At 46.1% G+C, this 246181-nt stretch overlaps 8 protein-coding genes across 14 annotated transcripts; 6 read left to right on the top strand and 2 right to left on the bottom strand.

Annotated features, from left to right (window-relative positions):
- The first annotated feature begins 12267 nt into the window (after positions 1–12267).
- Positions 12268–24249, top strand: fam171a2b (family with sequence similarity 171 member A2b). Its single transcript, XM_079757226.1, has 8 exons — positions 12268–12507; positions 14112–14339; positions 15934–16026; positions 16494–16646; positions 17518–17697; positions 19091–19204; positions 19940–20069; positions 20668–24249. Exons 1-8 carry the CDS (start codon positions 12411–12413, stop codon positions 22121–22123), a joined length of 2451 nt encoding a protein of 816 aa, XP_079613352.1. The 5' UTR covers positions 12268–12410; the 3' UTR covers positions 22124–24249.
- Positions 24250–24532: 283 nt separating this feature from the next.
- Positions 24533–39676, top strand: grnb (granulin b). 2 transcript variants are annotated; one of them, XM_079756959.1, is made up of 15 exons: positions 24533–24612; positions 25018–25083; positions 25427–25576; positions 26614–26718; positions 28515–28647; positions 28890–29002; positions 29970–30105; positions 30443–30534; positions 30999–31146; positions 32173–32270; positions 33043–33201; positions 33721–33921; positions 34406–34651; positions 36706–36963; positions 38408–39676. In XM_079756959.1, the coding sequence occupies exons 2-15, from the start codon at positions 25081–25083 to the stop codon at positions 38546–38548; spliced, it is 1983 nt and encodes a 660-aa protein (XP_079613085.1). In that variant the 5' UTR covers positions 24533–24612; positions 25018–25080; the 3' UTR covers positions 38549–39676. The 2 variants fall into 2 exon arrangements, with proteins under 2 accessions (XP_079613085.1, XP_079613086.1); XM_079756960.1 differs by having other exon boundaries at positions 24946–25083.
- Positions 39677–41985: 2309 nt separating this feature from the next.
- On the bottom strand, positions 41986–45419 carry LOC307090278 (integrin alpha-X-like; the record flags this gene model as incomplete). The annotated part of the gene is made up of 6 exons (XM_079756855.1): positions 41986–42096; positions 42606–42716; positions 42802–42915; positions 43937–44047; positions 44289–44369; positions 45408–45419. The coding sequence occupies 6 exons, from the start codon at positions 45417–45419 to the stop codon at positions 41986–41988; spliced, it is 540 nt and encodes a 179-aa protein (XP_079612981.1).
- Positions 45420–59732: 14313 nt separating this feature from the next.
- LOC307090010 (corticotropin-releasing factor receptor 1-like) lies at positions 59733–116701 on the top strand (the record flags this gene model as incomplete). Of its 2 annotated transcripts, XM_079756535.1 has the most annotated exons (14): positions 59733–60408; positions 63438–63525; positions 64643–64687; positions 65173–65301; positions 87660–87745; positions 96827–96933; positions 100254–100374; positions 102019–102172; positions 108910–108970; positions 109387–109459; positions 112012–112097; positions 114989–115124; positions 115329–115370; positions 116267–116701. In XM_079756535.1, exons 1-14 carry the CDS (start codon positions 60379–60381, stop codon positions 116405–116407), a joined length of 1299 nt encoding a protein of 432 aa, XP_079612661.1. In that variant the 5' UTR covers positions 59733–60378. The 2 variants fall into 2 exon arrangements, with proteins under 2 accessions (XP_079612661.1, XP_079612660.1); XM_079756534.1 differs by lacking the exon at positions 116267–116701 and having other exon boundaries at positions 115329–115571.
- A 4165-nt stretch (positions 116702–120866) lies between these two features.
- Positions 120867–159904, top strand: LOC307090545 (KAT8 regulatory NSL complex subunit 1-like). 3 transcript variants are annotated; one of them, XM_079757250.1, is made up of 16 exons: positions 120867–121011; positions 124247–124331; positions 129090–130512; positions 143152–143293; positions 143846–143914; positions 145265–145365; positions 145716–145860; positions 151812–151977; positions 152227–152382; positions 152910–153083; positions 155302–155450; positions 155956–156080; positions 156197–156254; positions 156397–156509; positions 156647–156899; positions 158173–159904. In XM_079757250.1, the coding sequence occupies exons 3-16, from the start codon at positions 129158–129160 to the stop codon at positions 158380–158382; spliced, it is 3216 nt and encodes a 1071-aa protein (XP_079613376.1). In that variant the 5' UTR covers positions 120867–121011; positions 124247–124331; positions 129090–129157; the 3' UTR covers positions 158383–159904. The 3 variants fall into 3 exon arrangements, with proteins under 3 accessions (XP_079613376.1, XP_079613377.1, XP_079613375.1); XM_079757251.1 differs by lacking the exons at positions 120867–121011; positions 124247–124331 and adding an exon at positions 126326–126755 and having other exon boundaries at positions 155959–156080; XM_079757249.1 differs by lacking the exons at positions 120867–121011; positions 124247–124331 and adding an exon at positions 126326–126755.
- A 1724-nt stretch (positions 159905–161628) lies between these two features.
- Positions 161629–176384, bottom strand: LOC307090035 (uncharacterized protein; the record flags this gene model as incomplete). Its single annotated transcript, XM_079756565.1, has 15 exons — positions 161629–161826; positions 163543–163649; positions 163904–163985; positions 165223–165315; positions 166196–166288; positions 167110–167202; positions 167553–167797; positions 168704–168758; positions 169061–169207; positions 169554–169582; positions 170023–170823; positions 171497–171511; positions 172444–172533; positions 173276–173374; positions 176243–176384. The coding sequence occupies 15 exons, from the start codon at positions 176382–176384 to the stop codon at positions 161629–161631; spliced, it is 2289 nt and encodes a 762-aa protein (XP_079612691.1).
- Positions 176385–183059: 6675 nt separating this feature from the next.
- LOC307090076 (uncharacterized protein) lies at positions 183060–196356 on the top strand. Of its 3 annotated transcripts, XM_079756618.1 has the most exons (8): positions 183060–183195; positions 185201–187898; positions 188321–188492; positions 188578–188724; positions 189115–189204; positions 193335–193448; positions 195607–195696; positions 196229–196356. In XM_079756618.1, exons 2-8 carry the CDS (start codon positions 185274–185276, stop codon positions 196243–196245), a joined length of 3255 nt encoding a protein of 1084 aa, XP_079612744.1. In that variant the 5' UTR covers positions 183060–183195; positions 185201–185273; the 3' UTR covers positions 196246–196356. The 3 variants fall into 3 exon arrangements, with proteins under 3 accessions (XP_079612744.1, XP_079612743.1, XP_079612742.1); XM_079756617.1 differs by lacking the exon at positions 196229–196356 and having other exon boundaries at positions 189118–189204; positions 195607–195804; XM_079756616.1 differs by lacking the exon at positions 196229–196356 and having other exon boundaries at positions 195607–195804.
- A 14018-nt stretch (positions 196357–210374) lies between these two features.
- LOC307090700 (actin-binding LIM protein 1-like) lies at positions 210375–244396 on the top strand (the record flags this gene model as incomplete). Its single annotated transcript, XM_079757451.1, is given in 21 exon segments — positions 210375–210430; positions 210432–210688; positions 225288–225431; positions 228558–228741; positions 229312–229424; positions 229858–229984; positions 230160–230253; positions 232039–232126; positions 232350–232408; positions 235960–236037; positions 238168–238329; positions 238729–238767; positions 239588–239684; positions 240114–240185; positions 241041–241088; positions 241564–241634; positions 242056–242107; positions 242650–242657; positions 242760–242825; positions 244075–244155; positions 244283–244396. Coding segments are annotated over 21 exon segments (2010 nt in total).
- Positions 244397–246181: the final 1785 nt, after the last annotated feature.

Here is a 246181-nt window from a genome sequence, read left to right as displayed (position 1 = left end):
ATGACAACCCTCTGACCACGGGGGTTTTTGTGACCGCGAGGCGATAGGAAAAGGTCAAAGAAAGGGGCGGGTTTGAGCCATGGACACATTATAGAATGGACACCGGATTCCAAAAGGGCACCCATTCATTCCTATGTAAACTGTTCAATGGCGCAGGGCAACATCAAGGAGAGATATGCTTCCGCATCACGGGAGCCTAGCCACGCCCTAGTTCATGACATTCCGGATGCAGAAATATTCTTGTTTTTTTTAGCATTGTTAGCATTCTGCTTCATCTGGGTAAATGTGCTTGTACTGCCACATGCACGCGGTCGGGAACCAGATATCTTGGGAACTGAGTTGTTGATAGTGCAGTTTGGGTCGCGCTGGGACAGGACTTCGATGCTACCGGTTTGAATACTGAACAATATTGGGTGATGGCAGGCGTTTGCCGGTGGCTTCTTACAGCGGTTCATGTTTTTCTGATTTTGCATGCGACTCTAATGCCTTTACATCTTAAAGGTTGTATCAGCGATGTTGGGTGACGTCTCTTCTGTTGGTATTTGAAGCGAGATCTGTAATGGGAAAATTATATTTTCGCATTCTGTTTCTATAACTACCATTTGTTGATTATGCCTTTTCTCTGTCACCCTTGGAGTGGTCAAGGGTTACTGTCCAACTGAGAAGTCACCACTATGAGACCCCAAATTACAATTGTCAATGATCAAATCAAATATTGTTTACTTAAAAAGGACAGAGTTTCCTGTGTTCTCATCAAGGAGAATAATGCATAAGGGGATATCTGCTCCCTCGTGATTGGTATACCCCTGGCACAAAGGTTAACGTTAGATAGCGCTGGGGACAAGTAAGAGTGGCTAGACAATGCAAGGAATGGGAGATAGCTTACATGATGAAAGGGAAACAAGATGATAGAATTTTCCATCACACGTGATGTGTGGAGCAGAGCTGTTCTCAGCATTTCTCAGACCTGTGCTACTGTATAAGAAACCCCTGCCTTTGCCAATGCATTGGACTTCTCCTTGCGAAGCTAATAGAGGTGCAGGGCGAAATCTGAGGCCTCGGATTACTGAATGTTTGTTGCATGATTGTGCATGGTTATTACTCAAATAAACCAGCCTAATTGTTATAAGTTCAGATGACTCTTTAGTTAAACAGTTTTGACAGAAACGATTGACGTGGTTCCTGAATTCCCACCACAGATCCCAAACAAACAGAGCCAGCTCGCCCCTCCCTTCCGTGTTACGTGCATCCAGTAAAAACCATCATGATCGCAGCGCAAACCACACAACACCCACCCCTTGTCGGTGATTGGTTGGAATACTGTTTATTTTGGATTACCGGCCTGTTTATGGGGCGGGCAGCTAGCGGATCGTGAGGAAAGATCAGATGAATGTGATCATTTATGATTCGGCCTAGAAAGGCTGATACAAACCTTTAAGTTCCTGACTTGAGTTTTCTTGCACAGGGTGCAGTGTTGTTCTCGAGCCAGATGTTGTTGAAGTCGCGTTTCTTTGTAAGGACCCATGGACATCCTGTATACTGTGCGAAATGGGGATCGTAGATCTGCCTTTGGTCAATAGTCTCCATTATGGCCCACATAGGCCGTGTTTTCCAGTTAATTTATGCTTACTAGATGAGGAACTCCATTGGCATCAGGCCGATGATGGTGATAAGCAGAAAGTGCAGCTAGTTTTCTCTATGTTCAAAATAACAGTGACGGCACCACAACGTGCTGTCTGCATGTTGGAGAATAGAGGCAGAGGTAATGAAGGATCTCTGCATACATTGGATTTAACTGGTTGATTTTCTACCGAGTGCCGGATCAAATTCTGTTTTTTCTCCAAAATTAGCCCTACCTTAATGGTGGATTTGTGGGCAAAGCTTAGGCTATATATATATATATATATATATATTTATATAGCATAATGTGAGGTTTAAGGTGCTGCAAAGCAGGTAAGATGAGTGCAAATGAGTAAGGTAAAATGTCAAAAACTAAATGATACTAAAACAGTGACGAATAAGGAGAAGAAACATGCAATATGATGCCATCATTTTCTCAAGCAGGTTGGCTAAAACGAACCATAAATGATTAGAGATTCTCAGATTGATCCGACGCCGCTTAAAATAGCTTGATCTTAGAACCCCTAAAGCTCCGGTCAAAAAAGCCAATCACGTGATGTAAATTACTCACGCGAAAGCTGAGCTTGCCTTTGGCAGCATGAGTTCTCCCGTCTGAAAGTTTTTAAAGTATCCGACAAAGACGTAAAATTTGCCATTTGCAATGTATGTCATGCTGAAATCCCTTGAGGTGGAAGCAACCAACGACAATTCAACACCACTAAAGGCATCTTACAACACGGCATACAACTGAATTCTCTCTCTCACTCACTCAACCAGCTGAAGCCAGCGTTGAGCTCATCCCTATCCCTCAATCAGGTGACTGTGAGTGAGACATTGAAAGGGGGCATTTAAATAGAAGTTGCATTGAAACACACCGCGAAGACTACTGCCAGCTACACAGTACGTTCTGCGCATGTGTGAGATCCAATAAGTCTCCTTAACATCAGGTGGCGCAATCAGCTTCTAAAAATGCGTCAACGATGCCGCTATCTTGCGGCGGGGTTCTATGGGTTGTACCCATGGACCTATTAAAGTCCAAGTCTGGTATTGCAGCTGTTTTAGCGGGCTGTGGATGGGTCCCTCGATTCATGGGCCGCGGTCTCAATTCAGGGGACGCATCCTTCGAAGGCTGCATTTGAAGACCGCTTGCGTCACAGCGGCGCGTCAAGGCTGTCCCATCTCGAAGGCTCTGCCATGGTGACTTTGGTTTGATGGGCTTCAACTCTGGTGCCTCCGTTTTCACTCGCTCAAACCTCTGGCATGACATACAGGTTTTCACCTTTACAACACAAGGAAATTAAACAACAGATTTAATAATATGCTCTAGAGTAGAGGTGATTTTCTTTGCGTGTCACAGTAGTTTGAATGAACAATTACTTATATAAGGCAATCACTATAAATTATTCTTTAAATCTCATGTGCCTCAGCGTATCACAGGAAATATTAGAACTCATCTGGATCAAACACAACTTCAACAAATTGGTCACTTGCCCATTCATGAATATCTTTGGTAATTGCCTTCCAGTAGAAGCGTTGGTTGATCTTGTCCAGCATCCTCTTGATTCCAAAGTGGCCAGCATGGACTTCTGTCAGCACCTCAACCTTCTCTTTCTTAGTGAGGATCACCCTCCTCATTGAATCGCCATTCTCCCCAAGGTAGTGCATGCAATTCCCTAAAGAGATTGCTTATAACTCAATTCAGTTTCCTTTGCAGGGCCTACTAATTTGTTAAAATGGAAGATGAATTAAGATGGACTGCATAAAATATTATTTATTTAATTACAGAATACCTTTAACCCCTTAAGGACTGAATTTATATAGCTGTATATAAAAAAAAATTGTATGTGTGTTTTTGCCTTTAAATAGATGGTAAATAATGTTGAGATTATTAATTTCACTTTTGCACAAAGAATAAATAGAAATTTTGGTATGTTGCAAATTTGCGACAACAGGCATAATAGTCAATTTGGGGTCAATTTGGTATGTTGCAAATTTGCAACTGCAGGCATAATGGCCAATAATAAGATAACAATAACACAGTAATATAAAAACAATGTTTTATTTATTCACCCTTTTTTTACTTATTTATTTATATAAATCTACAACAGCAGGTATTCAATAATAAGAATTATGACCACTTTCATGTCACCAACACAATATACAAACGTTACTGTTAATGCTATAGGAAACATTGCATTCATTTGAATGGTAGATTCATTTGAATTGTAAATTAAGTTTTCAAATGTATGATGCTGAACCTAAAAGAATGAGAGGGAATGCACAGAAGCAGTTCTTTGTAATATAACAATTTAACATAACAATACTACTCCACTCTAATTATTTAAGGAGCAGGGGCCGTGAAACACCTCTTGGGTAGCCCCAGGGTTAACCTCACCACACACGCACAACAATGTAAACAAACAATGTAACATAACAACATAACTCATGAGTGCGTGAGTGTGTGTATGTCTTTTTCTCACTCGTGGAATGCACAGAAGCAGTTTTTGTTTAGGCACAGGTGAACATCACATTTTGTACACTTGATGCTAGTGTGGCCCGTGCACTTAGGGAATTTGCAGCGTTGCCGCACACTGTCGATTTGCGGCCAGTGACCCACAGCATCAGCACGGACATCTTGTGTGGGAATAGCCTTCGTTGGTCCCCTGCGCTGCTTCTTCTTGAGCTCTCGCTCCACGTCAGATGAAGGCCGCCCCCTCTTTTTGGCTGACAGATCTTTGCCTTGCATGCAGAGGGCCTGTGCAATGGAAAGCTTGAAAGCCAGCAAGTCCTTCTGCTTCTTCCGTGGAACATTCATATTGTCACAATCACGCCGATAGAGCAACCAGCCGTTGACAACCACCATGTCCACGAAGTGAAAGAAGAATCGGTGGTAGTACTTCTTAGACCTGATGTGGATGCGGTAGTAGGCGATTAGGGCATCAAGTGCATCAACACCACCCATGAACTTGTTATAGAGGGTGATGATGCTAGGACATTCCACAGACACTTTCCTCCTTTGCTTTCTGTCCCACCTCTATGTGAAGGAAACAGGCTGGGCACTTGCAAAAGTGCTGGCAAGAATCACACCTCTGTTGTCAAACCATTTGACAGCCCTAACCTCCACACGGTCAACAACAGCCTGTTGCTCTTCAAATGTCCCTCTTCCCTTCTTTTTGAGTTTTTTGTCTTCGCTGAAACTGCAGCCTCGCAGGCGATTTTGACGCACAGTGCCAAGGGCTGGAATCCCCCTGTTTGAAAGTGCTACAAACAAATCGAGCGAGGAAAACCAGTTATCAAAGTATAGCAGGTGGTTGACAGAGCCTTGAATAACTTTCCCACTTGCCCCAATGTCTTGTTAACCTGGTGGAGGATCAGATTTTTTTTTTTGTCTCTTTTGTTTCTTTCTTGCAGCTTGGGCACTGGTGCTATCTACCTCCTCATCACTGCTGCTCCTGTTGTTCTCTTCATCCCTGCCCGCATCGCCCACATCTTGGTCTTGAACCTCCTCCTCACTGCTGCTCCTGCGCTCACCATCACCTGCAGGGGTCAAAATTAACTTTTAGAAATGTGAAAATCTATAGCTAATCTATGGATAAACTGGTGAAATTCATTAGGCATTCAATAGGAAATCAGCATTTCAGTCTAAAATCTAGTACCAGCCAACATAAAAATTTGGCTGGTGCTGGTGCTAATTTTGAATCCTGATTCACCTGGCTTGACAACATTTTCCTCATCACTGCTGCTCCGGTCGCTCTCACTGTTGCTCTCTTCATCACCTGGCTTGGGAACATATTCCTCATCGCTGCCTGCACTATCGCTGAGACAACTACCCTCACTGTCCTCCGGGGGAGCGCTGACGTGTAATCCGTGGGAGCGCTGACGTGTAAGCGCGTAATTGCGCTGATGCGCGATTACGCGCTTGCCGTAAAACACGGAAGGTTTCATTCGGATCTGCATAAAAATAAATAGCTTTTGTATTCATATCCCAGCATGGTGTCTGTATAAAGAATATTGAAAATAACTAAGCAAAATACAAAGGATTACCTAGATAAGCCGTCCCGAAAAGCGTTTTTCTATATAGCGCTAGCTAGCGGTTAGCATTAGGCTTATGGCCTACTGTCGCTAATATGCTACAAAGCTAAATATTATAATAACTTCAAAAATACTTGTCAAACATATTTCACCTCATTACATCGAGTGTATAAGCACACAATAAGCAGGTGAGTATTTTTATCTTAGCACAACTTACCTTATATACACCTCAGGATCAAACTTTCCCGACTCATATCGATAACTTCGCGACCGGAGTAATTCTCGTGCGTAAACACGAAATAAGTCTGTCACTTTGCGGTCCCACTAGAAACAAGTGCTTGTCGAAGGTTCCTAGGTCCGTAGCGAATATGCACTAACCGGCATTGGGGGAATGCAGACGCTATCTCGGCTGGTTAATTAAGTCAAACGGTTTGTCGCATATTTATGACAATAGGCGTTAAGGGGTTAAGAGCGATTTTCTTTGCATCCCTCCGGATCTGCCGTTTCTCCGTGAGAGAGCAACCTGCTTCATACATCTGAGACGACAGATACAACAAAATAGAATTAAATGACACCATTTTCAATCAACAACAACAAAACCTATACACCTAAAATCAATCTATCTATCCATCCATCCATCCATCCATCTATCTATCTATATTAAATGAACACAAGCTAGCTAGCTAGACTATGAGAACGTTAAACACTCGGTTTACTACACATTAAACACAGAGGTTACTAGCTAAATTCGATTAAACAATTAAATGCAATACAAATATAAAGTCAGGAACGCTAATAAATGTAATTTGTAAAGTTAGGGCTATCTGTCTTGTCGCGCTCAATGAACGACTTCGCGAATGTTCTTGAACCTTCCTACGTCAATCGACGCGATCGTCCGCGATCATCTGTTGCCAGGCAGGTTTGGAATGGATTACGTACCCGGTACAAATTTGGCACCCGGTACAAATTTGGTGTGACAGCTCCTATGCGGATCCGCATAGGAGCTGTGTGGGGTATTTCCCCTCAGGTAAAAGGCGAATTCAGCGATTTTGAAAAGAAAAAATATTCAAATTATTGGAATCGTACATTAATTACATTTAGACCACAGATCAGTAGACAAATACCAATATATTATATTTTTTAAATCTTTTAATTTTATCATAATTAGTTTTTTCTTTTCATGATGACAGGTGAGGCTCTGCCTCACCTGCCTCCCCTGACTGCACGTCACTGGTATTATTGTAGCAAAAGTCTTTAGCACCTGTAACCAGAGATGTGGACTCGAGTCACATGACTTGGACTCGAGTCATGATTTTGATGACTTCAGACTCGACTAGACAAAATTACGCATGCCTTGCGACTCGACTTAGACTTGACTGCTATTGATGAGTCATTGTAATGACTCGACATGTCTTGAGTCAAAAACATTTATTGTTTTAGATATCTAAACTGTTTCCCGCCTAGAGGGCTAGACACCCAAGACGCATTCACTTCCGTGAAGATGAAAAAAATACAGCGAGCGAAGACAAATCTACACTTCAATAATATCAAAACGAAATTTCGATATCGTTTATACTTTATTCAGAATAACAGTTTTAGTTTCATATGAGCTGCGTTTTGAGTTGGTCCCATTGAAGCCGTCTGGCCAGCCTCTGACACTTAAGACATCGTAACTAAATCATTGTTCAACCATTTACCTTCGTTCAAAAAATATAACTAATCTACACACTCGTATCTTCAATAATATCTAAACTGAATTTTGATATCATTTATGCTTTCTTCAGAATCAGTTAAAGTTTCATATTGGCTTCGTTTCAGTTGGTCTCATTGATTTACGTTGACGCTGGAGGTGAGGACGTTCAGCGGTGTTGCCAGATTGGGCGTTTTTTACCGACCTATTGGTCTACGTTTTGAGGACGTTCGGGCAGTGTTGCCAGATTGGGCTGTTTTCCCACCCTATTGGGCTACTTTTAAAAACATACGATTTCGGCTCATGCGCATATCATAACACATTTGAAGACAGAAACAATGAACATATTATAACTGTGTTGATAAGAAATGACGGTACATTAGAGTGGTATGTTGAAATAATGATCAATAGCCTAATAATGACATTATTAATTGAAAAAAACATGATGACTTGTTCCAAGACTTGAAAATGTTTGGGACTTGGACTTGGACTCGACTTGGCTTTGGTGTGACTTTGACTTGGACTCGACTTGCCTTTCCCTGTCTTGACTTGGGACTCGACTCGGACTTGACTGCTAAGACTTGGGACTAGCCAAACAGTGACTTTGTCCCATCTCTGCCTGTAACTGCAGATTTTGTTTGCGTACACTAAAGTCACAAATGTGTAACAGTAAATTTGAATTCCTGAATATGTATTTTGCATGTGTACTCTAAAGTCATGTGTAACAGTACATTTGAAGTCGTAAATATTTTTTCTACCATTGTAAACTCTTAATACGGTCTACGTGTTCACAAGTCTGTGTTACAGGTGCACAAATCCTATCCTGTGCATCACAACTGCAAAGAGTCATGCAAATGACACTTTTGCTACAATCATTGCAGCGCAGTTGGTGCAAAACACATTCGCACACTCGTGTTTCATAATCTGAAAACATGCCCAAAATGTGTGCATTCGTAAACCCAAATGTGAACTAATGCATCAGTGAAATGCTAATGCTCTGTGTGATTATCTGCTGCCCCCTGGTGTTGCACCACCAGCAACAACCTTTTGAAAAAGGATCGGATTTATTCATTATTATTTATGGATCGATTCTCCTTAACCATTGCCAGAATACCCGTCTCATAACTTAATACTATAAGTAAAACACTTTGTCATAGAAGCCTAAAATATTGAGTATTGAATATTTTAAAGGGACTACTTGGCCAACTTCTATTTAATTTACACTGCAAAACATAACAATATACAATAATATACTACACTAAATAATATTACATGAAATTATATAATTGTATGTTATTTTATTGTTGAATATAATGTTATGAAAACAACAAAATGCAGTGGATATTATTAAAGCAGTGTCTGGTCGCTATTCTATGAAGGTATTATTCAGAGACGTGCGGTGAGGTCCGTGGCTGGTCAGATTTACAAATATATGAACCCAATTGTTATATAGTACCGGCCTTGAATCATTATCTTCCATGTTTGCAGTCAGAAATGTTTTTTTTTTTTAAATAAACAAACTGATGTAGTGCACTTGACTGCTTAAAATAAGTTAACGGAAGCATCCTATAAACACTGTGGGCTCACGCATACGCCCCCTTCAGTGAGGCAGAGGTACTGGCTGCCTCATTTCATGCTTTTTCAGCGCGGTTTTATGTCAGATCAGCATATTGTGGCGAGCAGCACGGGAAGGACGAGACGGGAGCCCAGGTTAAGCGGCTACGCAACTCTCGTGGCCCATACACCGCACGACTCCGAGAGTTGCCTATATTGAACGACACCAAACATAACAGAAACACTGCACACCTGGCCAACACACACAACTCTCTCACTAACGGTCCCGATCACACTACACCTCACACAACAATGGAACAACACACAATTAACACACAACCAATAAAGACCCCAAACCCGTTAACCCCACTTAACCTAACAACAAAACAAGTTCACAAAAGCCCCTTTTGTCAACTGACAACCCCAATTCCCAGGATCCCCTGCGCGACCCCGGAGGACTCGCCACACAGCCCCCACCTTAGGGGTCAGACGTCCCGTCGACCCCAACACACAACACATAGTCCCGAATGTTCAGGGGGCCGGCGCTGCCGCCTTGGCCCCTGCCGGTGGTGGCCCTGCTGCGGTGCAGCCTTCCTCCCTGGTTGGGACGCCCGTCTCCAACCATCTGTAATGGTCCTGGAGGTGTGGTCGGGGACCACCTCCATCGGGGCCCCCACCAAGTTCCGCTGTAGGGGGCCTCTGGAGCGCCGTTTGGGCAGCCCATCCTGCGCCGCCCTCCGACGTATGGCCCTCCGACGGCCACGACGAGGATGGGTGGCGCCGTCTCGGTGGCGGGAAGGGTGGCCGTCCGGACCCGGCCCTTCCGCTGCCTGGACTGGACCCCCACATTCTTTGAGCCGGGGAAAAGGGCTGCCCCAGACACTCCGGAGAATCTCAGAGAAGAAGGAGGACCTGCATCGGCTGTTGAGCTACGGACTCGAAGCACAGGTGTTGTTCTGGTTTGAAACTGTTAGGGATCTCCTGGGTTCTGAGCGCCACAGGAACAGTGTCTCTCAGCAGATCCTTGCTCAGGGGTTTCATGTTAGCCAAGCTGAATTTGGAACCGGGAATTGCCTTCTATCCCCGTAAAGAGGCTATTAAGACGTGCAACAATCTTCTAGAGTCTCTCAACACAGAGGAAAGACAACGGATCCAAACTGGCATGAATCAGCAAGGAATACTCGATGAGCTGGCAGCTTCTCTTCTGACAGTGGGAGACTACGAGCTCCAGACCAGCATCTTGGAGGCCCTGTGCCGCATGACCCCGAAAAGGTCAGAGACCAAAAGGCAAAGGGCTGGTTCGACGGCCAGGATGTCATCGACGCCTTCTGCCGGATCCGAGACGGACACTTTGAAGTGAACTGTCGATTTTTCCACAATCTTGTCAACTGTCGCCAAGGAAACCAGAGGAGGGTTTATACATTTCCTGTTTAGACCAATGGAGGACAAGCTGGCCCAGTTCTGGATCGACTTCAACCTGGATCGACTTCAACCTGCAAAATGCAAGAAAATGAACTTGTAAGTGACTTCGAGGTGTCCACTGTCCATTAACAGAAATTAATGGACTTCGCGGAAGCAACCGCGGAGGACGGTTCACGCCTCCACGTCAGCAGAGTCGTCCATTCATTTCTGTTAATGGACACCTCGTCGGGCATTATCCCTTACATATGTCAACATTACACATTACACCTGACATTTCCTTTTCAGTAACAATGTAGGCTATTTGTAGATAGGTAGGCTATTGGATATCATGTGAATGGTAATGCAAACGATCTTTTCAGTTTTATCATCCAGTGCAGGCTGTAATTATTTTAGCTACAGTAGTGCTAGCTGCTAGGCTAGGCTTGTTATCAGGTTGTTGGGAAAGTGTAGAGGGAGGGAATATACCATTCTTGGTAAAAAAAAAAAAAAAAAAACTGGGTGACCAACTGTCGACCCCTTTGAGCTCTTTCCTCTCTTTCTTTCCTCTCTTTCCTGCCCTGACAACCTGACTTCTTCATTTCACCGACCGGCATACACACAAACTTACTGACTTTATGCAGTCTGCACTTGCTTCACCTCGATCTGCCTGGCTGCTACTTTGCTCTGCAGTAGCGTGAGACTTGGGCTGTACCAAATAATGACAAATGAGAGGGGTGATCATAGGGTGAAGACTTTCTTATGATTTTGTAAAAATGGAGAAACAAACCACATGTTCATTTAATTTGATGATGTAATCCGAAAAATAAAATTAAAAGAAATCTGAATCAATATTTCGCCAAAACTTGCATATAGTTGTAATAATACCAGTGTCCTCTGGGGCGCCCCCGTCAGTGCTGCGCCCCTGGAATCATCCTAATTTACCCCCCCTAAGGACGTCCCTGTGTGTAAGAATAAAGTACCCAGCCTGTCAAGAATCGGTGGCCGCTTCACTCCAACCATATTCCGACCTATAAGCAGAACCACTGCCGGTCAAAGTGAAGGGTGTTGCCCCCGAGAGAGCATCGGCCCTGGAGGGAACGTCTGCCAATAATCACGTGACTCAAAGCTTGCGCCTGTGTGGTCAAATCTGTGGTCAAGTCAGTGCTGAAAAGTCAGTTCTGAAAAAATACATTGCAATGGTGTAAATTTACACCTTTACAAGTTTTTAAAAATAAATATTCAACCTTTCAAAACTTATTTCTCAATGTATGAACACCTGTTTGCAGAATCCCATTTACAAGGTTTCAAAACCGGGAAACAATGAAATACACTGTTAGAACAGCGCCAGATTTGAAACTCTGCAAATGCGCTGGTGACATTTTTTAAACGTTGAAAATGTGTTTGTGAAAAAAATTGAACTTTGAAAATGTGTTGGTGAAAATGATGAAGAAGATAAAATAGAACACAAAATCATGTTTGCAGATGTTTTAATTTTTTTTCAGGCTATAATCTCTTTTTTCAGTGTTCACCTTTTTTACAAGGTGTTGAGTTTTCAAACCCAGACTTACAAGCCTTTGAAAGTTTTTTTTTCAGGTTTGAATTATGGCAGGATACTGGCTCCATAAAGTATCCTCAAGAAAAACAGCGAAGACTCGTAGACCCTATTTAGTGTTTACAATGGTAGAAAGAATATTTACGACATCAAATGTACTGTTACACATTTGTGACTTTAGAGTACACATGCAACATAAATATTGAGGACTTCAAATTTACTGTTACACATTTATGACTTTAGTGTACGCATACAAAATCTACAGTTACAAGTGCTAAAGACTTTTGCTACAATAATACCTTCATACTATTCCTGGTCCGACCACTGGAAGACTCGAGACGGTTCCTGTTCTCACCACCAGAGGGCGACAGAACCACTGTCTCCTAACCTCGACAATAAAAACAAGGCGAAACCTAAAGACGGGAGTCGGCAGCGTTTCTTCCGATATTCCTGCATCCGTGAGTAGGCGTTCAGACCATGTCTGACTAGTCCTTGGATCACGATCGAGTAGGAATATGGACATCTGGCCGCTGACCTGGGACTAGAGATGTAGTCGCAAGGATGCCGGCCAACTCCATCTCTCGTTTGCTCCTCTTCGTCTCGTTCTCTGCGGTCTGGGAGGCGGCCGCCAAATCTCTTCCAGATCAGGGAGCGTTTGGTAAGATCGCCATATGGGGATGCAGCACAATGACAAGATGGGAGTGGTTGCGATTTTGTATTTTCTTTGTCGAAAAACATTCTCCCTCGTCACGAATCAGCGTTTATAAGCCTACGTGCATTGCTAATCGGCATTTCTAAGGAAGGGATGCGTCGACCACCCAGGTTACAAATGGGCTGCCGTTGGGGTTTGGATCGCGATCGACCACAGATCAACACCTCATTACCATAAACTCAGTGCTGTTGTTCAAGGTGTTCGTGATGTCTGCGGCGCGAAGTCCAAAATGTAGACCTGCTTGTCTGCTGGGTGTGTGGACGGCTCCTGTCTCGATGACATGGGGCTCCGAGAGCAGCGAGACAGGGAGGCCCTCTCCCGTTGTTCAGCTCCACCATCAGGCCTGGGAGGCTCTCCCTCTCTGACTGCAGAACGCGTCTGCTCATATGCCCATTGTGTCTATTGGTGTTCCAATATATTCATTATTGCACGCAAATGGTCGGTATATAACTGGGCTTCACCAGGACCCAGGATAACGGTATCATGATGTGCGAACATCATGTACTGGTGTCGTTCTGAGACCGACCGAGGACCATTACAGCCTCTGCAGTGAAGAGACAGTGGAGCTTGAAGTTCTAGATCTACAGATTGGGAATGAAACAATGTATTTCTGTTTTTCTATTCAGCTGTCATTTTGTTTAAATGAAAAGCATGTTTTATAAAGTTGAGCCCAACCAACCCTTATTTATAATGTTGTGCTCGTTTTGATTGACAGTTTGACAGCTGACTTGTGGTTCACACAAGCCTCAGCAAATCACAATCTTCTAAATGTATTGCCATCCGTTCTTTTTTAAAGGAAGAGATGAGATAAATTGTTAATTCTGATATCAATATATATCATATTCTATTCATTGTTATGACTTACTATTAAGGCTTAAATATAGGGAGTTTGTTTGGTTGGACTCCAGGAAACGTTGGTTAATTTAAAGAGGCAGGAAGTCCTCCTTTCATTGCTCACAATAGAGCCCTTATTGGAACACACACACACACACATACACACACACACACACAGCTGCTGTTGGTCTCCTGTGGTGTTTGAGACATTATTAGCAAGTCATCAAGTACATAGTATTCACACCATCTTGTTCAGACACACAGACAGACGTCTATAAAAACACAAAAAGAGAAAGAGAGACAGACTTGCAAGGCAGACAAACAGACAGATATAAAGAACCCCTTCTCGGTGGCTACCAGCCTCTCCATAGAAATATCCATGGTCTGACCCACATCCTGTTGTCTGGTGACATCCTGAGATCACCAGAGTGACACACAGGAAGCCTCCACCAGTGTGTGTGTGTGGGGGGGTGGTAAGGTGTGAAAGAGTCCTGTTGATGCTGATGTACTGTGGCGTTGCGTGCAGCAGAACAGTGGTGCTGGTCGACAAACATCTCTGCTCTCGTTTTAATATCCTTCCTCAATGACCGGATGAGGGAGTACAGAATAATAATCCCCTCTGGTTTTCTTTATATTTATCCTCCTCATCCTTTGGTACTGACAGACAGAAGGTGTTTTTTTTTTTTTAAACAGTATTGTGTTTCCTTCTCTTGCAGATGTCCAAATACGGGTGCAGGTTTTCGACAACAGCGACCTTTCACCTTTGTCCGATGCTCAGGTTGTCGTCCATGGCAACCAGACTGTGCTGGCCTCCAGCAGGGCGGGGCCAGACGGCGTGCTCAGGGTCACCTTCCCCTACCGCCTAGCAACATGGGTCATCATCAGCGCCTCGAAGCAGGACTACGTCACCAATTCCGTACCGTGGCACTCCGGCAGAGTCCCCCGTAAGTCATCCTGGTCACCTGGCCTAGGCCTGGTCACCTGACGCTGGTCACCTGACCTACGCCTGGTCACCTGACCTACGCCTGGTCCCCGGACCCTACATGACACATTGACCCCCTGGGAAAAGGAGGTTTGTGATGGTTAAAAGGAATGTTGTATCCAATACACTTTGTAATTAGATTTCATTACAATGGGTGCAGCCGATGAGGCCGTAGCAAATGCCTGTGCTTCACGCCACCTAGGTGGTGGCCACGCTCAACCTATTACCTCTATTGGGCTCCTCCAGACAAGGACGCAGGGTGGTGGTGTTGAAAGACGAAGGTCTATTGTAAAATTTGTAGGTAATGATACGTGGCTCGGTGCTCCGTGCTGCCATGTAGGAGAACTCTCCCTGTGTTGGTGGCGATGCTCCTCCGGTTAAACCCGTCGCTCATTGGTTACTCAATGTGCAACAGCTGTGCAGCCTCAGCCAGCCCCAAAGTCCATTCAGAGAGGTGAGGCTGCTGAAACCAGCCGTCATCCTCACACACACACACTCCAACAAATGCATTTAGCATCCCTTTGCTGTGTTTCTTCTCTGTTGCCTGCTCACTCTCCTCACGCTAGCCAGAGAACAGGTGAGGCCCCAGAACCTCCTCGCTCGGGGCACTGCCGCCGTGCTCTCCTGTCCTGGGGTCCGCGGGGTCCGCGGGGTCGGCAGGCAGCGGACCACAAAGCATGGGTCGGGTGGACTCTGGTTTCCTCCTCCCATCGGCCATGAAGCCACATCTAGAGTACGGGCCTGTTGACCTGGAGGTCATGCATTAGATTCAAAACAAAAACAAATGGATGTTAGGTTTGGATGTGAGGTTAAGGTAAAGGTTTAGGACCAGATTTGGTAGAGGAAAACCAAATATAAAACAGTTTTCAGTGAAACCTGCTGGAGAGGGTAACATAAACTTTCTTACCTAAATTCACAAAGTTTTAAAACATAGCATAAGATGTAAATATGGGCCCACATTGCCCTCTTTAGGTTAAAAGGCAGCAATCTTCAGTAACCAGGTGACATGATGCACACAGCCTGGCTTCAACCCCCCCCCACTGAAGGGAGAGTTCAGACCGTGGAACAGGAACATCCAATAAGCCACATCCCTGAATAAAAAGAAAGTGGACCAACCTGAATGGAACCACACGCATGTTTGACCACTTTGGTAGGTTAGAGCTGGGGCGTGCTCACACAGGGGACTTGGTTTACCGTGGCGTCACGGTAGGGATGGGGGGCGGAAAGCCATGCAAGGGGGGAGCAGGCAGCAGACAGGGGTGTAGTGTCGGGGTGGACGACAGTAGCTCAGGAGGTAGAGTGGGTTGACTGGTAACCGGAAGGTTGCCAGTTCGATCCCCGTCTCCTCCTCGCTGTTTGTCGCGGTGTCCCTGAGCGAGACCCCTCACCCTCACTGCTCCTGACGGGCTGGCTGTCGCCCTGCGTGGTCGACTCCGCCGTCGGTGTGTGAATGTGTGCGTTAACCGTTGTAAGTCACTTTGGATAAAAGTGTCTGCAAAATCCCCTAAAATGGAAGTGTAGTGGAGGGGGCCCTGAGGATGTGTGTGGTGTTGCAGTGTACGCCGCCGTCAGCCTGTACCTTCTGGCCCAGCGGCCAGGGACCCTCATCCTGTACGAAGATGTGCTGCAGGTCCTCGCCGGCTCTCCAGGTAAACTCCTCCCACTCCCATCGCCATCGGGGTTAGTGATAACCTGACTATGAGAAGTGTTATTCATGAGTACTTAAACTAGCAGTTCTAGCATGTGTCTCAGCAGTGGATGTTTTTTTTAAGAGCTTTCAGATATTGAGAGGCTTACATTTTTTTTTCAATTGGAAAAGCTGCTCCTATTGATGCCTGGTCGTATCGCTTGGCCCCGCCCACAAAGCCTCTCCCCTTTACCGACACGAACAAACAAAGCTCCTTGTGGCCTCTGGAGAGACTATTAAATGAATGATTAGTCAATTGAAGTCCTTTGTCTTTGAGAGTGTCTCTTTTGGATGGTTGTCCTGACTCTGAGATCTCAGAGTCAGGACAACCATCCTCCCAGGAGTGCCGGCCTGATATTGTCCTCCCAGTAGCGCCGGCTCCTCCCAGTAGCGCCGGCTCCTCCAGCCTGACGCCTGTGTCCTCCCCAGGTGCTCGGAACCAACCTCTGGTGCAGGTCCAGAGGAGGTCCCTGCCCGCGGCCCCCAACTCCACGGCTTTGTCCGCCATGCTGACGGTGGCCCGCAGCCAGTACGAGATGGGGGGGTTCCCCTACCTGCTGGGCCAGGAGACCAACGGCTCCGGTAGGCTTCGCTGGAAACTGTTGCGGCGGCATGTGGCTCAGGAGGTAGAGCGGGTTGGCTGGTAACCGGAAGGTTCCTAGTTCGATCCCCGGCTCATCCTCCTGTCGCGGTGTCCCTGAGCGAGACACCTCACACTGACTGCTCCTGACGAGCTGGCTCTCGCCTTGAATGGTTGACTCCGCCGTCGGTGTATGTATGTATGTATGTATGTATGTATGTATGTATGTATGTATGTATGTATGTATAAATGGGTGAATGTATGTATGTATAAATGGGTGAATGTATGTATGTATAAATGGGTGAATGTAAGGAAGTATTGTAAAGCGCTTTGAGTGGGCACTGGTTAGGAAAGAGCTGTATAAATGCAGTCCATTTAGCATGTACCTTTTGTTGTGTAATGAGGCCTGGGAGTCATTGTAGTGCTATGATTCTGCACATTCCCTCAGTGGCGTGGCTTTGATTCTCTTTGGCTCAGTTGGACCAGCGCTGTGTGCCCGACGCCTGCGGTGTCGTAGTGGGCACTGCTCCACGTCCTTCTGTACACCCAGCGTGGGCCGTAGCATTCAAACAGACCAGTGGATCAGTACAGGTTCCCACATATGGCCACGCTGTCTTATGAATTTAAATTATGTTTCAATCACAACGGTTTGTGTGCAGATTCCGCAGACGTATAAACTGAATTTGAACGTTTTTTAAGATGTTAGCGCCGTGCAAAAGTTTTTTAAGAGGATGTCATATCTATAGCTGCGTGTTTACTTTGAGCAGCTAGCTTTGTACTGCTTTGATGTCTGATGAAGGTCTAGTGGACCAATCGGATGGCTCGCCCTGCAACGGGTTGTCTAAATGATCAACATGATCCAATGTTGTGGAGGGGTGGACACCGGGTGGACGGAGCTAACAGCGCTAGCCGTGGTCAGCGTGCAGCTGTACGATAAAGATGGAGGCCCCATCCAGGTGACCGACCCCATCCAGGTCAGCGTGCCACTCCCCGCCGACACCGGTAACCGGATGGCCACCAGCATACCCTCCTGGACGTACCGGGCCAGCACAGGTACACCCGACAACACATTGGTACACCCTACAACAGGGCTACCAGGTACATCCTACAACACTGAGGAGGGCTACCAGGTAGAAAAATGAGCCCAAAAATGAGCAGAGAGTGATCTAAAAATTGACTATTGTCTATTGATATATTCATCTTCTCAGAGCATTTCTCTCACTCACTAACAGCTGACCAGTGGCTTTGGCTTGTCTAACAAATTACCCTAAAATGATAGCTCTTAATTCCTTTCCTACAGCCCCTTTAAATCCTACTTCATACCTTATCGACATTTGCCTTCATCGATTATAATTTGTATCTATGATTTCAGTTCAAACATTTCACCCTAAATGTCAAAGAGGACATGAGGATATTCATGTTGACTGATTCGGGATTAACTTGGTCTCATGTTGGTACAATTCTCAAGTTTTCCCAGTAGTGAACCGTGACTCTTAAAACTTGGCCCTCTGACCCCCCCTTCCCTGTTGCCGTGACCTCTCAATAGTATTGCAAAAGTAACCATGTGAAAATTCCAGCTCGGAATTGATATTAATACGCTAGTCCAGCCTTAGCACTGCAACGAGCAAACAGCCCGGAGAGAGTGAGTTATCATATATATATATATATATATATAGACAACGCCCCGGGGTGCAGAGTGCATTATAGCCGACCAATCAGACACCCACAGTGAAGCTTTTGCTTCTCGGTGATCTCGCCATCCTCGGGTATCGCGATAGTTGGTGGAGTTGAAATGCCTTTTCAAATGCATTTTTTTTGTTGTTGACCAATTGTAGCTCTGGTTTGTGTCTTCCTGTTATTAAATCAAACTTTTTTTATTAAAACTGAACCTAGAAAATGGGGCAGAAACAATGTCCTCCTCACTAGCGGTTACGTTACGCGCAGCGGCTGACATCGTGAAGTCATCCAAGTCAAGCCCGATAAACTGAGATCCAGTTTTTTGGATTTGTGTCCCTGACAGCTGGCAGAACATTTAGTGGGAAGATATCATTGGTCAATTTTACTGTCATTTGAAATTACTCTCATTAAATTACTAATACTCAACCTCTATGAAATTATTGTGGGCCAACCAATCAAAGAGCTCAATAGCGTTTTCCTTCCCAACAACTGCAGAGTCAGCAGCATTCTGATAGGCTGACAAAAGGGCTTCTTTTATTTAAACCTTCACGCTCCATCACAAATCGAATGGGCCGTTTTGAAGGGTTAACTTTCTCAGAAACACTTTTGTTCATATGTTGTTTGTCAAAAGATATAATTACAATAACAAAAACCCTCTGGCCCTGGTGGTCTCCCTGCGTGTTTTATCACCTTGTGTTCTTCATGAACCTGTTTGGTTGTGTGATTGTGGTTTGGTTGTGTGATTGTGGTTTGGTTGTGCGTTGTCCAGGGCTGTGGGTACGCAACGGGACCGGCTACATCAAGAAGGAAGGCTCCCAGTTCATCTGGACCCTGGTGGTTCCCAGCATGGGCTACTGGCTGGCTGCGTTCCCCTTATCCTCAGGTACCGGAGCTATTTTCAGAAATCTGAGCCGCTGAACAGATTGCAAATGGTTTAGCATTCGTTAACCATCCAGTTAGCAGTCATTTAAACACTGGTTACCATCTGGTTAGTATATCGTGTCCGGCTAAGCTTCTGGTTACTATCTGGTTATCTTGAGGATGGCATCAGTAAGCATCTGGTAAACATCAAGTTAGCATTATTCTTCCAACAAGCCCTTTATATAACCTTTGTTCCAATTGTATTCTTTTTATTCAGGTATGACTCTTTGAGGTTGTGCATCTCGTTTGCATGGCTGACAAGGCCAAATTGTACACACAGTCAATTCCTCAGTAATATCTCCTGCTCTTAAGGGTTAGGGTTAGGGTTAGAAACCCAGATGCTGAGATTAAGATAACTTCATTCAACGTTAGGGAAATTATTACTCTCACATTGCTCTGTTCAGAGATAGTAACCTAATAGTTATTATATAGAATATAAATCCAATAAGAAAATAAATAAATAAACAGTGAGGCAATACAATTAAAAAAAAAATATGAATGTAAAAACCCAAATGTATATTAAAGACCAACTATTTAGTCAAACTATTATGTACAACTATGTTACTGTAAAGTGGATGCTGGGGGAGGTGTCTCGTGGTTCTGGGAAGGTTCCTGGATGGTTCCTGGATGGTTCCTGGTGGTTCCTGGTGGTCCCTGGTGGTCTGAGGATCTTTTCACCTTAGCCTCTGTGTTGCAGGGTTTGGTCTCCTGGGGCACCCTGGCCTGAGGGACATCAGCACCTACCACACCCTGTTCCTGCTCTGCATCTTGGGCTCCCTGGTGCTGCTGGTGCTCATCCTGCTCTGCGTGCTGCTCTACTACTGCAGGTGTGGAGAGCCCCCTAACCCTACCTTAACCCCCTAACCCCTAACCATTAGTGGCATCACGAGCGTGAGACGTCCGGCCAGGTGAGTGGTTGATGGATCCACCGACCAGGTGGTTCAGTGCACTGGGTAGGCTTACCTTCTGGGGGCCCATGTGTGATGAAACGCCTTATCCTCATCGCACCTGGTGCTAAAATGTCGGGCTCTATAACAAGCTGGGATATTTATAGATATGTTATCTACATATCTATTAATAGATACAGAGTCCACAACATAGGCTCTTGTGGAGTCTGTGTTGCGGTCATGCAGCGAGAGCCTATCAATGGTGGTGAGACTTGGCGATCAAATCTTTGACTTGGTGTGGAGAGGAACTCCTCAACCGTTCAACTGACTTCATAGACACAGACAGGGTGATTGCCCTGTCTGCATCTCAGAAAGCTTGTTACTATGAGCGCTCTGCCGATAAGCTGTCCCCAATGGAAAAGTCAGTCTGGAGCCCGGACTTTAGGTTTGATTGTAGCTATGGCATTGCTATGTTGTGATTTGATTGTTGTAGAAGGTAAAGCCTCCTTCAATCCTTTTTTTTTTTTTTACCTTTTAGACGGAAGTGTCTGAAACCACGTCGACAGCAAGGCAAGCCCCACAACTCCAACCTGAACGGCGGCAAGCGCGACCAAGGCACGTCCACCTCCCACCTCAACCTGATCTGCGGTGGCCACGCCGAGTCCGGCAGCGCGGGGGACATCAGCAAATCAGAGTTATCTCCGTCTCAAGAGTACCAGAGCTCCAGGGACGACTTCGCCAAGCACATCCCAGCACACAAGCTGCGCCAGTCCAAGGGCAAGAACGCCTCGGGGCCGCAGAGGGGGGAGAGCTTCCCCATGAAGGTGACCCGGGCCACCGAGACCAACAACCTGGACAACCCCCTCCTCCACGACGACAAGGAGCCGGAGCACTACCGCCACCACAACGCCAACGACAACCAGGGCTATGCTTCGGACCCCCCCTCGCCCCCCAGGTTCCAGGGCTACATGCCCAGCCAGGGCGACAAGCCCCCAGAGTACTCTGCGGCGGCGGACAACCTCAAGAGGCCCACGTCCCTCAACACCCAGCCGGGCCAGATCATCTTCTGCAGCTCCATCGACCAGATGAAGGAGAACATGTACCGCAGCATGGTGCCCACGCTCGTCATCCCCGCCCACTACATGCGCATGTCCTCCGACTTCTCCGGGAGGGCCGACGGTAAGGACCAGAAGGATCAGGACAAAGACATGCACATGGGAGGAGGAGGCCCACAGCTCCACCACCACTCCCAGAAGCAGGGCCAGCAGCAGCACCACGGCGGCTCCCAGGGCGACGACTCGGAGGAGCCCAGCTGGGCCTCGGACTCGTCCGGCGGGCCGATGACCATCCCGGTGCTCTTCAACGACTCCACCATGGCCCAGATGAACGGGGAGCTGCAGGCCATGACGGAGAAGAAGCTCCTGGAGTTCGGCGTGAAGCAGCACCCTCGGGCCTGGTTCATCTCCCTGGACGGACGGAACAACGCCCACGTGCGCCACTCCTACATCGACGCCGGCAACGACCTCAGCGGTGGAGGGATGCTGTTTGCCGGTGGTGCCGGCAGTAACCTCCGGGATAACCTGGAGCCGCCCATGGAAGCCCTGGAACGCAAGGCGGCTGCCAACAGGAAGGCGAAGGACGATCGCTGGGGAACCGGGGGAAGGAGAGGCCATGGGATGGGAGGAGGTGGTGGCGGTGGTGTTTGCGAGGGGAAGACCTACTCCAAACTGGCCTACCCGGATCACAGCGAGCCCAGCAGCAGCCAGGGGCGCCCGGTGTCGCCTGAGGAAAACTCTCTGACCCCTCTGCTGGATGAAGGGCCTTCCTCCCGCCGGGGGCGTAGCCGTGGCAACAGCAGCAGCCGCAGCAGCGACAACCGCCGTGACTCCATGACCAGCCCTGAGGATGACTCGGAAGACAAGGATGGGAACAAGAAGAGCCCCTGGCAGAAGATCGAGGACAGGCCCTTGATGGTCTTCCACCCCAAGAAGTAAACCGTGTGGGTGTTGGAGCTCCTCCCACTCTCTATTACCAGATGATATATTAAGAGACAGTCCTTCCACTCCCAGCTACGGAGGTAGATCACGTTAAGCACAATCAGGATGGATAGGAGGATGTGGATCTTTAGTTTCAGTGCTTGGCCTCTCTCATAGTCCCACCATCTCCCAGACGGTCTATGTACATTTCACGGGACTGATTTTAAATTGTGTTTCCTTAACATTTAAAATCAATGTCTGAGCCATTGTATATGCTGACTTTGGAAAGAGCCATTTTCAGAGAAAAACAGTAGAAAGTTAGGAGATTATAAAGCACTTAATAGTACTAAGAATTTGACTGAATGAGTCCAGTATTTGAAAGTGGATGACTATTTTCTAAAGGAATGATAGAGACTGATAGGATTGAACCACCTTATCGAGTTGTATCCCAACTACTGAAACCCCAAATTTAACACATACTATCTGTAGTGAATCCATCCCATTTATCAACTGTACTTTCCCCATACGTCAATGGAACATGAGTGAACTCTAACTGTGTTGTGTTGTCCTTATCTTCTAAGCTGTGTTTATGTATTGGAATACATTTGTAGTTATTGAAATAACATTGAATTTCATATCAGATTATTTTAGTCATAACTGTTGTTACCCTTGCCCTCTATAGTTACGCCAAAATATCACTTCTCTGCCTTTTTTCCTAGCAGACAGACACGTTTCTCTTAATGTTGTCGTGTAAATAGATTTTCCTTTTTGGAATACCAGTTTGCATGCATATGAATGTATGAAACCAGTCAAAGGCACTGGACACCCTCCACCCATTATCTGGGCCTCTGGGTTGACCACCACCACCGTCACCACCTTCTGAAAGGCTGAGGATGAGGAAGAGGAGGAGGAAGAGTTTCATGGTGTGGAGGAACAGCCAGCTGAAGGAGGAAGACCTTTAGACAGTCTTGTCGGCTTGTGCCATTTTTTCCTCCAAGTGCCTTCTTCCGCCACTTAGGACTGAGGCGTTGTCCTTCAACACACACCGTCGTGTACGCTGGTGCATCTCCAACTCACCCGTCGCCAGACCAAGAAGCACACTGCAGAGCGCGGACAGCAACACGCCTTACTCTGGGGAGTGAGTGAGCCTTCCACGTTGACCACAAAATACACATTTTACACCCGATATAACATTCATACTTTCCTCTACCTTACCACTTTTCCACCTTGTAAATGATACGATTTGGACGTCATGAGATTCAATGTATATGATGAAGTATGTGCATGTAATATGTAGAAGACTGTTTTTAATTCTTTTTTTTATTAACCAGGACATGTCGGCACAGATGTTGATGTGGCATTGCATTCTGTAGTTGAGTTAGATAAAAAATAGATCGAGTTTCCCTCGGTTAGCCAACAAAGTTCACTTCCGGTCGTTAATGTTTACAACAATCCCATCCTTACCACAACCCCTACTGGGTCATCAACGTACACCTAATATTCATAACTCACTATGGTGGGGGGAATTAATGAAATACAAGTTGTTCATTCATTTTTACTTGAATGTTAATAGTGAGATTTCTAAAGCAAAGTTTGAAATGGGTATGGTCCTACTCCGTCCTGCTGTAAAATACTTTATTTTATCGCTATTTGGGTTGTGAAGTCGCGGCTTTTCTTTGTCGTTGTGGCTGGTTTAGTATTTAATGAGAAATGTATTCTCAGTAGAGTTTTTTTCCCCTATCTTTAAACTGTTAACTATTGACAATTTAATTGTTAATTCAATACAAGTGATTAAAAGTTACAAGGAAAATGTGGAACTAAATACTGCAGGGCATATTGATAATAGATCTGCTGTTGAGTTGTAATTGTGGTCCATGTGGAGGCTGAGGAGGCTGACCTCATGGGTGGACCATCACTAAACCCTGCAGCGCATATGGATCATATGCTGTTGTTGTGGTCCATGGGGGCTGGAGGAGGCTAACTTTATGTGTGGATCATCAGTTCATAAACCCGTCGGTTGTTTGTAAAATGTAAAACAATTATTTCTGTACTTGAGAAAAAGTAGAAATAAAAACAATCTTTCCACTCCTGTCTTGGCTGATGGGGTGATCACTCATTTGTACTTTGTTATCCTCATACGGGAAATAAACCATTTACTGTAACGTTGGTATTAATGATCAGTTCAATCATGATCCTAACCAGTAGTCTTTTGAGACTTAAGATGATAAATGTTTTTGCGAAATTGTCGATTTGTAAATAAAATAAAAACGCAAATATACCAAACGAGTCTAACAGTGTTGACACGAAGTATCGCAGTACTCATAATATTTTAAATATATTTATTAAAATGTTCTTTAGGTCCGTTGGGGGATGGCGGGCTGTCACGTGATCGGCATGTCACGTGATCCCTGTGTTGTATTCCTTACTGTTTCCGGTCTCGTTGGTAGGGAAAGCGACTCACAGCCTGCTGCAGTTTGACTGTAACGTCCTGGTTCTGATCCAGCGAGGTGAGCTGTTCCTTCACCACTTGTTCACATGTCACACATTCACATAAGAGCGGCATGCGACTCAGGTGGTAGCGCGGGTTGCTCCTCCTAGCTGAGTGTCGAGGTGTCCCTGAGTAAGACGCCTCACCCTCACTGCTCCTGTCGAGCTGGCTGTTGCCTCGCATGTTAGGCATGTATTTTAAAGCGCTTTGAGTTGCCACTGGTTAGAAAAGCGCTGTATAAATGCAGTCCATTCACAATTTACAAGTCGCTGGGTCTATTGTGTTTCTGTTCACTAAGTAAGTGTACATTAGATTTCTTCTGAGCCACATCACAAGGTCTACTCTTCTTCAGCCTTCCTCCAGGCTCCAAGGACCTATTTTCCACTGTCCACTGTTTGAGAAAGCTGTCGTTATCTCCTCCCAGGAAGACGTGAGCTGCACCGGAGGCCCATTGAATTATCAAATTATTCTGCAACCATCTGCTCCAATGGTAAGAGGAACTCTGTGTGTTCATACTTGATTTGCCTCAGATTAAACCCAGTCTTAACACTCTCCTCGTTAATAGCATTGGTGTGTATTCTGCACACCCGATGATCTGTTTGCAGTGAACCAGTATCACCGGATATTTCAGTTTCTATAGCTATTGTTGGACAAAGAAGACTATTAAATCATCACACACACTCTTACAAGTTGTGTTTGCACATGCACTTCCTATCACATTCCCTATCTTTCTCACCGAGATAAGATGTTCAGTTATTTAATCTTTAATGTAAACTAAATTAAATCAGGTATGTTTAAAGTATTGTTCACCACCTTCTCCTCCTCTTGTCAAGTCTCTGCAGGGCTCATGGCTGGTGCTCCTCCTGCTGGCCGTCTGCTCAGCGACTTCCTGCCCAGATGGGAGCAGGTGTGAGGGGAACGACACCTGCTGCACAGCCCCTGACGGAGCAGCCGCCTGCTGTCCTCCACCACCTCCAGGCCATGTTAGTAACAACACAGGAACAATGAGTAAAAGCACCGGTACAACAGTAGCACTAGTTACAATGTGGGTAAGGGTGTGGTCCTACTATATAACAGTAATAATACTAGTTACAATGTGGGCAAGGGTAATTTAGTACTATATTACAGTAGAACAGTAATTCTAGGTACAATGTGTGCAAGGGTAATTCAGTACTATATTACAGTAGAACAGTAGTACTAGTTACAATGTGGGCACGGGTACGGTTGTACTATATTACAGTAGAACAGTAGTACTAGTTACAATGTGGGCAAGGTTACTTTAGTACTATATTACAGTAGAACAGTAGTACTAGTTACAATGTGGGCAAGGTTACTTTAGTACTATATTACAGTAGAACAGTAGTACTAGTTACAATGTGGGCAAGGGTAATTTAATACTATACTTCAGTAGAACAATAATACTAGTTACAATATGGGTAAGGGTACAGTATTACTATATTACTATATAAGTTTAACAATACTGCTACTGGGTATGGCAACAGATTGAATGGCAACAAAGAATCTCAAAATCACTGTGTGGAGCTCTGTGTCGATGTGGAGCTCTGTGTCCGTGTGGAGCTCTGTGTCCGTGTGGAGCTCTGTGTCCGTGTGGAGCTCTGTGTCCGTGTGGAGCTCTGTGTCCGTGTGGAGCTCTGTGTCCGTGTGGAGCTCTGTGTCAGTGTGGAGCTCTGTGTCCGTGTGGAGCTCTGTGTCAGTGTGGAGCTCTGTGTCCGTGTGGAGCTCTGTGTCCGTGTGGAGCTGTGTCCGTGTGGAGCTCTGTGTCCGTGTGGAGCTCTATCTCTAAGCGTCGGGCACTCTCTTTCAGGTGTGCTTTACTACCACAATAGTGGAATTATGTCCATGATTTCGACCCATACAGCAGATTCTACTGCAGCATAGTTCCTGCTGACAAAGGCATGCAATACACTTATTCGTCTTAACCCGTTTAAAGCATAGCAACAAGAAAGATTGGTGTGTGTGTGTGTGTGTGTGTGTGTGTGTCTCTTTGTGTGTGCGTCAGGCGGTGAAGGCAGTGATGTGTCCCGACCAGGAGTCTGAGTGTCCAGATAAGACGACCTGCTGCCAGCTCCCTGACGAGACCTGGGGCTGCTGCCCCATGGTCAAGGTACACTCACTGGGACTATATGAGGCCACACGATAAGCCCCTCACAAATGAGGACAATTGCAGTCAATGGAAAATTACTCTGCACTGTGTTTCTGTCTCATTACAAAATGTGTTCTCAATTCCACGACAATAGTAAGGATCAACAACGTGCGTATATCAGACTCCGAGGTCTGACTGGTCCAGTGTGTAGGGTACATTACAGTTTATCAGGCTCTGGGTCCAGTGTGTACCGTACATTACAGTTTATCAGGCTCTGGGTCCAGTGTGTACCGTACATTACAGTTTATCAGGCTCTGGGTCCAGTGTGTACCGTACATTACAGTTTATCAGGCTCTGGGTACAGTGTCTACGGTACATTAACGTTTATCAGGCTCTGGGTCCAGTGTCTACGGTACATTACAGTTTATCAGGCTCTGGGTCCAGTGTGTACGGTACATTACAGTTTATCAGACTCTGGGTCCAGTGTGTACGGTACATTAACGTTTATCAGGCTCTGGGTCCAGTGTGTACCGTACATTACAGTTTATCAGACTCTGGGTCCAGTGTGTACCGTACATTACAGTTTATCAGGCTCTGGGTTCAGTGTGTACCGTACATTAACGTTTATCAGACTCTGGGTCCAGTGTGTACGGTACATTACAGTTTATCAGACTCTGGGTCCAGTGTGTACGGTACATTACAGTTTATCAGACTCTGGGTCCAGTGTGTACGGTACATTAACGTTTATCAGGCTCTGGGTCCAGTGTGTACGGTACATTAACGTTTATCAGGCTCTGGGTCCAGTGTTTAGGGTACATTACAGTTTATCAGACTCTGGGTTCAGTGTGTACCGTACATTACAGTTTATCAGACTCTGGGTTCAGTGTGTACCGTACATTAACGTTTATCAGACTCTGAGGTCTGACTGGTCCAGTGTGCACTAAGGGTGGGACAAAATATCGATACGGCGATATATTGTGGCCCTTCTTCGTGCGATATAAGAATCGATATACTGGCGCCAAATATTGATATAATATTTTCCTTTTTTTAAAAAACATTTATTTACCATATCCAGTGTTTCCCACACATTGACGAGGCTACGGCACACCGCCATAGTCTAATTTCTGCCGCGAAAAGAAATAAATAGGCAAACTCAACATATCTGTGTTACTTTGTTTGGGTTAAACCTAGCAGTCTAATATTTAATGAATAAAAATATACTGAAAAGTAATTGATATGTCATATTTTGGTTCTCAAAATTCCCCCGATTGATGAGTTTAAATGAAATCTATTCAACATTTTCTCCCAGGGGGCAATTCTCCGGACCCCCCTAGAGGATTCCCCCCCACCATAGTTTCCAAAAATCCTGTGGGAAACACTGGCGTATTTATGCTTTATTCCTGAAGAGTAAGACAGGAAGTATCGCCCCAAATATCGATATTGTAATTAATAAAATAAGGCGTTCTAAACAGATTTCCCTGCTCCTCGAAGTGGTGCTCAACACATGAATAAAGGAAACTTAAACAGAAGTCCACTAACCAAAGAAGAGTAACTGAAAAACATATTTTTTACCATCAATAAAGGCAGAAATCCAGCACTTGACTTTCGCGGTAATTTTTTTTATTCATCGTTGGACATCTATCGTGATGAATCGATATAGGATTTTCTAACAAAACATCCAATATACAATATATCTATTTATAGCTATATCACAATATTATCGGTATCGTGGCCCGTGTATCGCGTATCGTATCGTACCCTGTGATTCCCACCCTTAGTGTATACGGTACATTAACGTCCGTCTGTCCGCTCCACAGGCTGTGTGCTGTGAAGACAAGCAGCACTGCTGTCCTGAGGGGACCCAGTGTGACCTGAGTCACTCCCGCTGTGTGTCGACGGGCCTGGGCTTCGTCCCCCTGCTGGAGAAGTTACCTGCTCGCAGGAAAACAGGTGGGACGTCTGCCAGCGCACCGCAACACCTCAGCTGTAGGTTCTGATGAAATCATAGTGATGATAACGACGCAGTTTATGCAACTATATTCATTGACAATCATGGCATGCTGATTATGCTTAAATACAAAGTACATATTACCACATGGGTTCAAATAATGCCCAGGTCTTCAGACCCCACCATTATGAGTGCTAAACCAGTAGATACCAGTCGGTAACGGTAGAATGCGGGATGTGTCTAGCGGGGGTCAGCTCGGCTTCAGTGCCATGTCCGGGGGGGAAGAGCCGCTGTCAAAAAGGGTTCACCTGCTGCCTGCTGATCAGAGGCGTCTACAGCTGCTGTCCCCACCCAGAGGTACCACCGTCAGCCCCATCACACCATCAACCCCACAAACAGCACCGTCAGCACCACCAACATCACCCCCACAAACAGCACCGTCAGCCCCATCACACCCTCACCCCCACAAACAGCACCGTCAGCCCCATCACACCATCACCCCCGCAAACAGCACCGTCAGCACCACCTCCACCTCCATCACCCCCGCAAACAGCACCGTCAGCACCACCTCCATCAACATCACCCCCGCAAACAGCACCGTCAGCACCACCTCCATCAACATCACCCCCACAAACAGCACTGTCAGCACCACCTCCACCTCCACCACAAACAGCACCGTCAGCACCACCTCCACCTCCACCACAAACAGCACCGTCAGCACCACCTCCACCTCCATCACCCACGTCATCACAACCCGCTAACCTCACCATCCCTAGGACTCCACCAGCACCATATGTATATTTTTATACAGACATAACTTTTCCATCTCTACAGATTTCCCAATTATTTTATTTTGCAAACATATTCATATTTATTTTAGTTATTTTAAGAGAAATCAAAATACATTGAACTTTTGGTCGCTAAACCCGTCAAGTTTAGTGCCTTAAGTAATAATATAGTAGAAGGATTCAGAAGAGCAGCTCTAATGGGCCAACAGACCTTCAAAAGAACCCATTGTGTAGAAAGGTCCAGAAAACAAGATTCAGCCTCTGTGTTTTATCACGATTAAAGAGCTTTCAAACGGCAGCAGAATCAGCGTACTTATCGCACCACCAATATTAAACTGCTAGCTCTTCTCCTCCAGACGAGTACAATCCTAAACATGGAAGGCAAGTGGAGCATCTGAAACGATTGGTCTCGTCACGCAGCCTCACATGCAGCCCATTACCCAGAGCCATGTGACCTGTGCATCTCGGGCCAGACAAACGTTGGGCTGTTCCACTAACCCTGTCTTTGCTGTGTGCGTCATGTGACTTGGGAGCAGGCAGTGTGCTGCAGTGACCGGCTTCACTGTTGCCCTGCCAACACCACATGCGACATGGAGCATGAGAGGTGCCTCTCAGGGGAGGGGGAGGCGTTCCCGCTGGCTACAAAGATCTCAGACGGACCCAACCACGACGGTGAGTTCATCCCCGTTACCACGGAAACCTGCTGCTAGGTCCTACAGACGACGCCTCCTTCTGGCTCCTGTATGGAAGCAGAGCTCATCTCTCCTCCTGGGCCCTTTAATGAGGGAACTGAAATGAGTGGTCCCGTGTCCCAGCCGTTTCTTCCAAGACATTCTTGATGGGGAAAGATTAGATTGAATAAAGATATGATCAGAGAGTTGGAATCCACCCACATGCAACATCTATGTACAGCTGAATATTAAATGACCTAGGGCTAAAGTAATGAAGGTTATATGATGTATGTGATCAATTAATGTTTATTGTAATGTGCCTTTCCCCTCTCTGGCAGTGGTTTGTCCTGACAGCCTGACTATGTGTCACGAACAAACAACCTGCTGCCAGTTGGTTAACAGCTCCTACGGCTGCTGCCCAATGCCCAACGTGAGTCACGTGCTACCGTGCTAATGTTCTGATATGCTAGCATGCTAATGTTCTGGTATGCTAGTATTCTACCTGCTCCAGAGTGGAGCAGGTAGAGCATCAGACGGGCTGTGTGTGATTCAGGATTGGAGTCACACTAGTCCTGCAGAGCCCACCAGCACTAATGAATGGAGGAGGCGGAGAGTCGCCCTTACTGATTGTGTGGTCTTGGCACGCCCAGAGGTCCTAGAAGACCCGCACAATTTTTATGTTATATTCCTAGATGGATCAAATACAGTTAAAAAAAAACTTGCTGCACATGCGTGAAGTAGGACTCGTCTGATGCGATCGGGCATGCTTCATTTCAAGCCCTGATTGTATTTCAAAAGCACTTTAGTAGTGTTCAGAAATATTTCATTGATGCACACGATGGCCTCTTTGACCTTATTTGTTTTTGGTATTTCTCCCTCCCTCCCTCCCTCCAGGCAATGTGCTGCTCGGACCACCTCCACTGCTGTCCCGACGGGTACACCTGTGACCTGGTCCACAGCACCTGTCTCTCCTCCGACACATACCTGCCTCTCCTCACCTACGCACCTGCAAAGACTTCCTCTGCTGTGGCCGAGGTCAAAGGTCAGTCTTGAACCCGTAAGAGACATCGGCTTCTCTTACACCTTACCCTAAGGGCCGAACAATACTCGTGCCCGAAGAGCCATCGCAGGGCCCCCATGGGTCTCTCCATCGGGCTGCATTTCCTGTAGGGTTGGGCGCTATCCATTTATTTTTTTTAACCGTTCAAACCACGCCTCAAACATTGCAGTCTGCAGGTCAACCATAAAAAGAGATCAACTTGTTAAGCAGGCCCATCCAATGTGCCATGAGCTGCTACTCTCTTTTCTGCCACAGGGTGGAAGCAAGCGAGGCAAAAGGGCCGAAACACCTGAGAAGGTTGTGTGCCAAGTCATGTGAGACCATTGGAAAGTACCATTCGCAACTTTTAGTCTACCGTTACCATTGTTAGCTAAACAAAGGACAATTTCAAACCCAGACAAAATAAGAGGAAGTAACAAACTTTGTATTTCATAACTGTGCGCATGCACAGAAAGGGCAATATTTTTCACGTGATTTGAGAAATCACAGAACTAGAGACATATCACATATTCTACTGCAACTCTTGCTTACACACAGTTCTGTCTAGTAATGTTCTTTTGAATGTAAATGAATACATTTATTTACTTTACAAGTAATTCTGGGATTTTCCTTCATAGCCTTCATATCGTTTTTGACCATATGGAGGTTAAATAGGAATTCAAATTGCATTCCTAATGGTGTTAAAAAGTCTTAAATTTAACTTGTTGAAACCTACAGAAACCCTGAGTACAGTACTGAATCAATCATCCAGTTTCCAGAACATGCAATATGTGCTGCACCAGAGGCAAAGCACATATTTTTGCTGAACTTGATGTCATTCAAAACTTTCTACCCATCACTTCTGACCTGCTGTCTCCTTCGAAGCCAAGTTTACAGCAAAGCATGTCATCGTATTTAACAATTGGACAAATATACAAGCTTGTGAAATGTCCCAGGCATTGCTTGATTTCTGCATGACCTGAGGCAGTGGTAAACCCTGGAGGGCCTGATGGATGTTGTTGTCTCAAGGACTCCGTGTCCCTTGCAACGAGTCGGTGGCCTGTGCTGACGAAACCACCTGCTGCCAGACCACCACTGGGGAGTGGGCCTGCTGCCCCATGCCTAAGGTACACCACACCTGGGGGGAGGTACACCACACCTGGGGGGAGGCACACCACACCTGGGGGAGGTACACCACACCTGGGGGGAGGTACACCACACCTGGGGGAGGTACACCACACCTGGGGGGAGGTACACCACACCTGGGGGAGGTACACCACACCTGGGGGGAGGTACACCACACCTGGGGGGAGGTACACCACACCTGGGGGAGGTACACCACACCTGGGGGAGGTACACCACACCTGGGGGGAGGTACACCACACCTGGGGGGAGGTACACCACACCTGGGGGAGGTACACCACACCTGGGGGGAGGCACACCACACCTGGGGGAGGTACACCACACCTGGGGGGAGGTTCACCACACTTGGGGGAGGTACACCACACCTGGGGGGAGGCACACCACACCTGGGGGAGGTACACCACACCTGGGGGGAGGTTCACCACACTTGGGGGGAGGTTCACCACACCTGGGGGGAGGTACACCACACCTGGGGGGAGGTACACCACACTTGGGGGGAGGTTCACCACTCCTGGGGGGAGGTACACCACACCTGGGGGGAGGTACACCACACCTGGGGGGAGGTACACCACACCTGGGGGGAGGTACACCACACCTGGGGGGAGGTACACCACACCTGGGGGGAGGTACACAACACCAGGGGGTGCAATTTACACACGTATTATTCCCTTTCCTGCGTAGGATTGGACTTTTTCTACAATATGTTGATAATGAGGGCCCTGGTTTTGGTGAGTGAACCCTCCTCCTGCCCTGTAGGCGGTCTGCTGTCAGGACCACCTGCACTGCTGTCCCCATGCCACTGTTTGTAACCTGGCCCAGTCCCGGTGTGACCCCGCCCGAGGCCACGCCCCCTCCCTGCCCTGGCTGACCAAACTGCCCGCCCTCAGCCTCCCCGCCGCCGAGGAGGTCGCCACGGTAACGAGCAGCGATGAGAAATGCAACTATACTAATCTACTGTACTACTTCAATACTGCTACCGCCGGTCACTATACTAATATACTACTGTACTACTGCTGCCCCTACCACAGGTCAGACCCTGATCCCTTTACACTACACCTATACCCATATACTTATATTCTGAAAAATCTGAGCAGTCCGCGATGCCCAGGATAGCAACTTGCCCCTAGCTCAAAGTTCAAACTATTTCAAGCTACAGGTTGACCTCTGGAAGCACTTCGCCTCAGATCACTGCACTGATTGACATACCCAAACCAACGCAATCTAAACAACAACAGCCTCCTTCATTTGTAAACCGAAATATGTTTCTATGAGTTTAAACTCAATGAGTTTAAAGCCCACACCCTGGACCCCACCGGGTCCCCTTCCATTCAGACCTCGGCCCCTGGCCATCAGGAGCTTGTGGAGTGTGATGTTAGTCCAGGCGGTGTGGAGCGCTTCGCTTCCCTTCCTCACTTCAATCCCTTGTTCCCCCAGGCCCGGGACGGCCCAGGCGCCAGCAGCCTTCCCTGGGTGCGGAAGACCCCCGCCCTGCCCCAGGCTGACCCCGAGGAGCCCTCCCGGGACGGCCTGAGCCCTGCCAGGGTGGAGTGTGACGCCCGCACCACCTGCCCCCGGGACACCACCTGCTGCTTCATGAAGAGCAGCGGCCTGTGGGGCTGCTGCCCCCTACCCAAGGTCAGAGACTGGGAGGGCCTGGAGCCTGGAGAACAGGGGAGGGTTAGCGTGGGGCCTGGACCCCTCGGCCTCACCCGTCAGCAGAGGGTCTTCAGGACCTGGGTCGGTCATTGAGATTATTGGTGGGCTGAGTTGCCACCATTTTCCAACACTAGATCCAGATGGAGCCACTATGGGAGGACAGGACACTCTAGTTAGGGGCGGCAGTAGCTCAGGAAGTAGAGCGGGTTGACTGGTAATCGGAAGGTTCCTAGTTCGATCCCCGGCTCCTCCTAGCTGAGTGTCGAGACAGCTCACCCTCCCTGCTCCTGACGAGCTGGCTATCGCCCTGCGTGGTCGACTCCGTCGTCGGTCTGTGAATGTGTGGAGGAATGGTTGTAAGTCACTTGGGGTAAAATCCCAAAATCCCCATAACGTAAAAATGTAAATGGTTCTCTCCTCCATCTGCTGCTGAATGACTGCGTACCCCCCCCCCCCCCCTCAGGCGGTGTGCTGTGCTGACGGGGAACACTGCTGCCCCAGCGGCTACACCTGCCACGCCCGCACAGCCTCCTGCGCCAAGCCCCACGCCGCCGCGGGACTCCAGCGCCTGCCCTGGTTCTCCAAGGAGAGGGCCGTGCAGCGGGGCATGCTGGGGGATGTGAAGTGTGACAACGCCAGCAGCTGTGCGTCGGGCACCACCTGCTGTAAGCTGGCCACGGGGGGATGGGGTTGCTGCCCGCTGGTGAAGGTGAGCCTCTCCACACTGGGGTCGGTCTGTTAAAGTACCTGAAAGATCCCATGTCATGCTTTTTTAGGGTTAACAATTGCATTTTGGGGTAATACTAGAATAGGGTTTGTATTTGAGAAACACCCCTTATTATTCTCACACTGTTCATTTCTGCAAAACCAATCTCAGCGTCTTTCAGAAACGTTCTGTTTTGGATCATTTCGCTTCAAGGCCTCCTGTTTCACGTACTTGTTGAGGGCGGGCACGAATACTCCCCGTGGCTCAGACTTGGGGCCTCTACGAATAGCCAAATCTCCTAACCTTTATGCCTCCTTAACTCAACCTTTGTGGAAAATGTCATCGGGTGAAGTAGAGACGAAAAGGTGCTTCCTTTCGAACATAGGAAAAGACAGCGCTGTTTAAAATGAATCCGACTCCACTTTTCCTAAGCGACGTCATTGCGCGACGGGGAGCATTGCTCACCAAATTATTTTAGGCCAGTTGAATCCCAATCCACATGTGGAAAAAAGAGGCTCAACTTATGTTGATGTTGAAATTAACTGCCCCCAGTAGCCTTTCTTAAATGTGAAGTCAGAATTTTATTTTCTTACGGTGTATATTGTGTGCTTAATAACCAGCAATAAATTATTTCATTTCACTTCTATTCTTCTGCTTTACCGCGTCTCTCATGCGTCTTCGCGTAGAGTCGGTAAACTTTGTCGGTGGCATGCTTTAAATATTGCCGCCGTAAAGGATTATGGGATACCACTATCTCCTTTCCTTTCGCAAAGGTTGCTCAGGAGTAACCTATGCTAAAGGAGGGTTAAAGGAAGCATCGATACTCCTTTCCTAAGTATTTTTAGAATTCGAACCACCTTCCCTTCAAGCAGCTCCGGGTCAACTCCATAGGAAAGAAAATGTTCCTATGCAAAACATAGAATTCGTAAAGGCCCTTTGATTTTTTTCTAGATTAGCAGACGTAAAACATGTATGACTTGGACGGACGCGCTAGCAGTCCTTCAATGTGCTTCTTCATCACCCCCCAGCCCCCCTGCCTATTTCCCATCAAACCATGCCATCAGATGTTCTTGTGTGCTTACATTGTTAAATATCTCTGATCTTGTTTTTAGTTTTGAGAATATATGGGTCATTTAGACATGTGACTGACTGATGCATCTAAAGATGCATCTTGCATTTGGACGATGTATTCTTCAAGGCACATAGTAGGCCTGTCAATTACGGTATGAACTTTAATTCACTTTAATTCGATATTTTTTCTGTTAGGCTTGCCAAGTTGTGATATTGTGCTCCAGACAGAATGGCTTTGGTGTAGCAGAGGCTGACATTATTCAGTAGGATTATTTTTATTTTGTCCAATCTGCGTAGATGTCCAATTGCGTATGGGAATGTGTGACACACAGAAACACACTCTTTAGTTTTATATTTTAGTACAATTTGGGTGATTCTTTTAAGAGACATTAAATATAATCTGTTTCAGAAAACAAATAATGCACATTTTATCCACGATGATGAATTCAGTTTGATGTTCGATATTCCCCCTTTTTCTGATTTTAATTCAGATTACTCTTGTTTACTCGTAAGACACAGTGTTGCCAATATGGCGACTTTGTCGTTAGATTTAGCGACTGACCGGCGGCAAATCTGGTGACCTTTTCGTGTGTCTGGCGACTTTTTTCGTGTTATTCCTCGTCTCTGCACTGCACACAGGTCTCTCCCTCGCCCCTTCCCAATCCCAATCCCAATCCCTTGCGCCTGCTGATTTCATGTTTTCCACCTGTTCATTCTTCGCCCGGATATCCCTCAAATGCAAATGAGGCGTGGTGGCATCACGAATGACGTCATGACGCAAACCAGCGAGTTCTAGCTACTTTTCAGAGAACCAATAGCGACTTGTAAAATAAAAAATGGCAACACTGATAAGACAATGTGTAAACAAGACAATGACATCACACTTCACCTAGCTTCTAGCCAAAGGCCTGCGCTGGTCTCCAATGTACCCCCACCATTGTGTGATCCAGTACATGTCTACTTACGCTCCTCATTTCCCCTTCAAGGCTGTATGCTGCGACGACCACGAGCACTGCTGCCCACAGGGCTACACCTGCAACATGCACAGTGGGACCTGTGAGAAGCAGCTGCGACACCAAACCCCCCACAGCCGCCCTCAGAGCAAGGTGGTACGGTCCATGCTGAGGCCGTCCGCTGTGGAGGAGGATGTTCCATGTGACAATGTGGGGGTGTTCCGCTGCCCCAAGCAGGAGACCTGCTGCCGCGTGTCGGCCACAGTGTGGGCGTGCTGTCCCTCGGCCCAGGTAGCGCCTCGCCGCTGTTAGCCTTAGTGGACTGACGTTAGCATCTGTTAGCTTGTGTTGGCATCTGTTTGCTTCCAATAGCTTTTCCTTAGTGATAGTTTGATGTCGTTACCAACTGTTAGCCTGTATTAGTGTCTGATGACATGTTAGCATCTTTAAGCATTCTACATGATCTCTACTTGTTGGTTATCTTGGATTCTCCTAGCATCTGTCAGAGCTTCTATTAGTCTCAGCTAGCTTCTCTTGGTAGCTGTCAACTTCTCTTAATGTCTGTTGGTATCTGTTGGAACAGCGCAAGCACTTGATAAGTTTAGTGTGCGGAAAAGGGTTTATTCAAATGTTTATCACAAGGGTTGGATAAAGAGAAAGAGAGTAAATATTTTTTATATCCCTATATCGTACTGTAACAATATATCATCAAAAGTCTTAGAAGCCCGGTCCTTAATGTAATTGTTCTCCACAAATAAGATTCCTTCATTGATTTTTAAATGGATGGTGTGTAGCTCTTATATGCAAGGATCTATGATTATGATTTAATGTGGCATGCCCCTATAAAACACAAAATCCTTCCACAAAACATACAGAGTAAATCGTTCACTACAGCCATGTTATGTATCGGGGACACAGGCGTTAATCAATTTCAACTTTGAAATCAGAGTAATTGGTTTTTGGCTCTGCTCTGGAAATTCTTTTATTTATTTTTTATTTAACCTTCATTTATTCAGATATGTCCCATTGAGAACTTTAGCCTCTTTTTCAAGGGAGCCCTGCCTGAAATATTTATCAAAACCGTGACAGACGTGTCGGTAAAATCATATTTACTTGACTGTGACATTTTGGTGTTGTTTATGTAAGTCAGTGTTTACAGGATGAGATGTTGTGTTTACAGGATGTGATACCATAGTGTGTACAGGATGAGATGTCATGGTGTATACAGGATTTTAGGGCAGTTTTTACAGAATGGGATGTCATGGTGTTTACAGGATAGGATGTCATGGTGTTTACAGGGTAAGATGTCATGGTGTTTACAGGATGTCATGTCATGGTGCTTACAGGATGAGATGTCATGGTGTATACAGGATGTGATGTCATGGTGTATACAGGATGCGATGTCATGGTGTTTACAGGAGGGGATGTCATGCTGTTTACAGGAGGGGATGTCATGGTGTTTACAGGATGGGATGTCATGGTGTTTACAGGATGGGATGTCATGGTGTTTACAGGATGGGATGTCATGGTGCTCACAGGATGTGATGTCATGGTGTTTACAGAATGGGATGTCATGGTGTTTACAGGATGGGATGTCATGTTGTTTACAGGATGGGATGTCATGGTGTTTACAGGATAGGATTTGATGTCATTGTGTTTAAAGGATGTGATGTCATGGTGCTTACAGCATGTGATGTCATGGTGCTCACAGGATGTGATGTCACTGTGTTCTCAGGCTGTGTGCTGTGCTGACTCCCTGCACTGCTGCCCTGCTGGCTCCTCCTGTGACCAGGGGGCCGGAGGCTGTGCCCCCTGGGGCCAGCCCAGTCGGCCCGCCCACCGCTGGGATGCAGACCCCGTCCCCCTGGGACTCTAACCCCTTCAGGACCTGACCGCGGGGGGGCACATCACAGGTCCCAGTGTCCGGAGAAGCTGGAAGACCGGCTCTTCGACTGCTGTAAAGAATGATTCACTTCAATGCAATCAAGTCCATGTTCTGTTCAAACTATTATTCGACCCCCTGCTGGAGTTAGCTGGGTTCCTGCGTGACACTCATTATTTCATCAGGTCTCATAGAACACGTTTTGTAAGGACAGAGTCCGCCATTTTACAAAGGCTAGATAGTTAATCTTTTTTAGTTTTTCTGAAAATCCGGCATTAATATTAAGAAGGCCCTGCCCGGAATTATGACCCCAAATTCAGAGGAATATGAATGTACGTTGGTATATGCAACCTCTTTTAGTGTGAAAGTGTGTGATGTTGGTTTAAAATCATAAAATCTCACACCGCTTCAATTTTTAGTTAAATGGTCGTGATTCCAATGTTAATGCAAGTGTCTTCTCCAGGATCAGTTTGACTAAATCTAAAGACTGGGGATGACTTGAAGCGTTGATTGCTTCCTCCTTCTTAGCCCAGAGTTTGGTTTTCAAGTCCATGCAAGTCCATTTTGGTTACAAGAACGTAAATAAAATCAATCTTCTTTCTGGATTTGACTCCTGATCCACCCCAGACTGAGCTCCCCTCTGGCTCTGAGTACCGGAGCTCATGAGTCTGAGTGAGGCCTCAGGTTCTGGATTGGTGGTGTCTAGGTCTGGTAGGGGTTCAATTCTGGGTGGTGTCTAGATCTGGTAGGTGTGTGCTTCAGCGATATGGATGATGAGAACCAACAGGAATGCTGGGTAACCCCAAACAGGATCTGCAGCAGACACAGATTCAAACCTCAACCCTTGGCTCATCTTTTAGACTTTCCAGAGTTTGGTCTTTCATTGATTACCTTTTTTAATATCAAGAGTGAATTGAATTTGCCTATAAAATGTTTTTGATGTGTTGTGGGTCTTCGATGTAAAGGAAAAAGTGTTAGTTATGGGAGTTACGGGGTAATGAAGAAAGTGATCGGAGACTAACCGGTCACATGATATCCGTCACACTGTTGATTCTTGATTTAAATATACATTTTTTGAAGACTTTACAAAAGGTTGTTGCATTAATAAAGTTCTGCAATGCCTATAGCCTCAAATGTCATCCATTCGTTGAAAGATGGCGTCCTTGAATGATATTGACTAAGATGGCGCTCAAACCAAGGCCCCGGGAACAGTGCATACATCCGCAATCCAACAGTGCTCAGCGGCCAAGCCTGGTATTGCAGCTGTTTAAGCGGGCTGTGGACGGGTCCGTCAATTCATGGAGTCCCAGAAGTAGATATCTCCGTTCACTCCAATGCAAGTGGGGAACAGGAATGTGCCTCCGGAAAAAATGACTGGATGTCAATCAAAGGCTCATAATTATCTTTATGCCATGTACTAAAAAAATGTAAGTTTTCTCTTTTCAAAACGCCACCTCAAGCGTTTTATGTTATTTTTAGATGGAGAAGGAGGGGTGGGCAGCTGAAAGGAGTCTTAGTGAAACATTTTGTTTCGGCCCGGCATTCGAGAGGCCCTAGTGCACACCTCCGTTAACTTCTCGTGATTTTCCTTTTACTTAACATGAATGACGTTGATGGTTTTTAGGCACTGTGGTGATTTTTTATGGGATTTTTTGACTGGTTCAGCTGCTGCTCAATGACTCTCGCGTTCCTCTGCTAGCGATCATTGCGATTCACCATTTATTGATTTATGATATGATTTATTCAAAAGATCCAAAGACAAAGAACGGTTACATACGGTATCATTTTTATAATATTGTTAATAGCCTAATAAACATTTCAGTTGTGTTAGTATTTCATTTTTTATTTGCTTGTTTAGCTATGTATTATGAGTTAATGTTGGTGTAGGCCTATTACAAATATGTATGTGGGTAGGCTACTCCAACCTCGTTGCTGATCGATATGTAACCATTTATTTTATATAAATTATTGATAGCATTTTTCGTAAATAATTGGATGGAATCTGTTTCTTAAGCAATAACATTGAACTGTATTGTTTTCTAGGCCAACATACATGTACTATGTTGTTGGTATTATATGTTATATGGAGCAATTTTTCATATTTATGAAGTTAACTTAAACTTCCATGGTCGGTAAACAATGCGACTGCGATCGCTCAGACCTCTCGCTTATGATGCTACAATGCTAACAATGCTAAAAAAACAAGAATATTTCTGCATCCGGCATGTCATGAACTAGGGCGTGGCTAGGCTCCCGTGATGCGGAAGCATATCTCTCCTTGATGTTGCCCTGCGCCATTGAGCAGTTTACAAAGGAATGAATGGGCGCCCTTTTGGAATCCGGTGTCCATTCTATAATGTGTCCATGGCTCAAACCCGCCCCTTTCTTTGACCTTTTCCTATCGCCTCGCGGTCACAAAAAACCCCCGTGGTCAGAGGGTCGTCATGACGACTGACGGCGAATACACACTGGTAGACGAGTTGTTCGGGGGGGATAGGTTCACTGCTTAAGAGTGAGCCCTATCACAGAGTTGAATGAGTCCAATCACAGTGACCTCAGATCACTAAATATGTGAAATACAAAGTATATAAAGCATATTTCTGTTGAATATGCATGGTGGTTGTCCCATGGAGGGTAGGATGTAATGCAACAATTAAATGAGTGATATGATTTATATGATGGGATGATTTATTTTGGTTATATGCGGTCTGACCTGGCAGCATTCAGAGCATCGTCAAGACGTCCAAGTGTGGCCTGTCCTGAAGGGGAACGTGGGCCCTTTCGCCTACCCCACCGCCCCAAAAAACAAGCAAATGTACCTCGAATTGGGGATCGTGGCAAAATGCTCTGTGATCCACGACCGGAACTTGAACTGCTGCTCTTTCGTCGTTTGCTTTAAAGGTGACATATTATACCACCAGGTGTGAGTGTGATCAGCCGTTACAAGCCGTTTTGAAAATCTGCCTCTTCTGACCTCACAAATGGGCGTGTCCACCTAGATGTATGCTAATGCTACGGCTAATCACACTCACACCTGGTGGTATAATATGCCATCTTTAAATCGTATTGGCCCGGGACCAAATGAGTTGCCAATCAACATTCAAATAGCCCATAAAATATTTATTCACGATTATTAACACAACAAATGTATTAAATGCGGGGGATGATTTATTTTAGTTATACTGTATTTACATTTGGCCAATTATTTGTTGACCTGTCTTGCCAAAAGGAATGAATGGTAGTTCTACATGTAAAAATAAATAGTTCATAATTACAATGGTTTTCCAAAGAAATTTTATCATAAAGGTTTTATCATTAGGTTTTATATGTGTATAATAAAAACATCATTGATAATATGGGATGTGGGGAGGGAATCATGGGACTGAGGCATTCAAATGAGCATCTTAGCATGGAAGGGTGGTCTGCCTGGTTCAAGGTTCTTGTCCACCATCTCCGCCACCTTCTCCGCCATCTTCTCCACCTTCACCAGAAGCGCCAGCTTCTTCAATCATCTGTTTGTACTGACTCTTGAAGAAGCCAGCCTTAAAACAGCAGACAGAATCCTTCAATTACCCATCAAGAGAGGAACTTGTGATGACAACCCAATAACCCTCTTTAATTCCTCAAAACGACTCAGAAGATGATTCATTCCCTGTCTCATTATCAGCATTGGATGATCATGGCCACTAGGGAGAAGTGTTGTGCAGATACAACTGTATGACAAGCCCTAACATAATCAACAATAATCTGCCCATAGTTAACCAACTTAATGTAAAACCTATAAATTAAATCTCCTTTGTATTCAGTTGTTTTTATGTAACAGTCGTTTTTGGAGCAGTTTATATTTACTAAGTCATTTAGCAGATCTCAAGTAAAATATTTCAGGACAGGTAGGGGTTAAGACCTGTTGCTCAGGGAAGCCATGGTGGGAATTAAATCAAGCAGCTCTTCCAGCTGGAAATTGAACAACCTACCAAGACTATCCTGTCCTGAACTCAAGCCCTTTCTGCTGGGATCGGCCAGTCCAACCAGTCTACACAATGGTACACACCTTATATAGAGCGGCCGTAATGATGGCCAGCAGGACCAGTCCTCCGACGGTTGCTCCAACGATCTCTTTAGTGAAGTCTGCTACCGGGTACACCTCCACCTCAGTGACGATCTGAGGAGAGTCACATGACTGCGTGAAGGTTCTGATCAGACACCCTGGACAAGCAGGACTGAGTTGAGGCCAGAGCGAGAGTTACCTTTCGGATGGGAGGGGTGTGTTTAGACTCAGTGGAGAAGAAAATGTATCTGTCCTCATCGTATTCCAGGGTGGCTGTGCTTATGAGGAGGAACTTAGCCGACCGAATACCGATCTGTAAAAAAAAGCATAGACCAGTGAAATAGTAAGCTGGTTCGGGAATAGCCAAAACATAGGAAGGAATAGTCCCTGTGGAAACTCCCTGTATATCTTCTTCAAACCCTCCCCGGTCTCCATGACAACCCTCTACCTTATTTAATCTCTCCCCTGACTCCATGACAACCCTCTCCCTTATTCAAACCCTCCCCGGTCTCCATGACAACCCTCCACCGTATTCAAACCCTCCCCGGTCTCCATGACAACCCTCTACCCTATCCTAACCCTCCCCGATCTCCATGACAACCCTCTACCCTATCCAAACCCTCCCAGGTCTCCAGGACAACCCTCTGCCCTATCCAAACCCTCCCCGGTCTCCATGACAACCCTCTATCCTATCCAAACCCTCCCTGGTTTCCATGACAACCCTCTACCCTATCCAAACCCTCCCCGGTCTCCATGACAACCCTCTACCCTATCCAAACCTTCCCGGTCTCCATGACAAACCTCTGCCCTATCCAAACCCTCCCCGGTCTCCATGACAACCCTCTACCCTATCCAAACCCTCCCCAGTCTCCATGACAACCCTCTCCCTTATTCAAACCCTCCCCGGTCTCCATGACGACCCTCTACCTTATTCAATCTCTCCCCGGTCTCCATGACAACCCTCTGCCCTATCCAAACCCTCCCCGGTCTCCATGACAACCCTCTACCCTATCGAAACCCTCCTCGGTCTCCATGACAACCCTCTACCCTATCCAAACCCTCCCCGGTCTCCATGACAACCCTCTACCTCATTCAAACCCTCCCCGGTCTCCTTGACAACCCTCTACCTTTTTCAAACCCTCCCCGGTCTCCTTGACAACCCTCTACCCTATCCAAACCCCCCCGGTCTCCTTGACAACCCTCTATCCTATCCAAACCCTCCCGGTCTCCTTGACAACCCTCTACCCTATCCAAACCCTCCCGGTCTCCGTGACAACCCTCTACCCTATCCTAACCCTTCCCGGTCTCCGTGACAGGCTCCTCCCCCCACCTACCTGTGCGATCCACCCAGAGCTGAGGTTGGCGTTGATAGAGAAGGTGCTTTTCTGCGCCCGACCCATGAACATGTTGCACCTGAACACCAGACAGCTCGCCACCGAGCAGTCCTGACACACACATCACCAAACCACACATCAACACACAGAATAACACAAAACCATGCACAACCACACACACAATGCCATTATCACAACCGCAAAGAACAGAGCGTAAAACACACACAACCCATCATGTACAGAAACAACACACTACCAGCCGCGACTTGCGGCGCCACGGACAAACACACACGACCCGTTATTGACAGAACCAAAGACGCCAGCGCACAGGGACATCGTGGCTTATATTTACCACTGTGAGGTTCTGCTGAACCTCCGTCAGAAAGTCTGGACGGGCCGCCAGCTCCACGCCGTCTCGCCGGCACTCTGGAATCTAGAAACAGCTTCAGAGTCAGCGTCTCTAGGAACCACCTGCTCACTGCGGGGGGGCGACCCAAGCTACTTCAACACAAAACCACCTTTTAATGGATCTAACTTTGTTTGAGCCGCCTGGTTGAGATGAAAACATGACGTCGTCATCAGGGGTGAACTGGCTGAGGGAGCAGCATTAACAAACCAACCACCACATCAAGGTACAGAGGAGATAGAAACACTTTCTGAATCCCCTCAGGGGTAACAGCAGCAAGTAATACACACAAAATGGAGACGAAAAATAGGTGACGAAAACAGTGTGTGTGTGTGTGTGTTTTGAAGAGACTTAGTGCCGTTTTCTTTATTTTTATGACAATACTTAATTTTAAAGGTGAGTTTGACCTTTTATATTTATCAAGCTAAATAATGTCATTGTATATTGACATATATGGCGTATGTGTCTGTCAGTATATGTGTACATATGTGTGTGCGTGTATGGGTAAGCCTTCCTTTTACAGTCCCCTAATTACTAGGTATTTACCTGGTAAATATATGGTAAATCATAGTGTATTACTGGGTATTAACCACAGTTAATAAGAAGGTAAATACAGAGTAATTACCCGGTAAATACATGATAAATCATAGTGTATTACTGGGTAATTACCACTGGTAATAAGAAGGTAAATACAGAGGAATTACAGCTGAAGTACTAAGTAAAACCTCCACTATTACCCATCAACTCAACTAAGTACCGTGTAGTTGTAACTGTTTTAGGTTGGTAATAACAGATATTGTTGTGTACTTCTTAGGAAATTAGGCAACCAATTCTTAGAAACACCTATTAATTCAAGTTACAATTGTAGTTATCCAAGTTTTATGTCGGTAACAGCCCAAGTTTAATGATGTACTATCTAGAAATTAGCATAGTACTTTCCAATAAATTACTTTTTCTTACATAGTTATTATTCATAGCTACACCCATTTAGAAAGGGTTTATTCGATTTACCTTAGAAACTATGGAATTACTTACTTGGTAACAACCTCCGCAGGAACCGTTTACCTCTAGTGTCATGGTACATCTTCTTAAATACTGGGTACGAAGCTGTTTGTTTACATGGTGTTACCACGATATTACCATATAATTTGTAATAGATACATTCCATTGTCGATGCAGTTAACTGGAACTTGTACCATGTACGTTCTGCAACGTTACTAAGTAAAACATGACAATTTACCCAGTAAGTAAGCTGAAACTGTACCGTAAAAGGAAGCCTTGTTTGTTTCCATGGTAATACCAGGTTCTTACCATATAATTTGTAATAGATTATTCCCTTTTCCATGTAATCAACACAAACTTGTACCATGTATGTTATGCAACGTTACCAAGTAAAACATGGCAATTTACCCAGTAAGTAAGCTGAAAATGTACTGTAAAAGGAAGCCTCGTTTGTTTCCATGGTATTACCAGGTTATTACCAAATAATTTGAAATAGATTATTCCCTTTTCCATGCAATCAACACAAACTTGTACCATATATGTTCTGCAACGTCGTTCACCAGTAGTTAAGCACTTTAATTTTAGTTATAAAACCCCAAATCACTGTTGATGAAAGGCATATTAAAATTAAACAAAATCAAAGGCTTATCTTTCAAACAATGCATATCTCACAAACAGGCACTGAACACTGAAAAAAATCGGACAAAAAAAAGCCGTCCACATCAACTCAATTTAAATGTTACTGATGGTGTTCTGTCGGAAACAATTCCATGGTAACGTCTCCGCCACCAGTCTGAGTGTAATTTGGTCCGTCAAACAGGTAGCTGCCAGAACGTAGATGAAGTTGTTGCAGACATCGATAGCAACAACATGTCTTTGTGATTGTTCGCGATACTGTGTCCTAAACTGTCCTCAACATACTAAGCCCGTAATGTAGTGCACTTGCGTTGATTAATCCTAAACCAAAAACCGAATATCCGGCGAATATCAAGCCGGAGGCTAACTTGTAGGCTACCTGTTGAGGCAGCATGCTCCGGTAGAGCTGCTCTTTAGCATCGCGCTAAATGGGGCTAACAGAGCCTGTCCTTACCGTCCTATTAACTGTTTTCATGGGAGAGAGCCCGATTAAATCCGGATATTTTAAGTAGTTGGGTGTTATAGGTTTTAAACAACATGCCCGAGTTGTTTGAATGATCCGCTTGCTCGATGCTAAAGCGCTAACAGGAGCTAACAGCCTGTCCTCCCCTACCGTCCTGTTAACTGTATTTATGCAGGGATGCAAACTTGTCACCTTTCGGCGAAATTCGCCGTTTTTGTTCCGAAAAAGGTCATTTTTCGGAACAAAAACGGGGTGGGGGGGGGGGGGGGGGGGGGGCGTCCAAGTAATCGGCGAACGCAAACTGTCATAAATATTTATTCCAAGCTTGTTCGTTTGGCCAACCCGTGTAATCATGTCATCTTCGGGTCTGTAGCTGCCTTGATGCCGTACTAGACAGGAGTGACGTTGGTACGCTTCAAAAACGTCAGGCTTTCTAACGTAGGCTAACGTGCTAATGTCAGACAGTTCGCTGACGTACGCATCGCAAATCACAACCATTTTTGCTGGTTACAATAACAGTGTTATCGGATAGTACAGTGTCTATTTCTCAGGAACCTTTGAAAAATCTAAGCGAGAAAACAACGTTAAATGTACCTACCATACCTTCACATTAAAAAAAACAACCTAAAATAAATAATGGAAAATCAATGGAGCAAAGGCTTACTCTGATATCGATGTAATGTTAGCGAATGAGGGGTGAGAAGCCCCCTACCTCCCCTTGCTAATATTTATTCCGTTCGTCCAGAGTCAAATCTATTCTTGAGGTTCCAAATATTTTCAAAGCAGTTTATCTTTCAACGTGAGGAGTCGATCGAGTTATTTTATGTTCCGTCGTTTGAAGCAAACCTTTTAGCCCTGGCATTGGTCTCCCATTATTTATACCTTCACTGGAAGGGAAGTCCATTTTCCAGGCTCTCGCCAGCCCCCTTCAGTGAGGCAGAGGTTAGGTATGCCTTCCATGCTTTTTCACTGTGGTTTTATGTCTAAATAGCTTCTACACATACGTGAAATACACTACCTATTCTATGGATACAAACGACATAATAAAATACAAATATAAATTGTAAAATAAAATACGAATATTTCAGGGATGACAAACAATGACAAAGCAAAAGGCATGCGCTCAACCCAGTGTGTGAGGGATTGTCGCTGCCTCATCTCGCGAGTCTCCTCTCTGTATGAACAGGACATGGTCAAATTCAGCGATTTTGATTATTAAAATGTTTGGGATCATTGTAATCATATAAAAATGACATTTAAAGCACATATCAGTAGATACATATTAATATGTATTTTATTTGATCATTATTTGTTTTTTGCGTTTCATAATGACTTTTGTTTAATGATGACGAGGCGGAATTACGCGTTGAAACGCACCGTTACGTCCCGTTAGCAAAAATATAGAAAAAATTGTTCACAACGGTCCTTCATGCCGGCTGTCCAGCGAGACAACGTTACAACACTTAAGGAAGCTGCTCTCGTTTTACGGTAAGCAATCTGTATATTATATACAATACAATAAGTAATTATGCAGGTTACCTTGTCAAGTTAGTTTTTTTTCTTTTGGCTTGCCAACGTAGTTAGGTAGCCAATATTTAAAATGCCTTTTTATACCTTAACTGTTTTATAATATGCCTGTTTATTGCAATGTAAAGCACGTTTTAGTTGTTCTAAGTATGAAAGCCTAGCTAGCAAATTCACCACTCTCCCACTTCAGTTTGTTTTCAGAATGAGAGATTTTGAGGAGGAGGATGCCATTACTGTGGCTCAACTAGAGGCAGGAGTAAGGTGCAAATGGTCCTGGTCCTGGCTGAAGCTAGACTCTAAGAGCAATGTGAAGGGAGTAGAATATGTGTTTCCACTTTCTCAATTTTTCCAAAAAATTGACAAACCAGGCCATGCCCGATGCAGCCTCTGCCGCAAAGAGATAAATTCACTCATCAATGCCCGGCCCATCACAGCAGAGCTCCTCAATGCCAGGCCCTGAGCAGATGAGGGAAAGAGTGAAGGTGCCAGTACCACTCTTTGAAAGGGTAGCAAATGCAGAAGTGAGTGTTGGTTAGCCAGTATGTGCTAGTTGTTGTCATAGATCATTACATTAAGCCTAGATAAGCAGACGAGGAAATCATTTTTTTAATAAAGAATGTGCTTTGCAAGTGGTATCATATAAAATACTAACAATTTTTTTTTTTTCAGGCACTGGTTCTTGGAACCATTGCAGAACATTCCCTCCCCCTATCTGTAGCTCCTGTCATTGTTGAGCTTGCCCAGACACTGGCTCGGGATAAACCAGCTTTGACGGGCATGAAGCTGTCCCGGACTGCTGCCTCATACAAGATGGTCCAGGGCCTGGGGCACACCTTCTCCGAGAGGACGTATGAGCGCATCAGATCAACACCATTCTCAATTAATTTAGATGAGAGCACATCAAACTCAAATAAGAAGGTGTTGTTCATTCTTGCGTGCTACTTTAATCAGGAGCTTAAGCATGTGGTTGTTGAACACCTTGGCTCCATTGAAGTCCTAAAGGGAACGGCTCAATATTTGGAAACGGCCTTGGTGACCTTTTTCAATGACCATAACATTCCCTTTGCCAACCTCATCAGTATGATGATGGACTCCTGTAATGTCATGCGTGGGAGCAAGTCTGGGCTGGAGACCAGAATCAGAGGGACGCACTGCCAAAACCTCTTGGATGTTGATGGAGATTCTTGCCACCACATCCATAATGCAACCAAACAGTTTGCTGCCCCCTTCGGCCACCACCTAGAGCAGCTCTTTTCTGACCTACACACAGACCACCAGTGGGCTTCAGACCAGTCGAAATACCTGATTGAGATCTGTGAGTTTATGGGCATTCAGGGAACGAACCCACAACGGTTTGTGGCACATCGGTGGCTGTCGGCTTATGATGTGGGGATCAGCACTCGCCGAATGTTGCCGGCATACAAGGTGCTCTACTATGGATTCCTTAGCAAGGCAGACCAGACCCTCTACGAAGAAGTCCTACAGGAGATCTACAAGGACCATAGTGTTGGTGAGTGGGCAAAGGCCAGGATCAACTATTTCCACCAGGATCTCTCCAAAAAAGGAATGACACAGGTTGGTAAGGACAGAAAAGAGAGGGTGGTGAAGAAACTCTGGTTCGAGAGTCTCAACACTAACCTCCAGCTGAGCACTTACCTTGGTGTCCTTCCAATCCTCAAGGAGTATGTGATGGTGTTCCAGGGTAGCCAAACCCTTGTCCACAAACTGCATGACAAGCAGCTTGGAGTGGTCACCAACTTCATGGCATGCTTTGTCAAGGCTGAGCATCTTCACACCACACCGAAGAAGCTCATGGAGATGGAGTTCAGGGACAAAATGCTGCCTCTCAGGGAGTTTTATGTCGGACCGGTGGCTGAGAAACTCAAGGCAGAAAATCCAAGTCTCATCCGATTGTGCTGCAGTTTCTCGACACAGTGAAGACTGCATACATGTCAACAGCAGCCTACATGCAGAAAAAGCTGCCACTGAACAGCAGGACCCTACAGGCACTGTCTGCTCTGGACCCATTGGTAAGAGGCCACTCAGAGACTGGAATACTGCTGAAGCGGCTGTCAGGGCCAGGGATGATGGGCCACTTGGTGCCACCCCAGTGTGACGTGCCACTGGAAGTGGTGAAATTCAATGTGGATTCTACCCTTCCCCTGTACAGCGATGGTGACAACATGGTGAACTGGTGGGCAAAAGTGATGGACACTGGCAGGTACCCAGGCCTAAACCATGTGGTTCGAGGGGCTCTCTCCATTTTCCACGGACCCATGGTAGAATCATCATTCAGTGCCATGGGAGACATAATAACCAACAAAAGCACCAAAATGAGCATGGCAACCTACAATGCTATCCAGACAACCAAATATGCCCTCAGGTCCAGGAGTCAGACGGCCATCCAGATGTTTAAGAGAGATGATGTGAAGCTCTCCAGGGTCGATAAGGTCCTCTGCAGGAACATCCACACTGCAGGAACATTGGACAAGGCTCGCAGACAACAGGCCATGTTGAAAAAAAAAGAGAGGCAGGAAGAGTTTGAGTGCCAGCCATCAACCAGTGGCGAGCAAAGCAGGAAGACTGCAATGGAGGACGACAGGCAAGCCAAATTGAGGCACATAACCGCTCAAAAGCGGAAAAAGGCACTGGAAGTACTGGTACAGGCAAAAAAGGCAAAAAGATTTGAGATTTTTGTGTACCTGACATGTTTATTTTATTTAGTTTTGTATGTAGTTCAATATTGTATACAAAGGTTTATTTAAATATTTGGTTGTGTTTCTGTCAAGGGATGCTGGGTTGGGGTGGGGGGAGCCAAATGGGAAGGGAGTTAAGTAGGAAGTATTTCAAATGTTTATTCTGTGAGTTACCCATGTCAAATTCTAATAAACTGAAGTAAAAAACAAAGAACTGGCTTCATTTCTCATTCCCTTGTTCGGAAAAGAATCAAGGAGGAGTTAAAGGGGTTGTGAAAGTTGATAACCATCCAAGCTAAATAGCCGCAACTTATTTGTGTTTTACTGGAATAACATTGAAGCATATGCAATATATATATATTGTGTGTGTGTGTGTGTGTGTGTATATATATATATATATATATATATATATATATATATATATATATATTCCGCGAGGGGGTTTGGGTCCTTGTCACCTTTTTCATCCCTGATGAGTTTGCACCCCTGGAGATTCTCCGGAGTGTCTGGGGCAGCCCTCCCCCCCGGCACAAAGAATGTGGGGGTCCAGTCCAGGCAGCGGAAGGGCCGGGTCCGGACGGCCACCCTTCCCGCCACCGAGACGGCTGAGGTTTCCCGTGCGCTGTGGCTGCAGACAGGGCTGACCGTGAGCCGCAGCAGTGTGGGCAGCGGGGGCTGGTCAAGGACTGGGGATGGACGGGGCAGCGCGCCACCCATCCTCGTCGTGGCCGTCGGAGGGCCATACGTCGGAGGGCGGCGCAGGATGGGCTGCCCAAACGGCGCTCCAGAGGCCCCCTACAGCGGAACCTGGTGGGGGCCCCGATGGAGGTGGTCCCCGACCACACCTCCAGGGCCATTACAGATGGTTGGAGACGGGCGTCCCAACCAGGGAGGAAGGCTGCACCGCAGCAGGGCCACCACCGGCAGGGGCCAAGGCGGCAGCGCCGGCCCCCTGAACATTCGGGACGTCTGACCCTTAAGGTGGGGGCTGTGTGGCGACTCCTCCGGGGTCGCGCAGGGGATCCTGGGAATTGGGGTTGTCAGTTGACAAAAGGGGCTTTTGTGAACTTGTTTTGTTGTTAGGTTAAGTGGGGTTAACGGGTTTGGGGTCTTTATTGGTTGTGTGTTAATTGTGTGTTGTTCCATTGTTGTGTGAGGTGTAGTGTGATCGGGACCGTTAGTGAGAGAGTTGTGTGTGTTGGTCACGTGTGCAGTGTTTCTGTTATGTTTGGTGTCTTTCAATATAGGCAACTCTCGGAGTCGTGCGGTGTATGGGCCACGAGAGTTGCGTAGCCGCTTAACCTGGGCTCCCGTCTCGTCCTTCCCGTGCTGCTCGCCACAATATGCTGATCTGACATAAAACCGCGCTGAAAAAGCATGAAATGGGGCAGCCAGTACCTCTGCCTCACTGAAGGGGGCGTATGCGTGAGCCCACAGTGTTTATAGGATGCTTCCGTTAACTTATTTTAAGCAGTCAAGTGCACTACATCAGTTTGTTTATTTAAAAAAAAAAAACATTTCTGACTGCAAACATGGAAGATAATGATTCAAGGCCGGTACTATATAACAATTGGGTTCATATATTTGTAAATCTGACCAGCCACGGACCTCACCGCACGTCTCTGAATAATACCTTCATAGAATAGCGACCAGACACTGCTTTAATAATATCCACTGCATTTTGTTGTTTTCATAACATTATATTCAACAATAAAATAATATACAATTATATAATTTCAGGTAATATTATTTAGTGTAGTATATTATTGTATATTGTTATGTTTTGCAGTGTAAATTATATAGAAGTTGGCCAAGTAGTCCCTTTAAAATATTCAATGCTCAATATTGTAGGCTTCTATGACAAAGTGTTTTACTTATAGTATTAAGTTATGAGACGGGTTTTCTGGCAATGGTTAAGGACAATCGATCCATAAATAATAATGAATAAATCCGATCCTTTTTCAAAAGGTTTAGGTGTTAGTGGTGCGTCACCAGGGGGCAGCAGATAATCACACAATATGTTGAGGGAAACGTGACCTCTGTGTCGAAAGCTACGTTTTGGAGTTTAGCATAATCAATTCAATTCATTATGAAATTCTGGAAACTAAAAACTATTTATTATTGTTTTAAACTGCGATCAAGCTGTGTGAAATCTTTACAGGATCATTGTTTAACAAATGTTATTGTCCCAACAACACATGATGCTAATTGTATAGAGATTTGAATGAGACCACACACAAAAACTCCCACGGATGTATCTAGAAGTACAGTAAGTTTATATTTAGAGGTAGAATACAGTAGTAAAGGTGTAGTTGGTAGGATTTATTGACATATAGCCGTGAGGTTGCAGAATGCATCCAACTGAATCATGGGCTACGGTAGAAACATGGCAAAGGACCTGCTCCCGATGTAGGTGAAAGTGTGTGTATGTATGTTTGTATGTTGTTGTGTGTGTGCATATATGTGTGTGTGTGTGTGTGTGTGTGTGTGTGTGTGTGTGTGTGTGTGTGTGTGTGTGTGTGTGTGTGTGTGTGTGTGTGTGTGTGTGTGTGTGTATGTATGTATTATGTATTTTGGCCATTATTGCACTCTTGATCATCCCTGGAAGGAGGGATCCCCCACTCTGCGTTCCTCCTCAGGATTAAGGGAGTTTTTTTCTTGCCCTCTGGGGGGCTATTGTCAGGGGAGGGGTCATATATATGGCCTGTTGAGCCCTTTGGGACTACCTGTGATTAAGGGCTATACAAATACAATTGAATCGAATTTAATTGAATAAAGAGCTCATGCTAAGGTTACGAAAAACGAATCAAACTTCACGGGATTATTAAAGAAACATACTTCTTAATATTGTATGAAATTTCTGCCGAGTCTATTCTGCTAGATGATGTTAAATTCTACACATGCCCCTTTAAGCATACTTATAAAACAATAACAGGTTTTAATAGCTAGCTCCATTTATGGAACCCCATGAAGGTTACATAATTAACCATTTTTAGCAGTACAGACACAAAATAGTTAAATCTAGAACCATTATTATTCTTAATATTATTTAAACATATATTTTTATCATTATTATTATTATTATTATCATTATCATTTTATTATATATTGAACTTTTTAAAAATCCATTGCAGTAGACACCCTCCCCTTGCTTTCCATCTTCATTCTCACCCAGCTGGATAATAAGAGGTCATAGGTCTCGAGGGGTCCTGTAAAGAATACCTAGGAGAGAGTAAGCATCCAGTATTTATGATGTGTCTTCTCTCAAAGCACCAGTACAATCACAAGGGCATCTTTCCTAGACTGACAGAGAGACAGGTCAGGCCAGAGTGAGTGAGTTAATAGGCCTGTCTACGTGCATCTGTGAGATATACTTTCATGTTAATTGTCAAACAGAATTACTTGCTTGTGTCATCCTTGCTGAAGACTTTAAACTCTAAAGTAGGCTTGCAAAGAAGAAATAACAGAATCTCTGCATAGTTTTTCCATTATCATCAAAAAGCCACATGCCTTTAGATTATTAAAGTGTATTTTGAGAAAGTATCATCTCAGAAAAAGGTTTGTTGAAAAAAACGAATTGTTTTAACCTTTACCTTAGGAATCATTCTCCCCAGAAGATCTCAGCCCTTAGGTCCTACAAAGAACCTATTTATGTTGGTGTTTATCACTCAATATGAACTCTCCTGGTTTCTATTGAGTGGTTTCAATTTGTCTTAAAGTACTAAGTAGGTATTTAGTATTTACTTGTACCGTATCTAGGTATTAAAGTATTTTGTTTCATCAGTAGGCTTCTTTGGGGTTCGATTTTCAGGGTTGCCGTGGTTACATGTAGTTATCGAATTACAATAGTCAGTGAACCCGAGTTAATGTACTAATGCACTATTCTCTTGCTTTCTATTCATTACTTTTCTCTCTCCCTCTTTCTCCTCCACATTCTGTCAAACTGTCTAACTCAGTGACTCCCTCCCTCGCTCCCTTTCTCTCCCTCTACCTCTCTTCCTACTTTTCGGTCTCCTTCTCTGACTCTGTGACTCTCTCACTGAAACACACATTCATTACAGGAGAGCTGTCAAGGGAAAGAGAAGCAGTGCGAGAGCCAGAGAGAGAGAGAGAGAGAGAGAGAGAAACAGAGCGAGGGAGAGAGGAAGAAAGAGAGAGAGCGAGCGAGAGAGAGTGAGAGAGAGACCTCCTCTCCAGTGTGTGTTTGTGCGCTGAGCTCGGTTCTCTCCGTCTCTCCTTACGCCTGGTCACTCGCGTGTGGAAGAGGACGGCATCCCGCTCTTTGGCGGCGTGTGCGTGTCCTCACCAGCCACCATCGGTGGTGTCTCCAGCAGCCTGGTGTGGGGGGGGGGGGGCACTGGCCGGGCGGAGGTATTTTTAGACCCTCTGTCTTTGATTAAAATACGTCTCTCTCGTGGTGACCTTCACACCTGCGGCAGATCCCTGTGGAACGCTGCCACGCTGCGGAGCAGGGGGAGCAGGTCGGGAATCAATCCTGCGGGCGCGACGGACGGGCCCTGCTGCAGTGCTGGCGGAGGCTGGCTGGGGGGCGGGGCCCGGGGCCACGACGGCAGCAGCGTCGCTAGGTGCTGCTGATACTGCTGCTGCTTAGCATATTGGCTTCGCTATAACGCCACACGCTGTCAGAAGCAAGGAACCTATCCTGCAGGATCACACCAGCAGGAAGACAGGCAGATAGACAGACAGACTGATAGGTAGGCCGACAAACAGACAGACAGACTGATAGATAGGCCGACAGATAGACAGACAGACAAATAGAGAGACCGACAGATAGACAGACAGACAGAAAGATAGACCGACAGACAGACAGATAGATAGACCGACAGATAGACAGACAGACAGATAGAGAGACCGACAGATAGACAGACAGACAAATAGATAGACCGACAGATAGACAGACAGACAAATAGAGAGACCGACAGATAGACATACAGACAAATAGAGAGACCGACAGATAGACAGACAGACAGAAAGATAGACCGACAAACAGACAGACAGACTGACAGATAGACCGACAGATAGACAGCCAGAGAGACCGACAGATGGACAGACAGACAGAAATATAGTCCGACAGATAGACAGACAGATAGATAGATAGAAGGATAGGTAGACAGACAGACGGACAGACAGACAGACAGCCAGCCAGCCAGACAGACAGACAGACAGACAGACAGACAGACAGACAGACAGACAGACAGACAGAGATAGGTAGATAGATAGATGTGTGTGTATGGGGGGGGGGGCTATAAGCCCTGCCTGCTCCTTAATGAAATGTTTCCAGAAATCTCTGAAAATCACTCTGGATAAAAAGGTGGAACCAACGACAGTCAAGAGCACTAGTAATAAAGGGATGAAGCTCTCTCTGGTGACCAGGATGATCCGCTAACACCTCAAATGAAGTAAAGCCTGCTTCCAGCACACTCCCTCAAATCCTGTTCCATTATCCATGTGTGAAATATGTGACATTTAACATCCATCTGGCTGCTGCTGTCAGCACCTGCTGCACATCTGAATGACTTACCCAATAATATGAATCATTTCGTGTGACGACTGAATTAGAGATGGAGATAAATACCAAGATACCAAACAATAAATAATTGAATCAGATTAACAGGATAATTGCAAAATTAGCAAGATAAACACAAACACACTTCTAAAGCCTCTAAACGACTGAATCGGGTCATTTGGGATTCATTTACGTGATAAAAAAAAGCAAGCCTCTGATTGTGATGACTAAACAAACGGTCCTTAAAAGCATTTCCGTGTGTCTAAGGAGCGGCGGCGGCCAGCTGGGAGCTGCGGGCCAGTGCCGTGCCCGGGTTGTCTTTAGAGATGCGGTGGCCTCCATCACTCATAAAATCAATGAGGCTACATGGAGCACTGCGCGCTGGCCGATAACTCACCCCCCCTGTCACGCTCCAGGGAGAGGTCCTCACATTCAGCTGGGCAGCTGCTTCCACGCAGCACACATCTGATCAATCTCTTCCCTCTTTTCAATCTGTGGTTCTCTGCGTTAGTCCGCTGTCCGTCTGGACAATACCTCTTATTGCAGATCAGATGGATGCTTCTGGAAGCACGGGTTCAGTGCTGTGGGATCGGCGCATACACACACACACGCACGCACGCATGCAGGAAGGCACGCACGCACACGCACGCACACACACACACACATACACCAGAAACACAAATAAACACACAAACACAAACGCACACACACAAACACACACGTACACACATAACACACACACACAAACAATCAAATACACATTAATATTACTCAAACACACACACATTTGCACACACGTACACACACACACACACACAGAATACAAATAGTACCAAAACACACATGGTATACAAATAGTACGTAAACACAAACACACATACACACACTAACACATAATACACACACACACAAACACACACACACACACACACACACACACACACACACACACACAAACCCGTACATGTTGGGACACCTTGTATAAATATAAACATGGACACAGCCTTTTTCTAGGTCAACACATCCCAGGTGATGAAAAAACCTGGACCTGAAAAGGTGAGATTACCCAGAATGCTCTATTGTTTCCATTTATCCTTGTATCTAAGACTCTGGCCAGCAGGGTGGTCTGTGGGCTGGGTCTGGGAAACTGGGGTTACTGACCCTGACTTGTGGACTGGAACCGACTGCAGCAGGAAGCATCCACTCTGCCCAGCCTCGCTGGGTCTGACAGTCAGAAAGACAAATGATCTCCAAGTCCCCTCGCACTGGAGCAGAGCTCATTGGCCTGACCAGCCAATCAGCTGCTGCACTGCTCTGCTGGGAAGCAGACCACCAGTACTACAACTGATACTAATAATACTATACTACTAATACAACTGATACAATAAATACTATACTACTGCTAAAACTCATACAACAAATACTATACCACTACTACAAAAACTACCATTCATACTAAACTACTACTACAACTCATACTACTACTACTATACTACTACTATAACTCATACTACTACTACTATACTACCACTACAGCTGATACCACTACAACTATACTACCATTACAGCTGATACCACTACAACTATACTACCACTACAGCTGACACCACTACAACTATACTACCACTACAGCTGACACCACTACAACTATACTACCACTACAGCTGATACCACTACAACTATACTACCACTACAGCTGACACCACTACAACTATACTACTGCAGGTCTGATTCAGGCCCAGGCTGGCCTGCTAGTCCCGGCTTGGTCGTGTCCCGCTGGCCTGCTAGTCCCGGCTTAGTCGTGTCCCGCTGGCCTTCTAGTCCCGGCCTGGTCGTGTCCCGCTGGCCTGCTAGTCCCGGCCTGGTCGTGTCCCACTAATTGGTGCACGTCAACCCCACCCCCGCTGGGCCCAGTGCGCCACGGTAAGGACACGCCCCCCCTCACGAGAGGCTGAGTGTACACGGGAAGGGGTGAGGGGGAGGAGGGGGCTGTCACTTTGGATTACAGTATCTTGGAAATTAAAGCTCTTTGCATGAGAGTTGGGGGGGGGGGGGGGGTATTAGGCAGTGTGAGTGTTGATGAGAGAGCACAGGGAACAGGAGGCACCATATAACGCCTGACAACACTGCAGGGGACCCCTTCTCTGGTCTCTCCTCTCATCTACTCCTCCAGTGACTGGTCACTCCTCTCCGGTCTCTCCTCTCTAGTCTCGCCTCCTGTGACTGCTCACTCCTCTCTGGTCTCTCCTCTCTGGTCTCTCCTCTCTAGTCTCGCCTCCTGTGACTGGTCACTCCTCTCTGGTCTCTCCTCTCTGGTCTGTCCTCTCTGGTCTCTCCTCTCTGGTCTCTCCTTTCTAGTCTCTCCTCTCTGGTTTCTCCTCTCTAGTCATTCCTCTCTGGTCTCTCCTCTCTGGTCTCTCCTCTCTGGTCTATCCTCCCGTTACTGGTCTCTCCTCTTTGGTCTTTGGTCTCTACTCTCTATTCTATCCTCCCATGACTGGTCTCTCCTCTCTGGTCTATACTCCCATGACTAGTCTCTCCTCTCTGTTCTCTCCTCTCTAGTCTCTCTCCTCTCTGATATCGTCTTTAGTCTCTTCTCACTGGTCTCTCTTCTATGCTCTCTGGTCTCTCCTGTGTAGTCTCCAGCGGGTCACAGAGCCCGGGTCACTCCCCCCCCCCCCCCCCCCCCCCCTGCTGAGCCGGCGGTTCTGTGGTTCTGCGAGGCCAAGAGGACGGAGACGGTGGCAAAGTCAACCCAGCGGGGGGTGGGGGGATGCTCAGACCCTGAGAGCGGCAGCTCCCCAGGGGGGCACACACCACATCAAATTGCAACTTAGGCTAATTACTTTAATCTTGGCCAGTGTTTTCTGTATATTCAATAGTTTTTATTTATTTTATATTTTTAGCTCTCCTACCGTCCTGTAGCCTATGTTCTGTTGTGAAACTGGGGTTAATGAAGTAGGAGCCTACATCTTATACTAACACGACCAAATAGTCCTACACTAGAATTAAGTACCCTCAGAAACAGTAAATATTGTCTTATAGCTGTATACTTAACAATGCAATGCCTTTATTATGGGGGATTTCGCCGCGGTGGGTGAACATGCACCTGGCCCTAAATCCCGTCGCAGGGTTCTGGGGACCAACTGCAAACTGGTATCGAGACCAGTTTGGTCGGTTCGGTGGGATTTTTGTTATCGATGAAGAAAGGCCTTTTGCTCGCGTTGAACTGGGAAATGGGGACACGTGCCCTAAAAGCAAACACACACACACACACACACACACACACACACACACACACACACACACACACACACACACACACACACACACGCACACACCCTGATATCGGGGGATGCGCATTGGAGACGCTCTCTCACCCTGAATCGTCCTCCACACGGGGACGTGTTCTCAACTTTCCCCGCGCCAGTCAGCGGTCGACACCGGAGAGGGTTCAGGGATCAGGACCGGCTGTGACGTCAAGAGCTCCGAGCGGCGGACCGTCCGTCGTTATTTAGCGCGCCGCGTCCCGACCGAGTGACAGCGCGTGGGCGGCGCTGCCGGGAGACCCTCTCTCTCGTACCGGTGGTCGAAAGCCTCAGTTGTCAGAGAGGAGGGCGGTGGAGCAGCAGCACCATCCGGGTAACAGCAGACGGAGTGAACCACGCGTGTTAAAACACTTTATTAGTGGCGGTAGGTTAAAAGGCTCCGGATCGATAGGAGGGACGGCGCGTCTCCATAGAGGGTCTGGTTTCACGTCCGCCAGCGCAAAGTGACTGACGGACTCGCGTTGAGTATTCATAAGGAGGCGAACCGAATGGAAAGCGGAGCGCATCACCTCGGAAATACGAACAAGTTCATCTCCGATATGGCTCCGTGAGCGCGGTGAAACCGTCTGGTTTCTTGTGGTTGAAGGTTGGAGATCCTGAGGAAAAGTCTCTGTTGTGTCCCTATCTTCAGCGGCGTAGCTGCCCCGAGGGGGCCATTGGGGGCCGGGGTGGAAGGGAGCTCGGACTGCTGTTTTGAGTTTTAATAATTAACACCAAAAAATGAAGAGTGCTATCACTGGGATTTACACTGCGAGGGTGATTACAAACCGGCGATTGTATGAAGCTACTCTGAAATCGAGACTTTGTAAAGCAAGATATTTTCTGTTGAAGTTGAAATGATGTGAGAGCTTCAGAGATGGGTCGCATGTGGCTCTTACTCGTCAAGGTGAGTGATTATCTTACTAGAGCATGAAGGGCTGTCTGTTTGTTGTTGTGGTGGTTGCCCTGTGTGTTCGCATTGCCAAACCACCAGATCATAACACCATAATATTAATATCTGTCACCACAGAGTCTTGACCACTAAACGCACGTGGGTAACCAGAACCTGTCCAGAGGAGTTATTGTCATTTCAAACTGCTTGATCCCGGCTTTCCTTAACCTTCTTTCATTTCGAGCTGCGGTTGAACAGATTGAATGGCCTTCAGTCAATATAAAAAAGAGAAAGCAATTAGACCATCGCGTTTCTTTTAAATGAATTGATTTTCCTCCATCACATCAAAAAAGAGTTCACTAATGTTGATGAAAGAAAACCCGGATTTGTGTTTTAAGAGATTAAAAACACATCGCTGACGGAGATTCCGCGAAATCCAATCGGGCGATATCTCTCACCAGACCCAGATACACTCTCAGGGATTCCTCCCGAGCAGTCTCTCTGCGTGTAAGAAATAATCCCACAACTATTCCAGCATGTTGTCTGTCTGCACGGCTGGGTCGGGAGTGAGCCTGAGGAGGGCAACACGTCACAAGAGCTGAACATGGGAGAACAGTCAGGATCCCTTCACGCTGTTCAGCATGCGCCCGACCTCCTGATTCAACATGCTCGGCCACTGGATCAGTTCCCAGTGTGCTGGGTCAAAGGTCGATCTCACCAGACCCCTGGCCCCTCTGTAATCAGCTGTAGATATAATCACACACACTCATGCAGCCTGTGCTGCCAGCTCTGGGCATCCGGCCACACCGGGCTGCATTCCGGGTATCTGGCATGGCCCCGGTACACCTGCTATGAGCCCGGTACACCTGGGCCCTGGTACACCTGGCATGGCCCCGGTACACCTGGCATGGGCCCTGTACACCTGGCATGGGCCGGTACACATTACCCGGCCCCGGGTACACCTTGCCATGCCGGTTGTATCTGGAACAACACGGTAGCGTTCTACTACTCACGGTGGTGCAATTGTTAATTTTGTTATTTCTCACCATATTCATGTGAGCTTCCTTCACACCAGAACACTAACAGCTCGCTGTATTCTTGTAGATAGTAGGCAGTGTAGGTCTGAAACCAGAACAATAAAATCTTGCTGCATTCTTGTAGGTAGAAGAATACAGCAAGAATACAGTTGGCCTGAACCACATATTGAACTAACATATTGCTGTATTCTTGTAGGCAGTAGGCAGTGTAGGTTTTGGGTCGGTGCCTGGGGCTGACTGTAGCTGCCCGACGCTCCAAGAGATGGGTTGGAAGCAAAGGACAAATTTCTCCCAAGGGGCAAAAAACAAAAGTTATATTTGTCCTAGAATTTTCATGAACATGTGAGGGTTATTTTTGTGCTTAAATGTCACTTCAATTTGAAAAAGATTATATTTCCTTCACTGGAAGCCGGGTGCTGTTCGTGTTGTGATCATTTAAATTTGTGGCCGTCTGTGACATCAAAGAGCTGTCCTCCCCCCTCCCCAAGGTCAATGTCTGATCGCACGCATTGATCTTTTCTCATCAGCCAATCAGATCAGAGTTCATAGTTCATTCTGATAATTCCACAACCACCAGAATATCACCTGATATTACAGCACTGCTTCTCCCAAGATATTTTCTCTGCGGCTGGACATCAAATATCCCAACGACACATCAATTCTTTCATCGGCTCAACTCCAATAGCAGAGACCAGCCTTGGCGACGATGAAATATTAATGTGTTTCAGAGTTTAAGATATTTTCCACAGGAAATGCCGTCTTAACCGACCCTAGATCAAGACTCGGGTTTATTGTGGGCCCACGGGAATAATAAACCAACAGAGTCTCACGCTAATCCTCCAGACAACTACCACAACACCCGGGTCCCACACTAAACACCACCCTGACCACCACACTAATCCTCCAGACAACTACCACAACACCTGGGTCCCACACTAACCAGAACACTAACCACTAGGGTCCCACACTAACCACCACCCTAAACACTACACTAACCACCACACTGATCACCTCATTAACCACCAAAACACCAGGTTCCTCACTAACCACCACACTGAGCACCAAACCGGGAAACAAACCAAACCCCCACACATTTCAATATGGCAGAGGGTGAACATTGATCTGAAGAGGGCCTTTGAAATCAAAAACGAGGGACGATATAGATAGAGATATTAAACGCTGGCTAATGACCATTAAAACGTTTTTTTTCTGCTGAATACAATTGGAATGGAGTTTTACTGATGGAGGATTTGGGAGGTGATGTTGTGAGGGCAGACAGAACACGCTGACCCCCCCAATCGCTGCTCGCTCCACATGAAAGCGAGCGGAGACAGGGATTAACCGACTCCAGCAAGCTGGGGCTCAGAAACCATATTAGGCAAGTGGAGTTGTTAATACACACATAATCTGCAGAAGGCCCCTTTAAAATATTTCATTTCCTTTTCAAAATAACTTGATTATCTTAAACAAGGAGCGTGAGCAAGCGTTGATACTCACAGAACAGCAGCTCTGTCCAGCGCGGGATATATATAAATGGATTTGTATTGGTTTATTAATTATGATACACAGGTAAACGCATTTCCGGTGTGTTACCATGTTAGCCAATGTGCTAGGTTGGTGTTTAGGTGTGGGTCATGCCTAGCATGGTTTCCATGGTAATGGTTGCTGTGGTTGTATTCCCACCAATGTGCATGCACATATAAAACATACACACACACTATCCAATTAATAACACACAGATGTGGGTTAGTCTGAGGGGTAACCATGGTACCACCAACATATGTGTATATTTAATGGTTATAATTTGTGTGTGTTTATGTGTGTGTGTGTGTGTGTGTGTGTGTGTGTGTGTTTGTCTGTGTCTCCATGACAATATGTGTGTGTTTCTAGGTGTGTTTGATGCTGAGCGTGTCTCCATGGTAACGTGTGTTTGTGTGTGTTTCCAGGTGTGTGTGATTTGTGATGCTGAGCGCGTCTCCATGGTAACGTGTGTGCATGTGTTTCCAGGTGTGTGTGATGCTGAGCGGGCTGCTGGCCGGGGCGAGCGGCGAGGTGAGCTGTGAGGGGCTGGTCATGCTGTCCGCCAACGTGTCACGTAAGACCACTTCTGATGACATCATCATTACACGCCCGCCTACCGCTCAAGCTTAAATGTTTTACCACCGATTAACCTATGTACGCACTGCACACATTACACAAGACACACACACACACACACACTCACAGACGGACAGTCTAACCCGACTACATCAGTTCATTCTGTTTTCTTTTAAAACAGCTGAGTTACATTAAGTTGGTTTGGTTTCTTTAGTTAAACAAATCACAGAAATGCATTCCCCAGAAGCTGCCTCAACGCTCTACATTGAATTATTACCCAGAGGCCCCCAGCTGCCAGCCCCCTGGACCGGAGCACCGGGGAGGCGTGAGCGCCAGAGAGAGCTCACATGTGATTGTTGTTATTTCCCAGTGAACCACCACCGCTCCCAGCCCGGCGGAAACACAGCGAGAACACGACTGCTGGCTGTTCTTTCACGTCTTTTTCTTGGACAACATTTAAGCCCAGCTGCACCCCCCCCCCCCCCCCCCCCCCAGATTGCTTTAATGTTAATCTTTTTGAATCAGTGCAGCCGTAATAGCAGCACCGCGGGGGAAGGGTGTCTGAAGTCATATTTGCAGCTGATGGGGATGTCATTGCTAGGGGGGAACTCTGTCACTAGTGTTTACTGCAACACGGCCGTCCCCCCCAGTACATTCCCCCATCCTCCCCTGGCCTATCCCCCCTCCTTCTCTAATCTACGCCCAATCATTCCCCCCCCCCCCCCCCCCAGTCTCCCCCAGACCTCCCCTCAACCCCTCCTGGTCTCCAGCTTAGTTGGCCCTGCCCCTCTCCTGGTCTCCCTGCCCCTCTCCTGGTCTCCCTGCCCCTCTCCTGGTCTCCCTGCCCCACTGCTGGTCTCCCTGCCCCTCTCCTGGTCTCCCTGCCCCTCTCCTGGTCTCCCTCCTGGTCTCCCTCCTGGTCTCCCTCCTGGTCTCCCTGCCCCTCTCCTGGTCTCCCTCCTGGTCTCCCTCCTGGCCCCCCTGCCCCTGGTCACGTGCCCTTGCCTCCCATCCTGCTCTAGTAAGATCTAATGAGGTGTCCCGGCCGGTCGAGTCGTCCTCTAACTCGCTATCGACGTTATTGACTGAACCTTCTACTTCTCGTCTGCTTGCAGTTTACGCCTTGGCTTCATGGAACCAGAACTCCAGCAACCTCACAGGTCAGTGACATCAGAGCTGTGTTTATGTGTGTGTGTGTGTGTGTGTGTGTGTGTGTGTATGTGTGAGTGTGTATTTGTGTGTGTGCGTGTAGCGGAACTGCCAGGCCAAATAGTTTGGTCCTCGCCCACAGCTAGGGGAAGCCGAGGGAAGAGATGAGGAGTGTAGAGGCAAGGTTGATCTTGTCTCAGATTATGGGAAGAAACATCAAAGATGAGCTTGAGCTGGAAATAGAGCTTGGGCTGGGCCACGGGAGGAGCAGGAATCATTAGAGCCCCTGTTCACAAGCACAGGGCCCGGCCCAGTGTTAGCATGCAGCCGGAGCGACGCGCGTCCTCAAAGCCTCCTCAGGTTCAAGGCTGAATGGAGCTAGCACGGCAGGAACCTTCATGTTGCTAGCGTGCTAGGTCATATAGCTAGCAGCAGGCATGTGAGTGTCAGATATGGAGTAAGAACGCCATGAATAGCTCAACTTTTGCTCCCCCAGACTCCTCTGAGCCTTTCTGTGAGACCTCAATCGATGGAATCGGTACCTGCTGGCCCAGGAGCAAGCCAGGACAGATGGTGTCCCGGCCCTGCCCGGAAATGTTCTACGGCGTCCGCTACAACACCACCAGTAAGACCAGCAGCGGCCCCTCCGCTACGACCGGCGCTCTGAGCCAGTGCTCTGCTGACAATGAACTAAAAATACCCCCCCTTCTCCTGTGGGTCCCCAGGGGGCGCCTAGTTTATATAACTGTGTACACATAAATTAGCATGGAGCGTTGGAATTAACAAGACACATACATGTGGAGTAAATAAGTGTGCACACAATGCAATTATGGGTTGTATGGGATAATGGAGGATTGCTAAGAGATAGAGAGTCTAAAGTGGAGTGTTGTCATGGCTGCATTAAGATGAAGTGCATTCCTTCAAGTTGGGTTTAAAGAAGATTAAACAGGGCTTCGTACCATTAGAGCTTTCATGCAGTGTTTATTGTGTACTTTGGTTAGATATGTTATCATAAATTATTTATCTTGATCGCCAAGAACCGTTTAAGGGTGAGCTCCAAGCCAGCATGCATACACATGCTGCCGCACATCTCCACATCTGAATAATTCAAGTCCAAATTGTTCTTCATAACTATGGAATTCAATCCAAACAAGATCTGGGACAGAACATCACTTTGACCTTTATGGATATGTTATTGTGTTTCAATCTCACAAAAATATTTCTTGTTCTAATTCAGGATTAGGATTCTGAGATTTTGACAGTTTATGCTGCAGATAAGATATGAATAAAGGTTAAGGTAATAAATCCAAATTTAGAATGAATGAGTCATCAGGCTAAGGTTGGGCCCTCAGGGAGATATCCCACCAGGTAGACGGGATTAAAACTGGCAGCCTTCAGGACAAGGGAGTCCCACTGCGTCTCAAATTTGGACCTCATTCAAAGTACCACAATCAAGTTTTGTGATTGAATCGTCTTCTATGATCTTAAACATACTTGATTTTCTTGTGACTGTGAATAATAGCATAATGCAGGGAAACCAGTTGTAAAAAACTAAGTTTTTGCCAAGTTCGGGAAACAAGGTTTTGAAACATTTTACACTGGTTCAGTTGTTTCTGTGAGATGCCCAGGGGCCTCATTTATCAACTGTACCTACGCACAGATTTGTGCGTAAGGAGTGCGTACGAACATTGCCACACAAAGTATGGAATTTAGCAAAATGTACATATACTTAGGAATGTAATAAAAAAAATATTCAAAAAAGTAAACATATGCACATCTCTGGCCATGCATAAGAACAGAATCTAGCAGAGCATTTAAGTGTGTCAACATATGCATTAAGCAATGTTGCTTCATGCATGTTGCTGCATGTCCCATGTTTCCTTTAATTAGAAAACATACAATTACTCCTTTGTCTAATTTTAAATAGACAAATTGGTTTCAAACCCTATAAATGACAGCTGTGAGAAATGTTTGAAATGAAGTGCAATGGCTTATCTTGCACTATTGGAAGACTTGGCAAACCATGCTCTCCACAGGGAGCGTGTTTTCAAAGATTACGCTGATCTTCTTGGCGAGTTGCTGACGTGTCACGTCTGTGGGCTATGACTCTTTTTTTGGCTTTAAGTTTAACATCAAACCATTTTATTTTTTTCAGATAGGGTTCTCTCTTCCGACCCAACTGAATTTACTGCATCAGTCACCTTTTCCCATGCAGCAAGCTTTCTTTTATTTGTAAGGCCTCCTGCACTAAGTTAGCCAAGTTAGTAACTTTTTTTTAATTCAACTCATTTACGGGCGTTTCAATTTTAGTGTTATCTGTTTGCCATTATAGCGGTGAGGGGACAAACACATTCACATGGTTGATAAAGGGATGCTTTGTGACCTCATTTTCATCTTCAAACCGCTTATCCATGGTAGGGTCGCAGGGGGATATGCTCCAGCAGGGGCCCCCAGACTTTCCTTCCCTTTCCTTGGTAAAGAAAGGGAAGTCTGTGACCATGTATGGTTAATTAGAGGTGTTTCTGAATGCAAAAGGTCTGAGCATGCACGAGCATGGTATTTAAAAACAGGTGGAATTTATTAAGATAGACAGCTTACTGATGTGCGTACGCCTTGCACACGTTTGATAAATACTGATTTTGTATTCAAGCACATCCTAAATTTCATTTGTAAGAGGGAATTTAGAGCCTTTTCTAAGCACGGTTGATAAATGAGGCCTCTGGTGTGGATGTGTGGCCCTCTGGGCGGCCCTTAAAGGCCCAGAGGACTTCTAATACCCTTAACCTCACTGTGTGCTTTGAGTTTCATATTCAATACAACTAATTATAATGCTCATACTCAATGGTGACTAGCTATGAAAAAGGTCTCTCTGAGTTAGCATGGGCCAAACACACAGGGATAACTCATCCCCATCCTAGGAACACATTTCTTAGGTGTGATTGTGCTCAAATCTGGGCTAAAACAGGAGGTACACTTACACTATAGCGCCCAAAGCCCACAGATCACAAATTACAGTTTATATGTCTCGCTTTAGCCAAGAAAGAATTACAATCAAACTGTTTAATGTAGTGGTGCTGCATTTCTGGCTCACTTTTTATAGGGCTTGAGTTTGTTTTGGGCACGAGAATACAGAAACATTATTTTGCGTGTATCGTGACACACCCATGTGCTTTTGAAATAAAGATAATACAAGATCAAGAAGATGAATTAATAAATATACATTTACCTTTAAATATTATCAGTGCAGTCCACACACACACATTTATTCAAAGCAGCTGCAAATCGAAAAATGTGGAGCCCCGATTTAAAAGTTCATAGTGTAGTCGTAAATGTATTTCCCACATGGCGGAAATACTGCATAAAAGTCAACATCTCTCCCAGGGGTCCCTGGACTAGGCCCCTGGAGGGTTCTCTGTCGGCCGGGGCCCACTGGGCATTCTGTCCTCCGTTCGCCTCATTTGGCTAAACGAAAATGGCTTTGGACTCCGAGTGGCCAGGTGACATGCCTCTAGAGGGATTAAAACACAGGGAATAAATGAAAACAATAATCCCTCCATTTTTCCGCACAGCAGGAAGTCAGGGAAGATTAGAGGAGCATTGCCCGGCTGAGCCTCCCTCTGATTACTCGGGTAGATCCAAAGGTGCATGGCGACTAGTTGTCAAGGTAACAAAGGCAGCGACCAAGATAGCATCATTACCACCAGCGAGCCCTTGGCGCTGATTGAAAGGTTACGATCTCGCTCTGTGTTTGTAGGTGGTATTTTTAGCTTCCATTCATAATTAAGTATTATTCAATATTTCACTTGCCATCGAGGAAAGGCTGGAGCAGAGCCGAGAGACAATGTAATCAAGAATTAAGATGTTGTGTGTGTCCCAGCCGGGAGCTCATCTCTGATTCACCTCAGAGCGATGCTAATGTCCCTGCATAGATGTTGCTCCGCCATTCTTCAACAACTCCCCAACGTCTTTGATGATTTCATACTTAAAGCTTCCGAGATGCGAAGTCTGAAACATTTGGCATGAGAATTATGCCTGTAGCCAGCTATGAGGTCACAACGTCTGGCCGCTTTTTAGAGATAAGGAAATACAGTTGGGAATTAAATATGGTATACGGAATAATCAGCGGTTGAGAACTTGACAGTCATTATTTCAGTGTCAGAAATGCTCACAGAATAAAATGCCTTAATAACTTGACTCTGGACGTCATTCACTAGTGTCACAGTGTCAGACAGTTGAAGCTAAAACTCAAGACACTAGAGGCTGCTAATGGGAAACTGTAGTTTATCTTTAAGCGGTAATGGAGAAAATGATGGTAATGTTATTGTTATGTATACAATAACGATAATATATTTGTTATAAGTCACGTAATGTGTTACCATCAGGTTAGGCCTACGTATTCATTTTTCTTCATATGAATTTATTTATGATCTCCACCAGCCCTTTTGGAAGCAACAGAAGTAGCATTTAGCAGTCAACAGTTATCACTAACAGTTACCTCTTAGCAGTCATTCAGTAGCATTAAGCACTAACCAGGAAGCATTTAGCAGTCAACAGTTAGCAATAACAGTAACCTCTTAGCAGTCACTCAGTAGCACCAACCAGGTAGAAGCCCTGTCTTATAGATGCCGTGGAGGCAAATTAGCAGAACATTCTTTGCATTGTGTAGAAGCCGCTCCTCAGCGATCATCGTTCAGCCCATAGTTTGATCTCGGCTGAGAGGGGATCCTGGATCGTTGCATTATCTCAGTGTACCTTACTTCCCATAAGCTATATAGAGTATGTTGGTCTCATATAAAAAATATATATTTTTAACTAATGAAAATGGTGTTACATACAATTGCATACAATTTTATGCTAACAATCAGTAGGTTATTTCAATATGAATGGCACTAAGTTAGCAAACGCACACCTACACACACTTGTAGTGTAGTTGTGTAGTCAGCACCTGTGAGCCTTGTTAAGTGCCTGAGGGTTAAGGGTCTGAATGCCAGACGTTCTGTCAGGCAGCATTCTATACAACAGTTGCACCCAGGTCAGGGGATGACGACATCATCAACTTCAAGGTTATTTCTCTCAACAGAGGACAACAGAACAGAGGAATAACGATTTCTGAGCTAATCAAGTATGTTTTATATGTCACAGTTAATCACAGTTTATAATTACAGTTATCGTATCATATATCTCCTCTCCACCTCTGTCTTGTTCCACAACATTCCCTGTTGTTGGCCCGGTCATGCGGGCTATGAGTTCAGTGCCATATTGCAGCCAAAGCACCCATCAGCCATGTCTCGTGTACATTTCCTCCATCACTAACTTCTTAAAACACAGTCAATCCGTTTCTGAGGAGAGGGGCATTAGAGGTTGCCTCCTCATGGCCCTCACTCTATGCGTTCTCCCTCTAAACCAGATTTTGATATTTGTCCATATTCCGATGAATGCACCTCTTAATCTCTGTGCGTGACGCCACCGATAAAGCCGAGGCATTCTTTTCATTAACGGTATGGTGAACTCCCTCTCGACCGCACGAGGAGGCGGACGATGTGGCGACCCAGACCACCGACCCCACCTCCATCAAAGGGTTGCCCACCAGCACTCCGTTCCCAGTGCCTGAGGGCTTCCTGTGGGTCCCGAGAGCAGGGGGTGAGGCCCGAGGGAGCAGGGAAACCCAGGTGGGCTAGACCTGGGCCGGGCACAGCCAGATAGACTCACAGTGCAGTTCACTCACTGAGAGCTGAGGGCTTCTGCATTTCTAATGAATAACACTCTATTACTAGCAATTCAATCTCACAGATACAGATTCAGATCTCATAATTGACCTAAAGCTTACGTTTTGAGTTACCTGATATTTAAACAATCCTTCCATCGATGACATGACTTCAAGTTTTGGTGTAAGGATTTGAATATTTCCACACAGGCAGAGCTCTGTATGCAGTGCAAAGGGCTTTTGTGTAGTATCAGTGCAGCCCAACTATTTATGAGGGGTCCGAGCAGCGAAGTTGCTTGGCCCCTATTGTTTCTCTAACGTTTTTTTTTTCCCTCAAATTCTGTAAAAGTCATACTGCAGCCTATACCGTAAGTCTTAAACTCTTGAAATTTTCAGGTATGGTTACCAATAACCACCTCTACCCATAAACCCAAATTTTATTTGGGTTTATTTGCTATTGCTATTGCTATTATTTGCTATTGTAAAAAGTCATGAATTAGGCTTATTTCTCCACATTAGATTGACCTGGATTCAATATTCTTTTAGAATATTAATCTCTAGAATCAGACGCATTTATAAAATCTGGGTCTTTTGCCCTAAAAATTTATACTTTTCCCACAATTTCTTTTTAAAGCTAAACATGATAAAAGGATTCACAGGCTACAAAAATAATTAAAAATTCACCGAAATCGCCACATAAAATCTTTAGACCATGCCTCACAAAAATCATCAAACAGAATTAGTTTTACTTAGTTACATTTGAGAAATATTGGCCAATAAAGTTGGAGCAGTTAGCCCATTTTTCTTATATGACCGTTTTGTTATTGTATAAAAAACATACGACTATTATTAGGTGGATACCAATACCCCCCACTACTAACAAACCCAAATTGTGGTACTGCACCCAAAGGTGGCGCTATTTAAAAAAAATTAAGAACTTTCTCCTTACGAGATTGACCTGGACTCAAAATTCTTTCATCATACTAATCTCTAAAATCAGATGCATTTTTTTCACCCTGGTCTTCTGCTCTAAAAATGTTTATTTTTCCCACAATTTCATAGAAAAGCCAAACGTCCACAGTCTCAACACATTTTGCCTATATGACCATTTTGTTATTGTATAACTACCATACGGCTATCATTAGGTGGATACCATTAACAATGCAAATTTTCTGATCTGTACTCTTTTAAGAAAGCCCTTAATTCTCTTGTGAAATGTGTGCTTGGAGTTTTCTTGATGTTGTGTGCTTATCAATAGACATTTTCACCATGTGATTGAGGCTTCTTACAGTTCAGGAATGTCAGTGGTGCAATGGGATAATACCTGCTACTGGTGAACCTTAGGTTGAGTGTTCGAATCCCTGTCAGAACATTATGAACAAGCTGAACATGACATTCACTCATTGCCACTCATTTAAGAAGCACAACATTGAGCAGCAGCTGACATTCATAAGTCAATCAACATTCCAGCTCATTAGTTTCCAAGAATCTGTAGAACTTCTTCATTAACCGTTTATCCTTCATAATGTACTCTGTCATATTAATATTTCTTCCGTTAGTGTAATTGACAACAAATGTTTAATTTCCCTAGAATTTTAAAGATTTTTCAGGTATTTGCTTTTAAGAAAGGCTTTTAAGAATTCATTTGAGAAATGTTTGCCTGGAGTTTTCTGGATGTTGTGTGCTTATCAATAGAGATTTTGACCATGTGAATGAGGCTATTTTTCAGGTTTGTCAGTTGCTCAATGGGATAATGCCTTGTACTGGTGATCCTTAGTTTGAGGGTTCGAATCACGATTAGACAATTATGCTGAACATGACATTCGGTTATTGCTCTGCAGCCCGCTCACCTGAAAGCCGAGGCACAGTATGGCATTAAGGGGAACATCAACATCTTTCCTTCACAATTATATGTCATATTTATATATTTCCATTAGTGTGTTCTTGACTTTTCATTTTGCTCGGACCCCGTTAATCACCGCTTTCGGTTATATTTGTATTTGAAATGAAAAGAGTTATGGTGTATTGCTATGCATCTCTGAAACCCTCCTCAAAACGATCAAGGGTTCTCAGATCAAGTCCATTTTATTTGTACAACCCTAAGAAAAAGTCCCAAGTCTCAAAGGGCTTCACAGGCCCTCATTAGAGCACACCCCTCTAAACCTAAGTCCTCTAAAGGACAAGGAACCTACCCAACCCCGCGGGAGGAAACCTTGAGAAGGAACCAAGAAGAGGGATCCGTCCTCACGGGTTTGGTAGGAGAGCAATAACTGCTGAGTGGCAGACCCATTATGGTAGCAAAAAACAAAACAGAAACAAAGGTTTAGATATATTAAGCAGTTACACTTTACAATAAGGGTGCATTTATTTAGTAAATAAAATTAACTAACAGTTATAAACACTTAACAGTTAACTAATGGTAAATTAACAGTTAACAAAAGGTCTAGCAATCATTTACTAATGGTGTTCATGTTTATTAATGGCGTTCATATTAACTAAGCTAATATGTTCATGTTTACTAAGGTATTCATTAATACATTTTATTACACAGGTCTTCTCAATGCCGTGGAATGCTCCGTTCACTTACATGGGCCCTTCACAACTTCCGGCGGTGAAATATATTTGATGATAAGGATTTTTTGCCTCTAATGACGTCTTTGGTATCACTCCGCAAGTGGTCCGGTAGCTTGTCATCCCCAGCGTCTTTGGTTGCTAAGCGACGTCAACGTCTTTGGCCGACTATTTATCTGCTGATCAACACTATGAATGCTGGTAACAAATTGTAAAAAGGCACACCATGTGAAGTTATTTTTTCGTTTTGGCAAGTAGCCGTGTAATAAGCGGGATAATGTATAGAATGTCACCGGTCATTATCGAAATGAAGCCCCTTCAGGGCGAAGCAAGACACCTCCGCTGCACGTCGGTGTCCAGTTCACCCTGCTAGGGCTTATTTTCCCAATAATGACGTTCTATACAGTATCCCTTACATAAACCAGGGTTAACCCTAACCCTATCCCCCACTAAGGATGGGAGATTGTGTGCACCAACTGAACTACAATACTAACCCACTACCCCTAACCCACTAAGTGAATGCTATATAATAATGTTATTAATGCATAAACCTAAATAAATGGTAAATGAATTTAGCCTTATTGTTAACTGATACTAATTCATTTATAAGAAATGTGGCATCTTTGAAATGACCGCATCAAATCCAAACTGTCATATACGGTAATACAGTAGGTATTAAAACGTTGGGAGAAAAGTAAAACCTGATATTTGGGTGGTGCATGTCAAGAGAAAGACTACAGTTCTACCAGCTCCCTGCTGTTCAAGTGGATAACACACACCAACACACATAGGCTGAAAACAATTTAGTGGGGAAGCAAGGGGGACGCAGACAGTGAACAGTAGTTCAATCGGGAGAGACTAGTATATCAAATAAACCACAACATTCATTGACAACACATTTGAAGATGAGACACCATCAAATTATTCTTTTTGGGGACGATGGATCCATGAAAAATGCCAGGAGATGAGTTGTATTGAACGTTTATTACCTTGACAAATGTGAACAGCACCTTATGACGGACAAAAGAGAATCAATACATGACATGAATGGATGCTTCCATGATCAGTGAGTTCAGAATTCACTGCATCGTGGAACGCAAAAGTAGTGATATTACCGGAAGCAGAGAGCCGCTCAGGAAGACAGAACGCCAGCAAGGGTTTAGAATGAATTCACAGCGATGGGAGACAGGAAAGCCATCAATGACTTTGGTAGAATTCCCAGCTATGGTAATTTAAAGGCTTGTGAATGCCCTGCTGTGGATAACATTCTATGTATGGAATGGCCAGGGATGGAAGGACGTTAAACCAGCAATGCATAGCAACAGTATAGATCGTCCTGCAAGGGAGCATGCAGAGATAGAATCCGTGACCGGGACCAGCAACATTCTGATAGAACTAGTCTCACGAATCAGACTTCCAATCTGGGGGAACGGGATATTCACTTTCTTCTGCTTCATTTTTCGGACCGATCACGTTGCTGGAGGCTTTGATCTGTAGGGCATACTTGGCAAATTCCAAATCCACCAGCAGTGGTAATCAAATAAAGAACTGTCTTTACAGGTTTCAAAACACATTGTGGGCTAGCCACTGTAGAAATGCAATAAGAATTTTCTTCTGAATCCTTAATCCAGCTGGCCAATTTGATTTCTCAGGTAGAGGTGAAACAGGAAAAGCTTTGTTTCCAGTGGTTGGTTTCTGTCCCACTGTGGCCCAGGCTCCACGTGGTTTATCCGCCCGGAGGTTCTTCGTGTGCTAGTTTTGCTTTTTGACTGCGATGTTGATTAACTTGCTAAGTGTGATATGATGATAGACACCACCATCAGCTAAATGCTTTACATACCATGGAAGTCATTGAAATACCTCTGCGAAGATGATTTCTGCAGCATCACAAATATGCCATCTGATAGGAATCAGAGTGAGTTGGTGATTTGGATCTTAAACACAGCAAGTAGACTTTCAGGTTCTGAAGAGTCCAATTTGCCGCTGTCAACTTCCTGTTAGCATTCACACGTTTCTCCCCTCCCTTTGTGCGTCTTGTTGATCTTTGCATCAGACGTTAACTGGAAGAGAGTTTTTGACACCTTGAGCAGTTTGGAATATATCGTTGGTGCAATATGACCAGACAGAGGAATGACTTGATCTTTTTAGGGCATGGGGTCTGGCCGTCTGGAAACAACAAGTCTGACTTTGACAACTCATGGCCTCCACCTCAACGGGGTCTGTCGACACATGGCTTCTTTCAATGACGTGGACTGAGCGGCACAGAAAATGCCACTTCTTGGGGCCCAGCTCAAGGTTGTGTGCACCTGCAACCACTCGAAGCCCATCTCTAGTCTCTTTACAGCCTTCCCCTCACTAGGCTTGAAACCCATTAGGTCATCAACATAATCATGGTCATTATGTTCTGATCCCTAAAATCATCATGAACATCATTTGTATCATTATACTCGTGAAGGCCAACAGTCCATGAGATGGATTCCCTCCTCAGCTTCTTTCCTGAAGATGCACACCACTCTTTGTCCTGGGCGAGTTCAACATCCTGCCACAGAAGTTGCACTCACCTGCATTAACATACCTTTTCACCACCTTTGGCCTAACACTCTCCCCTTCACCTCCCACCCATAGGGCCGGGAACAAACCTGATATTCACAAGGTTCTGCAGTACCTCGGCTCTCTCCGTTACCCCGCTCCCTGTGTCTGACCATCACTTTGTTGCTTTCTCTTACCCCTTGAAGACCCCCCTCTGTATTCCTCATACTGTCACCACCCGCTGTTACCTGAAATCTCTCTTTCCCTCTACTCCTGCCTCGACTGTTCTGTCTTCACGACCATCTTTAGAAAGATTCTTGATTAGTTATGTTTAACCACGCCATCACCTGGCCCCTTGACCCGATCCCCTCCTCCCTTCTCCAGGCCACCTCGAGCAGCGTCCTGCCATTCCCCACCACCCTCATCAACTCCTCCCTCACTTCAGACTCCTAGAATCGAGCCGCTCCTTAAGATTCGACCTCTGACACCATTGACATCTGGAACTCCAGACCGTTATTTCTTCTTTTATTCCTTCAAAACTCTGGCCACCAATCACCGACATTTGTCCTCCTATCTCTCACAAAACGATCTGCTTGACATCTATCAGTCAGGCTTCAAGACTACACACTCCACTGAGACAGCTCTCCTCACGGAGAACTGTTCTCTGTTTTGGCACCGCAGTGGTGGAACGAGCTCCCTGCTGATGTCAGGACTGCAGAGTCGCTCACCGGCTTCCGCAAGAGACTCAAGACTCACTTGTTCAGAGTTCACCTGGACTCTGCATAGCTTCCCCCCTTACCCCCCACTGCCCTCCTCCTCCCTTGCTCCCTTACTTACGTACGCTGTACGTCCTGGCACTTAATGTACGCGCTTATTGTATGTTGTATGTCCTGGCACTTAAAAATGATACTTAGCATCTTGTCCTAACTATCTTGTTACACAAGGGGAATGGGTTAAATAAGCAATTGCAAGTGCTTGGCCATTTTTCTCTGAACATCCTGTCTGTACCAACAGTGATATATAGTTGTTTCTCTTTCTTCTGACAAATGTACTTTGTACATTTTGTAAATCGCTTGGGATTAGAGTGTAAATGTTAATGTAAGCAATGTTGACATCAACTCAAACCATTTATGGACAGATCACCTCGCCACGGAAGACTTTGCTGTTTGACTTAAGAAGCATGTTGAGCTGTGCAAGGACCATTGTAGTGCCAGAAGCTTTGCACATCCACCATCCCCGCTCTGGTGGAGACACAGTGACTGTATCTCCTTTGTGTTTCCCCAGCTCTGTGATTAAAACACCTATGTGTTTGAGTGTACTGTTTGTTACACTAGAATGGTGATGAATGGGTGTAGAGCTGTAAGGAGCTTAGCTAACCGGTAGACTAACCCCACAGTCGTTAGTGACAGCAGGAACCCCCTACCACAACCTGAAGAACCAACGTAACTTGGCAGGGCTACTGAGTTAGTGTGCATAAACGTTCCTCTACCAAAACACACTTTAGGACGTACATAGATATTCCTTGGTTCTGTATCAGCTGTATCAGCATGTCTGTTCGTCCTGGCCTATCTTCAACTTTATCACAAAACCAATGATTGAAAATTGAATAACCAAAACTCATTGTACAGAAAAAACAGATGCAAAAAAATGCACCTCAAAGCACAGAACCAGGGAACAGTAGAAATCCAAAGAACAGTTAAATGCTTGCTAGAGTAGCAGACAAACTCAGCAGCCACAAAAGATTTTTTGCAGTAAAAGGCTGGAGGCCAGTGTTAATATCTTACTCCACAAAGGACTATCACCAGTGAAACCTGAAAGTCAATAACATCTTCAGATCTTCCCCCCCTGCCGTCTAACCAGATGTGACCCTTCTATTCCAGCTCAATCTCAGCAGACCGAAGAGACGACTCGCAGCTTCTCTCTGCATCACAGCATTTATTTCAAGCTGTTTAATAAACACAAATATGTGGTTGGTGGTTATTCTAAATTGTTACAGCTCCTGCCCCAACACATTAGAATAAAAATAAAATCAACTCACTGAAGCTGTCTCCATAGTTCCTGAGAATACTAGAGCACGAGACACAGCAGCTAGCCATCCAACAGGCTAACAGGCTAGCAAACTAACTTCACGCGACCACAACAGAAATGTCATAAAACTTTGATTCGAGTTAAGTACATTGTATCACTAGAAATTGTCAGATGTCTTGGTAAGACAAAGACAGGATATTAAACTGTTCCCCAAATAGATGAAAATAAATAACAAGTTCGCATCTTACAAAAAAAAGAAAAACTGAATGAATTTTGACAAACTCCATCAATCCCTTACAACCCTGTTACACAATCATTTCTTTGAAGCTATCATATTGGTTACACTGACGCACCCTCCGCCTACAGCGCCCCCCTGTGGGAAGTGAGGGGTTGTTGGTGTCGGGCATGTTGAGTTGGGTGTTTGAATGAATGAATGCTCCAGAGATATGCCTATTTGACGGCTTTAATGTTTGGACTGTAATTGTGGCCATATTCCCGCCTTTTGTGTGGTGGTCATCAATGATTCCTGTATACAAAGCAATCCACTTGCGAGCCAATTAGTCTCCATGTAACGCTTGATAATAAATAAACAAAGCCCTGGTCAAGCAGGGTCGGTACGATGTAGTTAGACCTATCTTTTTGCCAAAAGCAACCTTTATCACAACCTGGTGACAGCATATTCAGACAGTGATGTCTGTGCCCTGATACTACAGCCGTGGGAGTTTGTGTTTTCGAAAATAAAAGGCCTCCCAGGAGGTGGAGCGGAGAGGGCGGAGCTAGAGTGAGATAGTTAGCGTTTCGGGACAGGGTGGGGGAGCCACTTATGGGCGGGGAGGGGGATGATGGTGGCATGTTGATTTAAATTGTCATTCCAGAGAAAAATGAACCAAGGCACTTTTTCGGCATGAAGACCCATAAAATAAGCCCTCCAGATGCTTATTTTCATTGATAATCGAGTATAGAGCTCGATTAGCTTCTATGTTATTGGCTAGGGGCACAGCGAACGCTTCCAAATCTGCATTTATTAACCACTAATATTGGTCCAAATAGCACTAAACCTCTGCAGTAGCATGACTAGGGTCCCTACACATAGAACGAAGCATCAACAACTTAGTTAACGTAGCGGGAGTTCATTCAAAAAGATTTTAATGCTAAACAAGCTGGGCCTGACCGGCTTACTATCTACCGTCAATATTAAAATAGTGGAACCAAGATTTTTTAAACAGCCAAGTATCAAGAGAGGAGATTGTTAAAGGAGACATATTATGGTGTTTTCCCAACAAGTAAACATAGTATATGAGCTCCAGAAAACATGTTTTTGAAGCTGTGCTCTAGAAATAGCTTTTAGGAAAAAAAAATCTTGCCTACCGCTATTCCCCCCAGTTTCAGTCCCTTCAGAATGCGCTGTTTCTGTAGCTGTAATGCAAATGAGCTGCTGCCCATTGACCAATGAGCTGTCAGAGTGAACCACAGCATGGAGGAGAAGTGATTGTTGCCGTGTGCGGACTCCTGGAGCTCTATATCCATATAATATAATATAATATAATATAATAATAATATTATATAATATATAGGTATTTATATAATACAATATCTTATATCACAGCCAAAAGCTATGTGCTCCTCAAATGATATTATGAATCATAAAGACTGTGTCTGATGTCTCTGGTACTTCCACAACATGTAAAGACTCGTAGTGGGGGTTATCTCGGCCATGGTTGTGAAGAATTGGGGGAAAGGTACTTTGGCCTTGACTCTCTGAAGTCCATGAACCGCGACATGGAGGAGAAAGGGATTGTACTCCGGGAGCCGAGCTGCCGGACTGCCGCTGAAGCTTCGGTTCAGCTCCCGGAGTACAGTCCGGCAGTTCAGCTCCGGCAATACAATCCCTTTCTCCTCCATGTCTCCTCCTCCGGACTGCGGGGGGAGGTCGGCGGCAGTCCGGCAGCTGAGCTCCGGGAGTACAATCCCTTTCTCCTCCATGTCTCTACTTTAGCATAGCTAAAATTATGTGGACCAGCTGACGAGCAGCTCCGGCGGGGAAAGAGATTGTACTCCCGGAGCTGAGCTGCCGAGCTCCCCCCGCTGAAGCTGCTCGTCCGCTGGTCCACAGAATTGTAGCTATGCTCTGATTGGAGGGGGTTGGGGAAGTGGGAGGTACTATTCGATTGTGCCCCCTTCTTACGTAGGAGGAGGCTCTGAAACTGACTCGCTCGTTTGGTAACTGTAAATCATGTACAGACTCTTTTCACAGTTTGTATGCGTGTGGGAGCACCAGAGACCCCAAAACAACACCCCAAATCCCAGGAAAAGTGTTGTTTTCATAATATGTCCCCTTTAAGTTAAATTTGTTGGTGCCTCTATTATATTATTCACAGTAGGTAAGGGCTGCGCTTTTAAAGAACTCCACTGGAACACAGTTTTAAATGTCTCCATTGTCGGTCCCCGAAACCTCTGTTGTGTGGACGCAAGGCAACACCGCAGCAAAACCCCTTTGTTTCTGTGACCCTCAGAGTGGACGGACCGGAAGTAGCTCTAATGGTATTCCTAGTTTGGTTCCGGTCCTTTGGGAACAGCTCCAGATGTCGGAGATCAGGAACGTGGGTGTCAGTCTTCTGACATTAGTTACGCTCTCCACTAATCCCAGCTGACTGATAATCCCACAGACCGTGCTGTCCCCCCTCTTTCTCTCTCTCTGTCTCTCTCTCCGTCTCTCTCCCTTCATCTCCCTTTATAAATCCTGCTCTCCCCCTCACCCCCTCTATCTCCCTCTACAGTGGGATGAATAGCTCATGAGGTGGACAGTCGGTCCCCGCACGGCCATGGCATTCATAACGGCCGCTCCGCCTCAACACTGTGCTTACGCACGCTTCGCACACTCCTCTGGATGGGCGTCAGAATGTCGCCGACCTGTGACATATTTGGTTTTGCACCGGCTTGCACTGTTTACGCATGCCGACTATAAATTCGTTTTTACCCCTCTCTAACCCTTCAGTGTCCACCCTAACCCCTCTCCCCGCTCATCTCTCTCTCTCACCCCTCTCCCCCTCCATCCCTCTCTCTCACCCCCTTCGTCTCTCTCTCACCCCCTCCGTCCCTCTCTCTCACCCCCTCTCCCCCCTCCATCCCTCTCTCTCACCCCCTCTACCCCCTTCGTCTCTCTCTCTCACCCCCTCTCCCCCCTCCGTCCCTCTCTCTCACCCCCTCTCCCCCCTCCGTCCCTCTCTCTCACCCCCTCTCCCCCCTCCGTCCCTCTCTCTCACCCCCTCTCCCCCCTCCATCCCTCTCTCTCACCCCCTCTACCCCCTCCGTCCCTCTCTCTCACCCCCTCTCCCCCCTCCGTCCCTCTCTCTCACCCCCTCTCCCCCTCCATCCCTCTCTCTCACCCCCTCTACCCCCTCCGTCCCTCTCTCTCACCCCCTCTCCCCCCTCCGTCCCTCTCTCTCACCCCCTCTCCCCCCTCCGTCCCTCTCTCTCACCCCCTCTCCCCCCTCCGTCCCTCTCTCTCACCCCCTCTCCCCCCTCCATCCCTCTCTCTCACCCCCTCTACCTCGTCCGTCTAGCCCCTGCTCGGGCTGTGTTGGTGTGTTTCTGTGTGTGTGGACAGCAGGACGCCGGGATAAGTCATCTGATCGTTGGCCTCACGCGCTGTCCTCCCCCTGCACCAATCATATACCACCACCATGCATTGTTGTTGTTTATTGTTGTTGTTGTTGTCCTGTGCATGAAAGAGCCGTGTCCACCCTGCTCTGATCATGCATGGGTAGCTAGGTCTGAATGCGGTCTCTCAGGCATGAAACACAGAGCTGTTCACACAGGAGAGACACATGGAGCTGGACTCACGGGACAGAGCCGCCATGCAGCGAGGCCTGTGAGACAGACAGATTGGCAGATGGAGAGAGCGATAGAGAACTACATGCAGGGTTAATATGATGAATCCGTTGATATGATGACAGGGTGAGGGGTATTTGTTATCAACAGCTTTATGGATGATTGTCCTCCCAATTCACACCGGATTTGACTGTTTATTTTTCGTTTTCATACTTTTTCATTTCATGACAGATTTACATTACACAAGCCCTCTCCAGTGGAAGCATGAGCAGGAGTATTATTGCAGGACACACACATCGAGGAAGGAAGGACAAATGAGAAGGGATGGAAGGAAGGGTGGTGTTAATTTAACAAGTCTTAATTACCAGGGCAAATGTAATCAGTTCCTATTTTCTACTTGATGAAACAAGGCCCTTGCAGACAGTGTCCCAGTGTCTCCAAGCCCTTATCAAAGTCCTGTTTACAAGGCAGGAAGCAACGCAGGTCCAGGTATTCCACTTGAAAATAAGAATTTTGTTCTTAATTTGCTTGCCTGGGTAAATAAAGGTAAATAATCATTCCTCCAGCACGTGTCCCTAGAGCAGTAGGCTGGTCTACGCCCCTTCCTGTTGAGTATGAGAAGCAACCCAGTGTCCAGAGCAGATCCACAGTGATTCTAACACTCACAGCAGGCATTCTGTGGCACACACTGGGAAATGAACATTGACCCTTTGACATTAGAGATATTCCTACCAAGCAGAATATCGTAACAGCTGGACAGTTCAAAAACAGGTGGAGTAATGTAGATTGATGCCACAATTGCACCAGCATAAAACATCGAGTTTGCATGGAATACATGCTCTACTTAGAATCACTTATTGTCTAACCCTAAATCTTACACATTTAGAAGCGCTCAAAGCTGACCTCCAACTTGCATTCCCCTGGGAACCATTCAAGGATATATGAAGGCCATGCCCCGAAGCCTGCTGGACAGAAGCATCATGGGACCCTTATACATTAAGCTATACATTACGAGAACACCACTGTTGACAAGCTGATCCCACTCTCAACTCCCTCTTTACATTTCCTATATAGAACAGATGAAATGTGTGCATATTTTCAAAAGGATGGATCCAAAAGGCCAATCAGATGGCTATGTTGATGAAATGGCAGGACTGATTCTAAAGATGTGTCTTACACCAGATGGGACGAGAGAGAAAGTCCCTTCATGCTCAATCTCCTGTACAGCTGCTTTACAACAGAGCATGAAACTAAACAAAAAAGCACATGAAAAACCTAATCATAGTCTAATCCAATAGAGGTGGTGGTCTTGGGTAATACAACCATGATGCCAAAGATATGGTCTTATTTCTAGATCTGATGGGATTTTCCAGTCATTCACAGCTGCCTACTGGAGACTAAGGCTTGTAGGCCCATGTCGAAAGATTCCCTGTTGTCTCTGAACCAGTTTGAGGAAATCTAAGAGGGAGTCTTTGTGGGACATTCCTTTTCAAATGTTCTGCTCTACCCCATAGAGACAATGGCAAGGCTATTCTTATGTGGAAGCTGTCCATTTGTTGATGGCGTCCTTGATGGACTGAAGGAGACCTGGGCCATTAAAGGAGAAATCCAGTGTAAAATGGATCTGGGATATGTTTAGTATGATAACGAGTTGGAATTTTCGTTTGGGAGCAAAAAAAGCGCGTATAGACGCATTCTTCAGTTGGCTGTTTTCAGCCGATTCTACCAAAACGCTATAAACTTGGAACGATGGGGGCATGTGTTATAAAAACTAAATCGCTATTTTAAACCACTTAAAAGGCTAGAAGTATCCCGACACTTCTCTGGTAGTATAATTAGGGTCTTAACATAAAACAAGGCATTGATAACTTTGTAAGTATACAGATTGTTTATTAAAAAGGACATTTTATACACACAATACCATCAGTAGTTCACCCGTCGACGCCATCTTGTTTTTAAGACTCGATAAGTAGATTGACGAACACAGAGATTGTGACATCCGTCAACAACACGCAAGCTCTGTAGAATGCGTCTATGTGCGCTTTTTTGCTCCAAAACAAACGTTCCAACTTGTTATCATACCAAACATATCCCAAATCCATTTTTCACCGGATTTCTCCTTTAAGGCTGAAGATTTTAGTAATAGGAGATATGATTTGGATTTCAAACATGCTTCATTCCATCTGTTCTCCAAATAAAAGAGGTGGTCATTTAATCTCATATCAATGTTAAAAAAATGGCCAAATAAATGAACTAAATGAAGAACTGTGGCTACAGAGGAACTTGGCCTGCTTGTGGTGAACAGAGTAGGGTAGGGTAGCATCACCTGTAGGGTGAACTGTTTTGAGACTAACCCACTGGTTCTAACGGGGGGTCGAGGCTCTCTACAGAGCTCTTACTCAGCGTTTGAACTTCAGACCTAAACCAAATAAACAATCAATAAAATGTATCAATGAGGAGAGTAGGGGTTAATATCAGGACACAGTGATAAGAACTGAGGAGAGGGCTAATATGATGAGATGGTTATGATGATGAGGGTGAGGGTGAGCCGACCCCCTCTCTCTGGATGTGCCCCCAGCCTCGGGCCTGGCCGCCATCTGCTCTCCCTCTCTTGGGACCTCACATCACGCATTTTCCTCATCCTCCTCACGCCACGCTCCTCAGAGGTTTGGTTGTCTCTCTGACATGGTGTGCTTCATAGCAAACCTTAGCTTAGCTCGGGTAGAGTTTAGCACAGCAGAGCCTACTATTGAGGGGTTTGGCTCATAGCATTGTGCTTCATTGCGAAGCAAAGCATAGTATTACAGAGCCTTACCTAGGAAAGTGGGGGTGAGTGCAGAGTTGGCAGCTCTTCTCCTGAAGCTCTCTAGCGGATCGCCTTTGTACAGTTGTGTGGCGGCTTGGAAGCGACTCACAGGAACACAGCATATCTGTCTAAATTCTCTAAGAGTCTGGTTTGTGCTGTTCCGGTCCGGTCTGGTCTTGTTAGATCTGGTCTGTGGTGGTACTGGTCTGGTCTTTAGATCGGGTATTTGCGGGTCTTTGTTTTGTTATATCTGGTCTGATCTGGTAGTCTGGTCTAGTCTTGTTAGAACTGGTCTGATATGGTCATGGTTTTGTTAGATCTGGTCTGATCTGGTCGTGGTTTTGTCTGATCTGATCTTGTCATGGTTTTGTTAGATCTGGTCTGATCTGGTCATGGTTTTGTTAGATGTGGTCTGATCTGGTCGTGGTTTTGTCTGATCGGATCTGGTCATGGTTTTGTTAGATCTGGTCTGTGCTGGTTAGATCTTGTTGTTTTTGTTTGCTCTTCATGTACGAGGAGGATTAGTATCAGAATCAATAAAGGTTGATTGCGTCCTTGGTGAAATGATTGATTGATCTTGGAGGTGGGGGGGCGGGGACCCTTATGACCTCGCTCCAGTCCTCTGGTCTGTCCGTGTGTAGCCCCTATTGTTCGATACCCGAGGGACAGGGTGCTACCAGAAGCCAGGGCCTTACCAGGGTTCCACCCCCCCCCCCCCATCACATGGGGGGTGAGACACCTGTGCTCTACTTTGGAAGCTTTTCCAACATTGAAGGTGCACTAGAAGGCCGACACACACAATGTCTGTGTGTCCTGAATATTACACCGCTTGGCAGACGCCTCCACACTTAAGCCCCCGCATTAAATCAAAAGTTATTTTTAAACTACAGCTTGGCACCTCTGAGAAGTAAAATGTTTCACCCCTAGTTAATTTCCATACTGTGGGAGAATATGAATTGATGAATGGAGCCATTCAATTCCTGTGTGTTTCTATGTGTGTGTCTCTCCCTCTCTCTCGCTCTCGCTCTCTGTCTCTCTCTCTCTCTCTCTCTCTGTCCTATATCTCCCTCTCTCTCTCTCTCTGTGTCCTATATCTCCCTCTCTCTCTCACTCTCTCTCTCTCTCTCACTCTCTCTCTGTGTCCTATAGCTCCCTCTCCCTCTCTCTCTCTGTCCTATCTCTCTCTCTGTTTCTCTCTTATCTCTCTCTCATTCTGTCATCTCATCTGTGTGTGTGTGTGTGTGTGTGTGTGTGTGGGTGTGTGTGTGTGTGTGTCTTCCACACACATCGCAGCAATAAATTATTATGGGTTCCTCGCCACACCCCAGAGAGCCATGCATTACAGATACACACCACACATACACAAATAGACACACACACACACACACACACACACACACACACACACACACACACACACACACACACACACACACACACACACACACCTATTACAAGCATTATAATACATACAACAAACATATTGTTATACACACAAAATGCACAAAACATTCATACATTATTATGCACACAACAAACACATGAAATAAACAACATAAACACAACATATGCCCATTTTTATACACACATGATGTGTGTTATGTCATGTGTATCATAACGTGAGGATGTCCTGTTAAAATACATTGTACTGATAGATCCCGATCAGTAGATTGATTGATTTATCCTTGGGGCATGACAGAGTAAGTGATGAGCTCCATCTATTGGCTGTTGGATCTATACTCAGCAAATTACTCGTGTAAACATCCCTTAGGTTTTGTCCACATTAGTCCATCATCATGATAGATTTGACCTGTGGTGGACGCAGCCTGTCTCATCCATCGCATGGGAATCAAACCAGTCTATGGACATTCACCACTCTCCTAGAGGCCACTGTAACCGCTGCATATCAATGTATTGATTGGTCAACGTGTCAAATAACTAGACAACCGTTTAAGAACATATTAGATTTGTTCCACGATTATCCAAGATATATTTTAATGTGTGGTGCGGTGTGGTTAGTTTATATTCTAACATGGGGGACCTTATGTGAGGGGATTATGTGTGCTAGCCAGGCCTCAGTCCTGGAAGGTGTCTGGCCTGGACCATAATGAGTGTCGATGCTGGAAGGTCTCATCAGGCCCCTTATCAGGCCTTAGTCCTGATAAGGGGCTCTAGGAGGTCTGGGGGTCAGGTCTGGGCTCTAGGAGGTCTGGGGGTCAGGTCTGGGCTCTAGGAGGTCTGGGCTCTAGGAGGTCTGGGCTCTAGAAGGTCTGGGCTCTAGGAGGTCTGGGCTCTAGGAGGTCTGGGCTCTAGGAGGTCTGGGCTCTAGGAGGTCTGGGCTCTAGGCGGTCTGGGCTCTAGGAGGTCTGGGCTCTAGGAGGTCTGGGCTCTAGGAGATCTGGGCTCTAGGAGGTCTGGGCTCTAGGAGGTCTGGGCTCTGGGAGGTCTGGGGGTCAGGTCTGGGCTCTAGGAGGTCTGGGCTCTAGGAGGTCTGGGCTCTGGGAGGTCTGGGCTCTAGGAGGTCTGGGCTCTGGGAGGTCTGGGCTCTAGGAGGTCTGGGCTCTGGGAGGTCTGGGCTCTAGGAGGTCTGGGCTCTAGGAGGTCTGGGCTCTGGGAGTTCTGGGCTCTAGGTGGTCTGGGCTCTAGGAGGTCTGGGGGTCAGGTCTGGGCTCTAGGAGGTCTGGGGGTCAGGTCTGGGCTCTAGGAGGTCTGGGCTCTAGGAGGTCTGGGCTCCAGAAGGTCTGGGTGACTGAGTTCCAGCAGGTCTGGGTGACTGAGCTCCAGCAGGTCTGGGTCTCTGGCCTCAGTCTGCTCCAGAGGGTTAACCAGGCCAGGCTGCATGTATTGTTATTACAACAGCTTGCTGCCATAGTTGCCTGGACTACAAGGATCATAACAATAGGGGCTAATACAGTAATAATATTACCATTTCAAACAGGGTCACTGGTAGTGGATCTTTTACATACTACAAACACACATAAAAATACATGAGAACATGACAGGAACACGTTTACACTATGAATAAATACGATTGACAGAACAGCTGACGGCTGGACTAGCGATGGCAGAGAGGATCAAGCAGGAAACCAAAATGACCAACCGCAATATGAACTCTTTGACATGGATGACCAGAATAAATACAGGTGGCACGGTTCACCGACGTGTTGACCTCCGACCCCGTACCACCATCAGATCTAAACCAAAGGGTTTGAGGTCCAGACTTAACACGGTTCATTCATCCTTTTAAACTGGATCTGGGGAAGCTGCTGCCTCGGTTCACCTGGGCTCCACATCAACATGTGATGATCAACATGTCATCAAGAGTGCTGGGTCCCAGATGCGGTTACCCCTAACCCCTCTTCACAGGTCATATACTCCCCCCCCCCCCCCCCCCCCCCTGCGTGCCCGGTGCAACAGTCTGAGAGCAGCTGATCTTGGATCAACGCAGTGGTTCAGTGTTTGTGTGCGATGGATGGATGGATGTTACAGTTTGACCCTCCTGTGTTTTCTGCAGACAGTGTCTACAGGCGATGCCTTTCCAATGGAAGCTGGGCAGTGAAGGGGAATTACTCCATGTGCAAGGCGATCCTCTACCAAGAGGTAGGTTCCGCCCCCTATTCTTTCTTAACTCAGCCGTGCACGAGGGACAGGTAGGGTGTGTGTGTGTGTGTGTGTGTGTGTGCGTGGATTTTCTGCTGCGTCTATGTGTGCATTTGTGTTTACTTGTGTTTGTTATTTGTTCTACCACGTCTAATGAGATATTACATCAACAATTCTTTAAAGAGAAAACGTACTTAGTGGGAAACAAGAGACCAAAGAACTTATGCTAATCAAAGAGCAACTACAAACAGTGCTAGCAGAACACACGCTAGCCGAACACATGCTGGCATTAATTAGCCGTGTGTTATATATTCATAGTAAATTGCCTTTGATTTCAAGCCTTTGTTGGCGCAGGTCCTCTCACTAGCTCTACTACTGACGGCGCCATTCAGAAAAAAAAAACACATCAATGAAGGTCTTTAACCACAGTTTGCTGGAGCGTATGTTTGTATGGTTAGATCTCGCAAGGACCCCCAGTAGGCTGTCAGTCCTTTAGACCAGGACCCCAGTAGGCTGACAGTCCTTTAGACCAGGACCCCAGTAGGCTGACAGTCCTTTAGAACAGGACCCCCAGGGGGCTGACAGTCCTTTAGACCAGGACCCCAGTAGGCTGACAGTCCTTTAGACCAGGACCCCAGGAGGCTGACAGTCCTTTAGACCAGGACCCCAGGAGGCTGACAGTCCTTTAGACCAGGACCCCAGTAGGCTGACAGTCCTTTAGACCAGGACCCCAGTAGGCTGTCAGTCCTTTAGACCAGGACCCCAGGAGGCTGACAGTCCTTTAGACCAGGACCCCAGTAGGCTGTCAGTCCTTTAGACCAGGACCCCTGGAGGCTGACAGTCCTTTAGACCAGGACCCCAGTAGGCTGTCAGTCCTTTAGACCAGGACCCCTGGAGGCTGACAGTCCTTTAGACCAGGACCCCAGGAGGCTGACAGTCCTTTAGACCAGGACCCCAGGAGGCTGACAGTCCTTTAGACCAGGACCCCCAGGGGGCTGACAGTCCTTTAGACCAGGACCCCAGGAGGCTGACAGTCCTTTAGACCAGGACCCCAGTAGGCTGACAGTCCTTTAGACCAGGACCCCAGGAGGCTGACAGTCCTTTAGACCAGGACCCCAGGAGGCTGACAGTCCTTTAGACCAGGACCCCAGTAGGCTGACAGTCCTTTAGACCAGGACCCCAGTAGGCTGACAGTCCTTTAGACCAGGACCCCCTGGAGGCTGACAGTCCTTTAGACCAGGACCCCAGGAGGCTGACAGTCCTTTAGACCAGGACCCCAGTAGGCTGTCAGTCCTTTAGACCAGGACCCCAGGAGGCTGACAGTCCTTTAGACCAGGACCCCAGGAGGCTGACAGTCCTTTAGACCAGGACCCCAGGAGGCTGACAGTCCTTTAGACCAGGACCCCAGTAGGCTGTCAGTCCTTTAGACCAGGACCCCAGGAGGCTGACAGTCCTTTAGACCAGGACCCCAGGAGGCTGACAGTCCTTTAGACCAGGACCCCAGGAGGCTGACAGTCCTTTAGACCAGGACCCCAGTAGGCTGACAGTCCTTTAGACCAGGACCCCCTGGAGGCTGACAGTCCTTTAGACCAGGACCCCAGTAGGCTGACAGTCCTTTAGACCAGGACCCCAGTAGGCTGACAGTCCTTTAGACCAGGACCCCCAGTAGGCTGCCTGGACTTGTGTCAGCTCCGACAGACCATGTTTATTGGTCCACTGGTTGCAATCGATTTGACATTTCCAGTCTTTGGTGGAGCAGAGAGGGGTTTGAGCAGCGAGGGCAGGCGGGCAGACCCCCGCACTCCAACGTATGGAACGGAGCGTCCTCGTCCCTGAGACCTCCGCTCTTCAGACCACGAGGGTCGCTTGACATTCTGCTCTGCTCCCACTCAGCCTGTGTCATGAACACAGCAGACATGCATCACACAATAGTGTGGACTACACCAAGCCGTGTGCCAACCAGCTCGGGGAACTAGAACTACAACTAACTACAACAACAATTAACTAGAACTAGGACTTCATCCTCTGTGACCCTGATTCAAGGCTTCCACAAATCATGTGTTCAAATTCCTCAAATCTTCGTTACATTTGGACACAAAAACGATGCCTACCTAGGAATAAATATCTGGTCCACTGGTGACTTCAGAACTGCTTGATAGAACCTCAAGGCGAAGGCAGGAAGGGCTTTCATAGAGTCATAGAGCCCACTGACTTATACAGCAGTGAAATCATAGAGTCATTAAGCCCACTGACTTATACAGCAGTGAAATCATAGAGTCATAGAGCCCACTGACTTATACAGCAGTGAAATCATAGAGTCATTAAGCCCACTGACTTATACAGCAGCGAAATCATAGAGTCATAGAGCCCACTGACTTATACAGCAGCGAAATCATAGAGTCATAGAGCCCACTGACTTATACAGCAGTGAAATCGTAGAGTCATAGAGCCCACTGACTTATACAGCAGTGAAATCATAGAGTCATAGAGCCCACTGACTTATACAGCAGCGAAATCATAGAGTCATAGAGCCCACTGACTTATACAGCAGTGAAATCATAGAGTCATAGAGCCCACTGACTTATACAGCAGCAAAATCATAGAGTCATTAAGCCCACTGACTTATACAGCAGTGAAATCATAGAGTCATTAAGCCCACTGACTTATACAGCAGTGAAATCATAGAGTCATAGAGCCCACTGACTTATACAGCAGTGAAATCATAGAGTCATTAAGCCCACTGACTTATACAGCAGTGAAATCATAGAGTCATAGAGCCCACTGACTTATACAGCAGTGAAATCTATGGTCCACTCTGCAGACATTGATAATGAGAGAACACAAATTGAATGCCTGCATATTGAATTTGGTAAAAAAAAATATATATTACACCTTCAAAGGAAAACCCCAAACAATGCCTGCCGAGCAGAACTAGGTCAATACCCCACCCCCATGTAAAGTAGAAAATAAGCAATTCAATTCGACAGCCGTTTAAAATTGGCCGACTCCCCCAAACCCCCAGAAACAAACCCAGAAACAAGTCGACGGCAGAGGCTTGACCTCAGGCCACGTTCACTAACGAGCCCGATGAGGCCCCGGTTAGCACACGCAGCCCGCCACCTCGTTATCACCAAGAGAAAAAGATGGTTCACATTGGAAGGACACCACAAAAACACAACCCAACATGGCCCTAAACCGCCAGGACACAGACTCCACCCTCAGGAGGAGCCCAGCCCTGACTCCACCCTCAGGAGGAGCCCAGCCCTGACTCCACCCTCAGGAGGAGCCCAGCCCTGACTCCACCCTCAGGAGGAGCCCAGCCCTGACTCCACCCTCAGGAGGAGCCCAGCTCTGACTCCACCGTCAGGAGGAGCCCAGCCCTGACTCCACCCTCAGGAGGAGCCCAGCCCTGACTCCACCCTCAGGAGGAGCCCAGCCCTGACTCCACCCTCAGGAGGAGCCCAGCTCTGACTCCACCGTCAGGAGGAGCCCAGCCCTGACTCCACCCTCAGGAGGAGCCCAGCCCTGACTCCAGCCTCAGGAGGAGCCCAGCTCTGACTCCACCCTCAGGAGGAGCCCAGCTCTGACTCCACCCTCAGGAGGAGCCCAGCTCTGACTCCACCGTCAGGAGGAGCCCAGCCCTGACTCCACCCTCAGGAGGAGCCCAGCTCTGACTCCACCCTCAGGAGGCACTGAGCAGAGAGCCGGGCCCTGGAGAGCGGTCCTCGGAGACCCACCCAGGGAGGACAGGCTGAGCCCACACTGTCCTCACAGACAAGTGTTTACAAACTTGACAACTGTCAAGTTTATTTGACAGTTATACGTTCTTTCCTTCATTTACCCAACAATACCTACAATTGGAAACGCAAACAGACAGGGAAAACATGAAGCATGTCCTGGGGAAAGAAGGAAAAAATACCCTTTCCTGCCTCAGGGAGAAGCTGGGAAGCACTTTATAATAACCAGGAAAACACATCCTAATGACTATCATCATTTTCATAGTGCATTGCTGTTGGATAACTGTATTATAACTGTTATTGTACTACGATAACAATATTGATAGTAAGAGCCTTGTCTCTTTTACCATTAATTATAAGACTGTGTTATTTATGTCTGTACCATTTTGCATTGGCATATTAAGCAAATTATAGCAATGCCTTTTCAAGCTAATTGAGCTCTTACCTTTAGTTAAATTGAATTTGAGATACAGATATTGAGAGAGATGGAGGGAGAGACATCATTGATGTAGAGAGAGATGAGATGGAGAGAGAGATGTAGAGAGATGTTGTAATTTAGATGATCTTCTTTCATTTTATCTGACATTATTTTGGGTATCAATTAAGATTTTTGTGTATTGGCAATGTAAAATGTGTGTTTTCCAAGCCAATAAACCCTTTGAATCTAGAAAAAGAACATATGCAAAGATGGAGTGAGAGAGGGAAATGGAAAGAGAGATAGAATGGACTGAGAGACAGTCGTGATGGAGAGATGGAGAAGCGAGATGCAGAGGGGGGTGACAACGGGAGATGGAGATGTGGAGAGAGAGAGGGATGGTCATACGAGATGCAGGGAGACGTGATGGCAAGAGACGGAGAAGTGATGGATTAAGGATCAGAAATAGGACATGACTGACTTAGCTCTACTGCACAGCTCACCGATTAGCCTTTAGAAAGCAGCGCAGATGTCAGTCTCGCTCGCTGCCAGTGTGGATGAAGCTCCTCTTTACGCTCCCACCGAACAGTTGGGAATAAAATATTCAACAACACACACCGGACCCCAGTCTGAGATACATAACAGGCTCTTTATTATTCATGGCAATTCGGGGTTTTGCCGGACATGCCCATCTGTTTTAGGTGGAAAACACGATGAATATGTTAAATGAATAATTTATTAACTTTCCAATTTAGATGTCACTATCCTTCGTCTACGTCGAAGTGATCGGGTCTAAACCTCCATCTTCTAATTATTTGATCTTTTTCATTCAATGTTTTCTCTTAAAGATTAATGAAAAACATTTCCAACTGATAAAAGCAGCCACTAGCTTGGTGGAATGGACAGACAGTCAGCAGTAGGATGTCTGTCCCGACCCCGAGGGAGAGGCTCCACGAGAGGGGACCTGTTCCTCTATTCATGCCTCATCCAAAGGGCTTGGGTTCTAAACCGCAGCATGTTGTGGTCCAGTCCGGTGGGGGAAAAATAGCTGCCTGCAGGTTCATTCAGATAGCGAAGCGGACATTTCGCCGCAATGTTGACTGTGGAGTTTGTTTAAAGCGAGAGGGATGAGGCCCCAGGCTGTTTTCTCAGGAGAAGAAAGAGAGGTTTATTGTCGTGAGACTGAAAATAGGCTCTTATTGTGGAAATCCGTTTCCTACACACGTTACGCGCACGCCACCACCGCGGGCTAGCGCTGGGTTTATATCATAACAATCCACACTTATTATGTTTTAAGAGCTTGAATAGCAGAAGAGTACAACAGGAACGAAGCAGGAACAATGTAAAGCCAAGGATCTGTATTTCAGAAAACCCCAAACTCTTAAATACAACACAAATAAACACATTTATGGGAAAATAAACAAAAACCCACACATGAAAATATGACGATACACAACATGGGTTGACAGGCTACCGGAAGGTTGCTAGTTCAATCCCCGGCTCCTCCTAGCTGTCGAGTGGCGAGGTGTCCCTGAGCAAGACACACTAACGACCTGGCTGTCGGCCTGCATGGCTGCTTTGAGTGGCCACTGGTTAGAGGAGCATTCTATAAATGCAGTTAATTTACATTACACAACATATCCATCAAGTTCCACTTCTTTGTAACCCCAATAGTACAGACAATGGCCTCCAGTCTAAAACCTGTTTAAACCAAACTACACACCACAACCTTCAACCTAAACCAAGCATTAACCAGTTTGTACCAAACAACACAACACAACCTCAAGGCATGAACTCAGTATAAACCCCTTCAACTAAAAACCACAGCTGCAGGGAGCCTTTGAGTCCAAATTAAAAGCGCCTGAGTACAATAGATAATGACGTGACATTATGAACCAGTTTGACGTTAATGTCAGTGCAGAGAAGCACAGCACGCATTAAACACACCCTGCCTCTAGGGCCCCTGCATCACGCTGTGACCAAACCTGTAGCAGACTGGTCACAAACCAGAAGCAAGCTAGCGCCAAACCAGGACCAAGCTGCTACCAATCCAGTACCAAACCAGAACAAAACTGGTACAAAACCAGGACCAAGCTGGTTCCAAACCAGGACAAGCTGGTTCCAAACCAGGACAAGCTGGTACCCAACCAGGACCAAGCTGGTTCCAAACCAGGACCAAGCTGGTTCCAAACCAGGACAAGCTGGTACCCAACCAGGACCAAGCTGGTTCCAAACCAGGACCAAGCTGGTTCCAAACCAGGACAAGCTAGTACCCAACCAGGACCAAGCTGGTTCCAAACCAGGACTAAGCTGGTTCCAAACCAGGACCAAACTGGTACCAATCAAGGACCAAACTGGTACCAAACCAGAACCAAACTGTTGCCAAACGAGGACTAAGTGGTAACAAACTGGTACCAAACCAGGACCAAACCGATACCAAACCAGGACCAAACCGGTACCAAGCTGGTTCCCAACCAGGACCAAGCTGGTTCCAAACCAGGACAAGCTGCTACCAAACCACCCCAATCTGGTGCCGAACAAGGACCAAGGTGGTAACAAACTGGTACCAAACCAGCACCAAACTGGTACCAAACCAGGACCAAACTGGTACCAAACTGGTACCAAACCACCAACAAACTGGTACCAAACGAGGACCAAACTGCTACCAAACAAACCAAGCTGGTTCCAAACTGGTATCAAACCAGGACCAAGCTGGTACCAAACCTGGAAAAAACTGGTATCAAACCAGGACCAAGCTGGTACCAAACCAGGACCAAACTGGTACCAAACCAGGGCCAAACTGGTACCAAACCAGGACCAAGCTGGTTCAAAACCAGGACCAAGGAGGTAACAAACTGGTACCAAACCAGGACCAAACTGGTACAAAACCAGGACCAAACTGGTACCAAACTAGTACCAAACCACCAACAAACTGGCCCAAAACCAGAACCAAACTGCTACCAAACCAGGGCCAAGCTGGTTCCAAACTGGTATCAAACCACAACCAAACTGATAGCAAACCTGGAAAAAACTGGTATCAAACCAGGACCAAGCTGGTACCAAACCCGGACCAAACTGGTACCAAACTGGTATCAAACCAGGACCAAGCTGGTTCCAAATCAGGACCAAGGTGGTAACAAACTGGTACCAAACCAGGACCAAACTGGTACCAAACCAGGACCAAGCTGGTTCCAAATCAGGACCAAGGTGGTAACAAACTGGTACCAAACCAGGACCAAACTGGTACCAAACCAACACCAAACTGGTACCAACCACCACCAAACTTGTTTCAGACTGGTACCAAACCAGGACCAAGCTGGTTACAAACCAGGAGCAAGTTGGTAACAAACCAGGACCAAACTAGTAAATAAACGGCACCAAACGTGTTCTCCTCTTCATCACTCCTCATCCTCTTCATCTGTAGGCGTGTGGTTGGGGGCTGCTGCAGTAGGTGTGTAGGGGGGTGAGATCAGAGCAGTCCATCTTTTATCTGGCCGTAGACACCGGCAGGTTACATAAATCCACTTAGAGCTGAGATTACAACGGCGCAGGAGGATCCAATCGCCATGGCGATCACAGTCTCTTCCTCAGCTCCCCACGGGCGCGCCCGTACACCAGCGTGTAATACCTTCACTGCACTCCTGCGCCCAAAAGGCCACGTGTGCGTGTGTGTGAAGTGTTTGTGGGTGTGTGTGTGTGTGCATGTTTCTTATTGTCCTCTTCATCTCTGGCAAATTACACAGCACCAAAAATAGAAGAGGATTTAAAATCTCCTGAAATCTTTTAAGCTCTCTGTTATCGTGGATGTGTTGTACGTTAATCAGAGTTACACAGCGACCTCACATTTTCTCTCATCCTCCTACGCCTTCTCCTCCTCACCTCCTATCTTCTCTTTCTTCTCTCTCTCCCATTCCTCCTCCTTCTCTCCACTCTCTCCTTCTCGCCCCCTCTTCTTAAACTCTTCTTCTCCTCTCTCTTTCCTTCTCCGCTCCTCTCCTCCTCTCCTCTCCACTCCTCTCGTCTCCTCCTCTCTACTCTCCTCTCTACTCCTCTCTTCCCTTCTCCTCCCCTCTCTAATCCTCCTCTTCTCTCCTCTATACTCCTCCTCTATCCTATCCTCCTCTCCACTCTACTCCTCCCCTCTCCTCTCTTTCTCTGTCCTCTCTACTCCTCCTCTCCTCTCCTCCTCTCTCTTCCTCTCCTCTCTCCTCTCCTCCTCTCCGCTCTACTCCTCCTCTCCTCTCTTCCTCTCCTCTCTTCTCTCTGCTCCTACTCTCCTCTCTCCTCCTCTCCTCTCTCTTCCTCTCCTCTCTCCTCCTCTCCTCTCTCTTCCTCTCCTCTCTTCTCTCTACTCCTGCTCTCCTCTCTCCTCCTCTCCCCTCTCTTCCTCTCCTCTCTCCTCCTCTCCTCTCTCTTCCTCTCCTCTCTTCTCTCTACTCCTGCTCTCCTCTCTCCTCCTCTCCTCTCTCTTCCTCTCCTCTCTCCTCCTCTCCGCTCTACTCCTCCTCTCCTCTCTTCCTCTCCTCTCTTCTCTCTACTCCTGCTCTCCTCTCTCCTCCTCTCCTCTCTCTTCCTCTCCTCTCTCCTCCTCTCCTCTCTACTCCTCCTCTCCTCTCTTCCTCTCCTCTCTTCTCTCTACTCCTACTCTCCTCTCTCCTCCTCTCCTCTCTCTTCCTCTCCTCTCTCCTCCTCTCCTCTCTCTTCCTCTCCTCTCTCCTCCTCTCCTCTCTCTTCCTCTCCTCTCTACTCCTCCTCTCCTCTCTTCCTCTCCTCTCTTCTCTCTACTCCTACTCTCCTCCTCTCCTCTCTCCTCCTCTCCTCTCTCCTCCTCTCCTCTCTCTTCCTCTCCTCTCTACTCCTCTGCTCCTCTCTCCTCTCCCCCTCCTCTCTCCTCTTTCCTCCCCTCCTCTCTCTTCTGTCCTCCTCTAGAAGAGGAGTAAGATGCACTACCAGATTGCGGTGATCATCAACTTCCTGGGTCACTGCGTCTCCCTGGTGGCTCTGCTGACGGCATTCTGCCTCTTCCTCTGTCTCAGGTAGGCAATGGTCAGTGGTCAGAGGTCAGTTGTCAGTGGAGAGGAGGAGACTACTATTACTACTACTACTACTACTACTAATAATAATAATAATAATAATAATGATATTGACATAGTAAATAATATAAAAAGGCATAATGATAATAATATTGACATAAATAATAGTAATAAATCTAATCCTGTGTGACAGAGGCTACGTCTGCATTCTCCAGATCAAAGCTCTTTGCGTTGTGATTCAAAAGACGTTTGGTCACGGACTCAAACCTTCGCCTATCTCCCTCTCACAGAGCCAGAGGCTTTAGAAATCCACAAACCCGTCTCTCCCCCTTCCTTCTCTCTCCCTGTCCCTCTCATTCCTCTCCTTTTCTCTCCCTTTCTCTCCCTAGTCCTCTCCTTTTCTCTCCCTGACTCGCCCTCCTGCTGTCCATCCCTCCCATTAAGCCATCCCTTCCTCATCCTTCCTTCCTTTCTTCTTCCTTCCCCCTTTTTCCTCCCCTTTCGCCTCCCCCTTCCTCCCCCTCTGCTCTTGGAAAGCATCCACCATCAACCCCACTACCTGAGGGCTAGGGGGAGAGGTGATAGAGGGGAGACAGGGGAGAGGCAGAGTGTTAGCACTTTAAACAACAGGGCTAGCTGTTAGCGTAGCCCCAGGGGGCTAGCTGTTAGCATACCCCCGGGGCGCAAGCCACTGCTAAAAGCGTCAAATGCAACAGAGCTGTTCACTGACCTCTGAGGAAACCGCTTATGAAGGAGTCATGTCAGGGAGGGGTGGAACGGGGGGGGGGGTTAGATAAGGAGAGGGTGAAGAGGAAACCGCTTACCAAGGAGTCATGTCATAGGAGGAGGGGGGAGAGGAGATAAGGGGAGGTGGAGAGAGTCAACAGGAGGAGAGAAGAGGAGGAGGGACGGGAGGGGAGGAAGAGAGAATGAAGGTGATGAATAACTCTCTACATCAGTGTGTCATAGCTCATCCTATGAACACACATGGGCATGAGAACACAGTTTGAACAGCAGCAGCGGTTCATGGAGAGCAGGACAGCGTATCCTGAGATCTCCCTGAGCGGGATGCCCTCACCCTTACCTGCCCCCTGTGAGCGGGAGCTGGGTTCACCTTTTAGATACAGCCTGTGCTAAATGGAAGGGTACAGAGTCACAGGCCAGGAGTCAGGGGAGGGGTAGTGATGCCCTTTCTCTGGGTTCAGGGAGTGGACCAATCAAGGCTGAACCAGAAGCTGAAAGCGTCTCCATCTGGGTTCTGAAACGGAGCCAAGAGCTGTGTTCTGAAGTCCTGCTTATTAACTCTGAATGGATAAACATACATTAGGAATCGCTCTGTGATAAGTGAAACCACTCACCCATCATGGAGAGAGATAGGGGGGGATGTGTGTGTGTATGAGTGTGTGTGTGTGTGTGTGTGTGTGTGTGTGTGTGTGTGTGTGTGTGTGTGTGTGTGTGTGTGTGTGTGTGTGTGTGTGTGCGCGCGTGCGTGCGTGCATGTGTGTGTGTGTGTGTAGGTGTGCGCGTGTGTGTGTTTGTGCACGTTGCAGATCCATCAGGCTTTCTCCTTAATTAATTAATGCTTGCGCCTCTGGCGCCTTCCCAGAGGAAGTGAGATCACTCTGCGCAATAAAACACCGGCTAACAGGCTAACCGTGAGTGAGAGTAAGAGTGCAGGCTTACCCGGTAGCATGCTCGATGTGATGCTGACGGGCTCACCTTTTAGCAGGTGCTAACAGGCTAACCATGTAGCAGCAGAGCGACATACGCATTCTTAATATGGCTGTGGGGGAAATAACCTCTCTCCAGGTTGGCAGAGCCGGGGGGGGGGGGGGGCTGTCCCAAGGTTAGCTTGTTGTTGGGCTGCGCGTGGCTACAAGCATCTATTTACACCGCAAGCTTTCGGCTGGGTTTTAATTGTCCCTGTCAGCTATTTTAATGTAACTGTTGGACAACAGCAGCAGAAATAGACGGATTATGTTGCATGGTTACGTCAGGTTGTGTTAGAGGGAGCAATCACATGGTGTTTCCACCCTGATTTCACCCTGATGGATGGGATTTGATAGTTTTATTAATAGCTCATCAGTGTCACTTCGCATTCTGCTGTTAACTATTTGTCTCGCATGCAGGCACGTACACACACTCTCTCTCTCACACACACTCTCTCTCCCTCACACACACTCTCTCTCACAGTCTCTCTCTCCTTCATACACACTCTCTCACCCTCACACAATCTCTTCCTTTAACACTCTCTCCCTCACAAACTCTCTCTCTCCCCCACACACTCTTGCTCCCTCACACACTCTCTCTCTCTCCCACACACTCTCTCTCCCTCACAAACTCTCTCTCTCGCACACACTATCTCCCTCACACACTCTCTCTCTTCCTCACACTCTCTGTCTCCCTCACAAACTCTCTCTCTCCCTCACACACTATCTCCCTCACACACTCTCTCTCCCTCACACACACTCTCTCTCCCTCACACACACTCTCCCTCACACACAGTGCCCAGTTTTTTTAGTTTGGCATGACTTTCTGTGTTTCCTGTGTGTTTCAAACTAATCTAGATTCTGGTTTGTTTGTAGAGCTGTGTTCGAATACTGGAAGTCTGGTATGTTTGTGGTATCTCTCCCTCTCAGAGGAGCTACCTGGTGTGTTCACAGGGCTCCGGGCCTCACAGCCTATCATGTTCCCCTCCGTACGGGGTGCCAGTGTAAGAGTTGGCCTGCGGTGGGCCCCCCGCGGACCGCGCTGGCTCCCCTAACGTGTCTCCTGTGTCTCTCCCAGTGTGTCTCTACCATCCCACTCACAACTTCTGGGTCACGTTTGACGGCCCATTGTAGTGGACACAATCCCTGTACTAGCTCACATCATTCTTACCAAGAAATAATTGAGCTTTTCTCTGAAATGCTAGCTGTCTTTCTATTTGGTTTGCAGCATGATACATTCCCTTCAAAAAAAATCTTAACACAAATATGATATGAATAATAGCATTTGAAATGATTGTATTCATACAAATGATCATATTCTAATAAATAAATGACACCAATAGGGGCGCCCCAGTGGTATCCGGGTAGAGCACGTACCACTAAGGGCCAGTCCTCACCACAGCGACCCATGTTAGATTCCTGCCCGTGGTCCTTTGCTGCATGTTCTCCCCTCTATATCCCATACCTTCCTGTCTTACTCACTAACAGACATGCTGGCCCCCAGAGGCCCTGCGGCCGCTCCATTGGAAGATGTCTGTTTAAATGGCGTGGTTTAGTGGTGAACATGTCCATGATGCATCCCAAATGGGTCTCTAACAGCCCTCCACCCTGCAGGAGCATCCGCTGCCTGCGGAACATCATCCACTGGAACCTGATCGCTGCCTTCATCCTGCGCAACGCCACCTGGTTCATCGTCCAGCTCAGCATGAGCCCCGAGGTCCACGAGAGCAACGTGGTGAGAGGGGCTTCATACATACGGTGTTCCTCATGTTGGCAGTAGGCGTGTTCTAATGGCAGTGTGGTTAGATGCTGTGGGCTTCATACATACAGTGTTCCTCATGGTGGCAGTTAGCGTGTTGGCAGGGCAGTGTTGTGACACGCTGGCAAAAGACGGATGACACAGAACAGCGTGGCCGCAGATGCGGGTGATTCAAAACTCCTTGGCAGAGAGCCCCCGTGGCCTTCTGGGCCATTTCATCAGTTAACACGTACTCGTCAAGACTCGCCTCTTACGAAGGCTTCATGTTCAAATAAACGGTCATCCTTTATTCAAGGTTGAAATCAGCTTCTGGTCGTCGTCTGACATTTTGCAACATCTTCCCTTTCTGGGCTGGGCAGCGCTACTGTGTCCAGCCCCAACCCCAGCGTGGTTTAATGTTTATGCCTGGTTAGCAACGGGCATCCCAAGGAAGGAACACAGCACGGGTGTAATTGTATTGTATTCCTGTGGGTGTATTCCATAGGAATACAATTAATGGTAAAGCGGGCGCCCTATTTTTAAAAGCCCTTTTCTGTGTGAGCGGTCCCTTGTAGCTTATCAACCCCTCATCGACTGGCCCAACCATACGCCGCAGATGCAAGAGGCTAGGCACCACAGCCTCTCTAGCTGATGCTTATGGGGGTTCATCACATTGTCCAGACAAGGGCCTTAAACCAGGACGTAAGTCAGTCCTTTAGCACACATGCAAGCCATCCCAATATTCTTTTCCCTCATGATGTTACATCCAATACAAAGTAAATGGTAGACACCCATCTCGTGACGTTGGCTCAGCCAGTGCGTCCGCGTTTCTGAGTGCTAGCATCTTAGTGTGGTAGCATGTTAGTTTGATTGCAGGTTGGAGTGTTGGCCTGGTCGTTGGGTTGGCGTGTTGATGTGTTGACTTTGTGTGTGTTAGCATGTCAGTCTGCTGGTGTTTTAATGTCAACATGTTGCATGGTAGCGTTCTACGTGGGCTCTTGCTGGCGTAAACAAGAAATGTATGAACACTTGAATCTCTGCCACATTTGGCACATTAACCTTTGCTGGGAATACTGTGTCAATCGAATAATTGTATAGTCCAACCCTACAGACGAAATAAATGAATCAAAGATTTCACCAACATTAATCAGCTTGTAAGGTAAGCAGGAGAATATATTGTGACAATCATTAAATACATTTTCTTTCTCTCTATGACATTAGTAGCATAGGGTGTATACTCTTAACCTTCCAATAAATCAACCGCCCCCCCTTGACATCTATGAAAGCTTAATGAATGGCTCTAAATTAATTATAATACGATCCAAGCGCTTCAAGGGACTTCATGATTTGAACGGCCTTCAACCTATAAATGGCTTTAAGACGGATTACTGATTGAACACTGATGATCATTAGGGGGCTGAACGGCGTTCTCAATGGTGAGGGTGTGAAGAGCACTGATGGTCATGGAGGTGTGTTCTGAGTAGTGACCCTATGAAGCTCACTGATGGTCATGGAGGTGTGTTCTGAGGGTATGAAGCTCACTGATGGTCATGGAGGTGTGTTCTGAGGGTATGAAGCTCACTGATGGTCATGGAGGTGTGTTCTGAGGGTATGAAGCTCACTCATTGGATGTCTTTGCAGGTGTGGTGCCGTCTGGTTACAGCCTCCTTCAACTATTTCCACTCCACTAACTTCTTCTGGATGTTTGGCGAGGGGTGCTACCTGCACACCGCCATCGTGCTGACCTACTCTACAGACCGCCTGCGCAAATGGATGTTCATCTGCATTGGCTGGTGTAAGTAACATGACCCTTGCCTTACGGCCAATTGCTACATGTTGTGGTTCTCTGTAAGCACTTCTTATGCACGTTCACAGTGTAGGGCTCTCAAGTCTCACGCATTCGGAGTGAGACACATGCAATTCAACCCATGCCCACGCTCACACGGCACACTTCGTATTTTTCATGCAGAGAAATGACCAGGATAGCGCCGACCAATTTGCGCCTCTATTTAACAGTGGAACAGGTAGGAATCAAATGGGTTTCCCGTACGTAGGGTAACCAGACGTCCTCTTTTGCCCGGACACGCCCACTTTTTGAGACACTTTAAAAAAAATGTGTGGCGGAATTTCAAAATCGTCCAGGATTTTCTTAAAGCCTCATACATGTTCACATTGAATTTCGTCGTTCACAAACTAGTTAGGCTACGCCCTCCCCTTCTCAGTTCTGTTCGCTGTGCATTGGTTGAAGTGAGTACGGGGAGTGTTTAAGTAGAGCCTTCAGATTGGACGGTTTGACTTACTTAGTTACCGTCATGTTTTGTATTTATTTCTTTACCATTATTGTTTTATAGGGACAAACATTAACAAATTTCTCCTACAGGGGATTGATAAAGTTCTATCTATTGAACAGAAAGAAACACTTGGTCATACTTTACACAATTTACCACAGCATTGGCCTACTGAATGCCACAGATATATTTTAAGCATTGGACTGAATGCCACATAAATATATAATTATGTTTTTGCACGTTTGCAACGTTTAAAAGTTCAGGGAAAAGTATACGCCTCTACTGGTGTTGCTTAAGCCAATAGCCTTTTGAGGCAGTGTTGTTTACTGTCATACCTTTCCCCCCCCGCCGACAAAATCTCACTCTGAACTCAGTTCAAAACTTGAGAGCCCTGCTTATGTTTCATGGGACTCATTAAAATGCTAAAAGTCTTTATTGGCATCTGGCACTTTAACTGATTAATGTTGGTTTAACAGACTAATGGTACATTGTAGATAAACTGACTAATGGTAGTTTAACTGACAAATGATGAAGTATCTGACAAAGTATCAAACTGTTGGAATGGTAGCCATAACAAAGTACTGCCGACCTGGACTTTGCAGTCCAGGTATCAAATTAAGGTGCAAATTAAGCTATTTTATTACACTTGGAACAAACTACCATTAGTTAAACAGACTAATGGTATTAAATTGACAAATGGTAGTTCAATTTACTAAAGGTCTTTTAACTGGTAATCTTTAAGATCTCAGATTCGTTCTCTTTGGCAGCGCCGATGGCAAAATAACTGTCAGACGTTACACACACAAGTGTGTTGGAGAGTGTGTTGTTTAGCTCACCTACCCTCCCTGGGGTAACCGCTACTGCTGGGGAACACGTTACAAACAGCAGTACTTGTGATTTGAATGGAGAGAATGTCGCCAAACAACACCCAGCTAGTAATATTCTTACTAATCCAAATGCAATGACTATCAACCGAGGGCCATATGCTTACCGACTAATGGTAGTTAAACTGAATTATGGTAGTTTAACTGACTAATGGTAGTTTAACTGACAAACTTTAGTTTAACTGACTAATGGTTATCTACCTGACAAACTGAAGTACCGACTAACGGTAGTTAAACTGAGTAATGGTAGTTAAACTGAGTAATGGTAGTGTAACTGACTCACAGTAGTTCAACTGAGTAATGGAAGTTGAACTGACTAATGGTAGTATAACTGACTAACAGTAGTTTAACTGACTAATGGTAGTTTGGCTGACTTATAGTAGCTGCACCGACTAACAGAATTTGAACTCACTCCGGTCATGTGCTGTACCTGGTCGTTTGTGAGCATGCCATACGAGTTTGTGGTGGTTGAGATATGTCCGGCGTCTGTGCTGTGGTCTTTATGAACTTATTTTAGTCGGGGACTGACCCGGGCTGAGACTAAAATAGACCAAAGAATCTTAGGTGGGACGTGCAGTGTGGGAACAAGGGCATGGGGTGTTGTGTGGCGGTGTTGTGTGGTAGGTGGGGGGGGGGGGCTATGAGCTCAGAAATATATTACTTTCCATGGATTATGTCATCGTATGTGGATACAAAATCCTTGTGGGTTCCGATTCCCCCCGATGGCTCTTCTGTGTTCGCAGAACGCTCATCCCTGACATTGAAGACAGCCGTTTGTCACTTCCTCCACTGCTGGGTGAAATAAGATATGGGATTGGTTCTGGGAATATCGCTGCTTACGTCTGGGCTCCCTGTATGTGATGTTCTACTCATTAAGCCTAAATCTGATGGTACAGCAGTAGTACTAGTCCTTGCCCTGTATGTCATCTTAAACTAGCAGCACCGTATCTAGCAGCAGTAATACTAGTCCGTACCCTGTATCTTATGTTAAACTAGCAGCGCCGTATCTAGCAGCAGTAATACTAGTCCGTACCCTGTATCTTATATTAAACTAGCAGTGCTGTATCTAGAAGCAGTAGTACTAGTCCTTACCCTGTATCTTATGTTAAACTAGCAGTGCTGTATCTAGCAGCAGTAGTACTGTATCTTGTGTTTAACTCCATTCATATTGTGATTAAGGGCATTTAGCAGCCGCATTTATCCAAAACGACTTACAATGGTTATTAAACAAATTCACTGTGGTGTCAACCATGCAAGGTGACAGCCAGCTCGTCGGAAGCAGTTAGGATTAGGTGTCTTGCTCAGGGACGCATCGACACTGTTGTTCTTGTTCAACCCAGTTGTTCTTGGCCGACCCCTCTCTTCCAGAGCGGGGAGGTCGGGCTCAAGGTCAGAAAGAGCTGATCAATTCAAAAGAACAGCGGTTACCAACAGTAAAATGATCAAATGAGGCTGATAATAATGAAGATGCTGGATTCCAATGCCTTTAAATGGGTAAAACATCCCAACACATTATAATACAGATTAGACATCCGCTCGGAGAGGAGGCTGGATCCTTTTTTTACGTTCTAGCTAGTTTTATGGTTAGACCTTTTATCCAGGCTTAGATACGTTCTGTATCTTTTATCCCATTCTGCCTGGACACATTCTCTACACGATTGCTAGTTTGACTGATACTGGTGTTTTTTTGTGTGCACTCTGTAAAGCGTCTTTGAGTACTTAGAAGCGCTATATTAATCAAATATATTTTTATATTCCTTCAACTTGCACAAACAGCTGCCCAGATGAAGCAGGCTACGTGGAAATCTACAAACACAAGGAATTGGTACAGGATTTTAAAATGTCGCCCCAAAAACACAAGCACCAACAATGCTTTGAGCCCAGCAATGTGCAAGCAGCAGAAGATAAGGGAGGCAATGTCTCCAGACTATCGGAGGAAGGACGCATCGGTACTCGATGGATGGTTCTAATTTCATGCAGGGCGGCCAATCAGATCCTGCGGTGTGTGTGTGTGTGTGTGTGTGTGTGTGTGTGTGTGTGTGTGTGTGTGTGTGTGTGTGTGTGTGTGTGTATATGTGTGCGACTGTGTGGGTGGGCCTGTACACATCTATTGACAGGAAGGCAATGGGTAGATACCTGGAAGATGCAACTTACTTTGCCAGGTGGTGTGTTGCAGACTAAGATGTGAAGCTGGTCTGAGTTTAGAGGGACTGGTCTGAGTTTAGACGGGAGTTAAGAGGTCACGACTGGAGGCCAGCATAGTCATCCGATGAAAAGTTTGCCGGCTGTCCAGTCAATTAGAACAGCAAGAGAACAATGCAAATTGCCATAACAATTATAACAAACTTTGTGAAATGCATCCAGCACTCAATAGTAAGGTCTCAGATAGTGTCGATAGTGGGCCAGTCATCAGTGACATGCCATGGCCCAATATATGTCCTAGTCTGTCCCTGACTCTTTCTGAATCATTCAATATCAACACAGCCTGTTGTTCAGAAACACCTGGACGCAGGCCTAATAGAAACAGTCCAGACGCCACTGTTGCCTCCCAGGCTGTCAATGCTGCTCTGCATGGCGGTGTTACACCACGCCAACAGAAGGCTGTCCAGCATCCTCACACTTGGCAGGATCAACGCTCAATATGTGGTCATGGGATGAAACATCTCGGGGGTTTAACATGTGCTGAAGATCCAGTTGACGCTTTGAAATATGGTACAGTCCGACACCAACGAAACAGAAAACCCTGTACATGTATAAGGCTTGTTGCTTGTGTATAATTATTAATGTTTGTGTGTGTGTGTGTGTGTGTGTGTGTGTGTGTGTGTGTGTGTGTGTGTATATGGTTTGTGTCTGGTGTGTATATCTGGTTGTGATGGGTGTATGTATTTGCTGTGTGTGAGTGCATGTGTGCATGTGTGTCTGTGCTTGTTTGTTTGTTGTGAGTTTGCTCTGTGTTTGCTGTGTGTGTGTGTGTATGTGTGTGTGTGAGATATGTGAGATGTGTGCTATGTGTGTGTGTGTGTGTGTGTGTGTGTGTGTGTGTATGTGTGTGCGTGTGTGTGTGTTTGCTATGTGTTTACTGTATGTGTGTGTGTGTGTGTGTGTGTGTGTGTCTGTGTGTGTGTGTGTGTGTGCTGTGTTTTAGCTGTGTGTGTGGTTGTGTGTGTGTGGGGGTACCAGAGCATCCCTTAGCTAAAACATCTTATTTCCCACTGGCCATGACCCAGCCTTGGCGTTGAGAATGTTTCCATTGTTAATATCAGACTAAAAGCAGGGCATGAAAGCATTTCAGAAACCTGACAGAGATGACCCCCTCCTAAAGCGCTTGTATTTCCTCTGACAGTTATGAACAGTATTGGTGGGGCTTTCTCTAATGCTTCCTTTCACACTGTCAGACCGGGCTCCAGGGATTAGTGCTGTTGTCCTGGTCCCGCCCCCCAGGGCGCCTTGAACAACGTTTTCAAACCCGCCAGGCCAACAGGACATGGCAGCAAATTACAGCATTGCTGTGAAAATAATAAACAAACTCAAGTTAGCTCAAGTCCACCTCGACGTCCACCCCCCCCCCCCCCGTGCTGTAGATAGACAGAGTCGCGGCGATAGGAACGGGACGCCGTGTGCCTCTGGGTAAGAGGGCACCTTGGGAGGGAGCAGCATTGTTGTTGGCCTGGTTCCATTGTACAGGTTGGACTGGTTTCAGAGGGATAAGTGGGTCGCCAAGCATCATGCAGCACTGGTGTGTAGGAAGGACTCTAGGGCTTGTCTGACTTTAATCTCAAGCATTATAGATATTCAGGACTTTATTTCTCCACAGGGAAATTATCACTGCCCAAGGTAGAAAAATAATATTGCAGAATTCAGAGTAGCAATACATTAAGTACAAGTCCTGTGACGCTACTGGGTTGAACTCCTTCAAGATGGTCTTTCCTTTGTTGTGTGCTGTCACAGGCCTGTCCGTTGTGTGACCCACTATACTGGGACCCCATACTGCATCCCGTAACTAACCCCCAAAACTGAGGCCCCCATCACTCCCCAGGGCCGGTGGTAGGAGACCCTTTAGTGTCAGGTGGAAGGGGGTCTTCTGGGACTGTCTCAGTTTCACTTGGCAGCCAGAAATGGCCGCTCTGAGCACCTTATTGTCTGTTGGCGACTTAGCGAGACGGAGCATCATGATGCATTAGCGTCATCCAAGGGGCTGTTCCAAAGAAAGCTCTTGGGCTGTGACGGGTTCTGGCTCGCCGTAGCGGATTCCGCTTCTAAAGCACTATTACCGTGACAGACCTTCAGAGATATGACTATTGTTGGATACCTCTCTTTTCCCAACGCTGAGCTTTCATAGCAGTGGCTTCGGAAAGGCAGAGCAGGCCCCTGGGTTTGACTGGAGGGTCATTGGTTCCATCCTCCACTCGTCCTGGTGACAGTACTGACATGTCCTTGAGTTTGACAAGCGAGTCCTTCACTGCTCGCCAAAGAGCTGGTCATGACCGTTCATGGTGGACCCCGCCCCTCTTGGTGTGGAGGATGTGTTCATGGTGGACCCCGCCCCTCTTGGTGTGGAGGATGTGTTCATGGTGGACCCCGCCCCTCTTGGTGTGGAGGATGTGTTCATGGTGGACCCCGCCCCTCTTGGTGTGGAGGATGTGTTCATGGTGGACCCCGCCCCTCTTGGTGTGGAGGATGTGTTCATGGTGGACCCCGCCCCTCTTGGTGTGGAGGATGTGTTCATGGTGGACCCCGCCCCTCTTGGTGTGGAGGATGTGTTCATGGTGGACCCCGCCCCTCTTGGTGTGGAGGATGTGTTCATGGTGGACCCCGCCCCTCTTGGTGTGGAGGATGTGTTCATGGTGGACCCCGCCTCTCTTGGTGTGGAGGATGTGTTCATGGTGGACCCCGCCTCTCTTGGTGTGGAGGATGTGTTCATGGTGGACCCCGCCCCTCTTGGTGTGGAGGATGTGTTCATGGTGGACCCCGCCCCTCTTGGTGTGGAGGATGTGTTCATGGTGGACCCCGCCCCTCTTGGTGTGGAGGATGTGTTCATGGTGGACCCCGCCCCTCTTGGTGTGGAGGATGTGTTCATGGTGGACCCCGCCCCTCTTGGTGTGGAGGATGTGTTCATGGTGGACCCCGCCCCTCTTGGTGTGGAGGATGTGTTCATGGTGGACCCCGCCCCTCTTGGTGTGGAGGATGCGTACATCCACAGATTGGTGAGAGGCAGGAGGGGGTTTCAACGGCCGTAGCTACGGTGGCCTTTCTATTAAAGGCTGTGCTTTTCATGTTTGCTAAGTGTTTTACTTTCGCTAAAAAAAGTGCTGTTCCTATGTCAGGATCATGTTTCCTTTCCCTCTGTTTCTCCCTCACAGGCATTCCCTTCCCGATCATTGTTGCGTGGGCCATCGGGAAGTTGTACTATGACAACGAAAAGTGAGTAGCTGGATGTGTCCCGGGAAAACAGGAAGGCACACCAGGGTCATGGTCTCAATGAAAAGCCAAAGTCAGGGTCCTCCATCGATCCATTGTAGAGCCGTGGTTTACCCTCCCCACCACGTCACCCAGCAGCCCTGCAGTGCTCTAGTGGTTATCTTGATTGATCACCAGCTCTGCAGGACAGCATGTGCTGCTAATTTAAACAATATGCAGTAGAACACACTCAATTAGTCTCACAGCGCCCTGCCTGTCCCCGCTAACAAACAAGTTCAGACCCCCGTTAATGGGCCACGCCTGACAAGTACATGGCAGGCTTTTTAAAAAGATAATTGTGTGGAGGATGACAGTGATTGGATAAGGGGGGGGGGGGGGGGCATGTACCAAACATTTAAACTGTAATGATGTGATTTCAGGTGCTGGTTTGGGAAGCGGGCCGGAGTCTACACAGACTACATCTACCAGGGACCCATGATCCTGGTTTTGGTGGTAAGAGAGTCTGATTCAGAATCCTTTATTAATCCTGAGAGGAATTATTGTCACAAATATTCTGCTCATGATAGAAAATAGTAATACAGAATATAGAATAGAAAAGTACAATTATAGAAGTAAAATTATAAAATACATTAAGGCAATGAAAATATGAAATTTAAAATCATACGCACACGTATAGGTTGTGAGTGCGTCGGGTGGCGGCCAATAGGTGGCACTCTTTCCTCTGGCCTTAACATCAATCCCGATGCCCCGGTGCAGTGACGGGGACACTGTGCTGTGGAAGGCGCCGTCCTTCGGTGGAGACGTAAAAAACCGAGGTCCTGACTCACTGAGGTCATAAAAGATCCCAGGGCACTTATTGCAAAGAGAAGGGGTTTCCCCGGTGCCCTGGCCCAACCAGGCTCATTCAATCTGGCCCCCTAATCATCCTCCTGTATAATTGGCTGACTCATTAATTCCCTCACTCTCCACCTCAAGCTGGTGTGTGGTGAGCGTTCTTGCGCAGATTGGCTGCCGTGCATCACCCAAGTGGGTGCTACACACTGGTGGTGGTGAGTGAGGTCCCCCCTTCACTGTAAAGCGTCTTTGAGTGTCTAGAAAAGCACTATATGAATTCAATCCATTATTATTATTATTATTACAAGGGAACCCTGTTTCCCACTTGTCTTCATCAAAACTTGGCCTCCATTTTAAAAAAAAATTTAAAAACCCTTATCCATGAAAGATGCAATATGTGAGATTATTATTATTCATTCAAAAAAAAACTACTATCATTATCAACAGAATGTGAAGAACACTTTTGCCGTTGTGTCCAAGAAGTCTATGTATTGTGCCGCAGACAGTTAGCAGCCAGCCCAGCTAACCCAGGCCATTCCGTTGTGTAGTACCACTCTGCACCTCTAGGGTTGCCGTCACTGCAGGGTCCATTTGGCCCTGGATGAAGGGTGAAGGATGGGAAGTGCTGCCCAGAGGGCTGATCTAACCTTTAGTCAATCATGTCAGAGTACACTGGAAAATGGGAGGCTGCTTTAAACGCACCACTTGAAGGAGATAAATTGACAACAGACAGCACCAATTCACTGTCAACAGGAACCTTCAGGCTATGTTCAGTTGGGTGATGCGTTTGCGGGGGAGGGGGGCGGGGGGGGGGTGGTTGACCAAAGGAATCGGAATCGGAATCTGAATCGCTTTATTATCATTGCACATTGCACAATAACATTTAAATTTCATCCAGACATTTTGATTCACAACAATAATTTTTTAATATATAAGACAGGTAAAGAAATATAACAATAAATAACAAATACCAAATTAAAAAGAAAGATACAGAAAAATAAGAATAGCTGCTGAGGTAAACGGTATATTTTCTGGTAATAGGAGTGGACACCACAACTTTCTAATGATATGCTGTTCTGTTTGGGACTAATCTGACAGGAGGGTTAATTGTACACGTTGCCCTTTCAATATAGTGGGACACAAACAGTGACATCTCTGGTTTGTTTCTGACCACATGAATGACTGGATGAATCAAGTATACAGTAAGCATACTCAAGGTATGATCACTTATTTCCTGATGGAGCAATAGAGGAATATTAGTCTGTGTTATTTTGTCGTTCCCTGAATCTGGGTCTGGGGTGACGTTGTTAAGATGTGGACCAAAGCAGCTGGCGGAAGGCCTCGTTCACTCCAGGTGCCCTGCAAGCTCTGGAGAGCAGAGTCAGCCATTCTTCAGCACTGTTTATTATAGGACATTTATTATTTATTCCCCATTTGAACTTCTATGGATGCTTCAAAATAACCAGGGGCCGGGGATACACGCATGCTAAAAATGTACACACTCACGGGATTGTGAGATGCTTGGGACAAAAGCGTCCCAAACAAATGGTGTCTATTATATTATGCATAAAGTATTATTCATCTCGGGATTTGGGCAATCTAATAAAAGAAGCATGCAGAGTGTGATACGCCAGAGAAGCGACTAAAGCTGAAGCTACGCAACATTCTCCTGCTCTAAAATAAGAAAACTTCACTGTTTAGAATTCCGCTGCTTAACAGCTTGAAATATTTCTGCCATGAATGACAAAGCCAGGCTCAAACATAGCCCTGTGTACACCTAATAAAATAGATTCCAGCCATAAAGCAACTGGTCCAACCCTTTATTTGTCATATTTATTACAGCAAGAGAGAGAGACTATAAGTTATATCATTTCCACTGGGGGAGGTGCACACATGCAGTTCTGGTTTAATGAAAACTAAATGTAATCCTTTTTAACCATTCTTAATTCTTAAGAGGTCAAATAATAATATAAATGATACTATATATCACATCTTTCATCATTCTTCCTCTTCTTAAATGGACACTAGTGGTAGTATCAGGACGTTCGTCCTCGGTCACAAACTTAACGAGCTAGTTAGTTTTGTAGCATCTGCGATCACGAGACAAATTAATCTGGAGAAACCGAATCATGTCAGACCTAGTCATGGGACCACGATGGCAAAGCTCAGGACAAACAGAGTGATCCTTTGATCTTTTTTTGTTCTCACAGATTAACTTCATCTTCCTCTTCAACATCGTCAGGATCCTCATGACCAAACTACGAGCCTCTACCACATCAGAAACAATCCAGTACAGGTACACTGCTAACCTTCCTGTATGGGGACACTACTAACCTACCAGTACAAGTTAACTACTAACCTACCAGTACAGGTTCACGGCTAACCTTCCTGTATGGGGACACTACTAACCTACCAGTCCAGGGACACTACTAACCTACCAGTACAAGTTAACTACTAACCTACCAGTACAGGTTCACGGCTAGCCTACCAGTACAGGTACACTGCTAACCTTCCTGTATGGGGACACTACTAACCTACTAGTACAGGGACACTACTAACCTACCAGTACAGGGACACTACTAACCTACCAGTCCAGGGACACTACTAACCTACCAGTCCAGGGACACCACTAACCTACCAGTACAGGGACACTACTAACCTACCAGTCCAGGGACACCACTAACCTACCAGTACAGGGACACTACTAACCTACCAGTCCAGGGACACTACTAACCTACCAGTCCAGGGACACTACTAACCTACCAGTACAGGGACACTACTAACCTACCAGTCCAGCGACACCACTAACCTACCAGTACAGGGACACTACTAACCTACCAGTACAGGGACACCACTAACCTACCAGTACAGGTTCACTACTAACCTTCCTGTATGGGGACACTACTAACCTACCAGTACAGGGACACTACTAACCTACCAGTCCAGGGACACTTCTAACCTACCAGTCCAGGGACACTTCTAACCTACCAGTCCTGGGACACCACTAACCTACCAGTACAGGGACACTACTAACCTACCAGTACAGGGACACTACTAACCTACCAGTCCAGGGACACCACTAACCTACCAGTACAGGGACACTACTAACCTACCAGTACAGGGACACTACTAACCTACCAGTCCAGGGACACTTCTAACCTACCAGTCCTGGGACACCACTAACCTACCAGTACAGGGACACTACTAACCTACCAGTACAGGGACACTACTAACCTACCAGTCCAGGGACACCACTAACCTACCAGTACAGGGACACTACTAACCTACCAGTACAGGGACACTACTAACCTACCAGTACAGGTACACCACTAACCTACCAGTACAGGGACACCACTAACCTACCAGTCCAGGGACACCACTAACCTACCAGTACAGGTTCACTACTAACCTAACAGGACACTACTAACCTACCAGTACAGGTTCACTACTAACCTAACAGGACACTACTAACCTACCAGTACAGGTTCACTACTAACCTAACAGGACACTACTAACCTACCAGTACAGGTTCACTACTAACCTAACAGGACACTACTAACCTACCAGTACAGGTGCACTTTCAGCGTGCTCAATGTAGAAGTGTATACAACTATTTACTGTAACGTATGGTTTACACTGTACAGTAATATCGCTTCAATGGCTTTAAACCGTCACCCTTGGTTCCGTGCTCTCTGTTATGGTCTGATTTGGTATGTGGTGCTGTTGTGTCTGTCTGTGTCCGTCTGTGTCTGTGTGTGTGTCTGTGTGTATGTGTCTGTGTGTGTCTGAGTCTGTGTCTGTGTGTATGTGTCTGTGTGTGTCTGAGTCTGTGTGTGTGTGTGTGTGTGTGTGTGTGTGTGTCTGCGTGTGTGTGTGTGTGTGTGTGTGTGTGTGTGTGTGTGTGTGTGTGTGTGTGTGTGTTCTGTTCTGCTCTGTTCTGCTCTGATCTCACCGTGCTGTGGTTCTGGTCTGGTCTGTGGGTGTGGTGTGGTTCTGGTCTGTGGGTTCTGGTCTGTAGGTGGGTTCTGGTCTGTGGGTTCTGGTCTGGTCTGTGCGTTCTGGTTTGTAGGTAGGTTCTGGTCTGTAGGTGGTATCTGGTCTGTAGGTGGGTTCTTGTCTGGTCTGTGGGTTCTGGTCTGTAGGTGGGGTTCTGGTCTGTAGGTGGGTTCTGGTTTGTGGGTTCTGGTCTGGTCTATGCCTTCTGGTTTGTAGGTGGGTTCTGGTCTGTAGGTGGGTTCTGGTCTGTAGGTGGGTTCTTGTCTGGTCTGTGGGTTCTGGTCTGTAGGTGGGTTCTGGTCTGTGGGTTCTGGTCTGGTCTTTGCGTTCTGGTTTGTAGGTGGGTTCTGGTCTGTAGGTGGGTTCTGGTCTGTAGGTGGGTTCTGGTCTGGTCTGTGGGTTCTGGGCTGTAGGTGGCTCCTGGTCTGTAGGTGGGTTCTGGTCTGTGGGTTCTGGTCTGGTCTTTTCGTTCTGGTTTGTAGGTGGGTTCTGGTCTGTAGGTGGGTTCTTGTCTGGTCTGTGGGTTCTGGTCTGTAGGTGGGTTCTGGTCTGTGGGTTCTGGTCTGGTCTTTGCGTTCTGGTTTGTAGGTGGGTTCTGGTCTGTAGGTGGGTTCTGGTCTGTAGGTGGGTTCTGGTCTGTAGGTGGGTTCTGGTCTGGTCTGTGGGTTCTGGGCTGTAGGTGGCTCCTGGTCTGTAGGTGGGTTCTGGTCTGTGGGTTCTGGTCTGGTCTTTGCGTTCTGGTTTGTAGGTGGGTTCTGGTCTGTAGGTGGGTTCTGGTCTGTAGATGGGTTCTGGTCTGTGGGTTCTGGTCTGGTCTTTGCGTTCTGGTTTGTAGGTGGGTTCTGGTCTGTAGGTGGGTTCTGGTCTGTAGGTGGGTTCTGGTCTGTAGGTGGGTTCTGGTCTGGTCTGTGGGTTCTGGGCTGTAGGTGGCTCCTGGTCTGTAGGTGGGTTCTGGTCTGTGGGTTCTGGTCTGGTCTTTGCGTTCTGGTTTGTAGGTGGGTTCTGGTCTGTAGGTGGGTTCTGGTCTGTAGATGGGTTCTGGTCTGTGGGTTCTGGTCTGGTCTTTGCGTTCTGGTTTGTAGGTGGGTTCTGGTCTGTAGGTGGGTTCTGGTCTGTAGATGCGTTCTGGTTTGTCGTAGGGTTCTGGCTCGGGTCCTTGGGCCTTCGGTGACTGTGATGTCATGTCTTCAGGAAAGCGGTGAAAGCGACGCTGGTCCTGCTGCCCCTGCTGGGGATCACCTACATGCTGTTCTTCGTCAACCCAGGAGAAGATGAGGTCTCTCAGATCGTCTTCATATACTTTAACTCCTTCTTGGAGTCCTTCCAGGTGAGGCATTCCAAGAGCTATGAACCTCTAGGTCTTCAAGAGGTTACCAAGGTTCTGAAGTCGAACGAAACACACAGCAGCCGCATCATCCAGTCCTCCCTCAGTATGAAATAGAGCCAGGGTAGTTAGTCATTTAAAGGACCTCCCTTTGATGGTTCTCTCTCTCTTTCTATCTCTCTCACTTTCTGTCTCTCCTTCTCTCAGGGCTTCTTCGTGTCTGTGTTTTACTGCTTTCTGAACAGTGAGGTAAGTGGATTTACATCTTTTACATATGAATTGATATTCCCAAGCCCCATCCCAGAATTCATTGTAGAGGCTGGAATGGCGTGTGACAGTGCTGCAAGCATTTTGGTGAAATATGTCTGCTACACCAGCAGAGATAAACCCAGACATTTACCATTTACACATGCTGATGTGTTTGGGAGGCCGAAGATGGCCTTTAAATGATTGATGATAGAAGTGTCAGATCGATGTATGAAAGGTGCAACAGAATGGTAAATTATGTGTTTTTCTCAAAGGTGCTGTTGGTAAGATTCAAGAGCTATCATTTTAGTGGAATTTGTAAGAGATGCCATAGCCACCAGTTAGCTGACTGAAAGTCTTTGTGAGAAAATCTGTTCGGAGTCCACTGCACTCCTGCCTCTGCATAAGGCAATGTATTTTAGACCGGTCTTGGTTAATTCCTGACCAATCAGAGCATCTTTCCCCTGATTGTTTCAGGGAATCAATCTTGCCAAACACAGGTGCTTAAAGGACGTCTTTTGGTTTCAAAATCTTTGCTCCTTTCTGTTCTCTGTTTCAATCTCTAAGATCTTACCAACAGCAGCTTTAGGCTTCACCACAGTAGAACAAAACAAACTTTTGATCTTATAAGGTTTCAAAGCTATCTCTGGCTCTTATTAGATTGCTCAGTTTAGTTGAATGAACAGAGTACTACTATGAGTGTATGGTGATTAGACACCTGCCGCTATTTGTTACTTGCATTGCATATAGAAAGGCTGGCTCTGCAAAACTAGATTCCTATTGGTTGTGTGTGACAGGTGAGGTCTGATTCCTATTGGTTGTGTGTGACAGGTGAGGACTTATTCCTATTGGTTGTGTGTGACAGGTGAGGTGTGATTCCTATTGGTTGTGTGTGACAGGTGAGGTCGGCGGTGAGGAAGAGGTTCCATCGTTGGCAGGAGCAACACTCCATCCGGGCGAGGATGACCCAGGCCATCTCCATCCCCACCTCCCCCTCCAGGGTCAGCTTCCACAGCATCAAGCAGTCCACGTCGCTATGAGAGAGAGACCCCAAGAGAGACTAAGTGTGGTGGTCTCTCTATCACCTGAAGGGAGCTCTGATCCAGTCCCAGAGAGACTGCTAGGCTAGAGACCATAAAGACTCTCGAGAGACGATGACTACTGCTACTGCTACTACTACTACTACTACAGCTACTACTACATATGAATATCTTTGTTCGTTATGTTTCTGCTGTATATTCTGTTAATATTATTGCTTGCGCTGTATTATTTGTGATCGTTTATTGCAGAGATCGGAGATCAACTGGACCACTGCACTCATTTAAATGTCCTATCACTCAGTCATTATTATATCTATATATTTGGTTATTATTATTATATATATATATATATATATATATATATATATATATATATATATAGCAGCACTTCTTTAGCAGTAAGTAGTACTGCAGTATTCCTTCACACTGATGAGGTCCCTTGGTGCGGTGTTCTGCCCTGTGGAGCCCTTGACTCGATTACACCTCGACCAGCCAGGATTTACACATTCCGCCTGTACCCAATGAACTCTATATCATGTGTACCCGGTCAACTGTAGCACCTTTACCCTGTATACTGTACCCTATACTCCCTCTACCCTCTATCCCGCTAGGTCTGGGACATTGTACCTATATCCCGCAGCTCCGTTCACCTGAAGAAATGACAACATTGTAAACTGTGGATTTGAAGGCTTTTCAGATTGCTGTAAATGTTGCCGGCTGGTTTGTATAATATCCTATATCTTAGCTGTGACTGTAGAGAATAGTCTTCATACGTATGGATGTCCAATACCACTGGCAGAGGTCCGCTCCCAGAGAAGCCCTGAAGCACCACATTCCTGATGTGCCAACATGTACTGAACCCCTTCACTGCTATTATTCACAACATTATCGTCACGCATTCTATACAGCGCTCATGTTTACCTCACCACCAAATCAATGTTAAACCACCCCTCTCCAGGTATATGTGACGGTTATTGTTAAATATGTACAGTTGTGTATTAAAGCCTAAAGTTATCCTCTGCGTAATAACTGTGTGGCGTGTTAAGGTCCTGGTTGGTGAACCAACACCAGGTAGGAATTAAACAACTGTACATGAACCTCTTTCTAGTCCCTTCTGTGTGGAGCCGAAGAACTGAAACCAAGCTTCAAAGGAACAGTTTGGTCTGAGCCGACCAATCACCAACAGCTGTGCCACACACCGACAGAAGAATAGTTAGCCTACTTTCATATTGCCACGAATCCATGTGTGCGCTTGTGTTTAAGTGGTGCTACAGTATCTGGGTCATACATAAAAGAAATACAACAATGATAATAATGCTGCATTGTTAGTGAAGTGGAAAAAAGAGACACACATTCAGCCAACATTCAGTCAAACAGCTGTTTTTTTCTACGGGTGGGTAGCGGTGATGTGCGTGGTGGTTATGAGGGTCCAAACGTGGAAAGAGTTTGGGAGGTGACCATCCAGGGGGGTCAGGGACACAGGGGATGTCTTTTGAGATGGCGTGGTGGTGTTATTCAGATCGGTGTGGGCCTCCCAGAGCGGAGCGCTGGTAGTTCAGCTCCTCTCTGCTCTCCTCCAGCACCCCACTCTGCTGGCCGGCCTCACGCAGGGTGCAGCTGCCTAACGACACCCCAGAGCACCCTGGGAGATATCTCGGGATCGACACTCAAGTTCAGGAGTGGAGATCTGTTTCAGGAAAAAAGAGTCAAACTTTCACGTTTTTTAATGACCTCAGAGAAGTATTGCGCCATTCCAAATTATGGAATTATAGGCAACTTTGCTAAAGCCTAATAGGCCTAGGTCACTTAACTAAACTATAGCGGTATAGGTCAAAGGAGAACTATTAATTACAGACAGGAGACGATGGTGTTGCAGAAAAAGCTAGGCATGCTACATTACAGTAGAAATTTATATATATATATTCACAGAGTATTAGAAATTAGAAAATAACTGCCAAAATAAATTCATAAAACCACACAGGTCAGGGGAAATATTATTATTTCACCTTACTAAATCATCCTATTATTACTTAATAAATCAGAGTGGAGATATAGCTTTGTGGCATGTTACATCAGTAAAGTTGTGGTATTTCATAACCTTTCTTAACATAATGGTATTTAAGCCTACGCCTATACCTGACTAGCATCATAGCGACTGATTCTAAGAAGGCCATCAGTATGCAGTGATAAAATCTACAGCTTTGAAAAAGAAACAGGCGGAAATGTCAGCGGAACATGAAGCATGTGTGAATGTTATCAGGAACTGTGTTCTTCGTGTGACTGTGTTCGTCAACACACCTGTCAGCCGCGGTCTAGTATGACACTACAGCGCCATCGAGCGGTCATTCTGTGTAACTATACCAGGAGTATGTTTTGCACAATTTAATAGTTAATGCACAATTTAATGAAGCAGAAATGACAATTTACAGGCTAAATTAAACTCAGAAGATCCACAGATAAAATATGTAGTTAGGATGAGCATAAACAATACAATTAATATTAGAATCAAGTCTGTTGGGATGGGGATCATAATAATATCGATGGTTGAGCTTGCTACAGAATACTGGTAATCTGTACTTGAACAGAAGAGACTGGCATGCCTACTGATGGACATAACTGAGCCTATATCAACAACATCAATGAGTGCTCTATGCTACGTTGTATGGGGGGACGGGGGAAGATTACGTATAAATGCCTACACCATTGGTCCAATCACTGATGCATGTATATGGGCCTACTATATCTGTGCTTACAGATTTGTGTCTCCAAAATGGCTTAAACGTGCATGGTGAATAATTAAATACAGGATTGAATAGCAAATGTATCTGTTAAAATTAATACAGGGCCCGTGTAACAAGGTCGTGATCTAATTCTGAATTCCCCATCTGGCTTCATTTACATGAATGGGTCTTCATGTCATATCTTATCATGAACATAAACAAGATCGTTTTCAGCTTTGCTCAAAGCTACTGTATTGATGTTTGCACCCAAATGTCCATAATTAATGTAGACTACAGATGATAAAGTCGCCCAGGCCAACTCACTGGCCTGCATTGTGATACAGTTTAATATATCTCCTAGATAAATCACAGAAAGCCTACACCCTAATAAATTATTGGAGTAGCAGTATCTACTTTACTAAATCCATGATAATCATAATTTCCCTATGCTAGGCCTATTCATATCTAACAGTATTTAGTTTATAATGCAGTGATAGTGTTTGGCAATATTGGTCGATATTACATTGAATGTTCTAGCTTTTTGCAAACAAAATACAGTGTTTGAGTATTCCGAATGGATCAGTAGTCAGATATGTTCTTCTACAATATCAACAGATCCAATTTGATCATTCGTTGATCATTCGTTTAAGAATAGTACTATTATTTTTGATCTAGAGTTCAAAGGCTGATATTCTATCTGCAACCACCGTGGAGTCCAGTGAGGCCTTTATTAGACTAGTCGGATCCATTCTTCACCTATCTCATGCAGTTCAGGAGATCGAGTCTTTCTTAGCCAAAGAGCCAATTTATTGATCTTAAATCACACATTGATCTTAATCACACACTAACCCAACTTCCTTTAGCACTCGGTTTATAAGCCTACGTTTATAAGAGTCATACTGACACCAGGAACCGATGCATTTAACACAGTATAGGCTACCAACTTGAATATTGGACACAGGATTGGCATCTAGGAGAATATCCTGTCTCTTAGGCAAACTATCATTCCACCCGGACCTTAATCTAAAAGTGGGCCGACGTTGTGCAGCTGATGGTGTGGCAGCCTGTTTGTTTACCACCCAGTCCCACCAGCATCCACATTACAAGGGTCCACTCCTTAACCACATGGCTCACAATGCGTTTAATACTCTGGCTGTAGATGATTTGCTGGCTGTTGTTCTTCAAGTTATAACGAGCATAACCTACTAAGAAATAACCTGTATAGCCATAGAAGTGACGGCAAATTGTGGTTTACAAAAATGTAACTTCAATCGGCAGAGCAAATGGTTCATCATCACGTTAGTATCTCTGTATTGCAAATTGTGGGTAACATTTTTCTAAACAAATTTGTTCTTAGGGTCAGATTTCTAAATCAACATGTAATACATAAACACTTTAATATAATTGAGTTGTAGTGAGTGTTAAAGCGTCCGGACATAGCTGGCGCACAATGTGTGATGTTATGACTAACTACGGTGACAATGGTGAACACAAATATTTAGAAATGATAAATAACTTGACATAATTGTTAATATCTAGTTTATAAGATAGTCAAATTATTTGTTATAATTAAGTTTCTGAATCAACTTTCATCAACGTTTCCGCTGTACGGGTATTTGCAAAGGAGTGACAGCTATTACAGCCAATAGCACGCTTGGATTTGAAGAACTGACCAATGCGGAGTCAGGGGCGTATTGTTATCAAGTCGTCCGCCGTTAGTAACAGGACAAGCTGCTCAGTCAGATTTTGTTTAATAAATCGCTAATATTAATTAAACAGGCCCGGTGTCAGAGGAAAACAACAAATGCATTGGAAAGTTCTAGCATTTGGTATGATACGGCAATTTTTTCCTGCAACGCGTTTGTGCCAAATGTGTTAAAAACGGTAAGTCATCGGTAAGTCATGTAGGAAACATGCTAACAACTGTTAGCATGTTTTCTAGCTGGCGAGCTAGCTCGTTTGTGATTGGTAGGTGGCGCTGGCGGTGGTGCGTTCAAGTCCTGTGGGATCTTTAAAACTTACCGGGGTTTAAGTATTAACACCGTAAATTAGGAGTGAGATCTATCAAACTCACTAGTTTTTAACAGTCTAACACCGTACATTAGGAGTTGGAACCATCAAACGTACCAGTGTTGACCTGTCTAACACCGTACATTAGGAATGCCTAAACCATGACTAAATTAAATATGAGTTTTTAATAATGTATGTTTGCGTGGCCAGTAGACCACTGGTATAATCAGTTACCAACTTACTTGTGTTTTTCTGTGGTTGTAAACAACACATACCAATAACTAATGCTCAACTTTATTGAAATGATTAGTCTATTGGTCCTGTAGTTTTCCAAAAATGTTTATTTGTCAGTTATTCATTCGGCATTGATCCAGAGATATGTCATGTGACCTTATTTGCATTCGCCCTACCCGTCAGCCTTTTTTTGTAGTGTAACATTGAATCCGCAACTAATCTTTAGTAGTGCAACATTTAACCACCAACTGATCTCGGCTGTGTTGGGGGAAACACTTTTCTGCCTTGAACGGGTAGGGTTAGGGAAGGGGGCCTTTCGGTAAGCCTGCTGTTCGCTCTTCAGACCCTTCTGTATTATTGATCACAAAGTCAGATATATCAGATCATATATAAAGAGACTCAATTCCTTGTGGTTCTAACAATGTGGAGGTTGGCGTTGATTCTTATGATTTAAGATTGTATGGCGAGGATAGGAAATGTATTGCCGCCAGTGTACATCACCTATAACTTAAATTCTATAAATCACACACACACACACACACACACACACACACACAATAACCCTTGACATATGGTAGTGAGTTTGTTGAGGGAAGTGATTGCAGAGCAAAGCTATTCCTGAACTTGGCTGTCACGCATATATGCGGTCGTAGATGAGACGTGCAGTTCCACTGACGGCCATCAGATGGCGGCAGAGTGACCAGCCACCCTTCTCTGGTTTATTGCAGGCATATCTCAAATAATCAAGGTCAACGGGGTCTTCGTTTTTGTTAGGTTAAAATCGCAGTGGCTAGTTCCTATTCTGTATGTGCCAATGTCCCGGTTAACCTCTTCATCAATAGTCCTTTTTCTTTCTGAACATAACATACCCAAGTAATGCAATGGCAATAAGAACGGGATAATGTATAGAACGCCGGTCATTATTCGGGAAAATAAGCCCCGACAGGGCGAACAGGACACAGACGTGCAGCAGAGGTGTCTTGCTTCGCCCTGAAGGGGCTTATTTTCGATAATGACCGCCCGGCGACATTCTATACATTAGAGAGTGGCGAAGTCACGCCCCTTCCGGTAGAGCCCATGGGACCTATGAGATCGAAAAATATGAGTGGGTTTCAATGGAGAGAAAGTAATTATTTTCTGGTCCTAGTCTTTATATGCGCTTATTTCACGGCTACTTGCCAAAACGAAAAAATAACTTCACATGGTGTGTCTTTTTACGATCTATTTGTTACCAGCATTCGTAGTGTTGATCAGCAGAGAAATTGTCCGCCAAAGATGACGTCGCTTAGCAACCGAAGACGCTGGGGTTGACAAGTTACTGGACTACTTGCGGAGTGATACCAAAGACGTCATTAGAGGCAAAAACTCCTTTGTTTTCCTTGACAGCGGTCAATTATACTTAGCAACGGTGAATTATCAAATATAATTCACCGCCGAAAGTTGTGAAGAGCTCATGCAAGTGAACGGAGTGTTCCACGGCATTGAGAAGACCTGTGTAATATTAATACCATAAGAAAGACCTGTGAGATTGTTGTGCAAGGGAAATAATAAATTTGGATACTACTCGTTAGAGGGAAAACAGCTTGAACAAAGCATACGTGGAATTTGTTTTGGAAATGTCGAGTTTAAGAATGAATATCACTTTCATTTCAGTTTCATAGATCCAATGCAAACCGATGCAAAATTGACAATTCAAACTTGATGAGATACAAACTGTTGTATATGTTGTACACTGTTGTATATGAACACTTTACACTTATTTTTTTGGACGACGTAGTTAAGGTGGCAGGCGTGTGTTACTTAGGCGGCTTAAGCTGAAAAGTGCTCTGGAAAGGCTTTCAATGATGCATGGACTTAAATTTCCCTCTGTAATTCAAAGGCATGAGTTACCCCTTACTTGGCGTTTTCGGTTACCAGTCAATCAAACATTCTGGCTTTACACCCCAAATCAGAAGAGAGCAAGCGGGTGAGCCTTGAGCCAGAGAGCGACATTCTGACTATTGGTGGGAAACAGGTCCTGAATGAACAAAAGGTGGCCTCTACCATAAGATGGCAAGAAGGTAGGCTGAGAGGGTCATGAATTCTAGCATTACCCTGGTTTACCCCAACGGTATATCTGTTCTCTATCTTCCTATGGGGTGGGAAAGCTTCGGGTGGGAAAACACGACCAAGACAAGGAGAATAATAATGAGAAGAATTTAAATTTTATCTGAAAACATGTAACAGAAACAGATATACCTCTATCGGAAGGTCTGCTCTCTCAGCCTCTCAGCTTAAGCCATGAAACTGAAACTGACCCGCCCCCCGCTCTCTCACCAATAACATACTTTTCAAGCATTCTTCCAGGCGTTCTATCATGAGGTGAGAACGCCTTATCCCGCCCTTAAGTAGCCAAATGTTGGTCGTTTTGCTTTTGGTTGAAAAACAATATTTCTAATTTAATTATGCGATATTGGGCTATGAGGCTATATTTAAATGTAAAGTACTTAGTCTAAGGTTCATTTGACCAGTCCTGTGACGTCACATGACGGGCCTGCTGACCATACCCTAACATTATACCTACAAGTCTTTCCTTGGTTTCGTTACAGAATTAGGATTGCAGCTTTAATTATTTATTAATTATTACAGGTTGCTCTTGTGATTAATTTACCCTTTAATATTGCACATATCAATTGAAGTATAATGACGCATCAGGATTTGGTTGAACCCTCTGATTCTGGTTTAAGCATCATGTCATAGAACAAGGTCGCAGCCAGTAATAACTGGTTGATTTAGAAACGGACCATAGAACAGTATCTCAAGTCAGTCTGACACTCTGAACTATCCTCTCTCAACCAGCAGCTCCGAGCTCATCTTGATTTTCCCTTTCTTTCAGGTGTAACATTACGTTGTAACAGTCGGAAACAGGAATAATGGCATCTTCGATGGTCGGATGGAGATCTTCAGTGAGGACATCTAAGGTAAAATGTTGTTCTTGGGGGTTATCGATAAATCTCATGGAGTTGCTCTATGTATATTTATCAGTATTATCTGCTGTGGTTGTGTGGCAGAGCAAGGGAGTTCAGTCTGAAGGTTTATCCAATTGTATATGAATGTATGTCTCATAACAAGGTTGAATAGCTTATATAGACCAGCACGTCAATGCACATGGTGAACACAGTTCATTAGCAGTAGCACTTTGGTGAGACAATCTGAAAAAGCTGGTATCCATTCACAGTGGTGTTGTTCACAAACCTCAACAACCTTTACTGACTCAGGCTGACACCTTCTGGTCGGTTTGTCAAATGGTTGGTTGATGTCACACCAGGAGAACGCATGTTATTAATCCATTTGTGGGGGGGCTGGAGGGACAAATGAAGGCAATATTCTGTTGGAGTTTTAGTTTTCCTTTATCCAAGTGTAAAACAGTGATGTGAATGGCTGTTTGCAGATGAGAGGGTTTATAAGAAGTGGGTGTGCATTCTTTGACACATCCTTGGTTTGGAGATGGTTGTTTTTAAAGGTAATTTCCCTATCCCATAACTAAATGTCAGCTATTCCTCTTTCATAGAAAGTTGGTACCGAAATCTGTTGAGGTACAACCGCACACCTTCATGTTATCGAAAGCCACCTATATTCACTTAACGAGGTGCATTAAACATTCGCTTGCAGCGCCGAATGCTATAGCGAGGAATGGTCGATACATATATATATAATATATATCTATGATTGTAGTTTACCACTATGGATGCCATAAGAGCAATGTGTTTAGAAACGGTTATGAGCTGTTACATCAGTCATGTCCTACAACATGTACAGTGCCCATGGTGACTATTAAAAAGATACCTGATCGGTTAAACTGCTTTATTTGCTGGCTAGGGCTGTGAAAAATCTGTCAAGTTCATCTCAAGACAATGTGTGTTTTATTTCAGTCGACAAGGAGACTTTTCTTCAAAGTCAACGCAAAACATTTGCTGTAGATTTACATGTATGGGTAGAGTTCACACTAAATGCTCTTCGGCATAATTGATACAAGGAAGACATTTTAAATAATCCAATTGGTAAAAGATGTTTTAGCAAAGCCAGGAAAGACTGTTACAATGGTGTTTTCACCCAGACGCATTCACAAATATATGACATGATATTGCATCAATCTCCACACTTATCTAAATCCCATCCCAAAGTATAATGTAAAGTAACACACATAAATAATAACTCCTTCTATATTTTTGAAGTATAGCCATTATATTTAATTGCCAGTATGTGACGTTGCAATACTGTTGTATAAATATTACTTGGTATTTGTATACAACAGTCTGGGAACTCTTGGTAATCCACGCCTGTGAAAGAGCTCCGCCTAGTGGCCGGTGACTGTAACGTGAGAGTGTCGGCGTAATGGTGGCTGATCCTGTTCCTCTGAGCAGCGCAGTCTTTCAACCCCTCCTTCTGCCCATTTCCTTAAGGGTGTTGTCTGTTACAGTGCAACATGAGAGCATTTTTAAGCGCTACAAACTACATCGAACACAAACTTAGTAGTAGTTAAAAAAATACTCTCTAATCAAGAGATATTATTTAATGTGTTATTATAATATACTCTTCTTTATTAATTTATTTTTACATTTGGCATATATAAAACAACATTGTTCATGTAGTCTATGGGCTGTGGTATCTTATACGGGTTTGTTTGTATTAGGGGTTGAATGTTTGTATACTGGTTATGATTTAGTTGTTGAAAGCAGAACAACATTCATCTTTGAAGACAATGCCCCCCCCCCCCCCCCCTCTGGTCTCCTCTTTTAGGTTTTATTCCGTTCTTCTCGGCCCTTTGCTCTAGTGGCGACAACGTGGAATGACTCCCGCCTACACGAAGCACCGCGCACACGCTCACACACGCACGCTCTCTCTCTCACACATACAGACACACACACACACACACACACACACACACAGCACTTCTATGTTTGTCAGACTCAAATCCGAGGGAGAGGAGCTAGCCGCCATTTTCTAAGCGTCTCTCCCTAAAAAGAGAAGAAGACTCGCGGTGAACCACCGTGTGGATTACGCTCGACTTTCGGGCTTTTGACTATTCGTCAGAATATCATTTCAAGCATAGCACATAATTTGATAATTCGGGGGGTTTCCACACTATCTCCGGGCCTCGTCTTATCGTCGGTCCACCGCCGAGGGGACGAGGTGTAGTTCGGTGATTCGCCCATATTGCGCGATTCCGGAACGAAGCCCGCCGACCACTCGGTGTACCAGAGGAGCTCAGACTGTCTGGATTAATCCATGGCCCGTCGGTCCACGGAAGACGCTTTGTTTTGTTGCCGATATTCCGTTTTTTTCACTTAAACTGCGGGGGATTGTACGCGAAATTCCCTCGGATAGTGCGACCTCGTCACGTGGTAGGTTCCTCCTTTTTCTTTGTTAGCGATCTAGCAGCGAGGCGAGGGGCTCACCCTCCTCCACCCAGCTCATTTCCACCTTTCTACACTAAATTGTACACACGGTATCACCACCGACCCCCCCCCCCCCCCCTCCTGCACGGTGTCCCCGGTACCGCGGAGGTGAAGTGGCTGGGAGCCCGAAGCAGCCGTTCAGTCCCGGGCATAGGAAGGCTAGTCTACCATGACTCCACTCGCTACTACGTAGGAGTCGTGGGTTGAAATAAGTTGTGATGGTTTTCCATCATCGGGACCAGACCCGTGGGTCCGGATCCTCCGTGTCCCGGTGAGACCCTGTGGGTCCGAGTTCTCCTGGCCCGGTGAGACGGGCTGGACTCTCGGGGCTAAGTGGCACTCTGTTCTCCAGACCCGTGAGACGCTCAATCGACGTGCTCCGCGGAGACACAGCGACATGGCGGCCCGCGTACGCAGAGTGTCCTGGTGGTGTGTCCAGGGTCTACGTGGTGGTGTGTTGTCGGGTCCTGGTGGTGTGAAGTCGGGTCCTGTTAGTCTGGTGGTGGTGTGTTGTCCTGTCCTGCAGGCTAGTGTGTTAGCAGGGTGCATTCCCCCATGAGCAGCTCTCTGCTCGGCTATCGTTAGCCTCGGACCAGCGCTTCGTCCACACGCGGTGTGTCGGGGACATGCTTACACACACATTCTGTCCGCATTACGGTGCTTATCACCATGTAACCCCCATTTAACTGCAGATCTCTAACTTGTGTATTGTACACCTCGACCCGAGCTAATGAGAGCCTGGCCCAACCAGCCCCGGCTGACACGTAATACTCGGTGCCACCAGAAGCGCGGTGTTTACCGGAATATGCAGCATTAAAGTAAACAGCGCACAGTTTGACTGCGAATGGACGGTGTTAAGATCGGTGTGTTGCTGTTGTGGAACGTCCAACATTTTTTAGAAGGTGACATGTAAGGTAATGCCATACTAGAGTTGATTATGCGTGTTAAATAAAATACGTAGTGGGGTTTCATTCGAGCGTTATTTCCACCATCGAACCGGGTGGGTTTGATGAAGCGGGTGAGGTGGATGGATTGCATAATCCTTGGGAAATACCAACATGGCGTTGTGCAGCGCGCTGCGGTGGAGCACTGAGCCCCCTATTCATCCTGAAGACATCCAGGACGAAGCACTCGGTCAAGCTGCAAATACACCCATCCGAATTCAGATACCAGCCTCCCCACACACAGCGAACCTGTGTGATCCACGTAGAAAGGCAAATGTCTGACAGCACGTACAGGCGTTGTTGTGTACATCTGAAATTGCATGGGGATGAAGAGTGACATCATGTGTACTTGCAGCAGGCCCAAATCCATGTAATCACACGCCCTACGTGGAGCCCTGCATCACACGGACACATGTAGGCCAATAGGGTGGGATGGTTTGCTTTGCGTGCATCACCCAACAGCAGCTAGAATTTAAACGCAGGAATCCTATTTGCGGAGTGTTCTGAGTAATTGCAGCTAAGGCGTTGACTGTGGCTGTATGATTTGATTATTATTCCATCAGACTTGGCACTTCTCAGCCCAAGGTCACTGCAGTACAGCAGTTGGGAGTCTGGATTGGATAAACATTTACACCAGTTTACCTGCCTTTGTTTCGTGATGCCTCTGCAGTATCACTTTTAGCAACGTAGCGGCAAGCAGGTCAACAGAATGTCACTGAGTCACCACCATCTCATTATATCGGCCTCTAGAATATATTAGGGCTGGACAATCACTTTAGCTCTCCTTTTTCAATCAATGTCTCAGACTCCCATCAAGCTTAAGTACAGGCAGCACTGCATATTGCTATTATAGTTAAAATAAAACACTTACCATACTGGCCACGGTTGTTCTCGATAATCCTCCAGTTGCTGTAGTCATCTCAAATATTGATGTGTATACATACATCAACCCTTTGTCCCGCTAGATTGAAATGCTAAACCGGCACTTGTCTTCTGATTGCAGATGTAACTCGAGTCCCAGTAACGTTTCACTCTCCCCAACACGGACATGGCTTTCTAAAAAATGGTTGCTATATTAGCACACATAATCTCTCAACTCAATCTTCATCTTCTCAATACTATTTACTTGAGTAGTCCATAGCTTTATCAGGTGTGTAGTTTTTCTCTCTTTACCAAATAGTTAATGCCGATCTGACTTCCTGTGTGTGTGTGTGTGTTAACGTCCTTCTCCGATCTCTACCTGTTGGACGGTGTGGTTCTTGCACCTGTGTGTTAATGCAGCTCTCTCTGGACCTGTGTGTTAATGCAGCTCTCTCTCTCCTTGTGGTTGCTCCAGGCTGTCTTCTGGCGGGGCTGTAAGCGGGTGGTGTGGAGCAGGCCACGGTGCCCGTCCCTCTGCACTGCATGGCTGCGATGGCGCCCGCTCTCACCGACGCCCCAGCCGAAGCTCACCACATCCGCTTCAAACTGGCTGCCCCGTCCTCCAGCCTCTCCCCGGGCAGCTCAGAGAACCACCCCAACTCCAGCAACCTTCTCCTTCACAGCAGCGGGCCGGCTAGGCGCAAGGCCTCTGACGAGCGCGCCCTCCAGGAGCAGCAGAGCCAGCAGCAGGTTGACAACCCAGCCCAGACACCTAATCTGGGCAAGCTACAGCCGCTGGTGGCCTCCTACCTGTGCTCTGATGTGACACCCGTCCCGTCGTCCAAGGAATCCATTGCACTGCAAGAAATCCTCATCAAACAGTCTGTGTTGAAAAGTCACGGCATCCTGCCCAACTCCTTGCTCAACGGAGGGGGAGATTTCCTACTGAGGAAGAAGCAGACCTTTGAGCTCTCTGGCGGTCAGCTCAAGAGCCTGATGAGCGCTAACACCAATGGCGGCAGCCAGCCCATGGCTCCCGTCAACGGCCTTGTCAAGAAGCTGGCCACCTCGGGCTGTATGGTGGCGGTGAACGGAGGGAAACCCTCCGCCTCCGCTACCTCGGACCCCCAGAATCTCCTTCTGGACTCGGACAACACCCCCACCATCAGAACCCTCAGACATCATCAGGCACATTCCTCCAGGGTCTCTCTCACCACAGATGGTAACAGCCCTGACCCCCCAGCAGCACAGCCTCCCTCCCCGCCTGCCTTTGGGCTGGGCGGTCCCAACGAACACATGAATGCAGAAGACGATAGTTCACGCAGCTCATCGGCTTGCCCGCAACAAGCGGATGGAGAGAGGCCAGGTGGCAGCCAGCAGAGCTCACCCGTGTTGTTGCAGGCTCCTCCTCTTTCTTCTGTCTCCCAGCCTCCTACCTACTCTCTGGACATCCTGGACTCCCAGATCAGAGAGCGCAGCCTGCTCACCAGCAGCCGCCAGGCACAGATCGAGAGCCGTTTGCGGCGACTCCGAAAGCGGCTGCAGGTGGTGCAGGCAAAGCAGGTGGAGCGACATGTCCAGCAGCAGCTGGGCGGCTTCCTGGGCTCGGCTCTGAGCCGGCTGGTGGGCCCCGGACGCAGACAGGAAGTGTCCCCCTCCACGGCATCGTGGAGGACGGGGCGCCAGACGGCGGTCGGCAGGGACAGCCTGGGTCGCTTCCTGAAGGCCGGGGCCATGCCTACGGAGCTGGAGAGGCTGTGTCTGAGCGGCTCGGCCAATCTGCGTGCCACCGAGAGCGCCTTTGACTCGGACGTGACGGAGAGCAGCTCTGGGGGAGACTCGGACCTGGAGGAAGAGGAGGTGGCCCGGGTAGACGTCGAACAGCGGCACGTCAAAATGTAAGCCCCACCCCCCCCCCCCCCGCCCCCGCTTAATGTGTCCTCTCACACCTAGTAGTGCCATTCCTTTGCGGTACTGGAATGGTATTGGTTATGGTTTATTTGACACAGATGTCCACAGTATGTGGAAAATCTTGTTTTTTGTCAATAAGGCATCCCTTAAATTAATGGTCTTCCTATGCTTTTTACTGTAAAATGTCAACTGCTTGTGCACCAAAAACTATAAAAGCACTGTTCCTTCTCTGTAACCTAGTAAAGGACAGGGACTGTAACCGCCAACGGCAGAGCTCTGAATGCCAACAGGTGTTGGTGACACAATAGTGGCTGTGGCTGATGAGGTTAACCTGCAGGGAGGGGTATAGCTGTCTCTATCAGAGGAGGCGATACCTTCATGTGGAAAGAAACCACATTTTCTGGAGCTTTCTCTATCTCAATCACTTCCCCACTCTTTCTCTCCCCCCCTAGCTGTCTGTCTCTCCCTTGGACTCTCCCATGTCTCCCTTTCTCTTTCTGTCTCCCAGTCAGGGGAGACTGCTGTTTGGGTGTGTTAATGTATTGCAAAGTGAAAATGTAGAGGCGGGTCGGTCAACAGCGTTGACAGACCTAGTGACCTATGTAGGGTTGGTAGATCATTAGCAACAACAGCTCAGATCTTAGATTTTACCACCCAGGCCTGATGCCTTTTGGACCTTTGGCCTATAAAGACTTGATGGGCTCTGTTGCGAGACACGGCTGCATTTGTTATGCACTACTCAGAAACCCCACTATATTCATCTTTCATATACATAATGCTATGGGATTGGTCACTTTAGTATGTTTGTGTGTCATAAAAGCATACTCAAAGCTTAATAGTTTCTTTAGTCCCTGTGCTGATTTAGCAATGTGGCCCACAGCTGAGCGTTTCCGTTAATCATACAAATATCGGTGAATCTTAGACAGGGAAGATCAAGAAGGACGTGTATTTACTGGACGTTTAAAAAATAACGCTGCGGATTGTTTTACGATTTTACATACGATAACTTGCTTCTAGAAAATGCACCTACATTTTGAAAAATACAGTATATAATTAATACTGGATTAAAGAACTGCAAAATAATCCCTGTAATGAGTACAGCAAAGTGATATCTTGCATTGGCTTGATACAGTGGTCGTACTTCCCAGTACCCTATCTAAAAAAATAATGCTACATCTTCTATAAGCTGCAGGAGCGGTAAAATGGGGTTACATGTTTCAAAATACACCATATAAGCCAACCCATAGTATAAGTCGCATCTCATTATGCATCTTTGCCCAAAAACCAAATGCTAGCGTTGGAAACGTCACTGAGTAGTTGGAGATAACGCTGAATCAAGCCTAAGTAAAACCCTGAACTTTTTGATGGATTCAGCAAACAAGGCATTTTTCATTTTGTAAGCAATTAGTTTAGACGCCTTGAAGGAGGCCTTGAATGACTGCTCATTGACGGTCTTCCTGTTTTTTTTGTCAGTTATGCGGTGATGCCAATGTTCATCTCTTATTGAGGTGATATTCTTGCAAACCTCCCATTGAAGATTTGCATATGGGCTAAACATTGTGACGGCATTAGTTACCTCATGCTTTATCACTCAAACTCAAATCCAGTGTTTCCCATACAAAGACCAATGTGTGGCGCAGCGCCACAGAATGAACACCGATTGCACAAATTGATTCTGCTTTTTTTTTTTTTTTTAAATTACACGATTTGGAAATATAAATATCGTTCCGTTCATTCGTCTCCGCATAGCACTCTTTCTCACTGTCATTCTCATTCACAAACGTACACAGAGACAAATCCGCATACATGCCAATGGTGCACGGGTACACTACCACTTATTGGATAAACCCACGTATCACAGATACATGCACACGCACCGACAGCGGATTTTCCCGCTCCTCCTCTCAACGCGCCTACAAAGGAAAACCCGAAGCAGCGGGATATTTGCGATTGATGTGAAATGCGGTTAAAGTTTATCCATATTACGGTGTAAGACCCCAAGTCCGATCTGCCGGCGATTTGAATTCGCTGTGCAGTCCACTTTAAATTGTGTTTTGTGCGAGATTGCTCGATTACGCGAATGAGCAAACGCAAAATGCCCCCCCCCCCCCCCAGGACTCCATCCCCCACCCACCCACCCCCCAAGGTGTCCATGAGCAAGGCACCTAAACGTCACTGCTCCCAACCAGCTGGCTGTCGCCTTGCATGGCTGACAACGCTGTCGGACGCCGTAGGCGCTATAGAAATGCAGTTCTTTTTCCATCCATTTACCATTTCTCTTGAAGGGGATGTAGTAAACAGGAAATGGTTGAAAAACAACAACCTCTGTGGTCCATCAGGGGTTGTCATGGTGGCTGCTGTCGCCCTGGTAGAGGAGGGTTGTCTGCATCCAGACCGGACTTTATTAACACCTGTACTTGTAAGAGGATGTGGATTGCAAAAGGAGAGTCTATCATTTTTTGCTTGAAATGTCATCCATGTTGTAGCACATGCAGAAATGCTCCGTAGTAGAATATCAGATGTGGCCAGGGTCAAGTATTATATCTAATATTCTTTTTTTTTTTTGTTGCGTCATTTCTTTTGCCACCAAAAATAAATTTATATATTCTTTTTTTAATTTGTTTACTTGTCAGGGACAATGCATCACACATTATTAAATACACAATTATCACTCATTTCCATAACAATGTGGATGTAGATGTGTTGCATAGAAGGTTTTTAGCCAGTTGGCTAATTTGCAACCCCAGTTCCTGGTCAGGTCTTTCTCAAAAAGATAATCTGAATAAACTTTCTAAAATAGCTACATAGTGTGAGTTACACAGTCATGAGTTACCCCATTGCATGAGCAGCGCACTGTATGCATGTGTGAATAAACTTAAAGACATAAAGAACATCACAAAACAGCACATTACATAACATCACATGCCGCTCGCACCCACTCACCTGCACCCACCCGACTGAAGGGGGTCTGGGCCACTACCCAGACCCCGCGCCACAAGGCCAGCCCTGGCAGGCATGCACCAACAGCCATGCATCTGGCACAGACAATACATTATAACAAGGAAAAGTGTGTGTGTGTGTCTGATCCTTGTATGCATGCTTGGGTTGCATTGTGCTAATTTTGTATTCTATATAAAGGAGGAGGCTCTAGGGGGGTGTTGTGGCCATGGCTAAATTATGTGTTTATGGACATTAGCTTTATCAACTTCTGTGACATTATCAGAGAAGGACATGTATTGCTTAATCTTTCATGTAGGTTTGGGATATGTATTGCCGGCAGGAGGCGGTTGGGGCTCGATACCAATGCCTGCCTTTGTAGATGCATGGTGGAACTACCCCCCCAGGGCTTACTCTAACCCTACTAGGTGGTAGTAAAGCTAGATGCATGGTGGTGCTACCCTCCCAGGGCTTACTCTAACCCTACTAGGTGGTAGTAAAGTAGATGTATGGTGGTGCTACCCCCCCAGGGCTTACGCTAACCCATGGCTCAAAAGCTAGAGATTTCAGTAGCACAAATACAGATTCAGTAGCACACAAGTGGACCGTCAACACTATTTTAGAAATACACTGATACCACTCCCTAAATGTTTAGGGGGAGGAAAGCCAGTTAATCATAATTATACAGAAATAAATAATAACAAATAAGAGGGATAAACACAAGGCTTCACAACTATGTGATATAAGGGACAGGGTAGACTAACACAAAGGGTAATCCAGGAAGACAACATGTAGGACAAATGGAAGAGCAGCAAGGGTCCGCTAACGATATATAAAAATAATGTCACATTTAACCTTATGGTACATCATTCTGTTGTCTAACTCTTTCATTGAATTTATCCAAAAAAATATATGTAGATGGGTAATGCATTATGCCACCTTAACAAACCATCCAACTGCATGAGTTTCTTATTGCTGTCTAACAATTCCGGTATTTAATCAGCAGATGCATCCAGATGAATTGTGTTTTTATTAGGGCTAATGTTTAGTCCAGGGTACTTTTTAATTCACCTATTCTGTAGAAATTCTGACCGAACGATGGCTCTATAGAGAAGAGTGCTGCTGCCTGTCTCCTTGCAGGATAACACCGCGAGACACACACTCATACCAGGCTCAGGTCTTTAATTCACAGCATTACAATTCATGTCGTCTGTTTCCTCAGTTGTCCTCATTATGGCTGGTTGAGCCAGTATAATTAACTACCAGAAAGTACACTTGTCCATGACAAAGTAATGTAATGTCATTTTTCGCTGAATGTAGAGATGCGTATTGCTGTTGATAAATATCTCTTGGCACACAATCCTTGAACAAATGCATATGTGATCAGAACTCTCCCACTGTACACCCCTGCAGCTAGCATTTCATGTTTTTTTTACACTGCACTTACACACACAATTTAGAGGCACAGGTGACCATTAGTCAACTTTAATTTTTTTTCAGAAACTCTAAGCTGTGTACATTGTTTACCTTATCTCACACAAACTGGTTCAGACCTATGGTTCCAAACCAATTCAGCTGAATCTCTGATGCTTGTATTGATTTTCTGATATGTTCTGGTTAATTTCGTTCTGTGTGTGTGTGTGTGTTCTAATTAATAGCCCATAACTTTAAGGTGGTTATGGCGCTTCAGTAAGAAATGGGTGGGCTAAGTCACTGGATGGGAAAGCACAGTTCAGTTCTAGCCATTGACATGCATGCTTGTGTTGCATTGGGCTAATCTTGTCCCAGCTGTCTTATTCGTGTGCCTTCTTGTTTACCAAGGGGCTGCTAGCCACTAGGCCTGTTGTGGGCAGGGCACTACTGTTGGCATGCTGCTACTAGGGCTGGTCTAAATGACAAAGCACAATTGGGGACGAGGGAGAGAAAATGACTCGTTCTGATCACTATTTAAATTGACAGCAGTATTTTAGGTCATTCTGAGCCTGCTTTGCGTTCACTACATGTGCTTGACAAATCCGAAATAAGAACGTGGAGGAGCAGGACAAGAAACGCAGCAGTCCGAGACAGAACAAGAGTCAAGAGATGTGATCTACATTCAAGTGATGAAGGGAAAGCAAATCTCAAAGGAGTTTGAAGGAGTCTTAAGTGTGTGGATATGTGGAAGTCGTTTGATTGCCTTTGATTTTGATGATGGCGTCCAAGGGCGGGGGGCAGCAATACCCTCCTTCCTAGAATACTCAGCCCAATCATTATTATTTTTAATTGTTTATAGTATAGGAAATCCGTCTGAAACAATAGGTCTGCATGTTAACAGACCGGTGGACGAGCAGAGTTACGCAGTGGCTTGGTTTTTGATATTTTATCTTAATATTGTACTTATTTAATTTACTGCCTGCCATACTGGAGATTTCTGAAACGGTAACATAATGTGGTTGTTGGTGTTCTCTTTAATATTTATTTAGTTTTCAGTTTAATTTGTTTTCCTTTCATTTGTATTTAGTTGATAGGATTATAAAAAAAAAAAAGGAGTCATGAAGCATGTGGTTATGGGTACTCATTTCTTTCAAAGAATTGAAAGAAAACATACTTTATCATAAAGTATATCATTATTGAGATATAAGAAGTCCCATGTGGTGATGGAAGATGTTGTCCATATCTCACAGCCCTAGTTGCTACCATACCAGAGATGGCTAAACTATCCTCCGTGGCTTCCTTTGAGAGTGTGGGCATATTGAGATGGAGCTAAAGTCCCCACGTCTTGCATAAATAAGGCTTGTCGGACGGATGGCTGTTGAGCCGTTCTGTAGTGGTTGTAGGGCCCCATCCAAACAGTTTGAGGGGTAAATTTACCAGAGGAGGCCTGGTACCAGAGGTGGAGAGCTGGTAGATGCTGTGGCGGAGTGCTGAACACAACAGGGTTATTGGAGCATGTCTAGTGTGGGCTGCTGTGTGACATTGGGGTAACAGGGTTGCTAGACCCCCTCCCCCCCTGCCTTTCAATGCTACTTGTTCAGCATTACGCTGCATTCTTGTCAGCTTAGCCTCTCCCCTCCTCTCCCTGTTCCTTCCCTGTGTGTTTTGGTTCTGGTTCCTGACACATCTGGATGTGTTTAGCCGGGCTTCAGTTCCCCCACACCAACCCACAGGCGTTACATAACCCCCTTTTATGTAACGCCGGCTGCTGCACTGGCTCAAGTTGACCCTGTCTCCTGGTTCCTGTCCCCCAAACCAAGTCTGTTGCCCTGACCCGCACATGAAACAACCTAGTAAAGGATTGGTCAGGCCGGGTCACTGCTAATGCTTAAGGTTCCCCTCCCCCGGGCTCTGAAGCGATGTTCCGTGGAATCCTAGGGACCCTCTTGCTTCTAAACACTAGCTGGGTGGTGGGAATGATGGGATTCAGTTCCATCAAACAGCTACCGTTTGGAATCAAGATGGCTGCAAGGTAAATAAGGCCTATACTACTGGCATCTCAGTTTTCTGTCCCTCATTCTTTCAACCAATAATTGTGCAACCAAAGCTGAACCCACAGCAGCACTGTGCTGTTTGTTCAGGGCCACCTCGAGTCATGTTCACACCCATTTCTGACAGAGCTGAGTGTATGGTTATGCGTTATAAAAGGATGCAAAGATTAGTTGTATGCAACGTCTTTACTGGCACAAACATTCAGAGATCTGAAGGAGCGTGTAGCCTGGTGCTTGCATTTGTTCATGTGTGCAACATGAATAATAACACGCAAGGGACTGCAGTAAGGAAGTGGGAAGTTCATCAAAGAACAGAGACCATTTCCTTCTGGCTTTATAACTGCAAAAGGCGTGTTTGGAAATGCCCTTTTAAATTCAGTTGGCTCATTGTGAATCTGCTGTTCGTATCATAAAGAAGTTTAAAGCTACGGTAAAGAATTAGAATAAGCTTTGGTAAAGAACAGAACCAGAATAAGGTATGGAAGTGAAAAGAACTAAAATAAGGTATTGAGTAAAAAACAGAATAAGGTATGGTAGGGAACAGAACTAAAGTAAGGTATTGATTAGAAACCAGAATAAGGTATGGTAGAGAACATAACCAAAATAAGGTATTAATTAAGAACCAGAAAAAGGTATGGTAGGGAACAGGGCTAAAATAAGTTTTGCTTAAAACCAGAATACGGTATGGTAGAGAACAGAATAAGGTATAGTTGAGCATAGAATAAGGCAACGAATGGAGCCAGACTAAGTCGTAGACGAAGGTAAGGAACAGGATGAAGCTAAGCCTGACCATATGAGCTGGGTCAGGAGCACCAAGAGCAATGTGCTGACATCCAGCCTGTGGAGGGGGACGGAGGGTTGAGGGGAGGAGGCACAGGGTGGAGGGGACGGAGCCCCTGGTGGAGGTGGTGGAGGGGACGGAGCCCCTGGTGGAGGTGGTTGAGGGGACGGAGCCCCCGGTGGAGGTGGTTGAGGGGACGGAGCCCCCGGTGGAGGTGGTTGAGGGGACGGAGCCCCCGGTGGAGGTGGTTGAGGGGACGGAGCCCCCGGTGGAGGGGACGGAGCCCCCGGTGAAGGTGGTGGAGGGGACGGAGCCCCCGGTGGAGGTGGTGGAGGGGACGGAGCCCCTGGTGGAGGGGACGGAGCCCCTGGTGGAGGTGGTGGAGGGGACGGAGCCCCTGGTGGAGGTGGTGGAGGGGACGGAGCCCCCGGTGGAGGTGGTGGAGGGGACGGAGCCCCCGGTGAAGGTGGTGGAGGGGACGGAGCCCCCGGTGGAGGTGGTGGAGGGGACGGAGCCCCTGGTGGAGGGGACGGAGCCCCTGGTGGAGGTGGTGGAGGGGACGGAGCCCCCGGTGGAGGTGGTGGAGGGGACGGAGCCCCTGGTGGAGGTGACGGAGCCCCCGGTGGAGGTGGTGGAGGGGACGGAGCCTCTGCCGGAGGGGATGGGGTGTTATTCCCATGTTGCGGTCCAGGCCAACTCTGCGTTACTCTTTTTAGTACAGTTGTTGTGTATGATTATAATGAGTGATTTTTTTTTTGTACGTGTGGATAGAGCTCCACACGTCCACACACACACCGCTCCCAGACAAAGCTACACACACCCACACACACCGCCCAGACAGAGCTCCACACGTCCACACACACACCGCCCAGACAGAGCTCCACACGTCCACACACACACCGCTCCCAGACAAAGCTACACACATCCACACACACCGCCCAGACAGAGCTCCACACGTCCACACACACCGCTCAGACAGAGCGCCACACGTCCACACACCTATTCACAAATAGTGTAGTATAGATAACTATAATCTAGTTGACTAGATTTTTTCAATTTATTAGAATATATGGTTTATTATAACATGCCTCAAGCCAGATGCAGTAGACTGGCTTGTTTTTCTTGCAAAAAACTTTGAAAGACATTACAAGCACCTCATGTATGATTTTGTTTAGCCTGCAAATAACATGTGTGTCATTTTAAGACAATATCGGCCAGCCCTAGTGATAAGGTTTACTGTGTTGCATCAAGAATAGCACCTGGGTTTTAACGTTGTGTATGCATAGCTCTTGTGCTGCTATAACTTTGCATCATGAACAAACCGCCTTTTGTTTTGGATAATTCTGGATTTTGGTACTGTACTGTAAGTACTTCCATATTTTGTCAATGCAGTGTCTTTGGAAAAAAATTGGTTGTACACTGCGGCTCTGCTGTTTCATTCACTGTATCCGACGGCTACTGACGTTGCGCACGCAGCCCTGACGTTTCATTTCAGCTAGAAAACAAATACCATTTTAATAATGCTTCAGCATTATTAAAATGGTATTTGTTTTCTAACAAATTAAATGGCCCATAAATGAGAGAATAATTGACACCGACTCATCTGGGCAGCTGAGCGCCCTGGCTCTGACATGCTGCAAGGAGGTGCTGGAAGGAGAGGAGAGGCCGCTGGTGGTTGTTTGGGGAGAACCCAATGCAGTGCCTCAGTGTATGGAGTGTGCTCTCATCGTCTCAGTGCAGCAGCACAGGGTGATTAATGCTGTCATGCAGTAGTACAGTATTTCACCTGCATAGTGTTGTGGTGGGAGGCCACAGACCATGGATCTAGGGAGGGAGATTTTCCTCTGGCAGCAGCTGTATGGGTGGACCCCTACTGAGATCTCCTCATGCTGTAGTTCCTGCTCTAATGGGTGCTCCATTTATGGTCTGCACCGCAAGATCCATGCAGAAAAGTCTTGGGGTTTCTTTAGATAAGTAAATTAGCTCCTGGGCTCGGGCTGAGTGCTTATTTCTACAGCTGTGCAAACTTGTCCCCTTTCAGTGAAATTCTGCCTATTTATTTGTAGATGGTTCATTGACATGGATGGTGTTGATCTTAAAGATAAGTAGAGTCATCAGTGTGTAGCTGTGTGTACCATTGCGTTCAGCCACTCTGCTGAGGCACTTTGATTTGAATGACACAAACTATTCAATACCTGAATCCCAATCAAATTTAAAAAAAACGTCTGAGTTGCTAGGCAGAGATCCCTGATAAATATCAGATCCTTTTATTGTTCCTCCAATCTTTTTTTTGTTTGAGAATACCTGGCTAACTTGGACATTAGACTGACACTCATTAGTTTAAACCCCAGCTACTTCTTGCATGTGGAGGATTTATCTCCCTATTTATCAAGTCACATAGGCCTGTACAATCAGAAGTCAAACGATCTTTTGAGGGGTTATACGAGGACAGCCCTACATTTTGGTCTGATATAAAGTAGTGTATTTTAATAACGGGAACAGGGACGATAACCTTTTAAATTATAAGAAGGAAGGAATAATAACAAACCAATGAGTATGTGAATGGCAATTTGTGTCCCACACAAGAATCAATATGGTTAGTTAGTTTGGCTGGGCTATATCGCATCATTTGAGTCATGTAAAAATGGTTGTTGTATTGCCAAACCAGTGGTATAAAAAGCTTATCACTGCGGTAAGAAAACAGCCACACCGGTCCAGCCTAGACACATGGCTCCATGCTTTGAGAGTAGGCCTACGTCACATCATCACTAAGCAAATGGGGGTTTGAACCTTCTGCCATGCTTTCAGAAATTGCATTGCACGACGAGCGTGATAAACCTCACATGCCCAATTGTGGTGACTGATGCCATGAAAGAAAAACATTGCTGCCTGTTCCATTCTGTTTATTTAATTACCAACCTGTTATGATTAATAGGAAGAGCTTTTTGGTGTATTTGGGCCTCATGTAAACATCGAAATGGCCTCTAAATAAGTACATTTTTAAAACCCTATTCTCCCCCCTACACCACACACGCGTGCGCTTGCAGCAACCTATTATTAAAATCGCTGCAACTGACTAATTGGGAGAGCCAATTAGTCAATGTTTTTAATATTCAACCTTTTACTTGACAAATGTTATTTTTTACCATTCCAAGCAAGGTTTTCGAGTTTCCTGGGAGACATAAATAACAGGCCAACATACAATAGTTACGAAAAGCAGACATTGTAAAATCACCAAATATTTGATATGACATGCACATAATTTTTCCCTCTTTCCTGTGGATTAAACACACGTTGACATTCCAACTGAATTAGCATAGTTGTATGGAACAAGATATCATTGCATTTGGGCTCTTCACATTTGTGACCATTAGTGAAATTTTAATAAAAAATGCAATCTGGGATACTGAACGGCACCACCACCTGTGTGGACTGGGGACCCCCTGCATTACACGGGGTTGCCAAGAGGGATAGGGGAGTGGACGGGGGCGGGGACAGTATGGAACATGGTTGAAGTTATTTGTGGCCATGAAATGCCCATGAAGCATTGAAGAGCTGTTTGTGTTTCCATCTTCAACAGTGAGGCTGGAATATTGTATGGAACGTGTTCACTGGTTGCCAGTTAGACTATAGCCAGAGTCTGTCTAGCAGCTGAAAGGCCCTCTGGATACCTTTCCTCTGTCGTGGTCGGAGCTCTCTGAAGGCCCCCCTCCCTGGCTAGTTCAGTTACTGGACACACCCCACCCTCCTGTAGGCTGCAGTGCTAGCCTGGCACCAGCCCCTCCTGCACCCTGCGGCCTATCAGAGGCCTCTAAAGCCGTCTGCTCTTCACACGCTGCCAGGGCCCCTGAGCCATCCGTCTGTTAGTCCATGGTGTGTCCTGCCCTCCGTCTCTTCAAGCGGCCCACAGTTCACAGGAGGACGCATAGAGGAGTGGAAGCTCTGTGGCCACCGTCAGACTTGTTATTCTCATTTTCCCACAGCACTGACGGCTGGGCATTTAGCTCGATACAGCGCCCTCTGTGAGCCGAGAATCTTTCCTCTTTCCCCTCCTCTCTCTGCCCTTTTGAAGGGAAGAGATCAGGAGTGTTTGCCCCCTGGTGGTCAAAGTGAAACAACACAACAATGAGGTTCATGGTTGGTGCTGGCCCCTACAGGCTGGCAGCGGAAATGCTTTGGAGCTTGTCAAACAACACACTGCATTGTGTAATGTGTGAGAAACGGTGCTTCCAGCTTATTGTTAGAGCAATTGAGATGTAGTTGAGGCAAGCCGATCTAATCTTATTTTCTATTGTCCTATGGCTTTTCTGCCTTTGTATACAGGACAATAGGGGTGGGCGATAAGTTAGTCCCCCTCATCCACGAACAGCCATTCTCTATGTTGCCTTCTGTGCAGCGGTTGTCTACGTGAGAGAGAGGGTTAAGCTTCCAGGATAGTTATATTTAACCCCACGGTGTGTTTGGATGTGTGGAGCTTCTTCTTTGCAGCGGTTGATGTCTGCATGAGAAAGAGGGTTAAGCTTCTAGGACACTTGTAATATAATGCAGAGGTGTCGGTGTGTGTCCTGGCGAGCGGTTGATTATGATGCGTCCGAGAAGGTTAAGCTTCTTCTATATACATGGTATATAGCCACGGCTACTCCTTTTCTGTACCCTGAAGCAATGTTAAACTTCATTTAAGTTCAGCCTAATTTTTAAGATATTGACAGAGCTGTGGCGTTACTCTTGGTTTGGAGGTGATGTCATGTTGGTTTTGAAAGTCTCTTGAGGGGCCGGGGGTTGGGGCTAAACTTTACAGGGGTCACCAGTAATGAATGGAGTAATGTTACAATCTTTGGACAATTAAATATATTTGTATTTTACTAAACCGTTGAAAGAATGATTATTGACAAATAATATAATGAAATATAATTGTATTCTGGCTTCAGTCAGCACCCCAAAGTCTCCTATTAACACTTATCTATCGTAATGATTAATCTTTTGACTTATAAAAAGGTATATTGTGATATGGATTTTGGCCATATGGTCCAACCCTACAGCACAATGAAGACAGGCATGAAAGTGTTTCTTTCATAAGGGAAGGAATATTGATCGCTCCGTTGTTAGGGGCCATGCGGACACCTTTCATCTCTTTGGGGTCGGAGCAGGATTAATCAACACGGCGGGTCTTCACAGGCTAGACTCCCGCTTTGAGTGTCCCAGACGAATTGTAAATAAACATGAAACAATGTACTGTAGACCATTGTCCACAAGGTTTATAGTTCATGTAATTTATCGTCTACAGCACAAATTATCATTCAGAATTCAGCTATTGTTTAAGTAACGTGACCAAAGAGCAAAGGTAACTTGGTTGAAACCATGGAAGGCATGAAAGACGTTTAAACCCTGAATGCTTTGGCGTTTACTGTGACTCCAGTCCTGACAGTGTGCCTTTTTCCCCCCAGATGGAAGCGGGCGGAGAGTCGGTACATGGTAGAGAGGGCCGCCATCATCAGCCACTGGAACTGGCTGCAAGCACACATCTCAGACCTGGAGTATCGCATCCGCCAGCAGACAGACATCTACCGCCAGATACGCACCGGCAAGGTGAGCTGGGGGGGAGAGGTGGGGGTGAGAGGTGGGGGTGAGAGTGAGGTGAGAGTCAGAGTGAGAGGTTGGGAGGGGTGGGGGTTTAGGAGGGAGTGACAGGATGGGGTGAGGGAGTGAATGAGAGGTGGGTATAAGAGTGAGGGAGAGTTGGGGATGGGGGGAACTAGTGGGGTATTATGTTGTTGTTGTTTTTTTTTAACAAGTGGAAATGATGGGTATTGAAATGGGATCTCTCGTCATAATAGATTTCATTCATATAAAAGGGGTAATTGAGGTAGCTTGTTATGGTGTAGTAGTGTCACTCTCAGATCATGTGTAAAGTATGAGTCTAATGTAATCCGGCCTCTTCAAGGGGCTGGATAGTTCTCTAGTGCTTAAGGGGTTCCCAATCCCCACTGGATCCTCTGAATAAGTTCATTAACATTGTTGCTATCACCATAAAGAGTTTGAAGGAAAGATTTTGGTCTGTTGGGCCACGTGCTGCACCCCCGATGACTATGAGCAGGTGTTGACTCAATAACATCTAACAGCAGCTCTTTGGGTCTTCAGGGTTCAGTGGAGCTTGATGGTGGGTCTATCGGAGGGCCGGAGCTGAAGACGGAGCCGTCGATCTCTCAGGTAGCGTCACGATGGAAACCCATTAGCAGCGGGTCTTGCTGCTCTCAGACCCGTGGAATATAAATGAAGGCTCTGGTCCAGATGGCTTCGTGTTTCATGTGGTTCATCACTGCTATTCAGCATATTTAAATGAGCTGTCCGTCTTTGCTGGCTTGATTGGGGAAGTAAGAGTCAGGGCTGTTGGAACGAATTTCTCGAGTCCGATTTTAAATCGAAGCGTAAAGATAATGTGTACTAATGGAATTCACTATTCAAATTTTGTTGGCTAATGTAAGGAAATCATACCCTTCTCGCTTCAGCTTACCCGCATGTGAAAACTAATGAGGGTAGGTACTTGTTTGTGCAATAGACTACAGAGTCTGTACTGCATTGAACAGTTATTTATTAAACACTAACACAGTAATCATAGTCACTTATGACAGAGCTGACCTCTAGCATCGCTACAGGCTGTCATCCGTGGTTTTAAAAAGAACAATTGAAGGGCCCTTTGGTAATTGCACTCTTTTACTGATAGACCATTGAAGTTTATTTTCATGGAGGCTGTCAGGCCTCAAGTTTTTCTTGATCTATACATAGAGAGTGAATGAAGTTTTGATTATTTTATACTTTTGTTTAATATTTACAATTAAAATACATATAACGAAATATATTTTAGTGGGGTTTTTTTGGGGACGCGGGGGGTGAAGACATAGTTAAGGCGGCAGGCGTGTGTTGCTTAGGTGGTCGCCTAAGCTGTAAAGTGATGTGGGAAACCCTTGGCTAATATTATATCCTTTGATGCCTTTTGCTAACTTTCAAGAAAGAAATGTGTGTGTACATTGTATAGGTAAGAATTTATAATAGGCTATATTTGAGCATTAAAAATTCAACAATAAGGACTGGCATTTCTTATTACAGAGTGTTATAGATTGACAACACTAGTCAGTTGAGGCTTCTCAATCACCCCAGCTTGTATATGCTTACAAAACCTCCTTTTAGGTGAAACTGTTGGGGTTATTTACAAGCATCAGCAGAAAGATTTAAGCAGAATTGATTTCATGTTCTGTGCTATTGCCCAGGACCTCAGAATATTGCTGTGACTATGTTATTTTTTTTTTTATCTCTCTGAGTAGCAAAGACCATATAATTTTTAACTTCAACAAGTTGACGAGTATTTGCAATCTCTGTAGTCGAGTAACGCTGTTCTTAATGTTATTGAATCAGTTGAATGGTGGTAGTTAGACCTCATGTTGGCAGACGATAAGAGTGTGTTGGTGAAAAGGCGTTTGTAGCACTGCTCCACCTCCACTGTGTCAACGTACGCTGCTGGTGGAGGCGTCGGTCGCTGACTTCTCTTATCTCTCTGTCCAGGATGGAAGCTCGGAGCAGCCTGTCACTGCCCCCACCTCCTCCTCAGACCCCAGCCCCTGGAGGGGCCAAAATGGCCGACCGGTCAACGGTGTCCTTAACAGGTGCTGCTCCCGGTGATAACTGCTATCAGCACTGCCCACCGAGCCCAAAAACAGCTCGGCCACTAAATGCAAATGGCTGATAAGCAGGGCTATCCTCGTGCTGGGCCCCGAGTTTCCGTACATGTTTGATTTAGGAGGATTGTTGTTTGTAAATAATGGGGTAAAACATTGCTAGCCTGTTCCTTTCGCTCAGACTCACCCCTCATTTAGAAGTCTAGTGTTAAACAGTATAGATGGGTTACCTGCACTTGCATTGAGACTAATTCTGTTAGTGTGTGTGTGCGTGTGTGCGTGCGCAGAGTGACGTAAGAGGTTTTGTATTGACTGTCATGTCTCCCTGTGTTGCGTAGGATGATGGAGTCGACAGAGCCGAAGATGCAGCAGCCAGCAGCAGCGCCTGACAGCAGCTGTGTAGCAGCCCGCACACGCCCCCTGGTGGGCTGTCGGCGACGGAGGCTGCTCCAGCCAAGCACTGTGCCGCACCTCCACGGGAAGGTACGCTCTCCACCTGCAAACCCTTGCTGAGGAGCTCGTCTCCGAAGGAACCTTCTGAACTCCCGCACAAATGTTTAGATTATTTACATTTAGGGCATTTAGCAGACTCTTTATCCAAAGTGACTTACATTAAGTACTTCGTCAGAAGCCATTTACACCAATATGAATTGGGTCCTTTATCTATCCCTTGGGGTTTCATTATCCAGTTCCAGCAGCCTTTAAAGACAAAAAAAGTATTTAAAAGTAAACGTATAAACTAATCTAAAGAGAACTGATTGTTCTTCAATCGCTAATTGTCAGATATTTCCATACGTTGATCTGACATCTTATAGCTATGACCATGGTTTACGGGATTTTGATAATAAAGTTACTAGTATCTGGGATAGGAATGGGTCAGAATATTCGATTATTCGTTCCCGAGGGTCATAGTCGATTTTTAACATTTGGACCGTTACCATTTTTCCAATTCAAATAAACAAGAATTAACGGACGGTACTAATGTTGGACAGGTGTCCAGGGGCGTTATCCTGCTTATACCATGGTCACTTGCCATAAACAATTAATTAAGACCATTCATTTATAGGGGGATTATTTGTTTATCAACACGGCGGATGCGCGTGCAGAATGATCGCAAAAAGAAAATTTGTTTGACCGGTTGCCATGGTTATCTCCGTGTGGTTAATTTGCAGTTGCGGTGTTAATTAGCGATGTTTTCAGTTTACTGTTACATTAAACTGTAATCAGAAAACGCGGTTATATGCTATGGACCCTATAGTATCTGTGGTATAAAGGCTGGGACGAATTTTGAATTATAAATATGTACACTTTATGTTGAAAGTATAGACCGTCCCGATTCCCATTGAATCGAATGGCGAGGTGATTATTCTTCAAAACGAGAGCTGGTAAATTGTGAAAAATGAATTAAACTGTAATCAGACAACGCGGTTATATGCTATAGACCCTAGAGTATCTCTGGTATAAAGGCTGGTACAAATTTCGAATTATAAATATGTACACTTTATGTTGAAAGTATAGACTGCCGCGATTCCTTTATACCACAGATACTATAGGGCAGGGGTCAGCAACCTTTTCAACATGCAGTGCCAGTTTGACATTTTCTCGTTAATGAGTGTGCCTTAAGCAACAATAAATTAAGCTGAATTATGACATAGCGACCAAAAACATTTCCAGAAGACCTGGAATTGTACTATTTCCATATAGTCCACAATCATGCATTAACATTTTAATGTTTTTTGGTTGTTTTATTTGCAACATGGGCTTACAAATTATAATTACATATGTCCCATCTTAAAACACCATTTTCAGAAACTCATTCAAAAACATATTTGCACTGTGAGAAATGTAAAAAATGAGAATATATGAGAATGTTGGAACCATCCACATCAATATCTTTAAGACATGTGCAGCTTTGCAAAACCATGTGAAGGCGATGCATACAGGCCTCTTGCAACAATATTTTAAATATTTTCTTCTCTATTACTCACAACATAGGTTTAAAAACTATCAATTTATCCAATTAAGAACATTGCTTTCTGTAACTAATTTAAACATATTTGCGCTGGGAGGAAATGCCCAAAACAGAATAAAGGGCAAAAAAAAATCTGTAGTAATGATTATGCTGCCGCATTGTGCTGTGAATTTTTTAAACAATAATAATAAAAGAAAATATATATATATTTTTTAAGTGTGCCAATGATTATGCTGCACCGTGCCAGTGGTGACACACGTGCCTAGGGTTGCCGACCCCTGCTATAGCATATAACCGCGTTTTCGGATTACTGTTTAATGCATTTTTCACAATTTACCAGCTCTCGTTTTGATGGCTGAACAGACAATTTGACTGGAACTACTTAGCAGGTAGTTGTTTTTTTGCGTTTAAGATGCTGTGATTTCTTGCCGACGATCCATGGCTGCCTTTGTGAATGTCGGCACACATCGAATAATTGATTATTCGTTCATACCACCCACCGATTATTCGACCATGAAAATTTGGAGTTATTCACATCCCTAATCTGGGATAGGGTTAGGGTCCATGTTGCCTGTACAGCAGCTATGTGTGTAGCTTAAAGACACATCCTGTGTTAGCCTGCTGTGTGGAGTGTCCCATGTTTGCTCTAGAGCAGATATGTGCTTAGCCTAAAGACACATCCTGTGTTAGCCTGCTGTGTGGAGTGTCCATGTTGGCTCTACAGCAGCTATGTGTGTAGCTTTAAAGACTCTTCCTGTCCACATCTCAACACAGCCTGCTGTGTTGAGAGTATAAGCTATTGTTGCTGTATAGGAGTTCTGTATTTAGCATATGGTATTTCCTGTGTTTGCATGCTGTGTGGCGAGTATTCGCTATGTTGGCAGTATCAGTGTTATGTGTGGAGCAATAAGACTTGTTGGACCCTTTTATCCAAAGCGTCTTAAGGATGTGGGTGCATGGGCCCCCACAGGGGGGAAAGAGCCCCTACCCACAACAGAGGAAATGCTTTGCGCTACCAGTTAAGTGTCTCAGTTCAGAGTCTGTGGAAAACTCATTCTCACTTCCTCCCTGAATGAGGAAGTGGTGGTGCAGCAGTCTGACTCTACTGGCCTAACCAGTCCTTTGAGCAGGGTAATGAACTCTCAGCCTGCTCGTCCAGTCTCCCAGCTTGGCGTGTAACACAATACAAAGGTGAACAGGCTATGACTCGTCAGTGGAAAAATAGGTCATCTGGTTTCCAAAGCAAACGGACAGCAGATAACCTGCTCACTGCAAAACTCTGGGCTCATGTTGGCTTCATGTCTGCAGGGAAACCTTTTGCTGAATAAAGCAGACGCCCGTTGCTAAGGTGACGAGGACTAGGATAGTTCCGTGGTCATTGTCTTTGTCTGCTAGCCTAAAGGTTGTGGGTTTGAACCCCAAATCCCCACAGTCTGCATGTAGGTATGCATCGTAAAAAAACACTGTTTCCACTAGTGCGTATGGTTCCACAGTGCGGGTGAAGTTATCTGTTGTAGGTGCAGTCACCCTAGTGTTGTTGTGCTCTAGATTCAGGATGAATATCTATTTCATGTATATTTTCTGCTCAGCTGTGCCTATGGATTGATCTCTAATGAAGATGTATACGCCGTATAAGGCAGGCTCTAAATATACTTTCTTAATTTAATTTACATTTGCTTGTAAGCATGCCAACTTAAACTCATTCTGCAAATTTGTTCAGCCGTGCTTTGGAGCTAATCTCTGAATCCCGTTCCACTTGTTTTGGACTAAACTAAATGTGATATCTAGAATTTGGCTATGTTTTCCGCCTTCTAGATTATTATTTTTTTATTTAACCAGGTTAGTCTCATTGAGATTAAAATCTCTTTTACAAGAGAGACCTGGCCAAGATGGCCAGGTCTCTACACAAGCAGTCTCTGACTCACAACTGCAGTTGTGAAAATACATTAAGATGATTGACTCAAACATTTGCAATTTCGAATGGAGTCCAACATCAAACTCTTAACAGCTTTAAATTCATTGTGAGGCAATTGGTAGACTGTGCAAAAAACGTAATGGTCTTTTTATCCAGTTCTGTCCGAGCTTCAGTACCAGTCATAAGCACCATGTCCTGACACCGTAACCCATGGGAGAAACATTCCGGGACATATGCAGTGACAAATATCAGGGGAGTTTACCACATAATTCGCCTTGTCGATAAAAACATACCAGTGACTAAGACGTTGCATAAAAATAGAAGGCCAGTTAACGCTTGAGTGCAACATACAGTGGTGAGATAAGGCTTTGCTGTTTTTAACGAATCTCAAGGCTCCATGATAGTGTCCAACATATGTAGACAGTGAGCTCATGCATTTATGTACAACAGATCACCAGAATCTATTGCAGATACATTCACAACGGAGAGTTTACAAGAGTTTTCCAATAGTGTAATATCAGGTTTTTTTTAATTTGATTCGATTTTTAAATAACCCTGTACCTCAAGCCTATATAGCGATACAAAGAGCCTGCACATAGCGGGTATTCCTGTTCCTACATTAACAGGCCAGGGGTGTCTTTGGGATTGGAGACCAACAATTCAAATATCTTAAGATTTGTCATATTTCTTAAAATAAGTCAAATGTAATATGATAGACTATTGTGGAACAGATGGGAGAATGAAATATTAGGCCGACGTACATGTGAATAACAATAAGCTGACAGGATTTGCGCTGTACTGATGTCAGTGGTGAGCTCGTTCACTCCTTTTGGAGCCATCAAACCATCTGGACGTTGTCTAGCGGTACATGGCCCCTTTTTAGTGAGGGAGTAGCAAGCCGTTTGGCAGATGCGAAGCTTCGTGGACGGGCTGCGGTGTATTGTTTGAGCCTGTCCTGAATGTAGGACTGGTCGGTGCTATTCAAATCACGGCAGTCAATACCAGTGACTTGGTGGGATTGGAGCCACCAGCCACCTCCCAGGGGTTAGGGATGAGGGGTGTAGTGGGAGTGAACTTGGGAAGGTTGAAGATAACCCGGGCTGCTGCATTCTGGAGTAATCCAGATGACAAGAGCCTGGACCAAAACCTGCATGGCCCTTTGGGTGAGGGGTGGGTGTGCTCCTGAGGTAATGAAGAGTGACCCTGTAGGAGCATGTCATTGAGTGGTGTTGGACGTGAAGGACAGGTGTTGATTCAGTGTCCCTCCAAGGTGCCTCCTCGTTCGAGCAGCATACGCCCAAGTTGTCCAAATTGATGGAGAGGGCTTGGATGGGAGAAGACTTCCCTGGAAGGGAGAGCAGCTCAGCCTTGTCCAGATTGAGCGTCAGGTGGTCTATCGACGTCCACTGAGATATGGGATCCAGACAGCAAGAGATTTGCTTTAGTTTGTTTCAAAATTATGGATTTTGATGAAGGATTAAAGCTTCTCTCATTAGTGATGATATTCAGTGAATCAATGGACACATTTTCGATTCTAATATGGGTGTTTGAGGTTATAATAGCAGAGCAAAGTAATTTTCTTCAGGAAAATGCAAATATACTAAAAAGTACGTAACGCGATTGGACGTCTGTCTGTCATTGTAAAATACTTACAATGGTGGTTTTGCAGCCCTAGTTAAGTTGTTCATGGTATGTTGTGTTACAGCCCTAGCAAAGGGGTTCATGTTGTGTTACAGCCCTAGTGAAGGGGTTCATGTTGTGTTACAGCTCTGTTGAAGGGGTTCATGTTGTGTTACAGCACTGGTGAAGGGGTTCATGTTGTGTTACAGCTAGGGCTGCAACAACGAATCGATAAAATCGATAATAGATAAAATCGATCGAAATGTATTGCTAAAAGCGTTAGCAACTAATTTGGTCATCGATTCGTTGAGTCGCGCGATTAATACGTGACTCGTAGGCGCGGCACTGTTTACAGCCAGCCGCCGGCAGGTTGGTTCATGGTTCATGCACGCCCACAGCGAGCTTTAGTGTGAGCAACCACAGCTTGTATTTTGGTCATATCTTAACACTGGACTGTAGGCCTATATAAAAGTGTTGTACCTTGTTCAATGGATAGCACGGCGGTCATATTTCAGGGGAAACACTGGTATATACATATAAATGTAAATCATACATTGTATGTTGTTTTGTTTTTTTATCATTTAATATTACTTTTAATAGTTCCGGGACGTTGGAGCAATAACCTGATGTTATTACACTTCAGTCGGCACTGTGAATTTGAAGCAATGTTCAGTTTTTGAATAAAGATGCGGCAATTACAAATGTTTCTTTTTTTTATCTGATTCATCGGTTCATCGAAAAATTAATCGTCAGATTAATCGATTATTAAAATAATCATTAGTTGCAGCCCTGGTGAAGGGGTTCATGTTATGTTGTGTTACAGCCCTGGTGAAGGGGTTCATGATGTGTTACAACCCTAGTGAAGGGGTTCATGATGTTATGCTAAAGGCCTTGTGTGGGTGTTCATATTGTTGTGTTGTGTTACAGACCCAGCGTATTGGCTGTGCTCCCTCGTGTTGCCGGCTGAACCCCAGCTGCGTGATGTGTGGCGGGAGGAGCAGTCCCGTAGAAGACCCCCAGTACGACCTCCCCACCATGGAGAGACTCTCCAGACTGGACCCTGGAGTCCACCCTATCCTCTCCTTCTCAGACGGTGAGCTGCCACCACACACGCCACATGCCATGTATCTGGGAGCATCTCCTGTCTCCGCTGAAAGGCAGCATGGAGAAGCTCACCGCTCTTTCCATGGAACGCATCCCTGGCATAATTTTCTCCAAACCGATGTGTTCACTTGGTCTTTGTTCTCGGTTTACTTGCTTTGCTTAATTATCCCAGACTGGTTGAACCCCCCTGGTCATTTCTGTGTCTCTGATGACTGATTACGACTGTTTATTTCCTTAGATGTATGCGTGGGCCTCCGGCTGCAACAAGTGCTCAAGAGCCAGTGGCAGAGCAAGGCGTTGGACCGCAGCAAGCCCCTGAAGAAGCTCTCCCTCAAACACAAGCTCTCCTCCTCCAGAGAGAAGCACAAGTTCACCAGCTCCCTCATGGCAGTCCGTAAGTACCTACACCCATCAGAACCAGGGCCAAACCTATCAGAACCAGGACCATACCCATCAGAACCAGGACCATACCCATCAGAACCAGGGCCACACCTGATCAGAACCAGGGCCACACCTGATCAGAACCAGGGCCACACCTGATCAGAACCAGGGCCACACCTGATCAGAACCAGGGCCACACCCATCAGAACCAGGACCATACCCATCAGAACCAGGGCCACACCCATCAGAACCAGGACCATACCCATCAGAACCAGGGCCACACCCATCAGAACCAGGACCATACCCATCAGAACCAGGGCCACACCTGATCAGAACCAGGGCCACACCCGATCAGAACCAGGGCCACACCTGATCAGAACCAGGGCCACACCTGATCAGAACCAGGGCCACACCTGATCAGAACCAGGTTTTCATCCAAGCTAGTCCCAATCCATACTTGTCCCAATCCTTCTTTCAAATTCAAAGCAGAACTAGTACCTCTTCCAACCCAGATCTAAAGCCACGCTGTTGTCCCTCCAGGTCTAGGTCACTTTAAGAGGCGCTCAGAGAAGGGGCGTCCCGGGGAGACGAGCCTGGGGCCTGTGCGACTGGAGAGCCAGGCCCTCTGTAAGACAGAGCGCCTACAGCCGGGGCCCTACGACAAGAGCTACAGCCGCAAGAGACCACGGGAACGCTCGCTGGACCGGACTGACCGTGAGTCCTCTAGTGGTCCCACCCTCTGACTGGTCAACACCGGCCACACAGAAATCACAGGCCTACCCATTAGAAATTGTTGGGTATATACACATGAATAGGATATTGCTAATAGCAGTGTTTGCAATATTTCAAACACTGTCAAAGTTAGGAGTATTGATACAGGCTCATCAAAATAGGAAAGCCAATTGTATTATTTTTTAAAACCATGTGCTCGATAAGATAATAAATAATAGGCAAACCATAGATGGTGCAAATTACATTAACCTAATTTCTTTCGATATATTATTTTTTACCTGCTCACTGTTACAAATGTCAGAAATATATATATGTGATACGCCAAGATATGTTAATTGGCGTCTGAATGTCTTACTCAGCTTCAGATTAATTCTGTAAACCAAACGCTAACACAGTGAACTCGCCTAATCCAGCGATGAAACAACTGAATCTTGGTCAACTGCAATTCCCAGAGACCTAGGCGTACCCCTTTATAATGTCACGCAACACCTAGCCCTGCTTCAAGGCCAGCTGTTTCAACGTCCGTATTTGCGTTTAAATTAAAGTAATGAATAAGAAGAACACTCTGTTTCAATACAAATGAATTTGCAGTAAGAGCAACATGGCCTAGATCTCAGGTGCTTTTAGACAACTTAAATGATCTTCAGTCCCGTACACGTAGTAAGAATATAACCATGGTCTGCACCCAGAGCGACGTTGCCAGGTCTTCCACATCACGTTGGCTTTGTGTCATGGTCTGTACTAGGGGTGCAACGGACCACTAAACTCACAGTTCGGATCGTGTCACGGTTTTTGAGTCACGGGTCGGATCATTTTCGGATCAACAACAACAAAAAAGATAAAAAGACACATGTGACTTTAAATAAAATCTTCAAATGTGTAAAAACAAAATAAAGTGAAAAATAAGGTAATAATCCTGCTTCCTTTATGCATGGTCAATATTTTAAAAAAATGCAATCTGAGGCATTATTCCTTCTTCTTTTTAACATGGATAGTAAATAATCCCTAACCCTGGATTTACAACTTTAACTTCAGGATGTCTGCATTGCCTGGGGAGAGTTTAGAGTCCTCACTCTCGCCAGGCAATGCAGACATCCTCATCTTCTTTTTTTTCATCAAGTATGGTAGCGAAATACAGTTTCTGTCGTGTTTTATTTGGCATTTTGTAAATCCATTGATTTCTGTTGGAATACTCATTGCTCATTGCAAGGGGGGCTGGTTGTAGTCTTTTCGCTCGGTTCTAGCCCTACTGTTGATACGGAGAACCAACTGAGGTTCCGGTTTCCGTTTCAATGGGATTTATGGAACGCCAAATAAAACACGACAGAAACTGTATTTCGCTACGATACTTGATGATGTTGTAAATACCGGAATTATCCTTTAAACATGCGCTGATCACGTGAACGCACAACTTTTATTTTATCAGCCGATCCGCGGATCACTTGCGTCCCGAACCGTGAGGATTGACCCGTGAACCGTTGCACCACTAGTCTGTACCGTTCTCACGCTACAGATGGCAGGCCTGGATTTAGTTATCAGCTGTTTCTGTTTGTTATACCTTCAATCAACTCTGAGGATGGTAGTTTAGTAACGGCCTAACTGCAGAAATAAACCGTCCGTTCTGCATGTATACGAGCATTGCTACTTAATTAATTGAATGAGATGCCAAAAGTGCACCAGTAAACACTTAAAATAATGGTTTAGTAAGGGTTATATTGCATCTAAATACATAGCTGTGAAACGACAACACAAACGTCCATGCAGCAGTCCTCTGAGGTTAATAAGAAACCAAACGCACGAGTGAAGAGCTGCTGGTGCCGTCTGTGCTGTAAGATATATCCGTCATAACTTCAGAGTTGGCTGAAGTTTTAGTCCTTATCTGATCGGTAGATTTCTATTCATTTCATCACCAAAATCTCAGTTAGCTCTTCAGCCTAAGACACCAAGGCAACTGAATCTAAAGGGGTTTAACAGAGAAAGAGCTTGTTTTGAAAACCCAGAAGTCTCGGTTAAAGCCATTTGGCGGGACATTCTGGGGAAGGAACATTAAAATAATTTTACACAAACAACGGCAATCTTGCAGTTTTTTTTAATTTGTAGGTGTTTGTGGGGCAACTTGGTGACCATTTACCTTCAATCATCGGGGCCCTTCGTTGGTTTTTCTTGATGTTGCTAATGTGTCTGTGTTTTTTGTCCCCAGCGTCTCCCAAGCTGTACCTGGACTCTGGCAGTCCCTGCTCTGTGCTGGCCAACATGCACTCATCCCTCCACAGCTCCCTTACGCGCCAGCTCTCCACCTCCTCCGACAACTCCACCCCTCTGGGCAGCCAGAGTGTCCACAACACGCCGGTAGGACCCGCGGGACCCCGCCTCATACTACTGGGAACACTTAGCTTGTACATGAACTACTGGGAACACTTAGCTTGTACATGAACTACTGGGGACGCTTAGTTTGTACATGAACTACTGGGAACGCTTAGCTTGTACATGAACTACTGGAAACGCTTAGCCTGTACATGAACTACTGGGAATGCTTAACTTGTACATGAACTACTGGGAAATTCTCTGAATACCTTTTTTAATTAAATACTGGGTAACGTTCTGAATTCCTTTTTTGTATCTATTTTTTATTAAATTCTGGGATGCATGATTGGTAAAGATGAATCTTTAGGCCGATTTACAATTACCAATAATGATCTGCTTCAACATTTCTAAAGCTGACTTTGATTTATTCAATGCTTTTTGAAAAGAGAATTTCAAGAAATAGGACCAACCTGCATGTAAGAGAAACGGCCTACCCTAGCGTGCGGTCTAGTGTAGTCCCCAGAGACTAAGCGCGGTGTTCCCCCCCCAGCAGCAGCCCATCAAGAGGAGGCGAGGCGAGAGCTCCTTTGACATCAACAACATCGTGATCCCCATGTCGGTGGCGGCCACCACGCGGGTGGAGAAGCTCCAGTACAAGGAGATCCTCACGCCCAGGTACCTCCTGCTCCCAATGTACCACGGGCCCGTCGAGGGGGCAGGGCCGCCTGCTGCACACCGGGACAGTGCTCCTGGTCCCCGCCGTGATACATGTGCTCTTGTGTTTCCTGCAGTTGGCGAGAGGTGGACATCCTGGCCCAGCCGATGGCTGAGGAGGAGAACGAGACGGAGGTAAGACTCCACTGCTCCTTCCTCTGTCTCGCTCTCTATTGCTCACTCCGTCTATCTTGGCTCTGTCCTTCTCCTGTCTAACGTTCCTGTGCTCTGTCTTACGTGTGTGTGTGTGTGTGTGTGTGTCTGTGTGTGTGTGTAGCTGGAGGATCTGACTGATGCGGCGTTCAGCCAGCTCCACCAGCCCTGTGAGGACCAGGAGAGATCTCGCTGGACCTGGATGGCTCTAGCCCCCGCTAAGAGGAGAGGAAGCAGGTAAAGAAGGCCTACACGACCCCCTGATGCTGGTAGCGCCGGCCGGTCTAATCCCACCTCGCCACCCTAGTCATTAACCTGCCATGTCTGCAACATGTTGAGAAGAGGTCTTCATGTGTTCCTCCTGGTCCGTTCAGGTCTTACAAGTCCATTGACGGGCGGACCACGCCCCTGCTTTGTGGCACCAACCCCCCCACGCCCCAGCCCGCCTCCCCGGACCCGGGCCACTGCCCGCTGCTCCACGAGTACAGCTACCTGCCCTCGCCCATGAGCCCGGGCAGCCCGGACGCCACCTCCAACCCCCACACCCCCTGCTCCCGGGACTCGCACCGACTCATGTCCAACGAGGACACGCGCTGCTCCACGCCAGACTTCCCCTTCGAGGAGAGGGTACGTTCTGGGGATACTGGGCCTAAAGCTCTGCTGGGTTATAACTGGGGCTCAGGCGTCTGCTGGGTTGTAACTGGGGCTCAAGCCTCCTCTCTGCTGGGTTATTACTGGGGCTCAAGCCTCCTCTCTGCTGGGTTATTACTGGGGCTCAAGCCTCCTCTCTGCTGGGTTATTACTGGGGCTCAAGCCTCCTCTCTGCTGGGTTATTACTGGGGCTCAAGCCTCCTCTCTGCTGGGTTATTACTGGGGCTCAAGCCTCCTCTCTGCTGGGTTATTACTGGGGCTCAAGCCTCCTCTCTGCTGGGTTATTACTGGGGCTCAAGCCTCCTCTCTGCTGGGTTATTATTGGGGCTCAAGCCTCCTCTCTGCTGGGTTATTACTGGGGCTCAAGCCTCCTCTCTGCTGGGTTATTACTGGGGCTCAAGCCTCCTCTCTGCTGGGTTATTACTGGGGCTCAGGCCACCTTGGCACCACGTTGGTGCCATTGAGCTAGGCATCCGCATCTCTCCTATGTCCTTAAAGGAAGAGGCTTTGTGTTGATTTAACACTGCCCGAGTCAGACGAGATGTACCTTTTCTTTACTGCCTTAAGGGCTCTCCCAAGTTCTACATTAGCACTGGTCTGAGCCAGAAGGGACCTCAAAAGTGTCTGAATGCAACTTAACTTGGATTCTGTCAAGAGTTTAATCCAATCATAGATCCAAGTCAAAGCCATGTCCCCGACAGCTCCGGCCGGAGTTATAAAGGGCGCTCCAGTCATTTATCATCCTCCACTTTGACAACGTTCATAGTTCAGAAACATTACATCCCATTGAGAGGCCTGAATGGTTGCTGGCTCACTGTTTCAGGGACATCTTTCTTTCTAAATGAGAAAGAATGATGTCACTCAAACTGATCTAGCAGACATTGAGGCCTCTCAATGGCTGCCAGTTCACTGTTTCAGGGACATCATTCTTTCTCATTTAGAAAGGTTTAGGCGAAAGTAAGATTGGTGGTTATTGGGCCCTCTTTTCACCAGCAGGTGTAAATGATAAGCCATTGCAAGCTCTTTCCCTTATGCTGTCATTATGCCCAGTGACAGACCGACATCACAAGTGGGCGCGTCCAGCTAGATGTATACTGGATAGATCAGTCAGCCAGCATGCCCAGTCATTTCTAATCTCACTCATAACTGCTGGTAGAATGGGGGCCCTTTAACGATGGTCTAATGAATAACGACTTTGCTGACGTGGTTGAAGACCCCCCTGATGACAGCGTGTTGTGATTGTCTCCAGACGGTGGCGCCGTTCGAGCGGCGTAACTTCCCGATGTCGGAGGACCCCGAGATGCAGCCCGAGGTGGAGAGTGACAGCAGCGCCGTCGTTTCCCGGATGCGCAGCATCTCTGGTTGCCGAGCAACGGGCTACGGCCGGCTGGATTCTGACGATATGGACATGCCTTGCGAAGAGGACGACCTCAAACACAAGGCCCCTACCCATCGATGATAAACTGCTGCAACCCATCCCCCTCCCCCAGTTCTGACCACACCCACTTCTCTGGAGCCCCTCCCCCTCATCGAAGACCCTCCCAGGCCCCGCATTAACCTCTGAAGCAGGAAGCAGCAGATCTCAAGGGGCTGCTGTTGTTTGATATTCAAACACCAGTGGGATACTTTTCACAGTTTTTAGTGAACGTTATGGAGATAGAAGCCTTTCCCTACACTTTGTTTTTTGTCACAGGAAAAAAAGGTAAATGTAAAAAAAAAAGAATATAAAAGAATGTGCTATAAAAAGTGATTAGTGTCGTAGGCTGAACATGTACATGGGGCTTAGCGATGTCTGGTGTGTGGCGTGTCTCTCGTAGCGCACTATGTAGCCCACTACTCCACGTATGCCAAAGGGTGTTTTCTATTCACTAGTTTGCTTGTAATTCCCATGTACATTTTTAGTGGAGTGACAAAATAATAATAAATCTCCTGAGCCCCCCCGCCCAGATATACAGGTACATCGGGGGGTGTAGTTCCCTCCTCTCCCCACTAGAGGCCGCTGCCTTCTTGACTGCCAAGTTCTGTTCTGTTGTTCCTCGTCATTCCTGACTCACATTGGACTCGTGTATGTTTTTTGTTTTCACGGTAAATCATTCCTTTTGAGTCTCTGCGATGCCCAAGCGCTTGTTTGCTTTGCCCTGCTGTCGTTGTCTTTTTTGCTTTGGTTTATTTTTAGTTTTTATAATAAGTGGCAGTAGGCATACAGGACTGCTGTCTCAAGAGCACTTAGCCCCCCACATGCTAATGCTAGTTCTGCTAGCACTACATATCTCACCCATGCTATCGCTAGGTTTACTAGCCATACAAAATCCACCCATGCTAGCTCTACAGGATACTGCACATGCTGACACTAATTTAATTAGCCGTCCATGCTACCACACATGCTAATGCTAGTTCTGCTAACCATAAAATAACAAACCACATATGATAGTGCTTGTTGCTAGCCAATTGAGATACCACATATGCTAACGCTAGTTCTGCTAGCCCCACAGATTAGCCAGGTAGTGGAGCTGCCTGCTCCATGGATGCTATCGCTAACATAGCAGCAGGTTTGTTAAAGGATGCCAAAAGCAGGCCTGTAGGACGGGGTCTGCTCGGTCTGCGCTCTAGTGCTACAGCAGAGGTCTCAACAGCTGCACCGCTGGCTTCACTGGACAACAACTGGACGTGTTCTGTAAGAAACGCCCTCCAGCCCTCCCCCTCACACACAATGCCTCAGGTTTCACATGTTAAGGGAATATCTGCAGCCTGAACTAGACATCTGAAAGAATACCATGTCCTGTCAACACTAGCCCCCCCCTCCTCCCAGTAACTAATTGCTATGCAAAATCTATGGTATAATTTTTCACCTGTTTTCAATCACTTTCCGTTTGTAGTTAAGCAAGATGTTGATGTACCCATCTGATGTTGCAGCAGTTAACCTAATCCAAATCAGAATTGTTTTGTAAATAGTACCATTAAAACATTTATGTTTAACTTGGCGTCACTGTGCACATGCACTCTTTTTAAGTGGAAAAGCAGACCGTGATTTCATAGCATTTATTTTCAAATACACATACAGCAACAAGGTCATAAACCAGTTATTGGTAAAATCCACAATACTGATGGCAATCACATTTCCACGACTGTACAGCGTCAAAATAAATTCAAAATGATGAGTTTTCTTACCGCAAACGGAAAGCTATTTCTAGTTCAAAAGAGCACCACCTCATCCAGACTGGGACCACCTCCTCCTCCTCCTCAGTCTCTAACTCCTCCTGATCCTCCTCGCCATCTGCCACACTGATGGTGCCGTCGTGTTTCAAGACAACCGATATATTAGCATGCAGGTTATTATGTGAAGGTTGCGGCCTGAGACACCGCATGCCGGTCAAACCGAGTCACACCAGTAGGACGATGGGGAAGGGACTGGTTTGAAGATGCTCCCCCCCTTGTGCACATACAGCCCGTGGACCCTGGGATCTCCACAGCAGGGGAACAGGACACTAAGGTGTGTGTGTGTGTGTGCGTGCGAGGACCTTTACGGACTACATGCAGGGTTCATTCCCACGGATGAGGACTGGATCTTGGTCTTAAGGATTTCGAGGGAGGCTTTGACTCGTTCTTCACTGTTGGTTAATTGACAGGGAGATCACCCAGCGGGTTTAGGAATAGGCCTTGAGACAAGCTGAAGAGCATTCGATTTGGCAAACTCAAATGAGCATCCTACTATTCAAAGCATTATGTGTCTGCTGTCATTTCCTTAAGCAGTTTATCTTTGTTTTATAGTGGGACTGATTTGGAGATTGCAAACATTTATCCCTTCTCTACGTTATCATTTAAACACCCGTTATCTAAACCTAACAACTTTTATACTGTAGTGATATGGGTGATCAAAGTTTCAATCATTAAGCAATAATAAACTAGTCTTCACTTGATATTTAGCTTTCTACATTGGCCATGGGTTATACACTCGCTAGATGTGTCTAGTATAATCTCCACCCTAAGTGAAGCTTGGTGCGTTACAGTTTCAGCAGTATGGTATAAAATAAGTTAACACTGACAGTAGCAGGCACAATACAAATGTTTCTCCATATCAAATACATGTCATATCCACAGAATACACTTATGAACCTGTGCCCAACGGGGGGAAAAAAATCACTTCTACTCTAGCCGTTCTGTTCAAGGGTTCGCGTCACAGAATGCTGCGTTTATACCATCTCTTAAGCGAGAATTATGCTTTTATTTTAAACGTTTAGTCTAATATCTCCTTTATACCCTGTACATTTTTTGTTTTAACGCTTTTCTGACCTTACAGGTCGCATTCCAATCTTTTCTACGCGTGTAGGAGGTACGTGTAGGAGGGGGGCGGGGAACATATCACACGGAAAAAGGACGTTTGGGAAACTTGACCACTTAAGAGTGTGAAGACATTAGACTCGGACATGGATGATGACGGTAAGAGGCTGGGGATCGAACCTGCGGCCGTCCTCCGTCAAACTGCTCTAACTCCTAACCAGGTCAGAGGTCAACAGAGACGTGAACTCGACCGCATGGCCAACATTCTTTACCTTCTTTTTTTTCTTTTTAAGTAACACCTTGAAGGTTTGTGATATCTGTGAGGGAGCTAAATTAAGATAGAAAACTGTTGGCTAGGTGCCGAGGAAGGCTGGGCTCTTCCGGGGGTGGGATGGGGGGGGGTTACGATGGGGTGGAGGCTGCTGGTTCACAAGCCCTGCTTGGCGAGGGAGGCGGACACCTGGTCGGCCAGCGTGGAGAGCTGCGGGGAGTCGGTCATGTTGAGGCTGCCGGAGGACGACACGGTGCTCAGCTGGCGGGGAGAGTCCTCCAGAGACACGATCTCGGCGCCGTGGTCCGTGCGGGCCTTGGCCGTCTCGCGGAAGGTCAGTTTGTGGGACTCAATCTGGTGAACGTTACACAGGACGGATGGAAAACCACGACAGAAGATATTCAAACATATATTTATGTGAACAACTTTCGACTGCGTTTCTACTACTTTAGTGTGTATGCTGTACAGACAGAGGTTTGTTTTTGTATGTGGTGTATTTACCGGCTGCGGCACCACAAATTTCACATTTTGAATAAATAAAGCACATTATCTTATCTTGACCTTGAGTCTAATTGATTAATTTCGGCTAAATATTGAATGTTAAGTATTTATAATGTTTTCCTATAAAGAAGGTCATGTTGGATGTGATCATGAAACAAACTAGAGCACCACCTGGTGGACTAGACAAGGTTTGACCCGGTTACTCATTAAAGGAAGGTGTTCCTTATCACATGGCAACGGTCAGACTGCGGACAGGTCTGAACTAACGGAGGTCTTTGGTACTCACGAGTGTCCTCAATCTTTATGAGGGGGTTGGTGAGGAGGGGGGTGGCGAGAGCGGGGGCCAGGCTAGGGGGGGACAGTGGGGGGGACAGTGGGGGGGAGGGGCTCCCTGAGGTGCTGACCTCTGACCCCTTGCCCTGCTCTCTCTAGAGAGATGACCCCAGCCCCCCGAGGCAGCCAACAAAACATGACAGGATGGGATGACAGAAAAAAACAACAAAAAAAAACAAATTCAAAGTACAGAACTTAACATAAAAACAACCACCGAATGACCACCTTATGGTGCGAACGAATAGTGATGAATGAGTGAATGAATGAGACAACAAACTCAGAGAAAACAGGATGAGTGTAGAACGATAAGGCGTGGAGGAAACCCTCAGTGTTGGTGAACTACTAAGAGCTCTAGTTTTCTAAAAAACATGTTCTTTAAAAGCTCTCGTTCACTAGGTTTTCTTGGTCTAAAAGCATGGCTGTCTAATAGTTCTAGGGTTCTTAAAGCTCTAGCTCACTCAAGGTTGTCTTAGTCTAAAGGCTTAGCTTCCCAACAGTTCTAGTGCTCTTAAAGCTCTAGTTCACTCTAGGTTTTCTTGGTCTAAAGGCTAAGCTGTCTAACAGTTCTGATGCTCTCAAAGCTCTAGTTCACTCTAGGTTTTCTTGGTCTAAAGGCTAAGCTGTCTAACAGTTCTGATGCTCTCAAAGCTCTAGTTCACTCTAGGTTTTCTTGGTCTAAACGCTTAGCTGTCTAACAGTTCTAGTGCTCTCAAAGCTTTAGTTAACTTGAAGCTCGGGGGCTATGAATTTATGCTCTAAAAGCTGTGGTTCAGTCCAAGCTTTTTTATTTAAAATCTCTGTTCTGTAAAATCTCTAGAGCTCTCAAAGTTAAATTGTGCTCTAAAAGATCTATTCACAAATAGCTCTGTTCACGAATAGCTCTGTTCAGAATAGCTCTGTTCATTAATATCTCTAGGGCTCTCAAAGGGAAATAATGCGATTAGAGCTCTGGATTATTAAAAGAAGTGTTTGTGTAGTGAACTAACAACTCGAAAACTACATTTAGCTCTCTGTAGCTATGTAGCTTTAGCCATTAGCTTTATATGAACGTTGCTGAGTAGTGTTAGCTTTAGCTCTCTGTAGCTATGTAGCGTTAGCCATTAGCTTTAGATCTATGTTGCTGTGTAGTGTTTGCTTAAGCTCTCTGTAGCTATGTAGTGTTAGACATTAGCTTTAGATCTATGTTGCTGTGTAGTGTTTGCTTTAGCTCTCTGTAGCTATGTAGCGTTAGCTTACCCTCCTCCCGCCCCCTCCTGCAACATGGCCGATGTTGTCCAGAGAGCCGATTTTGGACTGGACTTTGAAATCAACTTTATCATGCTTGATCTCAATATTTCCACCACCTAAATCATTTAAACAAGAAAATTGAAAAAAACAAACAATTGAGCTACAAGGATAAAAGACTCAATCAGCACCACCCTTTGAAAGCATTACAAAAAAATGGATTGTTCTGTTCTGTTAATCAACTGTTCAACAATGGTAAGCATATCTGATCAGATTGTGTGTGTATAGTTGATTTTCTGGGATGGGCATGATATTACCATCAGGTGTCCTGAAAACCGGATAGCAAAACAGAGGCCTTCCAAGTATTTCGTACCTGGCTTGTGGCGAATGTTGTCCTTTGAACCACACTTGGACTGAACGTTGCTCAAGTCAATTTTCTTGTGCACGATTTGCACCTTAAAAGACAAGAAAGGAGAAAAAAAGCCAAACAAGATTCAGGCTTTGAAGAAGAGGACACTGTGGACGGTAAACAGAAGGTACTAGCGCTGTCCATTGTCCTGTTAGCCTCTGAAGGTTAGTCATTAATAGCACTGTCACACTTTATACACGTGAACTATGTCATGCTAACTATGTTTGACTAACTATTTCATGCTAACCAATTTACACAAACAGTTTTGCTAATGATATCACGATAACTATGTTGTTCTAACTTCATATGAAGCAGTCACAGATTTAACTTGCAGGATTAGAGTCACATGACACAAATCAAACATTGGTAAATGATCTGTTTTAAAAAAAATTATAGTTTATGTTTCGATTTTGGTGTGTGTCTGTTTATTCGTCCACCCATCTTTCTGTCTGTCTGTCAGTCAGCCTGGCTATCTGTTTGTCTGTCCATCTCTCTGTCTTTATTTGTCGGTGTGCCTGCCCTTTCTGTTTGTCTCACTGTGTGTCTGTCTGTCTGACTGTCAGTCTTCAAGTAGCTTACTGTCCACCCGTCTGTCACTCTCTGTCTGTCTGAATGTCCATCTGTCTGTCTAACCTTCTCTCTGTATCTGTCCCTCAATGTCTCTCTGTCTGTCCGTCTGGCTGCCTGTCAGTCAGTGGTGATGCCATCAAGCGGTCCGAGCTCAAAGCCCAGCAGCTCTTTGCTTCCTGACCAGGAGGCTCTTCTCTCCACCTCCCATTCGTCTGCTCAGATCATTCAGCACACTGGCATGCATGTTGATTTAGGAAGGGGGGTCAAAATTCACAGCACATTACTGAAGTAGTTACACCAAAGCAGGACGTCCAGGCTAGGGCTGTAACCATCCTCTTATCAGACCAGGGCTTTGCATACCTTCAGCTGCTACAGGGTCACCCTCCCTTGTTTAACTTTAGATTGATCGGCCAGAACGCAATGACATGATGACTGCATTGATTCTGATAACGCCTTCAATGGAATCAACAAGCATCAGCTAGGATGCTCACAGCAGGTGAAGGTATCGTGTAGCTATGACTCATCAATGTCGCAGTTGAAATGATGCAATGCCCTTCAGAAGGTACTGTTAATAGAGGCTGGGTGAGGTAGAGAGGTGGGGGGGACCAACACACAGGGTTAACAGCAGGTGAGTCTCGTGCAGGGCGTGGCGCCCGGTTCTGTTGGAGGTGCATCAGGGGTCCAGGATGCAGCCTCCAGCCCTTGCTACTCACATTGCCGCCTCCGGCCACATGCCTAATATTATCTTTGGATCCACAGCGAGACTGCACATTGCTTAAGTCCAGCTTCTGTTCAAGAATTTGTACCTGGAAAAGGTAACAATGTAAAAGAAGAGTTATCCCCCGTTGGGTTGGGACAGCCGTGCGGACAAGCTGGTCTCAGAACAAAGTTATCCCCCGTTGGGTTGGGACGACCAAGCTGACCTCAGAAAAGAGTTATCCCCCGTTGGGTTAGGACGGCCAAGCTGACCTTGGAACAGAGTTATCTCCGTTGTGTTGGGACAGCAGTGCTGCCAAGCTGACCTCAAAACAGGAGAGGTGTTCTTGGAGGGACATGAGGTCCGAGGAGGATCTCAGTTAGGATAACTTGTATCTTGGGGTTTTGTTTAGATTATCATAACTACAGAGACTCTCTGGACTCGGCGGTTCATCCCTTGGTGGCTCACATCACCAGCCCCGTAGCTCTGCTGGTGATGGTAGCGAAAATGTATCCAAAGTAAAAGCTGCACTCTTTGGACTAAGTATGGTAGCTGACCAACACTAGGTCTCATCTTGAAAACCTGAGGATTTCCATACATCTATTATCCATCCATCAACCGTCCTTCATCAATCAATCCACCATCTATAGTCCATGATGCATTCATTAAACAATCAACCAGCTCTAGTCCATCAACTGTCCGTCAATCAATCAACCATCATCTAGCCTCCATTATCCATGTCCTCTGTGGGCCTACAGCGCTGATCTGGGAGAAGGACCTGGTGAGGGGACAGAACCTTCTGGATCAGCTTTTAAAGTCTCTTCCCACTTCAACTCCAAGCAGTGAGTAGATATTTTGGAATACAAGTCTTGACATTAAGGTATAAAGGCCAACAAATGGTTTTGTAGCATTCAACATCCTCGATTTGTTCCAAGGCTGAGCCTCACAGAGAAGATATGCTTGTGATGTTCACTCCCCAGGTAACTCACCTTTCCTCCCCCAGGTGTGTGCTTCAGGTTGGCCTTTGAGCCACAGCGGGCCTGGACATTGGTCACGTCCATCTTCTTATCCAGGATTTGAACCTGAGTAGAAGAACGAGAGAGAGAGCGAGAGAGAGAAGGAGAGAGAGAGAGAGACTTTACTTACTTTACTTTTTATTTTATAACGCTGTTTATTTTAGTGTTCACATGCTTTGGCAATGCAAATGTATATTTCTCATGCCAATAAAGCTTTTTTGAATTGAATTGAGAGAGAGCGAGAGAGAGAGAGAGAGAGAGAGAGAGAGAGAGAGAGAGAGAGAGAGAGACAACCACATCTCTGCCATCTCTTTCTCTGTCTGTCTGTCTGTCTGTCTGTCTGTCTGTCTGTCTGTCTGTCTGTCTCTGTCTGTCTGTCTGTCTGTCTGTCTGGCTTGCTTGCTATCCAGCCATCGATTGTCAACTTCCTCGATAGCTATCTATCTATGTATGTATGTATCTATCTATCAATCTCTCTATCTATCTAATCATTCATCTTTCTCGATATCTCTATCTAATTATTCATCTATCTCAATTTAGTCTGTATCTATCAATCGTCAGCCTCCTCACAGCTCTCCATTGGTATAGGCTAGGGGATGCAAGAAGATGAAAGGAGGAAGTTGGAATGTCCAGGTGTGCATGAGGTCAATCTATAAGCAGTTCTAGTTGTACTATCGAGGACAGGAAGGCCCGATGGAGAAGCATTCAGAAAGAGGTTGAACTAGAAAAATGCATTCAGTGCAGTCATTAGGAAGTCCAGGTGTGCGCCTTGAAAGGGAGGGTGAGCGCGTTGGGGTTTCTATCACCAGTGGTTTGGTTTGGTTGACTTGATCATAACTACAGAGACACTCAGGACTCAGCGTTGAGTCAACCCTTAAGTTACTCACATTGCCGCCTCCTGGCACATGCTTGAGGTTGGCTTTAGAGCCACACTTTGCCTGGGCATTACTAACGTCGATCTTCTGGTCGAGGATCTGCACCTGGAGAAGACACAGGAAGGCATGTCAGCGGACGGTCAGAAGATGTGGAGTGTGTGTGTAGTGAGGCTGTGAAATATCAGTGGTGAGCGGTCCCGGTGCAAATCAAACACTGAAATCGAACTATGGTACAGCTCTTAGGTCATTTCACTAGAGGTGATTGATCAGTCGCAGTGAATATCAAATATATCAAATATCCTGCACTTTAATAATTTAACAATTGTATTAGTTGATAGCACCGGATTCAGAGTGGACTAGTATGACCCACAAGGGGCCTTATGTGTTGTTTCTGTAATCCAACACCTACTATACCCTCAGATCATCGCTGGGGGGGACTCGGTGGCCGCGGTTACCTTTCCCCCGCCGGGCTGGTGCTTGATGTTGTCTGTGGAGCCGATCTTGGAGCGGACGTTCTTCAGGTCCGGCAGAGGGGCGGCGGCGGCCAGCGGCACCGGGGAGCGGCTCTTCAGCGAGCCGGGAGACTTGGGGCTTGAGCGGACCACCGCCACCTTCTTCACCTTGTTGGCCTCCAGCGCGGCCCGGGTCATGCTGCCCGGGGACTTGGGGGTGCTGGGGCTGCTCTGGCCACTGGCGCCCTCTACAGCAGCACCAGGACACCCGTTAAGCAACCATCCAACAATCAACCCAGTCAACCGTTCAAACCATTAGGCCAATCCCCAACCATCAACCAAACCAACCGGCCACCAATCAAAGCAAACCAAACCAGTCAATTACAATTAGGCAGACGCTTTTATCCAAAGCGACTTACATCGGTTAATACACACATTGACACACCGATGGCAGAGTCAACCATGCAAGGCGACAGCCAGCTCGTCAGGAGCAGTTAAGGTTAAGTGTCTTGCTCAGGGACACATCAACACTCAGCTAGGAGGAGCTGGGGGTCGAACTAGCAACCTTTCGGTTACAAGACAACTGCTCTACCTCCTGAGCTAAGCCGACCCGGTTGGTAGTCAGTCTACCAACCAATCCACAAGCTTATAAAAGGCACTAGATGTTCTGCTGCTTAGAAGTTAACAAAGTGTGATCAGGGTGGACCTGATCTCCTGCTGGACGTGATCTCATGTCTCAGGGTAGACCTCCTCTCAGGGTGGACCTGATCTCAGGTCTCATGCTGGACCTGATCTCAGGTCTCATGCTGGACCTGATCTCAGGTCTCAGGGTGGACCTTCTCTCAGGTCTCATGCTGGACCTGATCTCAGGTCTCAGGATGGACCTTCTCTCAGGGTGGACCTGATCTCAGGTCTCATGCTTGATCTGATCTCAGGTCTCAGGGTCCTGATCTCAGAGCAGACTTTTCAGCGTTTGAATGGCTAGTGGCCCGTCTAACGCTGCCCTATGGGGTCTTTTTACCTTGGTCATTTTTTGGAGTGGGCGGTTTCCTGGAACTAGCTGTATCGCAAGAAAATGTATAGACATATTATAACCTATGAATATGTCCACATATGCATGTTATTTGAAAAGTGGAATATTTAACCAATCTTACCTGTTTTGGCGGGAATCTTAGCTCCTGGAACTTGAGGTTTGGTGGCACTTCCAGGCTGTAGATAAAAACACATTCAATTAATAACTCAGAGAGAGAGAGAGAGAGAGAGAGAGAGAGAGAGCATTTCAGACATGAGTTGCTGATGAGTGTCTTAGTACAGTCCGCAATGTGAGCCTTATGATAAACAGGGCTGGAGTTAGTGAGTGTTTGGTAGTAGTAACATCTCCCCTCAAACAGAGGTCCACAAGACACAGTCCGCCAGGCAGTGAGACGAGGGCATCCATTTTGCGTGTTTGTATGACTATCACTCTCAGGCAGCAGCTAAACTCAGCCAGAGAGCTGGCAGCCTGTACTCACTCTGCACTGACTCTGGCCTGCAGCGACCGGCTTCCTGGGGGTGGAGCCTGTCCCATTTGAGGGCGGGGCCCGAGTTACGGCGCCTTTGGGCAACGCAGGCACCTTTTTAAGGCAAGACCTGGGCCTAGCTGTGGTCGCGGGTTGGGTCTTCTTGTCAGGAAGAGGAACATGGATGAAGAATCGTACCGACAGGACGACATGATGATACTTACATGTCCTACATGTTGAAAGATGGGCTGCCACTACAACCTTTTCGGGCCATTATTCCGAGTGTGCCATGTATCCCCCAAAACCCTTACCTTAACTTAACCACACCACTCAAAAGCCTTGCCTTAACCAAAAGTACACCAGACCATTACCATAGATGAACCGTTCCTAATGCATCATGGTAATATCGATCCTGAATAGGACTTAATGAATTATATAATTATAGTTTATAGCAGTTCTTTATGAGTCTCTACTGCGCTCACAAACAAAGGCTTTGTTAACTCACCTTCTTCTCTCCAGTGTTGTCAATCTTTGCTGTGAGGACAGAAAGGAAACATCTCAGCCACATCGTTTTCACAGTTCACAAGCCACGTCCATTCTCACGCGCACACCTGTGTGTGTGTGTGTGTGTGTGTGTGTGGCAAATAGAAACAATGAACGCAATCAGCTTGTGATGAGTGACGCATGCAGAATGGCCCATAAATACCACAACCAGAGGCCCCCAGAGAGGATGGAGGGAGGGGGCATTACCAACCAAGAGCAAAATGAAATGATGGAGGACAGTGATGAAACGATAAAGAGGGTGTGGAGGGGAGTAAAGCAGCTTCGCCTGGCTCTGAGACCTCCGCCCAGCGGGGGTGTAGGGGAGCAGGGCTGAGTGGCATTCCGAAGCAGAAGAGTGTGGGGGGTGGGGGGGGGGGATTAACTGAAGGGTGCAGCGTTGGGATCGGTGAGGACTGACCGCGGAAACAGACCTTTAACCACAGGGACCGGCACCATCGACCTTCTGGCCGATGAACTGCTTTTCTGGAGGTTTTCGGTCGATCTGCAGGTCTCTGTGTCATCGTTCACCTGTGACTCTGTACAAACATCTGCCCTCCCCTCAGCCTCGTCTCCCGTCGTCTGGTCTCTTCTGCTTCCCTCGTCAGATCCCCCGTTGAGGTATGCGGCGTGTGGGGGCTCACACATCCCCTCAAGGTCTGAGGGCCGTTCTAAGGGTTCTTCTGAGGGGTCGTCCGGAGCCACCTCGCAACTTGTGGGGTCGGGGGAATGCAGATGTTCTGATGTGACCCCATTGCTCGCCCCGTTCACGGTCCGATGTTCTTCTGGACGAGGCTGGTCTTCTGCCGTGGGTTGCCGTGGCTGCGAGTCGTCCTCTTGCCCCGGGTCGCCCCAGAGCCTCCTCTTCTCCCCGATGGAGGTGAGGTCCTCCAGGGCGGCGCTGCGGACCAGAGCCTGGTTGGACTCTTCCAGACACTCGGCAGCGTCTAGGCTGATGGCTCGCTGGGAGTCGGGCACTCCGGGGCTCCCGCCGTGGGCCAGGGGGTCCCCGGCCGCGGCGCTGCATCCTGGGTCCTGGGACGGCCATGAAGGGTCAGTCATACTCCTCCCACTCTCATCCTTCATCATCACTCCAGCGTCCTCTACCTCAGCTCCAGGGCTCCTGAGGTGATCCCCCTTTCCATTGGCTCCCTCGCCGGGCCCTGGGTCGCTCACGGTGGCTGGAGGTAGCTCACTAAAGGTGCTAGTGGTGCTAATGTCGGGCTCCGTTTTCTCTTTTAGAAAGCAGATTAGCGTTGAAATTTACAGCACGCCACACCAGATCCCCATTGGTGGAAAACCAAGTTGTGAACAGGGAGAAGAGCAGTTGATGGAGGAAGATTATGGAGAAATCAAAAGTGAGTGAATGACAACACAAACAAACAGTGACCATGGGACCAACGAGGACCATGACTCATGAGGATGAATGATGAATGAGGTCAGGGTGTATCGGAGTTCTCTCAATGACATCACCAGGGACTGAATGCCGCACAACAGAGATGTGGTACACGTCGCCCCCGGTGGATGAGATGTGCCATTGCAAGTCATAGTTATATTGTTTCCGTATCAAAGGTGCTCAAAGGAAATTGGATACTCAAGGTGCAACATGAAAACATCTATGACCATGGATACTTATATATTATATAATTATATATGTTATTATATACAATATAAACATCCATGGTCATGGATGTTTATATACATATTGTTTCTTTCAAGCAACTAAAAGGTTATTATTATTAAATTTAAATATATGTAGCTTATTTGAAAAGTAAAACAAATACAGCGAAAACATACAAATATATACAAACATTCCAGATTAGTTCCCTGGTCTATGTGGGTTAAATGTTGATGTATTTCCCAGTGCTTCTTTAAGACTTCTGTACATTGTTACTTTAGTGTAAATACCTGAAGCAGCAGGTCCTGGGGCGGACCGGGAGATGCAGAGGAGGAGAGAAACAGAACATCAGACCCTTTATGTAAAACACAATGATCCACGATTCATATCTCAACACACCACAAGACGTAGAAACCCTCAATCCAAAACCAAGCAGCGCAAATTAAACCAGAGGCCACACACAACGACAGCCCATTCCTTCCAGTTCACCCCGAGCTCAGAGCCGAGGACCTGAACCCCATGAGCAGCCACAGCAGAGGCCTGGGGGGGAGACTGTATAAGAGCGGAGCGAGGAACCCATGTGGTCACGTCACCCAGGGGTCCTGATCTCCATCAGACAATCTGGGAGGCCTGGGCGGATGTACTGCCCGGCTCGGACATCTCCGTCCACAGTGACCGGCTCTTGAGGGGGGAGCGGACACAACTACAGCGTTTCCCAACCGCAAATGTAAACAAACTGACAAGTTAATGGGGAAACGGTATTGTGTTGCATGAATCACTGCCACTTTGTTGTGAGCTTCTAAGAATCCATTGCTTGATCAAAACTATTTGAAACACAGGAGGTCTACATGTCGGCAAAGGATCAACTGTGTGTGTGAAGATGACATGGTCTTCTCTTCTTCATATTCATATCCTCGTTGTTTCCGTTTATCGTTCAACACACAAGACTTCCACTCCAGAGCGGCATACGCAAATCATAGTATGAGCATTATAAAAGGCATTCAATTGACCCAACCAGAAAGCAAAGCAAGCAGGAAATCAATGGTTAGTGAAATGAAATTACAAATCAAATGCAAACTCTAGTCCAAGATCACTTCTGAAATTTCGCCAAAAAATACATTATTATTATTATTATTAACGTGACATAACTTATATATATTTATAGAACATGCACATGGTTGTAGGAAATCGAATACAAGGCAGGAGCCGAACAGCAGACATCAGGTCCGCGTCTCACCAGAGGTACCCAGCTGAACATTGTCCTCACAGGGGCCGCTCTCGGGGTCTGAGGGCCCGCACAGAGCCTCTGGAGCCTGGGCCGGTTCCTCTGCTCAGGCCCCGGGGTTAGGGGATGGAGAACCCAGGGTTAGTTAGAGGCTACTGCATCTTTACATTTACATGGAGAGCTTTACATGGACAGGCAAGGAGGTGTGCAGCTGTACAGAGGTTGGTGGATGTTTGCAGGTTCATATGAAGCGGTTTACATGTAGGTGTTTATGTTTACTTGATCAGAAGAGTACAGCTACACATGTTGTCTAAAGGGATGAAGGCCCACACTGAGGGTTTATTCAGGGTGGGCCACTGAGCAGACAGCCAGAAACAAGACGTTAGCGTAGCAGAGGTAAACAGAAAATAAACAGCACATGTCGAGGCAATAAAGACTATTTGGCAATGACTGGAGGCTAGGAACATACACATGGCAGAGAAGGTATGAATAGCGTTGGCTGGTTCACAGAGCAGAGACGGGATAGGGTAAGCCTAGCAGCAGAAGGGGGAAAAAATAGTGTATGCCTGGTTAGAATAGCAGCGAGGGAATTTAGTAGGGTTAGCCTGTTTAGCCTGGCAGAGATTGAATAGGGCAGGGTTAGCCTGGTTAGCCTAGCAGAGAGGGAATAGAGTAGGGTAAGCCTGGTTAGCCTAGCAGAGGGAATAGAGTAGCGTTAGCAAAGTTATTGTAGCCCAGATGGGATAAATAAGGCAGGATTAGCAAGGTTAGCGTAGCAGTTAGGGAATATAGTAGCGGTAGTCTAGTTAGCATAGCATAGAGTACTGTTATGGGTGGTCCGTACCAAGGAGCACCTCCCCACTAGAGACATCAGGTTGCAGGTAGCTTTCTTCCTGAGAGAGCCCCGATATGGAGGTAGCTACATTAGCATCGGCTGCTTCCTCTGGAAATCAAAGGTCAGTTAATGATGAACCTCAATGTTTACTTAGGATTCAACATCTCAAACGGATGCTGTGAAGTAGTAAAAAATAATCATCGTCATCAGAAAACTTTCTATTTATGTAGTCCTAAACTTTTCTGTACACTCTGACCCTTTCCAAAGAGTACAGAAACATGATCAATAGAAACTCTCATGATTATAATTCAAAATAATACATATAAGGAGGCAGAGAGCTGGTATAAACAATTAGAAATAAAGTTTCAATAATAAGTAGTTTCACATTAAAAAATGTAAACATGTTTGGTGAACTCTTTCCTCTCCCTCACAGCTAATGTATGCTAGCTGCATGCTAAGAGACCCATGGGATCTAAACATCAGTCACCACACCCCACCATGTCTCTCATCGATCCGCCCTGAAAGGTGAGCTGATGAACTTATCACTCAGTCTTAGAGGGATATCCCTCCTCTACAGGGCGGCCCTGGAGGTTCATTGATGGAGGTTCCTCTCTGAGAGGCCCTAGTTACAGAGCTGAAGATGTTTGACACAGAACCAATTTCTGTATTGTTTAAAAAGCATGTTGCTTCCAATATGCTCAGATTTAAAGAAGATAATGGAACTCAAAGATATGAATTAGAATATAATGTTTATACGTTAAATTGGTTGATGGAACCTTTCATGTCATATCCATGAAAGCCTTTAGCATGTTTAGCTAGCTCTGCTACAATGCTACACGTTCGGCTGCACCTCCTAGTAGGTCAAGTACAGCACCGACTGGATGGTGCACCATGGGTAAACTGCTCTTGGTTTTGGTTGACGTACCTGACAACTGTGTCCTTTGTGTGCAAGGCCTGATGGGAAATATGAATGGGGAGGAGGAGGGCACTAAAGAGGCCTGTAGGCCAGGGAAGGCTAAGCTACGTACTAGATGGCCATATGGGGAGTCAGGACCACAGGGGGACACAGATGGTTGGAGCTCACCACAGATCATGAACTGGCACCCAGCTACAACCTCTCTATATGATCTTGCCTGAACCCGATGTCTGGATTCACAGTTCTGTGTACAACACATATGCAAAGATATACGTCACCATGCAGAGACACGAAGCGGATGGTAGGTGGAAAGTACAATGCTTTGATTACACCGGGTGCATTAATGTTATTGTCCTGGCTGGCTGTCGAAAACTGAACACGTAACCGGCTTGACCATCAGCGATGAGTTAAACCGCCACAGAGACGTTAACTCTGGGAGGACTGAAACACTTCTCTTCTGAGAGGCCCTGGATAGCAAGATGGGCTCGCAGGGTCTCTGCAGAGCGACTAGGATCTTGGCGGTCTTTAGATACATGCTGGCAGAAATGTTATTTGGGCTCAACGCTATAGGCACTCTCACTTTTCAGTTTTTGAGGTCTGAACATCATTTTTGAATGTCTGATTAATGTGTCAACCTGCTTGTAATGTGTAATGTGCATATATTCATGTGTATTGGGCTATCTTAGCTATGAATTGTAGGCTGTTGACCAGGCTGATTACAGAAACATAATGGGACTTTTTAAACCTTTAGAATGTATCATCAAATATCTACAGCTTATAAATAGGCAATAACGTACAACCGTGATTTAGATTGGGAAACGCTGCTCTATCTGATCTGAAATCAGACAGTTGCAGCTGTGTTCGTTATTTTCCAACATTTGTCGCTCAAACTGCACAAATATTTCCACAAAAGAGGGGTTTTACCCGCTGTGCCCTTTCTCTGTGCCCGTGCACGGCTTTGACCGAGTGCCAGTGTATACTTTCTGTAAAAGGCTGTTTGTTGTACACTGAATGAGAGAGTAGAGAGAGAGAGAGGGCGAGAGAGAGGGGGAGAGCAGTGACAGAGAGCGCAGAGAGGGAGAGAACAGAGACAGAATAGGAGAGCAGAGGGACCACAGACAGAGAGAGACCAAGGGAGAGAGAGCAGAGACAGCGAGGGAGAGAGCAGACCGATAGAGCAGACAGAGAGAGCACAGAGAGATGAGAGCAGAGAGAGAGTAAAATGATGAGGGTTCTGACCCAGATGATACTGGATTACAGCTGCAGCCAGGGGCCCAGGGGCCCACTGTGCATCTCTTATATAAAGCAGGATTAACAGACCAAAGCCTGGCTCTCTGTTCCATCCCCCCCCAGCTCAGACCACTGTAGGGCCTGCTGCCCAGACACTGTTCAGAGACTTGACATGTTGTCCTTTGATACGAAGACCTGACAACATGTCAACATTACAATCCTACATCCTCAAGTCATTGGCACAATAATATCGCAATAATGTAGATATATATTCTAAAATGAATGATATAATGATATAAAGCAAAATCTTGACATTACAGGTGCTGTGGGTAAGGTTTAAGAGCAATTACTGTATTTGAGCGTCATTTGTAAGAAATGGACTAGCCACACATCAGCTAATACTGAATGAAATGCGCTGTGAAAATATCTCTTTTGAGGTGAGCGTTCATTTGAGTTTGTGCCTTCCTCTGAGAAGGGAATATACATCTGAGATCAAACCCAGATTATTTCTGGCCAATAAGGCCATCTCTTTGATGATTGGTTTGGGGAATCCCTCATACTTTTCAAGTGTTGCATCGTGAAATACAACACTTCTCAATGGCGGAGAAACGTAGGGGGGAGGGAGCAAAGAACTGGTTCATTTTGGGTGTTTAGCCCATCCCTATACCTAAGCATGACCCCTGACCCTAAGCAGGGACCTGACCTTCCCCGGTGGATGTGTGTGCGTGTGTGTGTATGAGCGTGTGTGTGTGTGTGTGTGTGTGTGTGTGTGTGTGTGTGTGTGTGTGTGTGTGTGTGTGTGTGTGTGAAGGGGGGGGGTTCAGTCTGACCTTTCATGGAGCCCTGTGTGGCCTGCAGCCCGTTCTCCTGGTGGTTGAGGTCGTTGACCGTCATGCCGGCCAGCGAGGAGCTGAGGTTGTCCCCCCCCGCTGAGGAGCGTCCCGCGGTGTTGTTCATCATGTCCTGGTCCATTCTGACTCTCTGGGCTGGAGGGAGGAGGAGCAGTTGATTGGCAGTGTAACCTAGCGCTACTCTGACATTGAGAGGCACTGAGGTAACAGTTTGAATAGTATTTCAGCAGTGGAATCTTCAACCTCACCTGGAGTTGAATGTGGCTTTAAGGAACCAGAATAGACAAATCTGAATAAAAAATAATAATACAAATAAAATGATATCATGAAGCCTTTGTCTGTTGGCTGAATTTGAGGGGTGTGTGAGGGTCAGGATGTTAAGGACGGGGATATTAATAAGTCCTGACATGCACCATGGGCATCAGATTTCAGCACGCTGGACAGAAATACCCCCTACAGACGCTCAGACCACTCTCACTTCCTGAACAAGTTATGACCTCGCCCCCACCGCCCATCACATCACTCCATGACTTGACAGAACCAGGCCATGTTCGTGGTGTGTTTGGAATAATTGCTGATTAGGATGTGTGTACAATTGCATCTCTCCCTCACACACACACACCTGGCAGGGAGACCAGAATTACTAAAATCTGGAGAAAAATAGGATTAGATGTGAATTTAAATCCAGGATTTGGATTACATGCACTTCTCTGGTCCTGACACAGTTCTCAGAGCTCTTTCCTTCACACACACACACACACACACACACACACACACACACACACACACACACACACACACGCACACACACACACACACACACACACACACACACACACACACACACACACACAAACATACAGCAGGCCAGTGCAGGGTTTCAAGTTTGTATTTTATGTTTGGGTGTTTTGTGAGAGAGGGGCTTCATCACCCCAATTCCATGGCAACTGTTAGAGCCCATGTCTCACTCCAACACTCACCAGAACACTCTCTGTGGTTAAAGAAGGCCTCACTTACTTGATCTAGTCTAAGCTCACGTTAAATCCTGTAACGTTGGCATGCCAATACAATACAATGTCAAAAACAACCCACATAAGGGCTGCAGCGGTTGCCGTGGTTACATTGAGTGACATTAGCGTATCTCCTGACCTTCAGCAGTTGAAGAACATTCCACACACAAATGAGTTGGCTCATTAAAGGACTGCATGCTGAGCAGACCAACAGTTGGCTAGCTTCGCGACATGTTTGCTAAACGCTGTCACGCTAACTAAATGATAACATAGCTTGATTCCCACTCTCCATCGTATAATATCGGAAGTAAGGCCAAAAGCTCCCAGAATACCATTTAAAAGATCGGGGGGCGGGGGGGGGGGGGGGGGGGGGGGGGGGGGGGGGGGGGTACGAAAACATTTCAGCTGTAGAGTTAGAGGTTTTGTTGCTTCAATACAAACACAAATGAATGGAGTTGTCTGTAGCCCACAGAACTGTCTTTGTCGCTAGATAGCGAGTTACGAGCCTCACACATGACGGAGTCCGAACAACAGAGCGCTCTGCGGAGCTGCCAAGGACAACAGGCCTTCAGAACCTCCTCGCTTTGTGGACAAGGCCTCCCAGAGCTAACAGATATACATTAGCTATCAGAACCAAGATAGATGAAAAAATAGATCAGAGCTAATAGAGCTAAATTAGCTGATTGGGCAAACAGTGATATCAGAGCCTATAAGATGTAACTGGTCTTAAAGAGATATTGGCCCTAGCCGAGATAATAGAGCTTACAGGGCTTAGGAAGCTAACGAAGATCACTTGGCTAATAAAGCTAATTGGGATCGCAAAATGTCAGACCTAACAAGAATAACAAAACAATGGAGCTAACATGGATAACGGAGCTACATCGCATTGCATTTTACATTTTTTTTTTACAAGAGCTAACTCGGCTGAACAAGGTAACACTGAAGGAAACTAATTCAAGGCTGATAGCAGCCAGGTTTCATGGGGCTGATAATCTTAACATGTATAAACATCCCAGATTAACTGAAGGACAGCCAGAGGACACATTTCAGTTAGTAGTTTAGGAGTTATACAATACCATAGAAACCATAATGTGTTTTAATGTGTTTATTGGGAACAATGGAACTGTTTCCATTCAAACAAATCTCCCAGAGATAGGTTTAGTGTAACTTCACTGTTTCGTTGGTTCTTCAAATCCTTAAACTAATGGACAACAGATATTCGTAATGCATTGGCAAAACCGTCATATGGATTTGAATCATATGGATTTCCTTCTATTTCTTGAAAATGATTAAATGGTTGGGTTCTATTTCCCGCCTGAATACGGAGCCAAGCAGGTGATCAATTGCCTTGCACACAAGTTTCCAAGGCATCTACCAATTATTATACAGACATCACAACTACTACACAACTAAACAAAACAGCCAGGTGGGCTGGGATTCAGACCCTGCTAATACAATCCATCTTTCTAAGACTCTGTATATTAGCTGACGTTGAGATAATATTAATCAAATTTCAACATTCTGACAAGGTATTTGGGCCATGCAGAGGGGATACCTCCCTCGCTAAAGGTTATGGTTGTTTAAGGTTTTTACATCCCGTTTCTAAAGCTTTGGTTTGAGCTTGATTTTCAAGACCTTTAACACACTTTTCTAAAAAACATTGGTTAAAAAAAGAACATTTTACCAAAAAGTGGAAAACCATTTTGTAGAAACGTAGAAAGTTCTGGAAAAAAAATATGCTATATATAGGTGTTGCCTCGTCTCAACGACATCCCAAATATTCAGTGTTACTAAATGGTTCTAGTGGATATTCCCGCTGTAGTCCCGGGAACAGACCTCAAGTAAGGATTTGGAAAACCAGGACAAGAATATTTTGTTGGATTTATCTAAGGGGATGGATCCCAGAACCAGAAAGAGGGCTGGGTGTTAAAGGAGAGAGAGGAATACATGGTTACAGTGTTACATGGATAACACAAGGAGGTCTGACTGCAGAACAGGGTCATCGTCTGGAGAGAGGGGCGTTGGGGGGGGGGGTTCAGCCCTGGATGAGCTAGCCCGCTAACGCAGCTAGTGCAGCGGTTTGATCAGGAGGCCTCATGCTCCACTGGCTCTCTTGCACTGACCTACTTCTCTCTCTTTCTGTCTCCCTCTCTCTTATTCGCTGCTTCTCTCTTTCTCCTTGCGTCGCTCACTTTGTCTTTCCAAATACATTTCAATCAAGTGGATATTAGTCTCTGGTTTCCTGGCATCTCTCTCTTCCTCTCTATCAACCCACTCCGATCCTCTCTCTTCCCCTCCCCCTCTCTCTCCCTCTCTCTCTCTCTCTCTCCCTCTCCCCCCCTCTCTCTCCCTCTCTTCCCCCCCTCTTTCTCTCTCTTTCTCCCTCTCTCTCTCCCTCAATCTCTCTCTCTCTCTCTCCGTCTCTCTCTCTCTCTTTCTCTCTCGCTCTCTCTCTCTCTCTCTCTCTCTCTCTCTCTCTCTCTCTCTCTGGGGTTGGTCGGGCACTAACCATCTCTTAGCTAAGTGGCTCTCCACTTTCCCATCCCATAAATTTTCCAAATAAAGTGACTTTCAAAATAAAAGCCCTTTCAAAATAAAAGCTTCAGGGAAGAGCTCTGGGTGTGAGTTTGTTGGCAGTGGTTCTTTGTTTTGTAATAACTAAGTGAGCAACTGTTACTAATCTTCGCCTCAAACATCCTCCACATATGAACAATTATTTTGCGTTGTCATGGTGTTTTAGGGGGTGGGGCTGTCATGGCGATGGCACCAGGCTGTAAAAAGCTGTGGAGATGGCTGTTGTGTGCACACGCGAGGACCTGATCATGGTTCTGGTTGCAATGACAGCACACCTGTCCAGAGCCACTGGTGTCTACCTGTAGTGCACTTGAACCACGCTCACAAACACACACAAACTGTGGTGACTGTTAAATAACACACAGACACAGACACAAACACGCACACACGCACACACACACACACACACACACACACACACACACACACACACACACACACACACTCTACTACTTCTTCTGCCTGTGCCTGCTCTGAATGAGAAAGCACTTATATTGGATGACGTCCCTGATTTCTTCATTAACATTTTTAAATACATGCAACGCGCACATTCCTTCAACTATAGCGACACACGTGCCGATACGGTCCTTGCATTACGTAGGTGCATAAGGTAGGTTATTGGATGATTATTATAGCAGATTAACCGTTTAAACAGCAACCCCTCCATTGTTCGTCTGCCCCCCCCCCCCCCCCCTTGTCAACGCAATAAACACACCATGTGTGCACGGGGACAGGGGTTATTTAGTTGTGTGCGTGCGCTCGCTTGTGTGTGTGTGTTTGTGTGCGTGCGTGCGTGTGTGTGTGTTTGTGTGCGCGCGCCGGTGCGTGCATATGTGAGAGAGGAAGATGGGCGTCGCTGGCTCGGTGTCTCAGTCTGAACCGCTTCCATCAAATGATAAAATGGGCTTGGCATCCGCTCAACGAGATGCGCACTTTTCCCCACCGGCTCACTGAACCACAAACCCTCTATTCCTTTATTAATACCACATATGAGTGTTAATTACAAAGCGCACATTACAACTCCACTAGTAGGCCTATACACAATGTGATATGTATTCAGGTCGGATAGATGGCTGATGGTCCACGACTGGGCTGGCCTGAAGCCGGACTGCACTGGAATAAAACCGAACCGCACAACTGGAGACTCCAGTCAACCATGGCACACCAGAAAATAGCCTTTGGTATACCCCCAGCCCCACCCTTATTAAACCACATTCAATGGATTCGACGCGAGATTTAACGTCTACACAAAAGGTTAATCTTGTTCCAATGGCTGCGAGCACTAGGTCCGGACATCTTGAGATGGCGTCTCGGTTCCGATCCCGCAACCTGCTGTCTGCGGGAGGCTCCTCTCTCGAATCAGCGAGGGCAGCGAACACAACACGTTCCAGTGTTTATTCTAACGCACAAGACCCCCAAACCCCCCCCCCCCCACACACACACACACACACACACACGCGCGCGCGCACTCACACACACATCAATAAAACCACACGCCTTCCCACCGACGATGTCCGATATTCTGCATCGATGTCAGCAGGTTAATCCAGAGGAGGATTATAAATCATGTATTTTTTAACGTGAGGAGGATGAAGCCGTGAACACCGCACACTATCCCTCCCCCGGAGCGGCAGAGGCCCACCCTCTCTCGCCGCCGCGTGTAATATATAACATAAACGACAAGATGTCCCGATTTACCACATCGCGGCGACATTGCACCGTCCGAAACGTGCGCCCGTCGTGGAATCCAAACCATTTATGCGTCAAATAGTGGGGTGAAGATGGAGTGGATCGTGTGAAATGTGTGTTTCTCCTCACCTGCTTGCAGACGGAGCTTGTTGTCTCTTCAGCGACGGACGCTCACCGAGCAGCGCGCGCCTCGTCCTCGAAGTTCACCTGGCGGCCACAGGGCGGGCTGGTGGCGCTGCGGATCGGGAGAGCGATGCAATGCAACCTGTGGGATGTCGTGTGTGTGTGGGGGGGGGGAATTCAAATACAATAATTAATGATATTTATTGATAAAAAACAAGAAATCATAAGAAATCACGGAAAGATCTATTCTTCTCTCTCTCTTTCTCTCTCTCTCTCTCGCTCACGCGCGCGCGCGAATCCACGCACGCACAAACACTCGCAGAAATAAATACTAAGCCATCATTGTGACCAATGCATTGTTTTATTATGAGTTCCCCTCCTAATTATTATTACTATGATATTAGAATTATAACAAGTACAAAGCATTTGGTTTGTACCAAATGCTTTGTACCCCCCCCCCCCCCCCCCTGCCAATTTGTCACAGTGTATTTTCCATTCGATTTTATATTTAAATTGCATGTTTATATTTTTAGTGTCTTTATTCAATTTTATCTTTTTATTTTAATACCCCAACAAATTCATTGCATGGGAAAGCTTACCATTCAAATAACTCTTGCTGGATCCGATTATTTGATTTGAAATTTTATTTCAAATGGTTGTCTTTTATTTGTTGTCCTTTCAATGTGATTCCTGCACCCTAAAAGGTTTGAAGGTGCAATAACAATAAAATGGCCCTGCCTAAATATTTCAGAAAGACATATTGTACCAGTCAATTAAATTAAATTCAATTAAAAAACCTTTATTGGCATGAGAAACAAACATTTACATCTACATTTACATTTAGGGAATTTAGCAGACGATTTATCCAAAGCGACTTACAATAAGTGCATTTGTTACAATAAGTACATTTGTCATAAGAAGTGAAACAATATATCGCTGTTGGTACAGTAAAGATGTTCATAGAACCAAGTGCAAGTATTACAATCGCTAGGCCAACCCATTCCCCGTGTAAAGCAATGATAGCAGCTACTGTATATGCTACACAATTAACATTTACATTGCCAAAGCAGGTGAACAATAATGAGGTCAAAGGATAAAACGTTAAATACAAAATATATACACACATCAGATATAAGAATATTAAATACTCAATGTATAAAAAGTAAAATGTGGGATATTATAACCATTCCAGTATCTCCTGTCCTATAACCTAGTTATAGGAGGCAGACATATTAAAGCATTCTCTGAGAAAACCACTAGGTGGCGGTGAAGCACAGAGGCACGTCTCACATGACGTCATCGCTCTGGCTGGGGTCTGGATGCCTATTGGGTAAATTCTGACGAATCAGGAGCAAGCTCATGTAGCTAGTCCTTTCAAATTACCGAGATTCCTCGTTTGACTTTTCGACATCAAACATTGTGTGTGTTAGATCGCTAATCACCGTTTGTTCGAATACTGCGACTACATCTCGACTGGTAGACACAACGTTAAACTCGACCACCTTCACGGAACTAGAAGGTCTGCTTTGTTCAACGGTAAGTTAGTGATTCAGACTCATTCACGTTTACTGACATTACTGTCAAAACGTGTCCCGGCATCAATCAATAACAACGTCTTTATATTCTACAGGATTTATAACTTTAAAACTAAGCCCTGACCCTTTAACTAAAGACACTCATACAGTCAGAATCGGCAGCATTACGTACGGACATGACCCTCCAGTACTGACTGGTTCATAGACTAACCTGACCTAGCTGAACTAACGGGTTCAGACTAACCTGACCTAACTGGACTACTCTCTGGTTCACACAGATTCACAAACTGACCTAACTAACCTAACTGAACTACTAACTGGTTCACAACATGACCAAACGATCCTAACTGGTTCATACTAACCTGACCTTAGTGAACTACTAACTGGTTCACAGACAAACCTGACCTAGCTGAACTACTAACTGGTTCACAAAATAACCTGACCTAGTAACTAACTTAACTGAACTACTATCTGGTTCTCACAAATTCACAAACTGACCTAACTGAACTACTAACTGGTTCACAACATGACCATACGATCCTAACTGGTTCAGACTGACCTGAACTAGCTGGTTCACATACTGAGCCTGACCTAACTAACGTAACTGAACTACTAACTGGTGCACAGACTGAGCCTGACCTAACACGCCTAACTGGAATGCTAACTGGTTCACATACTGAGCCTGGCCTAACTGAATTAACTGGTTCACATACTGAGCCTGACCTAACTGGAATCAGTGAGGAAGAATGCAAATTTGACCTTTTTCTTTCTAAGTGTTTGCAGAATATAACATACCAAAAATACGATTCACAAAGTTGTACGGTCAAGTAAGCATTCACGTACAATCAATATTTTTTTATGTAATGCTATAGAAATACAACGTAGAAAAATGAAAACATAGAATAGGATGTACAATACAAATGCTATAAATATAATAAATGTTTTGAAAATATAAAGTGTGTTTGCAAGACGGTTAAAGGGGTAGTTCGGAATTTTGGACATAGGGCCTGATTCCCAAGTTAGCCTTGGTTTTCTTTATCATTGGAGACAGTTTTCAACACATTTCATTCAGTCCTTCTAGTTGCAGAGTTCGCTCGTGCTAGGCTTGCGCACGGCAACGGGCAATACTAGCCTGCTAATAAAACAGTCTTACCCACTCCACAGTACACCCGATGTAAATCAATTATAACGCCAGAATATAGATGTAAATGTCTGTGTTGATAGAATAATGTTAGAAATAAAACTAACCTTGCATCGCATGAATCATCGCATTTTGAGGGACTAGTTTCTCAGCAGCAGCGGAATTTAACCTAGGTATCAGCCCGCCGCTGCCGTAGCCTACTACCAGGATTATAATACTGCTGCTGAGACACAGCAAGTCCCTCAAAATGCAATCCAATGCAAGGTTGGTTTTATTTCTAACATTATTCTTTCAACACAGACATTTACATCCACCGTCTGGCGTTATAGTTGATTTGCCTCGGGTGTACTGTGGAGTGGGTAAGACTGTTTTATTAGCAGGCTAGTATTGCCCCATGCCGTGCGCTAGCCTAGCACAAGCAAACTCTGCAACTAGAAGGACTGAATGAAATGTGTTGAAAACTGACTCCAATGATAAAGAACACCAAGGCTATCTTGGGAATTAGGCCCTATGTCCAAAAATCCGAAATACCCCTTTAAGGGGATGTTTGGGATGTTAGTACTATGTTTTCCTGGGTGAAACAATCATTTTAAACTTGTAATCCACAAATTCACTCTTGGCAATGTTTTGCGCAGCCTTCTGCCTCAAACTTGGCTAATCTGTCCTTTAGTAAGTAAATCGGTTAATACACTATGTCACACAGTAGTATGTTCCTTGCATTGATCATGACATTCCTTTTGTTGATTCATTAAACAAATAATGTGTTGATAAGGTATGAGAGTAAACCTAACGAAGGAAACTAAAACTAAAGTCTCCTATCCAGGCGTTTTTCTCTGAACTTAATTCAAATGTATTTCACATGCAGCAATAACGCATTGAAGACGAGGATTTGAAAAGAAGAGAAAAAATAACGTCTGTTTGTATGAAAGCCCTCTAACATGGCCAATCTGACGGCTACGCTTGGAGCGCCTAGCTACGACCCAACGGAGAACGAGGACCGCGAGAACATCCCTCCTCCTGCCGACTCGGCCCCCGGGCCGCCGAGGGAGTCCAATCAGAACGCTCCTGATGAGCGCGTGGTCCCGCTTTACAGAGAAGTCATGGACAAATGGCACAACACCATGGCGAACCTCGGCCAGAGTCCTGTCAGGTCGCCAGACATAGGGGACGAGATGCTCCCTGAGCTCAGCATGCTGGACACCACGGCGGAGACCTCTCACCTGTCTCTCGCCATAACGAGGAGTCCTGCTGCTGCTTCCCACTCGTCAATGCCCAGACACTCCAGAGAGATGGACAAATGGCACAACACCATGGCGAACCTCGGCCAGAGTCCTCTCGGGTCGCCAGACATAGGGGATGAGATGCTCCCTGAGCTCAGCATGCTGGACACCACGGCGGAGACCTCTCACCTGTCTCCCGCCATAACGAGGAGTCCTGCTGCTTCTTCCCTCTCGTCCACGCCCAAATACTCCAGAGAGATGGAATCCGGCCTCGCGCTCGGTTTCAAAAGCTTTAACCTACCGGGCAACAACTCCAGGAAGTGCCTGACGCCCGGCCAGGCCAGGCATGGGCTGACGGCTGGTCACAACATGCCGCACCTTAACCGGGAGTTGTTCACCACTGAGTATCACAAGCCGAAGGAGAGCCTGGGTCGGCTTCCCGCCGGGCCGGACGGCTCCGCTCCGGTCGGGTGGCCTTGCTTCTGGCTGCAGGACGAGACCCTCCCTGAGGTCGGCTTGATGGATTCCACTATGGAGTGTTCTAACCTCTCCACCAATGGGGCTGCTCCCTCCTTCGTGCCCCCGGTTCCTGAAATGCACCTTGCTGTGACGCCTGAAGTGGAGGAGGAGGCCAGCCCAGGCTCCATGTTGAGTCTGGTCACGGATAAGAGTTTAGTTCTCACTCCTCGCCTCCTAGCCTCCACAGGGCAGCAGAGCCTCGGAGACAGCCGCTTAATGGACCACAGCAGTCTCCACACGCCGGAGATGACGGAAGCTGAGGTTGTCCAGAGCTCAGTGGAAAGCTCTTCCTGTCCCGAATCCGATGTCACCCCCAAATCCATCCTTCCCCATGGGGTAGTGGTTCTGGGAGCTGAAGTTGTCCAGAGCTCACTGGAAACATCCTCCTTCCCCGAATCTGATGTCACCCGCGAATCCATCTTTCCCCATGGGGAAGTGGCTCTGGAAGCTGAGGTGGTCCAGAGCTCACTGGAAACATCCTCCTTTCCCGAATCTGATGTAACCCGTGAATCCGTCCTTCCCCCTGGGGAAATGGCTCTGGGTTCTCCATCGCTGTGCTCCGCTTCTGCTTCCCAATTCCCTGACAGGACAACTCTTGTCCTAGCATTGGACCTCCCGAGGCAGCCCCAGCTCAACACCACCCAGGTCCTCAACACCACCCAGGTCCTCAACACCACCCAGGTCCTCAACACCACCCAGGTCCTCAACACCAACCAGGTGCTCAGCGAGAATGCAGTGGAGGTGGCAAGCAATGACAGCCCACGGTCTGAGCAGGGATCTGCCCCGCGCTCTGGGAATGGCACCTTCTTCAGTCCACCTAGTGACTCCTCAATGAACAGCAATGTCACTATGGAGGCCATCGACTCCTCAGGGGTCAAGTGCAACCTGAGTTTGCCGCTCAACAGACCGCTGTCGGAATCCGTTTCCATTAGACCCAGTGCAGTGGTCTCACTGGGCGATGCCTGCTCAGTTGTCAAACTCGAGGACACCTTTAAGATCATCTCTTCTCCAACCCTAGGTGCCCAAGGATGTAGTCAAGACAACCAGAGCGTTGGTCAAGACAACCAGAGCGTCGGTCAAGACAACCAGAGCGTCGGTCAAGACAACCAGAGTGGTAGTCAAGGCAACCAGAGCGTCGGCCAAGACAACCTGAGCAGGAGTCACTTTGAAGCCCAACCCAGAGCGTTATCAACTGCCCCTCACAATGGGTCCAATAATAACCTGGTTGTAGCGCTGGACCTGCGGGTGCAGTCCGAGGTCAACACCACCCATGCGTCCAGCAGGGCCGCAGCCGAAGGGGCGAGCAGCACCATGACCGTCTCCCCACAGGACGTCTCCAGACCTCTGTCCCCAGCACCCAGCACCACAAAGAGTGACGAGAATTCACTGAGACACCAAACGCTGGCATGCACACCCGTTTATAAATGCAGTGCTGACCTCAACTTCGACGACACATTCGAGAGAGCTTCTCCTCCCAAGGCAAGTGCCCTGAACTGTCGAGCCAATCAGACAGCTGGATGTTTGATCACCTCCACGCCCATGTCAGACTGCAAGCTCTATGTGCCCACGAGCCGGACCTCACAGGTGCAGAAGAGGCAGTACTCTGACAGTCCATCCAAGCCCCTCCCACAGACAAGCAGCCCTGCCACCAGTGCGGACCATGTGGCCGCCCCTGATGTTCGCTCGCTCCTGCCAAACCCGGGTCCTGCCCGAGCCATACCCCGCGGTCTCCGGTACAATTCCACCTCCTATGGCACGGGGCGGCGCCTCAGCCTCGCCCCTACAGGGAGGAGAGTGTCAGCCATGGCTCCGCCCCCCAAACAGGTAGCCGCCTTTCCTCAACCTTCTGGATTCACTGCAGCGACATACATTCATTACCTAATCCAATGCCGTGCTCCTGCACACAATGGGGCCATAAGCGCCTAGGCAATAGTGGACAAGCTGGCCCTTGGCTAAAAATGCAGTCCCCCAGCTAAGACAATTAAATTAAACCAAATAAGTTCAACATTTCTCAAGACGTTTCATGTAATGACCACAAACGCTAAACTATCTAACGCTAAAAAATATTTTTTGTTATTCCTGTATTTTTCTTTTTTTAATGAAAGCTGTATGAAACCATTGTGAAGATTAAGATTAAATTCACATTCATACCCTCTACTCTTGCCCTCAACCAAATTCAGATCTTGTGCTTTGGATAAGTTTCTTTGACTAAAAGATTTAAAGTGTAAATATTATTTGTTGCCCAGAGCAAACCAAAGAACAGCATACCAGACATCACCAGCACCACCAGCATACCCAGCACCACCAGCATACCCAGCACCACCAGCACAACCAGCATACCCAGCACCACCAGCACAACCAGCATACCCAGCAGCACTAGTATATCCAACACCACCACCCTCTGCCCTGCACCACCAGGTGAGTGAGGTGATTGAGTGAGTGAGTGTCTCTCTCAGTCTATACATATGTGCTGATGTTACGTTGCTAACTACCCTTCCTACAGGTCTCAAACCGCCAAGGAGAGTCTTCCATAAACCGGCTGCAACGGGCATCCCAGCGACCAATCGGAGGACTCTACCAGGTCTCAGACCGCCTTCTGCACGACTTGCCACCACAGCCTCATCCAATGATAAGCCTGGTCCATCCTCAGGTACCCTGCTCTGTGACCTTTAGCTTTCTCGTTCACACATCGGATTGGCCACCCAAACCTAATCCTAGCACCCATTTATCTCGGACAGTGGGTAGCATTTGATTCAAATCAAAATCACAAAATGTATGCTTGTGGTATTGTTTTTAACAACCCAATGCTACCAATAATTTTTTTATCTTACAAACGGGTAGGAAGGAGGATTCAACTCTGGGGAGCCCCAGTTTGAGGACCGATTATCTCATGCAAATCAATCCTTTCTCAGAGGATCCATATCGGCAATTATGCATTAAGGCACATTTGTTCTGGTTCGGCCTCCTCCTGGTGTTCTCCTACAGCTTTGACATCACGTTGTCATGGAGACGGTGATGTGTAGATGTTGTGTTTCTCCAGCAGACAGGCCCCGTGAGTCACTGAGCCAGGCCAAGAGGAGCCTGCAGCCTGGGGTTGAAGCTCTGGTGCTGGCCAAGAGGAGGAGAACAGGTGGGTTAGGGGAAATTAGAGCTGAGCTGGCTTTCACCCAGTGGTTCCCTACCCAATCATCGCTATGTTTGAGCTTCTTCTCATCACCAGTGTTGGGAACGTTAATTTAAAAAAGTAATTAGTTATAGTTATTCACTACTTGTTCCAAAAAGTAACTGAGTAAGTAACTGAATTACTCAAATGATAAAAGTAACTAGTTACCAGGGAAAGTAACTATTTGCGTTACTGTAAAAAAAAACAGGTTGCTACATGTCAAGGAATTTGGATTTTGGATTTGGATTTTTTAAATGGTTGAACTGCCCATTCAAGTTCCTGATATACTTCCAACTGAATTTTAATTTGCTTGGTTGCAAAGGCTGTGGAACATCTGCCGAATACTACAGAAAATGCCAACTTTTCCTCTGAATAATCCGGAATCGCCATTTCTGCTGCTTAATTGAATCAGTAGGGTGTGTGCGTGCGTGGCGCGCGTGTCCTGGCTTGTGTATAAAAACACTGGATCCGATTGGCTACCATGAAACATGACTCTGCCTTAGCCAATCATAATCGCTTATCTCGTTGTTAACCCACCTGGTCTCCTCACTAGCAGTTTGTGTTTGGAGCCAGGGGTGTGTTCGGATTACGCAGTTCAATTCAATTAATAGTAACGCACCGCATTTAGCATACAGTAACGGTAAAGGCGTTGTAACGACGGAAACAGTAATTAGTTAGATTACCCCGTTACTGAAAAAATAACAGCGTTACCTTTTATTACAAACACTGCTCATCACTATGTTTGAACTACTACTCATCACTTTGTTTGAGCTGCTATAAACCACTTAGTTTGAGCTACTACTCATCACTTAGTTTGAGCTACTACTCATCACTTTGTTTGAGCTGCTATAAACCACTTAGTTTGAGCTACTACTCATCACTTAGTTTGAGCTACTACTCATCACTTTGTTTGAGCTGCTACTCAACACTATGAGCTACTACTTATCGCTTAGTTTGAGCTACTACTCATCACTATGTTTGAGCTACTACTCATCACTTAGTTTGAGCTACTACTCATCACTTAGTTTGAGCTACTACTCATCGCTTAGTTTGAACTACTACTCGTCACTTAGTTTGAGCTACTACTCATCACTATGAACTACTACTCATCACTTAGTTTGAGCTACTACTCATCACTTAGTTTGAGCTACTACTCATCTATGGGGTCAGAACAGTCTCATTAATAATGAATGCACAGAGAAGGATTCACAAATGTATTTTGTGATTTATATATAAATTACTCTCTTCTCACAAATACATTTCAATGCACACACAAATGGATATCGGTATGTATAAATGTAAAATAAATCCATAAACAAAAATACGTTTTTCAAACACATTTCTGATCCACACACAAATGTGTCTTGTTTTAAATAAATGTAATATAAATCCATAAATATATGAATTAAAATAATATTTGCAATTTTCATCTAAATGTGTTTTGATGTTACATTTATATACAAACTCTTGTATTTACAAGACGCTTTTCAATTGTGAACTTGTCATTTGTGTGTGTGTACTGGTCTGTATTTATATGTGGATTTTTGAGACTCCTGACGGCTGGGTTCACAAATGCATTTTTTTCAACAAGGAACTCTCTGTAGCCAATCAGATGCCTCCCTCGTTTTCAGCCAATCACATGACTGCAGTGACTGGGTTTTTAGATTGTCTGTGCCGTTTACTACTTTAACGGCACCGACAATCCCAAAAGCTAGTCGAAACTAGATGTAAAAAGTGTGTAGTTTAAAACGTGACGCAGCTTTTACTTCTTCGCCACCTAGAGATTGTTATGTACAATCATTCAAAAACCCCATGTTATTTCCCAAAGACATTTGACCAAGGGAACCGGGAGGCTCGGAGGCTGGAATTATTCTTCAGAGGTTGGAACTGCAGTCATGTGATTGGCTGAAAACGAGGGAGGCATCTGATTGGCTACAGAGAGTTCCTTGTTGAAAACAGTGCTTTTGTGAATCCAGCCACGTCAGGAGAGTCTCAAAAATCCACATATAAATACAGAACAGTTAACACACAAATGCAAACAAGTTCGCAAATGAAAAGCGTCTTGTTAATTCAAGTTTAACAGTTTGTACATAAATGTAACAACATCCAAATACATTTTTGATGAAAATTGCAGATATTTTTTTAATTAATATATTTATGGATTTATATTACATTTATTTAAAACAAGACACATTTGTGTGTGGATCAGAAATGTGTTCGTGAAACTTATTTTTGTTTATGGGTTTATTTCACATTTATACATACCGATATCCATTAGTGTGTGCATTGAAATGTATTTGTGAGAACAGAGTAATTTATATATAAATCACAAAATACATTTGTGAATCTTTCTCTGTGCATTTATTATTAATGAGACTGTTCTGACCCCATATTCATCACTTAGTTTGAGCTACTACTCATTACTTAGTTTGAGCTACTACTCATTACTTAGTTTGAGCTACTACTCATCACTTAGTTTGAACTACTACTCATCACTTAGTTTGAGCTACTACTCATTACTTAGTTTGAGCTACTACTCATCACTTAGTTTGAGCTACTACTCATCACTTAGTTTGAACTACTACTCGTCACTTTGTTGAGCTACTACAAACCACTTAGTTTGAGCTACTACTCATCACTTAGTTTGAGCTACTACTCACCACTTAGTTTGAGCTACTACTCATCGCTGAGTTTGAACTACTACAAACCACTTAGTTTGAGCTACTACTCATCACTTAGGTTGCCGTGACGTTTCTTGGGACATTTCATTCATTAGGGGTCCTACGAAAAAACGTAGGAACCTACGTAGGAATATTATTATTTTCCTGACTTTTTCGGATCAAAAGTTAAAAAAATTGGCAGGCTTGTAGAACTTGTAAAATGTGTAAGGGAATCAAAAGATGGGCAACACATAGGTGGTGCTATAACAAGGCCTGGAAGTTCAGCCTTTGAAAAGGCTGCCATTACCACTAGGAAGGTACAATATGCATGAAACTCAGTACACATGCACCATTCGTCATGTAGAACAACTTTCAATCATAACCCATATGGGCAGACCATTTGGATATTGCGCATTGACCACAACTTGACCAAAGACCAACTCTCAAATAGATTTGGTGCCGGAGGTGGTAAAAGCCGCAAACTCTGTGGGAGTGCCTGTGTGAGACTGTGGGACTATGGTGATGTATTCATAGCAATAAGGACAAAGACAGCAGAGATATACATTTTAAAGTGAAATCAATGGACATCTCCGATGTTTAAAGTGGTGTAACATTGCGTCAAAGACACGTAGGCTCGGCTGTCAAATACGGCTACTAAGAGTAGATTCCATAGTATACCTTTGCCAAATTTCAAGTCTATATCTGAAAAAATATATATATATTTAGATGCATCTGTTTAAAGTTGCCTTTCTGAACCGCTGCCTCTCTCCAACGCAGGCTGGGCCTTAAAGCAGTACACATTTAATTTCGTAAATGTCAGTTTTGACAGTGGGATTTGACACAGTATGCTTTAGAAACATAGTTGTTTGTTTTGATATGTTTACTTACGGTAAGTAAGTTTTTAAGGCATACCAATGCCATATTACATACCGACCAAGCTCAACATACCTCGCTTTCTGCCCTGTATATAATGATTAATGTCTGTCACTCAACTAAATTGTTAAGGCAGTCCTGACTCTGTCTCTTCATGAACACTGCTCTTTTCTGATGTATTAACTGTGGCATCATGTTGCCCCACACAGGCTAAATATGGCTCGGTTAGCGAACACTACAGAATTCTCAATATAATGAGTTGAAGCAGATGCACAAAATAGAACAAGCTGGGGTCCCAAAGGTTTCAGACTCTACAGTTGGTTCATGTGTTGGGAACTGCCTTATTAGTTACCATTTAACCCCCATGATATGCAGAGATGGTCATGATACATACTGTTGTTTCAGTTAATGAGGGGTGTGTGTGTGTGTGTGTGTGTGTGTGTGTGTGTGTGTGTGTGTGTGTGTGTGTGTGTGTGTGTGTGTGTGTGTGTGTGTGTGTGTGTGTGTGTGTGTGTGTGTGTGTGTGTGTGTGTGTGTGTGTGTGTGTCCTTTTTCCCCCCACAGATGTTCCAGGACCTTCCACCACCATGGAGGCCTCCGTTCTGTCTCTGGAGCCCACCAGGGGGGCCTGTGGCCTGAGGGGTCCTCCCCCCAGAACCTGCAGGACCCCAGCACTGGGTGAGACCACCTGACATTGGACACGCCCACACGTTGCTCTGCTTGTCCTACGCTGTTCGCCCTCATTTACCCCTCAGTCCTATTGGCCACGCCCACAGGGCGGGGCTGTTCACCCTCATTAACCCCTCAGTCCTATTGGCCATGCCCACAGGACGGGGCTGTTCACCCTCAGTCCCATTGGCCAAGCCCACAGGGCGGGGCTGGTCGCCCTCATTTACTCCTCAGTCCCATTGGCCACGCCCACTGGGCGGGGCTGTTCGCCCTCATTTACCCCTCAGTCCCTGAGTCCCATCAATGAAGGGCCTCTTACTTCATAGTCTGGTCTAGTGGCTAGGGGGTTCGGTTTCAACCCCAGATGTCCGCAATCGGCCTGTAGGTGTCATAGCAAGATGCCCCCTAAAGGCCGATTCATACCTCCGGATCCGGACGAAATTCGTCAGTCCGTACCAAACGTTGTCTCCGGGACAACCCTTAATACCTCCGTCCGGATTTCAGCGTTGTTATGGATGTTACGCAATACGTCCTTTAGAGGGCAGTGACTGTCGTGTCACAAATTACCTGCATCGACAACCGCAAACATGGCATCTGTAGAGGAGATGATTTTGCTTTGTGTCATCCGAAATCAGCAAAAAAAAGGCGCAAAAAGTGTAGGCCTACGCGGCGGTGGCATGTGACACCCCTCACCAACCCGCAGTTTATCTCCTCAAAATGTTGCGCCATTTTAAAATGACCAGTTTCAACTCATTGCCAATAAAATAAAAAGGTCACGTATATAGTATAATATAAGTATAAAACGTTAAATACTATATCTATCTATCTATCTATCTATCTATCTATCTCAGATATTATACTACTCTTTATTTTTCGCGAATGGTTGGACTTCTGACTCTATACTGCCACCTCGATTTCCGTTGGTATTTCTCCGTTTCTCCCGGAGCACTCCGGATTCGTAAGCTCAGAGGAGACGGACCCATTGACGGACGAAATGACCTCCGGGACCGGACGAAAGGGTTCCTATCCGTATTTACCGTAGGGTGTGAATGGGCCTCAACCATTCCTAAGGGGGCTGTCTGTATTCACTGAGTCACCCTTGAGACCAGCTGAAGGAGCATACAGTATTCACTAAATAATGTACTGGATTCAAGTATTTCACTCATGTTCTAAGGTCGATAATCTTTACATTTATTTAATTCTACTAATTCGAGTCTGATTATTCAGATATTTGGATATTTGTTTGTTCATAATCAAATCTAAATTCAGTATTCAATGTTTTTTTATATATATATATGCATAATTGGGAACTGAAGGCAGAAGGCTAGTCACATCTGAATGTCGCCTCACGCCCACACTCAAGTTAAGGTCACTTAATAACTGGGATCATGGCCAAATATGTGGTGACCGAAAGACCAGCTTGTGTAACTTATCACTGGCTAATGGCACTAATCTTGCCATGAGACTTCTTCACATCTTTGCACAATGTTCAAACCACCCACTTGCTTTGTGATGATTGGAAGTTAGCTGAAGCAAGGTCCACACTACACTCCACCGAGGTGACTTTTACTGGACTCCTCAAGACACAAGGTGGTGATGGACGAAAACCTCTTTACTGTAGAAGAGGATTGACAGTGATTCATGACCACCTGGTGCTCCATGTTGACATGTAGGATATCTCCCAGAGTGTATGTGGTGATGGCTGGTCTAACCTGTGCACACTGATTTCTCAATGCACAGCCTCCCGCCCCAGAGTGCAATCAGTCTGACTCGGGCAGGTGAGGCTGAATAAACTGGTCATCCTCCACACACACTCCACATAGGCCTGATCTCATTTTCTGGAGGCCGTGTGTGTTCGCAAACTTTGAAGGTGCTACAAAACAAAACAAAAGCGTGGACCAACTTGTGCGAGTAATACAAAATGTGAAAATGTGCCTTGCTTGGTTTGAACACGTCATGTTTCCAAATGTGAAAATGTGCCTTGCTTAGTGTGAACACGTCATGTTTCCAAATCGGACCGATGGAGAAGGCTAATGAAGGTTCGATGATGTCGATGGTTCGACTTCAAAGTAAAACGTTTAAATTTCCACTTGACACAAATGTGGAAACATAGTTGATGATGCAGCAATAAGCGGATGTGTTTTAATCTTTCTGATGATCCTTCAAGCTGGGTGTTCAAACTGTGCCCTGCTGAACAAGGAGCTGGAGAAGAATCGTGCGGTGATAAGAGGACTGCAGAAAGTACTGGATGGCTTCGGTATGTTGCTGGCATGCTTCTGCGTCACTAATACTGCTTCTACCAGTCCTTCTGTTCTGACTCCTCCTCTTCTGTTCTGACTCCTCCTCTTCTGTTCTGTCTCCTCCTCTTCTGTTCTGTCTCCTCCTCTTCTGTTCTGTCTCCTCTTCTGTTCTGTCTCCTCCTCTTCTGTTCTGTCTCCTCCACTTCTGTTCTGACTCCTCCTCTTCTGTTCTGTCTCCTCCTCTTCTGTTCTGACTCCTCCTCTTCTGTTCTGACTCCTTCAGTCCCTCTGACTCCTCCTCTTCAGTCCCTCTGTACTGACTCCTCCTCTTCTGTTCTGACTCCTCCTCTTCAGTCCCTCTGGTCTGACTCCTCCTCTTCAGTCCCTCTGACTCCTCCTCTTCAGTCCCTCTGTTCTGACTCCTCCTCAGTCCTTGGACCAATGATTTTTTTTTTTTCTCCTTCCCCCCCCCCCGTGACACTGTCACCTTTTTTACTCTGAGGAGTTTGCAGGTCTGTTTAAATGTATTCCTCTTCTGTTCTGTCTCAGTCAACCCAGCATCCTAACCAGGACCCGTTGGCAGAGACGACGGCGGCACAACATTGATAATATGTAAATTAATAAAAATAACAATATGTAAAGGAAATAAAAATAACAACTAAGTTTTTTGAAATGTTTCCAGATTTGTTTATTGTACACTTGCGTTCATGTTTCCAAATCGGTCAAATGGAGAAGGTTCGATGATTCAATTCAAATAACTTTATTTTTCCGTTAGGAACACACACCACCAGCCCCACAGAAAATAAAATAAAATCCTTGCCTAAGCCTAATGAATAAATAGTATTGCCAACATAGTGGAGGAGAAATAAATAATTTAAATGATTCCAGGTATTAAAACGAGAGTTCAGTTCAAAAAGGTTCCAGGTGAATGATGTCGATGGTTCGACTTGAAAGTAAGAAGTTTAAAGTTCCACTTGACACATGTGGTAACATAGTTACCGCATGCAGTGCACATTTACACTTTTATTGGTATTCCAACCTCTTTCTGGGCTAATCCAACCCATTTTGTCATAGGCTCACATCATGACACATTGATACGAGGAAATGCGTTTTCTACTGCAGTTCTTCCCAAACCATAGCACCCCTTTATAGCCATTTATTTTCCAATGCAATTCAACCACACTAACTAAAATAAATTCTTGCAGAGCACCTGTTTTAATGTAGGATTATGATTCGCTTGCGTCCACTTAACCTGACCTCATACTCATCAAGGCTCTCTGCTAAATGTTAACATGTTGGATAAATAGCTGCTGGATGGTGAATAGGCTATCCCATATATGTAGCTATATAAAATGTACCTGTGTACCAACAAACCTATTTTATTGTTATACAGGATTGTATATGATTTTCAACATAGACAGTCACTAACACAATTGCTAACACAATTGTAGTAAAGGGTTAGATTTTTTTTTAAAATTGTGTTTCCTAGCCTATGTTTCTAACAGCAAAACGGTTGAAAGTATTCTTGCAGTTGACTAACCGGTTGATATTTGTTTTAGCCGTGGTGATGTTATAGTGCCTCATCAGAATCAGATAGTGGACGTTTTGATGGCAGTGTTTCTGATAATGGCATCCTGATAATCATTTAAATGAATTCCTCTTTCTTGTGTTCTGCCTCAGTCACCCCAGCATCCTAACCAGGACCCGTTGGCAGAGACTGCGGCACAACATTGAGAATATGTAAATTAATAAAAAATAAGAATATGTAAAGGAAATAAAAATAACAGTTTTTTTTTTTTAATGTTTCCAGATTGTTTATTGTACACTTACTATGCACAGTACTGATTAAATAAAAACTGAAAAATGAATGAAAGAACATTTTAATTATAAGCTTCCATTGTCTTTACTTGAGTACAGATTTCTTCCAGTTCCAGTTGTCCATTGGGTGTTGTGGCAAGCCGGCACGGTGAGCGAACCACCTCCTCCCAAACAGGACACCATTTAGCTGGCCAAAAAGGCATGTTTTATTCCAAACCTAACACAAAGTCTCCCTGAAAAACAAAAGAACGAAAAACCTGGGTGGAATCCCGTCACCCACGAGGACCGGTCTCCTTTCAGGAGCCACATGGCTGGGAGAGCCCTGAACGAGTGGAGAAGCAGGCTATTTAAGCCCTGCTTCTCCACCTGTTCCTCAGGTGCTCTGCATCTCCTTACTTGGCCCGTGCCGGGTTGCCACACTCCTCCACCATTCGATGAAGCCCCGGGTGGCCTCGGAGGAGCGGCGGTCCTGCGCGCAGCGTGGCCGGTTCCGCTGCCGGTGCTACACCGAATTCTGCGACCCACCGAAAAGTGTGACCGCAGGGGAGGCTGTTGCGTATTTTTTGCAATATGCACGAGTTTGAAGCGTAGACAGGCATGGCAAAAACATCAATAAAACAAGATCTCCCCCCAACTTATTACCTTTATATTAAAGGTGCTTAATAAATTCATTTGTTTGGATTTGATTTGCATTTTACAGACCCATACAATGATAGGGCGTTTAGTACGGTCCTTCACCGTTGCTTCTTTACCCATAAAAAGCTACAGTCAGTGTTAAATTACGCTGATTTACCTTTAAACATTTCCTATTATAGGCTACTGTGTAAAACTCTGTTTAGAATTAATGTTTGTATTGTCGTGTTCTTGAAGAAAGTAGTTCAATCCGGGTCGCTTTTAACTCACTTTATTTGTTAAAGTATTTCGGTATGGTAACTATGAAGCAAAAGGAGGGAATTGTATTTAACACGCGTGGAGAGAAATACCGCAGAGCTATCTTCCAGCCCCGGGGGTGCTTTCCCCGGGGCTCTCAACGGGTCTGCCATATATCTCTGACCTCATCTGACTCCCGCTCCCCGTTTGTATCAAGTAGGGGTGGCCTATGTGAAGTAGGCGTGGCCTATGTGACCTGAAAAGTTGAACATTTTCTCAACTTTTAACGCAGGCCTCGGAGCCGAATGGACGGACGAACCCTCAATGCATTTCGCGAACGCCCAATGCAAAGTCAATGAGATCCGTCGACGGACGGAGGTAGTGTGAACAAAGCCCTTCCGCCTTGTTCACACTACATGCGTCCGTCGGCGGTTGACTGAGGGCATGTCTGACGTATAAGGGACTAGTCTCTGTAGATGCATACTGCAGCCAATCAAATCGCTTCCCGCTAAAATGGCGATATGTGGATATAAATACAAAAGATGACACAAACAACAGGTGGCTATAAACAATCCTATCATTCCACATTTCTTTAAAAAAATATAACGGCCGCATTTTTTCTGCTTCTTCCTGCTTGTTATTGCGAAATGGATCCAGGAAACGCGTGGAGTGTATTTGCATAACCGCGATCTGATTGGCCGATGGATCCGCCGCTGCCTGAAAACTCGAACATTCCTCAACTTTTTGACGCTGAACGTGTGGGTCGGGTCGGGACCCGGCCCGAGCCCGTGCACGTTCTGTCCGAGCCCCGACACATTAACTAACTAGTAATTATGAGTCCGAGCCCGATTTCAACCCGACATTTTTTCTAATACATGTTTAACTTTGTACACATTTGTTACTTAGGCCTACTCTGCTAAATCTATATGTAAGGGATAATGTAACGCCGGTCATTATCGGGAAAATAAGCCACGACAGGGCGAACAGGACACCGACACGCAGCGAAGGTATGGGGTCAGAACAGTCTCATTAATAATGAATGCACAGAGAAGGATTCACAAATGTATTTTGTGATTTATATATAAATTATTCTCTTCTCACAAATACATTTCAATGCACACACACATGGATATCGGTATGTATAAATGTAAAACAAATCCATAAACAAAAATAAGTTTCAAAAACACATTTCTGATCCACACACAAATATGTCTTGTTTTAAATAAATGTAATATAAATCCATAAATATATGAATTAAAAATATTATATAATTATAATAATTTTCATCAAAATGTATTTGGATGTTGTTACATTTATATACAAACTGTTAAACTTGAATTTACAAGCCGCTTTTCGTTTGTGAACGAAAAGCCAGTCACATGACTGCAGTGACTGGGTTTTTAGATTGTCGGTGCCGTTTACTACTCTAACGGCACCGACAATCCCAAACCCAGTCGAAACTAGATGGAAAAAGTGTGTAGTTCAAAACGTGCCGCAGCTTTTACTTCATCGCCTCCTAGAGATTGTTATGTACGATCATTCAAAAAACCCGTTATTTCCCATAAACATTTGGCTCGGAGGCTGGACTTATTCGTCAGAGGTCGGGACTGCAGTCATGTGATTGGCTTAAAACGAGGGAGGCATCTAATTGGCTACAGAGAGTTACTTGAATTTGTGAATCCAGCCACGTCAGGAGAGTCTCAGAAATCCACATATAAATACAGACCAGTTCACACACAAATGCAAACAAGTTCACAAATGAAAAGCGTCTTGTTAATTCAAGTTTAACAGTTTGTATATAAATGTAACAACATCCAAATACATTATTTGTGAAAATTGCAAAAAAAAAAAATTAATATATCTGGATTAATATTACATTTATTTAAAACAAGACACATTTGTGTGTGGATCAGAAATGTGTTTGTGAAACTTATTTTTGTTTATGGATTTGTTTTACATTTATACATAGCGATATCCATGTGTGTGTGCATTGAAATGTATTTGTGAGAAGATAATAATTTATAGATAAATCACAAAATACATTTGTGATTTGTTCTGACACCATACGGAGGTGTCTTGCTTCGCGGCCCGACCTGGCCCGCGGGTCGGCTCGGGCTCGGGCAGAGAATATAAACTCTAGTGCATGACATCCTCCGTAGGCGGATGGGTGAGTTTCAGCTGGGTGAGTTTCACCACCTCCTCATCGTTTCAGCACACACTGAAACAATGACTTTGTCGTCCATGTTCTTTCTGCTTCTGGGCGTCCTCCGCAGGTCCTCCGTCTCTCTACCAGTGATGTCAGGTCAAGCTCAACGCTGATTGGCTATCGCGACTAAGCGTCACGCGCGGGCGGGTCAAAAGTTCAATTTTTTGAACTCTGCGCGTTGGTGCGTTGGGCGCGTTATTTAGGTGCGTAAAACGCGTCTAAGCGTAAAACGCGCCATAAGGTACGGCCACACTGAACGCGTTACGCGCGTTAGATTAGGAGCGTAACGCGCCTAACCTGACGCTTGATCAATGTGTCACAAAAATGGTTCAACGCGCATACGCAGCTAGATGAGCCCCCCCCACCGGAGGTATCTTGATTCGCCCTGAAGGGGCTTATTTTCGATAATGGCCAACGACGTTCTATACATTATCCCAATTATTACACAACTACTTGCCAAAACGAAAAAATAACTTCACATGGTGTGTCTTTTTACAATTTATTCGTTACCAGCATTCGTAGTGTTGATTAGCAGAGAAATAGTCTGCCAAAGACGTTGACGTCGCTTAGCAACCGAAGACAAGTTACCGGACCACTACCCATGCAAGTGAACGGAGCGTTCCAGGGCATTGAGAAGACCCGTGTAATAAAGGCCTATAATATTTCTGTTTATGGCATAGATTTCTCCTCAGATTAGGCCAATAAAGCAATGATTAAAAAAAACAACACAAAAGCTCGATCAAAGGCCCGGCCCGAGGATAGTGGTTGGAAATATTGGCCCGACCCCGCCCGCGGGTCGGCTCGGGCTCGGGCTCGGGCTCGGGCAGAGAATTTTAACTCTAGTGCATGACATCCTCCGTAGGCGCTCACAGCTGTGTGAGTTTCACCACCAACTCATCGTTTCAGCACACACTGAAACGATAACTTGGTCGTCCATGTTCTTTTTGCTTCTGTGCGTCCTCCGTCTCTCTGCAAGTGACATCGGGTCAAGCTCAACGCTGATTGGCTATCGCGGCTCAGCGTCACGCGTAGGCGCTTCAAAAGTTAAATTTTTTGAACTCCGCACGTTGGTGCGTTGGGCGCGTTATTTAGGTGCGTAAAACGCGTCTTACGCGCCTAACGCGCTGCTTTAGCACGTGTAACGCATCTACGCGCCTAAACCAATGGTTCCCTATGCAAAAATGCCGATTTTCAACGCCTCTAACTCGCGTAACACGTTCAGTGTGGCCGTACCTTAACACGCTGCTTTAGCGCCTAAACCAATGGTTCCCTATGCAAAAATGCACATTTTCAACGCCTCTAACGCGTTCAGTGTGGCCGTACCTTGGATGGACGGACCCACAATGTATTTCGCGAGCGTCTCATGCAAAGTCAGTAGCTGTGTTCGAAATCGTTCCATATTCACTCACTCACTATTCCCTATATAGTGTTCATGATATAGTGCACTATATAGGGAACGAACAAACGAGAATTCGGACACTACGCTGAATATTTCTAAACGTCATTTGCATCAGTAAATGCGCCGGGTATTTGTGTGACGCAGACAGATGCACCCACATCATGTAAACAAACTGGGCACTCACGAGGAAAGCTGGAGGTTGTATTGATGTTGAATGTTACATTTCCTTGATCAAGGTTTTTTTTTATTCATTTTGAATGTTAAATTTTCTATGTTAAATCCCAAATAAATTGTTGACACTTTTAAACGAAAGCCGGAGACTCCATCATTAAATGTATTCGTTTTCGCAGTTATTCAGCTTCTTATATATCTATATCTATAAATATCTTTATCTATCTATCTATCTATATAAATTCAAGTCAATATTTTTATAAACAACATATAACAAAGCATAATGGATCCAAATTAACAAGAATACGATTTTTGTACATTATCATACTTAGATAGCAATATGTTTCCCGTCAACTGCGGCCAAAACGTTAGGTAACCCTGCTATTTCAAAAAATTGTTGTTTGGTTCTGATGCATTCTGCGTCTGTTGCTGGAAACTTGATGAACTGCCGTGCTCTTCTGCAGAGTGCATTTGTAACATCTCTGATCACTCGGTTAATGGAGGATTGGCTCACACCCAGGGTGCCCCCTAACACCATTTGAAAATCTCAGGCAGCCATAATTTGTGTTACTACTGGAAGTGGTGACGATCGCCTTGTTTTCCTTTTCAGGTCATCTGACACCATATCTGGTAGTTACTTATTTGATTTGAAGTGGAGAGTAAAGCCGACTCGACTCATCTCCGTCTCTTGTCTAGTCATTTACCGCACTCCACAATGGGTGACCCCCGACGCGAGTTGGATACGGCTGGATTATGTTGCACATCGACGGTGATAACAACGCGCCCGCTGTGGCGCCGGCCGCCGCTGGCGGCGTGCCTAACGACGCGGCTAACGTCGGCGCTATCTATGCTGCCACCGTCAAGTTACCAGACTTTTGGCAGCACAACCCATGGTCGTGGTTCCAACACATCGAAGCCCAGTTCCAGCTGAGAGGAATAACGCAGGACGTCACAAAGTATTTCCACGTGGTAGCAGCCTTAGATGCCTCGACGACGGCCAGGTCTATGGCAAGTACGACGCACTCAAGACGTTCCTCATGGACCTTTTTGAACTGTCGGAGCTCGAGAAGGCGGACCGCCTGCTTTCCCTGAACGGCCTGGGTGACGGCAAGCCGTCCGAGTTGATGGAGAGGATGCTGGCCGTGCTGGGCTCGGCGGATCCCTCCTTCCTTTTCGCCCACATCTTCCTGCGGCAGCTTCCAGCACCCGTGCGCACCGCACTGGCCAGCTCCCCGCTCTTTACCTCCAAGGACTACCGGGCGGTGGCTGTGGAGGCCGACAGGATTTTCCTCGCCAGCAGGCAGCAGTTTGTCCATGCGCTGCTGCCCCCCCAGCACACGTCAGCCCCGCTTCCGCCCCCGGGGTACGACCCGGACACCGCAGCCGCTGTGACAGCCCGCCGACAGCGTGACGACGGGTGTTGTTACTACCATGCCAGGTTTGGGGCCAAGGCCAAGCAGTGATGCCAGCCTTGCAGTTTTGGGGGCCAGGGAAAAGCCCGGGCCAGCGCTCGTTAACAGCTGTGAGTGCTGGTCGGGACTGCAAGCCTTGTCCGGCCGGCGGCTGCTGGTCGATTCTGGGGCTCAGCGCAGCATCCTGCCGGCGACGTCTGTAGACACTATTGCTGGTGGCCATGGTCCCCCGATGGATGCTGCCAACGGCACACCCATTCGTACCTATGGCCTGAGGTATGTGGAGGTGTGTTTCGGCGGCCGGCGTTTCGGCTGGGATTTCGTCATGGCTGCCGTGTCTTCGCCACTCGTGGGGGCGGATTTCCTCTGCGCCTACAGGCTGCTGGTGGATGTAACAAACTGCCGCCTGATCGACGCCCTCTCTTTTGCTTCGTACCCCTGCACGCTGGGGGGGGTGGGGGGGCTCATGGTGACCAAGGCCGATGGCGGTTGGCGTCCCTGTGGTGATTTCCGTCGCCTGAACAACACCACCACCCCCGATCGGTACCCGGTACCACACATTCAGGACTTCTCCGGCCACCTGGCCGGCACCGCCATCTTTTTAAAGGTGGACCTGGTACGCGGTTACCGTCAGGTGCCCGTCCGCCCGCAGGATGTCCCCAAGACGGCGGTCATCGCGCCCTTTGGACTTTTTGAATTTCTGAGCATGCCTTTCGGCCTCAAGGGCGCAGCACAGACGTTTCAGTGCCTCATGGAGTCTGTGCTGCGGGACATGCCGTTCCTGTTCGTCTACTTGGACGACATTCTCGTTGCCAGTGCGTCTGCAGACGACCACCTGACGCATCTACGGCAGCTGTTCGGTCGGCTCAGTGAGCATGGTCTCCTTGTCAACCCGGCTAAGTGCGAGTTTGGCCGGTCGTCCATCACTTTCCTCGGCCACCACGTCACTCCGCAGGGGGCGGTTCCCCTCCCGGCCAAGGTGGACGCCATCGCCAGTTTCCCACGCCCGCGTACTGTGAAGTCCCTGCAGGAGTTCCTGGGCATGGTGAACTTCTACAACCATTTCCTCCCCCATGCGGCCCAGCTCATGCGACCCTTGTACAACGCCTTGCGGGGCAGGAGGCCGGCAGACGTGTTGGATTGGTCCACAGAGATGACGGCTGCCTTCGATGCTGCCAAGCCCGCGTTGGCCAACGCTGCTCTGCTGGTGCACCCGTCTCCGACCGCCCCTGTTGCTCTTACTACGGACGCCTCTGATTACGCCGTAGGGGCTGTGTGTGAGAAGTGGGTGGGCGGAGCCTGGCAGCCACTGGCCTTTTTCAGCAGGAAGCTCCGTGACACCAAGCGGAAATACAACGCCTTCAACAGGGAGCTCCTGGCTCTTTTCCTCGCCACCCGTCATTTCCGTTTCCTGTTAGAGGGCCGTCGGTTCACGGCTTTCGTTGACCACAAGCCGCTGACGTTCGCCATGGCCAAGTCTTCGGAGCCATGGTCTGGTCGGCAGCAGCGTCGGCTCTCCGCCATCTCTGAGTACACCACAGACATTCAGCATGTGGCCGGCAAGGACAATTTTGTAGCCGACTGCCTTTCTCGGGTGGTTATTGGTTCCGTCCACTTGGGCCTCGACTACGCAGCTATGGCTGGGGATCAGGCTACGGATTCTGAGGTACTCTCTGCCAAGCTGGTGGGGGCCAAGTTCGTCTGGTCGGGCCTGCGGTAGGGCGTCAGGGCCTGGGCCTCTGTCTGTGTGGCATGCCAGCGTGCAAATGTGAATTGGCATACCAAAGCCCACTTGGCTCTCTTCAAAGTGCCGGAGAGGCGTTTCGACCATGTGAATGTGGACCTGGTGGGCCCGCTTTCACCCTCCCGTGGTTACACCTACCTCCTCACAGGACCACCAGGTGGCCAGAAGTGGTTCCCCTGTCTTCCACTACAGCAGCTGAGGTGGCCCGGGCGTTCGTTATGGCATGGGTGGCCCGTTTCGGCACACCGTCCGACCTTTCCTCGGACCGGGGGCCGCAGTTCACGTCGGAGCTTTGGACTGCGGTCCCCGGGGTCTTGGGGGTGAAGGTCCGCCGTACGGGCAGCGACTGGGCTGACCGCCTCCCATGGGTTATACTGGGCCTTCGCTCTGCCCCCAAGGACGATCTTCAGGCCTCAGGCCTCTGCCTCTATGGCCAGCCCCTGCGCGTCCCTGGGGAGTTTCTTCCGGACGCCACGGCCCCGTGGTCGCCTGCCTCCCATCGTGCTGCGTCCGGGAACATTGCGGACGCTTTTGTTCCCATTCTAACGTCTCACCATGGTCTGCCCCGGTCCTACGTTCCCAGGGATTTACCGTCAGCCAAGTACGTTTTCGTCCGCCACGATGGCCACCGTACCCCGCTGCGGCCCCCCTACGATGGCCCCTTCCGCGTCTTGGAGGGTGGGCCTAAGAACTTTGTTGTGGATATGGGGGGCAGGCCTGAGCGGGTGGCTATAGACCGGCTCAAGCCTGCTCATGTGGATATTGGCGAACCGCTCCAGCAGCCCCCGCGGCGGGGGTGCCCGCCTGCAGCGGCCTCTGCACCTGGCCCTGCGGCGGCCTCTGCACCTGCTCCTGCCTTTTGCCCTTCTCTTGTTAGGCGCAGCCGTTCGGGCCGCCTGGTCCGCCCCCCTATGCGTTGATTATCTGGGGACTGTTATGTGCTAGTATGTTCTGTTTAACACTAGTGGGTGTCCGATGTTCTCTGTAGGTTCCCTGTTGGGTCTGGACCTGTTGGTTTGGGTGAATTCTGGGGGGGCCTGTGTGGTGACCCACAACAACAATAATAAAGACATTCACCAAGGAACTGTTCCTTTAAGGAAAAGGGTTTTGGGGTAACAGTTCCGGTTTACGACAGTTCGGGTTTACAGGTGTTCCGGTTTACGGCAGATACGTTTTGAACTCATGCTGGAGTAATTTGTTTGATTTGAAGTGGAGAGTAAAGCTGACTCGACCCATCTCCGTCTCTTGTCTAGTCATTTACCGCACTCCACAGTACGAGTAATTATGACTGGGCATTCTTATGTCACCTGCGATGTCATTACAGTATAACAGAAAAACCCGGGGGTCGGTGCACAACACGGGATAAACGGAAATAATACAAATGGCTCCGTGAGCCATGGTAAAGTCACTGCCAATTGTCTCTCCAGCCGGGCTGGTCTTGTCCGCGGAGTGGGAGATCGCTACCATCTGGACTGCTGTGCCGGCGGGCGTTCCTCGTCGGCGAGTGTAGTCCTTGCGTGCGGCTCCCTCGGGAACGCTGGGGAAAGGTCCGCTAGACCCACTTGTCGGCCTGCCCGTATCGGGTCATGGAGGTTTCCTGGGTCTCTCATGCTCGCAGTTCTCTCTCCCAAGAGAAACTTTCACAGGCTTTTAAAGGCTTCCTCGTCTTCCTCGTCCTCCGCCACAGGTGTACCCTATTGCGCTGATTAGGGTGAAGCACTGGACGCTCTCTGGCTCCGACTAGTGGATATCGGCGGTATACGCCATCCACCACCTCTCCCTCGGGCCGCCTGGCCCGGGGGTTTGCCACAGTGTGAAAGCCCGCCCTGGACTAAAGAGGCTGTAATGATGTGCAATGGTGATCATGTGGGCTCTGTATTAAGCCACTTTATGCATACATTGTTGGTCTCTTGAACCTTTGGCTTGCTTATTAAGGCAAATCCCGTTCCACTTGTTTTCTTACTAAACTAAATTTAGCGTCTTTAAAATCCACTCCGTGTTTTCCGCCTCCTCTGGTTCAACGGATAGTTTTCCAGAGTTATCCAACAGCGAAATATCTGTAAATCAGAATGTTTTCTATTTGATTGGATTTACATGTTAATCTTTTCTCAAGCCTACTAAGAACAAAGAGCCGGCAAACCGGCATTAATAGCTTTGCGCTGGATTCCATAATGCTTTATTCCTCCAAATACGATACCTTGGTTATCATATTTCCTAAAATATTAACTTTTTTTACTATTGTGGAACCGAGGGGAGAATTAAATGTTAAGCCAAAATTAAAATAGATCATAAAATGAAGGCTCACACCCCATGTTCACACTACAGTGCTAAGTTCAACACGGATGAAATAGCCTGTGCAAGACTAAATGACTCTCGGAGAAATAATAGTGGGTATCATATTTTACTGAAACATGGACATTAAAGTTCCCATGTCATGCTACTTTATGGATGCTTTAATATATATATATTAGTAGGCCCCAAATACAGTATTTGAAGACGTTCCCGAATTTCAGCCGTGGTGCAGAATTACAGCCACTACGAGCCAGTCGCACATTGAGCTTTCCCCAAATGCGCCGTTTCGGTGTCTGTAGCTTTAATGCAAATGAGGAGGAGAGAGGCGGGTCAAGGAGGAGGGTGGGGGTGTGGCCCTGAGCAGCCTGAAGCCACGGTACCAAGCGCTCTGTTTACAGTGGATGTATCGCAATGGTGAGGCGCACACATCCTTTAGCCGTGTTCTGTAAATATTCTATAACACACGAGAGTTTTGCAAATCTATGTCTAAATAATATCATATTATACATAGATATCTATATCATAGCATATATATTATCACGGCCAAAAGCTGTGTGAGCCTCCAGACGATATTATGAATCTCAAACCACCGTGACGGGTTCTCCGACGTCTCTGGTTCTTCCACGTCCACATCAAACTGAAGTAGACTGAACCACGACATGAAGGAGAAATGGATTGTTGCCCTCGATTGTTGAATGCGGTTGTCTCCCGCCGGAGCCTCGCTGCTGAGGGACCACCGCCTCAGCAGTGGTCAGCGCTTAGGCACCACCGCCTCCTGCAGCGCCGAGGCGGTGGTCCCTCGGCAGTGGGAAGTGGGGCTCAAGTGGGAGACAATGTGGCCAACAATCCCTTTCTCCTCTATTTCGTGGTTCATGTACTTCAGGGAGCCAAAGCCAAAGTTCCTTTCCCCCAATTCATTCTCAACCATGGCTGAGATAACCCCCCACTGCGAGTCTCGTTGTGAAAATACCAGAGACGAGAGTCCGACGTGTTATGTGCCATAACACCAACAGCAGAACGGTTGTCCAAATAACAAGGAAGTGTACACTTGCGTTACAGTCCTGGAGCTCTATATCTAAATAATATCATATAATACATAGATATCTATATCATATAATACATATTATCTGTCTCTGGTTCTTCCACTTCCACATCATTCTGAAGTAGACTGAACCGCGCGCTGCCAGCTGCCGGCTGCCCGCTCCCGGGCGGTGGTGCTTCGTGGCGGTGGTGCCTCGCGGCAACCTGCAGCAGGCAGCATGTCGCAGTTCTTCTGTACTTCAGGGAGTCAAAGCCAAAGTTCCTTTCCCCCAATTCCTTCTCAACCATGACTGAGATAACCCCAACTACAGTCTCGTTGTGGAAATACAGAAGATGTCAAAGAACCGACGTGTTATGTGCCATAACATCAACAGCAAACACTTGCGTTACAGTGTTTGTAATCACACACACACACATGTGGTGCTCGCCCGGTCGTGTCTCATTGGCGGGCCAAATTCTCTTGGCGGGCAAGGCAGAGAAAGGGGAGGAGCTTAGATCCTTTATGACGACATATGGGACCACATTCCAAATCAGCACGCTTGAGCCTCTGTTTTTTCAAAGGCGAGCAGAACACCTAGTGCTTGTTTTACGCCGAACAGAAGTTTTAGCCACTGGGGGACGATAGGCCGGCTAGGGGAACTAATATTTATGTTAGAATACCTCATAAAGTGAGATTTTCATGCCATGGGACCTTTAAATGTAAACTTTGACTCGATAGAGGGTTAAGTTAGTTTGGTTGTTTTTAAATTGAAGGGTTTTGAGGAGGAGGTATAACGCTACTCTAATTAAAGACCAGTGTCAGTAAAGCAAAAGGGAAAAGAAGTGTGATCCTGATTCCTTACACGTTATTTTAATTTTAGTAAATGCAATGTTGTTTTACCCCACAATGCCCAAGAATGTTAGAATTAGTTTTCAGGCAGATACAGATATGCTTCATAGTAGCTAGAAATTAAATCTTTTCTTATCTCATGTTATCTTCTGACTGAGCGCCTGAATGTGTCCAAGTTCAAGGAGGTTATGGGCAGGATCTGGGGATCTGTCGGCAGCTGACCACTGACCCCTTGGCTTTAAAGAGCATCAAGTTCATACACCCGACAAACAACAGTTTAATTTACATCTGCCGTTACATGAACAACCAACACAGCAAAACTTTTCAAATCAATTCCAAAGAGGATTTGTAAACGTACTACACTGTTGCTGTTCCCTGCAATTGACCAGTCTCTGGGATTACTACTGTTTCTAACGTCCTCCGTAACCCATCCAGAGATCACCGCTCCACTCCGGCTCTTGCTTTAAATGGGACTTTGTTTTCCACTCCAAATCCGAAGTTGATTGTTTTAAAACTATCAGAACATCTGAATGTTGGAGTCTGACAGTTATAATCTCTTCATAGTCTTCTTCAGAGACAAACCCAATCAGCGATGGGATTGGGGTTATGTTTCTACTCTGCAATGTAACTGACGGCTCACTGACCTCAGGATGGGGTCATCCAGGCCTACATATACAGCCTTCCTAGAGGCTCCCTCTGTTTCCCTGACAAAGATAGACTGTAAAAATACCTCCTGTGTTAATCCTCTTAGGGGCAGCAGAAAGCCTGTCTCATTCAGAGGGCAGCAGCCTCTTACACGCATCGCCGCCGTCTTAGGCTTTACCTCCTCCCGTTCAGGAGAAGCGTTTGCTCATTCCGCCCTCACGCTGCCACTCTCTCCGTGGGGTGCCGGTTCCTGTCCGATTGGTGTTTTATGGTGACTCCTCTGGACTCCCTGTGCTCCTCCACCTGCTGGGCCCAGCAGCTCCGCCACCATGTCCACCCTGCCCAGCCTCAGCACCCTGGGGCGCATCTGCGGCTCCAGCCACTCCGACGACACCCTGGTGCTGGACCGGGTGAAGAGGAAGAACTCTGTGCGCCGCATGTCCATCATCGAGGACGGCGAGATCGCAGAGGTGCTCTACCTCATCCCCAAGCAGTCCATGATGGAGCAGCTGCCCTTCCTCAACCCCAACGACTACATCCTCTGTGAGAAGATGGCCAGCATGCCTTTTGACCTGCCCCAAGGTACGCATCACACCTGGCAGTGGTGCACTCTGGGGTGCTGGGACTGACAGATGAAAGGCTAGATGGGGTCATGTTGAGGGTCACTGCTGACAAGCTTAATATAGATGAGATGGGTAAGTTTAGGGATCGGTGTTGAAATGTTTAGGGTAGAGATGAGTCAGTTATGTGATTGGTGTTGAAATGGTTAGGCAAGAGATGGTTAAATTGAGGTATTGGTATTGAAATGGTTGCTTAGGCTAGAGATGGACAGTAGCATTATGACCAGCGGGCCTGTGAAGGCCGCTGCCCTCTGGTCAGAGCTGAGCCGCCAGAAGTTTAGGAATCGGTGTTAAAATGGTAAGGCTGGAGATGGTTACGTTTAGGAATCATTGTTAAAAAGGTTAGACTAGAGATGGTTAAGTATAGGTATTGTTGTTGAAATGGTTAGGCTAGAGATGGCTACATTTTGGTTCACTAAAGGGATGTAACTTCAACTTACATGTCAAGATATCATGTTAAAGATGGTAACATTAAGGTATTTGTCTTGGAAATGGTTAAATACAAGTTCACCTAAATCCAATCCTATCAGTCAATCAGTGATGAACAGCAGGATCTAAAAGGGTACAAGAATACTTAGAACATATACCAGAGGGATGTATCCACTCAACACCTCCAATATTCTGTCAGGAAAAAAGTCATCCAGTATGTTAGCAGGTATTTCATATTCAACTGATAAACCCAGGCTTGGAAAGACTGGGAGGGTTGTGGTCTGAATATCCGCATCTAATGTGTAGTTTATGCTTCCTCAAATTCCGGAACGCTGATTATCGCCATAAGGTGAGTTGCGTGCTTCACCATGTACAAACACAACAGACTAGTGGTGTAGGTTACAGAGGTCTGAACCTAACAGACTAGTGGTTAAAGAGGTCTGGACATAACATACTAGTGGTTTCAGAGGTCTGAACCTACCAGACTAGTGGTTACAGAGGTCTGAACCTAACAGACTGGTGGTACAGGTTACAGAGGTCTGAACCTGACAGACTAGTGGTTTCAGAGGTCTGAACCTACCAGACTACTGGTTACAGGGGTCTGGACCTAACAGACTAATGGTTAAAGAGGTCTAGACCTAACATACTAGTGGTTACAGGGGTCTGAACCTAACAGACTAATGGTTAAAGAGGTCTAGACCTAACATACTAGTGGTTACAGAGGTCTGAACCTAACAGACTGGTGGTACAGGTTACAGAGGTCTGAACCTGACAGACTAGTGGTTTCAGAGGTCTGAACCTAACAGACTAGTGGTTAAAGAGGTCTGGACATAACATACTAGTGGTTACAGAGGTCTGAACCTAACAGACTAGTGGTTACAGATGTCTGAACCTAGCAGACTACTGGTTACAGGGGTCTGAACCTAACAGACTAATGGTTAAAGAGGTCTAGACCTAACAGACTACTGGTTACAGGGGTCTGACCCCAACAGAATAGTGGTACAGGTTAACCTAACAGACTAGTGGTTACAGAGGTCTGAACCTAACAGACTGGTGGTTACAGATCTCCTCTCTCAGTCAATATCTATCTCTCACCCACTTTACCCAGTGCCTGTCTATCTCTCTCTCTCTCTCTCTCTCTCTCTCTCTCTCTCTCTCTCTCTCTCTCTCTCTCTCTCTTCTCTCTCTCTCTCTCTCTCTCTCCCCCTGCCTCGGCCAGTGTCCTCTTGCCAGTACCAGTTCCTCTCTGTGTAGGGCTGCTGGTTGTCTGCCCTCTGCTCACTCTCTGCTCGCTCTCTGCCCGCCCTCTGAAGCCTGGGTTATGGTGAAGAAGACAGGTAGACATTCTAAATGTGTCTATGTATATTATGCATGTGAGAAACCACTTTTGTGAGGGTTTGTGTATAGCTCTGTGTGTGTGTGTGTGTGTGTGTCTGTGTGTGTGTGTGTGTGTGTGTTTGGTTTGTGTGTTGTGTGTTTCTCGGGAGACAGATATCTGTACTGCTAACATCCGTCCGGCAGAGAGAAGTATCCAGAAGCTTCCTAGCAGGTGCTTGGTGGAAGTGAGGCATGTTGTTTCTGAAGGCTGTGTGTACAAATGTAAAGTCGAAGTATGCTTTAAAGATATATCAGTCAAAGCCTGTGATTGACAGGAAGTCTGTCTATGGCCGGTTGATGTTTTTTTGTGGTTTGTGTAGTCTGTGTATTTCTTTGCGTGCTAGTGTTGTGTGTCTGTGTGTGCAAGTTGTCAGTGTGGTTGTTGTATGGGTCTGTGTGTTAATTGTATTTTTGTATCTGTTACGTTTCTATGTGTGTGTGCCTTTATATGTCTGTCTGTGTGTGTGTGTTTCACTTGTCTTTTTGTGTGCATGTGTTTGTGTGTTTCCGTGTCTTTCTGTGTGTGTGTGGGTGTGTTCATATGTCTTTCCGTGTGCGTGTGTGTGTGTGTTTCCATTTCTTTCTGTGTGTGTGTGTATGTGGGTCTGTTCACGTGTCTTTCTGTGTGTGTGTGTGTGTGTATGAGTGAGTGTGGTTCACGTGTCACCTGTGTGTGTTTGTGTGTGTGTGTGTGTGTGTGTGTGTGTGTGTGTGTGTGTGTGTGTGTGTGTGTGAGAGCGTTGACCTTAGTGTGTGAGGCATGTTAAGCCGCTTCATGATGTCATGGCGGTGGGCGGTAGTCATGCATCGTCTGCGCTAGTTAGCAGAGAGCTATCTATATCCTACTGCTGCTGCACACTTTTTAAACTTCTTCAGAGTCAGGACCAAGAGACACTCGCTGGTGTCCAGACAGACTCCAGGTGTGGTGGGAGCATTGTTGTTGTGAGGCTCCCTGGGCACCTACACATTTGAAACAATATCCAGTACTCATGACTCATGACAGACATTTGTGTTTTCCTTCACCTGATGCTGTGAGCTGCACTTCCTCCCAAAGTCTGCTTCATGCAACCAACTCTGCAACCACAACAACAACAACAGGAAGTGCTCCATACCAAGAAAGACTAGTTAGGATCCATTAAGACCTGCCGTCATGTTTGTTGGTGTTGATGGATATTGGGAGCTCTGGAAGGCAATGTCTCAAACTGCTGCTCACACACACACACGCACGCACACAGGCACCCATGCACACACACACACACACACACACACACACACACACACACACACACACACACACACACACACACACTCACACACAGCCCTTGTTTCCCATGCTTAGCTGTCCATCTCATGTTTCTGGTTCTAAATCTACAGTTCGCTAATACCTAGCACCATTCAGAGCCCCTGACAGATCAGCTGAGAGCTTAGGATGGGACTGAAGGCTCTGGGCTTACAGCGGGGTCTATAGCCATACAACAGGAGTGTAGCTCTGTATCTAGAACAGGACTCTCTAGATCTGTTTCTTGAACCAGACTCTAACTCTGGTTCTAGACCATGACCCTAGATCTGGTTCTAGAACAGGATTCTAGATCTAGGTGTAGAACAGGACTCCAGATATGGTTATCCAACAGGACTCTAGATATGGTCAAAGAACAGGACTCTATATGAAGTAATATAACAGGACTATATATCTGGTTTTAGAAAAGGAATATAGATCTGGTTATAGGAACTGACTAGATCTATAGCCATATACCAGGAGATCTGGTTATAGAACAGTACTGTAGATATAGTAATAGATCAGGATTCTAGATCTAGGTATAGGCTATATATATTTAGATACACTTAGTCTTTGAGCAGCAGATAGGGGTTCGCTCCAATATGCATATAGACAGCGGTCATTAGGGATGGAGCCCAGAATCTTTTGGTTTGGAGTCAACCACTCTAAACACTATCCCATCGCCTATTTAACGCCAACTCCAATTCAGATTCAGAAAACTTTATTGTCCAGCAAAAGCGTCTTTGACGTGGCTCGTGTCAGAGTAGAAGGTGTTCATTTAGTTTAACGGCAGAGAGAAGGAAGGAGTCCTCCTCCATTCCTCCCCTCCCTTCTCTGTAGTTGTTTATCATCAGACAAGGCATTAGACATGACAGACGGCCATTGTACCTAGAACTCCAAGTCCCATGATTCCATCTGCTACACCTGGCTTGTAGCGTGTTCCAGGTATTCAGGGTGCATCCCGTCCTCAGTTCAGTGCAATGCCAGAGACACGGTAAACTGAGGTTAAGAACACCTTGGCTCGCTGTGTTTCCAGACTCAATGCCAGCAGGCGGCTCAGCTCTGACCAGAGGGCAGCGGCCTTCACAGGCCCGCTGGTCATAATGCTACTGTCCATGTTCATGCAGGACAGATAGATTGGATGCTTATGTTTTGTATGTGTGTGTGTGTGTGTGTGTGTGTGTGTGTGTGTGCGTGTGTGTGAAGAGAGAGAGGTCGAGAGAGAATGTGTGTGTGTGTGTGTGTGTGTGTGTGTGTGTAAACAAGGCAAACAGCATGTGAGGCCTGGTTGCGTAATCACCGCAGGGCGCTACAAAGACATGATTGTAATCCGCAAGTGGAGTTAAAAGAGCGTGGGAAAGAAAAGAGATGGGGGAGAGAGGGAGAGGGGGAGAGTGTGAGGGGGGGAGACATGGACAGAGAGAGAGAGGGGAGGAGATATGGAGCTAGTATCCTGCCATAATTCAAACCTGAAAAAAAAAATTCAAAGGCTTGTAAGTCTGGGTTTGAAAACTCAACACCTTGTAAAAAAGGTTTTGCAACACTGAAAAAATAGATTATAGCCTGAAAAAAATTGAAACCTTGTAAATGGGATTCTGCAAACAGGTGTTCATACATTGAGAAATAAGTTTTGAAAGGTTGAATATTTCATTTTAAAAACTTGTAAAGGTGTAAATTTACACCATTGCAATGTCTTTTTTCAGAACTGACTTTTCAGAGATTTGACCACACAGGCGCAAGCTTTCAGTCACGTGATTATTGGAAGTGTTCTGTCGGGCATTCGTTTTGAAACTCCTGAAAGTCAAAGGTCTGAAATCGTTGATCTGCAAAAAGGAAAAAAAAAAACCTTCCTGGGGCGGGACCATTTTGCTCTAAACCTATTGGTTGCTCTCTCCTGACGTACATTCCAATCATATGTGCCGTTGACCCGGCTGTGCGTGATTGACAGTGCTCTGCCAATGACAAGACTAACAAGCGATTTCTGGAACCCATGGCTGGTTACGGAACCCGTAAAGGGACACCGGGGAAAATAGATAAATATTAAACGTTTCTCGTGAGCACGAGAAAGAATCTGGTGCGCACGAGAAATTAACTGGTGAGCACGAGAAAGTATCTCATGAGCACGGGGAAAAATCGTGCGCATATCACTGGCAGTGTGTGTGTGTGTGTGTGTGTGTGTGCGTGCGTGTGTGTGTCGTCAGCGAGTGGGTGGACGAGCGAGGAGAGCGAGCGATAGCGTGCGTGTGCATTTAGTGAAGTAATGAACGAGTCCGGTTGTGTGTAAGAATGAAGTACCCAGCCTGTCAAGAATCGGTGGCCGCTACATTCCGACCATATTTCGACCTATAAGCAGACCCACTGTCGGTAAAAGTGAAGGGTGTTGCCCCCGAGAGAGCATCGGCCCTGGAGAGAACGTCTCCCCTGTGCTCCTCGGTCTGGGAGCCGACAGCAGGAAAGTGTAACTAACCATCTCGTAGTTGGTGGCGGAGCGCAGGAGAGTATACGTGATCCAATAATTTGAGATAAAAATAAAGCACATTAATTTAAATGATTTTAGCTTGTGTGTGATTTATCGCGGGCACGGGCACACACAAGCTAAAATCATTCAAATTAATGTGCTATATTTTTATCTCGCACTATTGGAGCTTGTATACTCTCTTGCCTCCAACTACGAGATGGTTTGTGTGACTTATAGGTCGGAATATGGTCGGAATGATGATTCTTGACAGGCTGCGTACTTTATTCCATGGGCGTAAGTTTGGTCTCAGCTTTGGTAGGGACACTTCACAGACGTAACCCCAGATCACTAGACTGCATCATGCTGAACAATAAATACTCAATTAAAATAAAATCTAGATTTACATGTGCACTTATTCACATTTAAAGTACACACACGCACTGCCAGTGATATGCATACGATACTTTCTTGTTTCACGCAAAATCACTAGACTGCATCATTCTGAACAATAAATACTTTATTAAAATAAAATATAGATTTATATGTGCACTTATTCACATTTAAAATACACACACACCCACCCACCCACCCACACACACTGCCAGTGATACAGTCACAGCCTACGATACTTCCTCGTGCTCACGAGATACTTTCTCGTGCTCACGAGATACTTTCTCGTGCTCACCAGATACATTCGCGTGCGCACCAGATACTTTCTTGTGCTCACGAGAAACGTTATTATTATTTTTTAATCCCATGTCCCTTTACGGGTTTCGTAGGTTCCGTACCCAGCCATGGTTCCAGAAAATCGAAAACAAAATCAACCGCGCAGGTCGCTTGTTATTCTTGTCATCGGCAGAGCACTGTCAATCACGCACAGCCCGGTCAACGGCACATGTGATTGGAATGTACGTCAGCAGAGAGCAACCAATAGGTTTAGAGCTAAATGGTCCCACCCCCAGGAACGTTTTTTTTCCTTTTTGCAGATCAACGATTTCAGACCTTTGACTGTCAGGAGTTTCAAAACGAATGCGCGACAGAACACTGCCAATAATCACGTGACTCAAAGCTTGCGCCTGTTTGGTCAAATCTCTGAAAAGTCAGTGCTGAAAAGTCAGTTCTGAAAGAATACATTGCAATGGTGTAAATGTACACCTTTACAAGTTTTTAAAAATAAATATTCAACCTTTCAAAACTTATTTCTCAATGTATGAACACCTGTTTGCAGAATCCCATTTACAAGGTTTCAAAACCGGGAAACAATGAAATACACTGTTAGAACAGTGCCAGATTTGAAACTCTGCAAATGCGCTGGTGACATTTTTTAAACGTTGAAAATGTGTTTGTGAAAAAATTTTCACTTTGAAAATGTGTTGGTGAAAATGATGAAGATAAAATAGAACACAAAATCATGTTTGCAGATGTTTTAAAAAAAAATTCAGGCTATACTCAGTGTTGCAATTTTTTCAGTGTTGCAAAACCTTTTTTACAAGGTGTTGAGTTTTCAAACCCAGACTTACAAGCCTTTGAAACTTTTTTTTCAGGTTTGAATTATGGCAGGATACTGGCTCCATAAGGAGAGAGATGTCAGAGAGACATGAACAGAGAGAGAATGGTGTGGGGTGGGGGGGGGAGAGAGAGAGGGGGGGAGAAATGGACAGAGACATAAAGAGGGGGAGGCAGAGGGAGAAAGACATGGACATGGAGTCAATGGAGAGACACAGACAGAGGAAGGGACAAATAAATGAATGGTCTATTTATTAATTATTATTATTATCTCTTTGGAACAGCTTAACCAGAATATGGTCAGTACTAGGGTAATTGTTATATTTATGTAATCTCTGTAACTCTTATATGTGTTTGTAAGCACCGTAAGCACCTTGACTTTAGGATGATCTGGGCAAAAATGATAAAACGAATGCTACTCCAGAACAGTTTGTCTTTCCATGCATGGTGTAGAAACTGTTGATGGTATAATCTGCTGTTACTGCAGCATCAGCAGAACAGATCTAGGCAATGTCATTGTTAAGGTGATAGGGGGTCCACCACAGGCCAAAGGGCTGTCATCGCTCCGTCAGTGAGCGGCGACTCCACTCTGAGGAGCAGATCTTCACTGTCTGAAAGTTCAGGGGTCATCTACATTTACATTTACATTTACATTTACATCTCTACACCACCCCCCCACTCAACATCTGGGTCGGGTCAAAAGAGGGTTGGATTAGTTTACAAGATTTTGTGAAATGCAGGGTTATAGTTACAGTGAATCAATCAAACCTTTACAGGCAACAGAAAAGTCACTCCATCTTCCTCAAGTGGATTTAAGATGTGTTTTCCAAAGCTGTGTTGTTTTGCTTTCCTTGCGATTCTCGTTAAACATGAATGCATCTTTAACCAGGCTAGGGTATGTCTTTCAGTGAGCGTCTGATGATTTACCAACTCTCCATGCATGTCACATTCATTGTCTGGCAACATCATGCTAACATCACTTGTTTGTTTGTATGTTACCTACAAGCAGAGGTTGAATTGGGCCGGGGCTGTCCGGGGCGGAGCCCCGGCACATAAGCGGCCGGGTCTGGAGTTCTGCGCAGCAGATCAGCTCCAGCCGATTTTGGCAGTCTGCCTAGTCCATCACGAGCAATGTTGTCCTACTCATTTACAACTTTTCCATTGTAAATCTATGTTGTTTTAAAACACAATTCTAAATAATGGAGTAGGGATAGGCTGGCCTAGACATCTGGAGCAAGTTTGAGAAGTAGGCATATTGCGCACGAAACTTGCGCAGCAGCTCCTCCTCCCCCCAGATCAGACAACACAACGTCAAATCATTCTAACGGTCATCATCAGACATAATTATCGTAGTAGACAGGTGAATGGCGAGGTAAGAGAAACGAAATTAAACCAATAGGCTAATATCATTAGATATGGGCTTGCATTTTCATTAAGCAGGAAAAATTAACCTTATGCCTGCCACACACATAAAGATAATCGGGCTGATTTTGCCCCGATTTTCCCCCTTCCGACCACGGACAGACATCGCCCGATTATCTTAAACTCTTAAGATTATTTTATAAGATTCTCTTGTAGTGTGTGATGTGTTAAGAGTGAAATTCGGCCGACAATCGGCTCCGAAATCAGTCGGCGCCGATAATCGTAAGTATTAAACATGTTCAATATTTACGATTGTCGGCGGAGAACGTTGTGGTGTCAAATCGTCTTGTGTGGGGGGGAAGCCGACAATCGGGACAAATCCTAATGTGTGTGGTGTGCTGTGTTTGGAATATCGCAGGACACCACACACAATACGATCAAAACTGTTAAATCACAGATTTTTTATCTTCATGTGTGGGGTCTCTCACAGATAAAAAATCGGTTGAGATTTATAAAATCTTTATGTGTGTGGCAGGCTGACATGCAGGGATAGCCTGCTACTGGTATGTCAAATGGCAAGCGCTAGTTAAAAAGAACAATGCTGCTAATTCTAAATGATTTAGCAAGTAGTCTATGCGATCTCCGAATCACATTTCTCATTCCTAGCTGGATGAATTTCAAACTTATTTGTATCTATGAATTGCAGTGCATTGCCTAGGCTATTTATTTGTGAGTACAGTAGGTCCTGTGATTTAATGTTTGCATATAGGCTACACAGCAGGTTAGATTTAAAAGCCACCAAACATGATGGTGACGTAGCCTATCGGCTAGCCTTTAAGAAAAAGATAGCTTCATTCATTCATTCATTCAAAAGTGTTTTATTTAAAGAACGTTTGATTACATTATTATATAATATGAACCATTTTAAAAGACATTCTATCTACTTCTTAACTTAGGGTGAAAGTCAACAAGTGAACATTTCAGAGATAAAAGGTAAACATGAGTGGAACAAAAAGGAGGAAGCTTACAGATTTCTTCAAAAGGTGGGCAGCTGCTATCCAAGACATAATTTTGAAATAATTGAGCTAGGCCTGTGTGCAGAAGTCACTGTAACCAAGCTGTGATTTGTTGCTAGATCTTTTCATCCTGATAGTGTGTCTGTCATGTCTTAAGTGCTGTCTCTTCCTCCACTAAACTAAAAATGCAGAGTTGAACAGAACAGGGATGAGGATGGAGCTGAGGGCAGAGGAGATGAGGCTGGACAGGGCAGAGGAGCTGAGGATGGACCGGGCAGAGGAGCTGAGGATGGACAGGGCAGAGGAGCTGAGGATGGACAGGGCAGAAATGAGGACACTGAGGGCAGAGGAGGTGAGGCGGGACAGGGCAGAGGAGCTGAGGATGGACCGGGCAGAGGAGCTGAGGATGGACAGGGCAGAGGAGCTGAGGATGGACCGGGAGGGACAGGTGCAGATGAGCATGTAGGTGCAACTGACAACTTCCCTGACTGCTGGAAGAGACAGCAATATGATTATTTTAAAAAAACCTACCCATTTCTTGTGGCAAAAAATAAAAAATTGGGATGTGAAACATGCAGTGCGGCATCATCACTTGGGGCAGAGAGAACAGGTAAACTCAGATACACATTTTCCAGTGAATGGCAAAACTGCAGAGTAGGTCCATATGGCAGTAGTACAGAGAAGCAAATGAAATCTTTAAGAAAAAAAATAAATGAACATAGTGCCTCCCAAAGTCACAAAATTGCAGAAGATATACTGAAAAAACAAGGTGAGCAAGCTCTTGAGTCAAGTTTTTTGAAAACACAAGGTGAAATTTTAGCATCAACTCACAATGTCTTTAGAACAGCGTACTACCTGGCAAAGGGCAACAGGCCTTACTCTGATCATCCTAACCTAGTAGAGCTACAGAGGATGAATGGTGCAAATGTTGGCCGTGTACTCCATTCCAATGTCACATGTGCAGACATAGTGCATTTCATATCTGTAGAGATGAGACAGGCATTACTGAATAGTATTAAACAGACTCAGCCAAAGCTCACAGTTATTGTGGATGAAAGCACCTCATTCAGTAAGAAATCGTGTCTCATTGTGTACCTCAGAACATCTGTCCATGATTCTGAGCCTCTTACGTTCTTCTTAGATTTGCTTGAATTAGAAAGTACAACAGCAGATGGAACCACTGGTGAATTACTCAAATGCCTCTTAAAACATGGTCTTCATGAGGATTTTCTAAAAGAATGTCTGGTGGGTTTCTGCTCTGATGGAGCTGCCGTAATGGTGGGGAAAAAGAATGGAGTGTACACACAACTTAAAACTAAGTTCCCAGGTCTCATTGGTTGGCACTGTCTGAACCACAGGTTGGAGTTGTCCGTGTCAGATGCTGTGAAGACATGCACTGAGACCAACCACTTTACAGCTTTCCTTGACAAGTTGTACTGCCTATACCATCAGTCACCCAAGAACCATAGAGAACTTGATGCTGCAGCTTCTGAGGTTGGTGTGTGTCTTAGGAGAATCGGTAGAGTCTTAGGGGTAAGGTGGGTGGCTTCATCTTTCCGAACAGTGAAAGCCATTTGGATGATGTATGCTGCACTCCACAGTCATCTCACAGCTGCAGGTCAAGATGTTAACAGAACATCAAGTGAGAGATCTATGTATTCGGGCCTAGCTGTTAAATTGAGTTCGGATGCATTTCTGAGGAACCTGGGACTAATGATGGATGCACTGGAGGAACTCAAAGACCTGTCTGAGGCCCTGCAGGCCAGAGACATTAGACTGTCTCAAGCAGTGAACCTCATTAAAAGACAGACTGATGTGTTTACCGCCATGAGTGAGGATCCAGAAAATGGCCCCTTCTATAGAAAGGCATGTGAGGCAGTGCAGCAAGGGTCTTTCAATGGCATAGCACTTCATGGTGATAGAGGGCAGAAGGTCATCAACCCAACCAAGTTTTATGAGGCCTTATGCCAGAGCATGAAGGAAAGAATGGTGAGGAGTGAAGAGGAGTCTCTCTTCACCAAGATTAACATCTTGAATCCCGAAACATGGCCGAGCCCTCTACCTGTGATGTATGGGGAAAGTGAGTTGAGGGAACTCTGTGACCAGGTAAAAGTTGGTTTCACTGGAGTGAAACAAGCTTACCGTGAGTACAAAAACAAACCAGACACAATGCAAAAGGCCCTTCTCACACTTAGACATTCCGTTAATACCATTTCTGTCAGCAGTGCAGAGTGTGAGAGGGGGTTTTCAGAGATGAATAATGTTGTGACTCCATTGAGATCCAGATTGAATGTGGAGAATGTGTCGGCTTTGATGTTCATTAAGCTGGTTGGCCCTCCTCTCAAATCTTGGAAGCCTACCAGGTTTGTCAGAAAGTGGGTGGCAACCAGAAGGTCAGCTGATCACTTGGCCTGTAGGAAAAGGGAAAGTAATGATGTGGTATCTCCATATCAGACCATATGGGAGGTGATGAATTAGATGCACATGATGCAGTGTAAATAGAAAATGTAGTAACAAAGGGATTACCATTGCCCATTATTTGTTCAAATGTTTGTTTTCATCCATGTCAATGTACCTTAAAGACATATTGTTTTTGTTGTTTGTTTTTGTGAAAATAAAATCAGCTCTTAATGTGACCTCATCAAACACACTCAAAATCTACAGTGTACATATTAAGCAACATATAAAAAATGCTAATTTCTTTAATGTACTAATATAACGACTATCATGGATTTTTTTTTTGCAACCTTAATTTTGGCTCTGCGTACTCTGCGTATGGGGAGCGGCGGCCCCTTTGGATCAGAGCCCCCCCACATATAAAATCCCAATTTAACCACTGCCTACAAGCATAGTCTTCGTCTGCCTTGGTAATTGTATGTATCCCACTGACATTTGACTTGTATTTATGACACCTAGTGGGAAGAAACAAAACTCTTTAATCATCACCAATCTAGAAATTTCTTGAAGGCATGGCAGGGACAGATTCTCTCCTAAAAGTGAGCTGATCTATGTTGGCAGGATCAGGTGAAACAAGCAGACAGCCTCTCACCTGATAACTTGAGATTCAGGAGCTGAACTCCATTTTCAGCCTCCTGTTGACTCCAGAGTTATTCCCCTTGACACTAGTCTATGCATCAGGACTCCATCTGATTTATTAAAGGTCCCATGGCATGCTACTTTATGAATGCTTTTTATCGGTGTTAGTGGGCCCCTAATGCAGTATTTGAAGACGTTCAAGAAATTCAGCCTTGGTGCAGAATTACAGCCACTACGAGCCAGTCCCACAATGAGCTTTCCACTAAAGTGCCGTTTTTTAGAGGCGGGTCAAGGTGGAAGGTGGGGGTGTGGTGCTGAGCAGCTTGCGGCCAGGGTACCATGCACTAGGGTTGCAGTGGATGTATCGCAATGGCTCGGGTTCATAATATCATCTGGAGGCGCACACAGCTTTTGGCCGTGTTCTGTTAATATTCTAGAACACTCCGGGTGCTCCGGTGGGGGTCCTGGAGCTCTATATCTAAATGATATAATATAATATATAGATATCTATATTATATAATATACATTATCACGACCAAAAGCTGTGTGCGCCTCCGGATGATATTATGAATCTCAAACGACTGCGTCAGGTTCTCCGACTTCTCTGGTTCTTCCACTTCCACGTCAATCTGAAGCACAGACTGAGCGGCGACATGGAGGAGGAAGGGATTGTTGCAGTGGTAGTGGAGGATTTCTCGGCCATGGTTGAGAAGGAATTGGGGTAAAGGAACTTTGACTTTGACTCCCTGGAGTCCAGATTGAACCGCGACATGGAGGAGAACCACCGCCGCGGGACACCACCGCCGCAGGGGCACCACCGCCGCGGGACACCTCCGCCGCAGGACACCACCGCCGCGGCCCGCAGGGCACCACCGGCACGGGGCTCCATCACCGTCGCCGCCCGGCAGCGGGGCTCAGGCGGGAGACAATCCCGGGCAACAATCCCCATTTCCTCCATGTATGGGTTCAATCTGGACTTCAGGGAGTCAAAGCCAAACTTCCTTTCCCCCAATTCCTTCTCAACCATGGCCGAGATAACTCCCACTACGAGTCTCGTTGTGGAAGCACCAGAGACGTCAGAGAACCCGACGCAGTCTAGTCTTTTCACCAAATGGGAGCTTTACGTAAACCTTGCCTTATCTCACGTGGTATGCGCCATAACACCAACAGCAGAAGGGTTATCCAAATATAAAAAGAAGTGTACAACACTTGCGTTACAGCGTGTGTGTATTCACACACACATAAGTGGCGCTCGTTGTCTTGTCATTGCCTCATTGGCGGGCCAAATTCTCTGGGCGGGCAAAGCAGAGAAAGGGGAGGTAACCCGGCCCTGTATGACGACATATGAGGCCAAATTCCAAATCGGCGCATCTGAGCTTTTATTTTCAAAGGCGGAGCAGGATACCTAGTGCTCGTTTTACACCTAACGTAATTTCTAGCCACTGGAGGACCATAGGCAGGCTGGGGGAACTCATATTAATGTTAGAAAACCTCATAAAGTGAAAAAATAAATGTTCATGCCATGAGACCTGTAATGATCATATTTTCATATTTGAGTGGACCCAGGCGAGCTACCTCTTGGCAGACTGCAGGACAAATTGCTCAAAGCCCCCCTCCCCTGGCTCTGTGAATGGATAGTGAAATGATCTGCCCTCTGCCCGTTGTTCTGCAGGGTGTGTGAGCGTGCACTAGACCAGTACATGCACTGATTTGTCACAAGTATATCAAGTATTCTGTCCCAGACGGCTCCCATACTTCAGGGACAGTATCCTCAATGGCCTCCCTGTCATCAGACATTCTGTATATAATTGACACCTTTCCTTTCTCCTGTTCCTCTCCTCCTCCTTCTCCCTCCTCCCCTTTCCCCCTCTCCTCCTATTCCTCCTCTCTCCTCCCCCTCTCCTCCCTCCTCCCCTCTCCCCCTCTCCTCTCTCCTCCCCTCTCCTCCTATTCCTCCTTTCTCCTCCCCCTCTCCTCCTCATCGTCTTCCTCTCCTCCCCTCTCCCCCTCTCCACTCTCCTCTCCTCCCCCTCTCCTCCTATTTCTCCTCTCTCCTCCCCCTCTCCTCCTCATCATCTTCCTCTGCTCTCCTCTCCTCCAGCCTACCAGAACCACGCTGCGCCTCCTCCTCCTCCGGCCCCTGAGAGGAGGAAGGTCCAGTGTTTCCGCTGTGGGGAGATGTGTAAGGGGGAGGTGCTGAGGGTCCAGGCGAGACACTTCCACCTCAACTGCTTCACCTGCACAGGTGAGCACCGTTAGCCATGGTAGCCAGAGCTGCCTACTGGGGTTCCCATCCTGTGGGTCGGGGTCACCTCATATGCAGATCGGGCTCACGTGACATTAGTCAATTATAATATTTGATGGCGAATGTTCGATTTATAATGCAGAAGGTTAAAGGTCCCGTGTTGTCCCAAATGTGTTTCCAACATAGTGCACTACTTGATAGCCATAATGCACCATAATAGTATTCAACTGATGCACATCCTTCCTGTTACGGTGGGGTGAGGAGTGGACTCAAATGCGAGTGAAAAGAAGGAGCAGGAAGCAGCGATGCGTTGTAAATGAAATATCTTATTTGCTGAAGTAATGAGCACTCACAAAAACACAGGCTTCACGCCAAAAAAGAAGGTGGAGAAACGTCTTGAACTCTCTTAACAATAGGCACGCCGGAGAAGCACTTTCTCATAGGCTCACAACGACAACCGCTTGTGAGGTTTCAGCAGGGAATGAGGGGGGCAGAGGGGATAAATAGATAAAGCCCAGGGGCCTCATTACAGAAACTTCCTAACTCTGAAATCCTATCCTATCTTGAGATAGGAAGGCATTTAGGGGTTTTGATATTACAGAAGGAGGTTTCCTAACTTAACTTAGGACGAAATCCTATCTTATCTTAAGATAAGAATTTAGCCATTACAGAACTATCCTAAGTTATGAACTTCTTAAGTTAGGATCCCTAAGTTAGGTGGCCATACACCCTGTCCTAAATTCAAAATACTGTCAATAACAGAAAGAAATGGCAGCAGCACTGTTAGTGGGTCTGTTTGACAATGAAGACGAGGAACATAACAGCAGAAATGTGATGGCTGAAACGCTACCGAGACCGCATAATGATTTGTTACATTTTCCTGACGGTATTTTCATTTCATTTTATTGCCTGCAAAGACATTTCATTTTGAATTTGGTGGAAGAATTACTTTACTACTTTATTACTTCTCTTCTTGTTCTCTGTACCAATACCCGCCATGACCATAGTACTATTGCTAGTAGCTTGCCGTTATTAACAAAGATCCTCAACAGTCTCTGTTAACGTTAAAATTAACTCGTTCTATCAATCTCATGCACAATCTGAGTACAGAAACAAACATAACCTGACGATTGCCGATCCAAAAAAATCAGATTGAAAGAACAGTTAGGATTACCTAAATCAAGATAAGATAAGTGGCCAAAAATAAGATAGGAAACGGCCAACAGGTTAGGGACTGCTTCTGTAATAGGATATTAGGATTTTACCTATCTTTGAGTCCCTAACTTAAGTTAGGATGAGAAGTTAGGATTTTTTCTGTAACTCATGAGGACGACGGTGAGGGGACCACTGCCCCGCTGTCTTTGTGTGTGTGTGTGTGTGTGTGTGTGTGTGTGTGTGTGTGTGTGTGTGTGTGTGTGTGTGTGTGTGTGTGTGTGTGTGTGCGTGTGTGCGTGTGTGTGTGAGTGTGTGTGTGTGTATGTGTGTGTATCCAATGTCTATATGGATTTATATGTGTGTGTAAATAGGGTCTGTATGGATGTGTGTGTGTGTATACGGTGCATATATGTCTGTGTGTATACAGTCTCTATGTGTGTGTATACAGTGTCTCTGTGTGCGTGTCCCCAGTGTGTCTCTATGTGTGTCCACAGTGTCTCTGTGTGTGCGTCCCCAGTGTGTCTCTATGTGTGTCCACAGTGTCTGTGTGTGTGTGTCCAGCGTGTCTCTATGTGTGTCCACAGTGTCTGTGTCTGTGTGTCCCCAGTGTGTCTCTATGTGTGTCCACAGTGGCTCTGTGTGTGTGTCCCCAGTGTGTCTCTATGTGTGTCCACAGTGGCTCTGTGTGTGTGTCCCCAGTGTGTCTCTATGTGTGTCCACAGTGTCTCTGTGTGTGTGTCCCCAGTGTGTCTCAATGTGTGTCCACAGTGTCTCTGTGTGTGTGTCCCCAGTGTGTCTCAATGTGTGTCCACAGTGTCTCTGTGTGTGTGTCCCCAGTGTGTCTCAATGTGTGTCCACAGTGTCTCTGTGTGTGTGTCCCCAGTGTGTCTCAATGTGTGTCCACAGTGGCTCTGTGCGTGTGTCCCCAGTGTGTCTCTATGTGTGTCCACAGTGTCTCTGTGTGTGTCCCCAGTGTGTCTCTATGTGTGTCCACAGTGTCTCTGTGTGTGTCCCCAGTGTGTCTCTATGTGTGTCCACAGTGGCTCTGTGGGTGTGTCCCCAGTGTGTCTCAATGTGTGTCCACAGTGGCTCTGTGGGTGTGTCCCCAGTGTGTCTCTATGTGTGTCCACAGTGTCTCTGTGTGTGTCCCCAGTGTGTCTCTATGTGTGTCCACAGTGTCTCTGTGTGTGTGTCCCCAGTGTGTCTCTATGTGTGTCCACAGTGTCTCTGTGTGTGTCCCCAGTGTGTCTCTATGTGTGTCCACAGTGTCTCTGTGTGTGTGTCCCCAGTGTGTCTCTATGTGTGTCCACAGTGTCTCTGTGTGTGTGTCCCCAGTGTGTCTCAATGTGTGTCCACAGTGTCTCTGTGTGTGTGTCCCCAGTGTGTCTCTATGTGTGTCCACAGTGGCTCTGTGTGTGTGTCCCCAGTGTGTCTCTATGTGTGTCCACAGTGTCTCTGTGTGTGTGTCCCCAGTGTGTCTCAATGTGTGTCCACAGTGTCTCTGTGTGTGTGTCCCCAGTGTGTCTCAATGTGTGTCCACAGTGTCTCTGTGTGTGTGTCCCCAGTGTGTCTCAATGTGTGTCCACAGTGGCTCTGTGGGTGTGTCCCCAGTGTGTCTCTATGTGTGTCCACAGTGTCTCTGTGTGTGTCCCCAGTGTGTCTCTATGTGTGTCCACAGTGTCTCTGTGTGTGTCCCCAGTGTGTCTCTATGTGTGTCCACAGTGGCTCTGTGTGTGTGTCCCCAGTGTGTCTCAATGTGTGTCCACAGTGTCTCTGTGTGTGTGTCCCCAGTGTGTCTCTATGTGTGTCCACAGTGTCTCTGTGTGTGTCCCCAGTGTGTCTCTATGTGTGTCCACAGTGTCTCTGTGTGTGTCCCCAGTGTGTCTCTATGTGTGTCCACAGTGGCTCTGTGTGTGTGTCCCCAGTGTGTCTCAATGTGTGTCCACAGTGGCTCTGTGTGTGTGTCCCCAGTGTGTGGCTGTGACCTGTCTCGCGGGGGGTCCTTCCTACGTAGCGGGGACTACCTCTGCACGCTGGACTACCAGCGTCTGCACGGGACGCGCTGCCAGGGCTGTGGGGAATACGTAGAGGGGGAGGTGGTCACCGCCCTGGGGAAGGCCTACCACCCGGCCTGCTTCGTCTGCACCTCCTGCAGGTAGGAGGCCCCACATCACGCCTGGGGTTCAGGGGTCAACCAGCCGCAACCCTTAGTCCAGATGATGAAGGACAGCAGTATCTCCTCCCTCCGCTGGAGGCTGCTTCACCAGCACATCTCTGGTCTGAGTCCCCAGTCTAAATGTAGAGCTGGAATATACTGAAGGTTACGCTGCTTTAGATGTTTAAAGGTCTGCATTCTTATATGTTTATGAGTGAGCATAACAATGTGTCAGATGTTTATGTTAACATAACGTTGTGGTTGTGTTGGGTTTACGTTAACATAAGGTTGTGGTTGTGCCAGTTGTGTTAGCATAACGTTGTATCAGATGTCAATGTGTTAACATAGCGTTGTGTCAGATGTTAATGTGTTAACATAACGTTGTAACAGATGTTAATGTTTTAACATAACGTTGTGTCAGATGTTAATGTGTTAACATAACGTTGTGTCAGATGTTAATGGGATAACATAACGTTGTGTCCGATGTTAATGTGTTAACATAGCGTTATGTCAGATGTTATTGCGCTAACATAATGTTGAGGTTGTTTGTGTTGTGGCTGTGTGCTCCAGACGTCCATTTCCCACCGGTGAACGTGTCACCTTCAACAGGAAGGAGTGTCTGTGTCAGCACTGCTGTATCCAGCCCCACCCCTCCGTCTCCAATGACACCTCCTTCTCCAACAGTAAGTTACCATAGCAAAAACTCCCTCTCCAACAGGAAGTTACCATAGCAATAACACCTTCTCCAACAGTGAGTCCCCATAGCAACGACAATAGCATAAAAATTAGTAACCATAGCAATATCACATCTTCTCCAACTGTGAGTCACCATAGAAACAATAACATCATAACAATTAGTAACCATAGCAATAACTACTCCTTATTCAACTGTGAGTCACCATAGAAACAATAACATCATAACAATTAGTAACCATAGCAATAACTACTCCTTCTCCAACTGTGTGTGTGCATACATGTGTGTGTGAGTTTGTGTGTGTGTTTGTGTCTGTGTATGTGTGTGTGTGTGTGTGTGTGTGTGTGTGTGTGTGTGTGTGTGTGTGTGTGTGTGTGTGTGTGTGTGTGTGTGCGTGTGTGCGTGTGTGTGTGTGTGTGCAGATTGTGTGGGCTGTGGGATGGACATAAAGAACGGCCAGGCTCTGCTAGCGCTGGAGGGCCAGTGGCACCTGGGCTGCTTCAAGTGCTCCACCTGCCACCGCCTGCTGACTGGGGAGTACATCAGCAGGTAGGGGGTGTCCGTCGCCCTGTCTCTCCTGGCTGGCCACTCAAACTCAAGGGGTGGCATGGAAGCATCACTTGTTTCTCGGACACTAAAAAAATGCTTTTAAAATGAGTTGAATCCAAATTAATCCAGCTTTAAAAGCAGTTCTCTTCTCTGCTATCACTCTGCTATGTTTCAGAAACGGACTGCCCTACTGTGAGAGAGACTACCAGGTCCAGTTTGGGGTCCAGTGTGACGCCTGTAATCAGTTCATCATGGGAAAGGTTTTAGAGGTGAGGACATTCTGAGAAAATGTACTTTAACATTCTAGAGAACATTCCAGAGAAGAGAACATTGTAGTTCAATTTATAGAGAACATTGCAGAAAAGACAGCTTTATAGTTCACTTTCTAGAGAACATTTAAGAGAAGATGGCTTTATGTTTCACTTTCTAGAGAACCTTCCAAAGATGTGGTCATTCTCGTTATCATTCTAGAAATCATTTCAGTGGACATGGTAGGCTTAGAGGACAAAGCAGAGAACATTCTAGAGAAGAGAATCAACACACTGTCTGGTCCATATCTACTAGGAAGAGAACCAACACAAGGAAGTAGCGCATGTTGGTTTTACAGTTCCTCTGCTTATCCTGTAATAAGAATTTGTTGAGGCGTACACTGTGATAAATTATTTACAATTAATGTTAGCTTCACTAGAATTCAAAAGATGAAGTATGTGTGTGTGTGTGTGTGTGTGTGTGTGTGTGTGTGTGTGTGTGTGTGTGTGTGTGTGTGTGTGTGGAAACATCTGGTTGGAGAGTCCCTACAGAGAGGGAGGGTCTCTCTGTCTCTCTCTCTCTTGCTCTCCTCTCCCCTCCCTCTATATCGATCTCTCTCAGCCTGTCTGAGAGGAGGAAGGGAGAGATGGATAAAGAGGCCGGGAGGGAGAGAGGAAGGCTGGGGGTGAGGGAGAGAGGGGGAGAGTAAGGCTGAGGTAGAGGGAGAGAGGGGGAGAGTAAGGCTGGGAGGGAGAGAGAGAGGTAGAGTAAGGCTGGGAGAGAGATAGATGGAGAGAGAGAGAGAGAGAGAGAGAGAGAGAGAGAGAGAGAGAGAGAGAGAGAGAGAGAGAGAGAGAGATAGTAAGGCTGGGAGGGAGGGAGAAAGAAGAGGGGCGAGGCAGGGAGGAATAGTGAGAGATAGATCAGCAGGGAGAGAGTGAGCAGGGGAGTGAGGGGAGTAGTTTGTGGAGATAGAAGAGGGCTGGGGAGGCAGGGAGGAACAGAGAGAGACCACCACAAGAGAGGAGGTAGAGAGAGAGGAGCCAGAGGAGCACTAGGAAGGGTGGTTGGAGTGAAATGAGCAGAGGTAAGAACTTTCTCATGTCTTCCTATGTAATAATATGAGAACATATGAATGATAAGAAGAGTGAAGTGGTGGTGATTGAGTAGACCTTAGCTGGCAGCTGCTTTACTGTAGCCACAAGTCATCTAGTACAACAATATGATGTCCATTTCACACTTTTTAAAATATATGTACGTGTGTGTGTGTGTGTGTGTGTGTGTAGGTGTGTGTGTCTGTGTGTGTGTATGTGTGAATGTGTGCGTCTGTTTGTAGGTGTTAAAACAAAACACACAGACACACACAAACAGACGCACACACACACACACACACACACACACACACACACACACACACACACACACACACACACACACACACACAGAACAACAACCGGACCAGAGAATGAAAGTCTGTATGTTTCCATGACAACCAGACCACTGGGGGAATGGTCGCTCATTCTTTCAGCATGTCTTCAGAGGGCCGGGCAGAGATGACATCAGCACATTGCAGTGATGTCATCATGTTGCTGAAGAGCTCTATCACAGAAGAAGAACTCGAAAATGTTTTCAGATGCGGGACCTTACCTCTAAGAACCTCCAGAGAAACCTAGAATAACAAGAAGCTCCCTCTAGTTCACAGAACCCTCATGTTAACAAGTCCATGTCCAGTACACTGCAGCTGGACGCATAGTGATGTCACTAGGAGTGTTATGTTGATGTTGTTCATCTTCACTGGGTTTCAGGCTGGAGATCGACACTTCCACCCAAGCTGTGCTCAATGCTGCAGATGTGACCTTCTCTTCAGAGAAGGAGAAGAGATGTTCCTACAAGGTGAGAGAGACAAACATTTGAGAGCATGTCTCTCTCACACCAACGTTGGTGTGATCCTCAAGGCATCCTTGAGCAAGGCAGCCCTTATGACATGATGTATGATGTATGTGAGTTCCCCATAGGTCACTGTTAGACGCTGTGTTGACACTTGATTAGGAGAGTCCTAGTAGGCCCCAGGGAGCTGAACCGAGACCCTAATGTGATCTACCCCTCCTCTCCTCAGCCTCCGTCATGTGGCACCCCAACTGCAGGAGCAGCAGCAGTGGAGACAGCCGCTCCAGGGTCAGTTCCACACACCTGCCTGACACCTGTCTGACACCTGTCTGACACCTGTCTGACACCTGTCTGACACCTAGTTACACCCTTCATTCAACCCTTATTTACACCCTTAATTAAACCATTGTTTACACCCTAGTTACAACCTTAATTTAACCCTTTGTTATAAATTCAGTTTAATTCCTAATCCAACTCCTAAAACGTGGGGCAATAGTCTATGTTAATTCATATTTGAGTTTACTTTATTGTTTATTTACCATGGACCCTTCACAGTTCACTGTATGAGTGTCATGCTAGTATGATACGTGATCAGAGGCCTTCTTTTATAATGAGAGGTTAAGAAGTGTCTGGTGTCTCTGCTCTTCCCTCCTAGAGGTCCACAACCCCCTGTCTCCATTACCTCTTCCCCCCGTCTGAACTACAGGTCAACCCTGGCTAGTAACTCTGTGTTAGCATGGTAGTAGCATGGCTAACTAGCTAGCTAGCCTCTGCCTGCTTATGCCTTGCAAAACCAAAGATAGCAATGATTCATGCTGCTGTGGCTGGTGAACCAGAGCAGATTGGTGGTAGCAGGATGGATCGTCCACCATTCCTCCTGGGCAGGGTTTAGGTACCTCTGAGCAGGGCACCTTCACCCTCATGTGGCCTGTTACTGTCACCCGTAAGGGTGAGGGTGTTGGTTTTGCATGTTGTTGGTGTCGGTTTGCATGTTTGACACCGGCAGCCTTGTGTGTCCTGTGTTCTGGAGAACCGGCACGTTCTTGTGTTCTGTGTTCTGGAGAACGACGCCCTTGTGTGTTCTTTGTTCTGGGGAACCGGAGCTCTCGCAAGGCATTAACAATGCCAGGGTTAAGGGTTCCATTCCCTGTATAGTAGAGCAATCATTAACACTGCCAGGGTTAGGGGTTCCATTCCCTGTCTAGTAGAGCAAGGCATTAACACTGCCAGGGTTAGGGGTTCCCTTCCCTGTCTAGTAAAGCAAGTAATTAACTGTGCCTGGGTTAGGGGTTCCCTTCCCTGTCTAGTAGAGCAAGTCATTAACAGTGCCAGGGTTAGGGGTTCCCTTCCCTGTCTAGTAGAGCAAGTCATTAACTGTGCCAGGGTTAGGGGTTCCCTTCCCTGTCTAGTAGAGCAATTCATTAACAGTGCCAGGGTTAGGGGTTCCCTTCCCTGTCTAGCTCAACTAGTAGAGCAAGGCATTAACAGTGCCCGGGTTCCACAACATGGCATGTACAATGATTTGTTTGCTTGTGACCACATTGACCAGAGAACCAACTGCCAGGCTAACTAGCTGCTAATTAGAAGGTGATCATAGCTAGCATAGTAATGCATAACTAGCAGGTCATCAATACAGAGAATTTGGTTTGCATATGAAGTGAGTGTGTGCCTTCTTATATTGAGATCAACTGAGAACAACAACTTAAAGTCTCATTAAAAATCTCTATTGGGGCGCCCCGGGCGGCTAACTGGGTAGAGTGTGTACCATTAAGTCCCAGTCCTTACCACAGCGACCGGGGTTAGATTCCTGCCCATGGTCCCTTGGTGTCTGCATGTCTTCCCCTCTCTTTCCCATACCTTTCTGTCATACTTTCTGTCATCAAAAATAAATCTTTAAATACAAAAAAAAAGAAAAAAGCTCTTGTCCTTATCCATGTCCTTCCCTTTGAGCATGTTAAATACCTCAGGACTCAGGAGGGTGGGACGGTGGTGGTTATAGAGCCATACCAGGTCTGGATGAGCTCCGCCCGTGCTGCCCAGAATCTTGCAGTGATGGGCTGGCCAGTTTTGTACATAAGTTACAACTATCTCTCACCTAATACCTAAACTAGCCACCTCTAACCTAGCACCTAATCCACTTAACCTCCTCTAACCTTATAACTGTACCACTTAACCTTCTGTGACCTAATACATAGGCTTAACAATCTCTAAGCTACCTAAACTTAACCTTCTCTATAGTTGCGCCACCAGCCAATCACAGCATGAATCTGAACAGCGTGGGCGGGCCCTGTGGTGGGATCCATAATTATGTGGTACAGTTAGAAATACGACACCATGAGATAAAACTATTGATTTCATTGATATATGTTTTCTGCTTGACTGCGTGCTGTCAAATTAATGTCTGACCAATCAGAACATCTCTTCCTTGATTGGTTTGGGGAATTCATGTTGCTTGTCAATCACAGGAGCATGAATGCAACACTTCTCAATGGCTGGGAGAAGAATAGGGAGGAGGGAGCAGAGAGGTAAAGGGAGGAGGGAGCAGAGGGGTAAAGGGAGGAGGGAGGAGAGGGGTAAAGGGAGGAGGGAGGAGAGGGGTAAAGGGAGGAGGGAGCAGAGGGGTAAAGGGAGGAGGGAGGAGAGGGGTAAAGGGAGGAGGGAGGAGAGGGGTATAGGGAGGAGGGAGGAGAGGGGTAAAGGGAGGAGGGAGGAGAGGGGTAAAGGGAGGAGGGAGCAGAGAGGTAAAGGGAGGAGGGAGCAGAGGGGTAAAGGGAGGAGGGAGGAGAGGGGTAAAGGGAGGAGGGAGGAGAGGGGTATAGGGAGGAGGGAGGAGAGGGGTAAAGGGAGGAGGGAGGAGAGGGGTATAGGGAGGAGGGAGGAGAGGGGTAAAGGGAGGAGGGAGGAGAGGGGTAAAGGGAGGAGGGAGGAGAGGGGTAAAGGGAGGAGGGAGCAGAGAGGTAAAGGGAGGAGGGAGCAGAGGGGTAAAGGGAGGAGGGAGGAGAGGGGTAAAGGGAGGAGGGAGGAGAGGGGTAAAGGGAGGAGGGAGCAGAGGGGTAAAGGGAGGAGGGAGGAGAGGGGTAAAGGGAGGAGGGAGGAGAGGGGTATAGGGAGGAGGGAGGAGAGGGGTAAAGGGAGGAGGGAGGAGAGGGGTAAAGGGAGGAGGGAGCAGAGAGGTAAAGGGAGGAGGGAGCAGAGGGGTAAAGGGAGGAGGGAGGAGAGGGGTAAAGGGAGGAGGGAGGAGAGGGGTATAGGGAGGAGGGAGGAGAGGGGTAAAGGGAGGAGGGAGGAGAGGGGTATAGGGAGGAGGGAGGAGAGGGGTAAAGGGAGGAGGGAGGAGAGGGGTAAAGGGAGGAGGGAGGAGAGGGGTGTAGGGAGGAGAGGGGTATAGGGAGGAGAGGGGTATAGGGAGGAGGGAGGAGAGGGGTATAGGGAGGAGGGAGGAGAGGGGTAAAGGGAGGAGGGAGGAGAGGGGTATAGGGAGGAGAGGGGTATAGGGAGGAGGGAGCAGAGGGAGGAGGGAGCAGAGGGGTAAAGGGAGGAGGGAGGAGAGGGGTATAGGGAGGAGGGAGGAGAGGGGTATAGGGAGGAGGGAGGAGAGGGGTATAGGGAGGAGAGGGGTATAGGGAGGAGAGGGGTAAAGACATACATAAAACTGACATGTTTTCCTGATTGAGAAGTCCAACCATAATTAACATTTATGCAATTTCAGAGAATGAATCAGGTATCAGTCTCCGGGCCTAAGTCAATCTATGTTCTCCTAGAAACACGTCCATTGGTAGGACAGAAGCAGAGGCTTTCCTCTGTCTTCAACCTGGTTTCCTGGCTGTTTCTCCCCGCAGGCGACCAGGTCTTCGACGGAGAGCCTCTCATCCCGGCCGGGCTCCACTGTGGCCACCTCCCCCGGTCACTCCATCTACGTAAGTGAGGAGTAGAGCGGTACACTAGAGGACCACATCCAACCCTGCTGACACTGACCATCCAACACACTGGCATCCCACAATACAGGACCACCAGTAACCCTGCTGACACTGACCATCCAACACACTGGCATCCCACAATACAGGACCACCAGTAACCCTGCTGACACTGACCATCCAACACACCGGCATCCCACAATACAGGACCACCAGTAACCCTGCTGACACTGACCATCCAACACACTGGCATCCCACAATACAGGACCACCAGTAACCCTGCTGACACTGACCATCCAACACACTGGCATCCCACAATACAGGACCACCAGTAACCCTGCTGACACTGACCATCCAACACACTGGCATCCCACAATACAGGACCACCAGTAACCCTGCTGACACTGACCACCATCACAACAGATCATACATCAGAACACATGGAAATATAAAAGTCAATACTTAGAACTATTATATGATTGTAGAAGTGAACATCAGTACTATTAAATGAAAAAATAATGATCTAGAAGCTTTTAGCAGCAGAACACACCATTTCATTTAACAACATTTAACAACATTTAACAACATTTTAAACGTTTTTTCGTTGCGGCAACAACTTTTTGTTTCAACATTGAAACCGTTCATTTTGCAAGCAATTAGTTTAGACGCAGAGGCCTTGAATGACCGCTCATGAACTGATAGCACGATGTGGAAAACTGTCTTCCTTGTTTTTTAATAGTTTATGAGGTGATGCCAATGTTTATCTCTTTACAAGGTGATCTTCTTGCTCTCTAATGTAGATGAGCATATAGGCTTATCATTGTGACGGCATTAGTTACCTCATGTTTTGTCACTCAAACTCAATTCACTGAAAACGTTGCAGATTTTGATCTTTGAAGTCTGTGTTTGCAAAATCGGCCTATGAACTGCTCCGAAAAGTAAGCCTCAGCGACGGTTTTGGTTCATAAATTAGGATACAACAAACTGCAGCTTCATTTTCTTAAAGTATGGTATGCTGCTTTTATGTTTAAGGCTTTCAATGGGCTTACCACACCTCCTTTAAATTATTTATTAAACAGGGCTAACACGGGCATTGGCCCCAGGGCCACCAATAGAGGACTGTGAGGGGCCACATAGAGACAAACTGTGCCGTCAGCAGCACCCTACTGATCCAACTTTAAGATCCATCTCAAACAACGGCTCAAGGCAGACCAGAACTGTGAACACGTCTGCCTTGTTGTGTAAAATATTGTGTCCTTTTTTACTTGTGTATTTGTTTAAATTTGTACTCACTGTAATGTTGTTGTAACCTGCCTATGGCCTGTCTAACTCTGGCTTGTTTACTTCTCTTCCTAAAAGCCGAAACATCAGGGCTGATTTTGTGATCTTCATCTGTCCTTCATCCACACAGGACCCCCCCTTCTGAACATTCTCCCCCATCCCCCGATTGAACCACAGAAGCCACTTAGACACCACTTAGCATGTAGAAAGAACAACAGAAATAATGAATTTAAAGACTTTATATATACTTTTGCCTTACATATTTAAATCCAAACACCCTTCTTGCAGCTACCTTGAAGGATTGCGGGAACACTAATTTCTTCTAATGAAAGAGATAAACAGCTACACACTAGATGTTTTCCTCTAAAAAAATGGCTGCCTTACCAGAACCACTGGAACCTCTTTAAACCAGTAAACCACTGGTGTAGTGTACAGTGTACAAATCTAGATACATCAAATTGAATTCGAGTGAAGCCCAATAAACCTACCACATCTCATCTGAATGTCAGCATCCAGATAAACTATAATCCCAGTAGAATCCTAGTTTTCCTGGTTAGCCTTCTTTAATCCACCAGACCATCCTGACAACCATGAATCTCAGGGACAGCATTCGGCAGTAAAGTCCCAGTTTTGGCTGTTGATGATTTGTTGTTTAGATATTCTTGCGGTAAAGTAAGAGTGTCTGTGTTTGGAGTCAGTAGATTAGCATAAACAGCAACACATTCCGTCCAGTTCCAGGATTCTGCTTGACGATGTATCCATGGGAGAAAGAAAACGGAATTTCCTCATAGTGACCTTTGAACCCTCACCCTAACCCCTACCATCCACTCCCTCCCTCTCCTCGAACCCCAGGCTAAAGTAGACGACCAGGTGGTTGATTACCGAGACTTAGCCGCCCTCCCGAGAGTCAAGGCCATCTTTGACATCGATAGCCCGGACTTGCTCTCTTACGGCACCTTCCATGAGACCAAGAGCCACCAGCCCTCCAAGCAGGATCGGCCCCTCCCAGCTCAGGTACGCCCCTCAGCCATCCCCATGCAACTTCCCTTACTTAACTTTGGTCATTCAGCAGACACCTTTAAACCGTGAGGTTGCAGATCAACTACAGTGTCCTGTACTGGCCTTTATTGTGTAAGGTGTCCTGTATTGGCATGTGTGGTGTAAGGTGACCTGGCCTGTATTGTGTTAGGTGCCAGTAGGTCCTTCCATAATGGTGGAGGGATGAGGATCCTTGATAGAGGGATGAATTATATTTTTAATTGAGAAATTAGAATTTTTCTTCTAAATACAAAGGAAATGTTGGCGAAAGGACTGAGCACTTTTGTCTTCTCTGGCTATGTGAGGCACATCCGATAGAGAGTTAAGCTTCTCGGTAACATATTCGTTCAACATCTCCTCTTTCCTTCTGTTTAGTATCAGTCAGCAGGAGTTTCCTCTCTTCCTCTTTTTGAGGTAAGGTTTAAAGTATTTCATGTTCTAGGAATAGATAGAGCAGACACATAAAGCTATATTTAGTAGTTAAGGTAACCCTAACCGATCTCTAAAGGTCTACAGTATGTGACTTGAGGTCTAGATCAGTAAAGGTCTACAGTATATGGCTAGAGGTCTAGATGGGTTCAGGTCTACAGTATGTGACTAGAGGTCTAGATGGGTTCAGGTCTACAGTATGTGACTAGAGGTCTAGATGGGTTCAGGTCTACAGTATGTGACTAGAGGTCTAGATGGGTTCAGGTCTACAGTATGTGACTAGAGGTCTAGATGGGTTCAGGTCTACAGTATGTGACTAGAGGTCTAGATGGGTTCAGGTCTACAGTATGTGGCTAGAGGTCTAGATGGGTTCAGGTCTACAGTATGTGACTAGAGGTCTAGATGGGTTCAGGTCTACAGTATGTGACTAGAGGTCCAGATGGGTTCAGGTCTACAGTATGTGACTAGAGGTCTAGATGGGTTCAGGTCTACAGTATGTGACTAGAGGTCTAGATGGGTTCAGGTCTACAGTATGTGACTAGAGGTCTAGATGGGTTCAGGTCTACAGTATGTGACTAGAGGTCTAGATGGGTTCAGGTCTACAGTATGTGACTAGGGGTCTAGATGGGTTCAGGTCTACAGTATGTGACTAGAGGTCTAGATGAGTTCAGGTCTACAGTATAGGTGTGTTGTGAAGGTCTACAGTGTGTGCTGATGGGGGTGTGTTGTAAAGGTCTACAGTGTGTGCTGATGGGGGTGTGTTGTGAAGGTCTACGGTGTGTGCTGATGGGGGTGTGTTGTGAAGGTCTCTCCTGAGAGAGGGCGGAGGAGCATGGGGCCGGGATCTATCCACCGTCACAGCTACACCCCAAGTGTCTCCCCACAGCACTTCCACCGACCAGGTGAGATCACTCATCATCACCGTGCACATGATTCTGCTTTAAAAGAAGATTAACAAGTTGCCATGAGAAAAATCATAACATATTATTGGCAATAGAAAATCAAAACACAAGATTAGTAAGCCACTACTTTCTTTTATCAGTAGGTTTGCAAATTTTATTGAACCTTTGGAGATAAAACAAACAAACCAGGCTAGACAAAATATAGGCTTGTGTGCGTGTGTGTGTGTGTGTGTGTGTGTGTGTGTGTTTGTGTGTGATCTTTAATCTTGGTGAAGGATTTAGGAGTTATTCCTGATGAGGTGACTACTCCCCTCCCCTTACTTCGATCTTCTCTCCATCTCTTTTTCTACTTTTTCTCCTCCTCCTCCTCCTCCTCCTCTTCCTCCTCCTCGTTGTCTTCCTCTTCCTCTTCCTGGGAGAGATTGACAGGCGTAACTTCCTTTCTGTCAGGCTCCCGGTTCTCCTCCCCCTTTTCTGACCACTTTCTCCCTATAAGTGCAGGTAAGCCCCTCCCCTTCCTCCTTCTTGGTTCATCTCCTCTTGTCCCTCTCCTAACCTCTGAGGACGTCCACCTGAAGTGCCAGAGCTTCTTATCTGCGGCGAGCTAACCTAGCTTGGCTAGCTCCCATTCATTCCTCTTCTCTCTCTTTCTCCACCTTCTTACTCCCTTTCACTTTTCAGTGCACTTTTCATGTTAAAGGGTCCCATATCTGACCACCGAGTTGATAAGCTATTACAAGCAATCCCCTTCTTAATGTAGAATATAGAAATCCTCGTTCATTTAAATTGAAATACATTAAATACATTTTAAATATCTTGTAATGGCTTACCAACATCACACCTGCTGGTAAAAATAGTTGCCCTTTAATGTCTCCATCAAGAGATACCATTACTGTATTCATAACTGAATACCCTTAATAATACTTAGGTTTAAACCTTCACTATCAAAATATTATACTGCAGGTATTTACTCCATTTAAATGTTTCTGAACTAGAACGTCTCTCTGGAAGAAACTACCCCTTTGCAAGTCAATCCATTGCTGTAAAGTTAGTCTATGAATGGTTTATTGTGGACGACTCATTGCTCTCCTACTCCTCAGAGCTGCTGAATAAGACGAGACAAGTTTAGAATAGGAGTAGCGGACACCTGTCATCTGAACTCGGACCATGATTTAGACGTGTTCCTATGGGGAGCCACACTGCCCGACAGGGACAGGAAATAAACACCTGAAAAAAGGGACAATGAGTTCTGCTGATTGAGGTGCTGCAGCCCCAGGCTGTTGTGGCCCAGCACATTTAAAAGCAGATGTCTCCTGCTTGTGGATCTTACTTCCTTCTTTAAACCTTCCTCTGCAGAACATCAAGACAACCTGTACATGAAGCCCCCCATTTACAAACAGCATGGTAAGCTCTCACACACAAGTGTGTGTGTGTGTGTGTGTGTGTGTGTGTGTGTGTGTGTGTGTGTGTGTGTGTGTGTGTGTGTTTGTCGATAGGTGTGTGTATCGGTGGGTGGTTTGATGGCATGTGGGTATGTGTTTTTCAGGCTAGTCTGGGTATGGTTAAATTGTTTAACTCCATTCTCCACATACATTCAATAAAATATATGTATATGTAATATAATAATATGTAAATGTATAACAAAAAATAAGAATTGAATTGAGTTGTGAACCTGTAGGCTTGGCAGAGATGGAAGACTCCCTAACCCCTACCTGCTCCTCAGGACATGAAGGCCTATCTGGGTTTCCTAACTAAATCAAGTGTAGGGTTGAATGCCAGAGCTTGTGTCACAGGATTAAAGGTCCTCTTGCAGGATTAAAGGTCATCCATTAGGGCTTAAAGGTAAACTACTAGGGGTTGATTGTTGGTTCTCCTGTAGACACGCCTCAAGCTGCCTACCAGACCTCCTCTCTGCCTGGCCACGGCCGCCACAGCGGCTTCTTCTGTCAGGTATGAACCAGGGGCACACACACACACACACACACATATAAACACACACACACACACACACACGCACACACACACACACACACACACACACACACACACACACACACACACACACACACACACACACACACACACACACACACACACACACACACACACACACCCACATACATAACCACACACACTCTCCCTAACTCTAGCGTTTGTCTTTAAGTCACGTAGAACTCATATGAGTTCTTAGGTCTTGCACGTTGCACCACAGAAATTAGAAGAAATTACTAGAAAAAATAGACATATTTTAAATAAACTATGCTACTTACTTTCCTTTAAAACACACAGAAACCCTGGAAATGCATGCTAATGCAGGTAACAAACTAACCTCTTGATGTTTACCTGTCTTCTTTCATGTGTGATGATGAAGCAGTATGGATATCCATACCACCAGTATGGATACGCAACGGATGGAACTACTGGTGAGATGCTGGAATAGGGGAATCCAACTGGGGAAGATAAATAAATCATGCATATATTCTTTAATTAATAAACAAATACATAAATTAAGTTGTTGCAATTACAAAACCATGCCATACATTTATCAGAGTAGGCAAACAACATAATAGCAAATAAAAACAGGTTTATCAAGTTGATCATATATTTGTTGTTCCCAAAATAACGTATACATGATATTAACTAGGCCCAGAATAATAACAAAGAAGGAAAAAAAATGCTAACTGCTAAAGTGAACTTGTAAGTTCAATGTTCTCGTCAAATGGAAAAATAATGGTTTGGAAAAATAAAAATGTATTCAGTGTAGTCAAACCCAACTTGGCTAGTGTCCACACAGCAAGTAGCAGTAAAAAAAAATAAGGACAATAGAGGAGTATAGAAGACGTTTAGTACTACTGTAGTGGGTATAGAAGACTGCATTAAGTTCAATGTACAGAGTATAAAGGTTGTATTCCAGTGTAGATGATACTAACAGTTTCCCTCCTCTCCATCTGTTTGTCTCTACCAGGTTCCGAGGTGAGAGATCCTAAGTGGTACCTGGACATGGTACTTCAAACCCAAGTGTTCCCATTGGCTGTTCAAGGTAATGCTAACATACTATCCCTGCTCGGCGTGTAGCTGAGCCAACCTGCGTTCTCACAGCTGGACCGTGGCCTGTCCCTGCCCAACCTCCTGGAAAACACTGTGAGTACTACCGTAGTACTCAGTACTCTACCACAACTCTTACCTCAACACTGCAACTACTGTAGTACCACTGCAGTACTCTACCACAACTCTTACCTCAACACTGCTACTACTGTAGTACTACTGTAGTACTACTGCAGTACTCTACCACAACTCCTACCTCAACACTGCTACTACTGTAGTACTACTGCAGTACTCTACCACAACTCTTACCTCAACACTGCAACTACTGTAGTACCACTGCAGTACTCTACCACAACTCTTACCTCAACACTGCTACTACTGTAGTACTACTGTAGTACTACTGCAGTACTCTACCACAACTCCTACCTCAACACTGCTACTACTGTAGTATTACTGCAGTACTCTACCACAACTCTTACCTCAACACTGCTACTACTGTAGTACTACTGTAGTACTACTGCAGTACTCTACCACAACTCTTACCTCAACACTGCTACTACTGTAGTATTACTGCAGTACTCTACCACAACTCTTATCTCAACACTGCTACTACTGTAGTACTACTGTAGTACTACTGCAACACCCAACTTCAACTCTTACCTCAACACTGCTACTACTGTAGTACTACTGCAGTACTCTACTACAACTCTTACACACACCTCCCACTACGTGCTCCTGGCGAGCTGGCTGTCGCCCTGTGTGGTTGACTCTGCCATTGGTGTGTCAATGTGTTTATGAACAGCTGTAAGCCGCTTTGGATAAAAGAGTCTGCTAAATGCCCTAAATGTCAATGTCAACACTGTGCAAGTACTGCTACTATAGAAATACTACAATATTCTACTACAATTCATTACTTCTTACCTCAACCTGCTGATTGCTGGAGTACAGTGCAGTACTACACGCACACACACACACACACACACACACACACACACACACACACACACACACACACACACACACACACACACACACACACACACACACACACACACACACATTTCAATGTCTTTATTTGTTTCCGCATTTATAAAATACATTGCAGGGGCACAAATATTTTCAGTTGCTTTTGATACCCTACATCCTCGAAACAACATGTTGTAATGCTTGAGTCAAACACACACACACACACACACACACACACACACACACACACACACACACACACACACACACACACACACACACACATAAAAACACACTTGATGTTAAACTTTCAGTATCTGGGTTTTGTCATGTTATGTTGGGTTTGTGTCTTTCTTTTTTACAACCGATAATTAACCAGGTGTACCCTTATGAAGTACTGGCTGTCACCCCTAGAGGGCGGGCCAAACTCCCAAAGAACGTAGACAGGACGAGACTCGAGGTAACGATGAGTTCAACAGTTTTGTTCATGAAAAAAAAAAAAATGCTCCTCATTAATAAATGTAACCTTCAAGTATCCTTCAATCTATTGAACTTGTATCTTTCATCTCTCTCTGATTCTCTTTAAGCGCTATCTTTCTCCGGACTCCTTCTACAAAGTGTTTGAGATGAACTTCCAGGAGTTCAACCGGCTTCCTCTGTGGAGACGCAACGACCTGAAGAAGATAGTGAACCTCTTCTAGTCTGAGAGGCTTGTCTCATCAACTAACTCAACGACCTGGGGAAGATGTGAACCTCTTCTAGTCTGGAGGCTCATCTCATGAACTAACTCCCCCTCACCGTCGCCTTTTGGTTTCATTGTTCCTCAGCTTGAATTGAAATGATTTTACCAATTCTTTGTCATGGGGTTTGAATGTTTAGCCTAGGCCTACTTCTGTGTACTTCTGTGTCATAAATCCCCTCCTTAACACGTTTTCGGTACTGATTTCCTGGTACTTTTGTAGATATCACTTGACTTTATGGAAAATTAAACAAGGTAAATACTTTCTTGCAACATGATTCCCCAAGAGAAGTTAGTTGGAAAAAACAGCCTTACTGTATTAGCCCATTCCTCAACAAAACACTACTAACATGCACCATCTTTCCATTTAAATCCTTTAACTTTTATTTTCCAAACATAGGCGGTCCTTTTGATTAGAATTAGAATTGTTCAGTATACGAGATAAACACAATAACTGCCATTTACAGATTAATTGTGTGATCGAAAGATGAAACAATCAAAGATATTATGTCTTTGGTGTCCCACCTGATGCCTTCACACTCCTGTTATGAATGTTCATTTATATTTAACCACAATTTAAAGGAAGCTATGCTAAACCACTGTTTTGTGGCACGCAAATAACAGGTTAACTGTTTAAACAAAAAGTTGATGCATAGTTTTTTTCCTGAGGACTATAGGCAAGACCCACATTTTAAAATACGTTGAATCATTATAGGACAATAAAAAAACAATTTAAAGGGAAATGTAAAATGAAAATAGAACGCTAAAATGAATAGTGACCCTGTGTTGGCAGACACACAGAAGTGGAAGTTTCGACCAAATGGGACAGACGATCTGGCTTACAAATGATTTAAGGCCCCCTTTCGACACTTCCATCTTTTCACTGAGCAGTGACGCTACATTATATACATGGCTATACACACCATGCTGTGGGGTCGTTGGTCTGTGCTGATTCTGACCAGCAGATGGCGCCTTGGCTCCGTGTCAAGAGAAGCCATTGGACTGAACGAGCCTGCAGGGCTCAGAGGTCAAAGGTCAGGACAGCCCTCAGAAAATAAACGGATGTATTGGAAACAAACCAGGGCTGTTCCAGAAATATCTCCCACTATCATTGACTCGTATTGTGAGAGTCTCAGGGTGGTTCAAAAGCATGTAGTGTTGCCGTGTAAAACCAATTTTACATACATATTTGTATTTTTAACACCCGCCAGATTAATGTATAATAAGTAAGAAGTATGATATTCATAACCAAGCACTGTTATTCTTAGGCATATCCAGGTTTAAAACCTACGTTTTATTTGAAATTAAAAATAATTCAATATATAGCAGCCTTGTCTACATTGAACCACACACTGATGAGAGAGGATGGATCTTTATCTTTATTATGGTTCTGATCCAGTTTAGGCCTCGCCAATGGATGGTAGTGGTAGTGCAGTATGCCTTTTGTAGTAGTAGTAGGCCTAGACTACTATGCCTGCTGTAGCAGCAGGCATACTGTAGTAGTCGGCATTGTCTACTATGCCTGTTGTATAGTAGTTCTAGTCTACTCTGCCTGGACATAACGCAGTGAGTAGGTTGAGCCTGTTTCATATATTTACAGGGTGATAGGAAATAGGGAATGATTTGATGCCCTGTTGGCAATAGATAGCAAAACAGAATTTTCAATCATAATCTGACTGATTACCAATCTAAACTCAACATTTTTTTTGTCTCTGGTAAAATAAGAGTAACAGCCATTTTACTAATA

This window comes from Pollachius pollachius (assembly GCF_949987615.1).
Source record: "Pollachius pollachius genome assembly, chromosome: 19".
In the NCBI taxonomy this organism is placed as follows: Eukaryota; Metazoa; Chordata; class Actinopteri; order Gadiformes; family Gadidae; genus Pollachius; species Pollachius pollachius.
Note: the sequence above shows the minus strand (reverse complement) of the source record. Positions and strands in the feature narration are given on the sequence as shown.

Bases quoted from the DNA above. Each gene is read 5' to 3' on its own strand.
- LOC307090076 (XM_079756616.1), top strand. From the start codon at position 185,274: ATGGCCAATCTGACGGCTACGCTTGGAGCGCCTAGCTACGACCCAACG. The intron at 188,725-189,114 runs GTACCCTGCTCT...GTGTTTCTCCAG, and splicing joins TAAGCCTGGTCCATCCTCAG to CAGACAGGCCCCGTGAGTCA. The intron at 189,205-193,334 runs GTGGGTTAGGGG...TTCCCCCCACAG, and splicing joins GGCCAAGAGGAGGAGAACAG to ATGTTCCAGGACCTTCCACC.
- fam171a2b (XM_079757226.1), top strand. From the start codon at position 12,411: ATGCCGGCCAACTCCATCTCTCGTTTGCTCCTCTTCGTCTCGTTCTCT. The intron at 14,340-15,933 runs GTAAGTCATCCT...GTGGTGTTGCAG, and splicing joins GCACTCCGGCAGAGTCCCCC to TGTACGCCGCCGTCAGCCTG. The intron at 20,070-20,667 runs GTGTGGAGAGCC...TTTACCTTTTAG, and splicing joins GTGCTGCTCTACTACTGCAG to ACGGAAGTGTCTGAAACCAC.
- LOC307090545 (XM_079757250.1), top strand. From the start codon at position 129,158: ATGGCTGCGATGGCGCCCGCTCTCACCGACGCCCCAGCCGAAGCTCAC. The intron at 152,383-152,909 runs GTAAGTACCTAC...TTGTCCCTCCAG, and splicing joins CAGCTCCCTCATGGCAGTCC to GTCTAGGTCACTTTAAGAGG. The intron at 155,451-155,955 runs GTAGGACCCGCG...TTCCCCCCCCAG, and splicing joins AGAGTGTCCACAACACGCCG to CAGCAGCCCATCAAGAGGAG.
- grnb (XM_079756959.1), top strand. The intron at 26,719-28,514 runs GTACACTCACTG...TCCGCTCCACAG, and splicing joins GCTGCTGCCCCATGGTCAAG to GCTGTGTGCTGTGAAGACAA. The intron at 36,964-38,407 runs GTAGCGCCTCGC...CTGTGTTCTCAG, and splicing joins CGTGCTGTCCCTCGGCCCAG to GCTGTGTGCTGTGCTGACTC.